Below are 274,564 nucleotides of genomic sequence, written 5' to 3' on the forward strand. Positions count from 1 at the left end.
ATGGGGTAAGGGCGGGATCGAGCTGATGTTCCGCCCCTTACTGAGGGTTCCCCAGCTCGCTTTCCCGACCCGCTCCCATTTGGAGTTCTCATTTCCTTTCGTCTCAGCTCCTCCAGCTATTCACTCTTTATCTTTGCCGATTTTTCTTCTTCGATTTCGATATCTCTCTTTGCCTGCTCATATCCTGCTGAATAATTCTGCACCAGGGGGCTTCTCAGGTTATACCATAGCCGGCCTATCCTCACACCCTCCTTTAAACCCCTCAACACCTGCGGGTGATTGAAAGCTCCCAAATCAAGTACGGCTCGGTGGTATCGCTTTACAAAATCCCGTAGGGACTCGTGCTCCTCCTGTTTCATCCCCATCAGTTCCATCATGTCGTCCTCTAGGGCTACTGCCCCTCGGAACTGCTCGGCCAACTCCTGGCACATCTGCTCATACCCCTTTATACTTCCTCCGGGCAGCTTGCGGTACCATTCTCGAGCTCGTCCCTCTAGTGTCAACGGGAACGCCCTGCATCTCTGAGCTGATGTCAGCCCCTGCACACCCGTCATATCGTTGAAACGCTCAATGTACACCAGTTGGTCACTTCGCCCGGAGTATTTGAGGTTGGGGAAGCGGAAATCTCTTGGGATTATGATACCCATGATCTCGATTGATAACAGAGATTCTTCATCTAACATTATCCTCCAGCTCGGGGGCTTTCTCTTGCCTTGTATCTCCTCTATCACCTGCGCCAACCTGCGCACCTCCCCCTCCAATTCTATAGCACGGCTAGGATCACGCGCAGCTATCTGGTCTCGCTTCTGCTCAGCGTTCTGCAACCGCTGTCTGAGCTCTCCTTCATCAACACTGGCACCTCGGCCAGTAGTTTCCAGTACCCATCCGGGGCGAGTTTGGTCTCTCCCTTCATCCCCGTGTTCTCCTGGGACCCGGCCAGTACTTCTGTGGGGATGCACCCCATTAGGTTGGTCTGCGGGCGGAGGAATGTCCTCGACTCTACGTCTCCGGAGGCTGGGTTCTGCTCCGACTTCATCTCTTCCCACGGGGGTTTCACAATCCCTTCTCCGCTCATCCCTCAGCTCAAACAATATGGACGTGAGAGTCTCCATTTGTTTCTCCATCCGCTCCAGTCTGTCTTGCATCATCCTCTCTCGGGCTTCATTCGCAATTTCCCGGAGAGTGATTGTCTCCCCAGCCTCGTTATCCTCCCCAAAAGCGTCCTTTCTCGTCACATCCATGTCCAACCGTTCGCTATTTCTCCGGTACTTCCTAATTCGGTGGTAGCTTTTTATCCAGCTCCCCACAGACGGCGCCAAAATGTTGATGCTTAAATCTGCTCGCCTTTAGACCGACCAGATTCTTTCACCAACGTTTGTGTTATCTACTGTTGCTCGTTCACTGGGATTGGAATCGTCCTTCTTTCTCACAATAGACCTGCGCTCACCAAAAACGGATCAGAGACGCCGGTGGTTTTGCCGGCGTAAACCCTCCGATGCTTAAGTTAGCTCAAGGTGTTTACGGGAAAACAGTGCAATTTAGATCTCAAAATGGTTTCTAAATTATTCGGAGTTTATAAGAAAATAGCCTGGTTTCAATTTGGCAGCGTTTCCCCTCTCTCAATTTTTCCATCCCCTTCTTCATCGATTTCTTCTTCTTTTATAGCCGATGTCCCCACGTTCCCGCTTGCCCTTCATCCCACCTTTTTCGGGTAGTGGTAGCCTCTCATGGGGCTCTAACTGCTGCATTATGGGCAAACGTGGGATCTCGCGTCTCCCGCAACGGTTCTGGGAAAGCACAACTACCGTGATTCTGTGAGATCGTGTTTCCGCTTTTCGGGGGACGGGTACCGGCTCGGTATGTGGCTCTGGTCAGTATTCGTCTCTGATCGACTCATGTTACCCCTGTTCTGCTCGTACCATTTGGCTGAGGTGATTCATGCCGGGGTGGAAGTAGTATCCTGGCCGACCTGGTGCTTTTATTTGCTTAACATTGCCCAAGTGGTATGCCTTTGTGGTCGTAATTTTCATTTGCATATACGTTGCCGCGTTTGCCTGGTCTTGGGGTCCTCTTGGATGGTTAGTGCGCAGTGAAATTTTCCCACTCGAAATCCGGTCAGCAGCACAAAGCGTGAATGTTTCTGTGAACATGGCATTCACATTTTTGGTTGCACAAGTATTCTTAAACATGCTTTGCCATCTCAAGTTTGGCCTGTTCATTTTCTTCGCATTCTTCGTCGTGCTGATGACCATTTTTATCCACTTCTTCTTGCCCGAGACTAAAGGAATTCCAATCGAAGAAATGGGTCAAGTGTGGAAGAATCATTGGTTCTGGTCCCGTTATGTTGGCCAAGATGATTTCCTCGCCAATGGAGGCCTAGAGATGCACAAAGAAGAAACTGATGTCAACAATGTCTGATCTGCATGCTCAACTCCATCCGGATTTTTGTTTAGTTTCTATTTTTATTTTTTATATTTTTTAACAGTAAGTAGTAGTAGTACAGTTATTCTGTCGGTTTATTATTCTAGCCTTATCAATGCCTTTTCTATTCGACTTTAGTAGTGTTTATTACAATTTCTAAAGAAATTAATTTCATGTAAGTTTTTACTTTAATCATTTTCCTTGTTTGGGTTCTCTGTTTTTCCTTTTTTTTTTTTTTTTTCATCAGAAATCGTCACTCTTACAATTTGGACCAAGAAATTCTTCACACAGGAATCTGAAGAAAAATTAACAAGGATTGAAAATTTTGACTTATTGTTTATCTTTTTTTTTTCTTTTCTCTTTTCCGTCTTCTCTTCTCATTAAACAGACATTAAGGCAAAATTAATAAATTATTTTATTATTGGTCTTATCGTGAGTAGAAAATCATTGGTGCAAATTCAATTATTTAGATCAACAGAAATTTTGGGATATGAATCAATGAGAAAATTTTAAGTATTCCTAAAATATTATTCCTATTTTATCGTGAGTAGAATATGACCACCTTATATTAACTCAAGCTTTTTATTTAAAATTTTAACATAAATTCTCATCTATAAACTTTGTGGCAAAATCTTAAGTTGAAATAGGGAGAAAAAAATCTAAAGAATGTATAAAATTTGTAGAAAGAAAAGCCGCACGTGAGATATGTCAAAATCAAAATTCATCAATACATCAAATTTCATATACATGGCAACTTAAACTCGCACAGTTCAATGTCAAAATTTAACTTTTATCAAAAAGTAACGTTGCATCCTCATTTTACCTTTAACTCTAAGAGGTGTTGCAATGGCCAAAGTAGCCAGTCAATCTTTCTTTTGACGTTATTTAATCATTCTGTACAGCAGAACACCCATCAACTACTCTCATCCTGGCCATAGCTGCCTGCATTGAGGAGTTGCTAAAGTTTAACAATGAAAAATAAAGCAACGAAAAAATAAATTTAACTTGAATTAATCAAGAACCTGTTTTTTCCAGTTTGTGAAAGTTGTAGCAAGAGAAAGAAGGGTGGACTGCACAACAGAGCCAGCCACTATTCCGATCCAAAGTCCCTTTCCTCTTAAATGTGCTACAAAACCCAACACGGCACCCACTGGCAACCCAACTAAATAAAATGCCCCAAGGTTTATGTACACCCTATATGCTGCCATCCACACCCTTTCGCAACCCCTATTGCAAACGTAGAATCCACCTTTATTAAGAAATGAAAATTTGAACCGCATTTGAATCCCAGATGTTTTGTGGTTTGTGTATTCAAGAGATAATTACCAACTGATCTAGTCAACACCAACCTCTTGGATGTATACTTTATATGTGTGTGTCTATATATATATATATATATATATATATATATAGCATGTATCTATTTAACTATTACGACATTTACCAAATGATATATAAGTCAACAGTGACTCTTCAGTCTCCCATATTATTATCCAACAAAGACTTTAATTGAAAGAAGTGTAATTAGAAAGCAACTACTAACCAGAAAAAACAGCTTGTAAGCTGTCTGTAATAACTGAGAGACAAATCAGAGGAGCCATAACAACAACATAATGCACAACTTGGTTGTCTTTGGTGTAAGCGTAACCCAAAAAATAGCGGCAGCAGAAGAGGATCGTGCCGACTATCACTGCCTCTACCACAGCATAACTTGTTGCAGCCCATACAGCCACTCTAGCTGCTTGCAGATTCCCAGCTCCAAGCTCATTTGAAACTCGAGTACTATACATGACATATATATTAACATGCACATAGTCAAATGCTAGCCTGCTCCATTTGTATTATTTTAAAAAAAATGCAAATCACAGGGAGCAACCAAAAGCAAGAAAAAAAAAAGACCTTGCAGCTACTCCAAAAGCATATGGTATTGTGAAGTGCAATGTTGAAATTGTAAGGCTGATCATAAAACAACAACGATTAGAAGCATATACAGTTTAATTCTAGGACAATTTATAAGTCAAAATTAAATAGTTATAACTAAAATAGGAGCTAATTACCAAATTGAAAGTACTGAAGTCTCCAGCTTGGGATTCGGTAAAAGGCCGGATAACAAAATTAAGATCTCCATCGACCACCATTTTAGACTAATTAATCACCATAATCGATCACAATAAGAGAGAGACTTTTGAGATTAAAAGAGAAGAAACAACACAAAAAGCAAAATTACCATTCTAAGAGATAAGAGGAATAATTACCAAACCATTATGGCAGAAGGTATAGCCAAGCGAAAGAACTGTCCAATGGCTAGTAAAGATTCTTTAGAAACCGGCGCGCGAGTTTTCTCACAAGCTGAGGAGTACATCATGTACAATCCGAGCAGTATCACATTCAACCAAGTTGATAGACTGAAGGCTAGAGCTGCACCCATGCTTCCTAATTCTAGTTTGAACACAAGAGTCCAGCACGCAGGTATATGAAAACATAGAATTAGAAAAGAACTTGCAAACATGGGAAGAATCAAGCTCTGAGTCTGAAAGTATCGGGTTAGTGGTTTCAGGATTGCACTCCCGAATAATGCAGGGATTAGCCACATTGAATACTTGCGTGCTTCGTGGGAGATTACAGGATCTTGGCCTATTAGAGGTAACAATTTGTCCATAAAAATCCACAACAGGCAAACTAGAGGGCAAACAAGAATCAACGAAATTATGGCAGTGTAAGTATGAACTCCAAGCTTCCGAAATTGTGCTGCTCCATAAGCTTGCCCACATAGAGTTTCCAATCCACCAGCCATTCCTGACTGCTTGGCAAGTCCAAATTAAATTCAATCATTAATCATCAAAATTATCTCTAGGATTAATTAAACCTGAAGATGAAGGTAATGTGAGTAGAGAGCAGCAAACTTACTAGAAGACTAAAGCCGGTAACATTTGTGAGAGAGGTGGCAATGGCTACACTAGACAGGGCAAGCTGGCTTAGATGTCCCACCATTACCGTTGACACAACTTGCAGAAGGTACTGCAACACAGAGACTGCCACCATTGGTGCCGCGATACGGCCAGTCTTCTTCAGCTCTTCCATAAATCCACCCCATGTAATTGCCCATCTCTTCTCCTGGCTCTCTCCAACTTCCATATCCATGCAAAATTGATAAATGATAATAATGATGGTATCTTAGTTTGCTTTGCCACTATTAATAAAAAGAGCCAATCCAAAGAAACACGAAGTTTGTATGCTGTCCTCTGTTTTGGCTTTACTTGAGAATTCAATATTAACGATTTTATGTTTTGACTGTTCAAAAGAGCATGCCGAGAGGTTCAAATTAGTGGACTCTAATTCCCAACTTTCTGTTGTTTATAATCATTATTATACATTCCCCACGAGCACGGCACAGACATGAGTAATGCGGCAAGGGTGCGTTTCGCACACTGCATTGTATTATGTTGTATTGCATTATTTTAATATTGGTGTATTATATTATGCTGTATTGTATTAGCATTGTATTATAATAATGTTATATAATGTTTGGTGTTATACTGTACTGTATTATTTTTTTAATTAATTTAAATTAAATATTATATTATATTAATGTTTTATATTATATTAATATATTTAAATTGCATTAATATTTTATGTTATTATTTATATTATTATTAATTTTAAATTAATATTATTCAAATTTATTCATATTTAAATATTTTTATTAGTTATAATAAGTTATAAATTTATTAATAAATTATAATGTAAAAATAAAAAATATACTATTATTGAATGATAAATTATTAATTTATTAATTATATTAATAATTATAATGTAAAAATAAATAAAATAAAAATATTATATTAAATTAAAAACCATATTTATTTATTATTTTAATATTATAATAATAATAAAGTGAAAAGCAAAATAAAATTAAAAAAAAAAAAACAAAGCTAATGCGTCAGTTGACGCATTAGCCTCCCACCCCAATCCCTTGCAATTTTATTCCAAACATAGGTTTGGTATTATGTTAATGTAAACAGTATTATAATATCCCCTTAATACTATAATCAAACACACCCTAAGATAATTGCTGGTGTTTAATCGGTCAGATTTTTCATCTTTTCTCGATCTTTTGAAAAATCATAATAATGATTATAATAGATCCCCAGACACGTAGATGGGATTGAGATTTTGTCTGATATGGCTTGATTTGAAGTATTTTTTTATATCTGCAATTCTGCATATAGTAAGTACAATCATATCTTCTGAGTGATAGACTTCATTTTTGGCCGTTCTGAACAAAAACTATGTTCAATGACAGTACTGAACTCTAAATTTCAGTGGAATATAATAAAGGAGAGGAATAAAAAAGCATATTGCAAATTGGATGTACTCTCTCACATCTGAATCATTTAATAATTGCTTTTGGAAGCACATTTTTGACTAGTTACTACATAATATCAGCTTAGAAGAAACAGATGCGATTCCCCTAGTGGCTTTCAAATTGCAATCAGTTGTACGCGAGCGATTCCTTAACAGATGAGAAGAAAGAAAAATGGCAAAAAAGGAAAAAAAACAATTCTGATGTTTTCAGGAGTCAGTAGATGCTGTTGAAATACATATTTTTCACTGTCCTCCCCTTAACTATGTTAGACTTTATGTCTAAATTCGCACTTGTCTCCCAAGATTTTGATGGACTGTTAACATGGATGACTAAATGAATAAAAATACATAGACGCCCCTGATTTGAAGCAAAATCACCATGCCAGGAAACAAAACAGCTCGTGTATAAAGAGATGACAGTGTTAATTTCGACAAAAAGAAACTGTGGGTTGGACAAAATCCATGAGAGGATAGTGAAAAATATATATTTTGATATAATGTATATAGTATATCATTTCAAAACTCAAAAGTCGTTTCGTTCTTTAAAAAAATTCCACTGCTTTAAAATTAAAAATCACATTTATAATTAATTTTTTTATCAAGTTCTAAATCCTTTTATTTTGTCAACATCCTAAAATTATAATAAGAATTAACTATGCTTTGATTGATAAAACTAATGGGGATTTCGTTCTTATTTGATAAAATCAATAGTCATTTCGTTCTTATTTAATGTGTTTCCAACTTGTGAGCAATGGGAGGTAGAAAGCAAACTTGTCCACTTTCAATTCCCAAACTCATAAGAATCAGACCTTTTTTTTTTCAAATGATCAAATAAATACAATTGGCTACTTTGACAGACAGGAACAATACAAGTGTCTTAACATGTCGATCAAATGGCCAAAAGTAAGACGCAATCCCTAAGTCTAACTTACAATTGCTAAAAATAACGTAAAAATGGACCAGTATCATCATTTTACCTCGTCTTTAATGGTTGTCAGTTACACTAAATATATTTTAAGGAGACAATAATAATAATAATAATAATAATAACAATTTGAGTAGAAATTATCACGAACATATTCCTGCATATCTTAACATCTTCAAAGATATGTGACTTATTGATGTGACGCTCCATTTTATCAAACAGTTGCATCAGAAAATTCTGAAGGGACTACAAATGCCTTTTGATGCATAGAAGATTTACATTACTGACAAACCAAGGACAAAGCAGAAAGAAGCAAGTTTCGATTTGTTTCTCAGCCAAAAATCAAGTTCTTCCATTATCTTCTGTCTACTTCTTCCCCTATTAACTCCAATTTTTGCTCAGACCCTTGGTTTTGGAATTGGGCAAGTAATTGGAGGAGTCAAAGAGAAAGAAAGTAAACAAAATATAAATATATATATCAGCAACTCCCTAGATCTAATCTGCTTCTGGCTCAGTTAGGTGATCAGTCATTAAGATCTATTGCCTCTCCACCTTCTTACTAGTACTCCCAGCCCTTTAGAGCAAATTATTAAACCAACCCTCGGAAAGTTCAGACACATCCTTTGTATTCCAACTGTGCAAGTGTAATGTTAACCTAAGGTTCTCTTTCTTTTCATTTGTATGCTTGAAGAAAAATCAACAAGAAAATGCAATACCAGCAGGTATTATTTGTAATTCATATGGAAATTATCATTAACATATGCCTACATATCGAAATCTTCAAAAGGTTGTCAGAGTTTATCCGCAGCAATCCAATCTATTTTATCAAAGACAGAAAAACTTATGTTCAAGCAGAACAATCAAAAGGGAAAGTAAATGCCCGAATTTTGAGCTAGCACCAATAAATTGAAGATGTACATTATTGACAAGCCTAGAACAATATCAGCTTGAAAAGAAGCAGATAAAAGCACATATTTAGACAAGAGAAACTTACAAACTACCTCAGTTTTTGTGCTGCAGTTGGGACACCAGATGAACTCAAGTTGGCCCTTTCTGAATCGTTTGCTGCACGAAAGCCAGCTGTAATAAATGTTACTATTGATCCCTATGCCAGTACAAACTACCTCAGTTTTTGTGCTGCATCCTACCACTTTCTGCACCGGCATAGGGTTCAATAATAACATTTATTAAAGCTGGCTTTCGTGCAGCAAACGATTCAGAAAGGGCCGACTTGAGTTCATCTGGTGTCCCAACTAAATATCCTTTTCCCCCAAAAGCTTCCATGAGCTTATGATAAGCTGCACCAGGTACAAAAGAAGTAGGTGCAGGATCATCTTTGAAAGGCCCTGCAATTTCTTCAGGGTTTCTGCGATCTCCACCATACACACCACCATTATTAAAAACTATCACGACAACAGGCAACTGATATCGAACCAATGTCTGCAAAATCAGAAGAAACAGAGACCACATTAGTCTCTTTTTCCTCTCCCACCTTTTTCCATTTATTGGATGAGGATATGCTATACGTATGAATCAACTTTGGACTTAGACAAAGTAAAATTCATTTATTCCATTAATTGATTAACATTGACACACTATCTTCTAAAAATTCATTTATTCCATTAATCAATCTTCTAACTACACAGATATGCAAACATCCAAGTGCGAGCACATCACAAGCACAAATTCTCATTTTTCATTCAGAAGGAAAGTGAAAAAGAGGGGGGGAAAATGGAAGGTATCTACAATAAAAAACCCTCATCTAAGTCACACATCAATGAAGAATGCAATAGAAGAAATCTTTCCACTAAATACAGAAAGATGCACCAAGAACTACCCTTCTGAAAGCAAGGCAGCAATTACGCAAGTTCGGATTAGCTAAAACTAAATCCGACAGTGGCCATATAGCATTTGATAATTACAAGACTACTCGTTCACTAGAATAGAACCAGCATCAAAAGAAACTCAAATATCCAAATCGTAAGAAAATTAAGGATATATTGAGAAAAGGAAGACACAGGGGATAAAAGCCATTTAGGAACCGTACCATCAACTATCGATCCCTGAGAAAAAAGGAAATGAGCTAGGAAACTAGATAAAGTAAAACCTAAACAGTATGTCCTAAAATCAAGAAGCCAGACTGCCTGTAATGAGCAAGCGAAGTTTTCCAAATTTGTGACCATCATCCCAGTAAATAATGAAATGCTTTAGAACGCATGATAAAGTTGATGCTGGCACTCAAAGCTTTAAACAAGCAAGATTTGACTTCCCAAACTAAGGTAGTCAGTCTCTCCCATCAAATAGAGAAGGATCCAGTACAAGCTGATGATCAAAACTTAGATTTGCCTATATCCACTTGAAACTGCATCAGCCTTCAAATTCTTCAAAAGTTATTACCATAGGAAGACAACTCACAAATGTCCTAAATCTTTAAAATCTAATATTAGACCATTGGAGATGTGCCGCAGATTTCAATATTAAAGCGAAAGTAGAATAAAATGGAACGCTAAAGAGAATCTTAAAATAACAAAATAATCATAAATGACTAGCAATTTGCATCATGTTTGTTGATGAATTAAGGAAGTCAAGCATGGTGTACAAGTTTATTCTTGTGAATAAAATGTATGCATAAATATCGTTATATGCTAGAGATCATAATTATGCAAGAGAGCCATACCTCAACCTCAACCGCACTGAACCCAAATCCAGAGTCTCCTTCAACAGCAACCACAAGCCGTTCAGGGCAAGCTATTGCAGCAGCAATGCAATACCCTAAACCAACCCCCATGGTCCCCCAAGTCCCTGCATCCAGCCTACAACGAGGCTCAGTTTGAACCAATACTGCCCTACCCACATCCATAGTATTTGCCCCTTCAGATACCAATATAGGAGCGGGGCTCCCGACTCCTAAGATCGCATCTCTTATAATCCTCATTGGCGTCATGAAATTAAACGGCACAACATCCTTCACCAACTGAACCTCCATTTTCAACACATTGTCATTCGTTTTCTTCCAAATAGCCTCAACCCAAGGATGATTTTTCCCCAAACAAAAAGGTTCATCTTTAATCTCCTTATTAATCATTTCCAACACTTTTTTAGCATCTCCAACCAAACCCAAGTGTGGTTTCCTTAACTCAATCTCTTCCTTGCAAACATCAACCAAAACAAACTTCACATCCTTCGACCACTTCGGTGGCTCACCAAAATGCAACAACCAATTAAGCCTCGCACCAACAACAAGCGCAACATCACATTGACCTATGGCTAATGACCTCGCAGCGGTAGCAGCAAGCGGATGGGTATCAGGCAACAGACCTTTACCCATTGGAGTAGGCAAAAATGGAATCCCAGTGCTTTCAACTAATTTCTTCAATTCACCCTCAGCTCGCGCATAAGCTGCGCCTTTCCCAAACACAATCAACGGCTTCTTTGCTTCTTTAAGCAAAGACACCGCTTTATCGATATCAGAATTCACAATCCCCCCTTGCGTCACCGTTTCTTTGGCACTCTCCGCTTCCTTCAGAAGCTTCTCCGCTTCAGATACCGATATCGTTTGATGTAAAACATCAGTGGGTAGATCCAAATAACACCCGCCGGGCCGCCCCGAAACAGCTCGTTCAAGAACCTGAGCGACACACTTGGGAACTTCCGTAATGTCCTTCGCTTTTACAGCAAATTTCGAAAAAGGCTTGACGGCTTCCACTTGGTCGAGTTCTTGAAAATCGCCGCGGCCAAAATCTTTCTGATCGCAGGAGCCGGATATCATGACGATTGGCCACGTGTTAATCATCCCATTCGAGAGACCAGCCAGACCGTGCACGTAACCCGGACCGGAAACAGTTAACAGAATGCCGGATTTTCCAGTCAGGTATCCGTAGGCGGAGGCGGCGTAGCCAGCGGACTGCTCATTGTGGAAGGCGATGAACCGGACGCCGAGCTGGACGGCCCGGTTCGCTAAGGAAGTAACGGGAATGCCCACCACGCCGAACATGTGGGTGGCACCGAATAGTGACAAGGATTTGGCCGCCAGGGTGTTGCCGTCGATCTGGGCATTTTGGGAATTTTGCAACTCCGAACCCGCCATTGCTTGCTAGATGTGTGTGTTTGTGCTAATGCCCGAGTGAGAAGTGGACGGGGCAAGGGTAAACAATTTTTTTTTTTTTTTTTTACCACGAGTTATTTTGGGGTGGATTAACAGTGGGAGATACTTCAAGTTCCTATCATAATTTAGAGAGAGACACTTTTAAGTTCGTACCATAATTTAAATTAAAAGTTTAAGTTCTCTTAATAAAAATAACTTTTCTATAACTTAAATTAAGGAATAAATTCAGTCAAACCACTTAAGAAAAATTCATTGTCAATGGAACAACACTTTATTGGTAACAAATTCAGCTTTAGGTTGTTGATATATACATAGGTAATGGACGAAATGTCTATCATGCCCTTTCCGGCGATGGTAGCTGGGACAGGTGCCAATTTTTTTGCAAATGCGACCAAAATGGATAGCTTCACCCATAAAACGACATAACTGGTAGTAGGTATAGCGACAATGCTTTCCCGATTATCATTATATTTTTCTCTGTAGTTATAAATAAAGGTGACAATTTGTTTCCAAAAGTATCGTTATTAATCCTCATCCGTTGAATTATAACACGTAATTATTACTTAGGGATGATATTGCTTAATCGGAAAGAAGGATGTAATAACTTTAAAAAAAAAAATACATATGACATATAAGAGCATCATTAGAAAATTCTTTTAATTTAATTTTTTAAATACTTATTTATTTATATATGTTATAAATAGAAGAGAGAAAATATCATTTCTCATAAGACTTTTCAAATAAAAATAAATTTATACTATTTTACTCAAATTTTTTCTTTCATTAAAATAATAACAATTATAACTATTCCATCTCTTTAAAAGTAATGAAATAAAAAATAATATAGTACGAAATTAAGTGTTCTAAAAGACTCTCTAAATAAATTTTTTTAAATTTCAATATGGACAATTTTATTTAAAAATTATTTAAAAACTCTTTTTATTAACATAACTCTTTAAATAAATAGTAAATTTTCATTAAATTTTTTTTTTAAAAATGTCTATAACGAGAAAAAAAATATTAATAGCAAGGGTTTGGCTATGTTGGAGTTCACCTACGGTGGAGAACGAATCTCAGCCACATACACAAAATGATAAAGAATAAATAATGAGTTATAATGAGTTTTTTAATATTTATTACTTTGCGTGTGTGGTTGAGATTCGTGTTCCACAGTAAGTGAACTCTAACATAATCATAGCCTAACAACAATTACCAAATCAAATCTTTGAGCACATGATTTTATATGGGCTTCTACAAATTGTGGACATCCATAAATAAATTAGAGTTCATAACCGATTCTTGCTCTGACATATTCTGTTTAATTTTTAATTTAGAATTTCTCAGTTACAATTTACAACTCTTATATTCCTATACATGAATTGCAATGCCTTGGATGCTTGTGTTGAAATATGATGCAACCGAAGCATGTGTGACGTTGTATGACATGTCATGTATAACGAAAAAAAATGTACGACTTGTCATCCTTAAACTAAAAGACACGTATGACAAAAAAAAAATGGTTATCTCCAATTTATATTTCCGATTACAATAGTCATTGATTCAGTGCTCAGCAAAGTTAAATCCTAGTTCTAATAATATACTCAGGGTTTTATTTATTTATTTTGTATTTTTAGAAAAAAATATTTGACTAACAATCATCAAGATTGACTAACATATATTACTTGACAACAAATAAAGAAACTACTGCTCAAGAGACACTTTCAACAACGCATAGACGTGAGGTAAATAACAAGAGTGAATAGACACTTAGGTAGTGTTTACTTGTTGTAGTAGGAGTAAGGAGTCTGGATTCCTCCTACTCCAGTGTTTACTTACTAATTTTAAAGGAGGAGTGAGAATCCTACTCCTTGGGACCCACTTTTTTTTGGAGTGGGGAGTGGGAATCCACTCCCCTCTCTTCCATTTTTATCCTAATATTTAATTAAATAAAATAAATAATATTTAATTAAATAAAATATTATTATTATTTTATTTTATAAATTATACTTATTAAAAATAATAATTTATATTGATTCTAAGTTAAAATTACTTAAAAATAATATTATTATACTCACAGAGAATTAATAATATTACTATATACTCTTTTTATTTGAAAATATAATATTATTATATTTATTTAAAAATAATAGTATTATATTTATTTAATATTAGTAATTAATAATAATCAATATTTTATTCTAAGAAAATATTAATTTTGTATTATATTATTAATAATAATGTTTCATTTGTGTTGCTCTTAATAATAATTTTTTATTTACATAATTAAAATTAAATTTAATAAAAAAATATTTACATAATTAAGAATATTATTAATTATTATTAATTTAAAAATATAATAAAATAAATATTTTATTTTTCAAATCTATTTTTTTATTAATTTTGTAATTAAAAACTATAATTCTTTAAATAAGGATAAAACTGTAATTTAAAATCATTTACTCTCAATTCTATGCTCTCATTCCAGTGTAAGTAAACAACTTATTCCCACTCCCACTCCATACTCTACACTCCTAATCCCAAAATTCTCACTGCTCATGATTCCCACTCCAATCTAAAATGTAAACGCACCATAATTAATTGATTGATAATCGAAGTTCGAAGCCTCAGTGTGCTAACAAGCAGTAAAGTCAACAACACTAAGCTATAAATGGCAAACGTTAATGCTCATGATGACATCCAAATCAAGTTCAGAATCGTTGAACATTTGAAAACAATCACAACAGGAAGCTATAAATGGCAAAAGTATGGAGGTGCCACTATTGCCTGAGAGGGAAGAAGAGAGGAAATGGGTGGTGGTGGTGCTACCACGGCTATCCTTTTTGGAAGAGCTGAAGACGTTGAGCTTCTTATCAGCGCCGCCGGCAGGGGTGGCCTGTTTTCGGTTCTTTTTGCTGGCTACAGCAACGATGATGGTGGGACACCTTGGAAAACTTTCACTTGATAGTATTGCCATTGCTAACTCCTTAATTAATGTCATCGGCTCCATTCCACTTGTAATATTTTCTTCATTCCCTTTTCTTTTTACCATTAGAAAACTGCTTTACTTCTTCTTCTTCTTTGTTTCACATCAAAGCATGCTTCGTTTATTTAATCTAATGACACTGCTTTGTATGCCTTTTGTTTTGTAGCAAGTTAACAATTTGCTTGTGCTCGCTAGAAAATTGTTTAAATGACTCAATATAATCCACACAGCAATAATATAACAATAGCTATTTTTAAATCCAGATCAACGACAAGCAACCACAACTATATGGTTAAACAAGTTAAATCAAGCTCGTTTAGCTATAATAAGCAATCAACTTTAGAACTTTAGCTTGACTTTCATAGGTGAGAATACCAAGCAGGTCTATTTTGACTAGGCTAAGATCAACAAATTAATAAACTTTGATTAATTATTGGCGAAGAATTAATCAATATTACTTGGAAGATATTAAGAAACTTTGTTCACCTTTTCTGTCACTGGTCCAAATAATTTATGAAGTACTTTTTTGAGCCTTTTTTTTTTGGAAAGGTAGTACTTTTTGAGCTTGAACAAGCATTATTATAACTGATCTTAGTTTACTCCATATTTTCCATGCTACCGCTGTTTACATAAAACGGATTTTGGGAGAATAGCATATATTTCATCAATAATCAATTGAGACATATAAGATTAGCCAACAAAATGATATCTAATGTGGACAATGCCATTAAATTTTGAGCAGTTTGGTTTTGCCTCTGCATTAGAGACTCTATGTGGACAAGCTTATGGAGCAGAGCAATATCAAAAGATTGGAACCTATACTTACCCTGCTATGTTCTTTTGCATTGCAATTTGTATCCCCATCTCTGTTCTTTGGATATTCATGGACAAAGTACTAAACTGCTAGGCCAAGACCCTGATTTTTTTGTCGAAGCCTGCAATTACGCAATTTGGCTCATACTGACATTATTTGGCTATGCTATTCTTCGATCACTATCTCACAATCTCCAGGCTCAGAGCTTGATTCTGGCATTGTTCTTAAGCTCATGTGCAACTCTTTGTTTGCAAATTCTTCTTTGTTGGGGTCTAGTATCTAAAACAGACTTTGGAAATACAGGAGCAGAATTAACCATAGGTATTTCTTATTGGTTCAATGTGATCATCCTTGCACTTTACATGGGATAGAACTCACACGGTGATCACCAAGGAAATTTTCCCTAGCACGAAGGAGTTCTCCTTCTTTGCACACCTTTCAGTTGTAATGTTTTGGTAATTTGCCTATCGTACTTTGCAATGTTTTTGTTAGTTTTCTGTTCTTATAAATTGACTTACAGTGTGCCTTTTGTTTCCAATAACTAAAGTCTCGAATGGTGGTCATATGAGATTCTGGTACTGCTGTCTTGAATATTACCAAATCCAAAACTTGAAACATCAGTTCTTACAATATGGTACGTATCTACACTTACGGTTTTGACTTTTGAGTAAACGGGGAAAATTCTCAGTAGGGTTGAATTGATTTCCTTTGCTCTTCATATGCAGCGTTACAATCCAGTCAACACACCATTTTATGCCATTTGGTATTAGTGCTGCCGCAATGTTTGATCTATATGTTGTTTCAAAAGCATGCACTTACGAGTAAATGAAATAATTCATTACCTACTAGTTAAAAAAACCCTGATTAATTCTGTGTACTGAGCTGTATCGCAATCCACCGTTGTGCAGCACTCGAGTGGCAAATGAATTAGGAGCTGGAAATCCAGAACCAGCTCGATTGTCTACATGTGTCGTGATATTTCTTGCAGTTGCAGAGGCAGCCATAGGAAGCGTAGCTCTATTCTGCTGCCGCAATGTTTTGGCATATTTGTTCAACACTGACAAGGACGTTGTGAATTATGTGTCTGAATTAGTTCCTCTGCTTAGCACTGCCATTTTCATGGACAGCATGCAATCAGTACTTTCCGGTCAGAATCCCATCATTCTGTCAGGACTTTTATTTTCACTCTTTTCACTCAGCTAGTGCTTCAGAGCTTGAAAAAGATTTGATGATTTATTTCTCACCATTCACTTTCCTTATCACAAGTAGCTAGAGTAATTGGGTGACAGCACATAGGAGCTTACGTAAATCTTGGTGCATTTTATCTTGTTGGAATTCCGGTAGCATCTGTGCTATGTTTTGTTCTTCATCTTAGAACAAAAGGCCTTTTGCTCGGATTAATCATTAATGCCAGGCTCAACTGTCGCAATTGCGCTCGCCATCGTTACTTCTTTAACAATTTGGGAAAAACAGGTTTCTATTTCATTTCACACTTTTTTCAAATTATCTGCTTCTTCAGCAGTGAGTTATCCTTTAATTTTGCTGGCTGACATTGATCTTTCATGTGGATATCTTTCCAGGCTACCTTGGCCAGAGAGAGAATAATTAAGGGAGCATCTTCAACTGATAATAGATCGGTTCGATGCAAAACGTAATTAAACATTTTGTTTCCATCGTATCAAAATTTCTTAGGATGTGAGCTGCGAGTATATACTGTTACAAAACCAAGACCAATTTTGGACAATGCTATTGTTGTGGCAATTAATTTATCGAAAACTTGGTGTGCAGAAGCAAACCCAAGAATTTTAAGAGCAAACAATGTCCAAATCACCAATACAATCAATTTTGTGAAATTGATTCACAAGGCTACGTCCTCGGATAATTCCTAGATTTACCATGAAATTTTACATTTAAAAGAAGCATGATAAACATCCTTTATTTTAAAATTATGGATTCTCTCATGATTTAAATTCTCGTAGGAGCAATTCATAGTGGTGATGGTTATTAATATATAAAAATGTAATGATAGTTTAGTTTAATCCCAACCATTATTTGTGACAAACACTTGGCGCAAGATCTTAGACTCTTAAATCGAAATGAATAAATGTTTTAAACCTCAGTCGCATTTAAACTTGTATAAACTAAAAATAGTCAATTTCTATTTTAAATAATCACATTTAAGATAGTTTATGTGTTGATCAAATACTTGTTTAGACTTGTTTAGGCTTTCAAACTATATATGTTGATCAAATACACTGAGTATGAGATGTGGCTTGCAAAACAGCTAAGGCAAAATAGTCCCCAAATAATTAAACCAGATTAATTTCCACAACTGACAAATAGAAGTGTCGTACATTTTTCAAAGAGCGTGTCTTAATCGTGCCGATTAACATCCAAAATGTCTTTGTTATTAGTCGATTACTACTAGCTATTATTGTTATTATTATAACAGTTACCACGAAAACATCGTCGAGATATTTCATCCATCTCACCCCATTTTCATGCACAAATAAATTGAAAAAGAAAAATCACTTATGAATGATGAGAATCGAGCCTCTTGCAACATATCTACATGGTATATTTTAACCAGGCACTGAGTGTAGCTAGGGACAACATGCGATGGTCAGCCTCTTGCAACATACCTAAACTTCAGTATGATTGGTAATCAACAAAAGTACTAGTCAATCTTGACTTCAAACTCAAGGGAAGCATCTTTATCCGAATTAAAGAGATCCAGTCTATCATTTATTGTTGTATTGTTAGCATACAATTATTACCAGAGAATACAAGCATATAGAGGTTCTGCCCGAGGCTGAGAACGAAGAAGAGAAGAAGAAATGGGCGGTAACACGGCGAGCGTTTGTGCAAGAGCTGAAGAAGGTGAGCTTCTTGGCAGCGCCTCTTGCCGGGGTAACTGTTTTTCAGTTGCTTTTGCCGGCTGTATCAACGATGATGGTGGGACACCTTGGAAAACTTTCGCTTGCTAGCATTACCATCGCCACCTCTCTCACCAATGTCACTGGCTTCACTCCACTCGTAATTTTTTTTTCTTAATTTTTACCATTAAAATGCCCTTCTATATAGGGCGTTACTTTTGATTCTATTTTCTTTTCTTTACTTTAGCTTGACTTTCATGGGTGATCAGAGCAATCAACTTGATAAAATAGTAAGGGTATAACAAAGGTTTTTCATCAAACAAACAGTTTTATATACGTATTTAGCTTAAAAGCTATAGCTGCTAGGAAGCAATACCAAAAGGAGTCTGAATATATAATTCGCTATACCATTCCACTCACCAGAGCGAATAATATTTTCATGTTCTGCTTGAGTTTGAACAAGAATTATACTCTAACTAACCATTTTGGTGTGCTACTGTACTTAACTAGATTTGCGATAATTGCTTATATGTTTCTTCTTTATTTCAATCTGTTAAGATTAGCCTGCAACATGATATCTTAGTATTTGTGTTTCTGAATCAGTACAAACTTGTCAAATACATGTATAATGTTGACGTTAACTTTAAATTTTGAACAGTTTGGTTTTGCCTGTGCATTAGAGACTCTATGTGGACAAGCTTATGGCGCAGAACAATATCAAAAGATTGGGACGTATACTTACTCTGCTATGTTCTTTTGCATTGCAATATGTCTCCCAATCTCTGTTCTTTGGATATTCATGGACAAAATATTAATGCTGCTACACCAAAACCCTCAGATTTCTGTTGAAGCCCGCAATTATGCAATCTGGCTTATACCAGCATTATTCGGCTATGCGATTCTTCGATCACTGTGTCACAATCTCCAGGCTCAGAGCTTGATTCTAACATTGTTCTTAAGCTCATGTACAACTCTATGTTTGCATATTCTTCTTTGTTGGGTTCTAGTGTTTAAAGCCGACTTTGGAAGTACCGGAGCAGCATTATCCATTAGTATGTCTTATTGGTTCAATGTGATCATCCTTGCTCTTTACATGAGACACTCTCCATCGTGTACAAAAACTCGCACTTTGATCTCCAAGGAAATTTTGCCTTGCATGAAGGAGTTTACCGCCTTCGCTCTCCCCTCGGTTTTCATGTTTTGGTATAATTTGTCAATCTCACTTTGCAATGTTATTGTTAGTTTCTGTTATTATTGGTTTACTTACAGCGTGCTGTTTCGTTCCCAATAATTATAGTCTTGAATGGTGGTTCTATGAGATTCTGATATTACTGTCGGGACTTTTACCAAACCCCAAACTTGAAACATCAGTTATATCTATATGGTACACTTCTGACATCACTTGTGGTTTGCTTTTGGTGAATTTTTTGGGGAAACTCTCAATAGGGTTGAATTGATTTTCTTTGATCTCCATATGCAGCTTTACAATCCAGGCAACACACTATTTTATACCATTTGGAATTGGTGCTGCCGCAAGGTTTGATCTATGTCCTATTTCAAAAGAGATGCAAGTGGCATATGCATTATTTCTGTGTACTGAGATTTTCTGTAGCATTCGAGTGTCAAATCAATTAGGAGCTGGAAATCCACAGCCAGCTCGGTTGGCTACCCGTGTTGCGGTGGCTCTTGCTGCCGCAGAGGCAGCCATAGTGAGCATAGCTCTATTCTGCAGCCGATATGTCTTGGCATATGCATTCAACAGTGACCAGGACGTCGTGAAATATGTGTCTAGATTAGCTCCTCTGCTTAGTATTGCTATATTCATGGACAACATGCAATCGGTACTTTCCGGTGAGAATCCTAACATTCTATCAGGATTTATTTGCACTCATCTAATGCTTAAATAGCAGTGAACATGCAGCTAATAATTTAATTTTCGCGAATTTACCTTTCTCGTCAGGGGTAGCTAGAGGAATTGGGTGGCAGCACATAAGGGCTTATATAAATCTTGGTGCATTTTATCTCGTTGGAATCCCGGTAGCGTATGTGCTATGTTTTTCAGTTCATCTCAGAACGAAAGGCCTTTTGCTTGGATTAATGTCAGGCTCAACCGTACAAGCAGTTGCGCTTGCCGTCGTTACTTCATTAACCAATTGGCAAAAACAGGTTTCTGTAATTCATTTTTACTTTTGTTCTACGTGTTTGTTTCTTTGACAATATATTAATCATCCTCTAATCTGTTGGCTGACACTGAATTTTTCATAATTTCATGTGGATATTTTTCCAGGCAACCATGGTCAGGGAAAGAATATTGGAGGGAGCACCTTCTACTGAAAATCCATCGGTTTGATCCACCTGGGCTAGTAATTAATTACCCTGTTTTGTTTTTCATCGTAACAAATTACATTCTCGAGACGAGAGCTGTAAAATTTAACAGTGCTGGCATTCTGACAAGCACCGGGTGACAATTATCGAACAGTTGGTAAGCAGAAGCAAATAAACCCAACAATAAGCACTAATTTTTTATAACAGCTAGTCAGCTACCACAAACAATTTTTTTTTTCTTTATAATGAACTTCAGAAGAGAGAGAGAGGGGGGTAAAAAGCTATAATAATAATTAAAAAAAAAAAACTTAGAAATAACTCCTAATAATAATAATAATCAGGTGGATCATAGTACGCCACTACGCCTTATAATTCGTAATAAAAGTATACTGCTGAAACATAAATTTAAAAAAAAAAAAAAAAACACTCGATGAGATAACAATACAAAGAAACAGCTAAACCAATTATTTAGAAAACCATATTTGCATACCACAAACTAATTTAAAGATAACGTACGATATAACAGCAGTAGCAGAAATAAGGTTGATACAATAATTAATGAAGCTCTACGCTACACCAATTAGTGGTACCATACCATGCATGATCCATCACACAGAGGAAAAAGAAAAAAAAAAAAGATTTTATTTAGCTTACTATATATATACGTATTGCCAGCAGCCTGCATGCTAGTACGGGGGAGGGGGAGGATGAGGAGGGCGGTTCCAAGGCGGCGTTGGCCTGTAGGGATCATAGTTATAAGGAGGTGCGGGACCGGGGGGGCCCGGAGGCGCTGCAAAAGGAGGGGGTGGAGAGTGATGGTGATGGTACCGAGGAGGTGGTGGAGGAGGCGGATGGAACAATTCGGGGCGGGGTGGCGGTGGTGGTGGAGGTGAAGGACCGTAAACGTGAGGTGGCGGCGGTGGGTGAGGAGCATATGGATCTGCTGCCGCTGGTGGTGGTGGTGGTGGTGGAGGACCTGGACCTGGACGGTGGTGTCTATGAAATGCCATGTTTTTGAAAGTTAGGTGATCAATACAAAGTGCTGTGCTGTTGTTTTTGTTTTAAGGGATTTGGAGTTGTTTGTATGTATTTCCTTTGACGGTTCGTCGGATGACGTGCCCATGTTTGTGCCTCGGCTTCCTCAGCCAATCAGATTTTTATTTTTGTCAAAATTCGTTTCGTCTCCTCATATACTCCGTTTCAAGAGTGCATCATATTTTATTGACTATTATTATTATTGGTTTTGACTATTTTATGATGTTTAGAGACTACAAGATATGATGTCAAAAATAGACCCCTGTATAATAATATGATGTTGTTATCTTTCATTTTGATAACAAAATCTCTTCGTATCATCCCATTGGCCATATGATTCATTTTCATTTTACGAAAAGAAAAAAAAAAAGTATGATTGTAAAGAAACTACACCATTAATTTAATCGTGAAAATATTATTAATCATTACTATATGATTTTCTAACTTTCTAATACTAGTAACCATATTATAATATACTAACACACTTTTTTTTTCAATTACACCAAATTATTATTATTATTTTCATAATAAATTGAAGCTGTAATAGTATTTTTAGCGCCATTAATGATTTCAATTTATTCAATAAATATATAATTTATTATTTTATAAAATAGGCCTCTAAAAAAAAAAGGAAAAAAAAATTGAATCGAGAACATGTTTGAAAATTATACTATCCAAAGAAAAATTATAAAACCTAAGGGGTATTAACAAAAATTTCTTGGACTAGGCCAGGCAATGTCTGCCACTGGTGGAAAGTAGATATTTATTTGCATTTGTGGTTGTAATCGAAAATGGTAGGGATAGTGAATCTTTTGGGTGTATTTCTTACGGGTTGTCGTAATTTTGACATCGACTAAAACTTGTTTAAATTTTGATATTTTTATTAGTGCATTGAATGTAAGTAACGTGTTGCTATTGCGATATCACGAAGTCAAGACTCTCTTCTGCTTTCTGCTTCGGCGTTTGTGATTTGGCTTGCCAACACCTTCTCTCCATTTCTAATTTTATATTTCCTCATATGGTAGGGTGAATATTTACCAATGCTACAGTTCACAAGTCACGAGAACTGGGCTTTCGGTTTGCACAGATCGAACCCTGGGCTCTTGTTAAGTGTTAGCACCCCCCCCCCGATACCCAATTACGATCCAAACGGATAAAAGACAAGGCCTAGCTTTTAACAACAACGGAAAATTCTCATAGCACCTCTTTTAAATTTTATTTCCTAAAAAATGATGCTATAAAAAAAAACATAATTTTTACTCTTCAAACCCATCTTTGTATTCAACGTAATTTTATTAAATCCTAAACATATTCTCAAGCAATGGATTTTTGTAATCATGTTTGCTCTTTTGTTGGAATTTAAATTGCAATGGCGGCTAGGGGTGGGCAATTTATTCGACCCGACCCGATCCGATTAAAAAAAAATCAGGTTAGGATCGGATCAAATGGAAGATAATATCCGAACGGGTTGGCTAAAAAAAAAAAATGCACGCACGACACTCAAACACCATCCACTTATTCACATGGTCACACCACTCTCAGCCCACTCAAACTCAAACCTACAACAGTGAGCAGCCTACAGCCAACACTCTCGTCTCTCTCAACTCAACTTCACTACTTTAGTTCTCATCTCGCTCTCGTCTCTCTCTCAAGTCTCAACTCTCGAGATTCAAGAAAGAAAATAGAACAATGACAAACACACGGTTGGACACACGCACACACATTGGAGAAGAAACTCAAGAAAACGGTTGTGATGCCACTAGACGCAGCAAACCCATTCTGCCTGCAGTCACCATCGCCGATGCCAACCGAATCTGCTGCTCCTGCCTACATATCTATTGCTCCATGCCTCCATATCACCAAGTTCCTCCAAGCTCCATCCGAACCCGTCAAACCCAAATTTCCCTTTTGAAATTTGAAGCTTCCAATTCCACGGTTTATATATTGTTGATTAGTTGTAATGTGTTTCACTATATAGGTAATATATTTTATATTATGTTAAATTGGTAATTACTTAATTAGTTTAATAACATGTAATATGTATTGTTAAATTGGTAATTTCCCAATTCAAACCGAACTCAACCCGAGATTTTGACCCGATTTGATCCGATCCAAATTAAATTCATATCGGATCGGATCGGGTTAAGTTCGGATGGAATTTTTAGTAACCCGATCAACCCAAAATCCGATCGGGTTGACCCAAACCCGAAAATGCCCAACCCTTTGGCAGCAGAAGAGCCAAAAGCAAGCACTACAGAAGCCAATAAATTTTATGCCCTAATTTGTGACGCCATGCCCACTGTAAGAGGAAAAACTTATTACTTTGTCTTTCACCAGTAACGGTTCCAACTTGGGAAGGAATTAATAAAAAGAACATTAAATCCAATATTACCTACATAAATTACTCATGCCATGTCATTCATAGCATAATCTTCTTTGACTATACACTGACACGTACAAGCATTAATCAAATAGCTAAATATTAATCCACGTGATAGCAAGTATTAATCGTAGAAGTATAACATCTAACCAAATTTATTTTATCATTTTAGTTTTTTAGTCCAAAATAATTTCATAAATTGATCTAGAACATGCCAAAGAGCAAAATCCGTTGGATGCATACGCAACCTACCTTGAAGCAACGGTGCAGTAGAAATTGAACTATCATACCCTTAAGCATGATGGATGCTGCAATAATAGGATCAATAGAAGGAAGACCAAGAAAATCTTTGTTTGCTGGAAGAATTTGCCCTTTTTATGATGTCTTCAACTTGCTTTTGTTGCAAGTGCTTTCACTGACAGTACTTTGCTTTGCTTATGTTTGAGTAATAATGTTACTTTGCTTTTGTTGGTAAAATGGTGTAGAAAAAAGAGTGTTGAATTTTCAATGAAATGCTGCTATTATTATAAATGAATTTAATGGGTTTAATGAATATATAAAATCACTATTATTATAAAAATTGGGTCTAGTAAGGGTATATTAGATATTTACATAGATTTATTGAGTAAAATCTAAAATTTCAAAATTTGAGGGTGTGTTTATTTAGTAAATATGTTTATTGAGTAATTTGGTGTGTTCAAATATCCCCACCCTTCCTAAAATACTCTAGTTTAATTCATAAAATACTAGTTCATTAATTAAAATCAATTATTTTTTATCGTTAAATTTCACTCTAAAAAGAGTATTTCTTTTAAAATTTTATATTTATAAAATGCACATCAATCCTAAAATTTTCTAAAAAAATATTTGCAATTAAAAATATTATATAATTCCTATCTCCATTATTCTAAATTCTTAAAAGTCCCAAAAAAATTTAATTAAATTTAAAATATAAATATAAATTATGAAACAGGGTAGGTGTAAAAAAATATTGAAAGAGTAATTTATTTAATTGTTCAATTAAAACTTCACCTAAAATAAAAAAATAATTAATTTATGATTGATTATTTAAGTAATTTCAATTAAAAAGAGGCTTGGTAAGGAATTTAAAGGGGTGTCAAGAGGCCTTCGCTAACAAAAGACAATGTTGAAATCCAGCCCATCAAGTAATTTTAATAATATTATATCTATGAATTAAGCAGTAGTGATGGATGCACAAAAATTAGTTGGGGACAAAAAAAATTTCACTATAAAATAAACTTTTTTTTTCTCACTATAGGAAACAGATTCGGTGCTCAGCTGAGCCGGATCAATAATCAGTAATTGCCTCATATGAGTCCTAAGCAATCGCTGACTATTGATCCGGTGCTCAGCACAAGCTCAGCTGAGCACCGGATCCTGGTCCCTCGCTATAATATTTGTGTCAAATTTTGTACTGTTTTCGGTACAAACGTCATTACTACAAATTAAGAGGTGTCGCCTGTGAGAGTCTGAGACGTAGCTGGAATATTGATATTATTTATTACATTCGGGCTCAAAGATTGCGGGAATAAGCCGATGTCAGAGATGATATGACAGAGACCCTTGAGAACTTCCATTAAACAAGAAAATGCAGTTGCATTCCACGCATTGGATGCGACTTTGACTGGATCTTTGATGCTCAATTCGGAAAACGATAAAATGCTTATCCAACTAGCCATCTGGAGGAAGAAAGAACCCCTTGGGGTGCAGATTTTCGGCTCATACTTGATAGACTCACTGACTTTGCTTACATAATTGCACGGATTAAGATTCCCGATAGATCTCCAGTTGTAATGTCAGCATATTCCTAATTGGTTAACATGATCAATCATTTTTCCTTTTTTTAACATCAAGTTTATTGATCGGCCACAGTCAAATAATAAATGGTCCCGGGACAAACGAAATTATTGAACATCATTACGTCAATGTCAAGTACATAAAAATCATAATTGGGACCCGCAATTCGTTCACTAGAAACAAGTTCTTAGTTGATGAGAGGATAATTGATGAAACGGAAACGGAAACGGAAACGGAAACGGAAACGGAAACGGAAAGAAGAAAAAAAAGGAGGAGGAACTAAAGTTTCTGAATGATTAAAATATTATTAAATAAAGTCAAATTCACTAAAATAAATAAGATCAAATTATTATTACATAATAAAATTCTACCTATTCAAATAAGAAAACAAAATTTAACGACACTTAAATTTGATGTGTAAAAAAAAATGATCAATATTTTAAAAAAAAACTTAAATTTGCGACATGACGCTCAAAGAAGTAGAATCTACCATGAAACCATGGGTCAATACAGTAAGCTTCAGTTATGGCTCCAGAAAAGTACCATGCTCATCCTACCCATCATTTGACATTAATAATGGTACACTCAGGAACTACAAGACAATGAAACAGACAGTGACCTCAACTCACACTGAGGAAGATTCTTACACCAGTAGTAACGGTTGAGAGTTACACGCTGTCTGATTTGAATCAAAGGTTTCATTGCTTAGAAAAGCGGAGACCAACTTTACCGTTCCCAACAAACCCAATTTATTAAACCTGCAGAAGAAGAAAAAAAATTAGAGACCATGAATACCAAAGAAGAAATTAAAAGATCTAGATCAACAAATAATTGACAGGTACTGGAGTTTTAAAGTAACGCAAAGCAAATTATCAACCAAAATAAGAGTTATTGGTTAGTAGTCTTGATTAGTTACCTAGTTAATCCTTATTAACCATTCAGTCGTGCTGTTAATACTAAACTGAAGCACAATAATAACAAATAAATCTTTAATCTTGTTCTTGCATAAGTGAGAAAGCTTGTTGTGCGAGCAACGGAAAATATTAGAGAAAATAAAACTAAGCAACCAAAAAAAAGGAATATTAATTGGATTAGAATTTAGGAAGCATAATGCTATTCGTGCAGTGTGAGGAAATAACTATAATGAAGTCATACAATTATGCACGCAGTGCCACCAGTGAAGAACTGTGTATATGTTATGTAAAGGGAGAGGCTGAAGATGATGACAGAAGAATAGAGAGCACAAAGGAGTGAGATGCAAGCTCCACGCATTTCATCATCTGTGCTCTCTATCTTCCGTCAACAGCATCATCGACAATGCCTCATCCCATATTAATTATATTTGTGTGTGTGTGCGCGTAGATCTTCATGACAGACAGATGGAGAGGCTTCATGATTTGAGGAATTGATGATCTCTCTAAAGAAGAGAGCTAGGCAAAGGTCAGGACTGAGAGAGAGAGAGAGAGAGAAATAAGAGACAGTGAAAAGCCCTAAGACCAAGAGCGTTCGATGAATTAAGAGGCTAACCCAAAACCTCTATTTATAGGGGAAACAAAAAAGGCACCCACTGCCCAATTTTGTTGCTGATTTCACATGATATTTTTGAATGAGGTAAATTGAAAACTTGTGGTAATAACTTTAGTTGACCTGAATGAGGTAAATTGAAAACTTGTGGTAATAACTTTAGTTGACCCGGCTCAGCAGCCTTTGTACAGTACTTAAGATCCTTTAGCCTAGTTTGAGTGCTCTTTATTAGCCTTCTGTTGCGGCTGTTAAGATATCTTTTCTTAATTAACATGAGCTCTCTTAAATTTTTAAAAGTCTTCTGTGTGTATTCATATATGATGGATTATCTTTTACATTTTTATTTAATAACTGCTAATCACATACACATGTACGCTTGTATTTTACGCAGGAAAAGTTATTCAAGATCGTCAAGGGAAAATACTGGCACTCTTTACAAATATCTCTTGTGTACGTGAGGACAAAGACTTTTCTGGTGTTACATTATATAGAAGAGGAATGTTAGACACTGCATTTTGTAAAAATATCATTATTGTTAATAGAAATAATAGTTTGATTTTAGTACTGCTGACTGTATACTGGTGATATGATGATAAGAGGTATGTGTAGAGAAGAGAGAGACGGATGACATCATGGATTAGGTATGTACGTACGCAAGTTGCGAATTAGAATATTGGAGAAGAAACCAGAAATATGCCCCTGATCACCAAAGCCTTATCCCGCGTCTACTCAAGTCAGACCTCCATGACCGAATGAAACTGCGATACACTTTCTACAAAATGGTGCGGTGACCACTCATCTTCCAGCTGTCATTACCCCATTGCTTCTCCTTAATTTTATTCTTATTACCGATCGGCACCTGCTTTCATCACATTTGAGTTCTGCACTAAAGATGTTCTCACCAGTGTTTCACTCAAGACCACCAGTACTCTTTATCCTTATGGTTCTCAATTCAGAAGTTCCCGAGGAAAAATCTTGGATGCTCTTTGTGTATGCTATCATTTTTCATCGGTTAAATAATTGTCATGTCATGTATCGCGTGATTGATTAAAAAGTATCGAGAGCAATAATTTATAAAAGACGGTGTATACCGAAATACTCTACGCTTTTCTCTCCTCTTCAAATGTTGTAAGTTGTAATTAATTTCTCTTCAAGCTTGAGTTGAGGGTGAAGATTTGCTTTCAGAGTAAACACTTTGTTAAATTGATAAATATATTGAGTAGTTCGAGTCTAATTGTTTTCTTTTTCAGCTAGCTCTCAATAGATTCTTAACCTAATTTGTAACTGTAAGCACAGGGGAAAAGAAATTGTTTGAGCACTTGAATCTACAGGACTAAATTAAATAGAGAAGGAATTTAATATATGTCGTGCAATAAGTGTTTTCTTTTTCGTGGACATACATGGTTGATAATTAGGTGACACTTAGACTGATTTATTATAACGGGAGAATGAGAAAATTTATTAGAGAAATTAAGAGCCAATTAGAGGGTGGTGTCCTGCGGCCTCCGGGACTATCTATGTTGCAGAGAGAGAATGGCGACATCATATATGATTGCCAGGGGCGATGAAAGAATTGTTTGTGACTCTAATTACCCAATTGCTAGTGTTCTACGTGCAATCTCATTATGTATCTGAAATGAGGATTTTTATGGCATGGGAATCACTTCCTAAACTTATCCCTTTTTGGAATGGGATCAGAGCATCTTTCTTGTCAAGATAATGCTTTTCCCTATTTTGGTAGGGAACCACAATTATTCCCAACACAAAACAACGATATCTCATCAGTGCGTGTAAGATACTTCCCGTGCTTCAGCAATTTGTCACTAGACAGTAAATTAGGGTTTTTATTTTGACAGTAGTTATAACTCAAAAGTATTTGTCATAGATTTTTTTAATATACTAATAGTAAAATAATGATTTATTAAGTGATAATGTTGATCTTATGGTGTGTAATAGTGGTATATATATCGCTCTATTTAGTTAATCAACGACTTTTGTATTATATGCAGGGAGTTATAAAATTTTAACGCGTGTCCCGAGCTCACCATATGTATGATGGACACTAGCAAAATATATAATTGAGTTTTATTTAGTTTATGCCATCAAATCATAGCCATTACAAACATATTTATATAACAATTCTAATATATTTATACATTATCAATTTTTAAACTCTCATATTTGTGGGTTGAAAGTTAAGTTATATATTAGCAAGTGTTAGAACTCCTAATTCATAGTAAATGAAGCTTTTAAGCCAGAATATCACAGTACCAAAAGGAGCCAAAAATCAGTTACATAAAGCTGAGGAAGCGCGTAGATTACGAATAAACATGCTTGGTTGGGAAAATTCATGATTGATGAATTCATTGAATTGGAGAATTTTTTTTCAAGATGGGTTCGGAAGCACCATTGGGGTTGGTTGGCTTATCTTTTTCTTTAAATGATCCCACCCCCTTTAACGTTGGCTAATTTATTTAGCACATGATCTGTTTCTGTCGACTTTTTGTTCTGCCTTTTGACTTAATTCCTTTAACGTTGGCTCTTGGCTGCGTGCACAGCGCATTTTGCCCCATATTATGAGTTCTTGAGCATGTGGATGGGACCTCCATTCGATGGAACCACTTTACAACTTTCCCAACTTCAGCGATTATTATTGATAGTAATCTATACGATAGCCTGTACTAAACGAATCCAACAAACGCAAATTTGAGAATACAAATCAAATCATATATGTCCAAGCCATTCACAAAAATGTAAACTATGGATAAGTACCTTCCTCAATATTTGTTTCCTGGGGTAAGAGTCTCACCACTAATTATGTACTTGATAGATAGATGACTAAATTCTCTTTTAGTCCAGAGCATGTACGTCAATTATTGGTTGGTCTCCATATTTCTATAAACGTCCTTAATCATCTTTACATCGTTATTTATGTTAGAGATAAACGAGCAAAAAAAAAAAAAAAAAAGCTACTTTTTGATGAGGGATGGTACAGTACTCTTTACTGGTGCTCAGAGTCATTTTTTTAAATGCGAGGACTAGCTTAGAAATTCTACTAAAATATAGGAACAAAAGAGGAGTTTATCCCCTTTATTTTTTTAGTTTATATTTAGCGATGTTTTTTTAATCATCGGAAAACTTTATTCTACATAGCAAAGTATTTAACGATGTTGTTTTATCATCGCAAACTTTATTCTAAACCGGGAAATCTCGAACATTAAAAAAAAATAAAAAATTAGATAAGCTAATTGTTATACAAAGATATATAGAGCAGTTCTTCAAGCTAATTAACTTGTTATCCCATTTCAGCAGCTCTTTCTTCCGCCATAGCCTTCCATCACTGCAAAACAAACAAGAATTTGCCAATGTAAGCCTATATATATATATATTATTATATATATATTATTTTTGGTAAATCATAGATAAGAATAAGATGATATCTTTAGGGATTGCTATTGCAGTCAGCAATATTCTAAAATGTAAGCCTATATATATATATATATATATATATATATATATATATATATATATAATTATTTTTGGTATATATTTTATTATTATTAATTTGTTTTACTATACTGTAAAAAAAATTAAGCAAGAAATATAATTGTTTTCACTATTCTATTTGCATCAAATATTTCATTAGTGGCAACCCGAATCAATAATAATATATACTTACGTAAGTGCTTTGATTACGTACCTTAGCAGTTGATCCATAATCAAATTCAGCTATGGACGGTGATGGCTTCATCATGACTTGCTGCTGAACTTTGGGGTCGATCATCTTGGGAGTCATGAAGTTCTGACAAAGAAATAAAACAGGCACATATGAAATATATGGAACTTCACAAAATTTTAAGGAGCAAGGAGTGAAAATGAACAATGTTACGAGGGCACCCACCACTTTTTTTTTTTTTTTTTTTTTAAATTTCAGGAAGGAATTGAGAAAATCCGAGTTATATACACTCACCGCACTAACGTGTACTCCAGGGAAATGTTGTTTATTTGCAGGACGAATTTCAACTGCTTCATCATCCTGAGATAATTTTTTTCATGAAAACAAATGAAAAAATATCCGTTTTTAAAAAAATAGGTTTTCGAGTTTTATTAATTAATGCATCGATCAAATACAATCACATTCGTGTCATTTCTAAAGATTAAATAAAATCCTTTTCTATATACTAGACAGTAAATATGGAAGGAAATAATTAATGCTCTCTATATATAAGTGTGTGCAATTAATATAACAAAAACAACCTAAGGAAAAGAAAATTAAGCAACCTGTCGGCAGTCATAAGGCACGAAATCAATCAAGAAGTCGAAAAGCTCGTCGAGCCTTAAAGCCCTAGCAATGTCACAGCGCTGAAGTGTCCGGCGCTTACCATCCTCAGTTTGCAGCCATGCTCGAAGTGTCAGCTCCATAATGAACATCTCACAGGCTTTTGCGAACACTGCAGGGGAGTCTGCGGTCGTCATCTACATTAATAAATATACAAGTGAGTTATATATTGGATCAAAGCACATACAACGCACGAGCTCTAAATGAACTAAAATTTAGAAAGTACATGCATGCAGCAGAACTTAAATGTTCCAATATTCCATTTATTCTTGAGAAAATCCCCTATCTATTTATCATCGTGCATTTTTTATTCTTTTGTTGTGTTAGTTTCATTGCTGAGCATTATTTTTGTAGAACCGCACTGCACTAGTTTGGTATCACAGGTTTTGGATTTCATGAAGTACAAATTTGGTACTTTATTTCAAAAAGATTATCTAAAAATGAAATGAATGAATCTTTTTTTGATAATTTATCCCAAAAAATTGGAAAGTGCCATTTTCCACTTCTAAATTACAAAAAAAAAAAATGACACGTTTTCTACTCATATTAACTTTCTTTTTTTTTTAAATAAAAAAAAGGAGTACCAAACATGTTTTACATATTTTTATTTTTAGAAAATTAAAAAAAAAATATTAAAGCGGGTACCAGAAACAACGCCTTATTATTCTAACTCATCAATGTTATTAAAATAGCGAAATTGAAAATTGAGTATCGAAGTTAAATTTCAAGATGGTGCTTGATAGTTATTAAAGAAACAATTGAGTGCGTGGCTACACGATCTTCATAGATACATCATAAATGGACATTCAAGTTGCAAATCGTTGAACTGAGTTCATCTTGATAAGTTACCCTGTTTCTAAAATCAAAATATTGCTGTAAAAATAAATTAAATAAATCTTAAGAAGATGAATTAAAAAAAATAAAATTAATTCATTAATTAATTAACCAGCAAACCTTCACTTCTTCCCTTGATTTCATAACCTTTTTGATCCTCGCCAAAGGTAGCAGATGATTGCGCAAGGATTCTAACAATACACCATGAAAATCAACAAGATCGATGCATAAAGTAAATGAGGACTAATTAATTAATATAAAAATCTATCGTTATGATATGTGGATCGACCTGTCCTTACAGATTTAGAATTGGATAATTAACTATAATTATGTCAAATGAAAAATGAACCTGTGGTGGCATTTTCAATATCACTCTTTTGTTGTTCCCAGAATGATTGTACAAGCTGTCGTTGCTTCATCATGAGAGCCAAACTATGTGCCTCTTCCTCATCCTATTCATTGATATACGTGCGAAAATAAATAAATAAGCGAGATTTGACAATATTAACTGGAACTAAGCAGATCTTGAATATCACCTCTTCGGTTGGCTGATGGGATGGCAACATGAAAGGAGTCATCGGCATAAAATTATGCACCGGTGCTGCATCCTGAGATGGAGTACTTGAAGGTGTGAAATCATCCTCCGATACATTCAAATCCACCTTTGGCCTCCTCATGATGATTCTTTTATGTAATTTTCTTGTCAAGGAAGGAGTCCTTAAATAATAAATAAGAACACCACACCTTTAATGTCAAGGGATATATAGTGCCTAATTAATTAGGGTTTAAACACAGTGCCTTAAATAGAGACATTGCCTAAACAAGGTTGTTAAATAATATTTATGGCATTCATGCAAAGCAATGAGCATTAAGTGTAAGCCAATCCCAGGCTGTAATTTTAGCATCTAGTGTCGTCTTAAGATAAGCAAAAGCATAGGTGGGGAAAAATGTCATACGAAAACATGATATCTCTAGTTCGTATACTCGCGTGGAACTCCAAACACGTGCTCCATGATGATCATGTGTAATGCCAGGTATTGATTTTATGCTCACATTCAAATTTGGAAGCACCATTAATTGACTACAAGCGCTCATTCTAAGCACTTGTTGATATTTAAAAGTATTTTGACCCAGCGTGTGATCAATCATCTCGTGTACTTTTAACTCAAATGTTTTTCTATGAACATTTAGATTTTGATTCTTAACATGTAAACCTGGTGAGTATGTTAAAAATATTGTTAGAAATGTACTGATTGGAGAGAAAGTATGTATCATACTAGCTTTTGCGAGTAGAGGGAAATCTGAAAGTGTTGCAGCATCCCATTTCCCAGTTTAACAAGTGAAGTTCTTCCTATTCAGCAAAAAAATGGCTAGTTGGTCTCTTTTTCGGTAAAATTGATGACATTTTGTTTTAATGTTGGCAAAAGAATCAGATTATCAGTATCTCATCTGGAGTTGGTCCTCTATTCTGTACTAATTGGCTGAATGGCTATAGAGTTTGACGTCTGTTTGGCATACAAGGTGATAAAAAAGGAAACAAGTTGAGTTTGTATGAAAAAAAAAATACAGATTTAATCTGGTGGAGTTTAATAATTAAAAAGAGAAAGTCTTGGTTGAACAGGCCTTCGTATTAATGATCTAAATTCCTTCTTGATATAAAGTCACTGGAATTTTAAGAGAATTTCCGTTTTAAAGATGATTTAGAGGTTGCTATTTTTAGTTAGGATTTCCATTAGTTAAGGTTAAAGGTGTTATTAAGCAAGCTTATTTCCTTAAACTGGACATAATATGCCCATTGTTTTATTTATTTATTTTTCAAATAACAAGGAGTTCGAACATTTTTATTTTTCACTAAATTCTTACTTTTTCATAAATTCAACAAATGATTAGGATACCCTCTCCCTTTATTTGAACTTAATTCAATCTCTAATTTAACGATCTTGTTATGTGTACAAATAAATATGTGGTAAAAAATATTCCTTTATTATTTGTCATTTATTAACCATAAAATTACATGTTCATAAGTAAAACTCATATCAAAAGAGTATCTTAATACACATTCGCTATTTATATTGACATTTAAAAATTAGAACATTGCCTATGAAATTATTTTAAAATACAATTATGCTAACGAGTAACACCATTCATTGATACAATTAACTATTGTGACCTCGACATTCAATGAATGAATTAATTATTGGTTATAACTTAAAAAGCAAGAAAATATTATTGTACAATGATATATCCAATGAATTATACCCTCTTATTAGTAACAATAATATATATGTATTTTCTCATCAAATAAAAGTCGGATCACGAGATAATTTTGGTGCAAACATTTTTCTAATATCAATATTGAAAAGTTTACTTGTGAGACTATTTAAGAGCATCGTTGTGCTAGCACTAGTCAATGACATATTCAAGTATTACAACAGTTAAATCTACTGATGACGCGTAATAATTAAATCTATGCATTCAAAGAGTTAGACTCTTATTAGTAATAACTTGAATAATAATAAATGTTACTAGAATCAGTTAATTATTGTAGCAGCAGTGATGATTGCTCATTATATTTTTATTTTGAGAGCATTTTACGTCCGAAGTAAAAACTATATAATGAGGTATTATATATGAACGCTGAAATTTTATTATTATACTTCGATGATAATATTACATATCTCAAGCATCAACAATCGTATGGTATCAAGATAAAAAGGATCATTCACAAAAAAAAAAAAAGAAAAAAAAAAGAAAAGAAAAATCATCGTCTCCTTGAAATGAATGGATTCAACGCCACCAACAAACGGTGGTTGTGGTTGGACATAACTCACTCCAACATTAAAAAAAACAACCCATACAATATCACGTTACAGGGCCCCGCCCCACCTCAACCCAAAGGAAGCAAAACTTTGTGTAGTTGAATTATATTATCCAACTAAAGACATCAACTCGCGACAACATGCAACAACAACAACAGCAGCAGCAGCAACAAACAACATGCATATATATATATATATATATATATTTAACTAACTAGTTGAAACCAACGTTGCTTGCTCTCACTAAAGAAATATACACCATCATCATTTCGACGTTCGGCTTTGGTTGTGCTCTTCTTGCCGATCTTTATTTTATTTTATTTTCATCCATGGAATGAGGACGTCTTTTTCGTAAAATATTATATATCATACATGTAGATAAACAATCATCTAAACCTAAATTATTTTTCATTTTGTTTCCATTATTAATGTTATTAAGATTAGGATTATATTTATATTTAATACACACACACACACACAGACATTCCATTTAATATCTAAATTATCAACGTGGGACTGGTATTCTCTCTTGTTCAGTAAGCGAGTGACGGAAGTGGCATCGGTGGCCATAAGGGCAGGTGCCTCCAGATAAAACCATCCGGCAAACCTCAGTTTTATACTTAGGGTGTCTGATTACGGGCCGCAATTCCGTAAAGTCATGCGCAAATTGGCAATAGTCACCGTATGGACACGAACCAGTCTCCTGCCACTTGTTGCAGAGCTCCGTCTTCCACATCCCTTGATTGTACACCTCCAATTCTACTGCCTTTGCCTCCTCCGCCTCCTCTCTCTTGTTATCACCGGGTGGCACGTACACCCTTTGCTGCACCCGCAATCACAACAACATATCGTCTTATGTTATGCAATCTGAGATAATTAATATATTTTGAGAATTGGTAGAATCGCACATTGATAAAACCATAACAAAATACAGTTTGCCCCATTAGCGTGCATATAACGGAGCAACCAGCCCCCTTCCGCATCTCTCATAACTTGTTCTACGAAATATGTATTAAAATATGGAACAACAATTCTAGAACTTAAATCTTAAGAGTGGCTAAAAACAAAATCTAATAAAATATTTATGGTTGTGATTATGGTATTTAAAGAGTATTATACTCCACAGTTTAGATATTGTCAGATGATTAGGTTTTGTTAATTATCTAACCATCTCATCTCACGATGTTAAAGCTATATATAGGCCAGACTCAAACCCAATATTTATATGTTAAGACTTTTATTTAATATTATTATTATTCAACTTAATTTGAACTATCTGCTTATACGGTTGGATCAAATAATTTTTTTAGCATATAAAATCAGTGCTAAAGTCCTGTATTCAATTCCCACACTGTGTATCTTATCTGGTAACCTTTTTTTAAGCCCTAATGGGGAGTTCTGTGCTAGCTGGAGCAACCAAACTGTTTATTTGCTATAAGGCAACAACTGTTTCAAAAGAGATTTTAGATGCTTATCTTAGTTTATAACTCATCTGAGAGGGCTTGTTAAGAGTTATTTTCAATATTATTGCAAACATTTGCAAACGGTTAATTTTCATATAGACTAACAACATTAAACAAAAGCTACGGTAAAGATACTTGTTGACTCACAGCTCTTGGCCGACTTGTACCGCTACTTGCATTGGCCTGTTTCGGCTTAATAGTACAGCCACTGGACCGGACCGAGATGCTCTTGGGAAATGATTCTCTCTCCAAAACGATTCGCTTCTCCAACCGGTTCGGTTCCATCACGTTGTTCGGAGCAAAAGCAGGTGGAATATCTTCAGTCATACGGTGAAAGCTGCCAGTGATGATCTTGAGGAGTCTGGCATTGGCCAATCGGAGATCGGCATTCTGTTGTCGTAGGGTTTCCAGCTCTCTAGTGATGGCTTGGAGACGAGAAAAGCAGAGATCATAGTGATCACATAGCTGCTGGTACTCCAATATGAGCCGCGCTTGCTGAAGCCGGTGCTCCGTGGCAATGCGGTGGCGATCGTCCGTGATTAAGGAAGGCGACAGTGACGACCTTGGCGGGAAAACTGAGTTGTACATTGAACTGAAATCAACGTCAAAATCGAAATCAAAATCAAAATCGAAATCAAAATCAGATGTCAGAGATGAGCTCGTAGTTGCAGTTGCTGTCGTCATGCTAGTTTTTGCATCGGACGGCGAAGATTCATCTCTGATCTCTTTCTCCATTAAGATTGATTTCAGATAAATTCAATTCTCTTTCTTTTTTTTAATAAATTATTATTATTATTTTTTACATATCCTCTCATTCCATTTGTAGAATCACCTGAAATCATATGTACCAATATATAGGCGGTTGAATTGATTTGATGCTTTTGGTTTTCTAGGACACGTGGAAGTAGCTGATTGGCGAGAAACACGGAGTTCAGTCTGAGAGGCCAGAGCAGCGGATATCATCAGGACAATTTGCTTCGGCGCCAAGGAATATAAAAACCGTTAAGAGATACGGCAACAGAATCGTATGCAAGTGTAAGTAAATGATGCTGGATGACAGTTGCTAGTTGTTAGGGGCATGTTTGGCGTGGCATGTAAGAATGTGAGTTGAGAGAGAGACGGAGAGTGGTTCCGGAGTTTGATGTTCACTTATGATGACTGGATTAAGACATGCTTTTCCACTTACTGTAAGTAAAATACTAATAATGACTCTACTTATAGAAGTTGCTTCTATTTGACAACTTTAACTAACTATGGTCCCCTCAATCTAGATGGAATGCCTAATCTTTTGTTGTGTTTCCAACAACCAAGTTGATAAATTGAACACCAATTTAAATATTATAGCCTTGTTATTGTATAACAAAATCTTCGAAATTATACACTTCGCTGCTTTTTTATGGGAATGGACAGCAACGCACCACATCGAACCCGTCGGTTTAGTTGGGTCTGTTTTCTTTTGGATTTTAACTGGGCCAACCCAAGTTCAAGCCCAATTTGGCAGACTCAAATATAAATTCTGTTTTGCTTCACAATCCCCATACAACGACCACCAAATTATGACACGTGTGTGTATGTATGTTTTTAAGTTATATAATTTAATAGTCTGTGTTCGATGAGTTCAATTTATTATAAAATCATATGGTTAATAATGTATCCGCATGAAAAAAAATAATTTGAGAATACTCGTATAAGAAAAGAACTCTATGTGTGTGTGTATATATATTTTTGTATGTGTGATCAAGAAACATAAGTTGTTTTGTTTGCTTAATTTGTCTGTCTCTTGCTTCACACTAAAAAATTTTGTTGCCGTAGTCAACAAAATTCATCTTTAGGAAAGTCTAAGGAGGACTGAATCCGATACTTAATTGAGCTTCATATTGACGGTGGAAAATATATGAGGTTCACTGGCACTGCTGTGAAATATATAATAATATTATGGAAACATGCCGACAAGCAGAAATACAGCAAATGAATATCTCTAATAATTATTAAGGGGTAACTACATCTTGCATAGAAGCTAAATTAATTAACAATTTGAAAAAAAAAAAAAAAACTTACATACAACGAACAAGGGATTCTAGTAATTTGGAATCCCAATATTATCAATTTAGTGATTTCAACAATCCATTTGCAAGGAAGATATGTCACGGCCGGTAGCTACTAAAATCTTATAAATCTCAAGCACAAGCCTATTCTCAATTTCTTCATTGGAATAAATAACTTTATGACCTTGCCTTGCTCTTGGAACCCGCCTGCCTCCGAAAACATTATCGTTATTCAAAGAACCAACTTTGCCAGCCAAATTGTTCATCTTTCGAATGTAACCGTTCTTGAACTTGGTCCATAGCCGCAACGGTGAGGCAATAATCTTGAAGCAAAGCTTTGGCACGGCTTTGATCCTCCAACACCTACTCGATGAGGGCCCTTTTAGCCTTATGACTCTCACGTTCCTTTTTCTAGCGTCGTTGAGTTTTTGATACCCTCTTCTTCTCCAGCATCTCTTCAGTGAATTACAATTTGGTATCAGCTCCATTTTGTCTGTGTATGTGTGTGTTGTAAGTGGCAAAGAAAGAGAGTGATTTATAGACTAGTTCACAAGAAAGTCATAAGCAAGGCCAAGGTACGTAGTATGGTCAACAAAAGGGGGCTTGAATATAATTTCTTCTCCCTTTTTTTAAAAATTATTTTAAGAATTATTTATGAAATATTCGAGATATCTAGTGGCGTGTAGAGTCTGTAATTTCATTTTCTTCATGCCTTTATTAACTAATCAATGATACTGATGTATGTTTGACCAGGGAACATATAGACCAAGAATGTCAAACCTGGGTTGCTATCATTTCATATATATTATAGATAATTAGCAAATGTTGTGTGATTGTGATTTTCATGTAATTTTCATGGAGGATTCGTTGTAAGTTGAAATTAATTTTGAAATTAGCTATAAATTAAGTTATGATTGAAGTAAGTGTAATAATACATTTTTAATGATATATCTGCGTGCGTGCGCACGTTTTATGTTGCGTGCATGCATGACATTTTAGATGGAAATAAGCTACTTATAAGATTAAAACATTAATCATAAATAAATTAAGTTAACTAGCACATAACACATGGCAGTAATATATTTCTTCGGGTGTGAATCTAGATTGTTGACGTGTTCGAATCCAAGTGATGGAGAGGATTCAATGTGTCAGTTTATGGTAGAAGCCTAAGTGGTTGATTTGATAAATTTATAATATGGTCAAGACTAAAGCCTTGTTTAGGATTAAAGTTTAAACACTACGACTAGCTTATTTTATAATTTTTTTAATTAAAGGGGGCTCACTTATTTCATAAATTTTGATATAGATAGTATTTGATAAAATTTTTAAAATTAATTTATTTTATAATTTTTTCTATTTTATTAACAACTTTTAAAAATAGGTAGAGATTACTTTATATAAATAAGTTGCGAAATAAACCATCACTTCTTTTTAAAATAATTATTATAACTTTTATATTTTAATAAAAAATATAATTATGGCTCTTTTTTCATAAATTCTAATATATAAATAAAAATCATCATCTGTAAGAGATCCACAAATAACTAGAAGACGAGAAAAATATACTAAAATCATGAAATTCAATATAAGAAGTAAATGAAAATCCTTCTCAATCAAGTTATTCGACCGATTCTCAGAAAAAGAAAAAGGAAAAAAAAGTATTTACGATTGAAATCATGCATTTATGAAAGCAATCATGACCCTTACTAACATGCAAGTTCGGCAAAGGTAGGATGCGATATTATATTTGATTCTTATATTCTTTTTATTCTCTTTACCAACTAAACCCTTGTGATATATACTTTTATTTCTATTTTGGTAATTATATAATAAAATAGTACGTTTATAATAAAATTTACTAAATGTATGTACTTAACTTTTCAAACTCATAGTAACTAATTTTTCAAGTACCAAGCAACCTTTTAAATTAATAGTTTATTTGATCTGCATGGCCGAATCAACCTATTTCATCAACTACCGCCCACCACAATTCCAAATTAGTCCTAAAATAACAGCTGTAGATTCAACTAGTTATCCTAACTAGGAAGAATTACTTCTAATTAGAAATGAAAAAAAAATACCGATAAAATTTGTACTAAAATCATGAAATTCAATATAAGAAGTAAATGAAAATCCTTCTCAATCAAGTTACTCGACTGATTCTTAGGGAAAAAGAGGAAAAAAAACTATATACAATTGAAATCATGCATATATGAAAATAATCATGACCCTTACTATCATGCAAATTCGGCAAAGGTAGGATGCAATTTTATATTTGATTCTTATATAAGTTAAGAGAAAAAATATTTGATTTTATTTGGAAGTTGGAAATGATCAACTAAATACATTAAAAATAAATGAATAAATATAGCCCACATTACTATGTACATCTTGAGACCGCTTCTCTACTAGATTGCAGTATATGCTAAGCAAAGAGATTCAATAATTAATTGAGAAATGATCACTCTAGTTAGCCATTGAACTTCTTGCATAAAAATTCAAATAAAGTTTTTTTTTTGTTGGGGGGGGGGGGGGGGGGGGGGGGGAAAACAACAAAGAAATCGCACAGTGCCAACTTATAAATAATTCACTCAGTTTTGCAAGGAAGATATGTCACGGCCGCTTGCTACTAAAACCTTATAAATCTCAAGAACAAGCCTATCCTCAATTTCTTCACTACAATAAACAACTCTATCACCTTGCCTTGCTTTATTTGGAATCCGCTTGGTTCCAAAAGCACTCTCATTATTCAAAGAACCAACTTTGCCTGCCAAATTGTTCATCTTTCGAATGTAAGCATTCCTGAACTTGGTCCAAAGCCGCAACGGTGAAGCAATGATAATGTTGAAGCATAGCTTTGGCACAGCTTTGATCCTCCAATCCTCCAACGCCTGCTTGATGATGACGATGAGGGCCCTTTTGACCTTATGACTGTCACATTCATTTTTCTAGCATCATTGAGTTTTTGGTATCCTCTTCTTCTCCAGTATCTCTCTGATGAATTATAATTTGGTATCAGCTCCATTTTTATTTTCCATGTGTGTGTTGCATCAGAGTAACAAAGAAAGGGATTTATATAGATAAGTTCACACAATGTGGTCAACAAAAGGCGGTTTGAATGGATTTATTCTTATCCTTATTTTAAGATTTTTTTTTTGGATGAAATATACCGGTGGCGTGACATGCAAGGTTGTGTCTGCATTGTGCACAAAGCTAATTAATTATTATATAAAATACAATGATTGATCTAGTCTTCTAATTACTTAATTTAGTGAGCATGCTAAGTTAAAGATTCTGTAACTTACAGCCCACCCATTTTAAGAAGCACTGGCCACTATTTTACAAGGTTTTGGTCCCACTTTTTTTTGCCTATACTTGCACAAAATGGGTTGGCTGTAGCCTGTAAGTTACAGATTCTGTAACTTAGCCACACGGGAAAAAAGGTTATAAAAACTTTTTGGACAGCAAATGGTGGATCTATCTTGTCATAGTTGTGTGGTTTTTGTTTAATTTTCATTGAAAATTCGTTGGAATTTGAATATAAATTACACTTTAGAATGCTATAACTACTTAACTAGCTTGATCTACCAATAACTAAGCCGATTCTTCAGGCAAGATAGATCCACGATTTGGACAGCCAATATGCAATTTGCGTGCGTTACTCGAAATATAGGTTTAATATTCTATGCACAATTTTTGTTTTTTATTGCTAAAAGAATGTAATTATTTATATATATATCTTTATTCCATATTTATTCAGGTTATGAGAATGCTTTGCACCAGCTGGTATAAAGATTAGTTAGATTTGATCCAAATTCTATGTACTTTTTTTTTTAAAATAATGTATTTGTTTATTTTTATATATTTATCCAGATTGTGAGATTGATTTGCACTATTTAGTATAACTATTTATTGAGATTTGCTTCATATTCAAATTTTTTTTTTTGGTAAAAAATATGAAAGTTCATAAATCTAACTTATATTCTAAAGGTAGCTTAAGAGTTCAGAATTGTCTTAAATTTATATTATTTGGTATAGTAACTATTTATTCTTAGTCAATATAGGATGATAATATCCAACACTTCGTGACACTTGCAACTTGATCTTTTTATTTGATCCTTATCACGTAAAAAAGTAGTATGAGTTCACTCATGTATGAGTCTAACTTTATACCATAAAGAAACTCATATTTTAAAACTAATAAGTGTTACCCAAATCTAAAATATTAAATCCAAAATCAAAACTCGGCCAATGTGAGGTGGCATCCTCAGAATTTGATACAGTAGTCAATTGACTAAAAATAAAATAATAGCACAGCTTAATTTAGATCAGTATTGAACATTCATAAAGAGAATGAGCATTGAGCCCATCTATTTGGAACATATACCAATTGGTTCAAGCCTACGGCCAGATGAGACTAGCGGTCCAGGTAATAAATAAAATTATTCAGCAGTAGAAGACTGAATCGAGTCAACAGCTCAAAATCTGCATAACATTAAAACAATAGAAAACTGTAGTGTTGACTGTTGAATAATTCAAGCTTGAGGAGTAAATTAAGCCTAGCTTGTGACGACATGTGAGGCCCCGGATTGACTGACAAAACCGCAAACAGTCCTCCGTATTAAGCTTGTCAATATGCTCAAGGAGGTGTCCGTCTCTACTTATACACTTTCAACTCATCTCACACAACATCATTGAACTCGAGTCAAATGGTGGCTTTTGGTGATGATGATGGAGTTGCAATTTGACAAGTGATTTTGCATCTTGCATTCAATGTGTATCTGCATTTATATGAGAATCTGTGATTTCCGATGTGGCATTTTTCAGCACATTCTAATCTTTTTAATCATATTACTAACTTTCTTCTTTGCAACTTCCTGCCTATTGTCCATTGTTAAAAAGTTGTCCATAAATTGATCCCTTTGTAGCGTATTCTTTATCCTTCCCAATCCCATAACTCATAGCAATAACAATTTTGCTTGAAGACAAACAGAATATGGCAAATGAAAATTTCTATTAAATAAGTACATACAGCTTAATTGGTACGTATTTGTATTCAAATCCAAGTAAACTACACCCATCTAATCAAAACACAATACCAAGAAGAAAGATATTACAGATCCCAAGATGTTTCCAAGAGATGCAAGGACTGGTGGATATCAATCTATTCACCCAGTTGATTAATTGATTTGCATGGAAGATATGTCGCGGCCGCTTGCTACTAAGATCTTGTAAATTTCAAGAACAAGCCTATTCTCAATTTCTTCATTGGAATAAACAACTTTTTCTCCTTGCCTTGCTTTTGGAATCCGCTTGCCTCCGAAAACACTTTCGGTATTCAAAGAACCAACTTTGCCAGCCAAATTGTTCATCTTTCGAATGTAAGCGTTCTTGAATTTGGTCAACAGCTGTAAAGGTGAAGCTACAAAAATCTTGAAGCACAGCTTTGGCACCGCTTTGATCCTCCAACATCTGCTTGATGTTGGTGGGCCTTTTAGCCTTACGACTCTCACGTTCCTTTTCCTAGAATCTTTCAGTTTCTGATACCCTCTTCTTCTCCAGCATCTCTTCAGTGAACTATAGTTTGGCACCAGCTCCATTTTTGGTTCCCTTTTGTGTGTGTGAGAGTTGTTGTAAGAGAGGAGCTAAGAAGAGGGATTTATATACAAAGTTCATAAGCCTAGCTAGCAAGTAAATGTGGTCAACAAAAGGCGGCTTGATTTTTTTATATTTAATTTTTATGTTTTGAAAAATTCTTTATGAAATGATTCAGAGCTTCGGTGGCGTGTAGTGACTGTCATTTGACCGCAATTCGATATTATTAATCACGAGATAAACCAATTATTAATTATCATTCAAAGTTTCAAACAAGCAGTGATACGGAGATATTTGACCACAGTCCACAGAGCAAACATATAGGCCACGACGGTCAAGACTAGCTTAAGAGTTCAAGAAAAAAACAAAAACAAACAATACAAATAATATTAATACTGAACTGATGCTGGTTATGTGATTTCATTGAAGGATTCCTAGTAAAGGAAACCAAAAAGTTGGAATTGGAAATCAAAGAATGATCAAATGCAAAGCAATATAAAATTAATTCAGAGCACTTTAATTCAACTAAATTGAAATGTCCCCACTGAATTTTGAGACCTTGCAAATCCCCAGTTGGAAATTGTTCATGATCTCCACGTGCAATTCTAAAGTTTGGTAAAAGCGGAAGAAAAACGTAACCATTAGATTCAGAAGTTGAAATGTCGCCCCTTGCACATGATTCTTGCAAAAGATAAACAAAGGGAAGTACAGTTTTGGCTCCCTAGAGTTTGGTAGAAGTTGAATTTATTGTATTATCCCAAATTTGATTAAATTGATGCTGAAATCTGAATTGACATATCCCATCAATTCTGGAGAAAATAAACAAATACCCGCTAACTTTATGAAGTATGATCTCGTAGACTTAATGACAGCAGCCATGGCGGTCAATTTTGGAGCAGTAAAAACTTTTGTCGTAAAAGTCATACCTACTTTTTTTTTTTTTTTTGTTGTTTAGTGCTTAGCGGCAGCTCACCAAGCCACCAACACAGTTTTGACCCAAACAATTAGGGCGGGTATACTACTAACTGAACCCCTTCAAGTGACATGAAATGTAGGGTTATCAAATCTTCAATCCAACCCAACTTGCGGAAGTTCAGGTTGGGCTTATCCCAAAGTCTCTCATTTTTAATCTGAGTGGAGCTTCTATACGGTATACGCCCTTTTAAGTTCTTTTAAAATCCTAAAGAAATCCCATCGTAATTATACTTTTTTTTAATACCAAAAACACCCTTTTCTTCTTAAACTCCAATTACTCTGTTTGTTTGTTTGTTTATTTCATTTTTCAATTTTCTCACTTCTAAAATAAAATTGGAGTATTACTTCTAAGGCAATCTTGTTCTCTACTTTCTATCCATATAATTTTTTTAAGGTGATAAGTCTGATCTAAAATAAATATATTTAATCTTTAGTTTAAAAGGAGGCTTTTACCAAGTATGAAAATACCTATTATGTTTAAAAAAAAGTATGAGAATAATGAATTTGTAAGGAAAAGAAAAGAAACAAAGGTTACTTGAATAAATATTGGATAGATGAGGAGTTCCAAACTTACAAACATAAAAAAGAATACAAAATAACTTGTTGATGTATTGAAAGAGTTTGTAAATCAGATAAATTATAGAATGTGTTTTATTTTTTTTAAGAGTTAGAAGAGAGAGAAATAATAGATGAATTTAATTTAATTAGAATTATATGACTGTCCATAAATGCAATTTCATAAGGAAACGGATGTTATGAGAATATTAAAGGGCTGTTCATTGCATTACTCTTTTAAGGGTTAGCTTGTTGAACCCATCAATTTACTCTCTACACTTACTTTTTAGTTAAGAATTTTAGTATATAAATAATTTTTGAAAAAATTACTTAATTAATTATTTCTTTTATTTCTCTTCTCAATTTCTCATCAATTCATTCAAATATATTCTTTTAGCTACAAATAATTGATATCACTACTAAGAGGAACAAAACCTCCCATTTAAAAAATGAATACCAATAAATTTTTATCAGCCATGGTATTTAATGAATATAAAAATTGATTTTTACTAAACATAAAAGCTATTTAAAAAAAAAAACTTATACATAGAAAACATAAAATAGAGATCACGATGTACTAAGAAAGACCAAAAAATAAATTAAAAATAAATAAAATTAAGCGTTTATAATCAAAAGCTTATTGAAAATTTAAATATATATGGGCTAAAATTATTATTATCTACTCTACAAATAATCCAAAAATATTTGGGAAATTTACAAAAATAACCATAAAACTTTTGTTATTTTTACAATTAATCCTCTCAATTTTTTTCTATCAACATTAGCCAAACACACGCTTTTCTTCCCAAATTACCCTTCTCTAAAAGTAATTTTCTTTCTCCCCTTTCGTCAAATCAAAGGCGAGTCATGGGTGTGGGGCCTTGGTGCGACAGGCAACCTGTCGCACCAAGCTTCGTGCGACAGGCAGCCTGTCGCACCAAGCTTCATTTTATATTATATGCATCTCACAAAAATTTTAGATAAAGATGCTCACCCGGCACTTGAGCTTGGGGCAATGTCGTCCATCACTGCAAAGCATTACATCTGAGGCATTCTTATGCCCATGTTCTTCCCCACTCCTTCCAAAATCAGGGCTGTAAAACTTAGCAAACTGCAGAAAGGGTTCCACGAAGGTCTCCAGAACAATAAAGAGATTGTTGACCTCCGAAATCGGGTTGAGGCATTTACTTCCCAGTTTGCAATGCCAAGATTTGACACCCTCTGACGAATTAAATGACACACCTGCATGCATTTATGACTTCATTTTTGTTGCTTCTGTGGCTTACCAGAGCATGTGCTTGGTAACCTATCCATTTCGGCTCCCACCCTCGTCCCCATTTGTTTTGCCATTCATCCGCTGTAAATAGAAATAGGTCACGATTTTGCATATGTTGCCAAAATTTTACAGCCGTTATTGGTTCCCCAAATTGCCTCCAATGCTGTTTCTTTGTATCTTGGTACAGAATATATACAAGCTATTCCTTTTCCAATGTATTTGTGGAGGCACAGCAAAAAACTGAGTTATGCAAGTAAACACGTGAATTTCTGTTCCTGGAGTTTGACTGATTTCTTTCCTTTAAGATATTTCCTTTCAGATTGTTATATCATCTGGGTATTAATGTCATTGAATTTTTTGGTACCAATTGCTGCAATTGCTTATGGGTTAATGAATCCGCGAACGCCATCCAGCTCTTGTCTTCATGCTTGTAGCACAGTTGGTTTTTTTTATTATTATTTCTTTTTAACTAGATATTTTATCGGTGATGTTTTTTTATCTGTTCCCTGTTAATTTTATCGGTTAGACATTCAAGAGAAGAGAAAGGCATAGAATACTTCATGTCCTCTGAGAATTTCTAAAAGTAAAAACTCAAATGTATGCTGTTACAAGTATAATCCGTTGAAAGTATGGTATGATTATCATTCCCTTTCCCTCACTACATTAAGCTTCTACATTAGCCGCCGCCGCCGATGAGTGCTGATGTTGCCGCCGACGCCGCCGATGATGGGAGCTTCTTCGGTTTGGGAGAGATGGGTGAAAGAGAGATTGTTGGGGGAGAGATGAGAGAGAGGGGTATTTTGGTCTCAAATGATTTTTTATGGTTAATGTTGATAGAAGTTTGTTTGGGGGGTTAAGATGGAAAAAGTTAAAATTTTTATGGTTATTGGTGTAAATTTCCCAAAATATTTACTCACACTAATATTTAAAAATATAAAATAATATTCAATCTTCCAAAATTTTTTAGACGAGAGATGAACTAGTAGGCGCTCGAACCCAAGCGCCTCAGGGGCTTCAGTAGCAGAACTCCGTCTCTCACGACGACTCTTCATTTCTTGGCTCCTCTAGAAAACAAACTGATTATTTTGTATACCAACCCCCCAAAAAATTACTTACTGTTTCAGTCTTATCTCTTCTTTTAAACTATGAAAACTAAACCCAAAAACACTTCCCTCTGGAATTGGAATGAGAAAAACAAGAAAAGCAACAACAGAAAGCAATTCCCAGTTACAGAATTCCTGCAAGAATATTACAGGAAATTTGAGGAACAAATGATGGGCCCCGGAGTTGGTGTTGGAATCGGGTGTGGCATTGGAGCAGGCTTTGGGGTGGCTGGAGGAATCGGATATGGTGGCTGTCTTGAGGTGGTTTTTGGAGTTGGCATGGGTTGCGGCGTCGGTTTCGGGTTCGGGTACGGGCGAGGGTTTGGACACGGTATTGGTTTGGATGGTAGCAAGCCTAAAATTACTATTTCAGATTCTCAAAACAGGTTTGCTATAGATTATTAGTGTATGATTTTTGCATTTTGTCATTTATGTACTATGGTTGCTTTTAGGTTTTTTTTTTTTGGGCAATGTGAAACTAGTATGGGAACAGCTAACAAATTTATCACAATGGCATTTTCAATACAAATGTGAGACAAGAGTGGTGGAATGTATTCATGAATATACTACTCTTTTACATGGAAGTCATAAATTCTGAAACTGGGTAAAACTAAAAAATCACTAAACAGCCCCTAACTGAAACAAAAGAATAGTAGTAAAAGTACTCTTATAACATCTTCCAATCTCTCTAAAGCTTTCCTATTGTTTGAGAAACCCCACCTCAGAAGAAGCCTTTTCATTCTTCTTGGCTGGACTGATCTTTGAGAATATCATTCGATTTCTTTGCTTGAGCGGCATTCCCATCATAAACGCCTGACGAAGCGGGAGACATGGTCAGTGAGGAATTCCAATTTATTTGTCTTTGAAGCGGGGTGAATGGAATGGTACCACCAGATTCACCGCCGCATTGAATCTCCATGAAACTTGAATCAGATGGCAGCTTTTGACTAACCTCGTAACCAGGCTGCGAATTGACGAGTGATTTTGCATCATTTGAATGGTCATGATCTAACTTTCTTGATGCGGCCTTATTCTTAAGGTTCTGATCTCCTTTGATCATGTTTAGTTTCCCGTCCGCAGCTTTGAGCTTATCATCCATTGTACTAAGAATCATCTTCAGTTGATCCTCTGAGAAACTGTCCATACCTTGATCCCATGTAGTAAAATCTCCTACACAGATTTTCTTGCGAGCCATCGTAGCTGCATCATCAACTTGCCTCGTCTTACTTTCATCGAATTTAGCCAAAGATAACGTTCTCTGCTGACCGTGATCAACTGCACTAATTTTCTTCTTGTACTTTCTGATAATACTGGTCAATTGACCTTCCTTTGAGGTCCAGATCTCCGGCTTCAAAGACTGGCCTTTGACTCTTGGACCATAGATGATGATGCATACTTCAACATCGCACAGAGTTGCGAACTCATAAGCCTTCTTCAACAAACTGTTCTTTCTCTTTTTAAAGGTTGCCAAGCGAGCTTTCTCATGCTTTATTGGCTCCAATTTAAGTGCTTCACAAGCCATCACTAATCCCTGACAAAATGGAAATATTTCTCAGAGATATTCAGAAAAATTGTTTGGGTAATCACATCAAAATCACACTCGAAACAGTAGGCGTGATTTTCTATCTACCCAATAAGGAAACCAAATCATTGTAACCATTCATTGAAAATAAAGAAACAAATCAATGCATTAAGACCATTGGCAGAAGGGAGCTGTAAACCCTTTCAGAGAAATCTCTTCCGCAAAATATTAATACAAAATCTTCTTGGTGCAGAGCAATGCTAGTTTATGCACTCTAAAATCGTTGATAAATCTTCTATAATACAACTAAGGAGCAGCACAAGTTAGAGAACTTCTATTAGTTTTATTTATTTATTTGTTTTTTTGAGCAAAGACAATTCATTTAAGAGATGAATGATAGCTATTTGAACTGATTTACCAAATATCAATTCTAGAGTCAGAAATTGTACCACAGCCATACATAAACTAAATAATTGATCAAAAATTGTTCATAAAATCCATTCGGTAACAAGCAGTGACAATCCAAATTCTTTAAAAGAACTATCAAAGAGATTGCAGGTTTAGACAGATCTCTTCTCTTAAGACCTTGGCTTCCTCTTCTTCTCATTGAAGAGAGCCAAGAGAGAGAGAGACACCAAAGACCTTCACAACCTTGAACCTGACACCCGGAACGCCACCAACAGCATGTCCCTTGCGTCCAAATCCAGCAATCAACACCTCACCGTAGAAAACTCTTATGAGGTATGAATAATAGTTTCTTTAAAAATCATGATCATTTTCTTTAAGGCATATCTGAGAGGCTAACAGAAAATCATAAGCATAACACAACCACAATCAATCAGTTTCGAAACTGCAATTGTTAACTCTCTAAGAAAACATTAAAAAAAATCAATGAAAAAACTTCAATCTATCAATTTCATTCTTCTCAGGGCCCTCAAAAAAGAAATTGAAAAAAAAGTAAACTAAATCACATACCCTAATAATATATCAACTTCAAAATCATAAACAAAAATAAAAAACCAGAAAAGTTAAAATCACACGAAATGTCACACAAAAACTCACCAAAAGAGTTTCTTGGTGCGTCTTTGTTTTGAGTCCCAGTTTCTTTTTGGAAAGGCGGTGGGAGTACGTGTAGAAAGTATTTATAGAGATAAAAAAGAATCATTTTTCAATTAGGAATCGGAAGCTTACTCAACAAGTTACTTGTTAAATCAAATAGGAAACTAGCAATCAGTTTCCAAATATTATTGAAACACCTATTCCTACTTTAAATTTTATTGTGATAACGGGAAACAAAATCTAACATCTATTAATTAAGGCTACGTCAAGTATGGTATCATTAATTAGGGGAAAACTTTCCTTTTCTTGAAAAAGAATAAAGAAAAAACTATTTGATTTATTCAAAATAATTTCAATTTGGAACCAAGCAATTAACAGCGTATTATTCAGATAATAATTTATAATAGTGTCAGCCAGTAAATATTGATCTGTTAATTATTTTTTTAAGTACATAAATAGAGAAACTGTATATATGTATAATAAACAGTAAACCCTCCAAAAATTACTGTCATCCGAAGAATTATTTACAAGGGAATCGAGGAAAAATGTGCCAGAAGCACATTATATAATACATAATATTACACTTTCCAGTATTATCGCAAGTTTTTTCCAAACTTGACATTCATTCATCAGTTTCCAGGAGCCGAAATGAAGTAATAAGAAGTTGTACAAGTAATGAAAGATAACCACCCAATTGACAAATACTAGACAAATACTACATCACTTGAGATAAAAAAAACTTGAGATACTAATTTGAAAGTGAGTACTGTGAAATAGATAAATTATTAAAGAAATCAAACCCTGCAAAAGCAGAAAAAAACCCTTTTTGCACTATCGTCTCGCAGTTTCTACATCGTTCACCAAAGAATTAGAGTCAGAAACAGATTGTAAACCCAAAAATCCGTTATTGTTTCTTTCATGTTGTTCGTTAACAACCTCAGACAGCATGGTCTGTGCAGTGTGTGGATTCACAGGACTACCTTCTTGAATACTTTCACACTCCCTCAAAAAGCGAAAGTATGCATAAGGTCCCCAACCTAAAAACACAGAAGTGCCCTTTCAATTACAAAAGAAACTGAAAAAAAAAATCAAGGTAATCTATTTTAACCAGTATGATTATGATAAGGGCATTGAGATATGAGCTGACATGCCTGCTTCAAACGGGAAATTCAGGATCCCCAATATCTTTTAGGAAGTCGGGAAGGGGAAGGCTTATGTGGACATCTCACGATGTGTTAAGTGTCAACATGCGATTCAAACTACCCCGCATGAAAACATTTTCTTTGCGCAAGGTCCAATGCAACCAATAAGCATATCCCCATTATGGGTGTGTTTGGGAGTGAGGTGCTTTAGTTTTTAAGCTGCAGCTGCTGTGTAGTAAAAGTCATAGTTGTAGAGTAAAAGTCCTAACTTTTAAACTGCTTAGCTATCAAATTCCAACTATAAGGTGTAACCAAACACCTTGGCAGCTGGGTTTTGGCAGCCTAACTGTCTCACATCACTCTCAAACGCACTCTATGTAAGATTGAGATTATAAGCATCCATTATTAAATGGAAATGGAGTATGGCAATGCAAGTCTGGGTAACAGTATCCACATCCCAACTGACAACCAAGAAGCTCTAGTAACAGATCATGCCACTTAGATAAAGATATGGATACCCTAAAACAATAGTTGGAAAGTATAGGGTAAACTAAGTGATGTAGTCAGCCTATTTCTACGAAAATTCTTCCTTGACTTTAATCTCCTAGGCAGTTCCAACAATGTGGAATGTTCACCTACCATTTCCAGATTTTACCTTATCAAAACCAAGGGAATCATTTCAAATACTTGGACCGTACCTTCAGCATGATATGGCGGTGGGAAGAACTGCAAATAGCAAAATGTAGCCACTACGAGTCCTGGAATTTTTTTTTTTTTTAAGTCAACGAATTTATGCATCAGATGGACAGCCAGTCTATCAATTTCCACTAATATTAGTAAATATATGGCACACACCAAGCAAACCTCCAGCAAAGACATCCTGCCAGTGGTGCCAGTAGTCATCAACTCGAGAAATGCCAACAAGAGATGCAAAAAGTAGAGGAAGAAAGACAAGGCACAATTTTGCAACATGGCCTCTGCGGTCAAATGCTTTTATTTTTCCAGATATGTACAGTGATAGGAAACCCAAACCAGCAAATGACCCTGAAAAACAAATCCAATTATTCCATAAAGATAACAAGTCTATCAAACAATTGACATAACTCTGGTATTGGAGTTGATCTGATTTATTTCTTTATCTTCTACTATTAAAATTCCCTTAAATTTGTTTGAGATATAATAGCTTCTTTACCCTTTCACATAAGATAAACATCTCTTAGCCATAAAGAATTAATGAACTTACATGAAGTATGCCCGCTTGGAAAGCTCTTATGCCCTTCATTTACAACATGTTTATCACCATGACATACGACATTATTGAATTGATCGTATACCTAACATGCAAAGAGTTGTTAAATGAAAAACTTCAACAATATGACATGACATGAAGCACCAGCAAAAAGCTTATCACACAAAAGCAGGAATCAGATAATTGCACAATGCGCGAAGCATACAGCTATTCCATCAGGAAAGCAACGCCAAAAGAAGTTCGGTCTGGGCCGACCGACTGCTATTTTTATTGCATCCGTAAGAACTCCAGTCACTAGAACAGAGTATAAGAGGCCTGCCCCAGCAAAAAAAGTTTCCGTCATCAGGTCAGCATGTTATGATATCTGCTACAGCTGTCCTATAAGGGGAAAAAAAAAATTAAAGAAGAAACTCTAAAGTAGCCAAAAGAGGTTATCACCTAATATGGCATGATGAAGATCGTATACATCCCTCCTATGGTAGTAGACAATAAGAAATATTATAACAGGCACCAGAACTGCATACACCTAATGAGACACAAAAGAAGGAAAAAAGGCCATTATTATCAAAAAGTAAACTCATAAAACTACTTCCTTTAACAATTAATAAAGGCACAGCCCATAGGGAACCAACCGGGACAGCCCAAACAGGTACTGTATTATTTTTGAAGGGGTATTTAAGATCAGTCATCATATCTTTGCCAACAAAGCGATAGAATGGATCGATGGCATTGAGGATGATATCCATCACAACAAGAAACAAAAATATCAGCCAATCATGCATGTGTTTCCTTGCCACTACAACTCCATGGGACCTCAAAGTGTGTGAACCAAACTGCACATCCATCGTTCTGCACTGCTTGAAATATTTATGGCCAAAATGAAATTCAGAGTAATTAGAAAAGCTTGTATTCAGTGATAGAAAAATTTGGAAGAATACATGACTGGTGCAATCCAGCTATTCTGATTGTATCTTTCCTTAAATCGATTCTCCCCATAATTTAACTTTTTATAGTTTCATCAGTTGTCCAATTAGATGCAAAAGTGAGTCTTTGTGAAAACATTAAAAGTGTGTGCTCTCTTTTTAATATCTTCTTATGCAAAGGTTGCCTGGTTATGCCATCTTATGTTCAATCTTCTTTTTACTTTTTCAAACTACCAAAAAGTATTAAGTAATCCTAAAACACCTTGTATCTAGCAAACTTATTCAGATATCTATATGACACATTACCCTGTGACACAAACAAAAATCAAATTGAGGGCCTTTAACTCGTTAAAAACAAAAATATAGAAGAAAACCAGTACCTCTTCGTTCCAATGTTCTATCAGTAGAGATTCAGCTCCAGAAAACCAATCATTACTAATTGTAGAAATGGGCAGCCTCCGGCATAGATCATCCTAGAAAATCACCCACAAAGATGAGGTTAACATCACAATTCATTTTCAATATAAAGCAATGTGTTCATAACCCTTTGGATGAATTTAGATATATAATCTTTTTAACTAAATTGGAAATAACAATCATCAACATCTGATATCTAATTCATCTCAAATGCACTCTCAGTGGCAAAATCGATACTCAAAACCAGAAAAGGTACTCACAAGAAGAAAAAAACAATACCCACAACAAAAATATCTATCTTTCATATTTTCTCTAATATGATACAAATTCCAACAAAATAACATCTGAAAAACCTGAAAATGGAGAACCGCTGACCTGAAAGATGCCAGGCAAATTTCTAACACAAGAAAGAGAACGCAAATCCCACCAAGGCATTGTATGAATCAATCAAAAAAACAATAAATAATAACAATTATGCAAGCAATATCCAAGCTTATTGACATCAAAATAAATCCCAGAAAGTTGCTGAATGCTGATAGGAAGTTTCTTGTTGTTTGGCTTCACACCATATTAATTTAAAAAAGAGTTGAATCCAAACAAGTTGTACTGCGGAAGTTTAAATTTCTTTATCGACAAAGAGACAAATGTGGCATTTTGGAAGCGCTTTTGCGAAAAGTCGTTTTCAGAAAAGCGCTTCCTGGAGAAGCAGTTATGTTATAGATTTGAAATTGACTTGGAGTGTATGTTTCCAGACAATAAAGTATAAAAATTTAAACTTTTTTTTTTAAACCTAAGACAAGCTTTCAAGAAGTCTCACGTCCAAACACGTCCTAAAGCATTTACATAAACTGAAAAAAAAAAAGAAAAAAAGAAAAACAAAGATACAGGAAAACAGATTCTGTAAAATTACCGGAAGCTAATTCCGGTGGGGTTTTCGGCTTTGCAGTTGAACCAAAAAGGCGATGCCAACGTTCTGAGACCCATTTTATACTTGCAAAAACGAAAGATTCAGAGAGGGCTAGGCTCTGAGTTATGCTCTGTCGTTTTAACCGCCTTGATTTGAAATCGTCAAGATGAAACCTCAGTGTCAGCGAGGTTAATATTGCAAATCATAATTCTGATTTACTATTTTTAACCTTCTGAAAAACGTGTTAAATGTAACCCATCCAAATTTTTTTTTTGGATACACTTATATATTACAATCGATATTTACAATTAAAAATTTATCAAGATTTATCTGAATAATTTTATTACAGTATAATTTAAATATTAATTTTAAAAAAAAATTTATCTTCACTAATTAATTATATCTTAATATGGAGAGTTAATTAACTCCCATTTTATAAAGAGATAAGTCCCAAGGATGACCCTCCGCTGAACTTGAACCCATGCCCTCAAGATTGTTGAGGACATGGGCACACCAATGGGCTACAAGCCCATTGGCTTGTAACCCATCCAAAATTGAAAATTGAATCTAATGAGTCAAATGTGAATTGAATTGTAATTTTTTTTAATTTTTTATATTTAATTAATTTTGTGTCTATTGTCCACAAATTGTATTTTAATTTTGAACTGAAAGAAAACTGGAAATTAACTCATTCGACGCCTTAATTTTAAAGAGCGATAATTAAAATAAATATAAAAATCTGAATGTAAAATAATAAAAAAATAAGTGTTGACTTCACGAGTATTACGGTCAGATTGATGTTCACATGCAGCAAAAGCTTGTCCTACAAAAAGCCCAAACCGTATAAATACCGGTCCCACCGATAATTAATATTCTTACACGTAAGCGTGTGCATCCATTCGCCCAAATCCAACGATGATGACGTGGTAATTTCCCACGCATCTTCCTGCCACGTGTGACTCGCATCTCAAAAACACCCCATTAAAGCAATTAAGCAAAAGCTTCCAGCTTTACTCACCGCCGCAATATTAAAAGGATATAATTCAAGGCTTCAGGCCTTCAGTTACAGTAAAAGTGAAGCCTCTACAGGAAAGAATCATCTTGGATCTGGCATCTGCCGCCGCAGCAGCAGCAGCAGCAATGGAGCCTCCGTCGCCCGTGTCTCAGCCAACAGGCGGCAAGATCCGGTTGATGTGCAGCTACGGCGGCCACATCGTCCCTTTACCCCACAAGAAATCTCTTTTCTACTCCGGCGGTGACACGCGCATTATCACCTTCCCCGCCGCCAGCACCGCGTCGCTTTCCGCATTTTCAGCCCATATGGCAGCTGCCCTTCACGTCAGCAATCCTTTCAATCTCAAGTACCAGCTCCCTCTCCACGACCTCGACTCTCTCATCTCTCTTTCTTCCGATGACGATTTGCAAATTTTCCTCGAAGAGTTCCATCGCCCTTCCCCTGCGCCCGCCCGCATCAGATTATTCCTCTTTTTTAGTAAACAACCACTCGGGTATTCTACGAGTCAGCCCGTGTCCTCATTGAAGACGACTCAGTGCGGGTTGACTCATCCCAAGACGGAGAGTTGGTTTGTGGATGCTTTGAAGAGTGCGAAGATGATGCAGAAAGGAGAGATGGTTGGATTTTGTGGGGACGGTCAAAGTGACGGTCAAAGTGGTGGGCTTTGTGGGCAAGAGTCTATGATGTTGGAAACGACGTCGTCATTTGGTTCTTCTTCGTCTTCGGTTTCGTTCTCAAATTTGCCACCTATCATGGCTTCTGGTGATGAAAATGTGAGTGCTTTGCAGGAAAACAGGACCAAGTTGCCTTCAGCTGATTCCACCGCAAGGTATTGATGTTATTTTTCTTTCTCTTGTTTTCGTTCATTTCATTGTGTTTAATTTGTTGTTTTATCTCAACTTGGATGACTAAATAAGATTTACTTGGTGACTATAGTTTTGAGCGTGGTAAATGGTTCATTTGTTTTCATATGGTCTGTCTCTTGAATCAAATAGAGGGGGGAAAAAGTGCAATTCCTTTTGTGTAATGTTTTTAGAGTTTTGAATCGCATAATTGATTGCATAATTTCTTTGGCCAGTGATATTAGTAGTGTGGCAAGTGCCATTTCCCACAGACAGACTGGATGTTACCAAGACCCAACTGTTCATGTTACTGCATTGGAAAATAAGTCTTCTTTGAATCCTTTTGAATCACCAGATATTACTGCCTCGGAGGTGCGGACTCATAAAGCAGTTCAGGTTTCTGGCTATCCGTTATCTTCACAGTTGGATCAGCTGCAGCGACAACAAGTGCAATTTGTACACATGGACACCCATTTTGTACATCAGAACCCTGCCGGTGCTTTTCCTACTGCACCTTACTACCCGGTGTACAATACACCTCCACATCAGCCACAGCCACAGCCACAGCCACACTATCTGCCAAATCAAGCATACCCAGTGTATCTTGTGTCAGTTGGGCAGAGCCAAATTTATGATTCATCCACTCAATATGGCTGCAAAGACTCTCTGCCAGTTGTAACTGGTCGGCCTCCATTGCATCCAAATTCTACGTTGATCTCTTCCCAAGTAACTTATAAGGAGGCTACACCTGCTCCACCAATACCTGAGTTCGTCTCACAAGCTTATAGAACAACCCCAGTGGCAAATTCACTTGTCCATGTAGCATATAATGAAAATAAGCAACAGAATATGACTGTCCCGCAAATGCATAATCAACCTCAGCTATTTGGTGTTGCTCCACGAGAAACTGCTAACTATGGCAATGAACATGATGATGACTCTGTCCGGGCCCAAATATACAAATCTCAACCGCCACCGCCCACATTGCCTTCTCAATACCAGACCATGACGCAAGCTACAACGGTGTTACTTTCAGAGGCTTCAGCACAGCTACATATGGACAACATAAAGCAGCAGGTTAGAGCCTCACAGCCACAATGATTCTGCAGTTCATAAAGAGACAATTTTGGTTGTGGGGTCATGGTACCTTCAATACCTTTTTCTTGGTTTCTCATTTGGGAGGTTGCAGGGGTTGTCTGCCCTATATAAGCAGAAAATTTAGCTGCTGCCTTCTTTTTCTTTGTCGTCTTTCACTGTTTTATTTTCCTGCTGTTGTTTGCTTTGTTTGCTTTAAGTGTTTTGACATTATATACTGAAAGTTCAATAAAAATGTGTGTTTCAAGCATCAGTTTCTAAGTTTATATCTGATATATGCATGCTACAACTGCTGTGATAGCTCTCGTGATGGCTGATGGTTAAGGTTTGGGTGTTTATAAAAGATCCAACAGCATGTTGCATGCCACCGCACTTTGTTATTTTCCAATCATACTTTATTTCTGTTTCTCCTCCTATGAATGTTTCGAATCTAGATTGCTTAAACATTGACTTTATTGTCTTTTTCTTTTTCTTTTTTTTTCCCTCGTGTGAATCAAGCGGAACCAAGTTTGATGAGGAATTTGATCAGAACAGAAGTGTTTATATTTGATGGCGCCATATCTGGAGGGCTTGCAAACTCCACATGATAAGAATAGCCCGGTGGTAAATATTTGTTTCATTTGCTTCAGCTCTTCTTAGGATGAGATTATTCAGTTTTAGTTTATCCCAGTGCTACTTAATTTTGTAATTTTTAAGGCTTCTGTTCTCCTTTCTTGTGGCTGCTGGGATTTTCTCCAGAAAACTTACCTTTTCAAGACAGTTATAGTCTATCATAGGCCTAATGCAAGTCCCTGTGAGTGTTATTACAGCCATTATGCAATTGGCTTCTTCTAGGTTCCTACAGTATGTATGCATCATTCATATGAGAAAGTGACCACCATTTTGGAAGCAGAATATATTAAAATTAATAAAAGTTGGAAGGGGGAGTCTGGTGCAATACAGTGGAGGGATACATTTTACATAAGTGTAGCTAGCTTAGAACATTTAAAACTTTGACTAAGAAAAATTTAACTATGTACTGTACTAATGACGACCGCAGCCGGTTTACTGGAACAGGCTTAACTTCTTTGGTAACTTAATGTGCTGATGCACCATCCCTTATTTGCTTGTTCCGCTTCTTTCTCATTGATCAAATTTGGGTTCTTCACCTTTCATGAACTGTTGTTCAGTGGAAATGTTCACTCTGTCTAAACTATCACAGACATGTCTCATAGAAGGTCTCTTATCGGGGCTCTTATGGACGCAGTCAAGGGCGATTTTCAGCACAGAAACTATCTCATCTTCCTTGTCTAGATCATGAGCCAAGAATGGATCCAAGATATCTGTCATTGGCTTTCTATCCTCAAGGATGAGCTGTATCCATTGAACTATGTTCAGTTCCATTGAACCTATCTGAATCATTGGCAACTTACCAGAAATCATCTCTAGTAAAATCACTCCATATGAGTATATATCCCATTTCTGTGTTGGCTTTCTGACTTTTGAGGCTTCTGGAGCTTGATAATATGACCTGCTGGTGGTTGAATTTAAGGCTGTAAACTCATACGGAGAACTCTGTAGTGGTGTTCCAGTCGTGGATTGTTCCCAGTGGACTTCTGGTGTTTCTTCAGCTATATCAGCGAGGCGTGCAAGTCCAAAATCAGAAATGTGGGGCTCCATGTTCTTTCCAAGCAGGATATTACTAGGCCTCAGATCTCCATGGACGTATCTTTTGGGACTGACTTCATGTAGGAAAGCTATGCCTTTTGCAACTCCTTTTATGATTCTCAGACGATCAGACCAAGAAAGAGGTCTATAGGATATGATTCCAGCTTTTCCTGATCAGTTTTTAAGAATCAGAACTGTTAATGAAGTCAACATTGATAATATATTTGGAATGGAGGATTTGGAAGAGGAAAACAGATAAGAGGAAGTAAAGGCGATAGGATCAACTATTAAGCTGACATTGCTAAATCTTTAGGAGGCAAATATTACCATGAATTGCTGTGGCAAGGCTGCCATTGGGTATGTAATCATAGATTAGCAGCTTCTCATCAACAGACCAGAAATAAGCTCGGAGACTAACTATATTTGGATGTCTGATCTTTCCAATTGCTTCTGCTTCAGTTTGGAACTCTTTGAACCTTTGCCAACCTCCATTTCCCAATCTTCTCACTGCCACGGCTTCTTCATTGTTGAGAGCAACTTTATACACTATCCCAATTGTACTCTTACCAAGAAGAAAAGCTGATGCTTTTAGCAGCTGCTCGAGATCAAAATCAACCTGCGAGTCTAGTGGCACAAATTCGTACTGCTCCATATTTTCTGACATGGTATCCAAGTTATTTCTGGTGAAGCAGAAAAATTCCTTTTTAATCATCAATTTTTCTTCAAGACGGCAGCCACCAACTTTTTCACCCCACTTGCAACCAGAAGCCTTCTTGTACTGGCGGTAAAACAAGAACCCAGTTATGCAGATTCCCAGCAGCACGGCAACAGCAACGGTTGTAATAACTGCACATGAGTGATGGACTTTGCCTCCATGCCAAGATGGGTCATAAGGTAATGGCTTAGGATATGGATGATCTGAAGTGCTTGAAGGACATGAGACTTTCAGTGGAGGGCCGCAGAGGAAAGGGTTGCCAATGAAAGCAGTTGGTCCTAAACTCAGTAGAGCTGCATTTTGGGGAATGGGACCACTAAGATTGTTGTAGGTGAGATCTACATAAACTCTTTGTGCAAGGCTTCCCAAGCTTTCTGGAACAGAACCATTGAAGAGATTGTGAGACAAAGCAAGAACACGTCTCAGTCTTGATAAGTTGGCAATGTCATTGGGGATCAAACCACTTAGGTTGTTGAAGGAAAGGTCGAGTTTCTGAAGGGCAGTTAAATTGGTTGCGAAACCATCTGGAAGAGGGCCTGTGAAGCTGTTTTGATTCAGGACGACTGTCTTGAGTCTCTTGCATTGGACTATTGAAGAAGGGATTGAGCTACTGAATGAATTCTGCGATAGATCCAAAACTTGTAGGTACTTGAGCTTACCTATCTGCATTGGAACTGGCCCAGAAAATGAATTTCCTGAAAGGATCAAGCTTTGTAGATTGGATGCATTGAAGAGCTCGACTGGCAAACTTCCAGAGAAGTTGTTGTTCCTGAGGTTAACACGGCGAATTGCAGAGAGACTTCCCAGATCAGCAGGTATGAACCCTGTGAGTTTCTTGTTTGGAATGATAAGGGAAAAGACCTGTCCTTCTCTGCATGTAATTCCATTCCATGAACATGGGTCTTCGTTTGAGTTGTTCCAGTTGTTGCCTTCTGGGAAGTTTCTTATGGCTTGTTTGAAGGACAGAAGAGCCAGTCCTTCATCATTTGCAGAACCCATGAGAGCAATATAGCTGAGTATCAGGAAAACCAAAGAAACTGATGGTAATAAAAACATCTCTACAAAAGCAGCGTAAGTGAATTCAAAGCTTAAAAAAGGCTTCTGTTTGGATCGGGTTTTGTTCTGAGCAATCTTAGAAAAGCAGAAGCTAGCAATGACAAGGTTTGTAATGCTTCTCTCTGCTAGGCAACTTTATATGAAAGCAGCAGTTTGTTAGTTGAGAGTGTTGACTGCGCAATCACAGCTCATGGAAAGTGCAATGCCACTTTGAGGCCACAGGATTGAACCGTCTTACTGAACTATATAGGCCAATGATACTTTTGTTGAAAAATCGAGTACTTAAGACTGGAAAGATCTACTTTATTAGCATCATAGTTCCTTGTATTAAACGCAAATTCAAGTTGAAATACTTGTTTGCCATGACCTCTGTCTTCTGTCCGTAAACAAAATAATCACAATCGAAGATTAATTGTTTTATTTTACTATTCTGTGCCAGCAATCATGAAGTGCTTGACATGCAGAGTACAAGGTTTCAAAATTTGAAGTTCAAACGTGATTGGAGGCGGTGATTGCTGCATAAAGAGGGCACTGAAAGAGCAACAAACACTTGTATAGTAGGGACGGCTAATTTGACAACCACTAATGAATCCAAAGTCCAAGAAATCAACGAATTGACTATTCATCTGCGCAACATTATAGTGCCTCCACGCTCTTAAAACTTAAAAGTATTCCCTAATTTTAATGACCACTGGCTCTTTCTTTTGGGTTCCTTTCCACTGGGTGTAAACTTACATAGTTACGTATTTTATTGTGCGCGTCTTTGGTATTTAATACATAGGGTACGTTACAATTATAGAACAAAAAAACAGTTTATGTTCTGATATAAAAAACAGTAAACAGTAAATATTACAAGCTCAAATTAGCTATGGAATTGGTGATACGTGGAAATAGTGTTCAACTTTTCACATGGGTTTAGTTGAAAAGTGTGTATGAATATGATGATTGAGTTCTTATTAGGTTTTATAATCATGATCTTTACGTCCTATAAATGCACAGAAAAAAATATTATTTACGCCATAATTGTTTGACTTTATTTACACGATTAGAGCTGGCAAAATTTGACATAACCTAATTATTTGACACGAAAATAAAATAAATAAATAGATATAGGTCGTCAAATGTGACACTATTATTAAATGGTCGGATTCGAACAAAATAATTTTTTTTCTTATTAGATTATGGTTAAAATTTTTGATCCATTTACTCGATTAATGACACAATTATATTTTTTTTATTATAAATTAATTTGTAGGTTCTTGTCATCAAAACTCCAATATCAAATATGATTCTCCCTTTTAATTTTTTATTTTGTAAGGATGAACATATATGCAGTGTTTCATTTATAAAATTTTATTTAAAATTAAAATTTAATAATATAAATGTGTAAAAAATTAGTAGATATGTATATTTTATAATATCGATATATAATGTTATTCACATTTATATAATTAAATTTCAATTGTGTAAATGTATATTTTTTTTTATAGATATGTATATTTTATAATATTGATAAATTATATATGTGTGTGTATGTGTCTATGCACGCACAAATGTTTAATATAAATTTTGTTAAATAGATAGATATTAAGGGTGCGTTTGGGATTGAGGTTGGGCAGCTGTAGCTTAAAAGCTACAACACTAAAGTGTTTGGTAAACACTAACTGTTGTAGCTTTTAAGCTATATTGATATAATTTTTCACTTGTATAATATAAAATTTATTATATCTTTGATAATTTTAATAAAATTATTATTTAAAATTTATATTTACTATATATTATTAACTTTTATTTCATAATTACAGATTTTTTTTCACAGCAGCTATAGCTTTTAAGCTACAGCACCTTAATCCCAAACGCACCCTAAGCTGGTTATTAAGTAATCTGTTTATTTTCTGTGTCAGGTTAAGTTCTTAATATTTAGACGCAATTATTAAATGGGTTATGTTGGGATCAACCTAAATTTAACAAGAGACGAAGCTGACATGGTAAAACATGACTCAGTGACCCGTTTTGCTAGCTCTAAATACAATGAGGAACAAAAGGATTCAACGTAAAGCAAGAAGCTCATCACCAGGCTAAACAAAGGCGAACATATCAAAGACCTTCAATAGATAATAAGATCATTGCATTCCTTATTCATTTTCACGACTGTCTCAACCCATAATCACATTTGTGAATGAGCGCAAAACTCAACTCTTAATTATTGTACATGAATGCCTCACCATTCTTTGACAGAAACTAGAATTTCTACTTTTAAATTGTTATCAGGAGATCATCAACTTGCTCCGAGCTACCAAAGCATTAATTTTTCATGAAATCTCTAAGATGAGACAGTCCTATTGTCAGCATATGACTATCAAATCATATGTTATTATAGTTTTGTATTAAGTAATAATCATGATATATGATTTGATGGCCGTATGATGACATGATGGACACATTCTCACCTAAGAGTTCCCTCACAAACTAGGATTGCTCATTGAAACAAGTGTGAATTCCTATATTGGATATTCAATCAGCCTATAGATCCTAGTCAATTTTCTTGCCACTGAATAATTTGGTGAAATTTGGTATCACCTTTGTTTTCTTCTTGATAGTGAAGGAGGTTGTTCCAGTCATCCCAGTTGCAGGGGAAGCAGATTTTCGAGACTTTGGTCTTCTTGATGGAGTCAGATTGTCACTGCCTCTCCTGGATTTTCTAGCCAACCCCGGCTGCAAGCTTTCTGGTTCTGCTGTTCTTTCAGAATTCTGTCTCCAGTTCCTCAATTCTCTCTCAACTCTTCTCTTTGTGGAATGTGTCCTCTCGCTTTTAAACACTTCCTTCTCTTCTTCCACCCTTGTGTCTCTGATTTCCCTGTGAGCCATTTCCATCTTCATTAGTATTTCCTTTTCACTTGCCTTTAAAGCTTCAATCCATGCCTGAGCTGCAGCTACCTTCTTATCAGCAAGCTCTTCAGCCCCGACTGCACGCCCTCTTAAATACTCATATTCAAAATTTGAAATGGTGATCGAAGAACTATTTTGTGATGCAGATGCTCTAGCTTGCATGGTCTTCTCAATGAGAGATTTCAGATTATCAAAAGCTAAAGCTTCTGATGATTTGACTGCATTGAGCTCTTGCATTGAAGTTTCTATCTTTTCCTCAGCTGAATAAATTTCAGCCTCAGTTTTCTGAATTTCTTCTTTGATCTTTGCAGTTTCTTCAGTAACAAGTTCCTTCTCTTTCTTTGCAGCCTCCGCCTCTGTCTTTAACTGTTCAAGAGTGAGAGCTAGATTGCCTGCTATTCCATTAGCCTTTTCCTCAGCTGCAGATACAGCTTCCAACTTGGCTTTTGCTCTAAGCAGCTTTGAATTGAGATTTTGAACAGTTAATTCTGTCTTCTCTTCTCCTTTCTTTAACCGAGCTGTCTCTTCTCTGACATGCCTCAGCTCATTTCTGATGACATCCATTGAAGCCATGAATCGAAAACCTTCTTCTTTGATTGCAGCCAACTCTTTCTTTGCTGCCTCTAATTCTTCTTTTACAGACTTAGACGGCAACAAAGGCGATCCTTCCAATTCTTCCCCACTTTGATAAATGCTGTGTGTACCCTTCAAGCTGTCATTTCCTTGGACCAACTTGTCCTTATCTTTAACACTCTTTAGCTCATTGTGCAAAAAATTAACATCATATAATGTGACTGCCAGTTTGTTTTCAAGCTCTTTACAGTGATCAATCTCTTCAGTCAGGTCTTTCAACTTCTCCTTTGCCACCTCCACTGAAGCTGAAAATTCATTGGCTTCTTTTTCTCTCTCAGCTTCAATCTCTCCATACTCCTTCAAGGCCTCAATTCTTGCCAGCTCAACCAACACTTGTTCTTCATTCACTTCCTCAATCTCCTTCCTAAGACCCTCCACGGAACTTGAATTAGACCTCATTTTCAAACTTGAAGCCTCAATCTCCTTCTCTGCCCGTGATTTCTCTTCCAAAACAGATGCCATATCAAGCTTAAGCTTACTCAATTCTTGCTTCACACTCTCCAATTCCCTCATCACTTCAGCATACCGATGACTCTCCCTACTCCTCTCCGCCAACACATTTTCTTCAATCCCACTTGATTTCTCCAACCTTTCAACGTATCTCATACTTGGAATCGCTTGATGGTTCGTCTTCTCAATCCGGCAAGCAAGATCTTTCACCGTCTTCCTTGCAGTAGAGAGCTCAGATTCTGCTTGTGCTTTTACTGACTCTGCAGCTTTTCTACTCTCTTTGTACCTACTAATATCCCTTCTAGCCATGTGAAGTTCTCTAGCTCTTGAAGATGAACTCTTAAAAATTAAAAAAAGAAAAACATATGCAGAAATTAATCAACAGAATCACAAATGGGTTATATTGAATTTTTTTTTTTTCAAAAAAAGGAAAAAGTGCTATTGAATAAATTAATTATACCTCAGGGATATCTAAATGGGATTTCTTCACAGAAGGACTACCTCCATACATATTACCAGCTGCTTTGACTGACCCAGTTCTTCTTTGATAATCAAATTCTCCACTATCCATACCAAACCTGTTTCCACACTCAAGAAATAAGAGCAGAATCTAAATATGCTCCGGCATGACAACAATACATGGTTACACACCTACAAATGTAATAATAATTCAACTATATGTCAAATGCATGCAGTTTCAATAGACAGCACTTTAAAAAATAGCTAGAAAAGCAGCAAGAAATTAAGAGACATACCAAGAACTTGTTAATTTCTCTGATTATAAATGAATGGTGGTCTTGAAGGTGAAGATGGATGAGTGTGATATACGTTTTGCGTTGTAAGCTGTGCCCAGAGAGATCGTTAAGTCCAATTCTTGGAAGTGATAGTACATTGAGAATACAGGAATGACAACAAGAAGCAAGAGCACAGATAGCTGGTGATGATTGGTTCACAACTTCACATGTTGGTGGTATCGCCAACAGTTCAAATATTTCCTTTTCGACACCGGCCGGTTAATTAATTAATTAATTAATATTTTTGAATATTCTTTCGACCATACAGTTAAATTTTACCGGGCTCTCCTCAAGAATCCAGGATTACCACGTCTTTCTTTCTTTGCCTTCTAAAAAAGGAAAATAGAATTGTTTGAAATGTGTATGCAATCTTGCACTTTTTCAATTAACATTATAACATGTGTGTCAAAGTAAAATCATCTATTTAAAAATTAAAAAAAAAAAGGAAGAAAAAGTTATTCAGACACATAATATGGCAGCGAGTTATGTTGTTTCGTTTGAGCGATAACCTGAATTTTGCTATTTAAATTTTTTTAAAAGGAATGGGGATAATTTTGATGGTAGAAAGACCGAAGACACTGCTGGTAAATGGTAATGATAAATCCTAATTATGCCGAGAAAGACCTTTTTGTCACTTCTGGGAAAAACGACAGCATTTTCTGTATTTGGATAATGGTATTGGCAGCATGAAATTTGACGCCATCTACGACATCAAAGGCCAGTCAGCAGCCACGTATTCAAATGCAGTTCCACAATCCACACGAACAGCAGCTGCGGAGCCGTGGAGCCAAAGCCACTTCATTTAGAAATATTATGAGCGAAAGGGTATTTATTGTGCGAGTTTTTGTGGATTACGAGTCATTATCAATACTATTTAAAATATAATTATCGTAAACTTTTTCTTTTGCTAAAAAGAAAATTACTGCATATTCAATTTTTTTTTTCCTCTCCCTTTTGAGAGGACATATCTCCTGTTACATTACACTAAAGTCAGTAACAGTATGGATATAAATGATGATGGTAGCTCTTAAATAAAGAAAAATCTCGAGTATTTTTTAAATTATTTTTTTTATTCACCACTTATTAAATATATAATTTAACCAATCAAAATGATATTCGTATATATATATATATATATATTAAAAGGTGAATGAAAATAAAATAAGAGCAATATTTCAAGAGTATTTAAGACTCTTTCAGTTTTACCGACCAACAGTGCCCGTGATATTTATATACTAACTAAAGCTTTAATTATAATACATACGGACCTGTCTATGGTACAGATTCTGTAACAAACATCTCCCGTCATCCCACCATCCGATTTTCTATTGTTCAGTTTCTCACTCCACATCCAACCACATCCAACGGCTGATGCTGCAGTCTGTACCTTACAGATTCTGTAAGCTAGTCGAGTCCAATACATATATACTTCTCAATACTTCTTTTAGCTGTTTCGAATTAGTCATCCACCATTAGACTAGGACTTACTAAAGATTAGAGCATGCAAATACTCTTTAACAAGAACAAGCTCGGAGAAGTGTGCTTTGGTTAGTCCAGAGCTTCTTAGCAGAAGTGCACAGATGACTTCTATGTTAAAAGTACATCAAATCAGCATGAAGTTCAACACCACATTAATGAATTGGATAGTAATCTTCATAAATTTATTGTTTAAATTTGGATTAAATTCTCCATAGTTTGTCCCTTTACAGTTCTCATGAATTTCAGCTTATTTCCTCTTTTACCTGATCCTAGGGCCTCAATCTCTTTTATTTGGCACGTAAAACCTATGTTACAACATTATAAAAAATACTCGAAAACATTTTAAGCATAAATCCGATCCCTCTCCTTTGGGTTTGCCAAATTTAGATTTAGATTTACTTAACGAACCTATGTGATAGTCACTAGAAAGACGTTTTTCTCTCATATTTTCATGTGCTTTTATCACTGATATATTTCTATTGTCCAGTGGCAAGGAAAAATGAGTTGAAAGATAAGAAAAATGCTTAGTGAAGAGAAGTACGAGAGAAAGACGAGAGAAATAAAAAAGAAAAGGGTCGAGAGAGAATGAGTGGGTAAAAAAAAAGGACAAAATTCTCTCGTCTTTTTCTAATGCTTCTCTACACCTAACACTACTTTAAAAGATATTTAAAAGTTACGATTACGATGAATCTTTAATGAATTTCAGTCTTCTATTATTTTCTCATATAAAATATGAAAATTAAAGTACAATATTTAACATTCTCATATGAACTTTGGGTCCTGCTACGTTACGTTTAACGTACGTTCCACACACAACAATAATTTTTATGGTGGAATCTATAACTGTTGCTGTGTATGGCGTACGTTACGTTAAACGTCAGCCATGAACTTTTTGTAGTGAGATTGACCGTTGACTTTACTGAAGGTGCTCCAAATTTCCATGCACCACCTGCCCTATTATACCCAGTCTCATACCAGATCCATGCATTAACGGACTTTGGACCATCCGATTTTCAAATCTCAAAATCAACGGCCGCTGTTGTATTGATAACTCGGTACGGACTCCTTTGTATCGTCATTGTCCGTTGCTGCACTTTCGCATTGTACAGAAAGTCGGTTCCCTATGCTCTCGGTTACACCGAATCACCGCTCACTTCTCTCAACGAACTTAAGCTACAGGGACGACATCCGCTTCATATCCTTGCATGACATTTAAAATTAAATTTGGTTAAACATTTTTAACTTGGGATCCCAAAACATGAATTTGGATTTGATTCGAATGCGGTTAGTTAGTATCAGTTAGGAGTACTATAGAGCTACGCCAACAGAGAGAGAACGAGAAATGGACGTGGAGAGATCTTCGCTGTGCAATTGCGTCGTGAATTTCTTGCTAGAAGAGAAATATCTCTTGACGGCGTTCGAATTACTGCAAGAGCTTCTCGACGACGGCAGAGACGCTCAGGCCATTCGCCTCAAGGAATTCTTCTCCGATCCCTCTCATTTTCCTCCCGATCTCATCACGCGCTTCAATTCTCTCCGAGGTCCACTCCTTTCTCTCTCTCTCTTTATGCCGTTACGCTTAAAATCTAGGGATTTGAATTGAAATTAATCTGATCAACTGAAATGACATTGAAACGCTGTGTTTGGATTTTTGAGGAAGCAGCCAGATGAATTTCAATCTTAAATGTTTGATTTATTCCTGCTTGTGATATTTTTGTGAAATTAGTTAACGCGGGCGAGTGACGTGGCATTGTAAGTAATCGTGATTATTGTTGGTTTGTACAAGAGATTTAATGGAGCTGCAAAATGTTTCAGTTGATGAATTACTGATTAGTGTTATTAAAATTTGTTTTCCTTCTAGATGCCTTATCTTGCTTTCTGCTCTATTTGATGGCTTTTACAGTTTGATATGCGAGACTATTTTCTTTTGACTTTTGGTTCAAAATACAACTGATACTTTGGTTTTCCTTTTTAATATTCTATTTCAGTTGCTGATCCTCAAAGTTTACTAGAAGAGAAAGAAGCACTAGTAGAGAAATTGGCAATTACTGAGTATGAGCTTCGTTTAGCCCAAGAGGATGTTACAAAATTAAAGGCTGAATTGAAGAAGAAAAGTGACTCATCGCTGGAAAATCTAAATGGTATTAGCAAGTTTATCTAGTAAAATAATTTTTGAAGACTGGCTCATTCTGTGCTTCTGACCATATTTATAACCAAAGATGTGTGTATAGACAACAGTGCACCCTAGGATTTTGCTTATAGATATTATGCTTTTGCATTGGCCCGCACTATGCTTCTGCTTTCAGTGAATTACTTTTGCATGTTGGATGAATTTGCAGAGTCAAATGAAAATAATCATGGCAATCATGGAGTCGAATTTCAACGACAGAAAAGGGATATTTCCTTCTCTGATTTGGGTCCGTTGAAGGACATTGAACGCAAAGATCTTAACTGTGCTGTAAAGGAATATTTGCTTCTTGCAGGCTATCGGCTAACTGCGATGACATTTTATGAAGAGGTCCGAATGCATGCACAAACTCTCTTCCTCCTCTCCCCTTCCTCCCTCTTGTTGTGTTTGTTTAAACCAGTAATAGATGGAAGCTGTGCAAAACTATAGTGACATTCATGGCAAATATAATAACATTGGAGAAATCACGGGGCAATTCGTATTAAACTCAAGGAAAACTGAATCTTATGATTACTTTGTGTTAAATAGTATAAAGCTGTGACTAAGCTGCATATTGTTGTGGTCCCTATGGATTCATGGAATTATTGCTTAAAAACATGTACTGTTTATTAGACTGGGAAATTGTTTAATTTGTGTTGTTCTTAGGGTGGGATAGAGTTAGGGTGTGTGAAATGCCAAAAAGGTTTTAAAAAAAATTGAGAGAGAGAACTTAAACTTGATTGAGGGGTTGTTTTATGTTTAACATTGTTCTTGAAATTATTCCCTTATCGATATGTAATTGATTGTTTATTGAGTATTCGAATTTCCCTAAATTTTCTTATCATAGATGTAGAGTTTTGAGTATTTATTTATAACTTTAATGATAGAGCCACAAACTCTCTGTACAAACTGATGTGGCACCGCATAATTGGTTGGATAAAAAAAAAAAACCTAGTTCACATGATTTTTTTTTTAATGGATATATTTTGTATCCTATATGAACATGTGATCGACCCTTAAGAGGTTTAAAATCTTCCAATCAGGTGAATGTTTGTTTTCTTTGTTTGAGTAGCTAATATCCATGGTCTTTCTTAACTTCATAATGCTCTTGCCTCAGGTTACAGACCAAAATTTAGATATCTGGCGGAACACACCTGCACGTGTACCGGATGCCTTACGCCATTATTATTATCAGTATCTGTCTTCCACTACAGAGGCTGCTGAGGTATATTCTCAGACACAAGTGTGGTAGGCAAGTTGTGCTTTAAGTTTCCATAAAGATGGTACTGATTTTTTATTGTGTAAGCTAATGCTTTTATAGCCCATTACTTTCAATGCGGTATTCTACTTTTTCACCACAATTGTGTTGTGTGTTTGTGTCCTGGTTGTTCTTAAGTGGTTTGACAATATCAGATTAACCTTCTTTTCTGAAACTGTTATGATGATTCATAGGTTTTCGTCCTAGGCATCAGAACATTAATGAAGATTCAAAATTGTCCAAATCTGCTGTTTTGCGAACACTCTGTACAACTTTTTAATAGTTTATTGTTGTTAGTCTCATAGAGCGGGACAGTTTCGCATTGATGACCCTTTAACCATTTACTTTTAACAATTCTTTTGTGGTATTGAATAGGTTTATAGTTGGAGCTTATTTGGAGCTTACTAATGTAAAAATTTCATTTTTGATCTTTTTATTTTTATTTTTATCTAAAAGAATTGAACATATTATACACGTTTCTCAATGAGAAAGTTGTAGCAAATGTATCTGTTTGTTATACCTGGTTGTTTACTGACTGATGCATTACATGGCATGCAAAGTTATTCTAGTTCTGAAGTTTCATTGGGACTTGAGACAAAAATGAGTTATTAATATAGCCACTGGCTTCTACTGGAGTAAGTTATATTTTATTCAACGTTGAAAACATTAATCTGCTGGTGATCTTCCTAAAATCGAAACTTGTAGACTTGGACAATTGATATCCAGTAAATTTGCTTTTTTATGGGTTAGGCATCGCCCTTACTAAAAATTTTGCTTGTACTGCAGGAGAAAATTGCCATGCTTCGAGAAAATGAGTCATTATTAAAAGTAAATGAGAGGTTGAATCACGAAAAGGAGAGCTTGTTGAAAACCAAAGAAATTTCTGATGGTCAAATAAGTGCGTTAACCAAATCTCTTGAAGCACTTCATAGGGATCTTAAGGATAAGGAGAACTTGGTAGTGTGCTCTTCCTAGACTGCATTTTGTATACCTGTTGCTATCTTGATGCTCATAAATATGAATATTTACACTGATAATCACGTCTTTTCAGATACTGGACTTGAAGAAGACTACAGAACACCAAAGAAGGGAACTTAATGATTGCACAGCTGAAATCACAGCACTCAAAATGCACATTGAAGGATCTCATTCTGTGCGGAATTTTGCTACTACTAATGGTGATGTTATCCAATCACAGCCCGTTGAAAGATATGAGGAAGAGATAAAATCTTTGCTCAAGGAAATAGAAAGATTGAGGGCCAAAAGCACAAATGCTTCTGATTCTTTAGGTTCTGTATATTCTGAGTCTATGCAGACAGAAGAGAAAGTAGTTGAAGTAGATGAAGATAAAACTGTACTTGCTCATCCATCCGTGGAAGTGGTAAACAGTGAAGATGCTCAATCACTGGCTACTCAAACCCCTGATAATAATACTGCTAAACAACCTAACGAAGTTTTACAAGGGGAGTCCACAAGTTCCTTAAAGGAAAATATTGCTTCTGAAAACAGTGAAAATGTACCAAACCTAAATGACGAATCCCCTTTGAAAGATAGTGGGCTACCACTACAATCAGACAATGCAAGTCTTGAAGCTGCATCTGACAAAATGGCAAGTTTTATTCTCTTTTAGGTTTTGGAATTTTCTCCTTTTCCTTAGTTTTGGTTGGGGAGTGTGGGATGGGACTTCTATGAAATGTGTCGAATTTGACGCCAAACAATATTGTTATTTGGCCTTCCCTTTTCCGCCTCTCTTTCTCCATTTCTATTGTTTGAAATTATTTTTGTTGGCTTGTTTGCTCTATGCTGGAAATGTTGTTATATTTTTTATTCTAAAAACAATTATTTTTGACAGGGTTTAGGAACTATTCAGATCCTTGCAGATGCCTTGCCCAAGATTGTTCCTTATGTTTTAATAAACCATCGGGAGGTTTGCTTTGCTCTTATCTATTTTTTTTGTATGGATCTATCTCAGGATCTCTTTTTTGAGTGACGTTTTTCACTATTGGTCTTATTATTTAAACCATAGGAGCTTCTTCCTCTGATAATGTGTGCAATAGAGCGCCATCCAGATACAAGCACTCGGGATTCCTTGACCCATACTCTATTCAACTTGATTAAACGTCCAGATGAAAAGCAGAGAAGAATTATAATGGATGTAGGTTACTTCTTGAAGTATTACATTTTAATATTGGATAATTGTTTTGTTTGATGATAATTCTGCATCATTTCGGCTTCTTTCCAGGCATGCGTTACCCTTGCTAAGAATGTTGGAGAGATGAGAACAGAAATGGAATTGCTTCCACAGTGCTGGGAACAAGTAAGTTGTAGTCGTCGATTTTCTGGGACCATCTTGCTCACTGAATATTTCTTGTCTTTCTGAAAATTTGGCTTTTGTGTCATGCATTACAGATAAATCACATGTATGAAGAGCGTCGGTTACTTGTTGCACAATCATGTGGAGAACTTGCAGAATTTGTCCGACCTGAGATTCGTGATTCTCTTATTTTGTCCATTGTGCAACAACTGGTAGAAGATTCAGCTACTGTGGTTCGAGAGGCTGCTGCTCGTAACTTGGCATTGCTACTTCCACTATTTCCAAACACGGACAAATATTTCAAGGTCAGCCTCACTAAATATGCTTCGAGGCAATCATGGCGAAGAATTCTGACTTGACAGTTTGGCTACAATGTAAGCTCTAGAACAGGTTGATGACCCATGGTCTAGGGAATGGAGCCTTTTCCCCTTAACCTAATATGATGACTTACAAGAAAATAAGTAAAATTAAAATATAAAAAAAGTGAAGCTTTTCCAATATCTCATTCTGTTTGTTGATAGGTAGAGGATTTGATGTTCCAATTGGTATGTGATCCCTCTGGAGTGGTGGTAGAAACTACATTTAAAGAACTACTTCCTGCTGTAATAAATTGGGGAAGCAAACTGGACCATATCTTGAGAGTTTTGCTTTCTTATATCTTGAGCTCTGCTCAGGTATGCTTATTTTCTTTTCATTAACTTTTCTTATGAGACTTAAATTCCACATGTGGTTCTTGATGCTTTTTCTTTTTAACTTTTACTATATTTCCAGCGCTGTCCTCCTCTTTCTGGAGTTGAGGGTTCTGTTGAGTCACATCTGCGTGTTCTAGGTGAACGAGAACGCTGGAACCTTGAAGTTTTGCTGAGAATGATGGCAGAACTGCTTCCTTTTATGCAGAAGAATGCAATTGAGACATGCCCATTTTCCTCTGTTTCATTGTCGGAGGAAACTGTTTTTCCTAGCTCCTTGCTTGAATTGTATGCAGGGTAAGCTTTCCTTCTCTTTTTTCCTTTTCCTAATTACCAAATTTCATGGTAGAACAATTATTTGTCTGTTGAAGACAAATTACAATGTTGAAGGCTTGTTTATGGCTGTATTTACTCTAGGAGATATTTATTTCTGTTCAGGGGACATATTGAATGGCCAGCATTTGAATGGATGCATGTCGATTGCTTTCCTGGTCTGATACAGCTGGCTTGCTTGCTACCTCAAAAAGAAGATAATTTAAGAAACCGAATTACTAAGGTAGCTGTGTCAGATTTCAGTTTGATTCTTTGTGTTTCTCGTCTTCATTTTGTGGCCTTGAGGTTGAGATCTGCTCTTAAACTTATTGCTGATTTAGATAACAATATTGCAGTTTTTGCTGGCTGTATCTAAACAATTTGGAGATTCTTACCTAACCCACATAATGCTGCCTGTATTCATGGTAGCAGTTGGGGATAATGCTAATTTAACATTTTTCCCTTCTACCATTCATTCAGGAATCAGAGGTACCGGTTGCTTAATTCTTTTGTGGAGTCCGTGTATGTCGGTGTATATTGTCTCTGACCGTTGCTTGATTGCAGGTCTGAAACCAAGGACTGCTGTGGGTGAGAGACTTGCTACTATGGGAGTGCTGCCACTTCTCCTGGCAGGTGTTTTAGGTGCTCCCAGCAAGCATGACCAATTAGCTGACTACTTGAGAAAGCTGTTAGTTGAAGGCACCATGAAAGAGAATCATACAGTGAAGTGCAATGCTGAGATTGTTAATGCAGTCCGCTTCCTTTGGTTTGTTTATTGGAAACACCTTTGTATCTAAATATTTGCAATTTATGTTTTCATTTATGTTTATCTTCTACGATGCAGCACATTTGAAGAACATCATACAATGGTATTCAATATCTTATGGGAAATGGTTGTCAGCTCCAACATAGATATGAAAATCAATGCTGCCAATCTGTTGAAAGTCATTGTAAGTTACAGTGTCATGGAATTAATGTTGCCAGCTATCCTTGACATGAATTTATAATTATTAAACTTTATCTGCCTTGTAGGTACCATATATCAATGCAAAAGTTACTTCTATGCAAGTTTTGCCTGCCTTAGTTACTCTTGGCTCTGATCAAAACCTGAATGTGAAGTATGCTAGCATTGATGCATTTGGAGCTGTGGCGCAACACTTTAAAAATGACATGGTATCGAACTGCTGGTTATGACTTCATTGTTTGAAATCCTCGAAAAGCAATTTCCATACAGTGCACTAATTAAAAATTTGGATCCTGTAGATTGTTGATAAAATACGTGTTCAAATGGATGCTTTTCTTGAAGATGGATCCCATGAAGCTACTGTTGCAGTGGTCCGTGCATTGGCAGTGGCAGTACCGCATACAACAGAAAGACTTAGAGATTATATCCTGAATCTTCTCCCTGATAGTTTCTATATTAGCCTTTTATTTGAATTAGTAGAATATTTGCATTGAGTTTAACCATTTTAAAATTATACTGACATGTTAGCATGAAGGTCATTAGGTTAAACCCTTTTCTTTCCTTGACATGATTTACATCTGTTATCCAAGATTTTCCAACTTTCAGCCGTTCCTTCTTCTTCAAGTGATGTTATGCGTCGCCGTGAGAGAGCTAATGCTTTCTGTGAATCAATTCGTGCTTTGGATGCTACAGGTTTACATCGTATCCATTAAATTCTAAATAGGACAAAATTTTAATTGATTAAATTGGTTTATTCTTATGAAAGTGTTAAGCATCACTAACATTCAGGTGAAGAAATGTGATTCTTCAAATTGTATTTGTGGTTCTTTTGTTGGATTTTAGCATGATATCAAATCTTTAGAAAGAACCAACTTACAAGATAGAAGATACATCTGTTAGGGTACAAACTTTAGATCTTTTTATTATTTCAACATTACTCAAAAACTCAATGGATGTGCCTTTTTTATCTAGCAATTTTATTCATTCAAGAAATATTGCTATAATAGCTGTTCATTTTACATGTTATAGTCAAGCTTCAGATTCATTGGAACAGACACAATTCCTGTTCTGTATCCAATGATGCGTACATGTGCATTTGCATTTGAACAATTCTTATTGTTTTGTTGTGTTTGTTGATGATTGATTCTATGCTTCTTATCTGTTTGTTTCAGAACTTTCTGCCACTAGTGTTCGGGATTTCTTATTACCAGCTATACAAAATCTTTTAAAAGACGCAGATTCACTAGATCCGGCACATAAAGAAGCCCTTGAAATAATAATGAAGGATAGGTCTGGTGGGACTTTAGAGACTATCAGTAAGGTAATGGGTGCTCATCTCGGGATTACATCATCAGTGACCAGCTTCTTTGGTGGTGGCGTTGGCGAGGGCCTGCTGGGTAAAAAAGAAATTGCAGAGCAATCAGCAGAGCCAGTTCACTCACCGGAGCCTCCACCTCCTGCTCCAGCAGAGGACACTAGATTCATGCGAATCATGAGGGGGAATTTTGTAGGTGACATGCTTAGGGGCAAAGCAAAAACCAGTGAAGATACTTCACGGACCCAGAACCAGTAAAATTTTTTTTTTTTAAATTAAATTTTGTTTCAGATTTTATTTTTTCATACCCCAAAGTGAATTTTTAATCTTTTGAGGCAATCCTCATTTTATAGGAAGAACTGAAAAGAGAAAATTGGAAATAATAGATTTGATGGTTCTATGTTACTTGTTGAAAACTAATGGCTAATGAAAGAAATCAACAGTTGTTTTCGGATTTTCTAATCTCTACCATGGATGGATGGAAGTGGTTCTTACAGAGGAAATGCGTTTGAAATCTAGAATTTTTGGACTCTTTTAACTGGTTACCCTGTGTCAAGAAACCAAACAACATTATTTTGCTGTAATTGTTGAGAATGCAATGTTTGGTATTGCTATCGAGGTGAGGTGGAATTAAAGTCAAAGCCCGAAACCTATAGTTTTTTTTGTTTGGAAGGGGGGGGGGGGGGGGGGGGGGGGGTTAGGGGGATTGATTGTGCGGAGTAACTTTAACTTTTAAATAATAATGTTGATTAAAATAAGTAAGATATTGTAATTTATAGATTTTTTATCATATGAAAAATGAGATAAAATTAACTTTTAAATTACAAGCGTTGACTAAATTAAGCATTGTAACTTATACTGGACTACAATACCAAACAGGGTCTTAAGGTTTTGCTATGTTGATGAGCAATGATCAAATGCAAAATGGCTTGAATTTTCATAACCCTTTTGACTCCCGAAATCGAATAAATAATGTCAAGAATGAGATTGGATCCCATGGTCTTTCGGACCGGTACCTAAAACTGGCGCCAATCTCCTACTGTTGCTCGTTTAGAGACAAGATAAAGAGTCCATCTGAATTTCGGAAAAACTCAGCTAGGTAATAATTAGACACGAGAAAGATATGAATATACTAGTCTAACGTCAAGTCCTGTGTGATGACAGCCTGGTACGTTTAAAAGTTATCATAAACAAGGGAGACATATGTATGGACCTTGTTAAGTAACGTCAACACAATAGTCTCTTAACTTTCAAAAGTTGTATTAATTATGTACATATATGGTCCGATTGTAATTTTCAGTTGGACTTCTGGTACTAATATAATTTTTCCTTTATTCATTTTAATCTGATTAATAGTGTATTTACTCTTTGGCAAGTGGGATCAATTAATCTAATCATTCCAAACCAATTGAGTTGATTAATTAATTATATAATTAGTGCATGATTTTACTGTACCTTTAATTAAAAAATTTGGAAAGCATGTTAGAAATGTCGGGCAACATGTTGCAGAGCTTCAACAGCACTGCCTCTTTCATTACCCCCAGAGGGCGCTTAGTTGCATACAAAATATGCTTTTAGGTCAGGGAATCTTCATTTACTAATCCACAACCAGACAAATAAAAACATTGTTATAGTTATTTCAATAATGTCACCACTTCCTCTCATTCTCACCTGAAAAACAAGCTAAGAGTTTGAGCTTCAGCTCGACTAAAATGGTTCCAGTTGGTTCCGCTCTTTTTTCGCCCACTTGTAACTTCTTTTTCTCTCCTTGTGCTTCAAGAAGCATGCACAGAAGTCAAAATGTTATTAAGTTTTGTGTCAGCAATGTGATGGCTGAGTCAACAACAGTTAGTACAAGTGAAAGAACAAGTCTTGGGTTTAAGAATTTGACTGAGACTTTTTGGGTTGATGTGCAGAGAGCTGAAGGAAGAGAATTGAATGTTGCTCTTAGTGCACCCTTGAGCTTGGGACTGACAAGTGTTGAGAATGTGGAGAATGTGGCCATTAGAGTTGAGTTGAGTAATGGCTGTGTTGGATGGGGTGAGGTGGCGGTGGTTCCTTTGGTTACTGGAGATCAGGCTAAGGCTCTTGTGAAAGTGAGAGAGGCATGTCAGTTTCTGAGGCAGAGTCCACCAATGACTTTGAATTTTGCTCTTGATGAAATTGCTCGGATTCTTCCTGGGAGTGAATTCGCTTCTGTAAGTATGATCAAAATTTTGTTGAAGTTTTGGTGATTTGGATATGTTGTTTCTGGACTATCTTTGTATGCGATGTTTGTATATGTGTATCTGTTTGTTTGCTAGGTGTTTGAATTTGGTACAGAAACCTCTTTAACTCTATGGCTCAAATTTTTTTTATTATCTGAAAACACTTTGGCTAAAGAGTTTTTGACCAACGTGAAGTTTCATTTACTAGAAAAATTCCAAATCCTAAGAGATATCATACTTTTGTAGGTTAAAAAGGAAAGTGCACTTTCAATTCAACCTCTATGCTTTGGTACTTGGTTGAACTTTTAATACAATAGTTGCATCCTCTGAAGACATCTTTGGTTTGAAAGGATTTTGTGCCCTTTTTGCTTGTATCTCTGATTGAAGGTTAGGGCTGGAGTTGAAATGGCATTGATTGATGCAGTTGCTAATAGTATTGATATTCCGCTATGGCGATTGTTTGGTGGAGCGTCGAACAGCCTATCCACAGCTATAACAGTTGAGTTGCTAATTTAATTTTTCTTTGGTTTTTATTGGCTTATTGGCAAGTTCAGTTTAAGGATTTATCCCTTACATGGTAGATTCCAGCCGTTTCCCCCGCTGAAGCTTCTGAATTGGCCTCAAAATATTGCAAACTAGGATTTAGCACCTTAAAGCTTAATGTGGGAAGAAACATAAGTGCAGATATTGATGTTTTACAAGCCATACATGCTGTGCATCCTCATTGCTCCTTTATCTTGGATGCAAATGAAGGATACACTTCTGAGGAAGCAGTCGAAGTCCTTGGAAAGTTAAATGGTAATGGAATTTTCTACTTGGCAATCAATAGATGCTCATTGCATGGCTATTACTTTTCTTTGTACTTGTTTCTTTGATCAGAAAAGTATTCTAATTGTTATCCAATAGCAGACATGGGAGTAATTCCTGTTCTCTTTGAACAACCGGTTCATAGAGATGATTGGAGTGGTCTTCATGATGTCAGTAATTTTGCTAGAGACACGTATGGCATAAGTGTCGTTGCAGATGAAAGTTGTAGGAGTTTGAATGATGTTCAGAAAGTTATGCAGGAAAACTGTGCAAGTGTTGTTAATATTAAACTCGCCAAGTTTGGGGTCCTGGGCACCCTTCAAATTATTAAGGCCACAAGAAAATCAGGCTTGCATCTTATGATTGATGGTATGATCGAGACAAGGCTTGCCACGGGCTTCGCTCTCCATCTCGCTGCTGGTCTCGGATGCATCAAGTAATTATGCTTTTCATGTCTTCATTTTCAGCAAATAGTTACTTACTGACATTGGTCTTGTATTAACCATTCTATCTGGCTACTTCTTAGTGTCCGAACTCTTAGATTCCCTTGGTTGAAAGTTTATAGATAGTTCAAGTGTGGCTGCCAATTCTTTTGCAGATATGTTAATCTGAATACGCCCTTTCTGCTGTCTGAGGATCCATTCGTGGGGGGTTGCGAAGGTATATGTTTGCTTTAAAGCTCAAAATGTTTATAAGAACCAAATTTTCACAATATCATGCTAGTGACTTGAGCTTTTAAACTTCATATTTATAAAAAACTTAGTCAATAGTTATTGATGCTTTCTGTGGCTAGTTTCTGGGGCCATCTACAACTTCACTAATGCCAGAGGTCAAGGAGGTTTCTTAAAATGGACTATTGTTTCCTGGTGAGTTATCCACTTACTCGCTGGTTGTATGTTCCAATATGTATTAAAAATTAATTGTGCTTGTTGCCATCCTGAATAAAATGATCTTCTTGCTAATGTTTCAACATATTATAAATCATGATTAGTAGTCTACTCCAATCATATTATAAAGCTTAGCTATTTGGATGTATAAAGTGTTAGATTAATTTCTCACATTATGTGGACTGGCATAAATCATTCTAATTATTTTCTATATTTTACCGAATTAATACGTGACTATTGTCAAATATTATGGAGCAATTTTGACATACCCCGTACAGTAGTATATTATGGACAAGTATATCCTTAATTGTGTTATTTTCGCCCATAATGGGATGGGCAATTTTGTACTAACACATGAGGGGTCCCTGCGCTCAACCACTGTATTTAAGTAACTTCAGCCCATTGGAAGTTACTGGTTCAAGAAATCTGTGGCATGAGTGCAGTGCATCTCTCTCTCTCCCGTTTGTCTCCCGTGTGTGTGTACAGTAAGTTGTTGAGAGAAGCCGTGATCTTGAGCTAAGGAAACGAAAGCGGAATTCAGAAGCTAGACAAAAGTAGCAGCAACTCTGTTGAAGCTCCATAACAAGCTGCAAGCTCGGATTCATGGGAGATCGTGGTAAATTTCGAAATTTACTAAAATATGTGTTTAATTTGGAAATGCACGATTAAGGGCATAAAGTGTGTTTTTGTTTCATCAATTGGTATCAGAGCCCATGGTTATGCATTTCCTTGTAAACCATAGTTGATTTGTTAGAGAAATCTCACTCATGGAATTTTTCTTTATTTTCGGATTTTTCGAATTTTTCGAATTTGGACATATTTCCTCAAACGGTTGTTAAATAATGCATGAGTGATGATTTTGGAGCAAAAATATAATTTTTTCGTGATTTTTGGTGGCCAAAATCGGGATGATATGAATGAGGTCTGTAAAGTTACTGTAGCTTTACTATTCAAACATCCCGAGGTTGAAGATGATGGGATAATTTCGTATGGATCCCTAAACTTTGTGAAATGTTACTCTGGCCCAAAATATTTGTAAAATTTTCAAAAAGGTCCTTGACCGAGGGTCAACTATGTAAAAGATTAGTTGGGTCCCTTTAATTTTGGGAAATTATAGTATGGCCCAACAGTTTATTTTATTTTATTTACAGTTTGGGCCAAAAGTTTTAATAGTTAAAACAGTAAACATAATTCTGAAAATTTTTCATTTTAGTCCAAAATCCTTTCAATTTTGGCGATTTTTCAGAATTTTAAATTTTAAAATAATCCATCATTTATTAAATCTTATGGGCATATCATTTATATATTTTATTGAGGCATGTAGATATTTTATTTGATTTAATATCTTGTTAATTTCATTTGACAAAGTTTATTTAGCCTCAATTTTGTTAATATACGAAATATATATATGATGCAAAACTACAATTTAGAGTGATTGTGTATCTGCTTATCGTAGGACCAATCATGATAAATTATTTGGTGTTTTGCAATTGGTTGTCCATTTATAATTATGAATTATGGATTATGTGGTAGATTGTTATTGTTTTGACCAAGATCCATACGGGTGATGATACTGCCCTGTCGGCAAATCACTACTTGGTAGGATGCTTGGGAAGATAAAGAGGTTTGTTGAGTATTTTCTACTGAGTGGCTTGATTACCCTGTCGGTAATAGGTCAATGTTGGTGTTATATTCAACTTGTCTGCTTTATCTTTAGGTTAATGCATTCCTATATTGCTAAAGGATGCCTAACATATTGTGTTGCTATTGGAGAAACTTAGAATGAGGAGCAATTGATTATAGCATGATTTTAATTTTTGCATGCTTGATAATTCTTTTGTTATTGCTTCCTCAGTTCTAGATATTCTCTCCTTTCTCCAAGTAGCCTCCCTCAAGAATTTAACTGGGACAAATTTTGAGGACTGGCGTGAGTCCATTTTGTTTTATTTGTCTACACTGAATAGAGACTTGGCATTAAGAGTTGATGAACCAGCCAAGCCCACAGATAAGAGCACTGCTGCTGAAAAAGCAGAGTGGGCAGCTTGGGATGAATCCAATAGACACTGTCTGGATACAATGAAATACACCATTGATAGAACAACTAGAGATAGCATCCATGCATGTGATAAGGCCAAAGATTACTTGGCAGCTGTTGGAAGGACTTTTAAGAAGGTAGATAAGGCAGAAAAGGGTAACTATCTGAGGCTGCTTGCTAACACTCAGTATGATGGTGTTTCTGGAGTGAGAGAGCACATCCTTAAGATGACCAGTTACCATAAGAAGTTAAAGGACATGGATGTCAATCTGCCTGATGACTACCTGGTCTTCCAAATCCTTGAATCTCTTCCACCACAATTTGGCAATTTGAGAAGCCAATACAATACTCAGAGAGACACTTGGAATATCACTGAGTTGACTGCTTATGTGGTTCAAGAAGAGGAATCATTGAAGAAGGGGAAATCTCACACTGTCATGGTGGCCACTACTCAAGAGAGTGGGAGTGTGAAGAAAGGCTCTTCAAAGGGCAGCAATAAGTTTTTCAAGAAGAAAAAATTTGGCAAGAAAACTTCACGTGGTACTTCTTCTACCACTTCTGGTTCCACTTCTGAGAGCTTTAAGGGAAAGTGCCACTTTTGTAAGAAACCTGGGCACAAGAGAGCTGACTGCAGGGGATTCAAAGCATGGTTGGAAAAGAAAGGTATTCCTGTAGCCTTTGTAGGCTTTGAATCTAATCTTATTGATGTTCCTTCTGATACTTGGTGGTTGGATACTGGTGCAACCATTAATATAACGAATTCCTTACAGGAATTCAGAAGCAGGAGGGAGCCCAATGAAGGGGAGTTGATAGTTCACATGGGCAATGGAGTGACAGCCAAAGTTGAAAGCATAGGAGTTGTCAGACTACATCTAGCCACAGGCCATGTTTTGGATCTATTAGATACGGCTTATATTCCTTCTATTAGGAGAAACTTGATATCTGTATCTATTTTGGATAGATGTGGCTATACTTTTCATTTTGGTGATAGAAAAGTTTACTTATTCCGCAATTCAGAGTTAGTTGGTTCTGGCACTCTATATGATGGCTTGTATATGATTGATTTATTTTCTCGTGCTGTTGAATCATCATCCAATGCTCATGTTATGCATGTTGTTAGCTCTAATCGTGCCAGGGTTGATGAAAATTCATCTATGTTGTGGCATAAACGATTAGGTCACATTTCTAAACAGAGGATGGAGAGGCTCATTAAAGATAGCATTCTACATAAGTTGGATTTCTCTGATTTTGGCACTTGTGTTGATTGTGTCAAAGGCAAACTTACTGCCAAAACCAGAAAAGAGAGAACTCAGAAGAGTCAACAGGTGCTGGAGTTGGTGCATACAGACATCTGTGGGCCATTTACTCCTATTGCTATTGGGGGTTATAAGTACTTCATCACGTTCATCGATGACTTTTCTCGTTATGGTCATGTTGAACTTCTTGCTGAAAAGTCTGAATCTTTATCTGTGTTTCAAGCCTTTAAGGCTAATGTTGAGCTCCAAAAGGGCAAGAAAATTAAAGCAGTAAGATCAGATAGAGGTGCTGAGTACTATGGGCGATATGATGAAACTGGGCGTAATCCTGGACCTTTTGCTAAATTTCTTCAGGAATGTGGAATAGAAGCCCAGTATACAATGCCCGGGACTCCTGAACAGAATGGAATTGCAGAAAGGAGAAATCGTACCCTTCTTGACATGGTGCGGTGTATGCTGAGTCACTCCACCTTACCAGATTTTCTGTGGGGTGAAGCCTTAAGAACTGCAGCTTACATTTTGAATCAGGTACCTAGTAAGTCGGTGCCCAAAACTCCTTATGAGTTGTGGTCAGGAAAGAGACCGAGTCTTCGTCATTTTCATGTCTGGGGATGCAGAGCAGAAGTGAGGCCCTATAATCCACAATCAAGGAAACTTGATCCGAAAACAATTAGTGGTCATTTTATTGGCTATTGTATCGGCTCAAGGGGTTCTAGATTTTATTGTCCTTCCCACACTACTAGAATCATTGAGTCTGATCGTGCCATTTATTTTGAGGATGATCACAATGGTGGGAGTTCTGAGCCTCGCAGTCTGACATTAAGAGAAGAACGTGTGGTTTTGCCTATTCCATCTTTTCCGACTTCTGCGATGGGATTACCACATATTGATGATTCTTCTGTTGATCCTGAACTTCCTCATGATATGGAGCCCATGATTGTAGAGGATGATGTTACTGATGTGCAATTGAGGAGATCAGAGAGGATCAGGAGACCTGCAATTTCTGATGATTATGTTGTTTACTTGCAGGAACATGATTTTGATGCTGACTCTTCATCTGATCCTATTACCTTTCAAGAGGCCATCAGTTGTTCAGAATCATCATCTTGGATACATGCGATGCATGATGAGATGGCATCTATGTATCATAATGGGGTTTGGGATTTAGTTGAGTTACCAGATGGATGTAGACCAATTGGTTGCAAATGGGTTTTCAAAACCAAAAGAGATGCCAGAGGTCAGGTAGAGAGGTATAAGGCCAGGCTTGTGGCTAAGGGTTTCAGTCAAAGAGAAGGCATTGATTACACTGAAACTTACTCTCCTGTTTCTACCAAAGACTCTTTTCGTATTATCATGGCATTGGTAGCTCATTTCAATTTAGAATTGCATCAGATGGATGTGAAGACAGCTTTTCTCAATGGGAGCTTGTCTGAAGATGTATACATGGTGCAACCTGATGGTTTTGTTGAGTCTGGTAGAGAAAACATGGTGTGTAAGCTTAAAAGGTCCATTTATGGACTTAAGCAAGCATCCAGACAGTGGTATTTGAAATTTCACGATATTGTCACCTCTTATGGGTTCCAGGAGAATGCCGTTGATCAGTGTATATACTTGAGAGTCAGTGGGAGCAAGTATATCATTTTGGTGCTTTATGTGGATGATATCTTGCTCGCTGCTAATGACACTAATTTGTTACTTGAGACAAAGCAAATGTTGTCATGCAGCTTTGATATGAAGGATCTTGGTGAAGCCCATTATGTATTAGGGATAGAGATTCTTCGTGATAGATCTAGAGGAATTCTAGGTTTGTCTCAAAAGACTTACATTGATCGTATTTTGAAAAGGTTCAATTTGCAGTCTTGTGCTCCTGGGAAAGCTCCAATTTCAAAAGGTGACAAAATCTCCAAGTCTCAGTGTCCCGATAATGATGTAGACAAAGCTATAATGCAAACAGTCCCGTATGCATCCGTTGTGGGTAGCTTGATGTATGCTCAAGTCTGTACTCGCCCTGATATTGCCTTTCCAGTGGGAGTACTTAGAAGATACCTGAGCAATCCTGGATTTGAACACTGGAAGGCTGCAAAGAAAGTACTCAGATATTTGCGAGCCACTAAAGATTTTGTATTGACATATCAGCAATCTGACTATTTGAATATAGTTGGATATTCTGATGCTGATTTCGCAGGGTGCTTGGAAGACAAGAAATCCACATCTGGTTACATCTTTATGATGGCAGGAGGAGCTATATCATGGAAAAGTGTCAAGCAGACACTTATAGCTTCTTCAACAATGGAAGCAGAATATGTAGCCTGTTTTGAGGCTACACGTCATGCTTTATGGATGCAGAATTTTATCACAGGGCTAGATTGTATATTGGCCGTTCCGAGGCCATTAAAGATATACTGTGATAATTCTGCTGCTGTTTCTTTTTCTCACAATACAGGGAGTTCCTCACGTTCCAAGCACATTGATATTAAATACTTGTTTGTGAGAGAGAAAATTGCTCTATCTTGTGTATCAGTAGAGTATATCCCTACAGAACTCATGTTAGCCGATCCACTTACTAAAGCTTTAGCTCCAAAAGTATTTAGGGAGCATGTAACGCATATGGGATTATTTGAATCCACTTATATATGCTGAGTCAGTGGGAGTTCTGGTTTGTATTATGAGTTGCAACTTAAATGAGCTTATGTATTACTCATTTTGTTATCATGCATGCATGTTGTTATATAATATTGATATGCCATATATTGTGTACACATTTGGTTACGTATGGCATTATGTATAAAATGAGGATATTATGGTCCGAGACATTTTGCTCAGTCTCAATATGGACATTAAAGACTGAAGCATTATGATTTAGCTTCAGTGTGCTTTCTTGAGACATTTTGATTTAGTCTCATTATGATTAAAAAGGAAGCTCGCTTCTCGAGACATTTTGCTATAGTCTCATTATGGTTATAAAGAAGCGATGGTCTAGGAGACATATTGTTTTCGTCTCATTTTGCTAGACATCTGGACTTTATGGAAATGAGCATGTTGATCACATTGTCATGTTATTTCCATAATTATACTTGTATACTACTACATGGTCACGTGTTTATAAGTGTCTTGTTATATGGAGCATCCTGTCGGTGCACATATGATTTGATATTTATGGCACATTTTGGACTTATTTATGTTTTGGGTGATTGCTTGTATTTGACCTTTTGTTATAGTCACATATTGATTAATTCGGTTGTTTTCAAAATATTATTTTCTTTTAAACTTCTCATTAGCGTGATTTCTGTCGTCCAAGTGGGAGATTGTTAGATTAATTTCTCACATTATGTGGACTGGCATAAATCATTCTAATTATTTTCTATATTTTACCGAATTAATACGTGACTATTGTCAAATATTATGGAGCAATTTTGACATACCCCGTACAGTAGTATATTATGGACAAGTATATCCTTAATTGTGTTATTTTCGCCCATAATGGGATGGGCAATTTTGTACTAACACATGAGGGGTCCCTGCGCTCAACCACTGTATTTAAGTAACTTCAGCCCATTGGAAGTTACTGGTTCAAGAAATCTGTGGCATGAGTGCAGTGCATCTCTCTCTCTCCCGTTTGTCTCCCGTGTGTGTGTACAGTAAGTTGTTGAGAGAAGCCGTGATCTTGAGCTAAGGAAACGAAAGCGGAATTCAGAAGCTAGACAAAAGTAGCAGCAACTCTGTTGAAGCTCCATAACAAGCTGCAAGCTCGGATTCATGGGAGATCGTGGTAAATTTCGAAATTTACTAAAATATGTGTTTAATTTGGAAATGCACGATTAAGGGCATAAAGTGTGTTTTTGTTTCATCATAAAGTTGATATATCATGCACATTCCCAGACATTATATACATCTAGATGTGCTTCGGCATTTTACGACTGGGAATTCTGGGGAAGAAACCTTTCGATCTAAATCAAGATGCTGCTGCTTAGCTAATTCCAGTCGCTCTTGTTTCAGCACTCAGGTTGATTGCTGTCATGGAAAACCTTAATTTGCTGAACTGGACTGGCTTTTGATTTCCCCTGGTGATGTAGAACCATTTATCTAGGCTATAAATTGCGAGCTAGTTCATGGGAGTTATCAATAAACAATTAAATATAGAGCAATCAAAATATTGATGAATGTAATGAAGTTAACTGAGGAAGCGGGAATCAGTATTGTTATAGGGAATATCTAAAAGCCAATTATCACTATTGCTTAACCTTGACATAGAGTCTTATACTGTGTCCAGAATTCATCCAATGCTGCTTTCAGAATCCGGACTTGAATATTCTGTGTCATTGATTTAGTCGATTGACAATTGTAGAAGTAGATCTATTTTATGCTTTCTGAGTTATTTACCTCTTATAGGCCATGGATGTAATGTGCATGTATTATAATATGCTGAAAATAGGCAAAGAAACTAAGGGTGTGTTTGATATTAAGATTGGGTAGCTGTATCTTAAAAGTTACAGCACTAAAGTGTTTAGTAAACACTAACTGCTGTAGCTTAAAAAATATGTTAATGTGATTTTTCATCTGCATTATAGAAAATATATTATATCTTTAATAATTTTGTCAAAATTATTATTTAAAATTTATATTTACTACATATTATTAATTTTTATTTTATAATTACAATTTTTTTTCCACAATAACTTTAGATTAAAAGTTACAGCACCTCAATTCTAAACAGGACCTAACACTGCATGAATTAATCTGAGTTTTTGATTGCCACATAATTATAAACAAATATTGAAGCTAAAAAGTTTCTTTCATTGTCATCGATTCTCGTTATGGATGTCACAGATTCTTAAGATTTACAGTTACATTACATTATTTACAAGTGAGGGGCGCACATGCATTCATTAATGTGCTTATGTGTGTGTGTGTGTAAGAGATTGAAACAGAGGAGATGAGATGGGCATCTTAATTCTGTTACTTCGGAGTCAAAAACAGAATCTCATTGCCATTCTATAATTCTTTCCTGTGAATTAAGTGCAATTTTCTTTTAATTTAAATGTCTGATTTTCTACATTTGATATCCTGCAGATGGATAAACTATTCTTCCAAGCTCACAAATTTCATCTCAGGGTCCAAGCTTTATTACTGAACATGAAAATATGACAAAATTATGCACGTATCAAAGAATTGGATCGATGCCATCGGGGATGCAAATTCTCAGTTTTCAAGGGATCACTTATGTAGCCCTTGATCACAATTAGTTTTAAAAGAATCGTAAGCTTCTTCTTATTCTTCTGAAAAGTAGAAATATAAGTCTAATAATTTGTACCTCTAAGGTAGCGTTTACTCCACTGATTAAAGTGGGAATCCTCGAATTAGGAGTGTGGGATGAGAATAGAATATTAATTTATATTGTAATGGAAGTGTGGAATATGAATCATAATCTCATTTATTTGTTTATTTTATCTTGGATCGAGAACGAATTATTTTTAATTGAAGTTTTACCCTTATTTAAAGAACTGTAGTTTTTAATTACAAAGTAAATAAAAAATATTTTTGTAAAATAAACTATTTATTTTATTGTTGATTTTAATTATATAAATAAATAATAATTATTAATATTCTTAACTATGTAAATCATACTTTTTTTAAAAAAATAATTGATAAGAGCAACACAAATGAAACATTATTATTAATAATATAGTACAAATTAATATTTTCTTAGAATAAACTATTTATTATTAATATTATATAAATATAATACTATTAAAATTTTAAAAAAATTATAATATTTTTGAGTAATTTTAACTTATAATCAATGTAAATTACTATTTTTAACTAAATACAATATTAACATATTTAAATAAGTTTAATATTGTTATTTTTAATAAAAGTAATATTATTAATATAATATTATTATTTAAATAAATATGATATTATTAATTTTAAATATAATTATATTTTATTTAATAAGAGAGTGAGAATCCCACACCTTACTCCAAAAGTGAATGGGATCTACGGTGTGAGACTCTCACTATTTTATTTAAATAATTAAGTAAACACTAAAATGGGAAGAATCTACACTTCCCGCCCCCCATTCTTACAAGTAAACAAAATATAAAATACTTTTACTTTTGCTACCAGTATCATAATGCTCATTATTGAAGTTTTTAGGTGAAATGGTAACTTAATGTGATATCAAATCCTCTTTAAAACCATGATGCTTGCCCGGTCTTCGAATCCACCTAAGTCACCTGCATTTGTATTCATCTGACAATCACAAGTGATGTTGTATCTTTCCTTTAGAAACAAGGCAGCTATGTGTCTATCCTTTTTTTAAGTCTCATAACAAATTGCCAGCATGCTTACAAATTCATTTTCTGGATTACTCTTTGTTGATTTTCTTATGCAAAAATAAGCATAAACTTCGAAGATAGTTGAATTATTTATTGTTACCGAAACCACTACTGCTTGCTGCTCTCACTGTATCTGTAAACCCAACAAAAGAGAAACAAACATGGGGAGATGAAAGCTAGTTATTTTCCAATCTTTTAATGTTTCTGTTGGGTCGACATCAAGTACTTAAGAAATTTTTGTCATTGTTCAATTCTTATTTCTGAATTTCGTCCAGCATCTGTATTGTGATTTGAATTAAATGGGTGTCATTATTAGCTGGATGTTAGGTGAAATGCACCATCAAGTTTGATACCTATCTATGTTTGTTTGATCTGATATACAACTTCCTGAACACAGCCAGGATAAGGTTTTCAGCTTGTTTGCGTGAGGTAGAAAGCACCCAATAGGTCATTGTGGTGTTTGATTAGCAGTTACGACAAAAATATTTAAAGACGTGATTTTGATATAATCTTAAACAAATAGTAATAATTTGATTACAATCTTTTGGTTGGATGGCTCTCAATTTTTTTTTTATATTTTCTCACTCATGTTGAATTGATTTAATTGCCCGATGGATATGTAATAATTTTTTATTTTTTTGAATAGTCACAACATTAAAGGACAGAATGAATGTCATTTAGTTGAGTGCTGAGATGATAAGATTTCTTGTGTTGAAAATAAGAGGTATGTAGTTTGAATCTCGCTTACACGGTTGTGGAAGAATTGAATTTCCATTACACAAAAAAAAAAAGCTATTAACGGATGAAAATCTAGATTGTACTGTTGATTTGCATTATAGAGTAAGTTAAAAAACAGTACAGAATATTAAAAATACAAAACAGGTTTTGAATTAAAATATTAAAACATAGAATCAAAGTTGAATATGAAGCAAAGATGAGTAACCATACACGAAGAGAGAATTGCATAGACGGGCCGACAAATAATAGAAATATTGACAAAGTAACAAATAAAAGATTGATCTCATTATAACAAATCAAGTTATTCAATATTTCAAACAAATCTCAAATTCAAAATAGTCCATTACCCAATAAAGACTTATTATCTTTAATAATAACCTAAAATCCCCTATACAACTAATTGCAAATATTTTTTCACATGCGCTTGCCGCAATAAGTCATGTGAACCAAAATCTAATTAATGGTTAGATACTGAATTGAAGTAATTAATAAATCATAATCAATCAAACCCGTTTTGATCACTTTTGAGTTTTGAATAATTTAGTCGTAACTATTGACTCTGAATAATGAAGGCGACTAGAAATATTGATTGTTAATGCTTATAATCAAATTAATCATTGCAACCAGCGACTTACAAAAAGGTTAGGAGGAAAAGCAAAAGGAAAGGGAAGAGGAGAAAATATATTAGTTTATTGGTTAAGTTTCTAACTTTTGAAATTATAATTATAATGCTGAATAGATCACTAATTAATTTGTGGTGTTGGCTGGTCCCATCAGTAAAATATTTAGCTCTATGTATTGTTCATGGTTTATTATCTTAATTTAAAATAAAAAAAAAAATAAAATTCTATTCGTAGAAGAAGCTTTTGAAATGTCATTTTTCGAAATAAAATTAGTTTAAAATTTATTTTTATAATCACGAGAAAGACTCGTATGAAATCAGGCACACCATAACACCGATGTTGATCACCCAGACGGTGAGATTCCACAAATTAAATGCCGTGGTCCTGTGACACATTGAATTAAAAATCTGGGGGTCCCTTGCCGACAACGTCTCACTCTGTGCTGACACCTGTCACCTAAATTCAATAATTATAGGACTGGCCTTTAATTTTTAGTAGGTCCCACTTCATTGACTTATTTGACTCCTAGACCCGTAAAAGAAGTCCACTTTCCCCATTTTGTACCTAGTCTATGCGCTATTGGAATATTAACATCAGGATCTCTATAGTTTTACGATTTCATAAATAAGAACACAGTTTTTCATTTGCATTAAAAATGTGCCTTTTGTAATTTATTTCCTATTGAAATGGCCCAATAAAATTAGTAAGCTAGCGTTTGGTTTTAAAAATGAAATGGAAATAGGAAATGAAAAGGGAATGAATTTGATCCATTTGTTTTGTCGGTGAAAAAAATTTAATTAGTACAGAAACTACTATAATATAAATAGAAAAAATACATTCTTTACCCACCTCTACATATGATTTAATCAATTTAATTTATAATCATTAATAGTTTTTAGTGTTTCTGTAGTTGACTAGTTACAATATATCTTCTCATATCTTTAAAAATTTAATAGCTAACACCTGAATTTACGGATTACATATTATAATTAAACATGCTAATACAATTAGCTTAACACTAAAAGGTATTTCAGTAATTTAAATAAGGATCAGGGATCTATTTGATACAAATAGAAAAATTATACCCTTACATGAGAGAATGTAAAACATTGGGGACCCGAATGTTATTACACTACTTTTGCTTCACCTATAAATTGGGTGAATGGCCTTGTCCAAAAATCACCATCTCCCTTCTTTTAAGTTCTTTTTCTATATCTTTGTTTTGTGAGAAAAAGGTTATATTTGATGATGCAGAGGGTTTCTTCGGTTGAAGCTGTGAGGTTTGTGATGGTGGTTTTGGTGGCCGTGGCAGCACTAAGCCAAGTGCATGTAGCAGAGGCAGTGACATGCAGTCCAACAGAGCTGAGCCCATGCTTGGCAGCTCTCACGTCGTCGGCGCCGCCGTCCGGAGCATGCTGCAACAAGCTGAGGCAGCAGAGGCCATGCCTTTGTGGGTACCTGAGAAACCCTAATCTGAGGCAATATGTTAACTCTCCCAATGCCAAAAGGATTGTTGCAACCTGTGGAATTCCCTATCCTCGGTGTTAGGTTTTAACTAAATGTTTTATCAAAAAGCTTGTCATAAACAAAAAAGTCATAAATAAAAAAGTGTGTTGCAAGATTGATTAGTGAGTATTAACGTGGAATATGCTAAAGTTTGTGAGTGACAGATGGCTTGGTTGCCATCAATGTACTTCTGAAGATGGAATATATTGTAAAATATATGGATAATGAACTGATAATAAGCTGTATTTATGTTATGTACTCATGCTCCCTTTTTTTTTTTTTTTTTTTTTTTTGGAGACTTCCTATTTTTATTTTCATTATTATTATTAGATTGGTGCTATTTACACTCTCAAATTCACTTTAAATATTCTATTACTTTGTACAGTAATATGCTAATATTTTTCAAACAAAAAAATTAAGGTTTACTTCGTACACTTTTTAAAATTTCAAAAAAAATCTATACTTGAACTATTTAAATTAATTAACTTTATCTAATTGAAATACCAATAAACTATTTAACACACCCAATTTTACTGGGTTTGACACATTTAAAACAATAAAATCAAGCAAGTCATAAAAAAATTATTTAACACAATTTTAGTTATTATTATTATTATTTTATTTCTGTTCAATATTAGATCTTACATCTAAAATAACTTGCAATGAGAATACACTAATAAAAAAAATCTATAAATACTTAAAAAAAAAAAAGGAGGAGAAAGAAGACGAAGAAGAAGGACAACTGGACAAGAAGAATGGTCAAAAGCGGGAAAAAAAAAAGTTGTTTTACAATACTTTGGTTCTTTTTTTGCAAAACAAAAATATCACACATACTTTATATTAATTTTTTAAAAAAAATATTGATTTTCTCACTGTCCATCTAAATATTAATTAAGATATTAAAAAATAAAAATTTTAAGGTATGAGAATTATACATTGAATTATAAGTATAATATATGGGTGTTCAAAATAATTTATAATATTGACTTATAATAAATTATTTTTAATAGTAATTTATATGATAAATATTTTTACAATAGATTTATATTAAAATAAAAGTGTTAAAAGCGAACCTCATTATTATTGTTGTTATTTCAATTTTTCCATTTGGTTGAAAATTGAATTGCGTAAAGATGAATTACTCCTCTTGTTGTTTCCTTTTTATACTTTTTATTGAATTGGTTGTTAGACTTGATGGATAATTCTCTTCAGTTTTTGTTACGGGATGTGCAGAATTTGAGAGAAAGCTAGCTAATTAACGACCAATAAAAGTTAAAAATTAACTATTATCTTAATCACGCACCATGAACACGGTTCTCTCAATGTCAATGTGATGTGATGTTACATGAGCTACAGCTGAATGTAAAATCCGTCGTTTCAGCAATAATTAAGGCCTGATTGGTGGGATAATTGTCTTTCCAAGATGAAATAAAATTAGCAATCAAGCTTAAAAATTTTGGATTTGGTACGTTTTTTTCAAGATCTCAATAAGAACAAGTTTGGTATCAATTGTCAAATCTAAAGATGCAAATTTAGCCGTACAAAAGTTAACAACTAATTAGTAACGGTATCCTTTCGACATTTGTATGTATAATTATTACGCAACCACTCTAGCTTTGCATTACCTTAATTTATCAAATAAATTACTAACTTAAATAATTTTGATATATATGGTATTCTTAAATGAGTGTGTGTATATATTGTCATTTTATTCTAATTAAAAAAATAATACTTAAAATGATAAAAATACAAAATCATTTTCCTATTAAAGAAATAAAAATGAAAATTTAATTTGAAACAAAGAAGATTTTTACCTGAATTCATTCCTCTATGGAGAGAGGCTCCATGAAAGAAGAGAATAGGGAGCAACCTTTGCCTGAGGTGGGGTTTCGGCTTCCTTACCTTAAGGTAGTGTTTACTTGTTGGAGTGGGAGTGAGGAGTCTGGATTCCTCCCACTCCAGTGTTTACTTACTAATTTTAAGGGGGGAGTGGAAATCTCACTCCGTGGGACCCACCTTTTTTTAGAGCGGGAAGTGGGATTCCCACTCCCATGGGGGGAGGTGGGAGTGGAAATCCACTCCCCCCTCTTCTATTTTTATCCTTATATTTAATTAAATAAAATAAATAATATTTAATAAAATAAAATAATATCATATTTACTTAAATAATATTATTATATTATTTTATAAATTATACTTATTAAAAATAATAATTTATATTGAATCTAAGTTAAAATTACTTAAAAATAATATTATTATACTCATATAGAATTAATAATATTACTATATACTCTTTTTATTTGAAAATATAATATTATTATATTTATTTAAAAATAATAGTATTATATTTATTTAATATTAGTAATTAATAATAATCAATATTTTATTCTAAGAAAGTATTAATTTTGTATTATATTATTAATAATAATGTTTCATTTGTGTTGCTCTTAATAATAATTTTTTATTTACATAATTAAAATTAAATTTAATAAAAAAATCATTTACATAATTAAGAATATGAATAATTATTATTAATTTACAAATATAATAAAATAAATATTTTATTTTTCAAATCTATTTTTTTTATTAATTTTGTAATTAAAAACTACAATTCTTTAAATAAGGATAAAACTGCAATTTAAAATTATTTACTCCCAATTCTATGCTCTCATTCCAGTGTAAGTAAACAACTTACTCCCACTCCCACTCCACACTCCTAATCCCAGAATTCTCACTCCAATCCAAAACGTAAACGCAGCATAAAAGTGGACAGATACTGATCTCAGTTGTCGATGGGGCAAGTAGTCCAATGCAAAATGCCCAACCAAGATTTCTTTATTCTTTTTAAAGAGAGGGATTTAGATATTTTAAGAAATTCTCGGCCTTTACCTATCTTTACTAAATAAATAAGAAAAGAGATGATTTTTTCGTTCGGTTGATTACTGAAGAAGGCTCTTATCTTGGTAAGTCTGTTCTCTTCCAGACAGTCTGTCTTTTCACCTAACATAGTGTTATAACGTTAATTAATTATTTTATTTTTTCTTCTAAAAACACACAATAATATAATTAATTTTGTCAATCTTTTTTTAAGTTTTTTTGGGTTCAATTATCGATACTCTTTGGTACATATTGAATTGAAGTCATTTATATAGAATCAAACGTTTCTACTTTCTAGCACTTGTGAGTTTTGACTAGTTTAGTAATAATTGACTCTAACTTCTAATGAAGGCGGCTAGAAATAATATTGACTGTTAATGCTTATAATCCAATTAATATCACAACCAGCAACTTGAAGATTAAGAAGGGAAAAAAAAGGAGAAAAAAGATAAAGAATATATTTATTTATTGGTTAAATTTTTTATTATTAATTCATTTAATCATGCTAATTATTCAATCACTAATTAATTAAATTGTGATGTTGATTGGTTTTATTGGTAAAAAGTTTTGGTATATTACAACTAAACAAGAGGGCTGAGGTTAGGAATCTCACTCATGATCGAGCTTAAGAAGCGTTTGATTTATATTTATAATTTAATATTTACAAATTACTACATCATGAAACTATATTACTTTAAGTACAATTAACAATTGATAATCTATAAAATGACTTGTTAATAGGATAAGAATTCGATATAGATAAAAGAAATATAGAATTAAGGAATCCAATACAAAAACAATCAAAAGTAACAATTTTAATATGAATTTTTTTTTTGATACACTGATATTACAATTAAAATACTACTAATATGTATTATTTATCAATTTTTTTGTGTCTTTTGATGCGACTGTAGGATACAATCGTAATATTCTTTTCTTACTTAATATTGGAGAAATTCCAACTTCCAAACGGATGGATGTCGACTTTATTGGAGATAATTGAATCCCAACAAAGCTAGGACTTGAATCCAAGGTTGTTGCCAATGCCCCATTCAAAGTTAATAAGCTTAGGTTTGCCATAAATGATGAGATGATTTTCTAGATTCTGTCTTTATGATCCCCCACCGATCAACAATCAACTGCATTCTAAGGACACATTGTTGGCATCAGACCTGCTTACCCAATTTTCAACAATAATTGTTTATTAGGTCCCACGTCTAAATTGAACAACGTCCACTTACACCATGTTTCGTACGTAGTTTCTGTTGAGATAATAAATAACATCAGGATACCAGTAGTTTTGCATTTTATAAATAAGAACACAGTTTTTCATTTGTATTAACAAGGTCCCTTATTCTAATTTATTTCCTATTGAAATTACCAAATACACTTAGGTAGTGTTTGGTTGGAAGAATGGGAAGGAAATGAGAAACAAAAAGATGAATGAAAAAGAAAGAGGAAGGGAATTTGATTCATTTGTTTGGGTTGTGAAGGAATTGTAAGGGGAAAGGAAACAACTATTATGTAAATGGGCAAAATATCATCTACTCAAATATGATTTAATTACTGATTCTATTTTAAGAAATAAATAAATTTAACAATAATGATGGGAATCTCAACAGTTGAGTCTCAATTATTATGTAGCATTCATCTATTAGATAATGGATTTCATAACCAATAAAATTAATATTCTACCATCTTAGATAAAATACCACATTAATTAAGACTCAATTATTGGGATCTCTAATAATATTACACTTTATGTAATAGTATTAAATGATGTTTCAACAAATCTAAATTCGGTGCAACCATTTCAAAATGTGAGAAACATAAATCAAACTAAAGAGAGCAATGACCTCGAGATTCTCCTTGCATGTAGTTAGAGAGCTAAGAAAATTATTGTTCAATAAACAAAATCGGACAAGGCCAAATTTTGGCTTACTAAATTACGATTATCATATAAGTGCAAATTTGGTAATCAAAATACGTAAAAGGGTAAACCGAAGGCTTAATAAATAAATGGAACTGAATCAGGATTCCAATTTCTTGTTATTAATAGCTTAAACTAAAGGGCGTTTTAGTGATTTGAATAAGGATTAAGGACCTATCTGATACAAATAGACAGATTTATACCTTACATGAGAAAATGTGGACCCATAAGTTATTTCCCTACTCATTCTTTGTCTATAAATTGTGCAACAAGCCTTGTCCAAATATCACCAACTCCATTCTCCAAGATCTTCTAGTATATTTTTGTTTTGTGACAAATAGTTTTGATAATGAAGAAGGTTTCTTCTGTTGCGGCTGTGGGCTTTGTCGTGGCGCTGCTGGTGGCTGTGGCAGCACTAAGCCAAGTTAATGTGGCAGAGGCAGCGACGTGCAACCCTACGGAGCTGAGCCCATGTGCGCCAGCAATCACATCGTCGGCACCGCCGTCGAGAGCATGCTGCAACAAGATGAGGCAGCAGAGGCCATGCCTTTGTGGGTTCCTGAGGGACCCTAACCTGAAGCAATATGTTAACTCTCCCAATGCTAAAAGGGTTATTGCTACCTGCGGAATTCCCTATCCTCGGTGTTAGGGTTAATAATACGCCTTGTTTAATTAGTGCTTAAAAGGAGGGTGTTACTAAATAAAATCTTGAGAGGTGCATGGTTATGTTGGCATTAGTTTACTAGTGAAGCTATGAAAAAATATATGAATAGCAATATGTGCGAATATGAGGTTAATTAATAAAATAAAATAATAAGTTGTGGTTGTTGTATTTATGTTATGTACTCATATGCTGCTTCTTTTGTTTTCGTTATTATTTCTGTTGTTGTTATTATTTTAATTTTCTTTTTATTATTTGTTTTTTTTTGGGGTAATACATCGACTAAACGCAGTTGCTTTTGCAGTAGTTTTGAGTTTTAAAAACAGTAAGCAGTCCCTCAAAGATAACGAGGGATTATGGACGTGGAAATCATTTTCAAAAACGGTTATCTATCCATTATAGGTATATTTAAAAAAATAAGAAATTAAACAGTCTAATCAACCACAGACATGATTTTAAAAAAAAAAAAAATTATCAGGGGGTCAATAAGAGAAGTGAAGGATCTTTAGTTGTTGGTAATCTTAATTTTCTCCTCTTACAATAAAAAAGAAAAAATCTTAATTTCCTCTCTTTCTGCTGCGACGTCTTTTTTTTTTCATTTTTCCTTTTCAACTGGGATTTAAGAAATGAATTTTTGGTAACTGCACAAAACTTGAAAATTGAAATCTAACGTTTGGGCTGGACCCGTGGCCCATGGCAAGACATCTGAGTAAGTAGCCTCTGTTTGTCTCGTTCGTGCGCCTTTAAGAATTAGAGTGGGGCTATCAGCACCCCCTGATATCCTTTTCAAACCCCTTTTCTGTTTATTTCCTCCTCAATTCCTAAAATAGCCTTTATCTGTAATGTTTCCGCAAACAATTTCGACCTCTTTTCAGTTATCACTCTTCAACCACTCCCACTTCAAGTTTCTTCTTTTTATAAGAAAGGTTGTTGATAACAACCCAATATTTTGTATCCCATGCGCTTAATTTATTATGAGGTTTCTATTTGTTTTCGTTTTATACTTTTCAGTTTATGACATTATATTTCAAAATAAATATGTATAAAATACACGCAAGGTTTAGTTATCTCCTAACATTCTAATAACGTTGGTAATTTATGAAAATTTTATAAAATTATCTTTCCTACAAAAATAAATTGTTAAGTGAAAAAAAAAATACTGTATATCAAATTCTTACTCTTTTACCATTGACCTTTTTTTTCCCAAAAAAAAAATTGCAACTTTTAAGTGCTTTAGTGGAGAAAGAGTCAGTGAGAAAAAATCATATATGGATTTAATAAGATAAGATTTTACAGCTAATACAATTCAAGATACAAGGGATAAAATTGTAAATGTATAACAAGAGGGGTTTTATAAGAAAAACACAGGGGTGCCAATAGCATCACTCTAAGAATTAAGACCTCCGTTCAACTCTCGCATTCTTTTCTTTTCTTGTTTTTTTTTTCCCCCCCCCCCCCCCCCCCCCCACACACAAAGACCAAAAAAAAAAAAAAAACCAATTGGATACTAACGAAAAATTAAAAGAAAAACGTTCGATTCGAATGCATTTATTTTTATTTTTTTATAGGAATCAAGTTGAGAGGAAACTATCTTTGAAAATTCTCGATGAAAGAATTACGATTAGTTTAAATTTTGCTCTTAGGGTTCTGCTTGAGTAATTTTTAAATAATTTTATTTATTCAGTCACCTTAGTTTGAATCCTCAATGAGGTAAAGAATTAAAATACTAATTTGGAGTTTGTCCACCCCTCTATCTTTTGAACATAAATAAAATAAGAAAAAAATAAAATATTGGTCTGGATTTTAATAACATGCAATCATAATTATATAGAGATAACTCATCTAAGTTCAATCTAGTTACAAGTAGATCAGTTGCTCCGAAAGTGAACAAAAATAAAGAGATTTTGATAAATATTTTGATTATCTTTGAAACTTTCTTCATAAAATTATGGGTTCAAAATTTAAGAGAAATGTTAGACATAATGAAGCCAATTAACATTCATGAACTAAACATTTATACAGAAACCCTCATGAACTAACACTTGTCCTGTCTCTCCATCCAACAAAAGACACCTCTCACAAGCCCTTATTCGTTGTCAGCATCAACTAAAGCACACGAATGCATGTTTTCATCACCTCATGATCTTTGCTTGCATCTATAAATAATAATTCAGCGGCAAAGCCATGGCCTCATGCACCATTGACTAAATCATGAAGAAGAATAACAATAATGTATCTGGTGCTTTCATCTTCATGGCGTCAGCACTGCTGCTGGCTACTGTAGTGTTTTCTAGGGAACTGCCCGTGCCTGAGGCAGTGACTTGCAATCCCTCGCAGCTGACTCCGTGCCTGCCGGCATTCACATGGACGGCGCCGCCATCAACCGTGTGCTGCAACAGCTTGAGGCAGCAGAGGCCCTGCCTTTGCACTTACCTTAGGAATCCACTCTACAAGCAATATTACGATTCTCCTAATTCCAGAAGGATTGCTGTAACCTGCGGCGTTCCATTTCCTAGGTGTTAATCTTGCTTCTTGCTTAACAATGAGTGTAATGATAATCAATAATGAATAATCAATAATGAATAATCAAAACGAATGAATAATAAAAAAATTTATGTCGTATGTTATGTTCCTACTTCTGTGCATATTTTTTCTTCCGTTTAATTCTTATCTTATATATCTCTTGATTAATTATCTACAAAAACAATAGAGAAACTTTATATGGATTCGGTTTTTTTTTTTTTTAATTTTTATTAGTAACTCACATACCCATTCAAGTTCAAAATTAGAATCTGAACCTAAAAATAATTATCCTTTAGTACTAGAACTAGAACTTAGCATCTAAATATAGATAATCTATTATTTACACGCAGCGCTAGCAATTTCTATCTTTGCAGGGTTGCGATTAGAATTCAATTAGACGCCTTCCTTCTATATAAACCAATTGATTAAAATGAGATAATTTTGAAGAGTAGTGTTTTTCTTTTTCTCCTTAAGATCGAGTTAAAGCCTTCTCAATTATGATATTATATAGCCGTTGAATGTTCTTCTCCTCCACAAATCAATACAAAGTTTTATTCTCAAGAACATCTCATTGGTCATTGCTTCAATCATATCTTATTGAAAAACATTATAGTTTTTTATGATCAAAGTTTATGATTCTCAACTAATTACTTGTTTTGTATTAATGAAACATCAATATCTATATTGTGACTGTTAATGAACCAAAATATATTTGATAGTATAAATGGTCTCCTTTTTTTTTTTTTATTGTTATCTAGTTTCTATCACGGAGGTGTATGCTAATGGCACATTTAAAAATATCAAAATCTAAAATAAAAGGTATTTGATCGGAACAATCAATTTTATGTCTATTAGCGCTCAAATTAACAAGTCATAATCTTCTCATTAAGTGAAGTCCTTGGTATGAAAAAAAAATGCTTTGATTAACACGTTTTGCTAATAATAATAAATATAAGGAGCAAGAACAATGACAAATCATCTACATTGATACTCACACTGTATCATCACTTCATCAACTAATTTTTGTTCATATTTTTTGTATTAGATAAAATCTAAATTAGCGGATTTTTGTAATTGAAAAAAAAAAGGAGAGAAAGTAATCCTCTTGAATTGATGAAATGGTCATGGGAAAGCATTTTATTTTTAAAATAGATTTGTAATTAATGACACTAAATCACGCGATGTTATTTGTTTTTCTTTTACTAATTGTTTGTTAATATTAACTACGTTGGGCCTAATTCGTTGAACATCTAAGCCCAATTGACTCACTAATAGGACATTCCTTGAAGACATGGGCCCACTGGATGCCGACAACTCATACTGAATTGTCATCCACAGCGTTCGTTCAAGTTGAAGGCCACTAAATTACCTATTTGTCCCTGGTTGATTTGTGGAGGAGAAGAACATTCAACGGCTATATAATATTATGATGGAGGGATCGATGGGGTATTAATTCACTAGCAAAACTTTGCCTTGAAAGAGGCATACCAATATTGGGAATTTGAAGGGTTCTTAAATCCTAAATGTTGCTTGTGGAGGCACCCTTTATCAAGATGTGAGTACTGAACTTTCAAATAAATGCCCTAATGGTACTCATAGAGTGAGTCACATCAACTATGATGATTATGATGGGCATAGGCATATGATAAAGGTAGTTGAAAATACCCCTTGGCAAAATTGGTTCAAGGATTCTATTGATAAAGAAAATATGGAAGTTTTGGTGAATAATTATCACCATCAAGTTGTTAAAAGATTAGCCCAAAGATTTTTTCCGATGGCTTTCGCACCTGATGGTTTAATTGAAGGGTTCTATGACCCTGAAGCTTATAATCCTCGAGAGGGTAAGTTCTTAGTAGGACTACAATTTCATTCTGAGCGAATGAGGCTGCCCAGTTCTGAAGAATTTGACTATCCTGGATGTCCAATTGTTTATAAGATAAAATAATGTTTTTATTTTATTTTTATATGTTTTTAATTAATTTTTTTATAATTAATGATACAGCATTGATTAGTTTGAAATAAAACTTCAAGAATTTGTAAAGGCAGTGATTGCTTACCAGAAGAGGATGAATAGGGCATCATATGTGCCCAATTTTATACCTCTAAAGCAGAAAATTGGGAAGAGCAAAGTACTTGTTAAAAGTTTCTCTCCTGCAAAAGATATAAACATCTCAGGCCAAACGGCGCATCCATCAGAAGAATCTGAACTTCAAGCTGTGGCAGAATTTCTTGAGGTAATAAATTAACGTGTTAGTTCGGTGTCTACTTTTGTTATTTTTGCAGTCCGATATTGCGGCTCCAGGTTTCCAGGAATATGAGATGAGTCTAAGGCTGATGCAAATGGGGGCAACAGTTAGAAATTCATCTTCCTACTTGAGAATGAAATTGAATCCGGACAAGAAGTTGCCAGGTAATGTACTTGGAGCAATGTCAACAGGACAATTGTCCAATCTGATGTGTGCTCCCGATTAGTGCTTTGTCACGCTGCTGTTGTCACTTTAATTCAGTCATACATATATGAGTCCCCCCCCCCCCCCCCCCCCCCCCTCTTTAGTTTATGTTTCCCCTTTGAAAGAAATAGTATTGAATTGAAAAGTGCAATTAATTATCGTAATGACTTTTATTCGGATGCTCCATTATCGACATTAATTTCTCCAGAGTATCTATTTGATTTGTTTTATTTTATAAAAGCTCCTTGAAGAGTCAAGCAACTTTATAGTATTCACCGAGTGTTACATATGCTTAATTAATTAAAGAACATGTGTATCACATGATAATAAATAAGTAATCAATTTTGTCAGCTTTATCAATGATTTCCTTTACTTGAATATTGCCTCTAATTGACCCGCACAATGACAAAGATACTGCCTTTAATTTTACAACGTGTATAACGCGCGCGCGGTCACACACACGTTGCTTTGAAAAATTTCTTGTGCTGGAAATGGAATCAAAAGCACTGAAAAATGGAATAGCAAATATTTAGAATTAAATTGATCAATGGCTCCAAAATAAATGTAGTTCACCGTCCATGATTGCGAAACAAGAGTAAAGTCAGGGACTTCGAGATCTTGTCTAACAAATAAATAAGAGTATGCCCGTCACCTTTTACATTTTAATACATTATTTGGAAAATCTAAGTCACAAATTGTATAGGACGGTGAAAATTAAAAGACTGCAAATTTGATTATATCCGGATGTACGCATAATATAAATTATATATATATATATAAATAATATATGTGTGTGTGTGCGTACATTGTTGAAATGTTACTTACCTCTTAAACTTGACTTCTCTAGACACTCCTTAATTTTTTACTAACTTAATGATTTCTTTACTCTTTGATGTTATATCTTAGGATAGAATACAATAGAATTTCTAAGGTTATATAGCAAATGGAAGGGCTAGGGGCATTTATATGATTTCCTAAAACTAGTAGATGGCTATGATTTTGCCATCATAAATTTTGATTAATGGTTGAGATTTATCCTTCCATAATATAATTGTAAATTTTAGAATTTATAAATATTTCTTATTGCATCATTACTTATATCATCGCTTATGTCATCATTATTCTATAATTTCCTATCATAAATATTTTATATTATTATTATTATTTTAAAAAACTTAATTGAAGGGATAAGATGCTTTAATTCACATGCACAATGACAAAGATACTGTCTTTTTTTTTTTTTTTGATACACTGATATATTATAATCATGATATTTTATAATCAAAAATCCGTCGAGACTTGTCCTGAGTAGTAATTTTATTACAACACAGTCCGAATATCAATCCTCACTAACCTGAAAAAAAATTTATCCTCACTATTAATATTAAAGGAAAATCAATCATACCTCAATATAACTTCAATATGAGAAGTCAACTAACTCTCATTATACAAGGAGACAGCGCTAGGACTTGAACCCATGCCCTCAAGGTTGAGGAGGGCATGGGCATGCCAATGGGCTACAAGCCCATTGGCACAAAGATACTGCCTTTAATTACAGAATATTTGCATCACATAATAATAAATAAGTGGTCATCAATTTTATCAATTTCTTGTCATCCCCCTATTTCTTAATGAATTATGTTACTATGCATTTATGTTTATAATTTCTTCATTATAGTCCTCATTCGCTGGCCCTCTTTTTATCAATCCGCCATGCTATTGTTTTCTATAATAAATACCGCAAGTAAAGAAGATGAATGTCAAGAATTTTAAATTAAAGCTTGTCTTTTCTTTTTTTCCCTTCTCTAGTGAGGGAGCTCTCTTTTTTCATTTTTTTTATGTGAACATGCTCTTAAATTATGTGGTTTAAGAGAGTCGGATTTTAATACTTATAGTGTGTGTATTAATTTTGTTTTTGAAAGAAACAAATATTGTCAAGTTTTTAATCTATATATCTTAATTCTTGATCCAATGAGAACTCATCGTTTCCCTCAAATTATTATTTTCTCTGTAAGAACTATATTTAGCAATGAGTTTGTAAATTCTGTTTACGAATTTTTTTATTTCATTTAACTATATTCCATTATATGTAACAATATTTTAATATAAATTATCGAAAACAATAAAAGGTAATAACAATATAACTAGTTAAATAAATATTTATCCTTTTATATAATTTTCTCTAACAATATAACTTTAATTACGTAGAGTTTTATAAGTATTTTAAAGGGGTGTGAAAGGCATTAGTCGATAGCTAAACCAAACAAGTCAATTCCACTTAAAGCTGGCCTAGCTGTTTTTTTAAATAAATTTAATTTTATTTGACTAAAAATATTCTAAATATTAAATTGTTTGATAAATTTTGATAATTATATTTATAAAAAGCATCAACTTTTATCCTATAAATAGTAATTTACTAAACACTCAACAATAACTATAGTTTTTAAGCTGTAGTATCTCAATACTAATTAGACCTTTACTTTATCCCATTATCTAATAAAAGAATGTCAATCAAGATTTAGATACTGTATATTAGCCAAAATATCTCCTACGTCCTTAGTTTTATTTTCGTTCAATTATTAATTTCTATTCCCCTAGTTTATTGACAATCACATCATGCACTTTAATTTAATAAAAATAGCCGTGCACGCATATTTCCATTGTGAAAATTCATTTTAAGTCCAACTTATCACAACACTGAGTGAAGTAATTTACCAACTATTATAGTATCCATGTGGTAAATAGATGTTCGAAATAAAATCTCACTCTTATAGTTAAAAACGTCATATAATGTATCAGTTTACAAAAAAATATATGCTTAAACAAAATTCTAACACATATATTCATTAGTTTAAAATTTGCTAATTACATTGGTATAGTTAAAATTAATCAATGCATGCAGTGTATACGTGGCATATGGTATTACTAAATCGAGCTCGTGGGCAATTTTGAATTTCTGGAAGGATTGGACAAATACAATCCATCGGAGACCATAGCTCTCGCTGCGACGAAGGTGCAACAGATGGACGTGCATGCATAAATACACAAGTCGAGACTCAATACACGACCCCCATAATAAACAGTTGCATGCCGACAACAGAAGTATCGTCATCACCCACCTCACAAGGATCATTAACTAACTGATCTTTTTTTTAATAATTCCACATAACGATCATCAAAGCTTTTAATTACACCATAATCTTTGGTAGGATTAGGCAGATTTCTGGAGTCTTGACTCTTGCCACTATAATTAGATGGGATAGACCTCCCCCATAACAAGCCCGCTCCCAGATAAACCCTTCGCTCGAACCATGTTTGCGGTCAATAATTAAAAGCTAAGGCGAGAATAACTTTTTAGCTCTTGTAAAAACTTGATTTGAAAATTTGATTTCATTTAATTGGTAAATATAAAATGTACATTTTTAAGCTTACGTGCCTGATCTCGTTGATACGAGCGAGGAGGAGGTTTCAAGCGTGTATTAAATTTTTAAAAATATTCAGACAATATTTTCAAACCCCCCACAATGAAAAAGAATTGTTTCTCTTGTTTATCTCTAAAACTTCTATAAATTGAGTATGGCATATTGAATTTATTGAATTTTATAAAACAAACCAAGCGAACTTGATTTATATTTTGTCTACAAAAGTGTTATAACATTTAAACCACAACTACTGAAAAAAATTATAATTATGAAAAAAAAATTAATGATATCTAATAAAATACATAATTCTTAATCAACTTAACTTTCTAAACCACAGCAACAAATACTTATCAAATGCTTTAACATTGTAAACACAACTGTGCAAGTACAATATCAAATAGGACCCTTGCCCCTCTAGCATGTAAATCCAATTCATAAATAACTTTGCTACTTCAGCTGTCCCCACGTCAGCTCCTCCTCGGCTTTGACCTGACTCAGGCACGCCTCCCTTGGATTCAAAGGGTCAAGATAAGCATTAGCCGGCCACGTGTCAATAGTCTCCACGTATTCTTAAAATCCAGGAAACGCGGTCCATGTTCTGTGTCTGTTCGTCACTTCTTTCGAGTTCATTAACGTTACTACGTAGGTACCAATATGCACGTCACATTGCACCATTTAACATTATAATTTCAATACATAAATATTAATTATTTAAAAAAATTTCTATTAACAACCATTTCTAAATTGTACCATTATTAGTGCTTGAAATATAAGAAGGGTAAGCAGAATTTAATAAATTAATAATAAATTAAAAAATTAAATTAAAAAAATTAAATTGTGTGTAATATGGTAACACCATTATAAGTTGTGGCACGCAGACCCTAACACTAGGACGAGGAGTTATTAAACGCGGCGACTGGACTGTGCGCACATGTTCAACTCTCCAGCCATCCAGAATAAACTAATACTAATTAGAAGCAAATCAAACCCTATTCGATTTTGATCTCTCCTCTGATATATATAAATAGAACCCATAGCAGAAGCTTAATTTACATGTGCTAACAGAAGCTAACTAAGCCTTATTTATTAATCAATGGCTGCTCACGATCTCTCTGTGATCCTCCCTCGTGTTCTCATCGTCTCTAGACGCAGCGTCCGCAAAAACAAATTCGTAGATTTTGTTGGTACTCACCCTCTCTCTCAAATTTAATGTGTTTCATATTATATGACATTTTTTTTTTTGCTCTTGTGATCATTTAGATAATTAATTTTCAGGTGAATATCATCTTGATCTTATAGTCGGTTACGGGGCAGTACCAGCTATTGTGCCCCGAGTAAGCGGGGTGCATATGTTACTAGACAGCTTCGAGCCAATTCATGGCGTTCTTCTATGTGAAGGAGAAGATATTGATCCTTCTTTATACGAAGCCGAAACGTCAAATCTTTCACCAGAAGAATTGGAAGAAATCAGGAGATTGCACGCAAGTGATACAGCAATTGATAAAGAAAAGGATTCAATTGAGTTAAGGCTAGCAAAGCTTTGCCTCGAAAGAAACATACCTTATTTGGGAATTTGCAGAGGGTCACAGGTCCTAAACGTTGCATGTGGGGGTACCCTTTACCAGGACATAGAGAAGGAAGTTTCAAGAAAGTGCCCTGAAAATCAGAGGGTTGTGCACATCGATTATGACAATTACGATGGGCATAGACATGTGGTGAAGGTCGTGAAGGATACGCCTTTGCATGATTGGTTTAAGGATTCTCTGGAAGAAGAGAAAATGGAGATTTGGGTTAATAGTTATCATCACCAAGGTGTTAAGAGATTGGCACAACGTTTTGTGCCTATGGCTTTTGCACCTGATGGTTTGATTGAAGGGTTTTATGATCCTGATGCTTATAATCCTGGAGAGGGTAAGTTCATAATGGGGCTTCAGTTTCATCCAGAGCGAATGCGGCGGCCTGATTCTGATGAATTTGATTATCCAGGGTGCCCGTCCGCTTATCAGGTTTTATAATTCTCACCAGTGTGGTTTTTTGATACAATATTGAAAATGTTTATTCCAATTTTATTTATTTGGTTCTTAAATTTGTGCAGGAATTTGTGAAAGCAGTGATCGCTTACCAGAAGAAGCTTAATATTGCAACTGCTGTTCCAAAGCCTCTAAATCTAAACAAAGAAATGGAGAACAAAAGAAGAACAATAGTTCGAAGTTTCTCATTGGCAAGGAATATATACATTACTGGTAATGGGATGAATCCATCAAAAGAATCTGAACTTCAAGCAGGGGCAGAGTTTCTTGAGGTATCCCACAAAATTCTTGATTCAAATTTTCTGATTATTTGTTTGCATTATGTGTTACATAACCTTTTATCTGACTTGTGATATATTATTTCTTGTTTGCAGTCAAACACAGCTCTGAGTTTGCAGCAAGAGAATAGATTGAAGCAAATGGGAGCAACTATTAGAAATGGAAGTTCATATTTGGAGAGATTGAAGTTGAACGAGGAAAGAGAAAGATTAGCCCGGAATGTAATAGGGAAAATGTCAGTGGAGCAGCTATCTGATCTCATGTCTTTTTACTTTACGATGGGCCAGATTTGTTCAGAAGTGCTGGAAAAGAAGCTTCATGGTATTGTCAATAATGACTCCTTATGACAGGGCAGATACGGTCAGAATTGCTGTGAATTAAAGAATGGTTTTGTCAACTAAATTTGTTTTTTTCTTTTTTTACTCCCCTTTTGTCCATGCTTTTGGGTTTCTTGTGTAATCTTTGCTGTGAATTTGATTAGGATTTACACTGAACTTGATGGACAGGTTTCGGTCTTCTGAATGTGATTTCCCTTTTTGTGTATGCGCTTCTATGAGCCACTTTTTGCAAATTGCAAAGTTGGTGAATCATCGAAACTGCAAATTTCTTGTGTGGTTCAATTCAAATATCATTGATACAGGTGCCAGGTTATCGTCTTTTCAATGTGATTTCCAATTTCGTGCGTCTTTATGTGACCCACTTTTTGCAATATTGGTGGTAGTAGGATCAAATTCAAAAGAGTGATTTGATGTTTGGTTTGATACATAATGACAAAGCTTTTTCATTACTTTTCTTGACTTGCATCTATATTTGTAAATGAAGTCAAGATATTATAAGTAAATGAGGATTTGCTTGACAACTCACTCATACACCACAGTCATGAAAGATAAAGTTGATTTATTAGTTGACAACCTACTGCTTTTAGTGTGAATGAGTGGTTTATAGAGACTTAGAGAGCAATTAAATGGATTAACAAACCCTATATATATTAAAAAAAAACACACACACACACACACACACACACAAATGGTTGGATTAACAAACAGCCATGAGGGCCCCCTGCCATTTGGTCGGTGGCACTAAGCCATTCCCTCCACAAGGGGTGGCCAGGGTATCCTCCCAGTGCAGTCAGAGCAGTCCCTTCCAAAAATAACGAGGATGAATACATACTAGTGCGGATGCAGAAAATTGATTCATGTGGGGGCAACATTATGACAATAAATAATAATAAATAAATTTGATCTCAATATCAAAATGCGTAAAAAATTGCCTCATTGAAAGATAATTTTTGCAAAAATTAATATGGAATTAAGAGAAATTTATTTTTAAATGAGATTAATCACCCATACTCCTTTGAGTATAAACATTCATTGCGAATTAAGAAATTCAAGTTATATAATAATAGAAATGATTTAGCTAATCCTAATAGTTCTCTCATTGGAAATTTATCGGTGTTAAAAAAATAACATAAAAACACACACACGTGGGCTAGATTAATGGGCTGCTCGCTATAGATGTATGGTATGGGTCCCTGAGAGGGGCCTTGGCCCTCTAGGTTAAAAAACAAATTTAAAAAGATAAGGTACTGAATTGATATTGCTCATTTCTATTAAAAAAAAATTAAGATTAAGATTCTATTTTAATCTAATCCTTCCTTAACGTTAATTACTGATATGACTAATTCCCTCATTCATAATTTCTAATGCCATTAAATTGAAGTTACAATAATCCACACCCACTTCTTTCCCATGTTTCCATTTTAGTTTCAATAACTGCTTCTACCTAAACTAAGAATTATGGTAAAAGCAAGCAAAGGCGCTTTTCAATCAATTCTTACAACCACCACACGACGAACATAGGGACCGGACCATACCATAGATGAATACATACATACATACATACATACATACATACATATATATATATAATGTATGTATGTATGTATTAATCTAGTTAATTGCAACACATTTTTTGATCCTACGGTGGATGCTTTATGAGCTGCATCGCCAATAAAAAACATAAACATGGTTTACACGCCACTTCATCACTCGGTCATTTATCTCGTGAAACTGCCCGGCGTTGGCTTGACGCGGAAACTGTGATTTGACTCTCAGACCCTTCTTGTTAAAAAAATCTTCAACTCACGTGTAATTTGCGAGCCTTTTAGTCACGCGAATTGATTGCACTTGTCTTGCAGTCCCCGGTCGCCATGCGGTATTAATTTCGACGACTCTCCCTCACGCATCAGCTTCAGAATCCACTGAGATCAGGCCACCGCGTGTTGGCTATGGCAACCAAAAGACTTCGGGGGGTAGGGTTTCAAGGAAATTGAAGTTACCTATTTCTTAAAATGTATTTTTTTAATGTTACATAATAAGTCTACTAATATTACTTTCATAATAAGTTTGCTTTTTATGATGTATCTTAAGCTCAACGCAGGTTTTGTTTTTGTTTTTTAAAAAAATTCATTGGCAGTTGTATGATCCTGCATCAAAAGTTTGACTGCACCAGAAAACTCGAATTCTCAATAGGGATGGTAAAAAAACCCCGTAGACTTGAAGTCTGATTTTTATCGGTTGGGTTTGAATATGGGTAAAAAAATATAAATTAATTTATAAATAAAAATAAAGAGAAATTTAAATAAAAAAGAAAAACTTAAAATATTAAATTAATATTTTTTTAATATTAATACTTGTAATTTATTATGTTGTGTGTACTAATATTTTTGTGTATTGAATTGTTATTCTATTATATATTAGATAATTATCTTTAATTTAATTTTTTATTTTATTTAAAAATTATTTCATAATTGATGAAAAAACCCAGGCTTGGCCCAAGTCTAGGTTTGGACAGGCTTTTGGAAGGCTTGCGATTGTTTTCAATAATGTGGGCTTAAGTCTAAACTTTAAAAAGCTCGACACAATCCCACAAATTGCCAACTCTAATTTCCAATCTCATTTATGAGGTTATGATTGTTCACAAAATCTAAGAGTCTCGGTATTGTTTTTAAATTGATATTTTCTAAAACTAAACATAAGAATAAAAATGATTTTTTTTTGCAATTATTATATTTTGAATTGAAGTAAACATCTAGTATTATTTTTTATATCCTACATTTTAAAATTGAAAACAGTAAAATGTATTCAATAGACACAATTGAAAATAATAAAAATAGTGAATATGTGTTTTGTAATACCATTTTCAAAAACAATCTTTATTAAACATTGAAGTCATAATAAAATGTGTTGCATTTGTTAATAAATATAATAACTTCAATAATAAAAATGTCTTGCACTTGTTATTGTTCTTAGATTAAAATTAAGTCAGGTATTAAAGGATTAAAGTCCTCAAGCATTGTCTCAATTGGTAATTTGGTATTCAAAAAATTAATTAAGATCAAAAGAAACATTACTATATCAATGGAAGCATTTACTCTTAAGAAGATAAAGTTCTATAAGAAATTCTAATCCTCATCCACGGCAGCCATTTGCACCCATGGCAAGCATTAAAAAAAAAAAATCAATGAAATGCTTATATATATAATCATTCTCAAGTGGGACGTCTATATATTTTTTTTTATCGAACACACTGTTAAATTGTACAGTTTAAAAGAGTTGGTTTTTTAATTAACTATAAAACCGTGCAGTTTTAGAGAATTAAAAACTAATTCTTTTAAACCTCACGATTTAAAAGCATGTCCGCATGAAAAAAGAATGAGGAAGCCACACTAAAAAATGACTAGATATATATATAGACATATATACACAGACCAACATCACATTGCTACTAAAACTGCTCTCGATCATCTCAAATCTCAAAATTTAACAGACATGATCATGAATTGATGACAATTTTGCAACTGCTTACTACATTTTTTTACGTATTGTAATTTAAAATAATCGATAAAAGATTAAGAAGATGAGGAATAAATAGATAGCAAATAATACATGGTCAGATATTTAAAATTACAAAAGTAGAAGCCAAAGACCTTACAACAAAATAAAACCAGATGAATAAAACATAACAAAATGACTCAATAATCTATAGAGATTTGTCTCTCTGTAAACAAAGACAAGGAAGTGTTAGATGAACCAAAAAGTAAAAGTAAAAAAATCGTGCTAAAGAAATGAAAAAATTAAATTAAATTAAAAGGAAAAAAAACTACATGTAAAAGATGAAGAAGATGGGAGTTAAAGAAAAGATTTTCTGGTAAGAGAGAGAGAAAAGAAGATTATGAGAGTGCAAGAGAGAAAAGAAGATTGTGAGAGTGCGAGATAACGTGCAGTGGAAGGGAGAGAAGAAGAAGAAGAGATAAAAATATAATTTTATTTGCTGAGCTTTGGAGAATGTATAGTATATTATTTTATAATTTATTTTATAGTTTGTTTTGTCATTTAGAGCATAACTTATTGTGTTTTTATTTTTATTTTTATAATAAATGGGCATTTTATTTGAAAGATTAACTTACGGATAGTATTCTAAAAAGTTTGGATAATCCTCCGATTAAATTAGAAAATCAGAGAATTTAGTTAATACATGATTATAACATCAAGGAATATATCGAAATTTGAAATTCTACCTCACTGGAAATAGTGTTTGTATATTTGAAATAACCCATTATAACTCTGAAAATAATATTTCTGGTGTATGACATATACCATTAACAAATTGAGTAAGGTATAATGAATCCAACTCCACCACCAATGGAGACAAACTAATCTTACTAGCATATATATCTCCCGCAGTTTAACTTGTTTTAACTTTTATTACTATCAAAATAAATTATGTTTCTTATATTTTAGAGTTTGATTTTAAGTTCGGCCCCACCGAACATATATTACACCATTACTATTAAAATGAAAATAAAAACATAGGCTACAAAATAGTACCGAACATGCCTTTTGATTCATCGGTAGACAACGCTCACATCGAAAGTTCATTTGACCAGCCTTTACTTCAATATAACAAACTTAATGTAAACTTCCTACATTTTCTTTTAAAAGCTCGAACCATCAATTTCTTGCAAAAAATGTTACTGAAAAAAAAGAAAAAGAAAAATTTCAATAGTGTATGGTCCGAATTTTAAAATTAAAAAAATGCGTTCATCAATCATCACGAGGAGATAAATATTAATAACGTTATTTTTTCTTTTGTGAATTACTTTTAATGTTTTTAAATATCAAAAACATATTTGTTAATTGCTCATCGCTTCTGGGCTGATCTACGGTCGGGTCTTTTAATTTGCATCCATCTCTCCTTATTAGTTAAGACTTGGAACACCATATCTTACGTTATTACATTCAAAGACGAAATAGAATTTGTGGCCCGGTCGCTACGTTATATTATGTATGAAACCGAGGAAATTGAGGATCCAAATGAACAAGAATTCTTGAATGAATGTTATTGTAGCAGAGGAGTAATTACTCGGTCCACGTAACAAATGAATTACTCTATGAAGTCTGTAATCTCTAGCCAAAAAGTCAAAAATAATGAAACAAACTTCAATTTACCGAAACGCGTGGGGCACCCAAGACTCATGAAAAATGGGAACGACGCTTTGATTCTTTATTAGCCTTCCTCATTGTCAAAAACTGAGCAATTTCTGGCAACCTTGTGTTTTTCTTGTTTTACTCATACGACATTAGCATGCGGCATGTCATGTAATCATTCAACCCACCGCTACATAATAAGCTCTTGCTGCGTCATAAAAATGGTTCGTAACAGAAACTGAAGTGACAAGCGGACGAATAAAACACCGCCTTGCACAGGGATGTGTCACAAGGTTCACCGGTAATTATCCGGTTTAAAGAAAACCAACTAATTTTAGGGATTAATTTTATGTTGCTCCATGATTATTATTAATACATCACCATCAACGCCCAACTTTAATTTAAGTCATCATCATCATCAAACCCATCCCAGTCTCCTTGTCATGTATGGTCAAGTTCAACTGCTGACCATTTTGACCATACAAAGACATTATTGCCCTCAATTAAATGTTACGTCAATGTAAGAAAATAAACATAAATTTATTTTCAAGAAAACAAAGATTTCGTGTAAATGGAAAAACAAAAAAAAGCAAAATTAATAGTTTAATTAATGAAAAAATATATTTTATTTTACGTAAATATAAGGGTAACTTTCATTGCATACTCAAATAAACCGACTACTATTCTACTCCTGGTAATTTAAAAATTCATTACTCCACCTCAACGCAATTAGTTTTCCAGTTAGACTATCAATAATAATTGATTACATACCTACCGTCAATGTCATTAAATGTTAATAAAAAGATAAATATACCCTTGATTTTTTTTTTATTGGATTGATTTTGCAAGAGAATAACATATTCCATTATCCAATTGATATATGGGTAATATCATAGTTATAAACTCTTCCACAAATTATTTTTGTACAAACTGATATAGCATTATATAATTGATTAAATGAAAATATAAAATAATAAAATTATATCATGTGGGCCAAGTGATGTCTTATTTCAACTACTCATGTGATGCTACATCAATTTATATAAGATAGTTTGTACATATATCGTTGCTCTATATATATTTCAAACACCCAATAATTAAAGAAAGGATGGAGCTATTTGAACTTCTCAAATTCATCTCTAAACATATTTTCTAAATAAACCTTAATAGAATTTATTTATTTTCTATAACTTTGAGAATTTAAAAAATAAACCTAAATAGAATTTCTATACCTAATTGTTCTTGATTTGATTTAGAGACTTAACTCAGTTAAATTGAAGAATGTTTGCATCATGCAAAGATAAATTTCAATTAACCATCCTCGGTTATATCCTTTTTCAATCATGAAATCAATTTTTTGGATTGTGATTTGTGCTAAATATTCTTTTTCTAAAAGAGGAGAAGAACTTGTGTGTTCTTAAATATCTCTTCAAAAAGTCAAGAACCAAACTACTTACTTCAAGGATCAACAAGTGCTTTTTGTTTTGCACAAACTCTATGAAATGAAAAATCAAAAGGTAGTTCCATCTTGTCATGCAAGCTTTTCATTAAAAACATCAAAAATATTTTTAATATACCATACATGTAAACTTAAGAAACTATTTTATTTATAAACTTGAATACGATTTCTCTAATCAACTTTTATATTTTAATATCAAATTAAAAAGTTCACATTAGTTTAAATATATGGATGTTAAAATATGAAGTAATTTTGATACTAACATGTCTCTATAATTAATTCCATCAAAGGATATTTTAGTGAAAAAAATGGTTGAATATAAAATAAATTGGTTGGTTAGAAATTTTTTGTTTAAAAAAATGTGGCTACTAAATAAAAAATCAATTTAGTTTTGTAATATTTATTTTTCTGTAAAAATTTATAAGTTATAAGAGGTATTTAACCTAATTAAATTAATCAATTGAGAGGTATGAAGGACTATTATTCTAGTAGTAGAAAAATTAATAGGTTGGGTGTGTATACAGCTATACTCTATACATACAAAACAAATGGGCGTGTATTGACATATTTCAGAATATTTGGGTGTAGATGGAAATGAACGCCGTCGGTTGCCCACAATTGATTTCTATTCTGGCCGTTAATCCCAACCGTCCAATTTCAGTCTTTAAATCCAAATCAAAATGCATGTCTGTTAGTTACAAATTAATGTAACTTATCCCCAGCCTATATAATAGTTTAATATTTGAAAGGATTAGTTTCTCATAAAAAGATAATAATAATAATAAAGTTACACTTCAATTGTTTTCTTTAAAGTGGTTGATTGAGTGACTTTTAAATCATTTTATTTAATTGGTCATTTCAGATAGAATTTCAAAGAAAATAAAATAATAAATTCTTTAATTCAGATTTTGTCCACTTTTCAACTATTTTAAGAACAAAAAAAATTATTGTTTAATTGTGCATAAAAATTTCGTTGGAACAGAGATACTGTACATTTTTTAACTCACACATGTTTGTTCAATTAAATTGCTTTCTCAAGTAGAAGTGAGTGGTGATGTTAATAAACAATAGCGGTTTTTTACAAAGTAATTTATAAAAATGGGCGGGCCGTGGACTATTCTCTCCGTTTCCAAAACCAAACATAATCAGAAAATGAAAGCTCTCTAAAACCAAGCCTTGAGTCAACAATATACTATGAAATTTCAAGACTTTTATTAATTTCCTTGCATCTTCTTCTTCACATAAATATCTTTCATTTTTTTATATCACCAAAACAGATTGGAACCCATCAGCTAATTCACAGTTCAGTTTCCTTATAGTCTCTGCTTAATTTCACCGGAAAATGGGTTTCCAGTTTTCCTGGTCAGGACTGCCTTTGATTTCTCTACTGTGTTTCCTATCGGTACTAGTTGTTGACAAGATTCAACCATCTTTAGCCAATCCTGAGTTGGCCAAACTTTGCAGTCTTCCATTCGGCTGCGGGAAGATAAACGCCGGTTTTCCCTTCTGGGGAGGTGGCCGCCCTGAACTTTGCGGCCACCCTATCTTTGAGCTAAAGTGTGAGAATGAAACGCCTACCATGAAGCTTGCAGATGTAACATACCGTGTGTTAAATGTCAATCCGAAAGAAAAAGTCGTCAAGCTTGCAAGACAGGAATACTTTGAAGGGTTATGTCCACAGAGTAACGCCACCATCAATACATCACTTTTTGACATCTCCGATGGGTACGAGATGTTTAACCTAATTTATAGTTGCCCGATGTTTCCCGGAAGTTTCATTTGCAATATGAAGGATGTCAACAATTACCTGGATGGCTTCGTACAATTCACACGCGATATTATGCTTCGCCCGGGTTGTAATACCACTGTTACTGTTCCGTTTTCTAAAGCTTTGTTGGCAGCCAAAAGGGGTAAATTGGTCCTACAAAGAGCCCTGGAAGAAGGATTTGAGATGAAGTGGAAGCTGTTCGGTTGTGAGGAGAGTTGCAGCAGTTGTGGTTTTGATTTTGTTAATCATAAAGGAATTTGCTACTGCTCCGGTGGCCAGCTTAATAGCTCATCCTCTGGATGTTCAGCTCCATCAGCCGCCTCAAATTCAGAAGGTACGCTAGCTTGCTCCTCAGCTTTTAGTTGTTATGCAAAAATCAGTACCAAACATCAACTAATTCAATTACATTAGATAGTAGATGTTCGGCAATCGGAAATATTAAAAAATCATGCGTTTGATGAAATGCATACATCAGAAAATATTATAACTTGTTTGTATAGAGAATAAGTTAGGCCGTTCTTTTCGATCGATGTCACTGTTAATACATAGGGAATGGTTTCATAGAATGCACGCATCAGAAATTAGAAATTTAACTTTATTTTGTATACAGAATAAGTTGGGCCGTCAATTTCGATGTCTCTAATCCTCAATATGGTATTCCTCTTGTTAAAGATTTTTCAATCCGATGACATTTGTTATACATGCGGAATGGATAAGTTTGGCGGGTCTTTGCGAATAATGCAATTTTTTTCTTTCTTTTTTGACTATGAATAATGCGAAATTAGGCCAATAATAAACATCTTTATTTATATATAAAAATCATGCGTTTGATGAAATGCATACATCAGAAAATATTATAACTTGTTTGTATAGAGAATAAGTTAGGCCGTTCTTTTCGATCGATGTCACTGTTAATACGCCCAACAATAAACATCTTCGCATACATATATAGCTTAAAATGCAATTCGTAGCAGCAGCGGCTCCATGATTCTGCAATTTGTAGAAGAACTATAAATATATAATTTTTGAAAAATTCATTAATTGGCATGAAATATAAAAACAAAATTGTAGTTAATGTGCCTTGAATTGGCCACCCAACCCATGACCCGCCACCTTGATTCTTCGCCCTCGCCGTGCTGGCGTTACACGATTTGACGGGCAAATTTGGGATTTTAATCTTACATGTCGTCGTTTGATAGCGTTAGATATCGGCGTTTTGACTTTTGATGGTCTAACTTTTCGAAGTTACTGGGGGTTTAATTGTCTATTTACGAAAACTTTATTCTTTTCTGACAAAATTAATTACAACGTGGATTAGATTGCAAAAAACTCATCCCAAGGTTAATTACTAGCTCTGACACTTCCTAATTATCAATAATAATAGTAAGTACGACAGTTATCGACAAAGTTTCGTTCAAGGGTTAAACAAGAAGTTAGCAGATTAGAAGAGGATTCTAATTATTAATGATTCCAGCCTTTGTTTTTTTTTTTTTTTTTTTGGTTTCAAAATAGAATTTCCAAGTTTTAATAATAGACAAGTTAGAAGTCCATTCATTAATGATATTAATTTAGACTCGCGCAGTTTTTCGAAACCCTGAATAGCAGCATCTCTAGTCTAGTCACTTCTATTTGCAAATTTGAAAATTGCCACAATGAGACAAGCAATGGAATCAAATTACTCCTTTTTTTTTTAGTCTGTAATTAATCTTTAATTAAGTACTCTTCTTCCTCTTGAGTATAGTGCCCAAAAGATATGCAGCCTCGTCATCCTCTTCTTCAACCACATTCTCTCATCTTTCTTCTGATAATCCTTTCTATCATTTTAATTAACACTCAAACGTCTTTGTGTGCCGATGAGGATTTCGATTTGCATTGGGGTTTAGACAGTGATCAATGCAAGATATGCATAAAATCAGGAGGAAAATGCAGATTTGTAGAGAGTAAATTCGTTTGCTTTTGCCATAACGAGCTTAGTGTAATGAAATGTTCATCAGAGCCAAGTAAGTCTTCTATTCTATTACTGATCCTCTAGCAACTACTTTTTAGGCTCTTATCCTTCATTTCAGATGGTACTGCTATGGCTTTTTGAAGTCACCACTGTTGTGAAATGGACTAAGTAAACGTAGATAATTATTTGATAATTATGACTTTTAATTTGAACTTTTCATTAAAAAAATATGATATGCACCCTCCACAATGTAAATTTTTGGGGACAACTTTGTCATTAATTCAAATTTTAAGGATACCCATTAAAATATCTCAAACTTTTGTTTGCTGTAGGGTTGAGATAGGATAAAACTGGCTCTCTTATCTTTATTTTTCATGAAATAACTGCAGAAAAAAATTAACTTAGAAGCTTCCAGTGCACATTTTAGCAACCGTACTTTGTGTAAGCGTAGTTGCTGGATAGTTGCTAGATAGCAGTACAAAACGGAGCCTTGTGAGCTAGGTCTGTTTGGCAATTCATAATTCTCTCTTTTTTTTTTATTTTTTTATTTTTTCCCCCTAAGTCGGCTTTGACCTATGAGCTGATCTAGAATATGTCATCATCAGCCTACCGTGCTAACCTAACCTAGTAACCATTTAATAATTCATTTGATGGGAATTGTTTTTTTTTTCTTTGTAAGTTTTAAAATATTAAACATAGGCATCATTTGTTGACTTTAGTTTCGTTCCAATGCAACATGTGAGTTCAGGTATTCAATATTCAACTTCATACTATGCCTTCTAATTTTCAAATTTCCAAAGCCCATGGGAAAATTACCAAACGCGCTTCATACTCGTTTAGGCCAGCGAATATCAGCATTTGCAGCACGTTCCTTGGAGATCAAAGCTGAAATTGACCAGCCCACTTTCTTTCCACAGAAGGTTCCCCCCATTTTCATCACCCCCACTTCGTCAAAGTGAAAAAAAAAATAATTTAGTATCACAGAGAATGAGAAATTAAAACCAATTCGTTTCTTCTAAATTTTATATCTAATTGCTTGCTCTTTCAAAATGGGACTCCGACTCCATCCCCATCCCCATCTCCATCTTGGTCCAAGCATGATCGGCTTGTTTTTCTTCGTCATAAATATCATTTTCGTCCGTGTTCCAACTCCTGTGTCCGCCGATTATGAGGAGCATAAAAACTGCAGCGCCCCGTTTCGTTGTGCTAACAGAGACGATATTGGTTATCCCTTCTGGGGAGGAAACCGTCCAGAATATTGTGGCTACCCGGGATTTGAGTTGAATTGCGAGGAAGATGTTCCTGAGATTAACATCTTAAACATTACTTACAAAGTCCTGAAATTCGATAACGCAAAGCGGATAATCACTGTTGCTAGAGAAGATTACTGGGACCAATACTGTCCATCAAACTTGGTCGATACTGCTCTAAATTTCTCTCTTTTTGATTATGCTTCCCCCACAGACAACTTGACTCTGTACTACAGCTGCCCCCCCAACCTTATGAATGGTATGTCAGTGCTGTCGTTGCTGGATCTCTATGAGTTTCGTTGCAACTCGGATGAATCAAACGCCGCCGATAACTACTTTTACTCATGGGATGTCAATAGTGTCTTCAATAAGACCTTCACTGATGCCGTGAAAGCTTACTTCGGTAGTTGTGCGAAGAGCGTTCTGCTGCCTCTGCAGCAACCAACAGTTGAGTCTTTGGTGAAAAATCCGGCTTCGGCAAATCTGACTAGAGCTCTTCAGGAAGGTTTTGGGCTGCAATGGTTTCCAAATGAAAATCTCTGCGAAAAGTGCGAACAATCAAAAGGAGAGTGTGGGTATTCTGCTAGGACTGGTCAATTCAATTGTTATTGCCCTGATAAAGCTTATCCCGATTCCTGTCCACCCCAAGAAGGTACGTCTCTTTTCCTGATTGTTCTGTTAGTATCTCAGTAAGGATTCCGTCCATTAGGTTCAAGGTTACTTAGTTTTCGTAAGAGTGTTGGGCTGTTGCTAAGAGTCCACTTAGGGTCGAGTTGGATCCTCTGTCTCCCCGGAACAGAGACCCGTAAATTTAGACGATCACAGAAACTTGAATCTTTGAAACAGGTCTCTTCATCCAACAACAATAGATTCGAGTTTTCTTCAACCAACAACAATCACATTATAAGAGTCCACGCTTATTGGGTAGAGTTGATAGGACCTATGAAATCGAATCACTAGTCGTGAATTTAGTCCTTAATTGAAGCAGAGACTCAGAGCACGTAATTAACCACAAGCCATTAGAAGCTCTGTTGTTCAAGGTTTTAGTAACCTAACCTCATAGAGAAACCTTCTTGCTTTTTCTTCAAAGCGTTGACATATTCAAACCTTCATCTTCAAATTCGATTGCCAAAAGTTTTTTTTTTTTTTTTTTAAATTTAATTTCCTTTCCTTATTAGTTTGCCTTAGTCGCTTCAATCTTCATGGGCTACAACAACTCCGGTAATTTTTTCCAAGTGTGGGGCCTACCTTTGAGATTACTCTGAAGTCAGGCGTATTTTAATTCGGACGCGTTACACGTAGATCATGTGCTCGCGTATGACTGGCATCTAGAAACAGTCAAACAAGAACTGCTACAAATGTGTTTGACGGCAATTAATTAACCAGAAGAAAATTGTTTCTTGATTTCCAGGGATTAGGTTTGTGTAGTTATGTTGGTGGCCGATTGTCACATTACAATGACTTGCTTTGTTGACTAAATTCAAGATTGGGGTCGACGGGTAGTATTATAATTACTTGTGAAAACAATGGTAGTTAAGCCGCCGGTAACCTATCGCATACCAAGTATTATCTAAAAATATAATTTCCTTTAATTTTTATGATTTTAAATCCTTTGTTAAGGTTCCCAAAAACCTCTTTATGGTGTTAGTTGGCATCTCCTCCTTCTCTTAACCATAAGGTGGGGCGTTTGAGTCTATCAAATGGTTATGAGAGTTTTTTCTTTGAATTCCTATCCTGAACTTTGATTGAAAATATACATGATGTGTTGGGCTTTAATGGCATTGTATATAATGTTAAAAAAAATTATAAATTTGAGCTTGTTTGAACTTTTAAAAGATCTCTGGGCCATGAGTATATGACTAAAATTTAATTAAATTTACATTATCATCTAATAACTACAAATGACCTCTTATATTTTGTTCAAAAAAAAAAAACCTCATATAAGAAGAAAATCTTGGGCCCTTTTTTAAAATGCAGTTTTTTCCTTTTTCTTTTTTTTTTTGGGCACTTAAAAGGATTATATAGAAATCATTACTTCTTGTTCTAAATACTAATACAGGAGAAACTCTAAATATTTTCAATGCATACACAATCTTCACTCGAATTTTTGCTACATTCGCTCTTTCATGGCAAAAGGTGTACATTAGGAGTGTCCAATACTTACTTCTATTGTAGACGCCTTAAAACGCACAACTATTTTAGGACAAGAAACTAAGAAGTGATGAGTTCTTAAAAACTGGAAATTTGATGTGGCTTATAAGTATCCAACTAGAGATTCAATTTCTTGTTTATCCATTTATGAACGCGAACTGACATTTCTGGATCCCATGATTATTGCAGGGAAAAATGGGTTCTCAACCGGAGCAGGTAATATTTCACTGCAAAATTAATAACTAATTAAATATTTTAACCAAAAATTAGCAATACAGAAACTCTCTAAGCTACTTCATTCTCACTCCTCAGGAATTGGTATAGCACTTGGATCCGCTGCTGTTATTCTGGGACTCATTTTCTTTTTCATTATACGAAGGAGAAGGAAAACTGCAGCCTATGCTAAAAGCAGAGACCTCAAAACACCTCCTTCAAGTGCAAGCGGAGCTACAGCTACAACATCAGCAGCAACAACAACAACTAATTCCTCGCAAAGCATCCCTTCTTATCCCTACTCAATAACTGATCTTGAAAGGGGAAGCTCTTACTTTGGAGCTAAAGTCTTCAGCTGTTCTGAACTCGAAGAAGCTACCGACAATTTCAACTCATCTAAGCAACTCGGAGATGGAGGCTTTGGAGCAGTTTATCTCGGTAAGAAAATGCATCATTGTAGCAGAAGTTGTATGCTTGACTTAATATATTAATGTCGAGCACTTACCTAACAGCTTAAGCTTTAATCAGGTATCCTCAGGGATGGCCGCATAGTTGCAGTAAAGCGGTTATACGAGAACAATTTCAAGCGTATTGAGCAATTCATGACTGAAGTTGAGATTCTTACAAAGTTGCAGCATCCAAACCTTGTGAAATTATACGGATGCACATCAAGACAAAGCCGGGAGCTGCTCCTGGTTTATGAGTACATTCCCAATGGAACAGTAGCAGATCATCTTCACAACAGGCAGCCGAACTCTTGCTTGCTCCCTTGGCCTGTTCGTTTGAGCATTGCCATTGAAACAGCTGATGCACTTGCTTACCTACATGCTTCAGATGTCATTCACCGCGATGTCAAATCCAACAACATTCTCTTGGACAACAATTTCCGTGTAAAGGTTGCAGATTTTGGGCTATCAAGATTGTTTCCAACTGATGTTACACATGTCTCCACAGCTCCACAGGGGACCCCTGGCTACGTTGATCCTGATTATTTCCAGTGCTACAAGCTCACTGACAAGAGTGACGTGTACAGCTTTGGGGTTGTTCTAATTGAGCTCATCTCAGGGTTACAAGCTGTGGACACTAGTAGGCACCGGCATGATATAAACTTGTCTAACATGGCAATTAACAAGATTCAGAATGGCGCATTGAACGAGCTTGTTGATCCATCTCTGGGGTTTGAAAAGGATTATGCAGTGAGAAACATGGTGACTTCAGTGGCAGAATTGGCTTTCAGGTGCGTGCAACAAGACAGAGACATGAGGCCTACAATGAAAGAAGTGTTGGAGATTTTGAGGGAGACCAAGGATTCAAATCTTGGAACGTCAAAGGCCAAGGTGGTGGATATTAGGATAGCGGATGATGCTGCGCTTTTGAAGAAAGATTCTCCTTCGCTGTCACCAGATGACTCTGGGACTGATAAATGGGTTAGCAGCTCCAATCCATCCAGTTCCTTCTAGAGTGTTTCATCAGATTTCAGATTCACTTGTCCTGTTTATGCATAAATTCAGAGTTAATTTGCTCTTGCACTTGACTATATTCAGTTATTAATACCAGAAATATTGTCCAAAGATGCAAGCTAGGCAATGTACATAGTACATAGAAATTCGCTAGTATTTATTTGTATCAGGTTTCAAGCTTTTTGGTTATAAGGTTTTGTAAAGTGGCTGATCCTACATATTTGTTGTGCCTTCACACGTATGCTTTGAATGTTGGATGATATTTTTTAATCAATTTCTGATTTTCCTATAACAAATTTTCAGTTTCTTACAAAATGTAAAAATAGCTTTTGATTCCCCCCCCCCCCCCTCTCTTACTTGGCTCCTGAATGGCTGACGATAAAAAGTTGGTCAACTATAAACCCTGGGAAGTACATGAAAAATCTTATATATGATTTTTAATTTTTATTGTTTTCACAGGTGAAGATAATGTCATTGTGATATTTGCAGAGATTAAAATGAGCTTGGTCCGGAGGAAGAGGATTCCGCCGTTGAACTAAGTTGGTTACATGGCATTTGCTCAAATTTGGTGCTGAAATTTGAGAGATTTATCTGAATGCGGCAGCTATCAACATTCGTGGGTTCATAAGCCCAATTAATTTTTTGAGAGAAGTAGGCGGAGGTTATTGTGGCTCGTTCTCCTTTTGTCTATAGGCCCACAATGTCAGGGAATAAAGTTTTATTAGAAAAAATCATTTTTGAGGGCCAAGGATAAGCAAAGCCTAATTTAATTTTTTTAGCCATTAATCACTTTCAAGATGACTAACTAAATAAACATCATTTCTAAATTTATATTTTAGCTATCAATCACTTTCAAGATGACTAACTAAATAAACATCGTTTTTAATTTTATATTTAAGTCCTAAATCTTTTAGAAGTGTTCAATTGTTAACATTTTTTTAGTGCCTCTAATAAGAGATGGTAATTTTTTTCTCTTGGGATGGGATCTTATGGAATCTCGTCCTGTTTGGGATGAAATTGAGACATATTTTTACATTACAAATTAAAATGGGTTAGAATAAGAACAAAAAATAAGTCCTGTCTTTATTTGTGGAACGGGAGGAGGACCAACTATAAGATCTCGTCTGTTATGTATATCTCATTAATAATATAATTTTAAAACTATTCTAAATTTTTAATTATTTCATACTTTTAACTTAAGTAATGTTCAAAGTTGAAACTAAATGCTAAAATTAAATAATAAAAATAATACAATTAGAAAGTGAATTGTCAGCCAAAAGCCACAATTAAAATTAATTTTTTTATGGTCAAAATATAAGTTGGTTACTCTTTAATTCTATAATTTTTGAAGTATAAGTCTTAATATTAATGTGCAATGGAAGCAAATAGACAATTAAAAAATATTAGTATAAAATTGTATTCGAAAATACATATAATAAAAATAAAACTATTATTTGATTTTTCTACTTTGTATTTATTCAAAATTTTTGTTATATGGAATTATGGTGATCCTTAAAATAAATTTTTGTATTTATTTATTTATTTTTGGGATTGTTCAAGATAATGGGATGAGACGGGATTAGAACAAATTTTTCTCTCAAAACAATAAAGTTACGAGAATTAAATATTATTTTATCCTACTTGTATAGCCGAGACAGAACTAAAATTAGTAAATCCTATTCTATCTTGTCCCATTGCCAACCCTACCTTTGATAAGTAGTGGACTTTCATTGAAAATACAAAAATATTCATGTCTAATGTATTTTTCCGCCCATTTAAAATAATCCCAAGAAAGAAAACCAAACACACTCATCCAAATCAACAATTTGTACACACAAATGACAACCCCCCTTTCATTTGTCTCCATATTTCATCTAATTATTAACTACACCACCAACATTTTTACTTTTTGTTCGCACTTCGAACACCTCCGATACCTACTAATACTATTTCCTTTCAAAAATGAAACAGAAGAGACAATGATAGCAAATGATCCAAACCCGCCACGTGGCACCCCACAGCATCCACAACTCGACTCCCCATCAAAATTAAATTCCATTATTGACTGTTAGAAACACAAAAACAAAACAAAAGAATCAAACAAACAAATGTAAAACGCTGCGTCTCTAATCTCTCACTCCACTCTCAGATCTCTCTCTTTCATTTAATTTGTGTTCTTTTTTTCTCATAAACTTTCGATTTTTCGTTATGGCAACTCTTCAAAAAGTCAAGCTTTTAGCGACCCAGTGCGCCGTCGCCGGCAGCCCGACGAGGAGCCCGACCGCGAGCCCCGTCATCCACCTCCGCCGCCGCAAGACACTCCGAATGCTACTCAATCGTCGCCGATTTACTCGCCAAGACGACGACAATTTGGACCGGGAAGTCGCCGATGAGTTACCGGAGATCAAGAACAAGAAGATTAGAGCCAAGTTGAAGGACTTGTTCGTCTCGTCGCCGCCGTTTGAGGAGAGAGACTCGGAGAGTAGTGGCAGTGGAGATAGACAAGGGCTTTTACCGGTTACCGGAACTGTGGGTAGCGGTTCAGCTACGAGGCGAGGCTCGGCCGGTTCGCTTCGACCGGTTTCGGCTACTTTTCGGTATAGACTTTTGAGAAGAGCTTGGCGACCCATGCTTGTTACCATCCCAGAGTAATTTGTAGAAATAAATTAAAATTAAAGTTGTGAAAAAGAATGTATGGATAAATTAAAATTTAGTTTGATTTTTTTATTTAGTTTTTGGGTAAATGAATAAAGTTTTGGATGAAGAAATTATTAATTTTGTTTGCTAAAAAAGAATATTTGGGCAATATTTATATGTACTACAAATTAGACTAGATATTTTTGTAACAATTTGGTCTCGAACTTTAATCGTATCAATGCTTAACGAAGATGTATAGTGTATTTTAGGGTAGATGACACAAAGATGTGTACGGGCTTATTTTAGCAAAATTTTAAGATTACTGTAGTATTTATTTTGTGGAAATACTACTTTATTTTAGATTTAATGGTTGAGTTATGTGAATAATAATAATAATATTGTGGGTGGGGGCAAGAATATTGAAGGTGTTATAGATCATGGAGGCAGGGCCAAGACAAAGAATCGAGGAAATTAATAATTTCTTAATATAAAGCCTGTCGAGTGTCGATTTTGCAGCTACCATGTGTTAAATGTTCAGTAATGCAAAACAAGTTAGTGTACTTTGTACATACTACTACAGTAGGACCCATGATGAATGATTTTTTGGGAAGCATATGATATGATCAACTGGTCACACTTGGCAAAGTTTTGGGGGGCTCAATATTATGATGTTGAGCACCAAATCTTGATGTGTAATCATGGTTGTTATAATTCTGTTTACGGTATGGGTCTTTCTGTATTCCAATAGTTTCCTGAAATTAAGGGTGCTTTAATCTTTGGGAAGATGAAGCATCCCACTTGGGGGATCTTTGATTTTTTTTTTTTTTTTAATAATTTTGGTGCTTTGATTTATAGCTTTAGTATGGTGCAAGTAAAGGGTATGTTTCCTTTTGGGTATGTAGGTTGTTCCAATTGCGTGACTTGCCCTTCAAAAAGTTTATTGTTGCTACTTTATTTTTTTCTTTTTCATTCTGCATTAAAAAATAAAAATAAAACGCGTTTTATGGGTCAAATTTAAGTCAATGGGCAGGCTCGGATCAAAATTTCAGATTGATTGGGACAACAAACTTCTCCACTCACCCGAAACACGCAGGTTAAGTATGCACTGAATGTGAAGGATTGAATTCACAGACCCTTTCCAAATTCCAACGGGTTTAGATAGTGACATGGTGACTTGATAAAATCGAAGTCTTGGTCAATTCTTCTGTATCGGCGGCTTATGCACAAGAATAACAACCAAGTACAGCTGCAGAATTTTTCCCGTGCCAGGTTCTTCTTTGCCTTTTTGGAAAATGAAAAATTTATTCGACGGGGAAGAGAAGAGAGAATATTGTATTATACTAAAGACTTAAAGCACTTAAGCATGCCCCGTGTTTATTGTTTGCATTGTCGCTCTGCTTTGGATCTGCACTCCCAACATTTTCATGATGCAATTGCAATCCTTTAATTTAAAGCGAAATGCTCAACTCAACGTACATAATACAACACACACATTTCCAATTTCCAAATCTCTCTTGACCCCTTTTTTTTTTTTATCCTAAAATTCTGTACCGTACGTTCCTAGCTGCCGACGTAGTTAAAAATTCCCAAGTACGCATGGTGACCTTTGACAATGTCTTCACGGCAGAATCTCATGGGCTCTCTCTCTTTCCTCTTCATTTATTATTATTATTTTTTCTTAGATCCTCAATGGCTTCTCCCAAAGCCATCTTGGTTTGTCTTGGTAACTCATTGTTGCTTATCAGAAACCTTGTTAGCTCGTCGGTAATCGAACTCCCATCCATAGCCAAAATCCTACATATGGTTTTGCAAGACGTGATAATGTATGTGAGAAATGAAATCATAGCCTTCCTAAGCTAGTCTTCAACAATACTATTATTTACAAAGCTTTGTCTATACCCCGTGTTAATTTAATGTGACTTCTTATTTCGTGGTTCATGTGTTTTTAAAATGGGTAAATTTGTCAGAAAAGCACCCTAGGGGATGAGGCATTGATTCCCGGCTGGTGCTTGTTTTTCTAAGAACAACATGAAACATGAATTTATAGCTAAAATGCACGCATCAATCCTGCATGTTGCCGAAATTAAGTTCATGACCACTTTAATAAAAAAGTCAGCTCACTGTTAATGTCACTAAGATTAAATTAAGCTATTCGATAATTTCTCTGACTCTGCAGCCTCATTGATTACGTTTGTTAGAATCCAAATTAATTAAAATACTAGAAATCCAATCTTACCCATTGAGTTTGCAAGCAATGTTTGACTCCACGAATTGTACGGTGCTTCTTAGACTCAAACTCTCACAAAGCCAGCAACATTTCTGCAAATAGTATTTCTGAAATTGGTTCTCCGCCGTGCAAAATTCAGAATCAAATTGTATTATTTTGGTCACAATTCTCTTGTTCAGCTTCATCTGCCGTCTAATCTTCGATTCCTGCGCTTGCTTCCTCTCTTCTTCATTGCCGTAATATATAGCCGATTTCAAGTGTGTACTTAAACCAAAATTCTGAAAAAAAAAAAAAGAAAAGAGAAAGAGAGAGAGATGAATAATCATCATTATGATGATTTATATGTACATTAATCTATTAACGTAAAATCCTAAAATGGAAAATGAATAGATAGATCATTAATTACAAGGTAATTTCTATTAGTGGGATCATGAGTTTCCCAGAAAATATCACAGAGTGATTTGTATGATATTGTCTGCTTATCGTAAAAGACTTTTACGGCTTCAGTGTGGCCTGTTATTCCTTCACAAACCTGTAATAATAATTTAGAAAAGCATATCAACAAATATGTATTCTGAATTGGGTTTAAAGAGTTTTTGGCATTCTTTAACATTTTTTTAAAAAATTTTACCTCTCTATATGTAGGTTTTTTGAGGGTGCCTCCGCAATAACCTGTAGCAGTTCTCATGACTCCATTTAAACGTCCAAATGCTGCTTCAAGATCCAAAAAATTACCTGCAAGAACCCACCCAATTAATCCAAGTTAAAACCAAAATGAAACAAAAATAGAACACCGGCGATGAAGAGAAAAGTAGACCTCCTGCAAATACTGCTTCACTGAAGAAATTTGTTGGTTCAGAGACCGAAACTTGTGAAGTTAAATTATCGAATTGAGGAAGTAATTTGTACATGGTGTTGAAATCAGTATTGAATTACGAAAAAGAGTTGCATGAGCTAATGGGGTTACAGCTTCGTCTATTGATTCGGGTGTAATATTTATAAACTTGAAACATTGAGATATAATATTATTTTTGCATATATATTTTTTTCTTTCAATAAAGCGTCTGAACTCGTTTGGAGTTTCCACATTAGCTGTACATGTATATGTTTGAATATTATATGAGGGGAGGAGATCGAATGCGATAGGTTGACTTTCAAGATTTATGAATGAAAAAAAGACTAAATAACAAATGTAAGTTTTTTGTTTTTTGTTTTAACTTCTCTCTCATTCACATGAATTTTTTAAAGATTTTATATCTCATGTCTATGAGTGATAATAATATAAGATTGAGATTCATCTTTCTCTTATATTTTATATACTAATCACTAATTATCTACATAAATTATGCTCGTAAGAAATTGCTCAAATCTAGAAAGTATTTTGGTCTAATTTTGACATTATTTTTTTTTAAATTTTATTTATTTGCCTGTTTTCCTTAACCTATTTTTCTCATTATCGACGACAAATTAAACAAAATAATTTCAGTTTTATTACAAAAATGTCAGCATCAAACAGACAAGACAGACAATTCCATGTGGAATTCTGAGGTCAGCTCACAGCTGCTTGAAACTTGAAAAGTCTGCTGTATAAATTTATTGTTATGTATAGATAATCTGACGTTATTTAAATTTATTCTCAAGTATTGTTATTGTATGCGATTAATGAATTTTTCCACAATACTTCTCCCATTACGATCAAGCGATGGCCTGCGGGATGTCCTTAATGGGCTTTTCAGGATTTTTTGGCCCAAAAAGCCCATGGGTATTAAAGGCTTGGCCCAGTGGACCGGACACACCACAAACGCATGTCCCCTCGCCTCTCTCTCTAAAACGAAAACAAAAAAATTATATCTCCAAACACTTTAATTAAGTTTTAAATAAAAATTGCTTGTCAGTCTGTTTAACCAAATTAATCGATTCATGGAAAACACTGGTAATTAAAGGGTGATAATTAATTAACATTTGTGTTGCATCAGGTATGGTAGGTAGGTATAAGCTTTTTTTAATTTGTCTTCTCAAATAAGAAAATTGATTCCCTAAGAAAAAAAAAGAAAAAAAGAAGAAGAAGTAAAGTCAAAAAGTGGAAAAGAGCTTTTTCTATGAAAGCAAAAGAGAAAAGACATGCAACAAAAAAGTTATTGAAAAGATTTAACAATAGCACCGGTTACTTTGGTTTGGTATATCCTTTCTATTAAAAAAATAATAATTGATTAATACATGATGATAAATCACATTACTAAATGTTAAATCTCTAATATTGTCTCCAGAAAAATTATAATAACACATATGTAAAAAATTAAAAAAAAAAAATCAAAGCAGATGAATCTTTATACACATTCTCGTTTCATTTTCAACTCAAATAAACAATTTATGAGACTTTGAAATGTCAACACAAGACAAGAGGAAGCAAAGCTCTTTGGCGCCTGAGCGTCATAATTTTGATGCATGAATATTGAGGCCCTCCCCGTGGACCTCATTCATTTCTCTTTATTCTTTTGCCCCTTATTAAACCCAAAATATTTCTCTTTAAAGCACACAATTTTCTCCTTTTTCGCCTCTGCAAGAATTATTATAAAAGAGAAAGTTTCTCTGAGAAACTGTTTCAGAGCAATGTGTATGGTGCTCAACGAAGACCTAGTTACATAATTTCAAAGGCGCGTGGGTGGAAATTAGGTATAATTAATTCTTTTTGGATATTCCTTTTTTTTTTTTTTAATACTGATTACACATCAGATTACTGCATTACATAGATATTTACAACAACTGCTATTATAACAGATATATTATACAGATATTTACAACAACTGCTATTATAACAGATATATTACACTGATATTTACAATCAGATATACATGATTGGGACTTACATTATTACATTAAATTCTGTGAAGTATATGCCCAGACAAATAACCCCTCACAGAGGAGGGATGTCCATGCTCCACTCGCATTTCGCAAGAGAGAAGGATTTATAGATATTAAGAACATTTAGCCCCCACAATGCTTTTGTGGGGGCTTGAGCGTGTGAGGGCAGCGGCCCACCACTTCGACCAAGGCCGAAGTGGCGGATATTCCTTTCTAAAGTTACAAGAAAACTGTTTTATTATTATTATTAGTATTATTATTTTTGTTATTTTATGGTTTTCTAACGAAGTTTGCTACCTCTCATCTTGTACCTAATATATATATATATGTATATATAATTTATGATAGTATCAATGTGGTACGATGAGAGGTAGTGCTATACAAGCATTTTGTTTTTGTCCTCCTCCTCCTCCAAAATGTTAAATTGTTAATCATCTATCTATCCATAGCTACTTATATGCCCATAATCCCCTTTTTCTTCTAATTCTTCTTTTTCCCCCTTTATTTTTGGTAGAATGGCAAAATATTATAATGCAAAAAAAAAAATGATACTGAGAATACAAGACGCAACCCTAAATGATGAGTTATTAGACGATTATGAAACAAAATAATATTTAAATAAACCATAAGAATTACCTCATAATCTCTTTATTATAGTTTTTTTAGGTGAATCGTATGATGTAAAAGTTGAATAAGACACTATGTATTTACAAGACAATCTACAAGCATATATATTTTTTTTCTCTACAGATATGAAAGCAAGTAAATTAAATCAAACGAAAACAATTTGACAATTCAACCACCGTTTATGTAAACACCGTGGCGTGGAAGGTTGAAATTTTGTGCTCATAAGGCTAAAGAATTTCAAACGTATTTGTGTGAAAAGTCGTATTTATATTTAGAAACCGGTTGGGATTTTATTTATTTGAAAAATTTGCCCATACATGGGAGAGTGAAATTTTTTTATAAAATTTAAAAGAGAGTAGGGTTTGAGGGTCCAGCTATATACCTTGCTCCTCCGGCAATGTACCCCATTTTTTGCCCCCATTCGAAACAACTGTTGGATTTCATCTTGTATAATCCAAAGGCTATAGTTTTATATACGCGATACACTCAATATATAGAAACGTGTTACCATTTGAGCTGACGAAAACGATGATGAATTTATGAAGAGAGTGAAAAGGTCAAAAGCCGCGAAATTATTAAAAGCTCAAATTCTTTAGCTGAATATTTACTACGAGTTGAGACGGACTCCCGTGTATCAGTTTTATGATCGCTTGATATCTTTTTCATTTCAATCTAACAACAATCTCTTCGCTCCGAGATAAACTAAAGGGGCAACATGACGTGGCCAGAGTTTTGAAAGCATTGTTAAAGACAATTGTACCCACTATGCACTCTCTTTTTTTTTTTTTCTTTATTCCAAATTTAATAAATTCCTCGAAACTTCAATTATGATGATTGAGGAAGAGAATATGCCTTTGAACGGACCCATTTGGTTGGCATTACCCGTACCTTATCAGGTTTCATTTTTATTTTTTTCCTGATAAGAGGATTGAATTGAATTATCCAATGTGAGATCCCAATTAAAAAATTCAGCCAATTAGCATTTGGCAATTACTTCAAGCCGGCGCGTGCAGGCACGGACTGATTCTGAAAGTGGGGATCAATATTATGCTGTACAATGTAACCCCGGTCCTACATAAAACATTACATCTTCCATCACCGTACGTGCCGCCTTACTATATTGCGACACATCATTAAAATCTGTTACACGTCAGAACTGAACCACCGTATATGGACCCCACTCCTACGACAGAAGCAAATGACGTGTTTGGTTGTAATTGTAGATTTTTTTACGTGCTTCTAAACATTTTTTTTTTTGTTGAGAAGCTAAACATTTTTTTTAATACGTTTGAATTTAAAAACTTTTTTATATTATTAGTCTTTCAGTATGTAATTAATATAAAATTAAGAGCTGTGCTACACATTTTAAAATTTCAAAATAATATTTATTAATTAAATTGTAGAATAATATAATTAATTTATTTAATAATTATTACATACCACATTACATCATTTAAAATAATTTAAAATAAAATTTTAAAATATTTATCGTTGCCATAAAATTAATATAATTTCCTATTCAACTATTAATATATTATAATAGTACAAACATTAAAGTTCAATTCACCCCAAGGTCAAGATTGGGAAATGATTTCCTTTGATATTTATAATACACAAAACCAAAAAGTAAATTTTTTAGAAAGAAAACGTTTTCATAGTAAAATAGATTTTGTCTTAAAAGAAAGTCGTTAGAACTTTAAACGTGCTTCCTGAAAAACCATCTAAATAAAGTTCGCCTTCACCCACAACCGACTCCCCACAGCTACAGTATAAGAAATGTTTCGTATTCGGACTCTTGACAGATGTCACTTAATTACACGTGCACCGTAATCATCTTCATATACTCGCCGTCAGGAGGGTATTTCCCAGCTTCAGGAACATCAACTCCCTCTCTTACCAAAATCTTAGAAGGCATTTTTGTAAAGTTGACATTCAAAAACAATTCTTCAGATTCCGTTAAACAATATTTGACACGTCACTCTCCCCTCTCCTTCCACTAACACGCGCCGCTTCGCTTCACTCACGCGCCACCTCACAAACACACATCTCTAAGCTCTCAATTTTTAATAATTTTACACGAAGATCTGGTTATTTTTATTTTTAATTTTTCATGAGCGATAGTTATGTAATGAGCAGAAGCAGAAGGAGAATATTATTATCATGGGAGGAGTTACCTCGACGATCGCCTCGAAGTTCGCTTTTTTCCCGCCGAATCCGCCGTCGTACAAATTGGTGACGGACGAGTCGTGCGGAGGTAGGCTTTACATTCCAGAGGTTCCGAGGAGGGACAACGTCGACGTTTTGAAGGTACGCACTCGCCGTGGAACCGACATCGTGGCCGTTCATATCAAGCACCCGAAATCGACGGCCACGATTTTGTATTCTCATGGAAATGCAGCTGATTTGGGCCAGATGTTTGAGCTCTTTGTTGAATTAAGTAATCGCCTTCGCGTTAATCTCATGGGGTAACTTTATCTATCTAATTTTATTTCTTTTTAAAAGTTATATATATATATATATTTCGTACTAGATGAAAATTTTGAGCTTGCTGGAAGAAATTTAATTGTGCAATTATTTGAGCTTGTAGAATTTAATAATCGTTGCTTAATTTAATGAACTGCTGTAAAAGTTTTTTTTAAATTATTATTATCATTAAAATCACTGGAAGCATAATTGAAAAAAAAATTTCTTTTTTATTTACTTGAGTTTATTAGAATTCTTTCTTTTGTAATTTTTATTTCTTTGTTGGTTTTAGTTTAATTTAGTTATTTGGGTATGATTAGTGTTCAAAGGTTCAACTGGAAAGCAAGCTCATCATGTGATTAGGTTTCTCCGAATGCTAGATTGCTTGCTAGTTGTCATTGATTTGATGGTCGATTAGTAAACGTTTTTGTTTGCCTGCAAGCGGCTTTAGTTATATTAAGAGCAAGGAGGAGCCAAATTCCGAATCTCCAGTTTTCTCTTTCCCGGATTTTCCTTTAATTTAATGCTTATAAGCCAAAAGGAACGTTCTGTTTGTATGAAGACAATGAAAACTGGAAATAAAGAGAGAGAGAGAAGAATATTGTGAGGGAGACTGTAGATAGCTGGTGATAGGACCCCTTTTTTTTTTCCCCCCTCCTTTCGCAGGCTAAAGTTTCTGGTTGAATACTGTTAGAAGATTCTCTTTATTCTTAGGTAAAAGTGTATAGACAGTAAGATCTAATAGCTGGCTGAGAAAGAATATAGGGCTGCTCCCTCCTCCCCCCCCCCCCCCCCCCTTTTTTCATGGCCTATTCCAGACTCTGAGTCTTCTCCAAACACATTCTGAGGAGTGACCTCAGTTTTGCTTAACATGGAAGTAATAAAACCAATATGAGTTTACTGTTTATTATCGAAATCTTATATGCGTTTTATGGAAGTTCAATAAATATGAAGATTCCACTGTCTTTTTGTATTTAATTGGGAAATTTGGCCCTTATCTTATTTGAATTGAAAAAAAAAAATTGCAAATATTGTATGTGGTATAATGGATTTAGACATCAATCAGTCACCTTCTATGAAGAAATCATTGGGGACCAGGTTGCCGCATCATTTATTTATTGGAGAGAAGTATGTTCATATTATCTGTTGAAAATGGTGAGATAGTGGCATTAGTCTTATTTGTTTAGTGAAATTAAAAATTTAACCAGCAGATAACTCTTTTTGTTGTATTACTGGTTTTGGTTGGTTATCTTAATATCATATGTTTTATGTCATAGTCCGTGAATAACAGCTTTTGTTTTGTATTAGTCCATTCTGTGAGAACTATGTTTATTTGATATTTTTTGTTTTATTGTCCCCCATTGACTTTGCTATATGTCAAACTGCTGAATTTCTGGTGCAATAAATCATGGGGGATGAATTGAATTTGAAGTTGGTCATCTCATATCTGGTGAAATGTTCTTATTACAAGGCTCTCAGAAGACACATGTATGAAATAAAATAATCTCTTTTATAACTAGAATTGTTGTGAGTAAAACAAAATTGTGATGTTTTTATTTTGTGCCTGACTTTTCATTTTATCTATGTATTCGCGGACTACGTTCTTGACCCTGTTTCTCATCATTTTTAGGTATGATTACTCTGGCTATGGACAATCAACTGGAAAGGTTAGATATCTAACTTCGCTTTTCCTAATTGATAATGATGGAAAGAGAGCTTTGACTTAGCTTGTAGCAATTTTACATTTTTTGTAGGATATTCATTTTTTTTTTCTTTTATAATAAGATATCCTTCTTTTCTAGATTCTAATGAGTTAAGTGTATTTGTATTTGTTTAAGTTTCTTTTGCATTGTTTGATTTTATCTGTCATATGATAGTAATTGTATGGTTTAGTGAATTCAATTGGTCCTAGCAAGATTCTTTAGTGAGAAGTATTAAATTTATTTCAGTTAATGCATACATTATTTTACTGTCAGTCATGAACCTCCCAAATATTATTGAAGCATTTGTCTCCCAATTTCCTCTGGGAAACTAGGATGTACTACCTTTAAATGCCGAAGAACATCATTAATGTAGGATAATGCAAATTAAAATATTGCTGCAAAAAGGGTGCAGCATTTTATTTTTTCCTTTCCTTTTTCTCTCCAAAAGTAATTGATACTAGGATCCTTGGGAGTGCAAAGGCAAGCCAACACAAATGATTGATAGATATTGATTGTATTTGATTGTTCTATACTTCACTCACTAAGCATGGAATTGTCTAATATTGAGAAAATATTGGTATTTGAATGTGAAGGGAAAAATGTGGTTTCCCTCACTCTCACGTGCTTTCTAACTCTTACTGATTGATATCCCCTACTACTATGATTCTTAGAACTTTAGAAAGTGTCAAGGATCTTTCTCCTGCCCTTGCATTGCTAGGAAGACTGTTGCAAGCTGTGTCAGTGCCTAGATCAATTAAAACTTTAATTTTATAAGAAAATCCTTAAAATTTTGTGCATAGGACTCGCAGATGCCTGCATCTTTGGATTGTACAAGATCATTTGAACTTCTCGCTTGGTTGCTGGTACCTCAATACATTTCTTGTCAGTTCTCAAAAAAGAACTCTTCCTATGACTCCTATTTTGCAGTGTAAATAGTTTTCACTATAGTCCTCCCGTGCGAATGACTGTAATTTTTTTTTTTTTAAAGAGTTATTAAAAGACAAAAAATTGAGAATTTAGAGACATTGATTGTACAGTAAAAACTGTTATCCTAAGAGTTGGACATCAGCATTTTTTAAAATTATCTCAGGTGTCTGCACCTGGAATTCCATATATATAATATTTTTGGCAAAAGTTTTGCCATATTGCTCACATATTAACCATTGCCTTTTTGCTTTGAAACAGCCGTCTGAATGTAATACATATGCAGACATAGATGCAGCATATAAGTGCCTCAAGGAGCAGTATGGAGTTAAAGATGAACAATTAATATTATATGGTCAATCTGTTGGTAGTGGACCTACTGTTGATCTTGCTTCGCGCTTGCCAAACCTGAGAGGGGTAGTTTTGCATAGCCCAATATTATCTGGTATGAGGGTATTGTACCCTGTCAAGAGGACATATTGGTTTGACATTTACAAGGTGATTTAATAGAAGTAATGGTATTCCACATCCATGCTTAATTTTGCAGATGCAAGCTTAAGTAATTGATTCTTTTGTTTTTATTATTATTTATTTTCAGAATATTGACAAAATCGGCACGGTGAACTGTCCTGTTATGGTTGTTCATGTGAGTATCATTTTTCTTCATTTCTGTTTTAAGTCTCCTCATGTTTTTTGTCGTTTTCTCTCTGGTGTTTGTGCACGAGCACACGTGGGTTTTGGACATTAATGTAACAAAATAGCTGGTACTTTTGGCATTATTTTGCATTAATTTGCTCAACTAATGTGGTCAACCTAGCAAAGCAATAGCTTTGTCTGCAGTTACTAATTTCCAGACTGCTTGTCATAGGGTAAACGCTCCTCTGGAACTAAGCCACATAAATTGAGCCTTGTTACGAGAGCTTGAGAGTGTGTGTAAGCATCAAAATCCTAAATGTTTCTGAGAGCAGGAGTGTTTTTGAGCATGCAAGTATTAGTAGTTTTGTTGCATTGAACTAGAAATTTGGAAACTCTTCTATTTGTTATACCTTAGCTTTTCTCTCTATTTTTATTTTATTTCATTTTTTTCCCTTAAAAAAAAAGTCAATCGGTTTGCTTTTCTTCTTCTTAAGAGTGTTAGAGCTATATAGCACTTCATCATCATAGCAATTTTGTTGGCATAAAGTTACTTTTCTTTCATCTTCAGGGAACTACAGATGAAGTTGTTGATTGTTCTCACGGGAAACAGCTTTATGAACTTTGCAAAGTAAAGTATGAACCTTTATGGATAAATGGAGGAGGACATTGCAATCTTGAACTTTATCCAGAATTCATCAGACATCTGAAGAAATTTGTGTTATCACTTGGGAAATCTAAAACAGCAACTAATGCTTCAAAAAATCCAACAGCAGACTCTGACAATCAGAGCAAAACGTCTGACAGTGGTCCATCAGATACTTTCGAATTGGGTGCTGACCTTCCCGAGGTTTCTAGAAACAGTTTAGATAGTCGACTTGAGAAGTCTAAGAAGTCAAACAAGCCGGAAAAGTCTCGGATGAGCACTGACCATGTTGATAGGTTTAGGAGAAAGAAGCGCTTAGTGTGGTAAATACTTATACGAGGAACATCTTCAATAAGTTATAATCACCTATCCTGCTGGGAAAGTAATTTAGTTTTGGCACTGCTCGTGTAATGTTTCTTCGGATCCAGCATAAAATGTCAGTTTTGAGTGTGATTCTTCCCATAAGTGTTCTAATTTTTCTGTATGTACAAGTCAGATTAAGCGAAACCTTGCATTTTAATATTTTTTTTGCTGTAAAAACAACTGTTTCATTTGATAAATGGGGGGGGAAAAAAGTCAAAGTAGTTTCAACCAATGTCTCTTGTTTATTGGAAGACCAAGGAATTCATCGCTAACCACGGCCAACCGTGGTCATTTCCGGATCTTTGTATTTTAATTTTAGAGCAAGATTTTTAATCTCTTCGGGATTTGTTAATAAGTAAGAATCATCATAACAGATTAATTGTCATTAAATGACATAAATCAAACAGGTGTATCATGTATGCATGGGGCAAAATCAATCTCGAAAGGATGGATCGATGAAGGGGTTTTTTTCAGCTTCATATTCTTTAAAAGAAATTCTCTTGAGTAGCACTAGTAAAATGAATATCAAATGGGCAAATCTTGAACGAGTAATGAGTAATGATCCCCTCTTCCATGCTTAAGCGCAAATGCAACACAGTGAAGCCAGTTGTTTTTATTCGAAATTGTTGCAGAGAAAGCACTCCGAAACACACAATATTTTTTAATTAGTTTCAACTTTTGCACCCCAAATTTTACGATAAACGATTGACGCTAAGATGATCAGGCTGCCAATTTTCTACTATCTTTCAAGTGTACAGTATTTTTTAAGTGTACAAGTTAGAATCAATTAGGGTGCGTTTATAATTGAGGTTGGTCGGCTGTAACTTAAAGGTACAGCACTAAAGTGTTTGGTAAACACTGGCTGCTGTAGCTTTTAAATTATATTGATATAATTTTTCACTTGTATAATGAAAAATCTATTATATCTTTAATAATTTCATCAAAATTATTATTTAAAATTTATATTTACTATATATTACTAACTTTTATTTAATACTTACAGTTTTTTTTTACTGTAGCACCTCAATCTCAAACGCACCCTTAGTCCATCAATTGCAAATAGTTAATAATGCTGACTGCTTTTACAACTCATATTCACATCTCTAATTCTCTTCCGTGAAATTTGGTTGGGAATGGAAATTAAGAGGAGAAAGACACTTTCTGTTTGCAAGGTTTTCTTACTTCCGTTGTCGTGATAAATACGTGCTTTATTAACAACGGACTCAAGGTTGTGACAAGAAGTTTCATACTATCGCTTTTATATTACAAGGCATTTAGCTTCACATCAAAGAGACAATGATGTAAAATAGTTGTAGCTTGTCTTTATTCAAGAAAAGTTCACGTGTTTCCGATTCAGTAATTTCCTAACTTGCTTACAGTTGAGATTCCATAAGTGAATGGTTGGTAATCAGATATCATACTTGTTTTATTTTTCCATAGCAGACTTTTATTTTTCCGTTTGTGGCGATAAGTGCTCTATTAATAATGGACTCAAGGTCGACTGAGGATAATAATTCAATAAATAAACAGATAAATAAATAAATTCAGGTCTTGAGGTCAACTGTGCAAAAATCTAAGTCTTTCTATTACTTACCTTGAATTTTCTTCCTGAGACGTGATATAACTCTTTCTTCTGTACTGCCGCTAAAACAACTGACCTAAACTATATACTCACACTATTCCACTAGAAATGGGTTTCCAGTTTTCCTGGTCAGGACTGCCTTTAATTTCTCTACTGTGTTTCCTATCAGTACTAGTTGTTGACAAGATTCAACCATCTTTAGCCAATCCTGAGTTGTACAAATTTTGCAGTCTTCAATTCGGCTGTGGGAAGATAAAAGCCGGTTATCCCTTCTGGGGAGGTGAGCGCCCTAAGTTTTGCGGCCACCCTATCTTTGAGCTCAAGTGTGAGAATGAAACGACTACCATGAAGCTTGCTGATGTAACATACCGTGTGTTAAATGTCAATCCGAAAGAGCAAGTCATCAAGCTTGCAAGACAGGAATACTTTGAAGGGTTATGTCCGCAGAGTAACGCTACCATCGATACATCACTTTTTGACATCTCAGATGGGTACGAGATGTTTAACTTGATTTATAGTTGCCCGATGTATCCTGGAAGTTTCACTTGCAATATGAAGGATGTCAACAATTACCTGGATGGCTTCGTACAATTCACAGGCGGTTTTCTGTTTCTTCGGGATTGTAATACCACTGTTACTGTTCCGTTTTCTAAAGCTTTGTTAGCAGCCAAAAGGGGTAAATCGATCCTACAAAGAGCCCTGGAAGAAGGATTTGAGATGAAGTGGAAGCCGTTCGGTTGTGAGGAGAGTTGCAGCAATTGTGCTTTTGATTTGGTTTTACATAAAGGAATTTGCTACTGCCCCGGTGGCCAGTTTAATATCTCATCTTCTGGATGTCCATCACCATCAGCCGCCTCAAATTCAGAAGGTACGCTAGCTTGCTCCTCAGCTTTTAGTTGTTATGCAAAAATCAGTACCAAACATCAACTAATTCAATTACATTAGCTAGTAGATGTTCGGCAATCGGAAATTAAAAAATCATGCGTTTGATGAAATGCATACATCAGAAAATATTATAACTTGTTTGTATAGAGAATAAGTTAGGCCGTTCTTTTCGATCGATGTCACTGTTAATACATAGGGAATGGTTTCATAGAATGCACGCATCAGAAATTAGAAATTTAACTTTATTTTGTATACAGAATAAGTTGGGCCGTCAATTTCGATGTCTCTAATCCTCAATATGGTATTCCTCTTGTTAAAGATTTTTCAATCCGATGACATTTGTTATACATACGGAATGGATAAGTTTGGCGGGTCTTTGCGAATAATGCAATTTTTTTCTTTCTTTTTTGACTATGAATAATGCGAAATTAGGCCAATAATAAACATCTTTATTTATATATAACTCATTTTTAGCTCGATTTAACTTAGAAGGCCATCAGCAGCGGCGATTCCATTCAATAACATACATATATATATCTGATCACTAGTTGAATTTTAATTCTTAAATGATATTAGGATCTTGTTCTCTGTTTTTCGAAGGCAATACTTTCTCGTATTGTAGATGCCTTAAAACGCATAGACATAACTGTTTTGGACATAGCCTCATTGCACATGGACATTGGCACATTTTGGTGGTTGAAATATCTGAACAACATGAAATTTACTCCCCCTGCTATGGAATTGTAAGGACGAGATCGTTTGCTTCAAATGGGAGTTAGAAGGTTGCTTATAAGTATCCAATTAGACATTTATTCTCTTGTTATTTATTTATCCGAACTGACAGTTTTGGATGTCATGACCACTGCAGGGAATACTGCAGGGAACAAGATAACAATTGGAGTAGGTAATATTTGTGTATCTGACAGCTTGTTTTCCGTGTCAGTAGCATTGTCAACTATTGCTTTGTAGGGATTTTTGTAGGACAGTTCTATCAACATTATTCAGTCACAACTGTGAATGCAGGAATTGCAGTGGCGGGTATAGTAGTTATCCTGGCTATTCTTCTTATAGTTGGTCTTCGACGACTTCGGAATAATAAAACAGAGAATGATCGCAGCGCAGAGGCAGCTTTTTTTAGGAATTACGTATCTCTTGCTCCAAAGAGATATAATTATTCTGATCTAAAGAGGATTACGAAATCATTCAGCGACAAACTTGGTCAAGGGGGCTATGGTGATGTTTACAAAGGAAAGTTACCTGATGGTCGTCTTGTAGCAGTGAAGGTCTTGAAGGAATCCAAAGGTAACGGGGAGGAATTCATCAACGAGGTTGCCAGCATTAGCAGAACATCGCATGTTAGCATTGTTACCTTTCTGGGATTTTGTTATGAGAAGAAGAAAAGAGCTCTAATCTATGAATTCATGCCTAATGGCTCTCTGGATCAGTTTACATACGATCAAGAATCTTCAAATGGAAACCGCACGTTGGAATGGAGAACAGTGTATCAAATTGCAGGTGGTATTGCCAGAGGACTAGAGTATTTGCATAGAGGTTGTAACGTAAGGATTGTGCATTTTGACATTAAACCTCACAACATTCTTTTAGATGAAGACTTCTGTCCGAAAATATCTGATTTTGGGCTGGCTAAACAATCCCAAGACAAAAAGAGTACCATCTCAATGCTGCATGCAAGAGGCACCATAGGGTATATTGCACCAGAAGTATTCTGCCGAAGTTTTGGAGGAGCTTCTCACAAGTCCGATGTATATAGCTATGGAATGATGATTCTTGAAATGGCAGTAGGAAGAAAGAATGCGGATGTCAAAGCATCTCGCAGCAGTGATATATATTTTCCAAATTCAATATACAAGCATATTGAACTAGGGAACGATTTTCAACTTGATGGGGTTGTTACCGAAGAGGAAAAAGAGTTGGTGAAAAAGATGATCTTAGTGAGCTTGTGGTGCATTCAAACCAATCCATCCGACAGACCATCAATGCACAAGGTTTTGGAGATGTTGGAAGGTCGCACAGGAGACTTGCAAATTCCTCCAAAGCCTTCTCTGGCTTTGCCAAAAAAATCAGCCATACAGTCTTCTCGGACATCATCATCAACAGGGATCGAGGAAGTCATGGGTGAAATGTATTAATCAAGCTTGTACGACAGTCTATCCCAGCAATGAGCTAAGCGCAGCTGCTAATTTTAACTAGTTAAATTTGTGTTCGATGATTAATACATGAAGAGAATGCTCGTAAGTTATAAGCCAATTTGATAAATCAAGTTTGTATACAAATTGAGCCTTAAATTTGTGTTCGATGATTAATACGACTGCCCGCCGGCTCAGAATGAGATTTCTGCAATGCTGCTCCCTTATCAATTTAACTGCAGCTTAAATGAAACAATGACGAACAATTACCATTTCACATGGAACTCCAGTATCACTCCTACTACAGCAGCCATTTTACCTTACTTGGAAAGTTGGGGTGAGAGCGTTGTAATTCCAGTATGGCAATCAACAGCTCGAGCCCTGTTGACAAGTCCGAATTCAATAACTCTCTCTGAAGCTCTTAATTTTGGTTTTGGGTTGAAATGGAATGCTAATAATAGCTTGTGTGATCAATGTGAGCGTTCTCAAGGGGTGTGCGGACATGACGACGGCACGATGCAGTTCATTTGTTATTGCCCTGAGCACCCTTATCCCTTCACTTCTCCACCGAACCAATCGCCTACAGGTTTGTCCAAATCCGATCTCTATGTTATGTTGTTGCAGAAATTCTAGGATGGTATTGTTTGGTTTTTTATTTCCTTTTCAACTTTTTTTTTTTTTTAATAAAAACTACTGAGGAGACAGGGTGATCTTTGGTTTATCTTACTTCTGTCACTTCTAAAGGAAGTCGGAGGAAAAGTTCACCATTAATTTCATGGGACCCCTATGTTGCCCTATCTTTTGGGTTGTCCGCTTATCAATTTTCTCTTTTTCACACTGCACGTTCTTGACTTTGTACAGGTCTCAGAATAAAAGTACAAGTAAATGAGGGGAATTAGATTTCGTCGTTAAATCTCCATAGATTTTTAGGTTGTATTTCTAATGTATGTATTTAAAATCCCAGTAGCTCCTAGATTATAATATACTATTACATAGATTGTAGCTACTCAAGAAAATATATCAGAAATTTTAGGGGTTAATGGACAAATTTGAAATCAAATATTATATATTACCTTTCTTATTTTATTATTATGTTCATTAATAATGTCTCTTAAGTTGTTATATGGGGTTGAGTGTAGACTTCTCCTTTCATTAGTGGGTAGAGAATTTATTTTCCAGTTGTGTCATTGTCGAATATATAAATTTTAACACTCAGTTATGTAAATTTGGTATTGCAGGATCGCTCAATCTCAACTTGCCCAAAAAAGTTGCCATAGGTAATATGATCTTCAAATAATTATAAATTGGTAAATTATATCTGCATTATCTTTATTTCGTCATACGTATATCTAATCACTTCAAAATTTAAACATATTTTTTACACCACATTTGTTTTTAAGTTTGTATCAATAAACCACTTTAACACTATAAAATGATCATTTTACCTCTAAATAAATTAAAAGACCATTTTATTTAATAAATTTTTAAAAAATAAAAAATTATAATTACAAGAATACCCAGAATTTAATAAAATAAATAATTATCAAATCCAATATATTAATTTTTTATAATTATAATTTCATTTAAAAATTATCAAGTTAATTTTTTGTAATTATAATTTCATTTAATTTGTATAGGGAAGTTTCTCAATATTAATTATAGAGAAATTTACAATAATTATAAGGATCTTTTCTCCTCATATTATTTTTTGTAAACCTCTCTATACTTAATTTAATTACAAAAATTAAATGAAATTATAATTATAGGATGTTAATTTTTTAAAATTATAATTTTATTTAAAAATTATCATCTTATATTTTGAGATTTATTCGTTTTATTGAATTTAGGGGTATTCTTGCAATTATAAATTTTTTATTTTTTAAAATCTTATAAAATAAAATAATTTTTTTAAGTCATTTAGGGGTAAAATTGTTATTTTTATTGTCAAAATGGTTGATTGATATAAATTTAAAAATAAAAATGGTGCAAAGAATATGTCAAAATTTGAAATAGTTATTAGATGTACATATGACAAAACAAAGGTAATTCAGAGATAATTTACCTTATAAATTTCTCCTAATTTTTCTAATAGGCCTAATATGTTTTTTGAAATTAGCCGAAATAATTTCATGCATCATTTGTAAAAACACATTTCTCATAAGTCATGACGTCACTTTGAATACAGGGGTTTTGTCAGGTGTTGTTGGGATTGGGGTAATCTCTGTTCTCTTTTATATGCACGGGAAACCCATTTTCTTTTTGAAGAAACAAATGCAGAATGATCAAGATGTCGACGCAGTAATAAGAAAGTACGGCTCTCTAGCTCCGAAAGGTTACAACTACTCTGATGTAAAGAAAATGACCAACTCGTTCAGTGATAAAGTAAGACAAGGAGGATACGGAGTTGTGTACAGAGGAAAGCTACACGAAGGTCGCGTTGCTGCAGTAAAAGTCCTTAGCGAATCCAAGGGGAATAGAGAAGAGTTCATCAATGAAGTTGCTTGCATCAGTGGTACTTCCCATGTCAACATAGTCACTCCCCTTGGTTTTTGCTGTGAAGGACTAGTCTATGAGTTTATGCCCAATGGATCTCTTCATAAATTCATATACGATAAAGGATCTATGAGCACCAAAAATAACCGCCTGGAATGGACAACACTAAGCGAGACTGTGGTTGGTGTTGCTCGAGGGTTTGAGTGCTTGATCGCGGTTGCAACACTGGGATTGTGCATTTCGACATAAAGCCTTGCAACATTCTCTTACATGAAGACTTCTGTCCGAAAATTTCTGATTTTGGTCTGGCTAAACTGTAAAAAGAAAGAAAGTATAATCTCAATGCTGGATGCAAGAGGGACTGTTAGATATATTGCTCCAGAAGTATTTTGCAGAAATTTTGGAGGAATTTCTCACAAATCCGATGTCTATGGCTTTGGAATGACGGTTCTTGAATTGGTTGGAGTAAGAAATAATACTGCTAGTGGAGTAACACACACCAGCAGTACTGAAATGTACTTTCCAGATTGGTTTTATAAGCTACTTGAACCGGGAGAGGATCTAAAACATCATGGTCTCGTAACCGAAGAAGAAGAAGTGATCGTGAGAAAGATGATTATAGTGAGCTTGTGTTGCATACAGACCAATCCATCAGATAGACCATCAATGAATAAGGCTGTAGAGATGCTGGAAGGTGGCCTTGAAGCTTTGCAAGTTCCTCCGAAGCCCTTCTTGAAATCATCATTCACAAGATCAATTCGACATTCTTCCATGACAACAACTCCTCCGTCATAGAATTCCATCACAAACTCTCTTATTGTCTTTGAAACTTAGAAGTTTGATGTTCTATCATTGGGTTCAATTTGTAAGATTTAATTCCATGGGTAAGAAGTAATTTGTTTTAGATAATCTTGGGTTCGAGTTTCCATGAATACGTGAATTAATAATTAAAAATAAAATAAAAATGTAAGATCGTTTTTTAATAATTAAAAACAAAAAACAAATAAGATCTTTTAGACTGGCACAAAGAATTTTGTATTAGATCCAATTATCATTGGGTTAAAGGAGTTTTGGTTTATAATAAATGTCCATGTTCTATTTAAAAATTTACAAATTAAAAAAAGAGTCCTCTGAAGTTTCATTGAGCAAGAAATTATTTGTTCATAATTTTAGTCAATTTGAAATAATTTTTTTTAATTAAAAGATTGCAACGCCACCTATTAGGAAGCAAAGTATTCCATCTTATGCCTCTTGAGTTGCTTTCCTTTCTATTACTTTCTTTGCGTGCTTGCAATTGGCCAATTGAGATTTTTTTTTTTTTTTTTAACTGTGTATTTGGTCTTCCAAGGAAAATGCTTAGTGGCTAGAATCGCGAGAGAAGGGTGAGGGAAACGGCTGCTTGTTTCTCCCTCCACTATCACACGCATTTATAGACAAAAAAATTAATAAAAAATTTCAGCACTAAGAAAACATAAATAAAGTAAAAAGTTTTGGCAACCTGTGGGAATAATAATATTTGTGGCGCCATTATACTTAGAAACGAAAAGCTTCCCTTTTTTTTTAAGCTTTTTGACTCATTTTGATTACCCAAATCTCTCCCTTCTCTTCAGGGTAATTCCCTGCATTTCTTCTTCCTCTGTTTACACTCTCCTTATTATTTTTGGTAGATTTGTCATTGTTTTATATTAATGCGTGCAAAATTTCTATTTTTGTGGATTTTGTGTTTCTTTTACAATCTTGCTTATTTGCTCTTCCGAATGGATGAACAAAATATTATTTGGGGGAAATAACCAATTTTTTCCCTGGGGGGGGGGGGGGGGGGGGAGCTAACTCGATGTTTTGAGAATAAAGAACCTCTGTTTCTATTATTTACATTAAACAGAAAAAGGCTTAAGCTTTTATGAATAAAAATTCTTACTTTTACAATGTACTTACTCTTTGTGACGGTATTCTTCTGCTTTGATTTTACTTTGGAAGAAAGCCTGAGATCAGTGATGTCAATTAGCACAAGTAGAAAATGATAATCTAATGTTTTATGTGTCTTTCTTTCATAGTACATGGAAACTATGTATGAGTTCATGAGTGAGAGAGAAATCATGAAATAATAACTTGGGCGATGACCGTGTTGTTGTCGGCGGTCGTGTCGTCGTCGGCAGTGGTACTGTTGAGAGAAGGAAGAAAATGGCGAGGACGGAGGGGAGTGGGGTGAGAGTGGATTAGCTGATATAGTTTTCAATTTCTCAGCATTTTTCTATTATCTTTTATTAAATTTTTTAATTGTTTTTTTCTTTCTTTAGAAGGGCGCATGATAGTGCCGCCGTTTCTCTCGCCCTTCTCTCACCTTTCTAGCCGCCTGTCACGACTCTTTCTCCAATTGAGATTCAAGAGAATGGCTTTAAGACTTTTTTTAAAAATAGTTATTTAATACAAGATAAAAATTTTTAATTAAAAGATTCCAACGCCACCTATTAGTAAACAAAAAATTCCATCTTGCGCGTCAAGAGTTGCTTTCCTCTCTATTACTTTATTTGCGTTCTTGCAATTGGCCAATTGACATTTTTTTCCTTTTTCTTTTTTCTCTTTTTTTTTTTTTTGGTGCATCCGCCAATTGAGATTCAAGAGATGGGCTTTAATTAAAATTTTAAGAAAAAAATCAGTTATTTAATACAAGATAAATTTAACGTGAATGGAAATACATAAGCGTGCTAAAACTAAAGTCGCTAGGGTATTTGGGTCATGATGCAAAATGATTGCTGGTCAAATTTATAGCCGTCGAAAATTTGAAAATTTGACAAGTTCAACTCTGACGCTACTAATACAAACTACCCACCCAAATTGCCCCCCGCCCACCCGTATTCTTGGGTCAACCATGCCAAAATTAAGTCTTTGTATTACTTTCCATGAATTTTCCTCTTGAGAAGTGATGCAACTCTTTCCTACATACTTCTATCACAAAGAACGAGAAATTAAAACAATTCGTTTCTTCTAAATTATATATCCAATTACTTGCAAGTGTCTCATGCTCTTTCGAAATGGGACTCCATCCCCATCTTGGTCCAAGCATGATCGGCTTGTTTTTCTTCGTCATAAATATCATTTTCGTCCGTGTTCCAACTCCTGTGTCCGCCGATTATGAGGAGCATAAAAACTGCAGCGCCCCGTTTCGTTGTGCTAACAGAGACGATATTGGTTATCCTTTCTGGGGAGGAAACCGTTCAGAATATTGTGGCTACCCGGGATTTGAGTTGAATTGCGAGGAAGATGTTCCCGAGATTAACATCTTAAACATTACTTACAAAGTCCTGAAATTCGATAAAGCAACGCGGATAATCACTGTTGCTAGAGAAGATTACTGGGACAAATACTGTCCATCAAACTTGGTCGATACTGCTCTAGATTTCTCTCTTTTTGATTATGCTCCCGGCACAGACAACTTGACTCTGTACTACAGCTGCCCCGCCAACTTTATGAATGGTATGTCAGTGCTGTCGTTGCTGGGTCCCTATAAGTTTCGTTGCAACTCAGATGAATCAAACGCCGACGATAACTACTTTTACTCATGGGATGTCGATAGTGTCTTCAATAAGACCTTCACTGATGCCGTGAAAGCTTACTTCGGTAGTTGTGCGAAGAGCGTTCTACTGCCTCTGCAGCAACCAACAGTTGAGTCTTTGGTGAAAAATCCGGCTTCGGAAAATCTGACTAGAGCTCTTCAGGAAGGTTTTGGGCTGCAATGGTTTCCAAATAATAATCTCTGCGAAAAGTGTCAACAATCAAAAGGAGAGTGTGGGTATTCTGCAAGGACTGGTCAATTCAATTGTTATTGCCCTGATAAAGCTTATACCGATTCCTGTCCACCCCAAGAAGGTACGTCCCTTTTCCTGATTGTTCTGTTAGCATCTCAGTAAGGATTCCGTCCATTAGGTTCCAGATTAGTTAGTTTTCGTAAGAGGATTGGGCTGTTGTTAAGAGTCCACTTAGGGTCGAGTTGGATGCTCTGTCTCCCCGGAACAGAGACCCGTAAATTTAGATGATCACAAAAACTTGAATCTTGAAACAGTTCTCTTCATCCAACAACAATGACATGATAAGAGTCGACGCTTATAGGGTCGATTTGCCATGAAATCGAATCAGTAGTCGTCAATTTAAGCGTCTTGTTGATACTAAAGAGGTATACCTCCAGAAGGAAATAACCAGGTTCTAAGCCATCAGTTCTCGGAAGATTGTTTTCTTATTGTCTAGCAGGCTGGAGTATTTCTTCTTGAACAGGGACCCAAAATTTTTCTGAACAGTTACTTTCAACTCGTTTCAGGACTCGGTATAATATTCCTCAAACTGAAATAGTTTTCTATAATTTCCCTCAAACTGAAACAATTTTCTTCCTTCCAACATGCACACAATTAAATTCATTTTTCTGTTTGAACATATAATATTAGAGGGAGCAAACCTATTGGATCCATTGTTCAAAAGTCTTAGCAACCTAATGTCATGGAAAGACTTTCCTTTGGTGACATTCATACTGTGCATGCAACAGGTACCAGTCAGGTTTAGTAAAAAAAAATTTCATAAACAAACCAGGTCATGTGGATATATTTCCTGCAATCACACATCCTAAAACATATTCAACACTTCCTTTCAGTCAATTTGTTAATTGAAATATGGAATATCAAGGGAATCATCAAGATCATTTGCTTTTGTTTATATGCACCATTATTTCTCTTTATTCATTAGTCATTATGAGATGCTCACAGTTGTTCCTGGTTGCCCATCATCTACATCTTTTTCTGGACACTTCAGATGCTCTATAGATGGTATCAATTATGAGAATGTCTTCATATTAGTATGAGCTAATGCTTCAGGAGCATGTAATGCTAGTGTGACTTTTACGGTTCCTAAAAGTGTACTTCCTATAGTATTAGGGAATTGCTTGGTCTTGAAACAAGTACTCCAGTTGAAATGGGAGGTAAGTGGATGGCATGCGATAAGTGCACCCAAGCTGGTTGAAGGTGTCAAACAATTCGTCACTACAAAGAGGAACTCACTAACTAGCAGAGCTGCACAGGTAAGTTACACAACTATTCAAGCTTCGATTGGGGCCCATTCGCTGACGTCACATCCCTGACCACCATTGTTCAGCAGCTCTTTTGAGGCTCCAAGAGCTTTGCAATTGCCTGAACCTCTGCACTACAGCCTCTTTTTTTTCCCTCTCTTTCCGTTTCCTCTTTGATTTAACGAGTGGCTCGAGCATTTTTAACTGATTGTAATGTTAACTTCATATGTCACCATCATGAGAAAGAGTAAAGATGCCAAAATTTTTCTGCCAAACCACCGGAGACAAACATAAAATTTAGTATAAGCAGTCATTTTTTAAAATGTGTATTTGTACAGAGTCCTCGAAAATGTTAGTGAACATAAGTGATTAACAGCTGAATTACAAACAACAATATATTTTGTAAAATATGGACGTCCCTATCTGATGAGCTACAAAAGTATGCAAGTCTCTAATGCCGTTCAAATTAGAGGGTAAAGAGCTATATTCATCAAGACCATTTTATGACAGTTTATTGACAATGGAGCTAGAGAAAAGCTGTTGACGCTTTGTTTATGCTGCAGGATCATTCTTTAACAAGAGAAAGAAGACTTCCTTTGGTAATTTCTACATCTGATAGCTTGTTTTCACATCAGCAGCAGCATTTTCAACAATTCTTTCAAGGGATGATTGTACAACAGATCTATCACTATTATTCAGTTCTATTTTTGAATGCAGGAATTGGGGCTGGTGTGGTGGGGATAATAGTGATTCTGGTTATTCTTCTTTTGGTCGGCCTACGACATATTCGGAAGAAGAAAACAGAGAATGATCAGAATGTCTTTGGCTTCGGAAGATTTCGGAAGAAGAAAACAGAGAATGAGAATGCGGAAGCAGCTTTCATTAGGAATTACGTATCTCTTGCACCTAAGAGATATAATTATTCTGATGTTAAGAGGATGACGAACTCATTCAGTAATAAACTTGGTCAAGGAGGCTTTGGTAGTGTTTACAAAGGAAAGTTACCTGATGGTCGTCTTGTGGCGGTGAAGGTCTTAAAGAACTCCAAAGTTAATGGGGAGGAATTCATCAATGAGGTGGCCAGCATGAGTAGAACGTCGCATGTTAACGTTGTTAGCTTTCTGGGATTTTGTTATGAGAAGAAGAAAAGAGCTCTAATCTATGAATTCATGCCTAATGGCTCTCTGGATCAGTTTATATATGATGAAGAATCTTCAAATATAAACCGCAAGTTGGAATGGAGAACAATGTGCCAAATTGCGGTCGGCATTGCCAGAGGACTGGAGTACTTGCATCGAGGCTGTAACATAAGGATTGTACACTTTGACATAAAACCTCACAACATTCTGTTAGGTGAAGACTTCTGTCCGAAAATATCTGATTTTGGGCTGGCTAAGCTATCCGAAAAGAAAGAGAGTTTCATATCAATGTTGGGTGCAAGAGGAACTATAGGGTATATTGCACCGGAAGTATTCTGCAGAAACTTTGGAGGAGTTTCTCACAAGTCCGATGTATATAGCTATGGAATGATGATTCTTGAAATGGTTGTGGGAAGAAAGAATGCTGAAGTCAAAGTGTCTCTTAGCAGTGAAATATATTTTCCCAATTCGATTTACAAGCATATTGAACCAGGGAATGAATTTCAACTTGCTGGGGTTGTCACCGAAGAAGAAAAAGAGATGGCCAAAAAGATGATCTTAGTGAGCTTGTGGTGCATTCAAACTAATCCATCTGACAGACCTTCAATGCACAAGGTTTTGGAGATGTTGGAAGGTCGCACAGAAGACTTGCAAATTCCTCCAAAGCCTTCACTGTCTTCGCCAAGAAGATCAGCCCAACAGTTATCTCTGGCCAGTTTATTGGTTGATTAATTTCCAAGTTTATTGTTAAGAAAAATAGTGATTTCATTCAGTTGAGTTTGAACAAAAATTTGATTCAATTAGAACACCGTAAGATCAAGCTTTATAATTCAAGGATAGATGCGAGACTTCACTGACCTAAATGAAATAAAGAAATCAGCAAATCAGATCAAGAAACAAAGAACCAACACGAGGCAATTATGGTGGTTGAAGCAAAAATGGTGTGCATCCACTAGTGCTTCTGCAACAACAAGATACATATTTGCAAGAATGAAGAATAGATTGTATAGAGGAAATCTTTAACAGATTTTCCACTCGATCTCTCTTCATCAGCGTAAATCAGATCATCGAGGTGAACGGCGCCAAAAAAAAAAAAAGCTGTTTTCACAGCTAATTGAACAGCCTTGACTTTAATCGCTTCACGTGACTAGCACGTGTAAATTACAGCTCAAAACACTGCGTTTCACCTCTGATTTGGATAAATTTGATGACTAAAAATCTCAAATCAACTGTGGTCAACCAACCACTTTAGAAGTGGTAGTAGTAGCTCAAAGGCCAAAATTGCTAGACAGCAATGGCAAATGGAGCCATAATTGTCATGAAAATTTTGTCAAACATTTGACAATAGATCACTCAGTTTTCACATAGCAGACTATTACTTGCACAAATTCAAAAATATGGAAGCACGCGTGCTAAAACTTCAAACAAGTTTTATTCCTTGATTTGTTGCCGTCTCTGAATTTTCTTTCTCTTATATTCCTTCTATTTGTAGTTCTTATCAAGATCCGTCCAACCTCAACGAATTCCGATATTGTCCGGAAGTTGTAGTATTCCGTTCCGTTGTGAGAAGATCACAACCAGCTATCCATTTTCGGGAGGCGAAAGAGAGTATGCTTGCGGCCATCCTAGCTTAAACCTCAATTGTGAGAATGATACAGCTGCCCCAGTGATTGGTGGTTCAAAACCAGTGGCGGGCCTACACGTGGGCTAGCCCAGTTTGGTTAATAAAAAACCGTTTATACCTCTTACTGTTTTATCAATTTAGTAAAATAATAGAATTTTTATTTTATTTTCATATATATCCCTAATTCAACTGCCCTTGTGTTTTCATCAATTTAGTATAATAATAGAGTTTTTATTTTATTTACTAAATATGTCTCCAATTTAATTATATTATTTTCAATTGAAATTAGTGACTTATTTTATAAAATAATTAAATTATATGTTTATTGATTAGATTGAAAACATTAGGGAGTTAAAATTTTATTACTGCTTTAATTTATTTTAAAAAACTTCTAATTGAAAAAAAATATGTCAATGTAATATAACATCATCACTAGTATTAAAAGTACTTACAGAAACAACATATAGTAACAATTATCAATATTTTCATAAAAAAAATTATGTGAATTTTCATATTTTATTTATTAGTTATATTAACTAAGAGGACAAGTTAGAAAATAAAATTTGAGTATTTTACGGAGCTTTTGATAAAAGAATCATCAATATCTAGTTCTTTAAAGAGAGACAGAGGACCTCACGAAGAAACAATTGCACCCAAATACCTTTTTGCTGAATTAAGTTTAGTTTATTATTGAAACTTTTGACTAATAATACGTTTATGATTTGAAATGATGAATAAATTTTAATTGTTTAATATATTAAGTCTGGTAATTTAGTACTTCACTTTAAACATAAAAGTTTTACTTGTAATTTTTAATTGATTGCAATTATATGTATTGATTTATTTTAATTTGAAATTCTTAATTGATTTTTTAATCTTTATAAAATTACATGTTATTGTAGGTTGTAATGTCAAATTCTATAATTGAAAATTAGTGTTTTCATATTTGAGTTGCCTTTTATTTTCTACTTTTTTTTTTATAATTAGTCTACAATACATATTTAGAGGGATAAGGTTCTTGATGTTTCTCCTATGTACTTCTTTTTACTTATAAATTTTTATGATTGTTTTAAAATATAAATTTTAAAATTTAGTTTGGGGTAATATTCAATCCTGCGTGCCCCTGTTCAAAACACCGTGTTTTAAATGTCAATCACAAAGAACAACTTCTCAGGATCTCGAGGCAGGTCTACTTTGAAGAATTCTGCCCCCAAAGGAACTTCACCATCGATTCAACACTCTTTGATTATGCTACCGGGTGTGAGATGCTTACTTTGGCTTCTGGTTCCCAACAATGTCCGGAAACTCCATTTGATATATTGACGGATTCAACTACACCAACGGCTTACAGCAAACAGGATCTCCGGATTGTAATTTTAGTGTCATTGTTCCGGTTTCGGAAACGTTACTCTCAGCAGCAAATAGTAGGCGGGTTTGAAAGAAGCGTTACAAACAGGATTTGAACTGAAATGGAAGTTGAGTTTGTGTGAGAACCGTAGCAGTTTTAGTTATCACATCTTTTCAAATGAAGGAATTTGCCACTGCCCTGGCAACTCAAAAGCATGTTCAATTTTACCAGCGTCACCGAAACCAAAAGGTAAGCGCCTCAGGTTTTCTTAACTTATTACTATACCATACATGCCTAGGCTGAAAAAATATTTCAGTCAAAATAAAGGCACTAATTGAAATTTTGCCACGCCCATATAAATTTTACTTTTGCCTGCTTAATTTTATATAACGCTGTTGTGGCGTGATATATGCCATACTTTTGGCTTCCTAGATTTTAGAAATAATATGTTATACCCTACTTTAATTTATGTTATCTCTATTATGGTCCCCATCAAACCAAAACTGTGTCCTCCACGAATACGATTTTTTTTTTTTGAGTCTTTTAATACGACCCTCAAAGAATTTACTAATTGAACTAACCAACACCACCTACTTTATAATATTTATTAATCTTTTATTATATCTCGAATGAGCCCATATTTCATTTCAGTTCTCAAGAACCTTATAGCACAAAAAATGCATACTAATATAATGTGAGACTGAAATTAATTCCGTTTACCATTCTTCTTTCATCAACTGTCACGTAAGATGTTTAGTCAAAGCTGAGTTAAGGAGAAATCTCACGTAAGATGTCCTATTTGATGTGTTGGATATTAAAGAGATAAAAGAGGAGGGTCTAGCTCAAGAAAGATTGGAGGACAAAGTTTGATTAGAGACATTGGTGGCAAGTTAGAGATCTCGATGTAAGGCTAAGTTCTCAATAGGCTAGTAGAGTTGGTTTGGCTTTGTCGATTGCATAGGTGAGCTCTATCTGCTGTGTCTATAGCCTCGTTAGACAAGTATAATCTAGAAGACTAGAACTCAATAATAAAATATTAAAATAATCATACATAAATGTAAAAAACATAGAATTGCACCTATAACCACGAGAGAAAATTCATCACCCAATCTTATGTAGCATGAGGTTCTTTATAGTATCAATGATAAGCAATTCCCAATTGGATGGTAGATTTGAGGATAAAGATTAGGGAAATCGGAAATATGTGATTGGAAGTGGGGAGTGGAAAGAGAGGTTTCTTCATGACTGAGAGTGGCAAGGTACAAATTTCTTCATGACTGAGAGTGGCAAGGTACAAAATAGTGAAGAGAAACTTAGAGATGGATATTGGGAAGAGAATAAGCCTGAGAGATCTGCAAAAATGTCCTTCATTATCAACTGTATACATCAAAAAGACTTTGTTTTCAGTCTTTCACAACGATAGCACATAACAGACTATGCCTTGCAAGCTGCAACCCAAATCAAACGGTGAGTAGAAACAAATATGCATGCGCGGTCAACAAAAAGAAGTGTTGAGGTCAACTACATTCATACTGGTCTTTCTTTAGCTTTCTTCGAATTTTCTTCCTGAGATGCAATAATCTAAGTTAAGTCCTGATTGGTTTTCCTCGGAATCTACTTTCACCGAAAAAGAGTTTCCAGCTTTTCCCTCCACCATCCAATTTTGTTTATCTTCTCAGTTTTTTGCAAGACTAAGCCGATTTTAGCCTATTTTGAGTGTTCGCCACGTTGCACTGCTCCGTACCACTGTCGAGATTTAACAGTCAGCTATCCTTTACGGAGAGGTGACCGATTGCAGTTTTTGCGGCCACCCTGACTTAAAGCTCAGTTCCCAGTATTTTGCAAAACAACCATGATGATTCATGATGTTAAAAACCGTATCCTCCATGTCTATAAAATTACTAGCAAAACCAAAACAATTATGACGCTTTTGTTTGTGCCGCAGGATCGTCTTTCAACAAGAGGAGAAAAATTTACCTAGGGAATATGCATCATTAGATAACTAGTTTATTTCTTTATTTGCATCAACAATTTATAAACAATCTCAGCACCGATAGTTGTTAGGAGAGTAAATTTCTAGTCATTCATCGTTAAATACAATGTGCTGCTCCTATCCTTGAATACGGGAATTGCAGCTTGCGGGACATTCAGACTAATCCATCTGATAGACCTTCAATGCACAAGGTTCTGGAGGTGTTCGAAGGTAGCATAGAAAACTTGAAAATTCTTCGCCAAGAAGATCAGCCCAACAGTCTTCTTCTGCATCATAGTCAACAGAGCTTGCATCGCAGGAGTCCTCCTTGTCTTAGTGAGTGATGAGAATTGCAATGCTTTCAACGTGTATACTAATCTGTCCCATCGACGAACCATGGCTTCCTTTAGACTTTAAACTGTAACAGAGAAGTAAAATTTGTTGCTTGATAACTTTTTTAAATTTTGTGTTCACATATCTTTACTCATTGAGGAAAGTAAAATGTCTGTTCTAGCAGTTTTCTTTTGACAAAATTTAGGAAACACCGACCACTACTCGTGATTAAGTCTTCGAAGCCTTTATGGTCATACTAAACAATTGCATTTTCATTTTCTCGATACCATTCGAGTACCTCTATCGCTCTCTCTCTCAAAATGGATCTCCGTTTCAGCTCAAGGCTGTGCTTATTCTTTTTCGTGATAACCATCCACTTGGTCCGTTTTCCAACTCATGTGTCAGCCAAGGATGTCCAAAATCTAAACTGCAGTGCCCCGTTTCATTGTGCAAACTTACGGAACATTGGCTATCCTTTTTGGGGCTCAAACCGTCCAGAACATTGTGGCTATCCAGGTTTTGAGTTGGATTGCGCAGGTGATGTTCCAGAGATTACCATCATGGACAGGGCTTACAAAGTTCTGCACATCAATAACGAGTCGCGGAGAATCAATGTTGCTAGACAAGACTACTGGGATTATAATTGTCCCGCAAATCTCAGCAACAGTTCGCTCAATTTCAGCATTTTCAATTATGCTTCGGACACACGAAACTTGACTCTATATTATAGCTGCCCTGCCAGCTTTATGAACAATATTTCAGGGATACTGCTTCCCAATCGATTTAACTGCAGCATAGATGGAAAAAACTCCAACAATTACTATTTCTCTTGGGATAGCAATAGCTTCAATAGTAGCATCAGTTCAGCCATTGGAGCTTACTTTAGAAGTTGTGCGAATAGTGTCGTGATTCCTGTGTGGCAATCAACACTTCGGTATATGGTGAACAATCTAAATTCAGTAAATCTGACATGTGCTCTTCGTGTAGGTTTTGGACTGCAATGGCATGCGAATAATCGCTTGTGTGAAGAATGTGAACAATCAAATGGAAACTGTGGTTACATTGCTAAGACTGGTGAATTCATTTGTTATTGCCCTAACGGAGCTTATTCGTCATCTTGTCACTCCCGAACAGGTATGTCTTATTGCATAGGAATAAGTAAGTTATTGGTTTCAGGTAGTTTCTTTGTTGCTGTTGTTAGTTTAGCTCACGAAATCAGAACCCTCTGCAACAAGCTATTCTACTGTACAGTGAAAACAGATAGTTGGCAGACAATCATTTCGAACCAAAATCAAAACATACATGAGAACAGGGAAGCATGTGTCGCATTGTCTTTAAGTCAACTACAACAGGCTACAGCAATTTTTTTAATCATTTCCTTGCTTTTCTTCAGTCTTTGCAATCACATTCACGTGTTAAGCGGTTTTTTCTAAAGTAGGCTACAAAGTTCCTTCGTTCATAATCCCTTTTTTCCATGTCAGTGGAAATGAGTCTCCAGCTCATCTTGTAGTCACAATTTTTTTTTTTTTTTTTTATCTTCTACGTTTAATGTTCATATTTTTCTCGAGGTTCAGCCTATCTTTTCTTTCTCTTCATTCATAATTCATTGCAAGATGCTAAGAATTCTTTATGGCTTGCCAGCGCCTGCATCTTTTACAGAGCACTTCACTTGCTAACACTTCACTTGCTGTTAAAAATGATACAATTACAAGAAAGAATTAACTGCATTTGTTTCCAGCATGACAAGAGTCAAGATGACACAGGTTTCTGACAAAAGATAGCCAAGCAACACACAAAATTATGTATGAACAGTCATTTAACTACCGTACACAAATCTGTCTTTTGCAAAATACGGATGTTTCCACCTGAAAAATTATAGAAGTACACAACTAAAATGCAAGTTTAATGCAGTTTTCATTCGAGTTTAAATTTTAGATTCATCAAATTTATCCCATGACAGTCCAGAGATCCATACAAGCTGTTGACACTTTCTTTGTGGCTTTGCGATGCAGGATCATTCTTGAACAAGAAAAGGAAGATTTATGTAGGTAATTAATTTCTACATCTGACAGCTATTTTTGCTTTGTTTTGGCATTAGCATTTTCAACAATTGCTTTTCAAGGATGAATAAAGGATAGATGTATCTTTGAATGCAGGAATTGCTGCTAGTGTGCTCGGTACAATGGTGATTCTTGGTATTCTTCTCATAGTAATCCAGGCACTAATTAAAAAGAAGACAAGAGAGGATGATCGAAACGTGGAAGCTTTTATTAGGAACCACGAATCTCTTGCTCCAAAACGATACAGTTATTCTGATGTTAAGAGGATGACAAAATCATTCAGAGACAAACTCGGTCAGGGAGGCTATGGAGAAGTTTACAAAGGAGAACTACCTGATGGTCAACTTGTAGCAGTAAAGGTCTTGAAGAACTCCAGATGTAATGGGGAGGAATTCATCAATGAGGTGGCCAGCATTAGTAGAACACCCCATGTTAATATTGTGACATTTCTGGGGTTTTGTTATGAGAATAAGAAAAATGCTCTAATCTACGAATTGATGCCTAATGGATCTCTTGATAAGTTTATACATAATGATCGGAATATCAAGCTGGAATGGAAAACAATGTATCAAATTGCCATCGGCATTGCTAGAGGATTAGAGTATTTACATCGAGGTTGTCAGGTAAGGATTGTGCATTTTGACATTAAACCTCAAAACATTCTTTTAGATGAAGACTTCTGCCCGAAAATATCTGATTTTGGGCTTGCCAAACAAGCCCAAAAGAAAGAGAGTGCCATATCAATGCTGCATGCAAGAGGCACCATAGGATATATTGCACCAGAAGTATACAGCAGAAGATTTGGAGGAGTTTCTCACAAGTCCGATGTCTATAGTTATGGCATGATGATTATTGAAATGGTTGGGTGCACAAAGAATCTTGATGATGAAGTGACTGATACCAGTATATGTCACAATTTGATATATGAGCGCATTGAACCTGGCAATGACTTTCAATTTGATGGGTTTGCCACTGAAGAAGAGAAAAAGATGGCAAAGAAGATGATCTTGGTGGGTTTTTGGTGCATTCAAACCAATCCATCTGAGAGACCTTCAATGCACAAGGTTCTGGAGATGTTGGAAGGTAGCATAGAAAACTTACAAATCCCACCAAAACCTTCTTTGTTTTCAGCCACTTAGTGTTCACCAACATCGTTGCCAATGGAGCTTGTTTCGCAGGAGGAATTCAGCATCGAGTAAGAGATCTGTGAAATTTGAAATGTCATTAACCTGTAACTGTAACAGGTACAAAATTAGTTGGCTGTTGGCTGATGATGATTAATTATGCGAAATGAGTGCTAATTAAGTTTTAAAGTACATTGTTTCCCTCCGGATTGTGTATCATCATGAACACAAATCAATTAATGTGGCGCTTTGCATAAAAGTGCATAATTATATGTGAATAGAACAAAATCTCGCCTCATGTTGATGTAACCAAGAAAAATTTCTGCACCATCATTAATTTCACGAAGGAAATGCCAAATCTCAAAGAGAAAGAGCACTATAACATATGTGGTTTTGGCTTATCTCATAGAAGGGCAAAATATTTTTTTAGGTAAAATATTTCAGTAAAGATAAGGGATTTTATTAAAATTTACCTATTTGTGTAAAATTTTCATTTACCCCCTAAAAATTACCCTTTTTTGTTATGACCCCTCAAGTTTATTTTTTCTCAATTACGACCAATATCATGATTCCAGATGTGAAGAAGACGATTTTAGTAACAAATGAGAGTGTATAAATGTTGGGGAACAAGAATCACAACCGAAAACTTGAATACATCATTTGCCTTACCTAGAGAAACTGTCATACCTCGCTTTTAAAGCTTCCCTTAGAATTCTTTCAACTCAAGTAATTTAAGTGATGTTTTGAAATAGCCATACTAAAGGGAAGTACCAAGTATTTACCCGAAAACTTGTAGTTTCTTTCTAGAACTCCTCTTGCTTGGACGATATTTTGAAACTAATTATTTTACCATTTTCACTAGAAAAAGCTATTCAACGAGGTATGGTTTCTCTTGACATTGGAAGTAGTCGGAAGCTAAAGAGTCAAAAAAGCAACCGGCGACACTTGTCTAGCTGTTAATGATAGAGTGAGTCAATAGTTATTTTGGTTCACCGACCCTACCAGGCTACTATCTCTCCCCTTGATTTTTAACATCCATCAAATAAAAAATTCGTCAAACAAAACGGTCTATGGATCATTTACTTTCAACATCGTAGACTATAACTTGCAATCATAGTCAAACGAATGTTGAAAAACATGGAAGCGTGCGAAAGCTTAAAACAAAGTCTTGATGTCAACTACATCAATATTTTCGTTCTCTTCTACTGCTTTCCTTGCATTTTTCTTCCTGAGAAGTGATGAAACTCTCTCCGTCTTTCCCATACACACCCGCCAATCTATATTATCTACTTAATTTCACCAGAAATGGGTTCCAGCTTTTGCTGCCGTCTCCTAATCTTCTTTCTCTTCTATGCTTTCTATATGTAATTGTTGTCGAGATTCATCCATCTTTAACAGATTCGGATAGTCTCCGAAGAAGTTGTAGTCTTCCATTCCGTTGTGGGAAGATCACAGCCAGTTATCCATTTTCGGGAGGCGAAAGAGAGTATACTTGCGGCAATCCTAGCTTAAATCTTAATTGTGAGAATGATACAGCTACCCTTGTGCTTGGTGAAGTAAAGTACCGGGTTTTAAATATCGATCAGAAAGAACAACTCCTCAGGATTGCAAAACAAGTGTACTTTGATGGATTCTGCCCACAGCGTAACTTCACCATCGATTCAACACTTTTTACTTATGCTGATGGGTATAAGATGCTTACTTTGATTTCTGGTTGCCCAACAATGTCCGGAAACTCCGTTTGCTATATTAATGGGCTCAACTATGCCAATGGCTTCATGCAAACAGGATCTCCGGATTGTAATTTTAGTGTTACCATTCCGGTTGCGGAAACTTTACTCTCAGCAGCAAAAGGTAGCCTGGCAGGTTTGAAAGAGGCGTTGGAAACAGGATTTGAGCTGAAATGGAAGTTGAATTCATCGTGTAAGAACTGCAGCAGTTGTAGTTATCATGTCCTTTCAAACAAAGGAATTTGCCTGTGCCCAGATGGACAACTTGACAACTTACCAGGATGTTCAACTTCACTAGCCCCACAAAGAGCAAGAGGTATGGGCCTGTGGTTTTAGGGCAGTTCTTACCTTCTTATTATATTATCGAAAATTATTATTGCACCACTTTTATTGTCTTATGTTCATCCAATCACTATAAAATTCTAATATGTATTTTGCACCACCTTTCTTTTCACATTTGTATCAACTAGCCATTTTTGCATTAACACTATTAAATAATTTTAATAAAATGATAATTTTACCCCCAAATAAATTAAAAAATTATTTTATTTTATAAAAATTTAAAAAAATATAAAATGATAAAAATATCCATAAATTTAATAAAAATAAATCCCAAAATTAGAATTTTTATTTTTAATAAAAATCATTTTAATATAAAATTATAATTATAAAAATAATTGTAAAATTTTGGGATTTAATAAAAATCCCCTAAATTATTAAAATTTTAGGATTTATTCTTTTAAGAAATAAATTCAGTTATTTTAATAAAATTTTACAAAATTATAATTTTTTAATAAATAAATTCATTTATTTTTATTAAAATTTTGTGAAATTATAATTTTTAATAAAAATCAGTTGAGCACATCTATTTGGGATTTATTTTTTATTAAATTTAAGAATATTTTTATGATTATAATTTTTAATTTTAAAAGTTTTTATAAGATAAAATAGTCTTTCACTTTATTTGAAGGTAAAATTGTCATTTTATTAAAATTATTTAATAGTGTTAATACAAAAGTGACTAATTGATACAAATGTGAAAAAAAAAATGATACAAAATACATGTTAAAATTTTATAGTGATTGAATGAACATAAGGCAAAATAAATATTGTGCAATGATAATTTCCCTTATATTATATCACTATCATTAAAGGGGGGCAAATTTAGGATCAAATTGATCGATATTAGACTTTTAAAATTCAGAGTAGGTCTACTTCAAGACTTATTATTTGCCACTCAAAAGACTTTTTGACTTTTGACTTTTGACTTTTTGGTTTTGCTGCAGGATTATCTTCCAACAAGAGAAGGAACATATACATAGGTAATACGCATCATCCACCTTGTTTATTTCTCTAGCTGCAGCAACAATTTATCATTCATTCTCAAGCACACTGGATTGCTCCTATGTTTGAATAACAGGAATTGCAGCTAGTGTAGTGGGGACAACATTGACTTTTGCTATTATTCTCACTACTTCCGTACGACGATACTGGAAGAAGGAAACAAGGCATGATCAAAATGCAGAGGCAGCTTTTGTTAGGAATTACGGATCTCTTGCTCCTAAAAGATTTAGCTATTCTGATGTTAGAAGGATGACAAAATCATTCAGTGATAAACTTGGTCAAGGAGGCTACGCTGATGTTTACAAAGGAACATTACCTGATGGCCGTCTTGTTGCAGTGAAGGTCATGAAGAACTTGAAGGATAATGGAGAGGAATTCATCAATGAGGTGGCCAGCATTAGCAGAACATCGCATGTCAATATTGTTCCATTTCTAGGCTTTTGTTACGAGAAGAAGAAAAGAGCTCTAATCTATGAATTCATGCCTAATGGCTCTCTGGATCAGTATATATATGATCATGAATCTTCAAATGGAAAACGAACACTGGAATGGAGGACAGTGTATCAAATTGCAGTCGGCATAGCCAGAGGACTAGAGTACTTGCATCGAGGTTGTAACATAAGGATTGTGCACCTTGACATAAAACCTCACAACATTCTTTTAGATGAAGACTTCTGCCCCAAGATATCCGATTTCGGGCTGGCAAAACAAACAGAAAAGAAAGAGAGTTTCATATCAATGTTGGACACAAGAGGAACTGCAGGATATATTGCACCAGAGGTATTTTGCAGACACTTTGGAGGAGTTTCTCACAAGTCTGATGTCTATAGTTATGGGATGATGATTCATGAAATGGTTATAGGAAGAAAGAATGCCGATGTCAAAGTATCTTGCAGCAGTGAATATTTTCCCAATGCAATTTACAAGCAAATTGAAACAGAGTATGATTTTCAACTCGATGGGGTTGTAACTGAAGAGGAGAAAGAGATGGCAAAAAAGATGATTTTGGTGAGCTTGTGGTGCATTCAAACCCATCCACCAGACAGACCATCAATGACGAAGGTTGTGGAGATGTTGGAAGGTAGCATAGAAAACTTGCAAATTCCACCAAAGCCTTCTCTGTCTTTGCCAACAGGATACGCCAAACAGTCTTCTCCAACATCATCCTTCATGAAGTAAGTTATATGTGAAATGTAACTAAACTTGAATTTTAACAGCACGCAAAATGCATTCCATAATGAGATATTGAGAAGTTCCTACCCCACCCACACAAATTGGAATACTGGATGTCCCAAATTCAATGTCAAGCATACCCCATCATCTCATCACAATTGTTTCCTTCATGCCTGAAAACATGTAAACTCGAATCAGATGATGAAGGGAAAATATATGCGAACACTCGATATCTAAACACCCGAACAAGACAAGAAAATAGTTTACCTGTCTAAGCAAGCGATAGGATAAAACAAGTTCCCTACCTTTTATTTTAGGATAAAACCACTTAAATTGGATGTCCCAAATGCAATGTCAAGCATACTCCATCATCTCATCACAATTTTTTCCTTCATGCCTGAAAACATGTAAACGCGAATCAGATGATGAAGGGAAAATATATGCAAACATTCAATATCTAAACAACTGAATAAGACAAGAAAAAAGTTTACCTGGCTAAGCAAGCAATACAGTGGCAGATGGGCGAGAAGTTTCGCTTTCTTTGGCAAATCTGCATCATTTCCCAATTAATTAATTGACAATTTAAGACGTGTCAGTATGTCGTACGTCTGTTTGTGCAATAATTTTCATATTCTTTTGCCTGCTTTCCTGCAGCTCCGCCTGCAAAATTCATCAGCTAAAGAATGAAAAGGCTTGAAAAATGACTGTTCACCAATAAGGAAGTTCCTGACCCAAGTGTGCATATGTCGGGGTATAATTTTGATATGTCAGTTTGGGACAATTGATAAGTAAAAAAACAGATGGAATTGCTTCATTAACTCTTCACCATGCTCATCACATACTAGTTTTGAAATGTCCAAGATTCAGGCATGGAACAAAATATTTAAGGCTTACAAGTTTGATTTTCAAATTGGAGATGACCCGCTGTCTCTGGTATGCGAAAAACTTCAATGACTGTAACAACAAATAACCACATCCCCAAACAAAAAAGAAGGGGGGAAGGAGAAAGAAGAAGTCCATTAGGCTCAATAAGCTTAAGGTAAAACTGAGCAAACACTAAGCTCTGAAGAAATAAGGGCTCTACTTACTCCAAGTCTCTGCATCTCAAGAGATCTTCTTAACGCTTGTCTTTTAGATAGCAGATTCTGAGTCATCAACTTTAAAGGACGTCTGTAATTTTTGCCACGGTAGATAATGATAGCATGACCTTCCTTTAACTTGTCCACTGAAATAAGAATTCCACCACTTTCTGCCACAAGTGATTTTGCAGTATAAATTACTTGAGCAAACAATTTCTGCTTGGTAATCACTCTGGCAACTTCTCTGTACTTCCAGTGCTGATGAAGTCCTTCAATGACACCATCAAAGACCCCACGCCTGCCTGAAGCCAAAATTGAAACAGGAAGTGTGAGCATAGAGATAGATCAGACAGCTGCAAAGAACTAGTTTGTAGAGGCAACAAGGATTGTTTGCTACAATCAATAGCATATCTGGCAGAACATGTGTGAAATCTTTGTGTTTGAAACGCTCGTTTCTCAATTAAAATTTGCATCAACAATCTCCTGGATTAAAACTTTACATCAATTAAAGCATGAAGCCCATGAGGTAAAAGATCAGGTCAGAATCCACTATGAGAAATGAAAAATATTTTACAGAACACCATTGAAAGTGGAGTCAATGCATTGCAAAAATTTAAAACTCATGTTACCAATAAGTGATCTCTATGTTTCTTGAAATATCTGACCAAGAATAATGATATCGCCGGTCACTAACTCCTTAACAAGAACACTGAAATGTACAGAGGGGAAATTTTGCCTTACCAAGTAATAAGTTACTATTTATCTTCATTCCTATCTTATGAAGACATTGTCTCTCCTCTTCCGTAATCATCTCCAGGTCTGGATCCTGCTCTCTGGGTTTCCATGCAGAATTCAACCTTGATAGCTCTTTTGCTGACTTCTCTATCTTGATGTTAAGCTGCAAAAACAACTGTGAGTTTTGTTCGACTAACAATTGCGCATCAAATAATGAGAAGATAGTCATCTTACAATAAAAAGCTTTCGTTCTTGCTTTCTTAGTTCCCTCTCTAAGTCTTCTATTTCAGCTTCCAACTGGAGTTCAAACTCTCTATTACCCATTTTTAGATCTCCAAAATCGGATTGGATATTCTGGAATTCTGATAACGTTCCAGCTTTGCTAGTTTTTTCCAGTGGTTCATCAGGTAAATGAAATGTTTCAATTGCTTTCAGCCGTGCTCCTTCTTCATGATTTTGGCATATTTGGAGTTCCCTTTCTCTCTCAACTATCAAGTTTTCAACTCCACAAGGAAGAAAGTCCTTACCTCTGTACAGTATTATAAGAAATTTATTGCGCAGCAACAGTACTCCCCCTGTGAGGTGCTGCATTAGTAAGACACCATCATCAGAAAACTTGAAATTCTGCAGAAATAAATCACAGGCATAATGCAAGCATACATAGAACGACAAGCATGCTATCAAATGCAAGGGCCATAGACAAGCATGGCTGATGCTTTTGAAACATGGCAGCCTACCCTTCACCCCTCGGTACAACCATTTCGAAAGAATACCTCAAAAATTGATACAGATGGTGTTGGGATATAATAGCAATACTATGGTGATTCAAGCAAGAAACTAGCCAAAAATTGAAACAGCAACAGTGGTGCTAAAATCAAGATGACTTTTATGGAAGGACAGTGAGGAGAAGCGCAGCCTTCTCCAAGAGTGCAGCTGACTAATAAGCACCTAGTGCCACTTAATGATGACTACTGGTGTATAAGGGAAACTAGCCAACTGACTGAAAATTGGTTGGCTCAGCCTTGAAAAATGTAATAAAATGGTAAATACCAACATTTCATGGACTTCATATATTGAAAGCTAAACAGGTTTCCATTTTGCCAAACTTGCCTTAAGTTCATTTGCCATTTGCTCATTGTCAGTATTTGGAATTCCCCACTTTACTGCAATTTTTGCTACAAGACTTTTCTCCCACAATTTTAAGATAGCAGTAGCTAAGCCTTGAAGTCCCCTGTTCCTCCCTTCAGAAAATAAGAATAGATTGAATCAAGAAACTTGGCTAGACAAAGGTATGTGAACACACAAAATCAAATGCACATAACCTAGTATCTGTCATGCGAAATGGAGAACTTTATGGTAATCTTTATAAGGTTATGCTTATGTGCTACATAGATTACTGAAATAGGCAGGCAGGGCAATACCAAGGACAAAATGAGTAGGTAAAGGATGAGCAAGCTTCCTCAAGTATGTCAATTCATCATCTGTCAGCTTTGATCTCGCATCAGGTGGAGAAAGCCTAAATGGAGGCTTAAATCCAGGAACCACTTCTGGAAGTAAGTCTCCATCTACTGGCAATGGCTTCCACATCCACCAATCAACAAAGCGAGGTCCTAAGCCATCCAACAATCGGTCACCTTCTCTCTCATACAGAGACTTATCTATTCTCAAATTTTTATCCATAAAGATGCTAGTTGGCAAAGAATTCTCTTCTCCATCCTTTAAACTCCTGTTTTGGTCCAGAGTAGCAGTATTTGATTTTATCCAAGAAACATTGACTTTCTTTTCTAAATGTAAATGAGTCGATTTTGACAAAGGTGCTTCTTGATCATCAGCAGAGCGAGGACACATCTTCACAGAAGATTTTGAACCGTCTCCTCTGTAAACAACATGAGCATCTTTCTTAGTCCAAATAACCAAGCCTCCTGTCTTCAGCTGTTTAAAAGAAAGGAAAAATCAGTTATAGTATATTCAGAAAAACATCTGAATTAGTACAAATTGTGAAGTTAATGCTTATAAATTATTTCTCACTCATATTATCTTGACAGTAGTACTTACCAGACTTTGTTATCGAAAATTGAGCATTAGAAAAAATATTTTAATTACAGTGAGTCTCCTCAAATTGGAACTCAACCCCAATCCAGATACACTAAGTTACTCCGTACATCTAATAGTCAAATTACAGCACAAGTACAAGGTTCCATTAAGAGCATGTCTTAGAGTCATCAATATTCAGACACTCGTCCAAAATTCTTATATTAAATTCTTCAATTCATTGGTAAAACAAATAATCTATGAACTTGAACATGGTTATGTAAAATCACAAGTAACAACACAAAGTAACAAAACCAAACCTCAAGAATTTCTCTTGCTCTATCCATATTCCGGCACAAAGGAACATCAAACTTGACCATAGCAAGCTCATTCCTTCTCCAAGCCAACCTAATCTCAAACACGACACTCTCAGTAACACCAGCTTTCTTCACCTTCACCCACTTCCTCATCTTCCTAGCCTCATCTTTCAATCTCTCAATCAACTCCCCATCAAGCATCGTCTCAGCTTTAGTCACCATCCGCTCTTTCTTCATCCTCCTAAACACGAACCTCTCCTCCCTCAACCACGGCACTTTCCCGCCAAAACCACCCCTCAAATCCTCCTCATCACTTCCATTCTCCTCAAAACACCCTCTAAACTCAAATTTTTCCATATCCTTCTTCTGGGTTTCATCCAAAATTTGATCTTTTTGAAGTTTTTCAATGTTTTCAATAATCTTTTTCATTGCTTGCTTTCCTCTAACACCACTTTCTTTAGCAGTCAATCCCTTGTCTGTCTTTTTAAAGCTTTTTTTGGTCTTGGGTTTGGAAGGTTTGATGATTTCATCTGGTTGAAGAACAATGGGAGACCTCATCCATGGGGCTGTGGGCATTTTTTTAATGGGTGCGTTTGGAGATAATTTAATATCTGGGAGTTTTAATGTTTTTGGAGAGTTTTGATTTGGGTTTGAAGAGGAGCAAATCACAGAAAAGAAGTGGCATTGAAGAGAATTTAACTGAGAAGAAGAAGAGAGAAAGAGAATGGCTGACATGAGTGGCTATTGTAATAATTTCTTGCAACAATTCAAAGAAAGCTTTGGTTTTGGTTGTTTGTTTATCTCATCTCACGTACAACTGACAAACTATTCCTGCGTTTACTTTTTGGGTTAAACTGGGAATCAGGAGGATCGGGAATTATTAGATTAGGAGTGTAGAGTGAGAGTAGGAATAGGTTGTTTAGTTAGACTAAATAAAAGTATGAATTATTAATCATAATCTCAATTATTTGTTTACTTTATTTTATATTGGGAGTAAATTATTTTAAATTATAATTTTATCTTTATGTAAAGAATTATAATTTGTAATTAAAAAATTAATAAAAAATATATTTAGAAAATAAAATAAATATTTTATTATATTTATAAATTAATAATAATTAATAATATTTTTAATTATGTAAATCATAATTTTTTATTAATTTTAATTCTAATATAAAATGAAACATTATTTTATTTTATTTAATATAATTATATTAAATTTAAATATAATTATATTAAATTTATTATTATATAAAATAATAATATAATATTATTTAGTACAAAATTAATATTTTCTTAGAATAAAATATTTATTATTATTAATATTAAATAAATATAGTACTATTATTTTTAAAATAAATACAATAATATTATATTTATTAATTCTCTATTAATATAATATTATTATTTTAAAATAATTTTAACTTATAATCAATGTAAATTATTATTTAGTTAAATATAATAATATTATTCAAATAAATATAATATTATTATTCAAATAAATATAATATTATTTATTTTATTTTATTAATTATAAAATATTAAATTGAATTAAAATAAAAAAAAAAAAGGTAGAAAAGGAAGAGGTGGGAGTGGCTCCCACCTCCCCCAATGGGAGTCCCACTCCCCCTCCCCACTAGGGATGGCAATGGGGAGGGGAGGGGAGGGGACCAATCTCTCCGTACTCATCCCTGATATTTTGCGTATGTCCCCGTTCCCTCCCTGTCCCCGTCAGAATTACTTGAGCGAATCCCCATCCCCTCCCCGAATAATAACAGGGGATCCCCGAGGGTCCCCGATCCCCGAATAACTAATACATTTTTTTTTCGATTTTGAGTTAATCATATTAAAATAAAAAATTTAAATAAAAGTAAAGTTCGAAATATATCTTACATTAATATCCATTACAAAAGTCACATACATTAAATTAGTAAGTAACGCAGCATGAAAGGGATACAAACTTCTTTTACAAACTATCATGAACAAATTAATAGTCTAATACAAAATTATTACAAATAAAATCGAATTTAGATTCAAAATTAACTTTTTCAATGGTGGCATGGGCACTTTATAAATGTGGACTATTCCCTTTACAACACAATAGTTAAATCGGAGCAAATCAAGAGTAAATATTAGATTAGATTAGATTAGATATTAAAATTGTGATTCGCTGTGGGCAATTATAACATCTAAAAATAAATAAAAAATAGATTTAAGTTTAAAATATTTAAATAATATTAAAAATAAAAAAACTTTTGGGCTAATAGAATCTACTCGGTCTTTTTAATGTCCTAAATAAAAATTTAGGACTTTAATTAGTTAATTAGGCCTAAAAGTTTAATAATATAAATATTTTGATATTTTTTATTTTTACCAATATTTATAATTTTATAATTTAAATTTTATTATTTATTTACTAGTAATTTTAAAAAATTAAAATGGGGAAATGGGTAGGGGATGGGGATTCCACCTCATCCCCGTCCCCTCCCCGAATAAGAAATTGGGTAACAAAATTTCCCCGTCCCCTCCCCGAATAAGAAATTGGGTATAAAATTATCCTCATACCCTCCCCGAATGGGGAAAATCCCCGAGGGTACCCGTCCCCGTGGGGATTTTTGCCATCCCTACTCCCCACTCCAAAAATGGGTGGGACCCACGGAGTGGAATTCCCAATCCTTCACTAAATAAGTGAAGTAAACACTGGAGTGGGAGGAATCCACACTCCTCACTCCCACTCCAGAAAATAAACACACCCTATATTCAGTGTCTTTGTGATGTCGGTCGATGCAATATGTATTTTTTTTTTAATCTTTTCTAAATTGCTGCTTTATTAAAAATTGTAAATGAAGAAAACTGTTCACAATTTTGAGATAATAGGATTTTTTTTTATTACGAAAATAACGGATTTTTTTTTCAACCCTGACCGTTACAATCAAACGATTAGTCATGTTTACACGAGATTATTATTGGTATTTATAATCAGACTATTATTAAAACTAATTTATATAAATTCTTACAAAAAATTACTTAAATTTTTACTTTCACTAATCTTCGAAGGACGTCATTTACAACTAATATTTGAAGGACGTCATTTATAATCATGCTATTACCTGAACTAATTTACATAAGTTTTTACGAAAAATTGTTAAGAGTTTTACCCTCATTAATATTCAAGAAACGTCTACTCCACTCATATTGGTAAAGGAAAAAATTGTCTCTACTTAATTATATTTACATGAGATTACTACTGATATTTACAATCAGACTATTAATAGGATTAATTAACATAAGTTCTTATGATGTAATTTCCATATTTTTATCTTCACTAATATTCGAGAAACGTCTACTCTACTATTATTGGTAAATGAAAAAATTGCCTCCACTTAATTGTATTTACATTGGACCATTAATTATATTTACACGAGACTATTACTGATGTCTACAATTAGACTATTACTGCAACTAATTTATATAAGTTTTTATGAAGCACTGCTCAGATTTTTACACTCACTGATATTCAAAAGACATTTACTCTACTCACATTGGTAAGAGAGAAAAATGCATTTATTCAATTATATTTAGATGAAACTATTATTTATATTTACAATCAGACTATTATTGGGACTAGTTTACATAATTTTTTATAAAGTCACTCAATTATACATAAGTTCTTATAAAACACTGTCTACTCACATCGGTAAGGGAGAAGACCGTCTCTACTTAATTATTTGTTATAATTGAGAAAGTGCGGGCATTTGCCTGGCCACTCGACCAAAGGCCAGGTGGTTACAATAACGAATTGTTATTCGGTCTTATCTTTAGGGTTTTTAATTTGAATTTAACAAACTTAAACCCATTACATACTTATGCTCCAACAAGGAAAAAGCAAAAAAAAAAAAACTCGTAAAGAACCATCTATCTACATTTCCTTATCTCACCATTTCATTTTTTCTCACACATCACCATTTCTTTCTCCCTCTCTCAATTTTCTCATCTCCTACCATTTTATCTCTTACCTTCAATACAAAGGTTTTTGATAAGCATAAACTCTTCAATAACAGTCTTGTTGGTGTTTTGTCAAGTGACGGATAAGGTATATTTGAAATATAAACATTGTGTACAATTGTATCCTTAGGGTTTGATTTGATTTCATTACAAGTATATTTGCTAAAGATTTATGAGTTTATAATAGTATATTATTCATTTTAGTGCTTGCACACACACATTATTACATAAAATATAAGGATTTAAGATCAAAGTATTTAATTTAAGTTTTGGTTAATATTGAAAAATGATTCCAAGAATAAGTCAAGCATTTAGTTGTGCAAGAAATGATGTAAGGTAGTTGATTAAGTTGAATATTTAGTCGAACATGAAGTCTAGTAAGCCGAGTATCTAGTGTAACAAAAACTTAAGTGAGTCGAGTAAGTTACGACGTAAGTTGAGTAGGAAGTCGCGAAATATGTTGGGTAATAGTAAGCCAAGTAGTAAAGTATAAGTCAAGTAATTAGTTAGAGTAGGATAGGATAATTAGTAAACAAGTCTCTAAACAACTCAAGTAAACTCAAGTGCATTTATAAATAAGTCGAGTGTTAGTCGAGTAAGTGTATTGAATAAGTCAAATATTAATTTTAAATTTTTTGGAAACGTCAAGTAGGAGTCGAGTAAATCTTTTGAATATATCGAGTATTAAGTCGAGTAAATCTTTTAAACAAGTCGGGTAAGAACCAAGTAAATCTTTTGAACAAATCGAGTATTAACTATTTTAAGTTGTTTGAATAAGTGGAGTAAGTTTTTTTGAACACGTCAAGTATGATTCTAAAATATGATCTATTGTTACCTATCCATAACTAATGGATGGGATAATTGACAAACAATGGTTTATTTATTTTCTTAATATTGTTTAAACATGTACTAAATTTAAAATATTTATCTATATAGGATTTGATGGAGAATTGTAGATGATATGTTGCCTTTAAGGAGTGGCATCTTAGAGTTTTTGGGCCATGGCTTGGGTGCTTGGAGCAACTGAAAGACTATCCTTAGTCTTTGTATAAGGATTTCCTTAGTGAAAATGTATATGATGGCTTTGCTACTTATTATGAAATGACGTTGTACTTAATATTTGTTGGATAATTTATGGTTGTTGCAGATATTATTATTATTTAATGGTTATTGCATATCTTGGAAGATAATTATTTATTGATACAACTGAAGTCGAGCATACTCAATACTTGAAACTTGACTTGAATGAAAAGTCTCAAAATTTTCAAGAGACTTAATAGGTCGTAATTCACCTGAACTCGAGTATGCTCGACTCATACACAACTTCCATGAAAGAAGTTGAGAACTTTTTAAGAGACTTAATTGATCGTTGTGCAACTAAAGTTAAGTTTACCTAACTTCATTAAAAAAGTTGAGAATTTTTCAAGAGATTTAATTATTCGTGGTTCGAGGTCAAGTATACTCAACTTGATTAAAAAAGTTGAGAATTTTTTCGGGGAACTTAATTAGTCGTGGTTCAATTGAGATTGAGTACACTCAACTTGGTTAAAGAAGTTGAGAATTTTTCCAGGGGACTTAATCGTTGTAGTTCATTTGAAGTCGAATATCCTCAACTCGTTACTGACTTTGCTTGACTTCAAGATATCAATTCAGTTTTGATAGGATTTAATTGAGGATATTTTCGTTCTTTCTTTGATTTTTTAAAGTATATATGTGTATAATTACAGAGTGTAACAATTAAAGGCATATTTTGAGTATTTTGAGGAAAACGGAGTATATCCTACACAATTCTCCCTTGTCTCCAAGGAATGTTCTCAATTCTAAGATAGATTTATAAAACCATTCATTGAAACTCAATGTTGAAGATACTGATTTTGCAGAGAGCAGGCCAGGCAATGGCAGCGTTTATCTGGGTAGTTGCAAATTGCATTTCCAACCCATCATCCAATAAGCTTTGTAAGCCAAACACTATATGACGCAAGTGACAAATCTGCACAAGCAGCAGAGCTCACTTGTATTATGATGATACACAATGAATGAAAACATGAAAGATACATATCATACATTTTGCAGCACATTTTCTTTGTTAACATGGTTTGAAAAAAAATAACATGGCTCAGATCGGAGGAAAGTACGTTTCACTGAAAATATCTCCCACAGTTTGTGCAATACATCTTATAAAACTGAACCAGTCATGAGGATTAAAGGCGAGAAACCTGCACTAAACACCAGGAATGCTTTTTTCCTCTCTGACACCAGCTTCATAGCCATGGACAACGGACTAAAACTAACAATCAAGATTTACAGGCAAAAGACCACAAACATGAGAATAAAAGCAACCCAACTGCAAGACCAACCAAAAAAGAAAAAAACACAGTCGGATTCTTCTAAGATAAGGGTCAAGGTTCATCATTTCGTCTTTCCCCAGTCATCATCAGCTGGATCACAAAGAGTTCCAAGCATCCAGTCCATCCATATGGTATAATGACCATAATTATGTCGGTATGTGGTGTGGTGAATAGTGTGATAGCCAGCGCCCATCCAAGGCCATAGCTTGCCATGGATACAATCATGAATGTTTGTTGTCCATATGGCCTCGAGGAATAAGAGCCCTAAATGTGTGGTAAAATGGGTTGGCACTATGAAGAGTGCTATAACATGTGGAAGGGCCTGCAGTATACCATCCAGTGGGTGAAATGCCAAACCTGAAATAAAGAAATACTTTTCAGTCACCAGTTCAATAAAAAATGCAAATAGAATCTCATAGGGAATAAAAAGTGCACTGAAAACTGAAAAGCCATCAGGGAGAAATATTTCAATTGCTAGCCAAACAATTAGAGTAAATCAAAGTAACCAGAGAACAACGGAGGTAGCACAAAGTGTTAATTACAAACGGGCTAAGAAGATTGATCTGCATCAGAATTTAAAACTGCCAGTAAGAAATAAATTTCAGCCATAACCATCTTGCTTCTGTTGCTAGCTTTGCATTGTTCTTATCTTAGACCTTATTTCAGTAATCAACCAACATAGGTTTCATTTACTGAAATAGAGTTATCTGTATATTAGCCCATCTCAGCAGAACTGCAGAAGTACAATATGCAAATTCTATTTCGAACTCCGTAGAATGATAAAGTCAGATCCAAAATTATATCTGTTAAAACAAAACAGCAGGAAAAAGTGGGTGTGATAGTGTGTACAGAAGAAACAAGAAATAAGAAGTTTTACTTGACATAAACAAATAAATGTTGCAGATTTACACATACCATGAAACAACCCCATCTTTCAATCATTAATTTCAGAAGAAGATATTTATTTCAATTCATAAGACCAATTTCACAGACACGGAACCGCAAGAAAATATGCAGAATGGTAAGGAGACAACAGTGAGAATAAATGAAGTTAAGTGATGGCCATTCCAATGGTAAGGTGACAGATTTTACCCTAACACTACCATGTTATGATTTATTCCATTAGATGAAGGCTCATTCCAAGTAGAAAGCAAAGGCAAGATATGACCATATTTCCTAGATTGCAGCCAGCCTCTTAAGCAAAAGGCTAAGAAGAAAAGTTGAATTTTTACCAGCCGTATAAATTACAGAAATCAAAGAGAGTAGACTTAAAACATACCAGCAAATGGAGAAAGGGTATTCTGCTTGTTGTATATATGGTGGGTTGCATGAAGATGCTTATAAAGAAACTTTATGTCATGCAATTCTCTGTGCATCCAGTAAATCCCAAACTCGACAAGCACAAGGTAAATAACCAAATAGACCAGGTAAGCAAACCAACCAATGTCACTTATTCTGGCAAAACACTTTGTCCAGCCATTTTCAATCATGTACTCAGAAACAGTTGGAAGGCCAACGTACCATGGCATCGCCTTCATAGCAACAAATATCTGCAACAGCATAGCTTTTCTAGTAGGGATGTCATCTGCAATGAGAATGTTGTCCAGGGAATAAAACAATAATGTGATCTTAGACCCATGAAGAAGCGATACTCTATGAAATCATGTACACTGAACAACAATCACATGCGTCAATTTCATGTACACTAAAAATATAACAATTTGAAAAAAAATCTTTCAAAGGGTCAGCAACTGCCAAAAGTCGCATCCATCTAGATAAAAATATATACTCATGTGATTAATACCAAAAAGGAGTGATAAATAAGCTCTAAATGTGGGCAAATTTTGTCAACACTATGATTCATGAGATCATGCTGCGATATATTGATCCTTACTAGCAGTGGATCTATAACAATAACAACATAAATCCAATTGAAAAAAGGGGGAAAAAAATCACTAATTCAAACAATTTGTAATAATACAACGCTCAAACAACAAAACGAGCAACCGATCAAGACAATATGAACAAAGATCGAAGCTACAGAAATAAACCATAACGTGTTTCATCAATCGACCCAGTTGATCAAAAGATTCAAGATTATGAAGAAACTCATCTGAAACCAAACATGCATGCCAGAAAAACCCAGATTAATAAAACTGCTAAAGAAACTAAACCCATCTCGTAAATCAATCTGAAAAGCATTAACAACACACTTCAATAAAATAAAATAATAATAAAAATGAACGTTACCTTTAGGGACATAAACGTTGCGTTTCAAGTAGTAGACATAGAAGCACCACAAGAGGCCAGAAACTAAGTAGAGAAGAGTTCCGGCAATGTAGTTACGAAGCCACGTCTGCAAAACGTGAGGAAGAGGGTCCCACCATTTGAAGGGTAACAAGTTGGCCAACACGATGCGGTTGTACAAAGTAGTCTCGTCCACGAACAGCTGCAGATAATCGTCGCCCATCGCCGGCGATTTGGACAGATAAAAAAAAAAAGAGAAAGAGAGAGAGAGAGAGTCTGCATGTGCCTGTTGAGCAAACGAGTGGACTGAGCTGGGGAATCTTGTGTGGACTTTTGTGACGACGAGGAAGAAGACAAAGATATTGTGAAAAATAAAATATCAAACACTTGCTGGAGTTGGAATTGGAAAATTGGAATAATGAGTGTTGGTTATTTTGGATGTCATATTGGGTTAAATCATACTTCGACACTTGGGCCATTTTGCTGTTGGATTCGATAGACAGGGCTAATTTCGGATTTTCCAAGTAGATTATTATTTATTTATCAGAGACCAAGGAATTTAGCTCCACTAATAATATCATTTATCAAATATAGTGTTGTGGGTCTAATTGCAAAATGTACAAATTATAATGATAATAATAAGCAAGTGAAAAAATGTGAGACAAATTTCGGGCCACGTGCTCGTCTTCAATTCGTGTTGAATGAATGAATCTAGATGTATCGTACAATTTACAAGATCCGCTATTTATAATAAATTCAAGATTGGTTGGTGGTGCAAATACACCCCATCAAGAAATGCATAATGCATTTCACCTTTCAGTTGTCAGCTATCAAATTACGGACACATTTTGGAAATTGTAATCTGTACAAAAGGTCATGTATTTCACTCCACAATCGCACGTTACAGGTTTTTAAGTTAATCATACTATTTTTTTTTTTTATTTCATTATACAAGCAAAATAAGTTTCACTCCTCCATTAAATTCTATTAAGTCATATCTTCTAGCATGCAAATTATATAAGTCACACACATCCCTCTATAATTCTACCGTCTTTTTTGGTTCTTCATTTGTCCAATCAATCTAGATTAGGTTAATGAGAACAGCCATCAGCACTAACAACACGTGACACCTCCTAATTTATTGACCTATTTTGATTTTTCTAAATTTTGAGCTCTAAGACTACAAATGTATTGTAATGCCCTGCAACTCTAATAGAATTTGAATCATATCCAGTATAAAATCCACCACAATATCATATTACATACCAAAAAGTACGATGGGACCACAGAATTTTGATATTTCGGATCTGGCTTTGCTTTTATAATGGCTAATTGGCTATGGTGGCGGACCATTGACCATTATTATCAAAGTTATTTTCTCTACACTCATTGAATGATGCATTAATTTCTTTTATTTTTGTGAGTTTCAAGGGAATAATCGATTTAAAGTAAGTGGGCTTTTGTCTACGTCTATAATTAACAAGGTGATTTGATTGTGCTTATTCTAAAACATTGTTATTTCAAAGTTGATTTTAATTTTCTAATTAAAATTTACCTCCCGTTTAAAAAATAATTTTCAATTTAATTTCTAATGTTCTCAAAATATTAATTCACCTTTGTTTGAGGAGAAATTTGGAGGCTTACATGGACCAATGAATTGATGACACATTGTAAAGAAAGTCAATGAAGTGATGTTAACTCGTTTGATCGAGTGGCATTATAGCTCTTAAAAGTCAGAAGATACTCTCCCTAAGAAAAAAAAGACGGTTTGGTAAATATGTCTAACATTAAGGGATATTATCAAAACTCAAATTTTGGTAGTTAAAGACAATGCATGAACAGTACGTTATCATAAGAAGAATAATTTTTTTTTTTTACTAAGAATAAGAAGCCAAATAGAACGAAAGTTTTTTAAGCAAAACAATAGGAAGAGACTACATCAGCTATCCTTTTCTGCTCTCTAAAAAGTAAGAGAACTACTGCACTAGCTTTCGCCACGTGGCAAAGACCAATGGCCACTTAAAGGAGAAATTCTACGATACATTTGATATTTCATGTCAATATTCCAAGTAAAAAATATATATTTCCTTTGGTAAACATGTCCTTATGAGTGGAACCCTGTCTTGAATTTTCAATAATATTATAGGGAAGGCATTTGAAAGCTTAAAATATCTTGACAATATTCTAAAAAAAAATAAAAATAAAAATCTTGAGTATTGAGAAGGGAAGGAATGCCAAATATCAAAAGCTTAAAAAACAGCCAGAAGTCTTTCACTCACATTTCAGAAAAACTTTCTGTAACCAGACACATCATGATATAATATTGCCCGTTCAAGGTCTGGCTAAATCGTGTTGAGAAGGGAAAAAAAAATGAAAGAAAGAAAGGATTGAAACCGCGTTATTTACGTAAAAACTGCTCATGTTTAATGCTGGCGAGTGGCGACAAAATAAACAAAAGCCGATAAACGTAAACAAGACATGATATATATTCAAAAGCATTGGTATACAGGTATCGGACCGAAAAATGGTCCACAAATTTCTAAGGATTGAAACCGAGTAACAAGGGACAAATCCGTAGTAAAGGCCCCAATGCGTTAGGCAAAAACTTTCTAGCAAAGAGATTACACACTGAAGTAACAGTATTACCGTTGTACAAACATTTTGATCGATACCGAATCTGATTCAGAAATTCATCCGTAATTTGATTCCCTCCGAATTTCGCCGGATGCGGTCCGCCCCTCGACCAATCGACCCACGTAATACTCCGATTCGAATTTAGCTCAGGGTAAAGTATATTCACCAAAGTTGGGATATAATGTTCGTCGCCGTAGCAAGGTGGGAGGCAATGTGTTTTGAAAATTCTATAATATTTGGTGTCGGAGACAATGTGAAGGGCTAGGTCACGGTGCACTTCAAACCATTGAGACCCTTTCCTCCAGTCTGTTATGTTAATTGAGGGTGACATTTTTGGGTTGTATCGGCCACGGCCTGGGCTTCTTGGGTCATCAAATGAGCCTAAAAAGCTTAGATTTGAGTTGATGAGATACTTGTAAATTGTTGTGAAGTTGAATAATGGTATGCAAGATTCAGAAAGAAGCACAAATCTTTGATTGGAGATGTCAAGGAGGGCATTCGCTAGAAGTCGCTTTTCAGCATCAATCATTGTTGTGGTTCCCCAATAAACTGGCTGTAAAAAACACACGCAGAGACAATAACATGTCAAAATTTTAACCATTTAGCATAGAGATAATTTTAAGTTTTTTTTTATATATAAATGATACTATGTCCTAATCAATCTCAAAAATTCCTTTCATTCATGCACATTTTTTAATCTTATATTACATGATATGATTATGAATATACGAAAATGAAAATTAAAAAGTGATAATGAACTTCGATTAAAGAAGTTTACCTGGCTGGGGATTCTTCTGCCGTGGAAAACAGAACTTTCAGGAACTGTTTCATTATAAGAAGGTTGTGAGTGCACATAAATTGAATAAAACCCTTCATGCCCGGCAAAGAATTTCTCCCACAATGGAGCCAGTGGCAATGGCCCTTTTGTCAAGAACATGAAAGCAACTTTTGCTACAACGGTATTTTTACTTTGAACCATTGACGTTGCTTTCCGAAACAACTCATCATCACTCGTGTTGTACTTGATGAATCTTTGTGCTTCCAGCGAAACGCTAGTAGTGTTTGTTGAAGCAAATGGCGCTATTGCCATGGTGAATAAGAAGTTTTTGAGAAATAAAGTTATCACAACTCCAAGAGAAAACCCAATAACAAATAGAAGAAAAAGATAGACATGATTTAAATGCACATGGGTATTCACAGATCTTGAAATTGATCCAAATAGATGTTGTTGTTTTTGTCGTTGATGCTGCGGCTGCGCATTAGCCATTGTTGTCGATGATGAAGCACAGAGAGAAATTCAGAGGACTAGTGGGAATTAAATTGACTTTGATTGTTGATAAACACTGGGAAGATAAGTTAAGTAGTAAGTGTTTGTATTGAGAAAGCCGTGGGAAAATTTAAGATTAATTTGTGAGCCTAATTTAGTTTTGAAGCAACCTTGTCGTGGATATGAATCGATGTTTTTGAGACTAAGAATTTTTTTCAATGAGAAACTCTCCCCCTCATTCGTTCTAAATTTTAGGTATGGTGAAACCACTCGTAAATATCACTTTAAACGAATATCTTAATTGCTAAAGCGAAAACATTTAATGTCTCAATATAAAGCCCAATTTCGTTATAAATTTGCTAATTGCTTTTAGAATAAAATAAATTATCCACTTTAAGGAAAATAAAATAAAATAAAAAAACACATTTTTTTCTTAGGGAATCGTTAAGCTAAGGACACACGTTAAAATCGAAATCAAATCCTACAAACTAAATAGTCTAACATTGAAAATTTAAGAACCTAATTATGGAACATAGGAACTGGAAAGTAGGCATTAATCCAATGTGTTCTAGTTTTCAACAAAAGGGTGAACCAAATTTGTTAGGTCTATGGCCAAAAAAGGATAATGATTAAATAATATGTTATGGCCATCGCAAGTGTCCGATTGAATATTAAGTACTAACCAAAAACGAGAAGCACAAAGCCACCGGGGCCATTGCGGAAATTTAGGCAAGTTAACCACATTTTTAAATTTATTGTGGCATGTTCGCCGGGTTTCATGTTTCTTCTTTTTGGTCCCATGGAAATATACGCCACCAGCTACCTAGTTGTCTCGACCCCAATCCAAAAAAAAAAAAAAAAAAATTGAAGCAAATTTCTACTCAAGTCTTAAAGCAAGTGGGGTAATGCAGTGTGCTTCAAGCTTAAAGGTTTTGAATTCAATCCTTGAATTTATAAGATATTTTGATTACCGTAGTGACTACGTACAATAATCCTTGAATTTATAAGATATTTTGATCACTGTAGTCGCTACATACAATAATTGTTTGCTTTGAATTCAACTTAGAGTAGAAAAAGATCTAAATTCACATTAATACGATCGAGCTCAAATGGCAAGAGTAGTGCGTGGCTTGCAAGGTAGTTAAAGTGTCCATTGACTCACTCTTGCTTAGGTACACTATATACAAAGTCAACCTTGGTGGAGTAGATAATGCTTCGCTTCATTAATTTCATATCAATTTTCTGTCACAGCTGGAGAGAATGTGCTTTCTTAACTGGCAATAATTTGCTGAAGAAGCAGAAGATTTAAGAAGATAATTAAATAACTTCATGCCATGGTGGGCAGATTTAAAATCATTTATACAATATTGACTGTTGGGTGTCGATAAATTTTTGCATGCAATGCATGTTAAGTTTGCTTAAAATTAATCTAAACCTCTCAGTTACGTTTTAGCAATTCAGGGGAGAACTCTTTTACAATCAAAGGATATCTTTATACCAAATCGTCGATGCATTAGTTGATCATTCATTCAATAGGGAAAAAAGAGCGAAATCCCTTCTTATTTAATAAAACTAGTCTAAACTTTTTGATGGTTTAAAACATATTCAAACTTTTGTGAATGTGATTTTTTTTATTGATCTTATCATTTTATTGTTAGCAGTTATTTAATTTTGGGAACATGAATACATTTAATTATTAAATTAATTGAATAATTTATTTAATCATAACTAATTAAAAACTAAATGAGAAAAATAAATTAAGAAGAGTAATTTTTTTAGTCATAACAAATTGAGAAAAAAGTTAAGGGACATACACGATCACGTCACCCTGGTGATCATTTATATATATCATTTAATTTTCAATTAATTTTCAAAAAAATCACCATTAATACCTCCTTACTTTTTCCCGTAATTCTTTTAATCATTATTAATTAAATAATTTAAAACAATTATATTTCTAGCATCAAACAACCACCAAAGATAAAATGGTAAGATCAGTTAAAAAAAGTTGACACTCAAAGATTTACAGGATGATTTTTAAAATATCAAACAAATTTCAATTAATTTCATCAAACAACACGAGGGTTTCAATTTCTTTTTCTCCATTTAAGATTTAGAATAATGTATCATGTACATCTTCAAGTCCTACAAGAGAATGGAGATTCAAACTCTATATATAATAGTGGAGTGAAAAATGGATTATCATTAAACAATTCTTTAAAAGAAATGAACAATTGTTTCACAATTTACTTAAAAAGAAATCCATGTAATTTTACATCGTTTAAAATAAATTTATAAAGGATAAGTGATGCATATTATTTTTCTTTAAAAAAATGATATACTCTAAATTTATTTATCATTCATAAATTTATAAAGAAAATTTATAAGTTATATCCTTTCCATCCCAATTACGTTAACAAGAAAAATTAGTTTTATCATTTTTACTATGCATCTTCGGTTACGTTTTCATTTTTAATTCTATAAAATATAGTTGTTGAAAATAATTCGTTTTCATTTAAAATATGATACCCCAAAAAAAAAAAAAAAACGATTCCATTTTTTAAATAATTTTCATCACATAACCACACTGTTTCACTTTAATTTAGGTAAGGATGATAATGGAGCGAGTTGGGGATGAGGAGGCCTAGTCCATTCCCCACCTCATTAAAATTTCATTAAGGAGGTGAGAAATCCTCATATAGGAAATGATTTTCTCATCCCAAACTGATTTCTCATTTACTTATTTTACAGTGAGTATGGATACATAATTTTAGTAAGTTAAAAATTAGATACTTACACCATATTATAAAAGTATTTAAATTATTAAAAAATCTCTAAAAATTTCAAATAATATCTGAAAATAATATCAAACTACAAATATTTGGATAAATAATAGCTGAAAAAATAAAAATGTATAACAATGTTTCAAATCCTTCTTTGTTAACAACTTCATATTCTCTTTATCATGTCCATATAGCCTATGATTGGCACTTTAATCCTACAATATCAAATAATAAATTAACAACTGTTACTTCACTACAAATTTATTTAAGAAAATATTTTGTCGTATGTCATTTGTAAACATTTATAATAACTAAAACCTTAAGAGACAAAAAAAAGTATAACAATGTCTTAGGATTAAAAAAGAATTATATTGTAAAGTTTTCTTTTAGTTATATCTTATTTGTATTAAAAAAATTAATAAAAATTTTATTAGACAATATTATAATTAATAAAAAAAAACAAATTAAATAAAATTTAAAAAATATTTACATAATATTAGTATAGAGGGTAGCATAAATACACCTTGCCCCTTAAAAATTTAGGAATTATTTTTTTCCCGTTTTCCAAAAAATAATTCTAAAGTCCATACTTCAACTGGGACTAGGAAGTAGGAACGCCTGATTCCACGACGCCGTTTCGTTCTTGTTTTAGAAGCGGGAAACGCCAAATGCCCTCGACAAAACGCACCGTCTAGGTTCCGCGCAGGAGAGGAGAAACACGAATGGAGTTGAGGGTGACGGACAAGGAAGAAGATGAAAGAAGAGAAGCAGCGATCGCGTCGTCACAATATTTACAGCCCAATTTCAAGGTCAAAGGTGTCACCCAAGACCAGCTCTCCAAATTTCAAGTACCATCTTTTGCCCCCAACTCTTCTATATGTTTACACATGCATGTGTGTATTTGCGTGGTTCGGTTTTGTTTATTTGCATCATTTCTCTTTAAAATTTGAATCTTTATTGCAGATTATAATGACCCAGATTGGGAATTTTGTTAATGTGTGTTAAGACTTTGGAACAGTAGATTTGTAGACAGATGATCATATGGTTACAAATTTAGAAGCTTTATGAGAATTGTGTTATTACTTATTAGAAAACCAGTATCTGTTGGCGCTTGTCCATTTTCAATCTTCTGATTGATTCTGAATTACTGAGTCCTTTCACATGTTGATTATGCTCGTTGAATATTTGCTTTCTCAGTCGTGTAACTTTTCTGAGTTAGAGAATCTTGATGAGGTATAGGAATTCAAGCTCAAAGCTTTTAGAGTTTAGCTAATGAAACTTAAAAAGATTAGGATAGGACCAAATGGGGTTAAGAACTCACACAAGATTAGGATAGGACCAAATGGGGTTAAGAAACTCACACAAGATTAGGATAGGACCAAATGGGGTTAAGAAACTCACAGATTTAGCCTAAAGATCATGTTTCTGTTCAAAGATTTCTGCCAACAGGGGTTTGCCCTTGAACCAGGTCGAAAGAGGTTGGCAGGCCTTCTCTCATGACATTGGAATATGAAGGAGGGAGCAGCACCGAGGATGCTCTATGTCTAGCATAAAACAGAACATATTAATGATAATTCTAAATTGGCCACTGTGATCTAGAACGGGAGGTTGTCACTGGTTTGGACTTTTGTAATAATGAAAATTTCTTCTTAAAGTAATTTCTTATATGGAGCTTTATTTGCTAACTGCAATCTTCCTAGTTTTCTCTAACATTTGTTATTTTCTTAATCTCATTTGAATATGCTAGGAGCTGCATAGGAGGCGCTTACAAATAAAATCCAAATCAAAGTTTCATAAGAAACCAAAAGGTACCTTATTTTGTCCTTTTATAATCACATCTTTCATTATCATGTGAGGTATCTGGCTCACCCATTAAATTCCTTGTAGGATCTGCATATGGGACCAGCAGATCTGGTGGCGAAGACCTCAATTCCATGCCTCATGGTGATGTAGATGCTAGTACTACAATTGAAGATTCAAGTGTATCAAACTTGAAAAGCCACAACAATGATATCAGTTCCTCTATACCGCATGATGATGTAGCAGAATCTCTAGCACCAAAGAAGCGCCAAAAATTACATTGGGGGTATGATTAACCTTTGGCTACTAAGTGATTGTTATGCATGCAAATAGAAATAATATGAACTTAATGAATATTTTGTAGGTGGAATTGTTAGACTTAAGTAGTGGCACAAAGTTATTGAGAAATTCAGTATTCCTGGCTCATTCATTTCTTTTGGGTTGATATAATTGTATCTGATCCATGAAGGACCAGAATTTGATCATACTTGGAACAGAACTTAGAACTACCATAACTGGAGCCCTTCTGTTTTGTGTCTCTCTAAGTGTGGTAATGCATGATGGATCCACCCAGCAGGCGATCCTTGTGGTTTTTATTTCAATTTTCTTTTTCTATTTCTCTTTTGAAAGGCTGGAGAAAGTACTCTTTGCATTCTTCATTTCAGTAAGATTTCTTGAAGCTGCTCACTTTATAAGCATAGGGCATAAGCTGAATCATTTGGATACATTGTAGGGTTTACTTGTTTTAGAATTTTTACCATTTCCTTTTTCACTTTTTTCTTCAGTAGAAACCATAATTATTATTTGCACTATAATATCCGAAAGTTGAATTTGAAGTTGCATCATTAGTAACTGTTTCAAATTATCCATATAAATAGTTTTCTTTTTTCTTATTTTCTTGGCAGGCTTGATACCAAGGAAAGATGGGAAAGGAAGGCCAATATGTAGGTATTGGCATGTCAGTGCTCCATCTATATAGTCCACTGAGTTTCTCCAATAGTTTCAATAGGACTACCATTGTCACTATTGAATGCTTTACGGGAATGCTTGTATCTTTGGTGGGGTACATTGATGTCATTTAGTATGAAGCAAGTGAAATAGAAAAAGGAAAATATATATCAGAACATAATATCTCGTACTTTCACAACAATTCTCACAATCATTTGGCAAAAATCAAGGTTCCAGCCAACTGTCTGTACCCTATAAGGATCCCTTATAATTTGATGATTCTAATTGATTCGTTGATACCTTTTGATTTGAAAACACATGGTAACATGCAACATGAAAAATGTCTCATAATTTTCAGGTGCCCGTTTGTTTCTTGGTTAAGCGTGTTACGAGTCACGGTGGTACTTAATTTTATTCAACCTCTCTTAAGATGCCACATCCGTGATGACTGATGCAGGTATGGTCTCCGCCGAAGAAGAAAATAAATGCACTAACAAGTATTGCTCATTTGTTTCAATGGAAAACTCGGTCAGTTTAATGGGAATGCTTGGAGCTGCATTTCATTGAATAATGACACCGAAGGCCAAAAGAACTATAGCATGTCGTCAAAAACTTGACGTTGCCATCAGATTACTCGCTCGGGTCTAATGTAAAATTTTAATGTTTTTTTTTTCTTTTTTTCTTTTTTTCTTTGGGGGGTCATATTTTATACCCCTTATAGCTTCGGGCTTGCTAGGAACAGATATCCCAGCTTTATAAGTAATTAAATAAAGCACTTTGCTCCACTGGCCAAATCAGTGTCACTTACTGAGAATTTCAAAGAAACACATATATTTAACAAAAGTTGGTTGGGTTTCAAATCTGTGCAAAACAGAGCAAAATGAGAATCAGCAAACGAGATAGTCCGGGAGGTAGAATAAAGAAGGAAAGCTCTACAGAAGAAAATTGTCTTGCTTATTCAAGGTCAGTGTCCACGAGCCGCAGGGAGATTATTACCCACCCACTTCTACCATTTCAGTATCAAACTACTGGATTGAGAGCACGCTCTATCTCCTCCAATGATCGTCCCTTTGTTTCTACAACATTAACGGCTATGTACAAGACGGCAAGGAGACAGACGGTTGCAAATCCCAAATACACTGTACTGATTCCAAACTTGTTTACAACGCTCAAGAAGTACAGTCCGATAACAAAGTTTGAGATCTGCCATCATAAAACAGGGACAAAAAAAAGCAAAAACAATAATAAGCATACAGCATTCATCAATTTCAGGAATAACTGGATCTCTCAAAGCAATTATTCATTTATTCTTAATGGCCACAAAGCCACAATTGCTAGCTCCTCCCTTATGACTTACCCAATGCATGCCTAATGACAAAGCAACCGCTTTTGCTCTGATTCTCGAGGCAAAGATCTCTGGCAGGAGAAGAGCCGGCACAGGACCAGCACCAAGTGAAAAGGATAATACATAGCTGCAGAATGAAAGCCATGCTTAGATTTGATGGACCATAAGATAAGAGTAGATAAGCGGAAGATAACATATCAAGAAGATTTTTGATCTCATAAAAGCTTCCAAAGAAAAATAAAAGAGGAAAAAGAAGACTGGGAAAAAGCTAGCGTGGCAAGAGTTGACTTACAGGACGGTCCCAAGAACAGCAAGGGTGCCGGAATATGGTGCCAGGACTTTCCATGTGAAGGACAAGGAAAGCAGCAACATTGAAGCAGCCTTCAGAGAGATAAAAATAATATAAGAAATTGAATAAATTAGAAGATAATTGATGAGAGTATAGATATATGTGTGTGCCCACTAAGTCAAAAGATATCTCATATCATTCTTCTTTCATCACATTTTCTGCCATGCAAACCGAAGAAGAATGAAAGAATAAAAAGTTGTTATTAGTATCATCAAATAATATCCTTAGTACCCATTCAAAGTTTACACTGGCGAAGGACAAGAATTAAGCGCAATCCTGCTCTGGCATGTCATATTGAAATCCCAGAATTTTAATTCTGGCACGAACCATCTTGAAAATAAGTTCATCTATCCTGCATCTATAACTAAAATCTATTCTCCTTCCCCCCCTCCCCAAAAAAAAGTTCGACTGACACTTGGCAGTTATAAAGCCCTACTTCAGAAGGATCCCGAACAATAAGATATATGCCTGGTTTCAGTAACTAACAAAATCTCATCACGGAAAAGCTATAGCAAATATTGAATATTGAATTCTAATAGCAAAAGGTAATATGAGTGGTTAATTTATGACAAACATAATGGGGACTGGTGTAAGCAAGTTCAGACAACTGAAACATAATTAAAATCGACCATTCAGCAGTTAGCTTATTATTTAGTAGTTTCTTAGAAGACAATGTATTATTCAAATATGCTCATAAATTAATAAGATTCATGGGATCATACATATGGATTCCATCACAACAGTACATAAATATAAGAAAGACAATCTTATCCCATGGAGATAATAACAAAGATATCTCCTTGTTCACTAAATAACCTAAAGAACACAGTAGAAAAGGGTTTTGAAGACTTCGCGCTAGTATTCAATTACAGTACAACTCATTTCAGGAAACTTCATGTTCATCTGCCTCAGCTGAAAAATAATTAAATACTAAATAAACCTACCATTCCAGTAAAGCTGAAGGTTAGAAGATTTTTTCTGCCTTGTCTGTCCATCAAAGAGGATGCAACAGCAGTTCCTGCATGATCGCAAATGAGCCATCCTAACTATTTATGCAAAGTATGAAAAAGGAAAATACATAAGAATCAGACAGATATACTATAATTACCAAAGACATTTGCTGCTCCAACAAGAGCACTTGCTGCGACATCAGATTCGATTCCAGCACTACGGAACACTGAAGTCGAATAATAAACCACAGCATTTATCCCAGCCAACTGTTGGAACAAGAAAAGTGCTGCACCAACACTCACAACTGCAGCAAGACATGTAGTTAGGAAGAGAAGAAATCATTACCATGTTACATCAGAAAGCATCGGTCACCTCAAGCATATGGTATAATCGGAATGAGATAGCAGCATCAAGGCATAGATCAATATAAGATTTTCAGTTTACCATGTTTCTAGAAGTATCTAATTCTAACAGCAGTTACAGATAAAAGATATCAATACACCCTACCCAAGTGAGGTAGTTGCAGAAATAATAGAGGTCGTTGGTGAGATAACGAGATGACGAAGCAAACCACAGTAAATATCTAGGAAAGCGAAAGAGACTACTTTAGGTATGTTCAGAAAGAGTAAACGCCATTGATGTGAAATAACTTCTATAAGGAAGATCCCATAGTGGTATGTTCAGAATAATTAAAGAAATATATATGTACACATATACAGTACAATTGTGAATCTTTTCAGAGAATTTGGAACATCGAGTCCAAATTTGGTTCCTTTCAAGAATAAGTTTAGAAGGACACAAGATTCCAAGAAAAAGTGAAGCTTGAATAATCTTTAGGACTCATCAAATAGTGACTCTTACAGCTAGCTATGATGCAAAGTCCAATCATACAGAAGAAGATTCATATTTGATGAAAATAAAATAGAAGCTCATTTCAGTGAGTTTAATTTATATACCTTTCCAATAGCGGCTGCTAAATAAATCAAACCATCCAGCCTCTGGCTCTGCAGAACCTTGACCCGCATTTGTTAGATCAAGCATAACTTCAGAAACTCTTTCTTTCCCATATAGTGTTTGTATAGATTTTTCAGCTTCAGATTTCTTGCCTTGCTGCAAATTGAATGTCTTAAGTCAATAAACATTTACAGCAGATATATAGTGTATATGGATGATAATTATATGTGACTGATATAATCATGCAAGAAAACCTGAAAAAGCCACCGTGGGCTTTCTGGAGAAAGTCCCATTCCTAAAGCCAAAAGAATAGATGGTATAGCAGCAAGGCCGAACATTGTCCTCCACCTAAAAATTATATATAAAAGAGACGAGAACAAGAAAAATAAAATGCGTACAAGAAAACACATAAGTGCCAAGGCATAAATAAGAGAGAATAAAATAAATAAAGGGCCAAAAAAGAATAACTGAATCTTCAACGATGGACTGGCAACACTTAAAATTACGAAAAATGACACAGATGGCATTGAGTAAGCTTTGCTGATGTTTCATCAAAATTTTCTTCTTTTAATCGGATGCAAAACAGCAAAACAAGACCAAAAATAAAAAGAAGGGAAAGATGATTACCATAGAGGGTTTCCAGCTAAGGGTAGTCCAGCTACCAATGCTGCAAGAATCCCAACACATATAAAAAGTTGGTTTACTGATCCAAGAGCACCACGAATTTCAGTTGGTGAGATCTAAGAAATAAAAGCGTTAGGCGTGATACAACAAAAAAAAAAGGGTACAGAGTCACAAGATAGAAAATATGCTCTTGCACACGCGTGCTACCTCAGATATATAAAGTGGTACAATGGCAGATGAGATGCCAATTCCAATGCCTGCCAGTACGCGGCCAATTATCATAGTCTGTACACTCTGGGCAGTAGCACTGAAATCATTTATGACAAGTTTAAGTGTTAGCTTTCATAAAACATGGTGAATAATATAATTGACGGAGGACACACCATAGAAATGCTCCAGCTGCGAGGGGAACTGCATCTAACTGAAAAGTCCTTGTTCTGCCAAATTTGTCAGCCAATGATCCTCCAGTAAAAGAACCAACAGTGGCACCAGCAAGTAATGAACTGACAATCCATCCTACTCATATTATTATAAGCCAGCTAATTATTTGGTTGTAGTTTAATAACCCAAAAAAAAAGAGGGAAAATTCAAATTTCAAGCAATTACATAGCATAGCCAATAATTTTTTTTTATAGCAACTCATCGTTTGTGGTTGAAACAGAGAAAAAAAGAGTTTGTGGAAACATAATTTCCAGCACTCACCTTGCAGGACAGTGTTTTCAGCAATCCCAAGGTCCTTGGCAAGGTATTCAAGAGCGCCATTTACAACCCTGAAGTAAGTAAAAAGTAGAGTAAACCACTAAAGTAAACCCTGTGCATCAGTCAGTTTAAGGATTTAAGACAATAAATATGATCCTTACTTTCACATTCCACGACTAAATTTTATGATTGAACCATATAAGACACATATCACAAAAGCCATGTTGCACGCATAATATGGTAGTGTAAGGATATCAAAATCAGTGAACTAAGAACTCAAAAACAAAAGAAAAAGACACTTTTATTTTTGAGTTAAAATGAGACGTACCCTAAGTGGTAACCGAACAAAATAGCTCCCAAACAAGCAACCCCAACAAAAGGTAAAACCACTCCGGAAGATTTTTTCGCCTGAGGCTTGAAAGGAGTAGCTTCTTCAATGTCTCCAGCTGTAGTTCAATTTCATAGGCCACTCATCAAAACATAAATTTTAAAAACTGAAAAAATATACATTAAAAAACAAAAGGCGTTGCATTTACAGAATGAAACTATTTATAGCGAAAGAGTCACAAGCGATACAAACTTGAATCACTAGAGGAATTATAAAATTAGCCGAAAATTATCATACAAAACGTGAAAAAGCATACAATTCAAACCAAAACCAATAACAATAGACAAATTCAATCACTATGCAATCCCGTGATTCATAATGGAATCAGTAAACAAACTCTAAAATAGACCTAGAACTATAACAATCAACCGAAGTTGACAATTAAAAAAATTTTGACAAAAAGAAAAAGAGAGAAACCGAACCGGAGGCTTGAGCTTTGACCGATCGGGGCTTAACCGTTGATCTAAACAGAGTTTCAACGCCCTGAGTGGCACGTGTGAGCTTCATTCCCATATCTCTCATGCAAATACGATTATTACTAGTAAAATTACAATTCAAAGCAACACTTCTGGTGTTAGCAAAGCCAGCAGCCAACACACACGCACGCCTCCGATTGCGGGCGTCAAAGCATACACTCGCTTTGATTGCGTACGTGGACGCCTGCATTGTCGCCTGATCCAATGAAAATAAATTCAAATCACATCGGCGAAAAGTCAAATTAGTCAAAAGAAGAAAATTAATTAATTGACAAAAATGTCATAAAACAACGAAACTGAAACGAAACGCAACCGTTTTTCGGTTTCTGATTGAAACCTGCGATGGTGAGAGAAGAGAGCGATGAGAAGCTTTTCTCTAACTAAACGAAAATATTCTCTTTTGGTGCAATTTATGAGTAAATAATATTTTGCGAGTGCTTGGGAAATATCGCTGAGAGAGTGAGAGTGGAACTCTACTCTATGCTTACTAAACAAGAGCCAAACAAGGTCGAGTTGGTGGAGAATTCAGAATTCAACCTTCGATTCTCGCCTGCTTTTCTCTTATGATTTAATTTTTACGGAATCTTTTTTTTTTTTTCTTTTTCTTATTTTGTTGTAATTTTTGGACGCTCAAATGGATTTACATAGGAATTAGTGAAAAAAAAAATGAGGAAGTATGATAACCGGAGGATCACGTCAGATTTTGGATTAGATTCGGCTTGCGTTGGAGATGTCGTGGCGCATGGCCGTACGTGGGGCGGCTGGGTGATGATTGCTTATGTTTGACGTACATTGCAGCTGATACGCAAAAAGGATTCGAGCCAATCACAGTTTACATTCTACCTGTGGAGACTCGTCCGAGTAAAAAACGTTCAATTTTAACATTTCATGACTCAAGATTATCAAATACATATTGAAAAACAAAAGAAGGTAAAAAAAGAGTTATTTACTCGATTAAATTATCAGAAACTTTTCTTTAAAACAATAATTTTGTAGAATATGGCTATAATTTGCGTTTTTCCAATCAACAATATGGCTATAAATTATCAGAAACTTTTTTTTTTTTAATTTTGTACAGCCAGTGTTTCCCAAGGGCTGGCCACATTGTTTCCACCGGAAAAATATTGATATATTTAATTACGCTGTTCTTGTCAATACGAGGACGATCGCTTGATAAAAGGCCGCACGGCCGTCTTGTCACATTGAAAAATAAAAGTTCAACTTCTGTAAGCTTCCAGACCCAGGCCATTACTTTTTCTAAAGTTTCATATTAAATAGATTTACGACATAAAAAATATTTCTTATACAGTTTTTGACATAATTTGTCTTCATCTGGTCCAATACTTTCTTCTGCTCACTCATGTGATATCTCTCTTTGGCTATGCCTTTTGGTCACTATACTATTAAGGGATGGCTAACGTCACCAATATCAGAGTGGCGCAGCGGAAGCGTGGTGGGCCCATAACCCACAGGTCACAGGATCGAAACCTGTCTCTGATAAATAATTTTCTGTTTTCAGTTTCTGTCACGTCGTTTTTGCCTTGCATCTTGATCAGTCACGTATCCTTTTTGGACCTTACACTGTTGTTGGGCTTAATGAATGGATCAGTCACATATCTTTTTGGGGTCTAACATTGTTGGGCCAGATCTTCAAATTTTTCGGTCGTGCAGGCCTTTTGCACCCCTCAAAACTCCTTTTTTTTATTTTAAAGAGATTTTATTTAAAAAATTAAAATAAATTATTATTTAAACAAAAATTTTACATTCATTCTAATTAAATTTTTATATTTTAATTTTAATAATAATAATAATAATATTTTTGAGAAAATTATAGGAGTTTAAGGTTATGAAAACAGAAACTATATAATGACAATAAAATAATTTAAGATTTGTATGTATTTTATAAATAAAAACTTTAAAATTAAACATTTTTGGGTAAAAATTGTATGGAAAAACAGTTAATTTTAATATGTAAAATTGCATTTTGTAAATTAAAGTGAGGGTTATTTTAAGAAATAAAAATTAAAAGGGGGGTTATTGGGATTTCAGATGGGGGTTGAAAGCTCCACTCGTTGTTGTTTGAGCCGACTCTTTCTTGTCTACTTTGCACAATGTTGGGCCAAATCTCTAAATACACTATGATCGATTAAAAAAGCCCATTCTAACCATATTAGATTTTTGAAGCTTTTAATCATTATATATGATACCAAGGGGACGATGCCATGTGCTGGTTAAGGCGGGGCTGTGTAGCCCGTTCAAAGTTTGGGAAAACTCTCAGTTTTATTTATAAAAATATCATTATTTACATAATTTTCCTTGTCATATTTATTAGTTAAGTTTGTTAGTCTAATAATTTATAAGTCCGTCATTCTATACAAATTTAAAAATGCGCCATATAAATTTAATCTGAAACCCAGTACTTCATCATACCCACTAGAGGTATTTTTGTTTCCCACCTTCAATGTTTCTTCTTTCTAATTTAATAATCTCACTGCCCCATTTTACAGTAAATAATTTAAATCTTAAAATCCAAAATCCAATAATTACATGATTATAAAAAAAAAAAAAACTATAACCAAAATCAAACGGTGATTGAAGTAGATGAAAAAAAAAAAGTAGCAACACTTAGAAAATAAATTACACATTTTTATTTATTAATTATTTACATAAGTACAACAAATAAATTGAAAGAAAAAATTGTGACCAACTCCTATTCTATTTTAATCCCGAGCAACTTTATGTAGGAGAATTTAAGTACCCATTAAAAAAAAAAAAAAAGGGCCACCCGTTAAAAAAAACAAAATTCTTGGCATCGTCCCTTAATAAACTTAAACCTAATTTTCTGGTCCCTACAACATGTTCTTACCATTGAAGTCAAGGAAAATTTTATCTACTTAATTCTCTTGAAAGCCAAGAAGCTCCCAATTTCAAACCTAACTAGACTCCTATTGAGTAATTAAACCAACCTTGTTCTTGACCAAATTCATCGCTTAAATTATTTCATGGGAATTGTTAATTATAATCATATGTGTCTTGATGTGTTTTAATTAGCCGCCCTAGCGTCTCAATTTGTTGGTAATCTCATTAACTTTGCAATTATTGTGTTCATATTGTAATGTTTTTACTTTGTCTTTTTTCCATAAAATAAAAAACGATGACTTTTGTACACTTCTTTTGAAAAAGACCTACTTAATGAACATAGTGACGTTTCTAGAGCTTTGCATCTAGTTATAGAAATAAGGAAAAAAAAAAAGGCACAAATATCTCATAATATTTATTTATCTCAATGAAAGTTAAACTCTATATTGTTTGAGTAATTGATATTATTGTATTCCCACATTATAAAAAAGGATATCCCTACCAACATTTCGTTAATGATTTTGTCTATTTATATAAGATAATGGCGTCGATATACTACTAAGCCCCCCAGGATTAATATACTTACTATACCATAATGTTTAAATAGATTAATGTATTATTGTGTTATTTCCTTTATTGAAATAGATGAAATTTACTAATAGAATGAAGTTTGTAGTAGGGTGATCTATTTAAGAAACAATATGAATCAATTTCTCAAATTATGGGAGTCTAATTATCTATTGAGTTAAAATTTTAATATTCTAGATATTCTTTTTTCTATAAATAGTTCTAACTTTGTAAAAAAAAAAAAAAAAATACTTTGTAAATGATAGGTCGTGGTGGTTAGGTTAACTATGCCCTCAGATTTGCGCTACACTTGTATTTTCTTTAACTCTTGATGACTTTGTCTCTGTGTTTTATTGTAGTCTTTTTTAATTGCTTCTCGTACTTGAAATTGACTCCGGCAATTGATCGTCATTTAAAAAATGGTCATTTGGAACTATTGATAAAAGCTTACGTACACTTACAAGTATGAAGTATGTTTCTATTTACTTTAAAAATAGTTATACACAGAAGCGAAAAGACGAATGATTCAATTACATTGTTGCGTGATTACAACATATGTTATATATATATATATATATCTATCTATATATGCAACATGACAAATATAAAAATTCGTGGGCCATGTTGGGTGATATAGGTAATCTTTCAATGTTAAACACCTGGGTTAATTGAATCAACCGAAAGAAACTTAATTAGAGCATGAGCAATGACTCTCAATTAAGAAGTTTAAATTTCTATAATTAGGTAGGAGATCTCATTTCAAGAAAATGACGGTGCCCAAGTAATAGTTGCATTGAATTAATTAACAAAGTCGAATAGAGATCGACATATTTTAGAATTCAATGATTGAGAATTAGAGATAATAAGCCCAAATGCTTATTCCAATATTCACACGTGTTACCTAATTAATGTTTTTTGTCCAAAAAATGAGTACTAGATTCGAATTACACCCATTAGTTAACGTTATATTAAATAAACACACCTATTATTTCTAATGGAGACGGCAAGAATCAATACGATATGTAATGTTGGCACATATGTTACACTTGGTTATTCTTATAAATGCTTGCTTTGTATGTATATATGGGTAACCACTTTCCACAAAGCATCATTTACAATTTTGTAGCGTATATCCAATATGACGTTTTGAAAATTAAATTTAAACTATATGTTATGATTAGAAATCAATTTGAATCTATGTTTACGTCAAAAGATAATTAAAAAAAAAATTATATATTTGATTTTTTTAAATCAGCAATTATTGTTTGAATTGATCGACATTTTCTCTCCTTAACTACAAGATGAATTATTCAAATTTTCGAATCTCCCAATGACTATACATTTATATTTTTATTGGTTTTTGAAAGATTTTATTTTCATTTTTAAGAAACTTTTGAAACGATTAGATGGAACACCGAGAGACAAGTTCAATGACACAAGTGAGAAGCTAATACTACTTAGTGATAAATTAATTAATCTACCGCTCTAAAGAAGCTTTAATAAATTGCTTAAACAATAAGTTGATGGTAGTTAGTAAGATTCGGAGAGATTTTCCACTGATAAACAAAGCTCATATCTCAACGTCAATCACGCAAACTATGTTTAATTATAAATCATTCACTAAATTAACATCATGGTAGGCCCTAATTACCTTAACTTCCTAATTGATTAAGAGATTGATTAATCCAAATTTCAAAGCTAGCTAGCTCTTTAAACTCTTTCAGTTTTTTTCAAACAAGTTCTTCGTGTTAGGTTTTGTTCTTCTGAACAAACCCCTTTTGTCTATAAGTCAATCTAATGTTGTTAGATGCACACACAACATGAGCATGAACGCTTTGACAAGTTTGTATGTATAATTTGCTTTCTAATATTACCTATTTAAAAAATCTTAAGTATGTGTCCTAAGTACGATAATATCTTTGTAAAATAATCTATTTAACACAGTGCAAGTAATATCGGAATATATGAATCAATGCAAAAAGTTAATTATGTGATTCATTTGTATTGGCCCTTTAATTATGATTAATGTTCGTCAGCTTAATTAGAGAGATTTTTAAATGTATGCCAGATACGGATAAAATATTAGTAATGATAGACATTTATGAGGATAAAATATAAGAATAATAACAAATGTTTAAGTGAATCAATACATTATCTCAATATTCACTTGATAAAAGTCACAGAAGAAATTTTAAGATGTTTAACCTAACTCAAAATGTTAATATACCTTTTACGGAGTGTAAAATCATACGATTATTATAACATTGCTCAGACGTGTACCTAATATACAGTTCCAAAATCTATGTCCAGAAAAGACCTAGATTTACCAGCATTTATTAACATTATTATAAGAGATGAATTTTAAGTCGGTGAAGAAAGAGCTAGTGCTTTACAGCCACCTGTCCTATTCTATTTTGCTAAGTTATCTGTTTAGACATTAAAGTTTTTATTATAAATAATTTATACTACAATATGTATCTGAAGAATCTATCAACCTTTTCTTGTATGTTTGTGAGTATATGCACCTCTCATCCATGTCTACACTAGTATATATGGAGAGTGCTGAGATTTTATACTGCGCTTGCTGACAAACTTTCTTGTTCTCTAGATTTTTTGATCATTCTTACTTTCCTCTTCTCTCTTATATTTTCTCAACTAATTTCCCTAGAAAATTAGATTTCCTTTTCCATACACAGCATCACCGTAACCTTGATCTTCTGAATTTTATACCCTCTCACTCTCTATATATAGAGCTCATCAATTTTCACCTCATTCTTGCACTACTAGCTAGCTTGCAAAATTTTTTTTTCATTTTTCAATATGGCTGATATTGATCACTTCCAAGCAACAAAACCAAATAACCCAACAACAAGTACCCTAAAGCTTTTTGGTGTCAACATTTCAGAAGATCACAACAAGAACACGGATTCATTTGCAACAAGCAAAACTCACTTATCAGATGAGGCTCTTGAACTTGAAACCCACATATCTTTTCAATCAAATGACAATACTAATACCACGCGTAAGTACGAGTGTCAATACTGCTGCCGTGAATTTGCCAACTCGCAAGCCCTAGGTGGTCATCAAAACGCTCACAAGAAAGAAAGGCAGCTCTTGAAGCGAGCACAATTGCAAGCCACTCGCCATCTCGTATCCTCACACTACCAACACTACCACCCCATGTTATCAAATTTATCGCCACGGCCACAGCAGCGCCTTCTCGCTCCGACTCTAGCTGCAGCTCCTTCTGATTATCAGCATCATTCATCTAATGTTTACATGTTGCATGGGGACATAAATGCAATGCCGCCACCATTACACGTGTCTCATTACCGTGGAAAGAGGGCTGTGATGTACCCTCATCAGGCCGGGGCTAATGCCGGAGATTTGCCAGACGATGGTAAGGCTCGGATGTATAAGGGGTTAGGGTTGGATCTAAGTCTTGGCGGGCCGGCGGTACCATGATAATGTGAATTTTTCAGAAAGTTTAACTTTTTCTATCTTGTGGACTTTGATTATGAGCAAATCAATTTTCTATATTTACCAGCTGCATGTATGTGTCAAATTATAAGATAAATAGTGTACATGAATGCGACGTATAACAATAATGTTTAATTAATCATATGTTTTATCCCCCCCCCCCCCAAACAACACAAAAAAAAAAAAAAAACACAATTGTTTAGAAAACGTTTTAGGTGGGATGGATGCTTTCGATAGTTTTATTGAATAATAGATTGTTTGTGTTCTAGATTTCCCTATTCTTTTATCGAAGTCTCGCCCCATTAGTTTAGAAACGATTGTGCATTATAGGTTAGTTGTACACGCCATGCATTACTTATGTTCATGATTTACTTTAACCCTTTTCTGATCTAATAGCTCATATGAATTCGCATACGCTAGCTCACCACAAAAAAAAAAAAAAATCATCGATTCATATTATTTTTACTTAAATTCTTGTACTAAACTTATCCTAATTAATCTTCATAAAAGCGTTGATATTTGAACCCTCAATTTATCTCAACATCCCCCTTTTCAATTAATTCATCTTATTTACATAACTACCCTTATTTAAAAGTACAACAATATTTAAAGATAAATATTACTTTTCAATTTTTAATTTTTTTCTCTCTCTAGCCTGCATTATTCAACCAAAATTCTCTCTCTCCCCCCCCCCTTCTAAACTAGAGTTCCGTTACTTTTGCGAAATAAAATCAAAAGCTCCAAACACTAAATCGTTAACTAATCTTAAATTTTATTCATAACACACTCCTTAACTTTATTTGATCAGGAATTATCCTACATTCAAATATTTGCCCGTAATTATTTTAGGACTCAGAAACCTTGAAGTGCTTAATGCTTCGATGCTTTTGACTCTGAGTTTGCTATTTCATATGAATCTTTTTATGATCAAAGCAAACCTCAACCTCTCAAACATGAAGCTTCAAAACTTACCTACCTTTTCCAACCTTTGTAGCCTTCTCAAGCTCTTGCTAAAGAGATATAAAGTTGTAGGAAAAGCTGCCAAAATGGGATGGACTTGAAAATCAGATTGCTGTAATTTGGTCTTAGAGAATAAGTGAGGGAGAAAAGATATTTTTTTTTAAATAAGGGTAATAGAGGAAATATAAGAGGTTAATTAGAAACTAGCAGTTCGTGAGATAAAATGAAGAGTTATAAATGCCACAACGCTCTTCATGAAATGTAAATGGGCTAAGCAATTTTACTTAGCCCAAAGAAGAGGCCCAATTTAAGCCCATGATTAAAAGTATTTGATTTTATCTTCTTCGGCCAGCGCTCTGTTACATACAGTACAACACAGCACAACACAACACAAGCAGAAACGTTATAAGCCTCGAACTGAGCTCTGCCACGCCTCTGTTCTTTCGTCGTTGTGTCTTAGAAACCCAAGAATAGGTGCATTTTCTTTTACCCTTTGTTCATTTTTCAGTTTACACTTCGCAGTTCATACCCACTTCAAAATTTGAACTGTTCATTGCTTCAGCTCTGTCTATTATTATTTTACTTGGCTTGCTCAATTATGGGCTCTTATCTTTTTAGGTATTTAAATAGCATAAATGTTAACGTTGTTGTTGTTGTTTCTTTTTGGTTCTGCAATGTTATAAAATGAATTGCTTAAGTATCTGTAGCTTCAGATGAGTGATACAAAATTGGGATTCAGTTTGATTCAGATGATGAACTTCCACTAATTTTTCACATAGGTCCCGTTTAGTTATTGAGGAAATTTTTCGGATTGTGAAAATAGAATGCAAATACTTGGGATTCTTGAGTTTCCTATACACACAGTTTGTACCCAATAATATGTAAATGTTTATGTATATGCTTCTATATTTTATTTGTTTATACATTTTTCAAGCGCCTTGCCTGATGGTAATACGTTGTTTCTGAATATAGGTCAATGTTGTATGCACTCTCTGCCCCAAAAACTTGCATTTCCTGTCCGAGAGGGCCTCCATTTCCTCAAAAGCGTCAAGTTTCGACAAGGCTTTGTGTGCATGCTTCGTTGCCAGCTGATAATGGTGGATTTAAAGTGGAGTATACACCTTGGTTGATTGTCGGATTGGGTAACCCTGGGATTAAGTACCATGGCACTAGGCACAATGTAAGCAACCAAATGCTGCTCCAACTTTTTAGCTTTTGTTTGTGTTTAAGTTTGTCTCCATTTTGATGTTTGTGACTATATGTAGTATCTCGTGCCAGGTTGGATTTGAAATGATTGATCACATTGCTCAAGCGCAACGCATTGCTATGAACACAATACAGTCAAAGGCTTTAATTGGAATAGGTTCTTATTCTGTTGATTTTTTTTTTAACAGTTTTTTTTTACTATCCTTTTTGTTGTTGTGCTGTGCTTGCTGCTTGGTTGTTTGTTCAAATTCGTTTTATGATCAGTACAGGTTCCATTGGAGAGGTGCCGATTTTGTTGGCAAAACCTCAGGCATACATGAATTTCAGTGGGGAATCGGTTAGTTCTGTCTCCTATTTCAGCTTTTAAATTACACTATAGTTCCACGGATGTCAGTTCTCCATTTTCACATGGCATTTGCAAATGGCTGTCATCTTGGCCCAATAGACACCATGTTGAGAATTGTTAAATCTCAAAAAGGATTAAAAAAATTGAGCGTGTTCCATTAGCTGTCCAAGACTTCTTTTGGCTCCTTATTTTATTTGTTTGTGATTTGATCCTACATTCTAGATTATTATGAAAAAGTTATTTCAAGTGTCCAAATTTCATTTGTGTTTGGTACAAGGCAAGGCTCTTTTCTTGAAAGGATTTAATCTAGGTGGATATTCCGTGTATGATGCACTTCTGAGGTCTTACATTTCTGTAATGGCTATCAATAGCCTCAAAAACATTTATTGGTGTTGATTGGCTGGCATTTATCAATTAGGTCTAATTGTTTTGATTGTTCCATTGAATGTATGCTTGTTTCTGTCTCAAATATTCCTGTGGTTTCTCTTCTTTTCTCCTTAGGCTTAATAAGTAGATATCTTTTCCCATTAGTTAGTTGTAGTCACTGAATGATAGTCATTTCTGTTCCTATTTTTTCGTTCTTTTCACTATTGTTAAGGTCGGGCCTCTTGCTGCACATTATCAAGTACCGCTGCGTCACATTTTAGTGGTAAACATTCTCCATCTCATGCTCGGCAGTACGAAAATCAAATGACTCCGTACGATAAATATAGTGTTTTGACAAAATGTTTCTGGGATTTGCCCTTGTAGATCTATGATGAGATGAGTTTAATGAATGGTGTTCTCAGACTTCAGCCAAAAGGAGGGCATGGCCATCACAATGGGTATGTTATTTGGATATCAGTTGTGACAGAGTTTGTACGAATTCCGACGTTGTATCCACCCTTTTGCTTTGAAAGAAAATTATGCTCCTCAAAGGAACTACTTTTTGTCTTGATCCCTTAGTCAGTGGAGCTAGTGTATTTGTTGGGCTCACTCTCATGTAAAACCTTGTGATGGTTCAAATGCAAACAATCTATTTGGAAAAATTACTCCATGAAAAGATATGTAAAAATGATTAGGACCCAAAAAAAAAAAAAAAAAGGCAATATAGCATAAGATGTTACTATCGCAGCTGCCACAAATGCTGCTTTCTGAAATGTTTATTTATTTGTGGAACAGTTCAAGCTGTAAGTGATCTTTGTGCTGTGAATGAGTGAAAAAGATGAGATATCTCTATTTTGCTGTCTTGTAAAATGTATCCAATAATTCCTAGTTTAATAGTCACTAATAAATAGGAATGGAGAAATATTTGTAATTATTACTCTCTTTTCCAACAGGTTGAAAAGTGTGATGAACCATCTGGATGGTTGTCGTGAGTTTCCTCGGCTGTGCATAGGTTGGTTCATTTGGGGCCATCACTTTTTTCATGACTATATTATTTTCTCGTCTTCAAGAATTTTTCTCCCTTTTTAGTTAAAGTGAAGACTGTATTCAAATTCCACATGTTGCAGGTATTGGAAATCCACCTGGCAAAATGGACATGAAAGCTTATCTACTACAGAAGTTCAGCCCCATAGAGCAGGAACAGGTTAAACTAGTTAAACTATGTTGTGCATCTTGTCTAGATGACTTATTTAATGACAAAATCTGTTGCGTCTAGTTAATTGTAATGCCAATCTTAAACCTTAATTCCAAGGCTAGTTAGCTAATGATGACTGGTTGCTCTGGGTGCCTTGCACCTGCATTAACAGCCATATAATTGTAAAAGACAGCCAAATGTTTAGATTTACCGTCTCTTTCAGTTTGTTTTGAATTTTTTTGTTGGTTGTTTTTCAGACACGTTATAATATCTGAATTTAAGTCCAAGATTGGGTTGAATGGGATGATGTATCTTGTTAAGATAACTCCGCAATTGCTATAGAATTGTCCAATTCTTACTAAATTGGTTGTGTACCGCTCACATCCATGAACACAAAAAGGCAAAAGCTTTTTAGTTGCAGATATCTCTATGGCTGTGCTAGCTTTTCTAATGTCTGCCAAAGTCTTGCTGACAACTTTCAGTTGGCATTTGTCTATTTGTCTTTTAACAGATTGATGCAGCCTTGGAACAAGGAGTTGAGGCCGTGAGGACCTTGGTGCTCAATGGATTTGATCAGAACATTTCTAGATTTAACATGGGGCAGAAATATAAGTATCACGCGGTTTGACCGTCCGCGACCAAAAGAATGCAGAATAGAGAGATTAAAGTGTTCTTCTGATCGTACCGTACATGCTTTGTTGGGAACTTATGATGACCATAGAGATGAAGATTTCTTCTAGGATGTCAAATTCTATTTCTTTTGTTTGTAATACATCCTTAATGTGTATCCTAATGTAATTATTTTTTTTTCTACTAATGCTAATCCTTCTTTAGTGTTTTTTAACAACCTCTTTTAATAATAATAATTCCACTTTATTTTTAAGAAAAAAGACACTTATAGGCTCAAGATTTGAAGAAATAGTCAAGTAAATCCTCGAGTTTTCAATAAAAGATATCAAGATTTTTTTTTACTATAATAATTTTTTGCTTTATTAACTCAAAAAAATAACTCCAATATTTTATAATAAATAAAAATATAATATTAAATAAATTTAACAATATATACAATTTCAAATAATTATAATATTTTAATACTTTATAATCTTATATTATATTAAACTGAATTTTATAATAAATAAAAACATAATATTAAATTAATATATAAAAATTTAAATTATTTTCAATAGTATATAAAATAATTTAAACATTATTAATACGTGAGATGTATTTTATTAATTGTAAAATCAATTTAACTCAATGATTTATTTAAATTTTTTTATGAAAAATAAATATAATAATTTAAGATTTAAAAATTTAGTTTAAGTATTAAAAAAACTAATATTTATTAGTTTATCGGACAAATTAACAATTTTAATTATATTTGTATTTATTAAAAAATTTAAAGTCAATTATTTTATTCACCATTTGCAAAAAATAATATAATCAAAAGAAGATTTTCGCATTTCTCATTAAAAATTAAAAATTTACATGATAATTTTTTTATATTTTAAAGATGTAAATGTCTTTTTTTCTTATTTTTATTTGAGAAAAAATTGTCATATTTTTTCAAAAATTATATCACGTAGATTCACATTTCATGGAGCCTAATTTCCTGCCATTTGGAAAAACTTTACTCAACCGGCCCTGGTGGTGGCCTTGGAGCATCAAATTTTGTCAAAACCAAAAACAAAATGTCGTTAAAAAAAGTGACAAATCTCCTGCATCCAAGGCCATATCAAAGAAGCTTCCTTTAACTTTTCAGTAAAAAGTAGATAACCCATCATGAATTTCCAACCAAATCAAACGGTTCGTGTAGAATCCAAGGTGATTTCAACGCCCTTTAAGATTTTCAAATAGGACCCACTTTAAATAAGAACGTTGGAAGCAAATACAGAGGCAGTACAATAAAAATTGGGTCGGGGGGGTGGGAAATAAAAATCTCTAATTTTATTAGACCGTTGGAAACGGAGAAGGGGGCAAATCTTTATTTAATACAAAACTACAAAAGCATTTAACTCTTAGAATCTTTCATCTTGATCAGCATAACAAAACAAAAAAATGGCAGAAGCTAACGGCTCTCTGCAACAAAACCTCACTCTTCTTGATCCCATATCTCTCCTACTTTCTCAGAACTCTAATCCTCAAAACCCACCAGTCACACTGAAACTCATTACAGAGAATTACTTCATGGAGAGGGGACCCAGATACCATGAATACGCTGAACTGAGAGAATCAAGACTGAGAAGGAAGATTATGCGAGAAGAAGATGAAACTGATGAAGCGTATGAGCCAAAGCGATCGCCTTTAAAGAAACAAGTGAAGTTTCGGGGGATTTTGACTGGTTCAAGAAAAGGGTCCTCTGTTTCCTCTGTTTTGGCTCAGTCAGTGCCTGACTTTTCAGCAACTTTGCGGAAAGAAAATCGGAAGCCGGCGGGTGGGGCACTTGAGTTGACTCCTCCGGCTAAGAATTGGTCGAAAATGAATGGGAATTTGTCGAATTCCAGAGGAAGTAAGTCGGCAAATGCGGGGGAGAAGAAGGGAATGATGGCAAGAAAGAGTTATGCGAGTATTGAAGAATTGAAGGGCATGTCAATGGGAGTGGCAAAGGATATTTGTGGGGAAAACAGAGGAGGGAGGAAGACTGTTTTGAGTAGACAATATTCAATGTTTGGTTGAGTTTACTTTTTTCATTTTTTTTTCTTTTCCAATGGTTGTTGATTGGATTTGTCGTAACTTTTGCTAGGTGCCAGGCTGATGATTGATCACGAATTTTTTTTTTTTTTTCGGGTGGGTGTGTTATGTTCCTAATAGAATAGAACATAAAGCTTTGGATATAATCATGTTTGCATGTGATTATGTATAATATAATAGAGGAGGTTTCTATTGTTTTTCAAGGATTTTTTCCAATTGATTTTTTTTGGCAGATAATTAATGGAGGTTTCTATCAAATATCAATTATTATGATATGATGATACAATAGCAACTTGGGATTTCTTGAGTAATTTACAAGAACAAACACAAGTTTAGAGGAAAATGCTTGCCTTTTTCATGCCGTGAATACATTTGGGTAACTCAGTATCGTAAAACTCCCGAACTGGATGATGATTCCATTAGAAGGATCTAAAGGGTCAAAATTTGGATTCACAAGCTCATATTCAAAACATTGTTGGTCAAAGTACAACTTGAAATTTTGAACTTTGAACTTGTGGAAGCTCTTTGGAAATTTCAGAATAAAGAAAGCATGCAATGTATTGATACAATGCCCATCTACAAAAACAAATATCACTTGATAACCAAATACCATCCCCATCGATTTGTACAAAAAAAAAAAACCATGTTAATTGCCACATGACTAAGAAAAGAAACTCAACAAGTCAGAATACCGGGGCTTCATGAAATTCAGTAGGACACCGGTCTGCACTCCCAGATGTCTTTCACAATCTCCTCGACCAAAATTTGAATTATGTCCAAGCCAATTTGAGCACCAGTTTCAAATGCTTCTATATCAAAATCTGTCCATTTTCCCAAGGAATGACTCATCTCACATTCTATTATCTCATCAGGAGTCATCCCAGCCAAATGCGTCCACCTTATAACCTCCTCTCCAACTTCTCGAATCAGCATCTCTGCCTTCATTCGTAGAGGCAGCCTAGTCCATGCCTTGAATCCAGAGTTACTGTATTGGCCATATTTTGCATCAAAACATTCTATCCAACAGTCGTAAAGGAATCCCCCAAGTTGATTGCCCTCTTTTGTTGCTTCAAAACCAAGAAGGCAATTAAATTTCGGCTGCATAGCACTAGCAAGAACTTCAAGTTCATCAAGTAGAAAGGGTGCTACAAGAAAATCTGTCATTCCACCAGATTTATGCAGACTTGTATTTCCAAACAATAGTTCAGCATTTAAGATAACATCCTTGGCATGACTTAGCTTGCTTCCAGTTAATCCAAGATCAACATATTCGATGCTTAGCAGCAATTTAGAAATTTGGTCAATAAGGTCAATCACCATTTGATTACCAGCACTTCCTTTGCTCAATGAGGTTGCAGAATCTAGAAGGTCTGTATCAGGAGCTGCTGGTTGAAACTGATCTTGGGGGTAATCCATGGAGTCAAGCTGCAGCCTACGTCCTGGAATTACAAACAAGATATTTTGAATTGGCAAAAAGCATTTTCCAAATACTATTTGTAAGAGAAAAGGTAGGAAACAAAGATGAAAATTATAGAATGGATTTTTTTCTTTTTCTTTTTTTCAAAAAGACATCTTCACTTATAAATTCAGTTCCTTACCGGAGCTATCATCTATGCTACTGGAAACACAGCTGTCATTTGAGAAAGAAGCTTCAAGGACAGAGCCAGGACTAAGATGTTCACCGTCGTGTGTAGACCCAACTGAAGACACTTTCTTCTTTGCCTTGGTCTGAGATGAGCAAAGGAACCCATAACCATAAGGTACAAAATTTCTCAGTGGCAACACTTGGCACTCGTATAACGATTTCTAACAATTTTTAAGAATCAACCACTGGCACTCACTTGTATAACAATATCTAAAAATTTTAAGAATCAACTGCTTGAACATTAGTTACCCACATATTTATAGTCAATTCAAAGCGATTGTGTCTCCTTTTAACAAATACTTAATGGTGCAAAAACATCAATAATTATAGGCATTTTCATTTTCTCTCTACAGGCACTGACCCCTTCAACCAAGTCATTTCTCAGAACAATTTAAAAGTTATCAGAATCAGAACAAGCAGAGTACAAGCTAGAACAAAATTATTAATATCACCAACAAACAATAACACAAGTAATATTATGCTTAGTTGTGAAAACCAAAATACACGGGGCGATATGCCAAAGGAAAGAGAAACCAACCTGGAAAGGAACATCTGCAGTAAACACATGACCATCTTGAGAAATAGGCTGCTCTGCTGTCAACGCGGATATTAGCTCTTGGAGAATAGCAGCAGTAGATCTCTTAGGTGGGGTACCTGCTGTAACCAACTCATCGTCTTCCTGCAAAGTCAATTCCTTCAATTTTTCTTCTAGCAAGGCACCTAAAGCATCTCCTGTCAATGGCAATTGTGTTTTCAGGAATGAGGACCCATCATTCTCATCCATTACCTTTCTCCTGTTACAAGCACCCTTACTCATAGTGTCATTTTGCTCCTTTATTTTCTCCTTCGCGTGTGTGGCATTCTCAGTCTTGTTTCTCAATGGAGAATTAAATGTAAAAGAAATTACGCCACTTTCCTTATTGCCAATATTATCTCTCATACTATCCCTCTCACGGGCTGCTTTGCTTTTGATAGATGTCCGATTCACTGAACAAGAGTTAAGACCCTTTGCTTGGCCGGTCACCATACAGCCCCTTAAATTTCTCCCTCTCCCCAGAGTTGAATTGATAAAGCCTGTATTTTCGACTGGTCCATTGGCACTCCTATTCCGTACCGGGGTCCTTAACTGTAACAATGAGCCATCTTGCTGATTACAAGATTTTCTCTCAGCATCAAAACTAGCATTATCTACTTTAGAAGGAACCCTAGGCCTGGTGCGGCCACTTATATTTCTGTTTAGAGCAACAAAATCTTTGGCCCCACTAATAGTGTTAGCAGAACATGAAACACTCCTGTCAGGAAGATTACTCAGTTTGGCCCTTGGTGGCATCCTATTCCTGCACATGGACATCTGATTTTGGGTTTGGGTTCTTTGCTTGGAAGTAAAAGAAGTAAAAGAATATGGTTCCTCAATTTGAGGCTTGCACCGCTGGCTCGTCGCCTTCCACTGAATTTGACCTTCTTGCAAAGAAGGCTTCCTATCAGGACTGGGTACACTACCTAACTGTATTTCGTTACTAACCTTTCCTAGAGCAGAAAGAGATATAGGTTGCTCTTGTTGTCGAAAAGCTACATCTTTTTCTTTTTCAGGTGATCTTGGTTCACTGTTTCCTACTCCCAGAGATGAGACATTGACAAAATCTGAAGCAGAAGTTGAATAAACAAAAGGTGGATGTTTTTCAACATTTGATCCGCAGTCCATAACATCCAGCATATTACCACAATTTTTACAAGAAGTCTGCCCCATGAAGGACTTACAGATACTCACGTTATAAGTAGACTGTTTTGCCAAATCTGGCGACACGACCTCCATTCTTGCTTCTGACAAAACCTCATCCTTGGAGGTGTAAGGAGTTGAACTTGAATAAGTGAGAGCAGATTTTGCTCTATTTGTAGCTTGCAGACCAGGCTCCAAAATTTTAGTAGCAGCATCAACCAACCTAGAGGTCCTAGACACATTCCTCGCATTGGAGACCCTAGGACTCTTTATTGGAGAAGCAAATTTGTTGTGATAATTCCCTCTTGACCTGGACAAAACACCCTTAATTTGTAATGCCTCGGCACCAAACCGAGTCACTACCCGCCTCTCAAACGGCTCAGTCTTTTGCATCTTTTGCGGCCTAGATTCGGTTTTTCCACATCCTCTGTCTTTCAAGTCTTCCCTACTTGAACCGCTGTGCTCATTCACAAATTTGTCGTCTCTAACATCACAAGAACCAGCAAATGAAGGTTTCTTGGGCTTATCTTTACGTACATCCGGCATAGAATCAAGACCCATTAGCCTAGCAACCAAACTCGGCGCTCGCATGTCATTCTTAGGCTCTAAATCAACAATACTACGGCTACCATTTTTCTTCGTATTAGGAAAACCCCCACTGTTCTCGTTAGCAATCTACCATAACAGAACGATTAACAAAATACTCACGGATTATTTTAGACATTCAGCAAAAACAAGCAAGCAAACATGACAGATACAGAAAGGAAACTAGAACTTTACCAAATGGAGCTTTGCTTTGGGCATCTTCTCGTCCCCTCCAAACTTCTTATGAACTTGTTTCGCTCGAACTAACACAATGCAGCATCAAAATTCAAAATTTTCTTCACAAAATGTGGACTTTAAAGAACAACGAACTACATTCATAAATACACAAACCTGGAGGAAGCAATTTTTTGGAAAAAAGCTTCTTCTTGGCAAATCTACGGTTCCAATCGAACAGCTGAAAGAAAATACCAACACAGCCACCAGGCCTATCTCTCTGAGGCCTCTTCTCTGTTATTGCCAAAGACGAAGTCGCCAGACTTGCTGTGGTTTCATCCATTTTCTCCAACATCCAGAAAAAAAATTGAAATTGACCCTAATAAACCCTCATAAGCCAGTCGCACCGCATTGCAGAACCCAAAAAAAATTCAAAATTTTCCTACAAAAAAGGCCTAATTTTGATAAAAACAAGCAATGATAGAACTCAAAAGACACAATGTGGCAGGGGAAAAACAAGCACCCAGATGGGAAATGCAGTAGAATAACGTAATGAGTAAACTAAATTAAAATTTTTTAATGGGATATCATATGCCTAGTGGCAGCTTCTCTCTCTTACAGTATCTCTATAAGAAAAGAAAATGACAAGACACAGAGCAAGAGTCGCAGCAGAACAGCATACAATAGTAGGTAAGTGTAATGTCTTGACGCAAAGAGCCAGTGATTCTCCTTTTTTTATCCTGTTGGCGGTGACGACGATCGTGAAAAGAGAAAGAATAATGAGGGGGGCTCGAGAAAGAGAAATTTGAGGGCAGATGAAAGCTGAAAAGGGTAGTGTTCTGTTCTTCACTGCTCTGCTTTTTAGCTCTGCTCTGCTGTTGAAACCGATAGGATCTCGAGAGAGAGAGAAAGAGAGAGATTTTAGAGTGATTGATTGATTGATTAGACCGCGGGATACGTGACATCGTAGGTGTTCGAGAATTGAGGGGGTGCGTAGGATAAGCAGAGGGGGATGGAGGGAGGGAACAAAGAGGGTAAGCCACGCGCACTCAGTCTAGTCAACTGTCAGCACTTCAATGTTGTTATTCTTTTTACTTATTTAACTTAAAACTTAATTTGACTGCAGATAAACTGATAGTTTTTTAGAACTTTTACATAAAAAAAGGTTAAGTCTGTCATGTAAAAATAAAATAAAATCAATTAATTCGATAATTTGACAGTGCTTAATTTGAAGGTACGGTAATCCGGAGTCACAACTCACAACCTGTAAATTTTTTTTTTTCAACAGTTAAATGTGTGTAAATATTTTTGCTTTTGATAAAAATTAGTTGGAAACGAGAAGCGTGTGACGAGACAAGACAAGACAAATAAGGACAAAACTAAAAATCGTCGAGTCCACGTCTGTCAGCCAGCTTCGGCTGTCGCTACATACAGCTACTATTAGGAGCCTTCTTTCTCTTATTTTTATTTTTATTTTTTATTTGAATCCCTTTAAAAAATTTCGAAAAAATAAAACTCGAAATTTAAAAACTGCTCACTCGCAGCGGTAGAAACTTCATTTCAATCGCCTTATGAAAAGGACACGTCAGCTCGATTAGATGATGCCGCGCAAAGCAGTGAATAATTTAGATTTGTTTTAACGTAAAGAAAAAGCAACACGTATTTTATTTTACTTTTTTGAGATGGACACGTGAGTTCCCATGAACCGGCAAAGCAGCCAACAAACCGAGATTAATGTTGTCCGTATCGGTGAAGTTGATTAAAAATTTTTATTTGGTGTGCGATATATTAAATTATTAATAATAATACCAATTATTTTGACATTGATAATTGAGGAGAGGCCTAGACTAGAGTGAAGCTCGTTTTAATTTTCCACTTCTTTTGGACGCCTTCAAAGAGACAAAAGTCGCAAAATCTTTTTTTCTTTTTTTTTTTTTTGGTTAAATTTTTCAGATTTGGGCGTGGAGTCATAATTGTTTTGACCCTTGATTTGTCTCGTTACAAAGCTGTAAAATGGGTGGATTTATCAACTTTCACAAAGTAATTAAAAAGATTTAGATCGAAAAGTAATTAAAAAGATCAGTACCAATTTGCTGTCGCTAGGGTCCAATCTTTTTTAAAGAATGGTATGTCCGTTTAGTCCTCGACCGTCACGGGTTTATACCTTATTTATACGTTACAGCAAAATTTGAGGATTGTTTTGACCCTTATGCTATGGCCTTTTATTAAAAAGACATGGGCCTCACCAAGAATTGGCTTAACTTAACAACCAACAAGGTGGGTGGACAAAATGTCCAGGCTGCTTTCAGAAACCCAGAAAGAATCTGACAGAGCCTTGCTTGATTCAGATTATAATTGTAACGCTTGGCAAAGAAGGTCCAGTCTTCTAGTCCTTGTCTAGCAAAGTAGCAAACCCATGTGACTTTCAAAGTACGAGTGGGGGATCAATTAGACCTTAAATTTGGAATGAAAATACACTTTCATGCCATATCGCCATGATTTGTGTGGTCATCACAAGGAGATGTGGAACGTGGATGGGTCTTGGCATTTGAAAATTGGAATCTCTCTAGCTTGGAGTTTGTACAGTATTTCCTCACATAGAACAAACTGCTTTGTCATAGAGTCCTCTAATTTCAGAGAACAAAAATTAAAAGCCTAATATCTTTAAACAGCCAGCCCAGGTTCATTCAAGCCCAGTTTTTTATGATTGGATGAACTCAATTGGTTCAGTATTAAGTTGGGTTGGGCCACACTAATTGGAAAAAAAGGGTCCAGTAGAGCAAGTAATATAGTTGTGTTCATGCACACTTTATCCACAATTGTTGCGATTCATTAGCAGTAGTCTATTTGTGTGTGAGTAGGTAGTGAAAATGAGCACTACATTTATGTATATAGAGACAGGTACAAGGGAGTATTTATAGGTACAAGGCAGTATTTATGTTGTGACGTCCTAATATTTGAGTCTCGACTTGAATTCTAATATTATATGTCACTCATCTATTAAATGATGAATTTCATAACTTGTAAAATTAAATAAATGTCATCTTAGTTAAAACTCAAATACTCGAATGCCTAGCATTGCACTTCATACTTCCAAACATAATCTTTGAATTCTGAGTGAGAATTTCCAATGATAATGAAATGGGTCCTTGGTAATGCTATTGGAAATCTTAAATTTTATTTTAGGAGACTACTTTTTATTACAGCTTCATTTAAAAGAAAATAAATAAACAAAATAAAATAATAAGAAGACGGTCCTTTATGAAACAGAATCAAATCCCTATAAACAGTGGCCCATTTTATTTTCATTTTTTACTTTTCATTACTTTTCCTGCGTACCTTCACTGTAACTATTTATGGTCACCATCAAGTTGTCAAAGTTTGATTCCAAATCAATCAATGGTGGAAGCTCAGCAGAGAACACTAGCAATTTCTGAAAAGGAAAGGGACACTACGTGTTTTGTCTCTCTGCTCCCATAATTTTCAACTTGTCACTACACAACAGAGATGCCATCACTCGGCTGTGGCCCAAACAAGGCCACAATCCAACCAAGAAAAGGCCTGGTTCATGTTATAGATTCAAGCATGGCACTGCACATTTTAAACATGCCCTAACCCTAATGCCAAGAAAGCTTGCTAGATGAGAACATTCTCAGTTAAGAGGAAAAGATATTGTTTACTTCGTCTGTGGTGTTTTGGCCATTTTTAAAAGCAGAAGCCTTCAGAAACTGATCGATATGATCATATTTGTTCCCAAACTTTTCTAAAACAAACCAGCATTAGAAAACATTAAAAAAAAAAAAATGCATGAACTTGAGACTGGGGGAGGGTGGCCTCTCTCTGTAATGCCAGTGCATATGTTTTGTTTTTCACATGGTCAATCATGAAATGAAACACACATTTGCAAATTGACCAGATCCATATATTAATGACCCAAATGGGGTTATTTTTTTCAATTTTCATTTGCTGGTTACAAAACAATTAAGTACATATCTAATACAACAATCAAACAAATGATTAATCAACAAATCTCAATACAAGTGCACCAAAATCATTGAACAAATATTTAACCTGGGCACTTGTCATATAATACAAACTCATAAAAGTATGTAAACCAAGCATGTGTGAGCAAATAGCCGAATAGGCAAAATACCCAAAAAGCAAATAAAGCAAAAGGAAAAACAGAATGGGACAACCATGAAAGCAAGGGTTACCTGTCATTTTGTTCCAAAAGCATGTGCCATGATCAATTATATCTTTCCTTTGGTTTGAGGCTCTCCTTTTTATCTTCATACTCTTTCAGTCTTTCTTATCCTTACATGGCGCATCATCGAAAACAAAACATATAGGCTATAAAAATAACACACTAATCCCCTAAATTTTCTAATTAATTAAGCATACATATACTTCATTACTCAATCAATCATTTCTTCTTGTTCTTATCTTTGCCGAAGATTGAGCCTAAGCCAAATAGATTCCCAGATGGAACATTCAGAACGGGATTGACATGTACACCATTACCGTAAGAGCCATAGTTCTTCTTCAATGGAGGCTTAAGATAGCTTGATTTTATTGATGATGACGACGGCGACTTGTTGCTGCCATCTTTTGACAATGCAGCACGCTTATCATTTGATGCTGAACCAGTAGAATTGCTTCTTGATAAAAGGGGAGGCAGGGGACAGAGGCTTCTCCCATAGCCACTGCCACAATTCAAGCTACTGCTTCTCTTGAACTTCCAAAATGACTTGGAACTTTGCTTGTTATTATTATTATTCTGGTCATTCTCTTCTAAGTCATCATCGTCCCCCGCTTCATCCCTCGTTATCTTATTATTATTAATATTATTGGGTTTCAAATTCAAGCTCTCTTGATCCTTTGGCAATATTGGCAACGCAGCTTGTACCGGAGTAACATTTTTCTTCTTGTTCTGCTGCTGCAACTGCTTCACTTCCGTAGGAAGAATCTTTCCATCAGAGAAGAGCTCATCGGCTGATGAAGATTCTTGATCAAAGCTTTTGCGAACACAGAAATCAAAATCAATGCCTGTGGAGTTGGATCTAATGAGGTGTTGCCCCTGTTGCCGCTGCTCCACAGGAATAAAATCAGACTGACAAAAATCATGAGAAAATGAAATTCTTGGACTCATATTAGAACTTTCAAGCTCAACTGCCATGTTTGATATTTCTTCAACACTGTTACACAAAAAAAAAAAAAGAAGGCTACGAGAACATGCAACCGCAAATGCCCAAGATGGTGTTTTATTTTAAAGAAGACAATTAATGAATACTAAGATGCTATTGAGATTGAAGATAAGGACTTGGGAACAAAACGAGTACGAGATTAATGCAGAGGGAGATATGTGAGACTGAGAGTCTTGAGATGTGAAGAGATAATTAAAGAGCGAAGTGAAGAGAGTTTTAAGGAGAAAAGGGCGGCCTCGGTGGCGTTAGTTGAAGGGCCAAAATGGAGAAACAATAATATACTGAGAGCTACCAAGATACAGGAAGGCATGTTTCCACTGACGTGGATGGAGATTATCAGCAGGATTATGGGACTGTTTCTTTTTTTCTTTTTTTTCAAAAAAGAAAATTACATTACAAATATATATTGTATATATAATTTTAGTGGGTGCCCATCTACTTCACTGTGATGAACTTCCTTTAACTCTTGGCCGATGCATAATGTCATGTATGGATTTAAAACTAATAAAATCTATTTTCAAATATTTGAAAGAAAATTCATCACTAACTTATAATTAATTCATATTCATTCGTAAAAGAGTAGAAGTGATTTATCATATGGGATCAAAATTCTCTCCTCATCTCATTTTTAATCTAAACAAATATACTTACATAATTGATGGTTAATAAATAAAAATATAATAATTAAGTAAATCTTAACCATACATAAATAAAAGTACATATGTATAAAAAAATTTCAAAATTTTGCCAACTATCTGTGTCTAGCGAATGGTTCTTGAGGAAAAAAATAATATTTTAAAAAACAAGTCAACCTTAACTTCTATTATTCAAATTATATAAAGAAAGATACTCAAATTGAGAATGCTTTTGAAAAAACAACTTTCAAATGGGGTCATACTAACAATGAAAGGTTATTTTATTTAACTTTAATAGGTTGTAAATTTGTTAAACCGAGTGATATGGAAGAATATTAGCTCATTTTTCTTTTTAAATTAATATCTAGCTAAAACATACTATTAAATTTGAAAATATGTATATTAAAGTCAATCTGTGTGTGTGTGTGTTTTTTTGACCTTTTGTTTTAAAAGGATTTTAGAGAAATTTAAAAAGAAAAATATAACCAAATCTTTCTAACTTCCCAATGTCATGCAAGCACACACCTTGCAAGGTTCCTGAAATCTTTCTTATCATTTTTCTTTTCTGTTTAACTCCATTGTTCAAATGGTCTTAATCCCTTTTACATATAACCATTTGCAGAAATTTAAAAGCCAAGGTATTGGACTGATTGCTTTCTAATTAGTTAATTGTTGTGTTTCAAAACTCCTATGCCATGGGGTTGAGGCACCCCACATATCTATATAAAAGTCAAATATCAAAAAGCAAAAAGTGACTGCGTGAGGACTGAAAGAGACTGGCAAATTATGCTTGAATTAGATCGTAATTACCTTATGTTAAAACCACAGTCAAGACTGTTGAGTGCTGACCCACTTTCAATCAAGTCATAATAATTATCTAAGATCTTTAGCATGTATGCACGCCAGTTCTCCTGCATATTTAAGGTTCTTTAAGAGCTAATACAATTAGCTAAAATATAATAATTTCAATGAATTTAGCATATTGAATTAGATGATTGAATAAACACGATCATCATCAACCATGCATATAAAACGACTCACCTACATTTTATCACAAGTAATATACCCTGACCGTTGTACCTAGTATTGGCATTGTGCATACATAAATGTGATGGATACTTAAAATGGTTACATGTTGTACCTAATGCTTCATATATAAATAGTATTAGTTTGTTTAATTTAAAGTCGCACCTTATTTTGGTTGTGATTTTTAATTAAGAGCTCATTTATTGAGGGATGGTTATTGATTAACCGTTCGTAGATAAAGATATATATTTTGTAAATATCAAATGTGTAACACATAAAAAAATAATATATTTTTTTAATCTGAAATCATAATCTCCCATACATGGAAGTGATGTGAAGAAGAATTAATGTATTTCAAATTGTGTGTTTATTAATGAATGAATGATAGTTTTTCACAATATATGATTCAACATTTTACCTTTAACATGTTAAATGATACATCAATATTTAGGATGTACTGATGAGTTTCTTTTATTGTAAATATGAGAGAAAGATTTTCTTTCGTTAATTATATACGAATATGTAAATAACCCATGTATGTGAGTAGTTAAAAATAAATGTATATAAGAGAATAGAGAATATTTAACAGTTAGAGAATAAATTATTTCTCAATAATTTCAAATCATATATTCAATAAAAAATGAGGAAATCTAATAATTAGATAATGAAAAACTATTTCTGAATTATTTTAAATCACATGTTCAAAGATTTGGATAACAACGGAATCCAAAAATATTTATGTGTCTAATCTAATAATTGAATAATTTAAACTTCAAATTGAAGATTCTAAACAGTTTTTTTTTTCCTACTTAAAATCTGAAAATTGAAAATAAAGGCGGTGGTGGGGTAGTAGTTTGGGTTAAGTTTGAATTATCTCTCGTGAATTGATTATCTGTAAATTACCTTTCTTATTTTTAAAAATCCTAATTTACTCTCTATTTTTGTTAATAAAAAAAATTATCAACCGAACCCCATTTCTCCCGAATAAAAATGAGGGCAACTTGAAATTTTCAAAAGTAAAGGGGGATAATTTGAAGATAGTCAATTCACGGAGGAAATAATCCAAATTTTACCCTAATAGTTTTAAGATTTTCAACTAATTAATTTGCATGTAATAATATTTATTTAATGTTATAGTAATAAAACCTTAACCTTTTGTTATCTATAAATTGTTATAAAAAAAAAAAGCGGAGTAGGTAAAGTTTAAATAAAATTTTTTACCCTCACCTCACCCAGATGACAAGTTAAATTATATAACTTGAAGTATCAATATGAAAGTCATACGGTTAAAACTCGATTATAAATGAGAGATTAAACATCAATTTTTATAATATTCGAACAACAAATATTTCCCAAGATTCAATCATCAACTATGTATACACATACGTAGATGACATAGTTTTCAAATTTTACAATCCATGTTTTGATTGATGTTGAAATAATAGTATTATCTTGAGATATAAAAATGAGAAAGGGGACATACTTTTGCCTCCCCATTTTTTATTCTTTCTTTTCATTGTTTGTGGTTGATGAACTAAAGCAGAATGATCCGTTTGCCTAATGGGGCCAAGGAACACTTTACAAGTTTTAATTTCTATCCAGACATTTATTTTATTTTGTGTCTCTTTTTCCAGCTTTGGCCAGCTGCCATGTGACCAAACTCCTAAAAGAAGCACAAAAGACATATTGGACCAAAAATACATTGCACATAAATCAGTCCTCAAATAATGCTGCTTCAATCATCCATGGTGGATATATAACAATTCTATGAAAAATTTAAACAACAATATCTTTTTACGATTTTACTAAATATAACATTACAAGTTATTTTTTTGATAGATGCTACTTTTTAAAATTTTCAAATAAATGTTTTAAAGTGGATTTAAAGATATGATCAAACCAAATATTGAAAATAATATCAAAAGAATAAACCGTCATCCAAATTTGTTTGAAGGAGGAATATTTTTCTTATCAAATTCCCTAGCAATTTTCCCAAAAAAAAAGCCTTTTCGATGGGGATATATATGGGGATAAGAAATGGCCCTTGCTGAAAGTATTTTGCAAAATTAATATTAAGGAGTGATTGAGTTGATGAGCAATCATATTTCAGAAGGATAAGTTCACATTGTGTTCTCAGTCTCCTAAGCTAGCTTTTGACTTTTGGGGATATCGGATTATTATTTTGATATTATTTTTCATAAGAGGAAATAAGGAATATAGTATCCCAATTTTAAGTACAACGAAGGGTGCCTAGGTGGGATTAAAGTAAAGAATTATTCGATGGCAACTCTTGCTGCTCGCACTCAAACAATGACCTAAAAAAATTCTTAATTTGAATTAGAAATATTCACAACGCTTCAATGATACTGTATATCTAAGAGAAATAATTAACAATATCATCTTCCATGGGATGTTATAGATGCTGTAATAGATACACAACAAGTGGAGAAGTGGTTTTTCCGGCTGGTTGTGTCATCTCCATCAGCCCGATAACAGGCCGGCCAGCTGCCGCAGGTATTGTAATTGTCGAATTAGGGAGCGTTGAGAATGTACATGACATTGTTGGACGATCTTGAATGCATTGATGTGCGCACAAGAAGGCAATTTTCAAGCATCTTAATGCAGCTGCCTCATCAAATGAACCCATTGTCTCATCCACAAATTCTATTACCTTGCCGCCTTCTGCTAAAGTCCATGCCTTTGATTACCAAGCCAAAAACCAAAAATAATAATAATAAAAATAAAATTAGAAAGATATTTTTATGCTATTTGATGACACAAAATTACACATAAAACTACATAGAACAATGAGGGTGTAGATAATTGTACCAAAAAAAATTAATTAAAGTGAATAAATTTATTTTTTTAGTATAACTTTTTCTTGTCTTTTAATGATTTTTGTGTTTTTTTTTTTTTTTTTTTGTAGAGATGTTGTGGTGTTGAAGCCTGTAGGAGGTGTGTTGTCTTGTAGTGTGTTGAGTGCAAATTTTAGGTTTGCCGAGAAGATTGAATCGGACGTGTAGTTGCTAGTATAATCACACAAGTGAAATTTTGGATCCGAAAGTGCATAAGCTAGATGAACCAAAGTAAAAGGGAAGATTGAGAGAAGAGAGTGGAGTTGTTGATTTAACATTTTTAGGTATTAATTAAATGTTTGATTTTGCTAATTAGTACTTATATTATTCAAATTAACCTTATAAATTGTATTAGTGCATGCACTAGGGGAAAAATAATAAATTCGGATGGCAAATAATATCTTTTGTGAGAGATTGTTAGTTTCCTCTCTAATGAAATCATTATACACCACTTGCTTCATATTGTTTTTATAATATCTAAAAATCCCGCTGGGATAAAAAATTTAAGGGAAAAATGGGGTAAATGGGTCATTACTTGATATTTTATCTTGGGAATATAAAATAATAGTTATGATAATTTTTTAAAAAAAAATACAAGAAAATTTCTTATTATTAATTTTTTATTCACACTGAAATCTATATGGCTTATTTTAGTAACTAATCTTTTTATTTTAATTTCAATGTATATGATTTATTTAATTTTATAATCAATATGAATATAAATGTATTTGAAAATAAAGGTAATATTGTAAAAGTATGGTGCTATGGGAGTTATGCGGTATTATAAAAACAGTAGATAAATAAGCAGTATATTTTGATTTCGGTATGGGGAAATTGACAATCTCCCTTAGATATGTTGTAGTTTACATAGTGTAATTGATTTTGTCCCTTGACAGTGTAATTTACAATGAATCTCCATCATATATTATGATTAATAATTCATTTGCTATATATATCTTTTTGCCGTATTATAAAAACAGTAGATAAATAAGCAGTATATTTTGATTTCGGTATGGGGAAACTGACAATCTCCCTTAGATATGTTGTAGTTTACATAGTGTAATTGATTTTCTCCCTTGACAGCGTAATTTACAATGAATCTCCATCATATATTATAATTAATAATTCATTTGCTATATATATCTTTTTGCCGCTTCAATTTTATATGTCATGAACTATGCGGTATTATAAAAACAGTAGATAAATAAGCAGTATATTTTGATTTCGGTTTGGGGAAACTGACAATCTCCCTTAGATATGTTGTAGTTTACATAGTGTAATTGATTTTGTCCCTTGACAGTGTAATTTACAATGAATCTCCATCATATATTATGATTAATAATTCATTTGCTATATATATCTTTTTGCCGCTTCAATTTTATATGTCATGAACTACCAATTTTGGAGATGTAGAAGTTATTGTTGATCTACATATATCAGCGTTTGTTCTTTCACATTCATATTATATGTCGTAGATAATTGTAAATTCAAAATTTAACAAATTAAGCCTTGTTTGATGTATAAATAGAACAGTTGTAGTTTAAAAATAACAATCTAAAAATGTTGGGTAAATATCAGGAGCTATGGCTTAGAAACCAGCATAATTTAATTTGAAAATTGTATGATAAAAGATTTGTAATATATTTACTATTTTTGTTGAAATTATTATTTAAAAATCATATTTACTATATATATTATCTAAATCATATTTACTATATAAATTATCTACTTTCATTTCATAATTACAATTCTTTTTTACAGCACCCCAATCACAAATTAATCATTCTTTAGAATGATCACCTGCCATCTTGTAATGAAAATGTAATACTATTTCTGGTAAACTGCTCGCGTCTGCCGGCATTGTCTCTATCATCATCGTCACCCTCGTAATGATCAGGGGACTCTGTTACCGAAGGTATTGCGACTGAACTATTAGAAAGCATTGACAATGTAGCAGACATCGTTGGGCGGTCTTCGATGAAGTCCTCTGTGCAAAGTAATGCAATTTGCATGCATCTTAATGCAATTTCCTCAGGATATGTACCAATCGTCACATCCACCAATTCCATTAGCCTCCCTTCTTCTTCCAATCGCCGTGCCTGCAACATATATATATAATTAAGCAAATTAATTAATTAAGCACAATTACATGGACGCATATAACTCTGTGAACATCGAACATTAATATTGTTAATCTACTTACAAGTTTGAGGAGTTCTTGGTTTTCTGCTTCCAATTGCCGATCATAATTCTTTCTCCCGCTTATAATTTCTAACAATAGCACCCCGAAACTGAAGACATCGCTCTTCACTGACAAGAAGCCTCGAATAGCGTATTCCGGAGCCATGTAGCCGCTGCAAAGTAATTAAATACATGAGCAAATTATGTTGAAAGGTAGTGCAATTAATTAATGAATGTACCAACAATCATATACTAAATTCGTGGATGCATTTACTAACAATGTTCCAGCAATCTGACGAGTCCTATGACGACTTTGTTCATCATGAAACAGCTTGGCCAAGCCAAAATCTGAAATTTTCGGATTCATTTGGTGGTCAAGTAGGATGTTGCTTGCTTTAATATCTCTATGTATGATTCTGAGTACTGAATCTCGATGAAGATAAAGAAGCCCTCGTGCCACTCCCATTATAATGTTTAAACGCTTTGGCCAGTCAAGAATTGCACTCTTACTCTTATCTGCCAGCGAACAAGACAAAAAAGATAGATTTAAATACAGTGGAGCCGACAACTCTTTTGCTCAATTGATTGGCGTCTCCTTTCGAATGGAGGTCCACATTTTTTACGACTAAAAAAATTGACAAAAATATATACAATAAAAAATTATCAAAATCCCATGTTCTTTGTCGAAATTTTTATTGATTAACGGTGAGTTTTTCCACAATAAAGATAAAACAGTAAAAAAAAAAAAAAAGGATAAACTTAAGGTGTGAAATATATAATACCGAAGAGGAATTTGTCTAGGCTCTTGTTGGGTAAGTATTCATAAACCAGAATCCTTTCTCTTTCTTGAACACAGCATCCGAACAACTGCACTAGATTCCGATGCTGCATTTTCAATAATACTCTCACTTCATTTTCAAACTCTTCTTTGCCTTGCATTGAGTTAGTTGCGAGTTTCTTTACCGCAATTTCTCTTCCGTCTTGCAATCTTCCCTGAAATATTTGCATACTAATTAAAAACTGAATCTTTATTCGACTTGCTATTTTTCTAAGTAACTACGACCCAAAACAAAAACAAAAAAACAAAAATTCTATTTAATGCAGATGCATGGTCAATTAAATGGGATTTCGAATGACGTGCCGGCGTGGGAAATATCAATTATATCAATGAGCATTATTGTGATTGCGAGAGCACACTGCCCGGATATTAATAGGGGTGAGCAAAAAAACCGTAATCTTAAAAATACCGAACCGAACCAGCAGTTTTTTCTAATTCGGACCAGTTTTTATTTAAAAAAAAACTGAAATATATCATTTGTAAAAAAAACCGAAATGTCGGTTCGGTATTCGGTTCACTCAGCTGAACCGAAAAATCGAATTAATTTTAGATTTTATTCAAATCGACATGTGTTAAATTTTTTTTTATAGATCCAAATATTGAGTTGGAAAATGTCTAAAGTTGATGTTGATATTGATAAAGATGGGGGAATGTTGTTGGCGTTTGTTTGTAATTTTTTTTTTTTTTTTGGGTGAAGATGGGAGAATGTTGTTGGCGTTGGTTTCTAAATTTTCTTTTTATTTTGGGTTGTAAGTTGTAATTGTTGTTATTTTTATTTGTCTTTACAACATTATGATTATGTTTATGTAGATGGAGTATTGGAGTTTGGTTATGTATTTTGAAATTTTAATATTTCATATTTTGTGAGTACCTTATTAGTAGTTAGTAAGATATTAGTGATAAAATGTGTTTTGAATACTTTGTATTTATTGTTAATATTTGTAATGAAATTATGATGAATTAATTGTTGAAAAAAAATTATTACATTCATGAGGCATAATGGGCTAAAAATTTAAAATTTCAAAATAGGCCCAATAGGCATAGAACCAAAAAAACCGAACCGAACCGATCCGAAAAGATCCGTTTGAGTTCGGTTTTTATTCGGTTCTTTTTATAAAATAACCGATTTAAATCGGTTTTACTTAATTTCGATCCGAACCGAACCGAACCGTACCCACCCCTAGATATTAATGTGAATGTGATACATCGATTTTTGGATAACTACATGAAAACCACTATAATTAATATGGACGTCAATGCAAATGCAGTTGAGCAGACAAAAAATCCAAATTGGGTGAGCCAACCCTTGACCAATCTTCATTGTTAAATTCCTAGTGGCCAAAGCCGCCATATTTTTGTTTTGAAATCCATTAATATTGGTAATGCAGAGTAATGGGTTTCTTAATCAACTGTACTAGTACCACTTAAAGGAGTCTCCACCATTGCTCTCTTCCCATTAACTTGTTAATCTCTCATATTAACTAAATGACACACGTGATAAGAAGGTAATGGAAGACTGCTAGAACAATGCGCCCGGATCACTAAATACTGAGGATATACATTATTCCTACAATCAACTAATAAAACTATAAATTAAGTGTGTGTATTTTTTTTCCCCTTTTTCATGCATGAAATAAGTTTATTAACTACTAGTTGTATATAATTACATCTAACGCGCCCATTAAGATTCAATGTTGGTATTATCTTTCTGTTGATTTTTATAAGGTCGTGATTGGTATACATTTGTAAAATAACAGTACATATAAAGTTAAACCTTATATGTGCATGCAGAATTTAAATTAGGTGTTGATTTGAAATTAGGACTAGATTTAAATGTTGCATGTACAGAAGAAATAAAAAATACATTCTCTACTCACAAGGAATTAAGGATATGGTGACGGATATATATTATTAGTCAATTATATATATAGTTTATGAGTATCATCTTAATATCTTCTTATTATTACTTTTTTTTTAAATTAACTATCGATCAATCAATGGATCTCAAAATGTCAAGTCAAATACAAAATGAGTGTAAGATGGTAAACCTAAAAATAAAAAAGTTACCTTGTATACCGTACCAAATCCTCCCCTTCCAAGCATATTTTTAGTAGAAAAATTATCAGTGGCAGCAATCAAAACATCCAAATCGAACAAGAAAGATCTCATGTCAACGCCCTGGTTATTCCTCAAAGCATTAGCATCATCTCCCACAAATCGCATAGATCTCCCTTTCCTCGTCAACACAACAATCAGCACCACAACAATGATTGTCATCACAGCGCCGCCTACACCAGCCACTGCTCCAATTTTCAAGTATATCAGCTTCCTATGGCTACCTCCGGTCTCCGATTCCGTTTCCGATTCGGGCGGCATTTCCGGTGCCAACAACGTGCTAATATCCACCGCAGTTTCCCAATCTTTATGGACAGGATCCAAATTAACCTGAACACTACAAGTTGGGGCGCCAACCCAAATGGCCCATCTTCCTGAACAGCAAGTCATCATATAACTTCTCAATGACAACAAACACTTTGTACAACTCTCACCATTAACATCCCTTGTGCACTCAACGTAACCATACAAATAAATATCACTCGAAATAACTTTCATTTTCGCCACCGCAAATCTCTTACCAGATTTTCCCGCCAGAACTGCCAGGTTTACAGTAAGACTATTGACTGTTTGGTCGAAAGTGGTTGGATTAGGAACCTCACGCTGGTCGAATAATGAAAACGCAAGTGAGCTATCCGCGTTGTCGATGAAGTTACGAGAAGAGTAGCGGATCATGCAATAGGTATGCCAAATTTGAGCCGTGGTTTGGTCAGGGCACACGCGGCGGATGCTGAGTACGGCTGAGTCCATGCATTCTTGGCATTCTGATTCGGTTATGGTGGCGCGGCAGAGGGCGAGAGCTGTGACGGACTGCGAGGAGTTTGAGGCGGAGATTGTGGTGAAGCTGAAGCCGGTTTGGGCAGTGTTGTTTTGAAGTGTTTTGAGTGCAATGCCGAGATTGGATGAGAAGGCGGAGTCGAGTGTGTTGTTTGTTGAAGAATCACAAACTTTTATTCGAGGATCATCCTCTGCGGATGTTTGGTGAATGAATGCGAAGATGAAGAGAAAAGAGAGGAGTTGAAATAACATTTTTCGGTTGTAATAAGAGATTGAGAAAACGCCCAGAGCCAATGTTCGAGTATCAAGCACTATAGCCCTGAAGTAACCCATTCTATACTTTCAGAAAAAGTTCAAACAGCCTTTAAGAAAAAGGTATCAGACTATCAGTATTCGAAATTCCTGAGAAGTGGGTTGCAGTGATTAGGTCTAGGCGATTTTTTCACTAAAAACACAGGTCTCTGTAATGGCGTGCTATCAGGGCTAATGATGGCAATTTGGTGTTCGATAAATAAATGTTGGAGTGTATTTTGAGAATGAACAGAGGGTTTATATAAATATTGCTTAAGCCGTCCTTGCTGGCTAGCTAGCTAGTTCAAGAGACTTTGTCATAGATGGCTGGCTTTGCGTATTACGACCTGCTTAAAATGTGATAAAAGAAAGCAGTACTAAGACAATTTCAATATGACGTGAGAAAAATAATTGATGTCAAAGGCCTTGCGACATTTTTTCACGCGGCAAAGTATGAACAGTGATGGTCATAATTCAGATTCATAATAATGATTGATTTCAGGAAGGCTGAATGTCAAATGTAAAACGTTATGTAGTTTGCAGATTGTGCGCGCCCACTTGAGAATTGGTGTGAATACTAAATAAATGCCTGTCAACAATGACGATTTGAATTCAAATGTATTTTGCTAAAGATAAACAATTAATGTCCCCAATAGTAGGCAGTTTTTTTCCCTTTTTGATACCCTGATATGTCAATAAAAATGCTGATAACTATAATTAAAAATTTAATAGAATAATTCAAATATTATAATAGGAGAAATTTTTTAAATACTTTTTAGGTACTATATCAGTTATATAATAAATAAATAATATTATGAAATGTGTGTATTTATTTAAAGAACCAACATGTAATTAGTGGTTATATAAAATTTAAATATACTTATCATATATACATTAATTGGTTGTGGTATTATTGATGTAGTATAAAACTTTTCTTATAATAGAGCCTAAATTTATATGATTGCTTAATATCGGGGAGCTATCTTATTCTACCTATGTGATTAAGGAGATATCTAACTATTTGTTAGTGTTGCATCAAAATTACGTATTGAAGAAACTACTACTCTGCTACCTACTTGCATTTATTGGTTCCGTCTCCACTATTGATTGCCAATAATTTCGATTAGTTTGGGCCAAGTCATCATTCACTCATACTAGTTGGCTTCACTTATTAATTTTGTGGGCGTATTCATTTTTCTAATAGGTCTCAAAGTGCGGCTGCCCAAGACCCCACGAGTGACCTGATCTCGTGGCCCACGTAACGTAAGGGCATGAGGTATTAGCAACTAGGCTTCAGCGGGCCCTAGAAACCACCATGCCCATGCCATCATCTTTCCTCAACATGAGAAGAGTGGAGCTATTGGCACCCCTCTAAGTTCCTGAAAAAATCCCTTTTCTGAGTGCACCGCTTAAATATTTTTATATATACATCACTTCTCAAAAATCACATTTTAATTTCAAAATTACCCTCATCACTTTACCTTTTTTTCCTTTTTTAGATTTTAAATTCTCATCCTTCAGATTTATATTTAGAACTTATTTATTTGTATCCATTCATTTCTTAAAACTAATCTTATTGATTTAATCTACAATAAATCGATTCACTTTTTCTTTTATAGTCTTAAATTTTATCCCCAACTATTGGTTTTCAATCCAATCTCCTACTTTTCGCATTTAAAAAAAAATATATAATTCGATCTAGTTAGCTAGTATAAAAAATCAACAAAAAAGTATATTTTCTTATATCTATCACAAGATCAAAGGAATGGGGAAGCATAACAAATAAAGAGGTGAATCAGCTGCTGAAGAGTAGATGTTGTTATGGAATTTTAATTACTTAAATGTTTAGATTTTTTTTTTTGCTTTTAAAGGGTATTTATTTTTATTATCATAGTGACTTGATGACACTCTAGTGGGTTTCATTTCAATTTCAATTTGAAGTATTTGCTAGTTAAAAAAAACAAAAATTGTTGCAGTTGCCGCCCGGGGGGGGGGGGGGGGGGGGGGGGTTGTTCATTTGTTAAAGATGACGAAGGGGGTTAATTTCGGAAATAAACCAGAGTTTCAAATCACACTGCATTCATCAGTTTATTTTGGGGTGCGGCAAGAAAAGGGGTTTTTTAAGGAAAGTAGTGGTGTGCCAATAGCAACACTTACATGAGAAATATTTACGTGTGGGCTGAGCATCCCATCTTAGCTAGGCCCTACAATATATGTTTCTTTTATTGAGCGTTAAACACCCTTGAAGATTCCTAATAAAACTCCTTACTCGTCTGTTGAAGATATCCACCAGGATATCCCTCATAACCAACGAACAATAAACGCTTTTACTTGTGTGAATCCTATTTTAATGGGAACTGAATGAGTTGATCTACCTACATATCTTACTTTTATAGTTTTATTGTTATATACTTGAGGTAAAATAAATAGTGGATTTTTTTTCCTTTACATAAGTGTAGAACTATAATTTGTGGCAATTCATTTTCAATCCAAAATAAAGTAAGGCTTTTGCTACGTTACAGTTTCAGTAACTTGCACCCTAACTCTTTAAAAGGTGTTGACCCTACTTTTATTACCATACTTACACAAAATGGTTGCGTTGTAAGTTATTGAAGCTGTAACTTAGCATGACCCATAAAGTAAACATATAATTAAAATTTTGATTGGCAATCGACGCTCTTATTTTAGTGTAAGTAAAAATTATACTTCCACTCATACTTCACACTCTCAATTTTAAAATTTTCACTTCAATCTAGACAACATTGAATCAACTTTTATTTTTATGGGCTCTACTGTTAGACCCACAAACGGCCCACCAATTCAATCATTTAGAACACACACACAAGTTTATTGGTGTGGAGACAAAAACTTATTTCATTTTGGAGTGTAAGAATTTGAATTTTGCAAGAATTAATGTCTTTATTTACCATTACTGTTTATATAGCTTTTATTCGGCATGATTAAAAGAGATTAGGATGGTGGGGGTTTTTTTTTTTAATACTGATTACACATCAAATTACTGTATTACACAAATATTTACAACCGCTATTACAACAGACATTACACTGATATTTACAATCAGATATACATAATTGAGACTTACATTATTACATTAAATTTATGGAATACATGCCCAGACAAGTAACCCTCACAGACGAGAGATGTCACTACTCCACTCGCATTTCGCAATAGAGAAAGACTTGCAAATAAACTCCATATAATCATGCATAATGCTTAATTGAGGGAGTTTTTAGTTCATGAGGACTCGGATCCCTACCCTCACAATCATTCTTAACTGTGAGAGTATATGTTCACCGTTAGGCCAAAGGCCCATTGTTAGGATGGTGGGCATTGGAAACGATGGAAAGGTAGGAAAGAAAAGATATGAAAGAATATTAAATTTCTTTTATATTCAAACAGTCAAACTACATAAGTTAGTATTACAGTACTGTTTTTGAACTATGGAGATACATCGGCAAATTTAGATGTTACATACAATAATTATATGCTTACAACGTTATGATACACATATTATATTCTAATTGATGTGACATGTAATGGGATACCATGACTTATGTGATAAATAATTATTGAGCATTATGATTTCTCATTTAAATGGACTGATGAATTCATAATAGTATCACAAGAGTTAAAATATAAATTTTATTCAATTTTGTAAGTGCATTACTATTGCTCTTGTACATATCATGAGATAATTTCACTACAACATAAATAAATTTAACATCAAAATTATCATATTTAAACTAAAAACCTCTTGTTTAATTTTGTAAACATATCTCAAGAAAGAGATATTTTAAAATATATCTGAGGTACTATGTCATCCATATAACAAGTAATAATATTATGATATGTGTGTATTTATTTTGAACCATTATCATATAAATAGTGATTGTATTAAATTTAATTACACTTATCATATATATATATCAATTGATTGTAATACATATTAAATATTCTAAAATTTCGCAAAAAGAAAATGTTCATAGATGGGAAGGATTCAACTTCCGAGTTTTGAGAATGTGGTTTGTTGCTCCCAATACTTTTCTGCATTCTCCAACGGCCAGCTACCTAAAATTTTTCCATGAATTGCTGACATGGCGAGTTTCAATTGGTTGCTGCAACTAAAAAGGTCGACAAAGGCAGAAGCTGAGCTGTTAAACCCACCAAATTCAAGAAGTGACGACAAAGATCTGGGCATGTCAAATCAGTTTATTTCATTTTATTTTATTTACGATAAGTAAATTTTTTTACTAAAAAAAAAGTAAAATTTTTTATTAAATTTTAAGAAAAAAATATTTTGGAAAAGACAAAAAAAAACTAAGAGGGCATCCCGCTTAGGCAATTATCCAATCACTGACTCAGTCATATGAACCCCAAACGAAAACAATCATCAATTAAAATATCTTTTACACGCAACGGCCCTTTCTCTCTGACATTTCCACAGTTGTTATTACACGTTCAAAAAATTAACCAAATTCCCATTTTTCGTTGCCTTTACAGTTTCTCTTTTTAGGTGCTTTTCTAATATTCCTTCACTTTCTTTTGCATTTTGGGGGAAATTTTGAGCCCAAGAAACGGGTGTTTGTGTTGGGGGTTGGAGAAGCAGAGTGAGTGAGAGAGATAGAGAGAGAGAGAGAGAGAGAGACAAGGCAATACAAATATGGTGGATAACGCTAACTGGGAGCTCAAGAATTGCTGTAACCGTGACCAGGTCAGGTTTTTAGTGACCATTGGTGTCTTCACTGTTGTTATTCTTGCTGTAAGTTTCTCTCTTTTTGTTCCCATTATACGTTCCTTTTCAACTCTTGTTTGTTTCTTGGGAAGATCTCAAGAAAAATAGGAGTCAAATTTCGAAGCTTTTGTTTGAATGTCTATGTCAACTGATTCAAAAGGGTTGTTTTTGCTGGGCTTAAGTCCGGGGGGCAGTGAATTAAAATCTTGATATTTATATTGTATCACGTGTTGTTTATTTCTTTTGTTCTTTCTTGAATTGGTCTGATAACAAAAAGAAAATTTGGCTTGTTAAATTGCTCGGTGGATCTACAAATGGAGTATTCCATTCGTACACAAAGTCATTATGATTTGAACTGAAATGGCAAAACTTTTGTTCGGTGGTCTTATGTGAAATTAGTTGATCGATGTTATAAGAATCTGCTATCTTTATATTGAAATGGAGCACTAGCACAATTGGGTTGTATATACAATTCCTTTGGCCATCGGATATACGAAATATGAAAAGTATTTAGATATTTCCCTTTTCAAATTTTCATTGAGTGATGCGAATGTATTGGTAGTTGTTTGTTTATTTGTATGTTTAACTGGTCCATTGATGTAAACTGTTTTTTGCTTCGGTTTGTCATAGCTCTGGAGAACGATACTACTGACGCCTTTCAAGCTCATTACAGTGTTTTTGCATGAAGCAAGTCATGCAATTGCCTGTAAACTCACATGCGGTGATGTAAGAATCTTCTTTTTCCTATCCTATATGATTACAGGGTACATAAATTCCTCTTTCATATTGAGCAAGTACCAAAGACAGCTTGACCAATTCTTTTTCCTCTATGTTATGCTTTTTTCATTGTTATTTGTTATTATGTGTCAGAAATTCAGCTTTACCTGGATAATACTATTGATTTATGATCGGTCAGTTTAGATGAGTTTTCTTGTTGCTGCTTAATTATGATAACAATGTAAAGCCTCTTGAATCTCATCCGTTCTAGTGTTCTCCAGAGACTGTCAACTTTTTATTTGGAATAACTAACATTGGAACATACATTCATTATATATTGTTGTTGATTAGCAACTGAGATTTGATTAAGGAAGCATTCAGAACTGAATTTATGAATCTTGTATATTGCCTCCCAAAGGTTGAGGGTAAAGTTCCTTTGCAGTCATAACAGTCTTAAGGGGATGGTGTATGATAAATCGGGGAACTTTCATCTACTTCTTTGTGCAGGTGGAAGGGATGCAGGTTCATGCAAATGAGGGTGGAGCAACACAAACCCGTGGTGGTATATATTGGTTGATCTTACCTGCAGGATGTAATGCACTTTTCTCCCAAAACTTCATTTGTTTGATGCTTTATCCACTTTTTTGTGCTATTTTACATGACTTGAAGGGGTTGATGCTAAATATAATGATGCCATATAGCAAGGTATGGGGGAAAATTTTGTAAAATTGCATATATATGTGGATAAATATTGATGGATACTATCATATGTTTCATACATGTGTATTTGTGGACTTTATTAGTTAAATTTTTTTTTTCTGATATATCCCTCTCCCTTAGTTCTTCTCCTCTTGTGAGGTTTGAATCACTGTGTCAACGTGTTCGGGGCTTGTCCGACTTGTATACAAAAGTTGTTTGACTTTTGTCTTGTTCTGAGAAGATATCAAACACAGAGAAGGCACCCCCTCAAAAATAATAATGCTATGCCTGTCGAAATTTTGTATCCGAACCACAAAGAGTCAAGACTTCGGTTTTTGCATTAAGTTATGGAATCTAGTTTGTTCTGATATATATATTTTATATCCTTTTACAATTGGGTGAACTTTGGTACGTCACTTATGGTTTTTATGGTTGCTCTTTGCTTCCAGATCTTGGTTCATCATTCTGGGGAATGGCTTTGGTACTTGCATCAACAAATCTAACCACTGCAAGAATCGCTGCGGGTTGTTTAGCTCTCGCTCTATTCATTGTGCTCTTTATTGCCCAAAATGTAAGATATTTATAAACAGAGAATATTTTCCCCTTGAATATTCTGTAAAAGTGTACCAAAATTTTCTGTTTTCTCACTACTATTTTTCCGAACAGTGGACACTTCGAGGACTTTGTATTGGTGAGTGCTTTACAATGATCTATGCATAATCATTCTCATGATGTTCAAGCTTCCCTGCTCATATTTTTAATATTTATAAATGGATTCCTTAGGATTCATTGTTTTCCTCGCCGTAATATGGGTTTTGCAAGAAGAAACAAGTGTCCGCATTCTCCGATACGTCATTCTATTTATCGGTATATGTTTATCCTGTTGTATCTTCTCTTCCCTCCTGAATGAACTTACAAGTGCCTTATTTCTTATCTCTTTGGTGAAAAGAAGTGTAGCTAATGTCTATTCCGAAAATTACAGGTGTAATGAACAGTTTGTTTTCAGTTTATGGTAAGTATTTCATACTACCTTTCTGTACCAAATGGCTGTTATTGAAATAAAAAATTGCAAATTGTAATATGTTTAATTTAATGTGAAAAATGAACGATACAGATATATATGATGACCTGATATCTCGGAGAGTCCACTCCAGCGATGCTGAGAAGTTTGCAGAAGTTTGTCCTTGCCCTTGTAATGGTGTTGGTTGGGGAGTCATTTGGTGAGTATTTTAGCTTTGACAAGATGAAAGTTGATTATTCAGAGACTTATCTGTATGATTTTCTAACATTAAGCATTTTCACTTACCTGTTATCAATTGCTTATTTTTGTCGATGATGATTGCAGGGGAATCATATCATTTGCATTTCTGTGTGCAGCCATGTATCTTGGACTTGTCATCTTATCTTAAGGTAATATCTGCTTCTGCTACAGAGCATTTTTGCGTAGCAGTTGACAAATTACGTTGTATTGAAATTGAATTTATAGATATTTATGCTCATAAAAATTTTAAAAAAGTGCTTGCAGTTAAGGGTTATGCTACAGAAAGCTTTAAGTAGGCATGCTTGTTCTAGATTCTGATAAAATATAATAATGCAAGTAAATTAATAGAAACAATGCAATGGCAACTTTTAAGCATCTCTCTCTCTCTCTCTCTCTCTCTCTCTCTCTTGGGTGAGCAATATAAGGTTGTAAAATAGCTTTTGATGAGACTCTGAGTCAGCAACTTCCTCTGTCAACTTTGTTTTACAACTAAGGTAGTGTGGTTGGTAACATGGTAACAAAATAATAGGCAGATGCAATTGTCCTGCATGAAAGTTGAGATATTGCTGTGGATTAGCAGTTGCACAGCAAACACCATTAAATGATATTCACTTAAACTTTAAATGTTCATCATAAAATAGAAACTTTCGTAGAATCTGTGTAGTGAATCATATATATAATTTCTCTAGCTTTTCTCTTTTCAGGTTTGAAGACGCGGGTGGTTCCATTTTCATTTTTATATTGTAGAGAGCAGCAGTAGGTTCTTTGTGTCTCTGTATTCTTTGCCTATGATGGGGTAAATTTCTTCAAAGCTGCTTCTATACAGCATCGCCACCAGATTCATTATACTGAGGGTGTTCTGGCTGCACCAACTTAATGACTTCATTCTTTTGAACCCTTCCGGGTGGGGTTTCCAATTGTATTTTGTGATCATTTTGTATAGGAAAGTAATACTGATTGTATACAATTGACATCAATAGTGCTTTAATTCGTAGTACGGTGATGAAGGCATTCTTATTAGACACCTTGATTATGTAAAGATATCCGAGTGTTTAGGAGAGATATATATGTTTGGTTGCTCAAATTCATTTTGAACAGTGTCATTTGCTTATTTAATTTCTTTTAAATTCATTCAATTTTTTTCCCTTTTTGGGTTCAGTAAAAATATTCCTTTATTTAGCGATTATCTTTTCTAGTAGAAAAAAAACAGCGTCTTGAGATTATATAATGCCAATATTTCTCACATTCTCTTTCTCTTTCTCTTTCTATTTTTATTTTTATTTCTGGTTCCTCCGCTTGATAGTTGCTTAATTATTGGCGTTTTACTACGGCAAGAAACTAAATAACCAAGAAGCCAAAAGTATTTATTACCTACCATTAGCTTCTAAACACAAATCAATTCGAAGCTCTTTCCGTTTTGATGAGCTTGCACTCTCATTAGGAGCCCATTATAAAAATGCATAATCTGATGTGGAAAGTGAGAATGGGAGTGTAAAGGAGAGGTCTGATCGAAGTCTTGGTGAAAATCTTATGGTAGCTGGAGACGAGGAGGTACCTCGGTTGTGATGACGCCGATGAGGTTCAAGCAGCAAGGAAGAAGATTATGAGTGCGTTTGGGATTGAGGTTGGATAGCTATAGCTTAAAAACTACTAAAATTGTTGGTAAATAATATCTGCTGTAATTTAGAAACTATATTCAAATGATTTTTTACTTGTATGATGAAAAATTTATTATCTTTTTACAATTTAGTCAAAATTATTATTTTAAATTTATATTTATTATATATTATTAACTTTTATTTCATAATTATAGATTTTTTTCCACAACAATTGTAGCTTAAAAATTACGGCACCCTAATCCCAAACACACCTTATAATAGGGTGTCAAAAAGTTCTTATTTAAGAAAAAGAAATACGTGGATTAATTATATATATGCCTTTGTCTCTTGTTGTAATTTTCATTAAGGTTAAAACTGTAACTTCATAGTTATCGGGATTTTTTAGACACTATTGAATTTTCTTTCGACAACAACCAAGCCCAAAAATCTACTTTCTGCGACACAAGAGAGTAAAAGAGGTGACCCAACCTGTCAATGTTTTTCACATTGAAAGTTGGTCAGATTTTCTTTCTTACAACTAGGGATTGAGTATTAGAGCGGGCGTGCGATTTTGCTGGCTTTATAGCGGAGTTATTAGATGCTCTTGGCTCTTCACTAAAAGGTGAATCAGTAAAGAAATGATCGTTGTCCTTTTTATATACATACTTTCAACTATGACTAAAATGGTAAATGTAAAAGACGGATTCTACGAGGAGTTTGAGGGTGCCGCAAACTGTCAATAGCGGTATTCTTTTTAGATTTTAGTATCTGACGACAAGAGTATTTAGCGCTGGGAAATGGTGGCTCCCATTCCCAATGTAAAATTTGTCTCCCTCCAGTAAATTACCAAAGAAAAATAAATTAGAAGATTACTCGGATCGATTTCCAAAATTGGATTTAATTTATAAATTAGATTCAAAAGATTAGCCACAGACAACAAAATAACGAAAAAGTGTGTTCTCATATTTACCGATTTGCAGCGTTCTGGCATTAATTCATTATCATAAAATGATTCAAACATATCATTATATATCCAAATCATCATCCGGGTCCTCATCTGAATCTGGCATCTCATCATCCGAATCACGAAAATATATTATCTGACCTTTGCCACTGTCCTCATCAGGTTGCAATTTGCCAGTTGAGACAAGTGCTTCCTCTTTGTTCTCACCCAGAGATCTTCGACCATCATAAATTTGTATAGGTTTACCATTTCCTGAACCATTAATATTGTAGAAAATAAAAATTTCTAATATACAAAAGTCAAGTAAGGATATAACAAAAAATAAAGTTGAAAGCATTTTTTTATAATTATAAAAATGAAAATATTGTTTAACTAAGAACTGAAAATAAAATCTAATTCCGATCTCTATTCAGTGTTCTCATACCTTGGTGCTCAAAAGGAAGCACAACCTTAGCCCTTTCGTTTCGCTCCTCCTCTGACAGTTGTAGATTAAACTGCACCTGTTGAACGAAACCATACCGCTGCACAAGTAAATATCACAATAATAATAATAATAATAAACAAGGATATTAACTCTTTTGCTGCTAACATGTACATGCTTGAAGCTGTTTAGGATTAGTAAATGCATTTGCAAGTGCGTGCACATACAAGCACAATTTTTTTTTTTTAATTTTTAATTTTTTGGCTCTTCTTCTGATGTATATATCTCGAACCATTCTTCTGTTAACCAATACCATATGGGGAAAGTTTATGTTGTACACACAAAAGTGACTGAGAAGGAGAAAAGGAGATGTCCAAGAGATCCACTAGAATCAAGATAAAGCTATAATACTGACCTTTGGCAAAAGGCGTTGATTAATTATTTCATCTTCAGACAAAACTGGTGTAAATTTGATGCCTGCCAGCTCAACAAGTATTTCTTCACACTAGCAATGGAGTAAAATAAATATAACTTGATTTTCTGTATAATAGATCAGCACATTCTCCACAAAAGTAGAGAAACATAGATATTACCATAACTCGAATGCGCCCATTTCTTCGCTTAAACCGAACATGAAACTTTCCTTTCCTAAAGTTCTGTTCAAGCATAGAGAGGTTTTCCAAATCAACTCTCTGTCCAAATGCAGCTTGATTGAATGGTTCAACACTAGCGACCATTGAGGACAAATACTCAAGAACAGAGGTGAACTTGATTTCATGAAGGTCCGAATGTAACAACCAAAAGATACTAGAAACTTGATCTGCAGCCATAGAACAATGGAGAAACTATGGCATCAAAAGCAAGCACGCAGCACATAAACCTAAAACTTTCAGAAATTCCTATACAACTGACAATTTTAACAGTCAAACACCAAAGGTATATATCAGGTCTACAAATAGGTTTTAATCAATTTAAAGGATAAAATACAGTTAGTGGTTTTTCACAAGAAGGAAATAGTAATGCAGCATCAACCAAAAAAAAAAAAAAGGCTCATCCGTAGAATAATAACTACAGGCTAGACTAACAATTAGATTGTATAATAAAAAGAGAGCTTTAGAAAAGAGGTAAATCATGCATATACCGTGGCTACGGAGGTTGCTTAAAATGCCTGCAACGGATGAGATAGATGCATGTCTAACCATTTCGCTCACCTAATAATTGTGAAGAGCCCATCAGAAGTAAATAAGAGAGAAATAATTTGGAAAGAAAAGCCAGAAACTAGCAGCATTAACAAACATATATCAAATAGCACTTTTCATCACCTTCATTTTAAATTTCTAAAGTATTTCTTTACCAAACTGAAAATCCCTTAAAAGAAAAAAGTTAAGGGCAATAGCATTTTCCTACTCCTACAAAAAATTCGAACGAAAAATCATCTAGCAACTTTTACCAGGCAATAGTATAAACCACAGCTGAGAAACCTCCATAGCCAATATGGAAACTCTAAAACTAATTGCATGAAGGATCAGAATATCATAAAAAGATAAACATGTCAGAGATAGTGTGTGAGGCATGAGCTCGTAATTAGTTATCCATTTCATTCCAATATGACTTCCATTATCACCAAAACAGGCTTTTGCAAAACTTAAATGAATATTTTAAAATGAAATTAATTATAAAGAAAGGAAAGCACAGATTCAAGAATAAACACACTAATCCGATCATTAATTTTAACAAAGAAAAAATAACGAAATTTCAACCTTAAAATTAAAAAAAAAAAAACTGTTCTAGGTTGAGATACTCACTGCAGTAAAGAAGGATTCATTCTCACATTATAGTAAATAGTATACATAATACTTAGAATTTCAAACAAATATTGCCTAGTCTAAAAAATACTTTTCACTGCATTAAACATGACCCATGAGACACTAATCCTCTCACTGGCTGGGGAATAAAAGTAATGAATAACAATCAAAGAGACTGTCACTTCTTCCACTTCACATGTGACCATGCCATGCTTGTCCAAAATAAGACAAAAGAGTACTCCAGAAGTGGTCTTTAACAGCTTGTGAGTTGCCCAAATGTTTAGTTTGAGCATCATGGTTGCACCTAAAATGCAAAGTCTCACAGGCCCATAAATCTCATAAGATCTTTGCTTTGCTTTCTGATATGTCTCATAATTTTCAATTGAGACCCTACGCATCTTTCCTCTGGCTGAGCCTATTTTTCACATTGTTTTTTTTTTTTTTTTGTACTAGACAGGAAGTTTCCTGGCACCACCTCAGGAAAGGGAAGGGCTCCTTTTCTGAAGGTTTCAAACTGCAATTCCAAACTTTTCAATCACCGGGAAGGTTCCACCAGAAGAATATAAAACTTCTCAACAATGGATTCACTTTAAATCCGAACTTCTGAACTACATCCTAGGCAAAAGACAGTAGATGCAACTAAATGTCCAAAGCAACATCTGTCATGAAACACAAATCAAAACACTCTAGTGAGCTTCCTCGAAGCTCATCAGAATTAACAGGAGAGTGGTTACCTGCTCGATACACTGTTAAAAACAATTACAATTGCAACTCTTACAAGATTTTAACATTTATTGCATATAGAATTACCGAGTCAATGGCAATAGAGAAGCGATCTTTCCCTTGTCCAATCAATCCTACAAGCAAAAGCAAACATCCAAAAGATGCTCGTCAGAACCTAATTATCTTCATCATCAAGTATTCAAGATGGCTTTCACTTTTATAGAGAAAGCTGCTGTGAACAGAAGATTTTTCCTATTTTCCGTAGGTAAGGCAACCAAAGTGACCTTTAAACAAACAAACAAAAGAAAAAAAAAATGAAAATTTACCTTTACCCTGTTCAATAATCAAAGAGTACAACTTATCCAAATTTCTCACATCCTGACAAAAACTAGACAAAGATGAAGCTTCCTGTGAGATGTCCTTGTCGATAAGCCAATTTTTCCAGCCAAGTGGATCCGTATAACAATCCAATATGTGAATCCTGTAAACCAAAAGCCATTCACAATCCCCCACAACATTGTTATTAATATGGAAACTAAATGCAATACACTACCGAGTACCAAACAGACCTTCTACATTTAAGTACTAACAGTAACGAAGTCCACGGAAACCAATTTATAAATCAACACCAACGCGTTCTTTTTTCACGGTAATTAAAAAATGACAAACAAGTTGGCCTTCAGGCAGGTATTATTCAAGTGAAAATAGTATAATTCACCAATCATGAGATGAAGCTATATCAATTCCTCTTCTCTTCAACAAATCCACATAAAACGATGGGCTCCGAGAATACGCAACAACAACGAGGCCTCTGCATATTGACAAATATAGGAAGAACATAAATTAGGAAAGCTTGATTAATATAAAAAGACAAATAAAATTGATCATTGTAAGTAGGGAGAATTAAAATGACCTCGACTGAGATTTTCCCGCCAAAATGTAGTTAGACAGCTGGGTAAGCACGTAATTAAATACATCGAAACCGAAGGGTGAAGCTTTGGAGTCTTTGATGGTGAGAGCAGGTGCGTGTTCTCCTTCTAAGCCTCCGTCTCGCAGTGTCCTGCAGATAGTGTCAGCCATTGTTGGTGCCTACTGCCTTCGCCACTGACAGTGACCAAAGCAAAAACCCTAGTTTGGTAATAATTTGGGGATTTTGCAATGAAGGGCCACGGAAAAATTTCAAAATATTCCCTTTACTTTTCAAAATTGAAACATGGATCCATTAATTTATCACTTCTTTAAAATTTCAGTAATGTTATGCCAACATCTATACAAAATTTGAATCTCAATTGTAGCCGCGGTAGAGTATGAGTGGCACCGCAAGTAAAATTTTGATACCGCGAGTAAAACTTTGATGAAATTTACTCTTATAAATACATAAATAAATATTTAAATTTATTATCAATGACGAGAATATATTAGGTTTTATTTAATATTGATGTTGAAAAATTATATTTTAAAAATTTAGACATAAAAATATTTGATAAACATTAATTATTGTAGTTTAAAAATTAAATTAATTTGATCTCACACTTATCTTTTACTAATTTTATTAAAATATTACTTAAAAGTTATACGTATTATTTATTATTAATTTTTATTTCATAATTATAATTTTTTTTATAATAATTGTGATTTAAAAACTAAATTATAACACAAAGCCTCAACACAAGGCCCAACTAATGGCCCAAAAGATTGTTGGCCGACAGCTGGCCCATAAAAGCGTCGGCCGCTTGGTGAAAAAAAGATGATTTTACCAAATATTTAAAAAAAAAAAGGTCGAATAATATTTTGTGAAAGCAGGAGGGAGGTTGTCTTTGGACGCACCCAACTTTCATGTGTAGAAACTAGAAAGTGCCAAATTGCATGGGCTACAATTGCGCAACGTGGGAGTGGCCACGCCCTGCGACCGCGAGTGGGCCCTTCACGTGCACATTAATATTAACTATTTCCTGAAAAAATAATAACTGCAAGCTTTCCAGTTTATTAGCTTTTAAATTTTAATTAATAAAAGAATTAACTCAAAACAAAGTCAAATATTTATTAATCAAGAAGCCAGCGTATGCATATACACCCCAATTAATACAACAAAATTCCATGATACCGCCACGTGCAGTTACCATCAGAAACTTCTTTTTGCCAGGTCGTGATGTTGACAGCGGGCCTTCGGTCCACGTGATGAACGGTGATGGGACCCATAAAAAGTAACTGCCCATACTCCAACTAACGCAAAAATGTTATCACGTTAACAGACGATCCCCGCGGCTCCACCGAGTCACCGACCGACCAACGCCTACTAAAATCAAAATAATTAACGACCAAAAATCGTTGCCATACGGCGTTACCTTGTACGGGGTGCGAGAAATCCAACGAGCTTTGTTTTGTAGGATCCTCGGCAAGCACGAAATGATAATCTCGATCCATATTCCGTCATCTAACGTGTCCGTCTCTATCTCCATTCTCTATTTTTTAGTAGAAGTCTTGAAATTTGAAAATGACCCCTATTAATGACTTTGGACCAATTTTTCAGAATTAAATGATTTTAGAGCTTTCCTTTTACCTAACACAAATACTAATATTTAAAAAAAAAAAGGAACGCAAACACTAATAATTTTAATTACTATTTAAATTAGTAACAGCAATATGAAAAAAATAAAAATAAAAAAGTGAAAGATATAAAATAAAAAATTGCAAAATCTAGTTGAATATGGTATTATGTAGTTTGAAGTTCATTGTGAATTCTTTTTTTAATTAAGACATGAAATCTGATAGAGTATTTACATGTCAATATATTTTAATAGACCCTTGATTAATTAGATCACGCAAAAAAATATGATAGACTAATTTATCTTGAAAATAACAAGTGAATCAAATAAATGCAAACTGCATTGATTTTTTTTCCCCTTGTTTTAAAGAATACAAGAATTATAAACTATATATTTTCCACGTATATTAGAGGATTCAAACTGTGGACTCTTGTACCACCCAATATATTTTATAAATTGAGTCCACCGACTCCCAAATTACTCTTATGAAAGGTGGTATCAGATACTAATTTATCATCTTTCCTTTTTTGAAAAAATAAATTTAGAATGCTCAAACAAATTCTCATAAGCTTAAAATCCACTTAAATTTGGAAGGATATCTACATGAATCTAAACAAACCTCATTGGAATGGAAATAAATTAAATTCAAAAATTGCTAAAATTCCCATAAAAGTAAAAGAAAATAATTATAATTAAAGCAAGAAAATTAAATTAATTTCAAAAATTGCTAAAATTCCTGTACAAGTAAAAGAAATTTTTTTTTTAATTAAAGCAAGAAAATAATAAATAAAGTCAGAAGTTCCTTTCCGTGCCAGACAAGTGAAAAAAATTAAAATATAAAAATAGGAAGATAAGAAAGAAAGGAAAGAAAAAGAAAAGAAAAAGGAAACTGTACAGTGAGTCAGAGTCATAATAAGCATAGCCCACTTCGTCTTCACTCAATCTCTCGAATCTCTCTCTTTCAACACGCTGTTTCCCTCTCTCTTGTTACCCTTTCAAACTCTTTAAAAACCAGCAATGCCACCCCATTCTAGCCATTACCCATTTACCCATACACTCTTTTAGGACTGCCCGTCTGCTCATTTCTTCGAAAATTCAGTACCATGGACGCTGATTCGAAGGCTGCAAGGAGGCTGCTGAGGCTGACGTGTTCCGTCCAGAAATACGATTGGGGCCGAACCGGTTCTGACTCCCTCGTTTCCAAGCTGTACGGGTTGAACTCTGGGAAGAGGACTGATATCGACAAGCCTTATGCCGAGTTCTGGATGGGAACTCACGAGTCTGGGCCCTCGTTTCTGGCGAAGAAGGGCGGTGCTGGTGGCGTTGCTGGCGCAGTAGTAAACGGGTCGTCGGCGAATGGTGGGTGTGGTGAGATTGTCAGTTTGAAATCATGGATATTGAAGAATCCTAATGTGCTTGGTGATAAGGTTTTACACCGTTGGGGCTGTGATCTCCCTTTCTTGTTCAAGGTTTGTTTTCTTTTCATGTTTTTGCTGCCATATTTTTGTTTATTATTATTTTTTTTAATGTGGGTATCTGCGTTTTTCCAAAAGGGAGTAACTTTTTTTGGCTGATAATCAGAGTTAGTATGTGAAATGGCCATTAAAGCGAAAATTGATTAATTGGAATGGAGTCGCAAGTCTTGCCGCCTGGCAAAATCCTTTTTGCAAATTCAAATTTTTGTTTTTTATTATATTTTTAATGTGTGTGTATGTGTGTGTGTGTGTATCTATGTTTTTTTAATTGAAATTGTGCTTTTGGCTACATATGAATGGACATTGGTGTGAGAACTGATTCATTTGAATAGTTCCTAAAATCATGCTACTTGGAAATTCTTGATGGGAATTCAGAAGTTGATTACTGTTGAACTGAATTAAAAATGAATTTGTAGAAGATGGTTGGTCATTGTTAATGGTAAAAACTTATACCTGTTCAACAATGGTAAGTTGATTGGTAATGATCGTGTTTTCTGTTTGAAATTTTAGTAAAATTTACTATTGAGAAGTTGAGGCTTAGAATTATAGAATGTTTATTGCCTACCTTATTATTATTTTTTTGAAATTTTTGGGTTGGTATTATTTTATTTTTTCAAGTATATCTTTCAAGGGAAAGTAGGTGTTTTGGGGGAATAATATGCCTTGTAATATATACATGTACTATGAATGTTAAGATGGGAATTGATTCATTAGAATGGATTCTTAACTCCTACAACTTGAGAATTCTTCATGGGAATTCAGAAACTAAATTGATCTGAAGTTTGGAATGGTGGATGGTCATTGTTGATGGTAAAACTTTATCCTGGTCAAAAAATGTTGGTTGGCTACTAGCATTTACATTTCAGTCTTAAATTTATTAAATTTTCTATTAGGAAGTTGAGAGAATATATACCAAGGGTTGTTCTTGCTTATCTGTGTGAATTATTATTTTTAAAATTAAAAGAGAGAGAGAGAGAGAGAGCTAGAGAGATGATTTAGACTGGAGATGATTTTCTTTCAAATTTTCTATTCTAATCCCTTAGTTTATACTAATGTCTTCATCAGTCTCTTTCCCATTTTTTTTTTTTTTTGGGCTTTTGAATGCTTTTGAAGAGAATATATTCCTATTCTTATAATGTCCCATTATTCCCTCACTTTTCGTGAGCCTGTGCATAATTATCTCAAAATACACCAAAAAGAAAAAGAAATCTTCATGATCTTGGAGATTCTTTAGTGATGTGCAAAAAGCTTCAAAGATCACATTGTTCTGTTAAAAACTATGATTGGGGCCAAGTGGGCCATGACCCACAGTTGCAACGGTGTTTAGTCGAAATTCTGGGAAAAGCCTTATGCTGAGTGGATGGGCACTAATGACTTAGGACGGTTAGCTGTGAGTTGTGTTAGAGTGAGAGTTTGATAAGTTGGGTTTGTTCTGTCTTCTTTAAAGTGGGGAATTTAAGATCGTATGTACTGATTTGTTTCTGTGACTGATTTTCCTTTTTTCAAATCAAATTCATGACTCCTAACTTTATGATTTCGTTTGGCAGCAGTGACTGATTTTCATTGTTTGGTATCGTCTTAGGTACTTTCAGTTGCGAAAGCATTGTCAATACAGGCTCATCCAGATAAGGAGTTGGCAAAGACACTGCACAAATTACTGCCAAATGTATATAAGGATGACAATCACAAGCCTGAGATGGCCTTGGCAATAACAGAGTTCGAGGCCCTTTGTAGCTTTATCAGTCTTCAGGTATCATATCAGTTCTCCATCTCAAATAAATTGTTGTGATTGTAATTGGTTATTTTCAGAAGATGAATGTCACTATTTTTCTTGCTCAATATGATTCTGATTGCTTTCCTTTGTATCTTGAATAATTTAACTTTTTTAATGTAATTTTGTCTTATATGTCTTGTTACCGAAATTTAACTTACAATCATACACTGAAAACTTTTTTCTCTGTTTATTTTGCCAAGATCTTTAAAGATTCGCTGGTGTGATCTCATCATGCCAGTTTTTTGGGAGATACCCTCTCCCCAGATCAGGACATTTCCTTCCGTAGTTACTGGGAAACTGATGGTAGAACACTATAGTAAGGATTAGGATGGTCTTACTTAATCAAGGGAAAATAAAAAAGTAGAGAAAACTGAAAGGTTTGTGATTTAATTGTTCTTGAAACTTGACCATTGCTGTATCTGAGCTTCTGTGCAAACCATACAGGTTTCCTGAAACTTTTAATCTAGCTGGGAGGCTTAGGCTATTACACTTTTGTTGACTGATTTGATTCTAATGCCACCCATATGTTGTACCTAAAGGTTTGATGGGTTAACTACAATTTTATGATGGAATTCTTTTAATTCTTAATTGAGTTCCCACACTACAAAAAAGGGGTAATATTCCACCTCTTTTTCTTCTTATTCTTTGAAGATATATACACGTATTGGATGGTTTTGTGGAAAATATTGTGGAAAATAAGTTTTTACTTTCAGCTGATGTAAGTAGCATATGCTTACTGATGTTGATGATTCCAGGAGCTCAAGAGTGTGCTGCAAAACGTTCCTGAGATTGTGGAACTTGTTGGCAGCGAGGAAGCAAACCGAGTTTTGCATGTTGAAATGCAGGATGGGGAGGAGAAAGCAAAATTTGTTCTGCAGTCAATTTTCACTAATCTCATGACAGCTAGCATGGAGATGACAACTAAAGCAACAACAAAACTGAAAAGTCGCCTGCATAAGGAAAGTCAGGTTAGTGGAAGATCCCTTCTTAGCATATAATTTTTAGACCATATTTTATGTTTGTTTTAGTGGAAATTCTCGATGTTGTGTGCCTTATGTTGTTATTGTTGTTATTCAGTTGTATTCATTTTTGTTAACCCCCCCCCCCCAAACTGCTTCATTGGGATTGAGAACAGTTACAACTCTTAGATGACATTGCATAGATATTTTCTTTAACAAGGGGGCACATCTCTGTAACAATAAGATCTATGAACATGTTGCTTGTTATTTTACTATCTCCATCTAGAATATGAAAAGTTATCTTTCTTTTGCTTCTTTTCGTGTAATATTCTCAACCATAATGATGGAAGTTGTTCCTTTTCTGTATGCATTAGGTGAGGCCATTGACTGAAAAGGAGCAGCTGGTGTTGCGGTTAGAGAAGCAATATCCAGCTGACATTGGTGTCATAGCAGCTTTCTTTTTTAATTATGTCAAGCTTAATCCTGGTCAAGCACTGTATCTTGGAGCAAATGAACCCCATGCATATATTTCTGGTGAATGCATTGAATGCATGGCAACTTCAGACAATGTTGTTCGGGCTGGTCTTACTCCTAAACACCGAGACGTTCAAACTCTCTGTTCCATGCTCACATATAAACAAGTAAGAATTTGTTGCTTATAACATGGTTTTTAGAATGAACTTTCTGATAGGGTGAAACAGAGCATTATATGGATGTCAAGCTAGTAGGATGAAAACACTGACACACTTGCCATCAATGAAGACAAAACTGTTAACTCATCAGCTTCTTTTCTGCATCTTTTTCAGGGCTTCCCTGAAATCCTGAAAGGGTTTCCATTGAGTCCATATATAACAAGGTACCTTCCGCCTTTTGATGAGTTTGAGGTTGATTGCTGCATACTTCCCAAGGGAACATCGTCCGTGTTTCCAGCAGTCTCTGGTCCTTCAATTTTCTTGGTCTCAGATGGTGAGGGATCAATGCTTACAGCATCCCACAATGATGCTGTTGCCAAAGGGGACGTTCTATTTGCTCCAGCCAACACTGAGATTAGCATAACTACTTCATCCAAGCTGCAACTGTATAGAGCAGGGGTGAACAGCAGGTTCCTCCAAACTGTATGAGTACAAGACAGTAGTTTCGGTCCTCTTCTAGTCCAGTAAATGATTTTTTCATTTATGCTATATAGTTCTACAGTTTATAATTTGGCCTTTCTACTATAATGTAATTTTAGAACTTACATGTAAATGCGTTGTGATATAGTAAAAGTAATGGGATTTAAAATTATACCTCATTCAGAAAGGACGTTCATAATTCTTCTAATCATTCTGCAATTATGTTAAATCCTCCATTCCTTTCATTTTTCATTTACGCTTATGGAAGATTGGAAACAGATTTTGTAATTAAAAGGATGGTTCGTGGGAGGACTGTACTACTAATGATCAAAGAAATGGAGGATTTACACGGTAGTAAAAGACTGCAATGGTAATATCTAAAATTTTCAATCTTTTCCTTTAACTACTTCATAACATTTATCCATTATTAACTGAAATTTGCATGACTAAATCATCCCTGTCATTTGGAGATTTGGAGTAGGATTGGATTATTTCAACTTACATTTCACTTGAACTTGTAGCCATTCCATGTTACTGCTCATATCAAAAAGTTTTAAGTTGGCTAAGAAGTTATTAAGATGAAAATGGGCAGCTTGACTTTTGGCGCCTATCAAAAATTTAAGTTGAAGTTGGGCGGTTGTCAAAGTGTCTAATGTCTTTCCCCCCTCTCTCTGTTTTTTTTTTTTAAATATATTACAATCTTACAAAGACAGGTTTATAATAATTTGGGAACCACTGTAGTCGGAATGCATATGCTTACCGAGCATAAAACAAGAAAGAATTTGCGCATAACTTATCCATAAAGAGATGTAAAATGGTTACATAAAGAGATGAGTCCCATGTCTTACACAAGCCTTGCTCAAACGGGACAGCCACGGGCAATCGACGCACACGTGTTTTAGCAAAGCCAACAGCTTAACATTCATCAAATACCAAATGGTAAAATCTGTGCAACTCCTAATATTGCAATGATTATATAAATCTCAAAATTTCGTCCCAGCATGATCTCACATTGCTTACCAAGGATTTTCTAAATAAATTAAACTTTCCAGCAACGAAAACAATGAACAAGTTCATGTGCTGCTATTGTTAAGTGCTCTACAAATATGCTCCAGAAGAGCAAATGCTGCAAATTTAACATGACAAACACAAGCACACCCCCATTTGCAAGTAAACAGATCTCACTTCAACTAGAAGACATGATGTTCAACAATTTCACAAAATGAAGAAACAAAAAGAAATTCATAAAGCTTCATCTGTCCTATGCAAAATGATGTCATACCAAATTTAAGAGTCAAAATTTTAAATAGTACCCTATCCAAATCAAAATTATAGTGCAACAAAATAAACAGTGACAAACACAAATGATCGTCTGCAACAACTCTTCAGGCATCTGTAATTGGATAATCAAAAACCACGTCTTTGCCGGTAAGCTTTCTGTAAACCCCTGAAAAAGACTCCAACTTGTACTCCGTGTTGTTCCTCTCCTTTGGATCCAAGAAAATCTAACAATCAAGGAAATGAGACAACCATGTCATATATGGCTGATAATGACTGCCAACTAGGTGAAAACAAAACATTTAATACTTCCTACTAATATCTGTTGGTATTTTATCAGTCACTCATAATTAGTAGTTTTATTTTTATTCCCATGACTGAAGCTTTTAACTACCTTGATTATTTTGGATCCATCGAGACGGTATCTGACACGTTTTCCAACAATCTCAGCTGGGTAAACTACATCTTCAAGCATGGCATCATGAACAGCTGTGAGTGTGCGACTGCGAGGTCTCTGAACAGCAGAGCCTTTCTTTGGTGGCCTGACTATCCTTCGGGTGGCAATGAGTACAACATCCTGTTACACAATAAAAACCATGTCAATGATGCCTGACAACCATATTCTTGAATGTGAAAACTTCAGAATGCTAGTGCTACAACATATTTGCAGGTACGTTCATAGCAATGTACTAGAAGGAATACATCAGTCAAGCCCAGGAAGAAAAAAAAATGCTAGAATAACATTTCTCAATAACCCTAAGAATGAGTACAATACCTTGCCACTGAATTTCTTCTCCAGCTCTCTCACAAGGCGAGAATGAATCTTCCGATAAGCCTTCCTCAATCTGTAAGGCACATAGACAACAATTGCCTTGCGGTTTCCAGAAACATCCATTTGACTGCACAATTAGAGAGAAGGTCTACAGGATGTTAAAGAAAAGGCATGTAAAAAGCAAGGAAAAAGAAAGAGGAAGATGAATCAATACTAAACATACATGGCTTGATTAATGTAAAGATCTTTCAAGTCACTTTTAAGCTCCTGGTTGGTATTCTCCAAATCAAACAGTGCCTGCAGTCATATCAAACATCATTAATTAAGCATTTTGGAATACCAGAGAACTAAGATCAAGTTAATTAGAAGGCAGCACAAAAGAACCTGGGCAACTGTCTCCTCAAACTCAGTAGGTTCGGCATCCTTGTCTTTTTGGATTTTCTTCTTAGTCGTGAACATCTTGACAGCTCTGTTTTGTAGAGTTAAGCAAGTTAGAAATAAAATGTGAGAAAGAAAATATCAGTTACTGGAGAGGGATCACAGTAAAACTTGATTAAACAATAAGTCTCAATGTTATTTTATAAATAGCAACAACTCAACAAGTAGTAATTTTGCACAAACATCACAAAAGGGTAATGCTAGGAGAATAAAGCATTAACTTATAAAGCAATACAAGCATAATCAAAGTTCAATTTATAAAGCTTACGTATATAGTGAACAACTGCTCACCAATTTTTCCCCTAAATTAAGTTAAAAGCGAAAAATATTCAAAGGGAAATTGCAATGAATTCAAAACAACCACCCATTTTCCAAATTTTCAATGCATGCCCTGATTCAAAGAGAATGACTCCCTAATGAGCAACCAGAAGTCTTAACATTAACCCATTTTAACAACAACAGCTTACCACACCACCCAGCAGACGCAGCATTAAACACCCTCCAAGAGACAGCATTCCCCCAGCAATAAGGAGGGAAGGATTTAAAAAAAGAAAGCATAATTACCCATTCAATAGCCAGTATTGTCATACTACACCAATCTCCACAATACAAACACTCATTAAAACCTAATTTAACTTGACAATAATACCACATTCCTTTTCTCTCTACAGTTTCCTCCATGTTCTGAGAGACAAAAGCTACAACACCATAATACAATAGCAAGAAACAAAGAAATTCAAAGAGCCTATCGATACATCACACTCCGTTATACAAAGAGCCAACTGACTATTCTAAATGAAATAAGACCACAAGTAAACTGCGAAAGAATATGACTTTCGTGAAGCGCATAAAATATAGACTAACAGCTTTCGTTTCATGATACAAGAGAGCACAAAGCCAGATAACAAACACGTAAAAGAAGACAACACATTTGATTCTAAATTAGAGTAATCAAGCAAATCAATAGAATCCAAGCATTCAAAAATAACACACCCAAAAAAAAAAAAACGCAACTTTGTTCGTCAATCAGAATTATGAGTTGCATTAAAGAAAACTGAGAGAGTATATTAGGGTTTAAGGCTTACCGCAGCAAAGCTTTTAGATCTGTATGCACGAGTAGAAAAAACACACAAGCTTGCTGCTGCTACTAACAAAGGGAGGGGTTGGAATGGGTTGAAGAGAAGGATTTAATAGGTGTCCAGAAGATACGGTTAAAAATTAACCTAAGTTGGACGGTCGAGATTGAGCGGACATGTTGACCTCTGGGCCTTGATGTAAAAAATCGATTTTATGGGTTTGTTTCAATATAGGCCCAAATAAAGTTCATTGATTCAGTGCATTTTGGGCTAAAATAGAAGAAGCCCGTTTTTCACAAATTAATATTATCATGATAAAAAATATAAATAAAATAACGTGGAATACGGCGGATGACATTGGGGACTATCGGAACTTTCCATTTTAGTGGGTGACGTGGTAGGACCGATAACTTGTTTATTTTAAAATTGGTAGACCCCACGGCATTAAAATAGACGATTTCATTTGAATCCGCAAGGTCTGTCAAAATGGCAAGTTTTAATTGGTCACATTCACATAGTAGCCTTAATCATTTTCTTTTTTGTTGATGATTTTACATTTTGGTTCCTTATTCATGAACAATGCCAATCGTCACCAATGCTAAGACTTTTTATCAAATTTTGTCCAATTTCGCTAGTATTGTTTCTATCATTGGAGCTTTCAAATAACGTATTATTTGGCCAATTTGGCACCATTTACTCAAGTTCTGCCTACTCAGAAGATCTCCCATATCATTCTAACGTATTTGATTCAAGTAATGTCCGGCTAGGCGCTGACTTTAAATAATTTTGATTTTTTCTTCACTTGAAACGCAAATTTAAATATCCGTTTAAAAAAAGAAAAAAAACGGCGCGAGGGGGGGGGGGGGGGGGGACACCATTATCTTTTGTAATTTCGGATGCATGATCACCAGTAATAATAATTATCCTGCTCAAGGTTGCCAAAAGAATATGAAGCAAAAAGAGGTTCCATTTCCTCAAAGATGTTAAATTTTCTCGAGTTTGTTTACCATAGAGCAAGTTGATCGGCTCTATCTTCTTAAACCATCTAGCCATGATAGAATAACACTTGCACCTTTCTCCCAGGAACAATCTAACATCATGTCATGAGCAACCCCTTCAACACAGACTGGCAACACACCATAAAACGAGCCTGTTTCGCTGAGTCCTTGCGCATCCTGCAAGACGCAGTAGTCATGATACAGCCAGCTCAATTTGAAAGAGAGTCAATAATTTGCTCAGAACTGTGTACCCTGATAAAATTACAATGATTTTGGAGAAAAATGGCAGGGGAAATTTACTGTAACACATAACCGAATTTGCTACAGGGTTAGAGAAAAGAATCAAGTAGTCAACAATGGAAGTGACAATAATTACCACTATGAAGTCATCTTTTGCACCCAAAACAAGAACTTTAATGGAAGATTTTGGCACTGAAGGAACCGGAAGTGATGCATTTAGCTTTCTCAAATCAAACAGTGGCATTCTTGAACTTTCCTTCATTAGTTCCTGATAACTGCAAGAAAGCAAGTTCAAAGAAGTATCATATAGAGAAAGACAGATCACATAGCATAGAGCAAATTCATTTCTTTCCAAAGAAAACTTAGTATAGGGTAACACGTCAGTAGTTAACAACTAGGAAAAGCATTTCTGATTCTGATTTTATGCCCGTAGTGATCATCTTTTAAATGCGAATTCTTGTTATAAAATCATACACTTGTCTGAGACCACATTATGAACAACATGAAGAATGCTTAAAAATTAAAAAAGGAAGCTTGTGAACAAACCGTAGAACCAGATGATCCTCCATCGATGAAGAGAAAAAAGTTTCCTTACAAAGAGACAGATCAGTCTGAAAAGCTTTAGCTGCCAAGCTGCGGGTCACCTGCTCACAGTTTTGGATAAATCTTACTTCAGTCATATTAAATATTTACTCTGAGCACAAAAGCAAGAATACCAAAGATATTGATGAAAAAGGATTAATATCAAATTTTCTCTGACCATCCAACAGTTTGAAATCAAAGGATATAGGAATATGACCATCTAGACACAATATAAGCCCAGTGAAAAATACAACCAACAGACTCTTAAAGTCTAAACTGGGCCATTGTTGAATTCCAGATCTTTAGTTGAATTATAGAAAGTAATTGATCAAGTGTTCGTTATAAGTTTTACAAAAATAGATTCAGGAAAAAAAATAATAAACAAAAATTAATTTTCTCAAAATGTGACTGTAGATACCTTAAATGCAGCAATAGGTTTGGTAAACAGATACCGCCACACTAACCCACTGAACACAAGAAAAAAGAAAAATCTTAGTCTAAGCCAATGTTACTTCAATAACGTAGAGTCTCTGCATAATACATTACAGTATGGAAAATCACCTATTACCCGAAGGAGGTACAGAGCACACAAGTACCGCTCCTGCTATCTCAGGATATGGAGTTTCCATTTCTAAAATAAAGCCAAGCATAAGAACATCGTCAGTACTAGCAAAAAGTAGTTGAAACCAATTAGAACCACCATTATGAATTATATATCTGTGCATTGCAGGGTTACAGAGTCTAACATCAGAAGTAATAAGAAGAAATTATAAGTTACACATTTTAGAGGTTCTAAATGTATAAAATTGTGTCCCGAAACCAGAATTCATATGAGGTGAAATGTATTGTGCTGCAGTCATGGCTTACATCAACTCAAGAATGCTACTCATAGTCGACAAAAGAGGAACATAAAAGCAAAATTGACACACATAACGTTCTAAGATCTCAGCTATACAAATGATGACTCTTAACTGTTTTCTAAGATGTTTTTGGCTTGTATAATCTTAAAAAATGCCTCATGGACTTTGAAGGAATTTAAATCTACAATGCAATTCTTCAGCAACTGTGTACTCAATTCTTATGATCATGCCTGTTTCACTCTTGTTTTTAACCAACCAGAAGTAGACACTCACCTAACATTTTTTCATTTCTTATCCTTGCAATATAATACTGAATTATTAGCCCCCCAAATGAGTGTCCAAGCAGGACTGGAGGCAAACTGAGGTTCTTCTGGATAAAGTCAGCGACATCACCTGCATGTGTCTACTGCAGAATTTAGGGAGAACATAAAATTAGAAAATCACATTTTTATTTTATGGAAATCATAGTAAAACATTAAATGAAAGAAGAATATCATGAAATTAGATTGTCCAAGGGACTGCTTCTCAGTGACGAGCTAAAGTACCTGGAGAGAACCAGCAACAGTACCAGGGGGTGCATCACTTTCACCCTGCACAATTAAAGAAGGTGAATGAAGTCAGCTTGAGATCCACAAACAAAAAGACTATCAATACTTCCAACAGCTGATATACATCAAAGAGAAGCGCAACTATGTCCCGAATCCATTACAAATTAAACACATTACACTATAGACACTTTGCCAAGTATCAATATAAGAACTCCTAAGGAGTTTCCATGGCAATATGGTCCTGTTGGAATCAATGCAGATTAATAGAAAGGAAATAAAAAGTAAAGAATAGAGATAAGCAAAGCTCTATAGAGAGAGTAAAATTATGCAGAGATTCATCCACGTTAATTTTCTTTAAGATGCAGTATAAAATTTTCTTTCTGTATTCGCTCAGTGTCTATGCTATGACGCCTTTAAAGTAAAGCCAAAAAAAAAAAAAAAAAACCTACTAAGCCAAGAACTATACAAATCAGATATTGCCAAAAGAATTCAAACCAATTAAGCTTCAAGATTGACAAAAAAAAAAAAAGAGTAAAATCACCAGATGCAACAACAAATTAACAGTGCATGAATAAAATTCAGTACCAATCAAGCTTAAAATAAAAATAATAAAAATAAAGAGAGAGAAAAACAATGACCTGACCCAGCAAGCTGACAGCATAGCAATCGAACCCAGAATCAGCAAAGAAAGGCAACCAGTGTTCAGCCCAGCACCAAGCTGCGTGATAACTCCCATGAACAAAAACCAAAGGTGGCCTTTTTTCATTTTTCTTATCTGGGTCCTTGCTTGTCACACTCTTTTGCTCAATCACCTCGATGTTCAAACCAGAAGGTAGCTGGTGAGAGACACGAGTCTGCCCTTGCTTCAGCTCGAAGGGTACCCGCATTTTGTGAGCTTTGTTCAGGACAGCCAGGGGTTTCACTGTCATTTTGTTCGGAAGGGTGGTGTGCAGATAGAGAAGTGAAGCCATTGCTGTGAAGTTATGAGCTAAGCGAAAACTCGGCTTTGGTTTTACTTTTTATCTCATTTGGATTTAAGATAGCAGAGTTGAATGTTATAACTTGAAAATGAACGTTTAACTCTTCAACCATAGTAGTTAGTATATTACTGCCCACTTTTCAATTGGATGGACTAGCCGATATATATACATATATATATATACTGAGTACAGACTAGCCGATATATTGAAATTGCACGAAAAATATTGATTTTTTTAATTAAAAAAATTTAAAATAATCACAAAATTTATGTTATTTTATCTCTCACGTATTATATATCAGTAAACAATAAATTTGTCATTCATATAAAATAAAATAAAAATAATTAATAAGACGAAAAAAATTGTTGATGAATGATTTTATTCTCAATTTTATTTTTTAACTTAAATTCATAATTTTCGTATTCTATTTAAATTTTAATGTTTTTTTTTTAATTAGATCATATTAAAAAAATTTGAGGAAATTGAATATATAATTATTGCTTTTATTCGTATGTTCCATGACTTTCCATCAGGTTGTGGATGATTGAAATATGTGCTTGGAAGAAAGGTATTGAAAACCTTCATCACTCTCCTCACACACGATCCACGTGGAATTTATCAGCCAATCTGAAGCGAGAAATGAATTACTAGAGATGTTTGGGGTCAAATAGAAGAAAAATCCTTTTGAAAACTTGATTTACTTTTTGATGCACACATTACCCCGTGGCAATTGGCATCCGATTATGTTGGAGGCAATGACAGCAAATCAACAAACGTTTGGCTATTTTGGTAAAAGGCGGTTTTTGCGAGAGTTTTGATAGTTGAACATTTGTAGAGTATGAAAATTAACCGTTTTACTTAGACATTTTTTAACTAAATAAATTTAACCCAAAAGATATATAAAATTTATTGATGATATAAAAGCTTGAAAAAGAAAAGAAAATAAATTTAACCCAAAAGATATATAAAATTTATTGATGATATAAAAGCTTGAAAAAGAAAAGAAAAGATCGCACGATATATGAAATTTTTATTTTTTTAACTTAAAATAATAGAATCATATTCATGTATCTTAAAATATTTGAGAATTGATTCAGTGTACGAAGCGCGTGAATATCTTTAATTAAAAATTGTGAGCCCCACAATAGAACTCCCTCAAACAAAGCTACCATGCTCGCAATCGCATACTAATCAAACTCCGTTAATGGATATACATGAATTCTTAAAATGATTCCTATAGAGGAAAATTCAGCTTCGGAAAGTGAAATTGCCACTTGGAACTTCATGTGTGTTTTCAATTATTTTACTTCCTTAATTATAAAGGAAAACAAATTGCACTCTTATCCCCACATTAGCGTGACCAAGACATCTAAGAGTTAACGGTACTCTATAAATTGCAGTTTCAGCCTATCAAATTTGAACCACCACTCAGCCCTCTGAGAAACTCTGTATATAGTTGCCACTTACATGGCAGATTTTCGAGAAAATACGCAGAGTTTAAGGGCAAGTCAAGCGTTCACCGAGCTTGGTGTGAACATGGAAATGGTAAAGCATTTTGCAGAGCTAAAGCCGAGCATGTTAGAGTATTTCAACACGCCAAACTTCTCATTAGCAACCCCCTTGGCCCACCAGCAACCCGAGTTTCTTGCAGGTTGTTCTTATAACAATTCTTTTAGCAATTTTCAAACAGATAGCCGGATTGTAGTACCCCGTGTTCATACCGTAAGGGGGAATGAAGATGTCTTGTATGAAAGCAGCAGAAGAGAAGTTACAGAACAATCAACAAGTATCTCCAAGACCATGTGTTCTTCGGCTTCGACGAGTGAGACTCAGGGAGACACCTACAAGAATAAAAAAATTGTATGCGTAAATTGTTCCTCTTCGAAATTTATTTATTTAACTGTCCCTGTGAGTCACTGCTTCATTGGTAATCTGATATATGCATTTTCAGAGATCAAGAAGAGGGAAGAAAGTGAGTAGCAATGAGAAGGAGGAGGGAAATCCAGAGAGAATTATTCATGTCAGAGCAAAAAGAGGCCAAGCTACTGACAGTCACAGCATAGCAGAAAGGGTTTGTATATTTGCAAGTTTTAGCCCATACAAGCAGTGAATGAATTGACTGTTACAAGGAACATCAATTGAAGAACTAAGCAATAATTCTTTTTGTTTTCCCTTATTCTGGTCTGTGAATCAGGTCAGAAGAGAAAAAATCAATAAGAAAATGAGATGCTTGCAGGACCTTGTCCCAGGATGCCACAAGGTCGATTTTATATTTTTTAAAAATAACAGTGCATGTTGGTTTAAAGTCATGCATTCCTGATAATATGTGAATATAATTATCCTCAGCATGAGTGGGTAAATGTGCAGGATATGGGAATGGCAGGGATGTTGGAGGAGATAATCAATTATGTTCATTCACTGCAGAATCAAGTTGAAGTAAGTACAGACATATCCAAAGTCTAGTATTATTCATCCCAAAAGCTGTCACACCAACAGTTTTGAACTAATTTCTCTTTTTGTCCTCCTGAATTCAGTTTCTTTCGATGGAACTTGCGGCTGCGTGTTCCTCTAACGATTTAAACATCGAAACAGAATCTAGCAGAAAGACACAGGTATGCGTGTATGGACTTGCATTGCACGTACGTATGTGTGCATATGCCCTGGCACATAATTACGTGCACAATTGTACGCATGTATGGGTGAACAAATGTAAAGTGAGTGATGTAGAATATATTTTATGCGTCAGGGAACCAATTCACATGAGGCACTGGAGATGGAGATATGGGCAAAAGAAGCATATGGAGAGTACACCAGCTTCCACTCAACATGGTCCCTTTGACTCTACTTTTGGCTCTTATTCCCTATTTGAGACACAAGCACATGTGCATGCTTCATACGCCTCTTCTGGCAAATCAAATCTGTGTTCAGTTATGCTGCAAATGTTCCAAAGATATGTGTATTGCTTCATGAAGGGTTGAGGACTAAAGTACAAAAGTTGGAATCTTTCTTATTTTTGTCCAAATCCAGGAACTGATTTTCCTTAATATGATGACTCTACTGCGTATGGTATATGATTTTGTAGCATCCTATGTATTGGTGTTGCCATGTTCGGCAGAGCAGTTAAGCAGAAAATGATTCTGATGTGACTTGGGTTCAATGTATTGCTTGTATACTCAATTTTATGTGTTGGAATTTAGCATTTGGGTCACTTTGTGCAACTATTATGCCCATTTAATCAGACACTTGCATGTGCTTCATGGTTTCTTTGCGTGCAAGATGTGAGAGAGACAGAACAAGAGAGTTTCCAAATTGTTTTCAGAATCCATTGGTCACAAATTCAATCTCCAAATTCATCACAAACATCTGTGAAAACCAAAACACTTGCTTCAATAACTAAATGACACATGCACTTGCAGCTGTCCTAAAGCAATCAAGCTTAGCCAGCAATGATAATCTTTTTGTCTTCGGCTATCTAGTGTTTGTTCTTCTTTAGTGAAAATAATTTATTGATTCCAAATAATATCCTCGGACAATGAAAGTTCATCATAGCTGAGAAGTCAAATTGATAGGAGAAGCATCACCATCCAGTCTATTGCTTCAATACAAAGGAATAGTGTCTTAAGTCTCAGCAATATCCAAATTACTAGCAACATTTCAATTATATGTTCCTTTGTGCATCATCAGTCAATTCCATTCAACTATAAAGAAGGTTGAATTATAACACCAAAAAAAAAAAAAAATTATAAATTGCATATGAACAATCAAAGGATTAGCTAAAATGGGTTCCACAAACATATAGATAATAAAATCCCATAGATGTTGCCAATTCATGTACTGAATGATTGATTTAAACAATGCAATACATAATATATATATTCGGGGGGCATCAAAGAAAATAAAATGGAGATGCATTGTATCCTAAACCACAAGATTGAGAGAGGACAACCAGCATGGGCCATATCTTGTTCACAAGAGGATGGAACAATATGGGTTCTCAATTTTCCTGAAAGAAAAAAGACCTCAATTAGTAAAGCTTCAACAATCTAGATAACTTTTCTTTTGACTCCTTTTTGACATTTTTCACTTGCCTTTTGTGAGTGCATGCACAGTGAGAAGATGTTAATAATGAATTAATGAGCCCCTTTGCTGGCAACATCTAATAAATTTAACTGAAGTTGGATGGACAAGAACTTTTATGAAGGCTAGCTTGAGGATCTACAGTCCTATGGAGCTAGCCAGCATGTAATAGAGCATGTCCAACTTACAAGGAAAACACTTTTTTATGCAAAAAAAAAAAAACTATATATGCAAGAAAATACTTGGAGAAAGCAACTGAAAAAAGTCCAATGATTCAGTTTTTAATATATTTACATCTTAATAAATGCTCATGTTAAAAACACATTTGTCTCCCCCATGTTCTCGTCCAAAGCTCATTATAACTTTCTGCTTCTTTCTTTGCTGTCAAAATGCAAATAAACATTCAATTGGACAAAATAAAGTACCGAAATTTGCTTCTGTTGAAGCTAGGGATGTATCCTGCTAACTTTACTTGATTGGTCAAAGTTAATAGTGATTTCTTTTTTGCTTCATCCGTTGAGAGGTATGTCAATTTCAGAGAAATCTTAAAGATCATAAATATGGGAGGCAAAAACAAGATAGATAGAAACCGATGAAGATGTGTAGACCACCAAACGCTGCTTTGAAAATAACTTCCAATATCATTGTGTGCCTACATGTGCTTGTACAGTCTTACAATGTTAACCCCTTTGTTTGTCTACGTGTTTGCCTTGTCTTTCTTATTTAATGTTATTGGCTCCTACGTATTGCACAAAACTTTCCCAGGTGAGGTCGCTATTGAATTATCTGGCTCAAGCCAAGTGCGTACACGATAACATGAAGTGCCCCTAAAGTTACCCCATATATGTATTCACATGTGCTCTGAAAATACAAATTAAAAATCATCTGTTCTTATATTTTAAATGAGATGCTTTCAAAGTTTCAGGACCATACTGTGGCTTGATTTAACCATGCCGGCCCTGCGTCAGATTTTGTATATACGTGTGATCAAAGTTTGTCGAATTGGCACTGGCTGAAGTGTTGATTTGGGGGTTGATTTATCTGTAGGCTTGTAATGCTGTTGTAGTGGTGGCCTCAAATTATCTTGTGCAATCTTAATCAAAATTGAATTAAACAACACATGGCCAGTTCTGATATATCTTTCCCTAATTTGTTCTTTTGCAGCATTTGGTTTCTTTTTAATAGCCTAAAAAAAAATAACAATAATAACAAAAACTTGCTCATTGCGGCCCCATTTTACAAAATGGCATGGCCCTTTATTGAAAATAAGTCGGCCTTATTGGGCTTACATCTACAATGGGCCGATTCTGTCCAAATTTTAGTTGGTCCGGCCCGGTTCAAATGGTCTATGTTATCTCCGTTACCTGTTTCTGATTGCTTTAGAAGATTCAACTCGGCTGGCTTAACAATTAACACTAAAGCAAACTGAATTATCAGCATACACAACAAATTTGAAGTTTATTAATTAAATTAGTAATTTTCTTTTTTAATTTTTTGGCTCTAGCTTGCATTATATCGTCGTTGCGCGTAGTCTTCACCGGAAATATATATATTTAAAAAAAAAAATGATGTCTCCAAGGCCAAACTCTGACGATCGAGGATCTTCTAATTTCAGGTAACAAAAATAAATCTCAAATTCAGTTTTCCTTTTGCCGTTTTGTTCTTCAATTGCTTGGGGCTTTTGCAAAACCCTAGCTTTCTGTTTGGTTTAATCGCTAAGAAATTTTTTGAATTTAATTTCACGCTTTAATGTAGGTTCATTAGAGGCTGAATTATAGTATTTAGTATCAGCTGACTATGTACTCGAATAAGCTCGTAATCTTCGAGCTTAAATGAAGAGAAAATGAAAAAAACCAAAGTAAAATCTCTAGTTCTATGTTTTTCGTTTTCTGCCAAGAACTATTGAAACAAATTGAAAACAAAAAATGAATCATTTTGTTTAGTAATGTTGGCCTCAGTTGAGTGAAATATGCAATGTTAGTTGACTGATCCAGTGATATTGCAACAACTGTGAACCGCGGTTGAGCCAAATACATACCATGAATCTCATGTGGATTTGCGTATCAGTACACTGTTGTACTGAATTATTCTCTAAATGACTTCTTGTGTATTGTTTTGGCGTTTGAGTTGTAAGTGTTAATAATATGAAAATCATTTGTTTTAATTTTAGGTAGTTCCACATGTCAGTTGCAAGAACAGAAATGAAAAATTCTTAGCTTTTCAGTTTTCACTCCATTGGTATTTGCTTATTTTTTCTCTTTTCTTTTTGGTGCTGGATATTCGTAGCAAGTAGCAACTTGTAATGATTTACTTTTCTATGCATGTTTTCCACTAGGCATACTCCATTACAGATACTTCATATAATTGCAAGCTTTTTGAGGATATGGTCCGTTTACTCCATGTATCGCTATTTGTCTCAAACGGGAGTTTCAGTAATACTTTTTATCTTCTGCTGTTTGGTGCCCTCATCCATCCTATTTTTGCTGCTGCAAAAGCCTTGGAAGGGCAGACCGCTCTTGAATACGCAGGTCTGTATTTATTGCAAAATGAGAGATGTGGATGAGAGAAATTGATGCTTAATGATCTTCTATTATATGCCCCTTTGTAAATAATGTCACTTATTTTTCAGATGGTGCCTTCTGTCATTAATGGTGGCATAACAGCTTTATATTTTATCTTGTGGGGAAAGGGACTCAAATCATGTGGACCCGTTAGGTAGGTTATCTGATTCTTAAAGAGTGTTTGTTGATTGTTATTTAGTTTTTATATGTTTGATTGTGTTTCAGTGAACCTCAAGGTATTATTTTAAGTTTTATGCTGAGATTGCATGCTGATATTAGCCAGTCTGCTGGCTAGGGCATGATTGGCTTTAACTGAAGTTAAGGATCTTATGTTGTCTCTTCTGGATGTCTTGATGCTGGATAAAGTGTTGTTCCGCTTTTAATCGAACTCTTTATTAGGGTAGTTGGTGGTTGATTTTAACTTGCTGGCTCTTTATTTGAGAAGTTAGTTTTGATAAACATTTGTTTTGGCCTCTAGAGCTTTATTGGCAGAGTATTCTGGTGCTGTTCTTGGAGTACTATCTGCAGTATTGTATGGACGGAGGGGCCATGTATGGAAAAAGGTAATTTTCTGAAAGATGCTTCACTATTCTATTGACGAATTTTGCTTATAGTATCGATTCTTCTCAGTTAAATGGCACTTTGGTGGAAACTTAAGCATAGATTTATAATCTTGCAATTGTGGGCAACCTTAGCTGCATCTTGTGCTTAAGGAAAAACCGATATCCTCACAATGCCAATAAAAATTGAGTTCTGCCAATGCTGGTTGAAAATAGAATCCAATAAACTGATAGCAGTTTCAACTTGACAGTGGAACTCAAAGAGTATTTAACCAGATATAAAATATGAGTTCTTCCGTCATAATAATTTATTATCACCTGGGATGCTCAAACTGGAAATTACTAATTGGAATGGTGTTTTCTCATATTTTACCAGGTAGGTGGGCTTATTGCGATGTTGGCATCTTTCTACTTCTTATCTCAAGGCTGGGCTACAGAAACTTCTTCTCCATTCTATATCCTCTTTGAACCTGAATTTTTATAAGCTAATAAATGCTGATATATAAGTGATTTTCTTTTTTCTTTCTTTTATTCTTTCTCCTTTACTTTTTAATCTTGTTCCAAATGTATTGTGATAAACTTAACCTGAATATACCTTTTAAAGATAGTCTTGATGCAGAGCTTCGGACTGAACAAGTACTGGGAATGAAAGAAATGGTAGTTCCCCTACTTGCTGGAATCTTATCAGCCTTGAGAAGAGTGATTGCACGGCGTGTTTCACTCAAGGTGTTGACATTTTTCTATCTACATTGATCTTTTGCATTTTTCATTCAGCCCATATTCCAGTTATTAGCCCTCCCCCTCATGGCCTCACCTCCTCTTTATTTTTCTAGCGGGTGAAAACTGATAAATAATCCTAACATCAATTTGGCCATTTCTGCTGTCAGATTACACTCAAGAGACGACTTCATGCTATCACTATTACTTCTGCAACATGTTTTCTGTTTCCTGTAGCTATGTGGGACTTGATCATCGTAAGTTTTGTTATTATAATTCAGTCCTAAGAGTAACTCTAACAGACATACTTGTTTGTGGAATAATATACTCATTTTATAATCTATCATGGGATTTGGTCTGACGGAGATTTTTTTTATATTTCTTTCTGTTTTTGACCACTTCAGGTGTCAAAATCGAGTAGCAGTGTGGATCTGCCATTTTCTGCATGGGCTTTTCTGAGCACTACTCTCTTTGGGATTATCTTGATATTCTATGTTGACGCTATGGCAGAGGAGAGGTACCTTCTACATACATGCATCTCTGGCATCCACAACTTACTGGTGTTTGATTAGTTCACTCATTAATTATTGATACAACTATTGTTTGTAGGTTACACATGGTTTTTTCTTCTCCAAGGCATTTAATGGTAGCTGGAGGATGCATTATTGTCATGGAGATGGTGTATAAGATGGACTTTTCTCTTATAGGCTTTATCATTTGCTCCTTAATATTGGGTTTCGGTATGCCTCCAAATAAAATTTTTCTTTGTTTCCTTTGCCTTTAGTTTGTTGTGGGTTCCATTTCTGTATCTTTACAATGAATACACCAGGGACAGAAACTATACAAGTCATCTTTTAGTGCAAGGAAGTTGAAGGAAAAAATGCATGAAAATTTAGAATTAAAATACACACACACACTCATGCCTAGATGCACTCTTATCTGGCATCTGAATCCGACTCTAGGATATTTTAAGGATACTTTTTGTGATGATCATTAATTTCTCTTGAACTTATGTGTTCTATGTTTGATAGCTTATGCTTCTTCTTTTTTGCATAATCTTGTAGGGATATATGAGGCCACTTCCTTGGACCATGGCAGGAAAGACACTTTTCAAAAACCAGATCTATCAAACGGGATGCTGGGGGATGAACTTCAGATGTCTTCGCTTCCTACTTAGGAGTAAGGTGACACATCTGCCCTTTACTTCTTTTTCTTATATGATCTTTTAAGATCCACACACCTCTTTGCTTGATCTATGCTGCTGCGATTCTCAACATTTTATAAATTTGAAAGTTCTACCCTCTATTGGGGGCTATATGAGGTTTAATGAATCCATGGAAGCAACTTTTGGCCTTTTCAAGCAAGGGAGAGATGGATGGAGACCTATCTCTTCCTCTAAGCTTTAATTTTTGTTTCCCTTTTCTGGGTGACGGTACTGACCGATCTAGTTTATCAATGCACTTGCTGTTTCAGGAATATCAACAGCATATCCTGTTTTTGTTTGCCGCATTTCTGGCAGAGATTAGTTTTGTCGCCAAAACTTATCGGGTCTCTAACACTGCTTGCTCAGGATCTCACAGTCAAATTCTTTGTTGGAGACGTAATTGGGATCTCCGAAGTAAATGTTAAAATGATTGGAAACTTCATAACAAATTGTCAATGGTTGGAAACCCTCGATGTGGCTGAATAGGAGACTTGTGAGGAAATGAGACCGCAAAATTCTCCTTTTTTGTTCATAGTTTCTGTTTGACTAACCCGTGAAGGGATCCCACAGACGGTTGATTATACCGTATGAAAAATTGACTCAATTGACGAAATTTCTTGAAATAGATACGTGGACATTTTATATAGTTTTGACTCGCTTGTGGTGTACTTGATAGTTGCTATAATTAGCGGAGTTCTAAAGAATATTTGTTGACACTAATCTATATTTCTCTTGAAGTATAACAAAGTATGTCTCGAAGCTTACAATACGGATTGTAAATATATCATTTTCGCTACAGGTATTACTTGATGTAAGAAAAAAAATACTAAAATTTAACCTTATATATCATTCTTTCTAATCTTAACGCTGACTTTCACTATTTTTATCGTCTATTGCTTTAATTAGAGTTAGACTACAACTCAATAAAAATTAGGTTAAATCAATATCATTAAATTTTCATTTTGCATTCCTTCAAATATGATACAAGCACAAATTGTAAAACAAAATAAAATAGGAAAAATTTAATACAATTAAGTTAATTTGATGAAACCTAAACTCTCTGAAGATGTTGCCGGTGCTCTCAAAGACCAACACCTCCCATAAACAACTATGAAGTTGTCAATTCAAATATTCGAGGCTTATTGTTGATGGTGGTGGTGCTGGTTTATCTAACATTAGAAAGTTGCATTAGAAAGTAGTAACTAGAGTCAAATATTAAATGCTCGTTTGGGCCCCAAATGGACCCGATGTCCAATTACAGATAAAAATTAAAAATAAATGAATTAAAATAAAATATCCGAGAAATACTTTAAATAATCGTAACAAAAAACAATTGTGCCCTGATTTTAAATATAAATTGTTTTTGTCGATAATTTTTTTTTCAATCACTGCTACATCTTACCATTTTTGGGTTAAAAATATACATTAAAATTGGTGAGGTTTAACAAAATTTGGAAAACGAAACAAAAATAAATAAATTATATATATATATATAACCTTCGTCTCCATCAACTGTGACTCGCTAACACCCCCCATTAAGCTAAAGGCCACTAATTTCGTCACGAATCCTTAAATGCCCTTCTCTATTACTCACAACGCCCACGTTCTGCTTCAACCAGTGAGAAATACAAGTCCTTTAGTGTGCAGTCACACCAACTGTTTCAACAAAAAAGAACAAACCCAGAATTGGAATGGATTGAAATTCATCAGACGCAATAAGCTGTTAAAAGATCTTTCTACTTGGGGCATTGGCGGGCCTTGTAATTACTTTGTCCAAGTTTTTGACCAATCCCAACTTGTTTCTGCCATCAGGTTCGTTTCTTGTCCTGTTTCATGAATCATAATATCAGAATCTTTCATCTGTATTCTTTATGTGATGCCCCGTGTAGCACGATGCGTAATGCACACCTTTTGTCTTTTAATAATTAGCTTGTAAGAACGTTTGATTAATTGATACATTTCCGAAAATACGATGTCATTTTCTTCACATTTTGATTAACGATGCAGGTATTGTCACGAGCATTCCGTCCGGTACGTTGTTATTGGTAAAGGATCAAATTGTCTGTTTGATGATCTTGGTTTCGATGGTTGTGTTATCTTAAACCGAATTGAGTTCTTAGAGAGGAAAGAATCCGGAATATACAGAGTGGGAAGTGGTTTCAGATTTAATAGTTTGGGGATGCAATGTTGCACCGAAGGATTCACGGGTCTTGAGTTTGCTGCAGGAATTCCCGGGACAGTGGGTGGAGCAGTTTACATGAATGCTGGAGCAAGTGGGCAGGTAATACAAGATGGTTCTTTTTTTCAAATATGTAGATTATTTGGAATGTTCGGTGCATCAGGCGGCTGATTGAGTTGTTCCTTTTTTCCGGCTTTCAAAGGAGACGGCTGGCGTCATTGATAGTGTCGATATTGTTACACTCGGAGGAAAGCTTCAGAGAGTTACCAGAAATGATCTAAAGTTTGGCTATCGCTCATCATCATTTCAAGACATGAAAGACTTGGCGGCCATTGTTGCCGTCACATTTCAACTGCAGGAGTCAATATCAGCTAGGAGAAAGCAACGGGAGTATTTGGAAAGGTGATTCGTGAAAGTGATAAACCGTGCTTACTGAAAGAAATGTTTTCTATGTCAATACCGTGCTTATGAGGGTTGGTTTGATAACAGGAGGAGGATGACTCAACCTCTGGGAGAACGAACGGCTGGCTCAGTGTTTCGGAATCCATCTGATAAAGAAGTTGCAGCAGCTGAGTTGATTGAGAGAGCTGGTTTGAAAGGATTTAGGGTTGGGGGAGGAATGGTTTCGAACATTCATGCCAACTTCTTTGTCAATACCGGTGGCTCAACTTCTAGAGACATGCTTAATCTCATTGCTTTTGTCAAGGAAAAGGTTGATCAGAAATTCGGGGTACAACTGAAGGAAGAAGTTCAATATTTTCATCCGCAATGAAACCATTTAAACCGAAACGGGGACATACAAACTGGCAGTGAAACAATTGGTGTAAATTAGCAAATGTAATTTTAATTGATATTTCATTTGAATCAAAAGGTTTCAATATTTAATTGATGAATCCATCATTATGTTGTTTCTGCACGAGTTTTCGTTGTAAGCAATGTCTACCACTTCAAGAGCTTTTTGTCAGTGCTTTGGTGATGACATGAGTAAGGATTCCGATTGGACAAAAAAGAAGGCAGAGAGAGACTGAATGACGGGTTTCAATTTGATTTTGGAGCCCATCGTGGAAAACATGCCTGGATGGGTAACAATAACAAAAGCATCAGTAGTGCAATAATCACCCAAAAAAGACTCTGAGGTTTGTGTGTGAGAGAGTGTGTGTGAGGGAGGGAGAGAGAGACACCTTGCGGCAAAGAGATCCACAGCTAACAAGTGAATCCAAGCAGAAGCTAAAGTTATCTCACTGGAGAACATCTTTGCTATGCCAGGTAGCTGCAAATGTTACAATATTGTTAATTATGTCAAATTGAAACAATTGATTTACCCCAACAATCATTAGAACTTTTAGTATCTTGACTTGATATTGAATTTGGGTCCAATAAAAGAAAAATATATGTATACCTCTGGGAGCCAGTATTTACTTGCAAACATAAGTCGTAACGTATCAGGTGTCCAGGAGAGATATAGTAGATATGCGTATAGAACTCCAAGCACGACATACGGTATGCTACTTTCCATAGATTTCTTTGTCTGGATTTTGAGACAGAAAAACCCATCACATTCATCGCTCAACACTAAAAACGTCTGAAAGGCTTCCAAGATTTAAGTCAATGAAATTAAAAAACTTCAGCTGAATACGGGGAAGCAACTAAATCAATCAAGGGATTTATAATTCATTAGAACTGGGAATCTTTTTTTTTTTAATCGTTTATTAGAACTGGAAATTGATTATTAAATTTTGTACATAAAATGACAGTTGTCAATTCAAGGGGAGGCATGCAGGTTTATAGAAGAAGCAGGCACAACCATATAAAACAATCTCCAACAGCTATATTTTGAATCCCATGAAGCTATCAGGAAACTCTTGGAATAAATGAAACAATTATGTCATTTTTTGGTGACATGATAATATAAATTTCCCAGTCAAGAAGTGATTGGGAAAAAAACAATGTGTATGTGCTTATAAGGAATGAGAAATGCACAGTTTAATGGAAGTTCCCAGATAAGCACCAAAAGCTTACCAGTTCAGCTTTAGGAGCAAAAACCATGAGTGTGTAGAATGGAAGCACACCTGCCGTACCCAAGGTGAACACAGTACTAACAAGCTGAGGGCCTGACAACCCTGAAAAAGTTGTACGGAAAATATTATAATAGGCAGTTAATCCCTAATAACACAGGCATATCTGCAGGGCAAAAGCATTTAATGCAGTTTAATGGTGAACGGAGTAGTCTATATTAATAGTGTGCTAATGCTCCAAAGTTCTGCAATGCATAGTGCAGCTAGGACAGAGAGCACACGCACTAACAAAAGTTCTATAAAAATTTGTTTAAAGCATCAAGAGGAAAGAAGTGACCATTTGAGCATATACTCAGAATAACAATCAAACTTACACTTGATTCCATAATGTCAACCAAGTAAGTTGTTATTGCCTAGCGGCCTTTGGGAGTGGATGTTAGTATACTGTAATCTTTGATGAAACCAAAACAAGCAACTAAGAAAGGCATTGATCTCTGAGCAGCACCAAGTTGTGAAATTTTTAGCCGAAATCAATATTTTGAACTACAAAATACTTTCTCCAGTTGTTAACAGTATTGCAGCCATTTCACAATTTTAAAGACTTGATGCATAAACTAGTGAACAAACATCATTTCCCTCGAACAGAGGAAAAACTGGAAAAGTCAGTAATATTAAGATATCCTATCTTCTTGAAACTCTGATGGAAAAAAAAAATAATGAATAAAATAGGAAGCGATCAATAATAATGAAACAAATAGTAAACAAGATTACATGAAGCGTGAATGTGGAAGCCTTTTTGATGACGAATGAATTTTGTAACCTGTGGCCTTATAATAACTCTTGATCCTCCAAGAAAACTCCATTCACTTCGCAATTCAGTTCCAACTCCTGTAATTTGTCGTCCAAAAGTTTCAGCATTCATGCTTCTGGGAGCAGAGGTTAATCTTTGATCCTCGCCAACATTACCCCAAGTTCCTATAGGCTGCTACAAACAGTCAATCTAAAAGCAACAAAACTTAAACCCAAAGAGAAACCCTCAAGCTTGCACAATAAACAGAAAACTGTTTACTTAATTTATATCATTATTCATCCTTCAAGCTCATTAGCATTCGATAAACTTCATGATGACTCCTCAAGGGAAATCTAGAAATCCAATTTTGATAATGTACGACCATTAAACCAAACAAATTGGCTGATTAATTGGAAACGGGTAAACATTAATCACAGATCTCAGTAGAAATTTAACTAAAAATAAAAATGTGCAGATAAAGTCACTGAAAAACGGAACTTGCTCCAAAAAACAACACATCCAATGGTAATTTCTCCTAAAATTCCAATAAAACCCAGAAAAAGAAAACAATTAAAATGGCAAAACCATAGCTTAAACAGCAAAAACAAGAAAGAAACTAACCTTATCCTTGAGTGGCAACACTAGAGGGTGGCATAAGCAAGAAGAGATGGCCATGCTATGAGCAAAAATGAAAATCCCAGCAACAACCATAATGGCTTCTTCTTCATCCGTTTATAAAAGCACTCACTATGTGTACGCTAAAAAAGAACAATTAAAAAAGAAAATGGAGCATCCGAAAAATGGTGAAGTGGTGATGTGGGACTTTCTTTCCACTTAAGATGAAACAGAGTGCAGACACGCCGTTACAAAGCCACGAGCGGAATTGAAGGAGACGTCACTACATTCACTCATTCATCTATTATTAGAAAGTTGTGTTGCGTTACACACTCACTGAGCACCGAAAGTGTGGAGGCAAAAGCGTAGCTGAGACAGACACCGTTTGCTCTTGTCATCGTCCCACTTTTCATTTGGAATCTTTTAATGTCCTACACGTGGCCTCACATGGTTGGCTTTAGTTTGTTTCCACGGTAGTTATTGATCCACTTCTGTGTGCCTTTAGGTTAGGGGTCTGGTTTGGTCAACGTTTAATTTGAAGAATATTATTCTAAACAGACATGAGTTACTGAATTATGAGTATGTTCATGCTGTGTATCGCAACAGAAAATATATTGGGAAATTTAGAGAAACACCCGATTAAAATTAAAAAAAAAATCCCCCCCATCTTTTATTTCATCTCCTTATCTTTCGGATTTGAAAGGAAGTTGACACAGCCTCTATACAGACGAAGGCCCTTCCTCTAAAGGAATGTAACGTCGACCACGTGTGCCGTGATAATGTGAATTGCTGAATACAATGTTTCAATCTAATGCACCGGACAGTTCTGTACATTCAATACCAGCCTTATTTCCTATTTAACAACAATCAAGCTCCTCATTTTTATTAACTCCAGCGAGTGATCAATCAACTGTCAGTACTACTTCTGCTGTGATCATCGAGCCATGAAATGATATCAGCAAATACTCGAATTATCATGTCATCAGGCTCGCCCTCCAGAAGTGAATGAAAAGCATCCTTGTAAAGAATGCACTTCTTGTCCTTACTGCTCGCTTTCTCATACAAGGCTTTGCTCACTGAAGGGTCAGTTACAGTATCATTCTCCCCATGCAAGATTAGTAGTGGCAGAGAAACCTGTCGCAATACCAGAATTAGTTATATCCGATGCAAGATTTACACACCAATGATATATGAGAATGTTCTATATCAACCAAAACACTTCTGTTAAATGAAAGTTTCATTCTTATTTGAGATTCTTGTACACATAAAGATTTAAAATCAACTTGAATTTGCAATGCCACATACCTTATCTGGTAAATAGCTCGTTTTCTCTATCCGGTAAATGTCTAGCACAATAATATTCTCATCTTGGTTTTCTTAGTTATTCAAATTGGGTTCAAGCCTGTTCATGAACTTTATGAAACATGTTCAATAATGGGATAACACCTGCATCTCTACATTACGAAATGGATTTCTTAGTATTTAATTTTCTACTTTCTTCAAGTTCATGTTACAACCTTTTTTAAGTTATCAGCTATGCAATTTCTGAGAGCCATCACTAATTCAACAATTCAAATCAAAAGTTCCTACTAGACAAGCCCCTCTGAGTCAACTGACAATAGCCTTTATGTGGGCAGAAAGAAAGGTCGTGAAAAATCTCAGAACATATGCCTCAAACTGGTTAAAGAGCATGAAAACATAATTTTCTTGCCTTTTCCAACTGATATACTAAACATGATCGAATGCAAGATAAGTTTCCTCCAAAAAAATAAACAAAAGGGACAAAAAATCATAGGCACAGATGATATCAAAATTCAATATTAAAAATTATTGTCATGCCTTTTCCAACCGACGTTCTATCCCTTCAGTGGTTTTGAGCAGCTCTAGAGCAGTCCGCAAGCGTGGTTTATCCTTGTAAGCAATAACATTATACTTAGCCTGCATCCAAAGAAGAAAGAAATTTAGATCGATATGCATTCAACAGGAAAAATGAGAGTATTTAGAATCAACAATGGCAGAATGAATAAAGAACTTAATCAAATGCAGTGGGGGGGGGGGGGGGGGGGGGTTTATGCTACTACCATATGATATCACAATCCTACATGGCTCCATTATATTATTTGCTATAAAGCCACAATTATTATAAATGCTTTGCTTTAATTTTAGTCATTGAAAAGATCTAAGAAATATTCATTCCCCTCCCCCCACCCCAAAAAAAAAAAAAAGAGAGAGAGGAAAAAAAAAAGAAACAAACCAGTTCTCGATTCTTCAAATCTCTAAATGCAGCCTCAGCCAAATCCTTTTGAGGAACCAACTTATGCTTTGGAAGAATATTAGCTATGCCAATCAGGATTTGTTTTACCAAAAATGGGGGCACCATGTCATCTGCAATCTATCAAAATTTTGAGTTAATAGAAGGGAGGTAGGTCAGATTCTAAGACAGTTTATAATATAATCAGGTTGAAGAAAATACTTTGCACATAGGTGCAACAAGAATAGCACCGCTCCATGCATTAGGCTGTTTAAGGTGCACCTTCAGTGCTACAGCTCCACCAAGAGACTGACCAAAGAGGAAGCTCGGCAAAGTACGAAACTCAGGGTACTCTGCCATGTGAATCAACCAAAACATAAACATCACAAAACATAAACATCAAGAACAGACAAGTATCTTGATCATAATCTGTTAACCAAATGTAAGATGTTTGTTTATGTGTACTATAATAATTGCCCTTAAACAGATCATTTCAATA

General features: G+C 34.7%; 45 protein-coding genes, 1 long non-coding RNA gene, 1 other non-coding gene and 4 pseudogenes across 59 annotated transcripts in view; 29 read left to right on the forward strand and 22 right to left on the reverse strand.

Moving 5' to 3' along the window:
- LOC18039467 overlaps positions 1-2,418 on the forward strand; it is a 12,622-nt pseudogene extending 10,204 nt beyond the window's left edge.
- Positions 2,419-3,125: 707 nt separating this feature from the next.
- On the reverse strand, positions 3,126-5,692 carry LOC18038625 (annotated as a pseudogene).
- Positions 5,693-8,409: 2,717 nt separating this feature from the next.
- Positions 8,410-11,930, reverse strand: LOC18038626 (2-hydroxyacyl-CoA lyase). Its single transcript, XM_024182325.1, has 2 exons — positions 10,389-11,930; positions 8,410-9,151 (listed from the first exon to the last, which is right to left on the reverse strand). Exons 1-2 carry the CDS (start codon positions 11,796-11,798, stop codon positions 8,837-8,839), a joined length of 1,725 nt encoding a protein of 574 aa, XP_024038093.1. The 5' UTR covers positions 11,799-11,930; the 3' UTR covers positions 8,410-8,836.
- Positions 11,931-14,547: 2,617 nt separating this feature from the next.
- Positions 14,548-17,268, forward strand: LOC18039317 (annotated as a pseudogene).
- A 917-nt stretch (positions 17,269-18,185) lies between these two features.
- Positions 18,186-20,839, forward strand: LOC18038464 (protein DETOXIFICATION 8). Its single transcript, XM_024182644.1, has 8 exons — positions 18,186-18,265; positions 18,394-18,649; positions 19,148-19,692; positions 19,787-19,873; positions 19,970-20,026; positions 20,102-20,340; positions 20,450-20,655; positions 20,777-20,839. Exons 1-8 carry the CDS (start codon positions 18,186-18,188, stop codon positions 20,837-20,839), a joined length of 1,533 nt encoding a protein of 510 aa, XP_024038412.1.
- Positions 20,840-26,799: 5,960 nt separating this feature from the next.
- On the reverse strand, positions 26,800-33,421 carry LOC18038713 (nuclear transcription factor Y subunit C-2). The gene is made up of 7 exons (XM_006430649.2): positions 33,281-33,421; positions 33,094-33,196; positions 32,865-32,935; positions 31,853-32,047; positions 31,542-31,607; positions 31,272-31,373; positions 26,800-26,805 (listed from the first exon to the last, which is right to left on the reverse strand). Exons 1-7 carry the CDS (start codon positions 33,419-33,421, stop codon positions 26,800-26,802), a joined length of 684 nt encoding a protein of 227 aa, XP_006430712.2.
- Positions 33,422-36,068: 2,647 nt separating this feature from the next.
- LOC18040098 (zinc finger CCCH domain-containing protein 14) lies at positions 36,069-37,786 on the reverse strand. Its single transcript, XM_006430650.2, has 2 exons — positions 37,174-37,786; positions 36,069-36,386 (listed from the first exon to the last, which is right to left on the reverse strand). Exons 1-2 carry the CDS (start codon positions 37,759-37,761, stop codon positions 36,069-36,071), a joined length of 906 nt encoding a protein of 301 aa, XP_006430713.1. The 5' UTR covers positions 37,762-37,786.
- A 1,356-nt stretch (positions 37,787-39,142) lies between these two features.
- LOC18040099 lies at positions 39,143-39,559 on the reverse strand. Its single transcript, XM_006430651.2, has one exon. The coding sequence runs from the start codon at positions 39,557-39,559 to the stop codon at positions 39,143-39,145; it is 417 nt and encodes a 138-aa protein (XP_006430714.1).
- A 9,058-nt stretch (positions 39,560-48,617) lies between these two features.
- Positions 48,618-48,980, forward strand: LOC18039153 (protein TRIGALACTOSYLDIACYLGLYCEROL 5, chloroplastic). The gene has a single exon (XM_006430654.2). The coding sequence runs from the start codon at positions 48,618-48,620 to the stop codon at positions 48,978-48,980; it is 363 nt and encodes a 120-aa protein (XP_006430717.1).
- Positions 48,981-48,998: 18 nt separating this feature from the next.
- LOC18038338 (agamous-like MADS-box protein AGL82) lies at positions 48,999-51,402 on the reverse strand. Of its 2 annotated transcripts, XM_024181782.1 has the most exons (3): positions 51,160-51,402; positions 50,749-50,897; positions 48,999-50,106 (listed from the first exon to the last, which is right to left on the reverse strand). In XM_024181782.1, exon 3 carries the CDS (start codon positions 50,095-50,097, stop codon positions 49,312-49,314), a length of 786 nt encoding a protein of 261 aa, XP_024037550.1. In that variant the 5' UTR covers positions 50,098-50,106; positions 50,749-50,897; positions 51,160-51,402; the 3' UTR covers positions 48,999-49,311. The 2 variants fall into 2 exon arrangements, with proteins under 2 accessions (XP_024037550.1, XP_006430718.1); XM_006430655.2 differs by lacking the exon at positions 50,749-50,897.
- A 273-nt stretch (positions 51,403-51,675) lies between these two features.
- LOC18038339 (lipid phosphate phosphatase 2) lies at positions 51,676-55,994 on the reverse strand. Of its 4 annotated transcripts, none has more exons than XM_024181780.1 (9): positions 55,263-55,464; positions 54,851-54,943; positions 54,180-54,401; positions 53,986-54,073; positions 53,753-53,862; positions 53,542-53,632; positions 53,154-53,342; positions 52,997-53,056; positions 51,676-52,193 (listed from the first exon to the last, which is right to left on the reverse strand). In XM_024181780.1, the coding sequence occupies exons 1-9, from the start codon at positions 55,320-55,322 to the stop codon at positions 51,988-51,990; spliced, it is 1,119 nt and encodes a 372-aa protein (XP_024037548.1). In that variant the 5' UTR covers positions 55,323-55,464; the 3' UTR covers positions 51,676-51,987. The 4 variants fall into 4 exon arrangements, with proteins under 4 accessions (XP_024037548.1, XP_024037547.1, XP_006430719.2 ...); XM_024181779.1 differs by having other exon boundaries at positions 54,180-54,404; XM_006430656.2 differs by lacking the exon at positions 55,263-55,464 and adding an exon at positions 55,798-55,994 and having other exon boundaries at positions 51,677-52,193; positions 54,180-54,396.
- An 807-nt stretch (positions 55,995-56,801) lies between these two features.
- LOC18038340 lies at positions 56,802-59,324 on the forward strand. 2 transcript variants are annotated; one of them, XM_024181625.1, is made up of 3 exons: positions 56,802-57,638; positions 57,888-58,728; positions 59,245-59,324. In XM_024181625.1, the coding sequence occupies exons 1-3, from the start codon at positions 56,935-56,937 to the stop codon at positions 59,257-59,259; spliced, it is 1,560 nt and encodes a 519-aa protein (XP_024037393.1). In that variant the 5' UTR covers positions 56,802-56,934; the 3' UTR covers positions 59,260-59,324. The 2 variants fall into 2 exon arrangements, with proteins under 2 accessions (XP_024037393.1, XP_006430720.1); XM_006430657.2 differs by lacking the exon at positions 59,245-59,324 and having other exon boundaries at positions 57,888-59,236.
- A 520-nt stretch (positions 59,325-59,844) lies between these two features.
- Positions 59,845-62,850, reverse strand: LOC18038617 (receptor protein kinase-like protein ZAR1). The gene is made up of 2 exons (XM_006430658.2): positions 60,721-62,850; positions 59,845-60,563 (listed from the first exon to the last, which is right to left on the reverse strand). Exons 1-2 carry the CDS (start codon positions 62,162-62,164, stop codon positions 59,869-59,871), a joined length of 2,139 nt encoding a protein of 712 aa, XP_006430721.1. The 5' UTR covers positions 62,165-62,850; the 3' UTR covers positions 59,845-59,868.
- Positions 62,851-64,502: 1,652 nt separating this feature from the next.
- Positions 64,503-67,067, reverse strand: LOC18038618 (protein PLASTID MOVEMENT IMPAIRED 2). Its single transcript, XM_024182285.1, has 3 exons — positions 66,892-67,067; positions 66,597-66,787; positions 64,503-66,475 (listed from the first exon to the last, which is right to left on the reverse strand). Exons 2-3 carry the CDS (start codon positions 66,705-66,707, stop codon positions 64,697-64,699), a joined length of 1,890 nt encoding a protein of 629 aa, XP_024038053.1. The 5' UTR covers positions 66,708-66,787; positions 66,892-67,067; the 3' UTR covers positions 64,503-64,696.
- Positions 67,068-69,440: 2,373 nt separating this feature from the next.
- Positions 69,441-77,843, forward strand: LOC18037958 (lisH domain and HEAT repeat-containing protein KIAA1468 homolog). Of its 2 annotated transcripts, XM_006430660.2 has the most exons (20): positions 69,442-69,950; positions 70,398-70,550; positions 70,749-70,927; positions 71,694-71,801; positions 72,621-72,791; positions 72,886-73,443; positions 73,687-73,761; positions 73,861-73,989; positions 74,077-74,151; positions 74,244-74,453; positions 74,670-74,822; positions 74,920-75,134; positions 75,276-75,393; positions 75,506-75,638; positions 75,714-75,915; positions 75,994-76,099; positions 76,182-76,322; positions 76,413-76,536; positions 76,690-76,806; positions 77,286-77,843. In XM_006430660.2, the coding sequence occupies exons 1-20, from the start codon at positions 69,752-69,754 to the stop codon at positions 77,684-77,686; spliced, it is 3,567 nt and encodes a 1,188-aa protein (XP_006430723.1). In that variant the 5' UTR covers positions 69,442-69,751; the 3' UTR covers positions 77,687-77,843. The 2 variants fall into 2 exon arrangements, with proteins under 2 accessions (XP_024037532.1, XP_006430723.1); XM_024181764.1 differs by having other exon boundaries at positions 69,441-69,950; positions 75,506-75,915.
- A 1,257-nt stretch (positions 77,844-79,100) lies between these two features.
- On the forward strand, positions 79,101-89,992 carry LOC18037959 (L-Ala-D/L-amino acid epimerase). 2 transcript variants are annotated; one of them, XM_024182032.1, is made up of 7 exons: positions 79,101-79,626; positions 80,023-80,133; positions 80,217-80,433; positions 80,545-80,878; positions 81,041-81,102; positions 81,236-81,308; positions 89,691-89,992. In XM_024182032.1, coding segments are annotated over exons 1-7 (1,284 nt in total). In that variant the 5' UTR covers positions 79,101-79,140; the 3' UTR covers positions 89,692-89,992. The 2 variants fall into 2 exon arrangements, with proteins under 2 accessions (XP_024037800.1, XP_006430724.2); XM_006430661.2 differs by lacking the exon at positions 89,691-89,992 and adding an exon at positions 88,617-88,733.
- Positions 89,993-93,511: 3,519 nt separating this feature from the next.
- LOC18040108 (non-specific lipid-transfer protein 2) lies at positions 93,512-94,079 on the forward strand. Its single transcript, XM_006430662.2, has one exon. It carries the CDS (start codon positions 93,565-93,567, stop codon positions 93,865-93,867), a length of 303 nt encoding a protein of 100 aa, XP_006430725.1. The 5' UTR covers positions 93,512-93,564; the 3' UTR covers positions 93,868-94,079.
- A 7,425-nt stretch (positions 94,080-101,504) lies between these two features.
- LOC18039178 (non-specific lipid-transfer protein 2) lies at positions 101,505-101,816 on the forward strand. Its single transcript, XM_006430664.2, has one exon. The coding sequence runs from the start codon at positions 101,505-101,507 to the stop codon at positions 101,814-101,816; it is 312 nt and encodes a 103-aa protein (XP_006430727.1).
- A 6,771-nt stretch (positions 101,817-108,587) lies between these two features.
- On the forward strand, positions 108,588-110,636 carry LOC18039179 (putative glutamine amidotransferase GAT1_2.1). Its single transcript, XM_006430665.2, has 4 exons — positions 108,588-108,872; positions 108,964-109,694; positions 109,784-109,990; positions 110,093-110,636. The coding sequence occupies exons 1-4, from the start codon at positions 108,782-108,784 to the stop codon at positions 110,342-110,344; spliced, it is 1,281 nt and encodes a 426-aa protein (XP_006430728.1). The 5' UTR covers positions 108,588-108,781; the 3' UTR covers positions 110,345-110,636.
- A 7,405-nt stretch (positions 110,637-118,041) lies between these two features.
- LOC18038926 (LEAF RUST 10 DISEASE-RESISTANCE LOCUS RECEPTOR-LIKE PROTEIN KINASE-like 1.3) lies at positions 118,042-126,009 on the forward strand. Of its 2 annotated transcripts, none has more exons than XM_024182260.1 (4): positions 118,042-119,047; positions 124,252-124,278; positions 124,375-124,713; positions 124,804-126,009. In XM_024182260.1, exons 1-4 carry the CDS (start codon positions 118,288-118,290, stop codon positions 125,733-125,735), a joined length of 2,058 nt encoding a protein of 685 aa, XP_024038028.1. In that variant the 5' UTR covers positions 118,042-118,287; the 3' UTR covers positions 125,736-126,009. The 2 variants fall into 2 exon arrangements, with proteins under 2 accessions (XP_024038028.1, XP_006430730.1); XM_006430667.2 differs by lacking the exon at positions 118,042-119,047 and adding an exon at positions 121,419-122,563.
- A 1,934-nt stretch (positions 126,010-127,943) lies between these two features.
- Positions 127,944-128,387, forward strand: LOC18038744. The gene has a single exon (XM_006430668.2). It carries the CDS (start codon positions 127,944-127,946, stop codon positions 128,385-128,387), a length of 444 nt encoding a protein of 147 aa, XP_006430731.1.
- Positions 128,388-129,691: 1,304 nt separating this feature from the next.
- LOC18038745 (peptide methionine sulfoxide reductase) lies at positions 129,692-131,581 on the reverse strand. Its single transcript, XM_006430669.2, has 5 exons — positions 131,417-131,581; positions 131,231-131,334; positions 131,006-131,131; positions 130,609-130,877; positions 129,692-130,166 (listed from the first exon to the last, which is right to left on the reverse strand). The coding sequence occupies exons 1-5, from the start codon at positions 131,508-131,510 to the stop codon at positions 130,028-130,030; spliced, it is 732 nt and encodes a 243-aa protein (XP_006430732.1). The 5' UTR covers positions 131,511-131,581; the 3' UTR covers positions 129,692-130,027.
- Positions 131,582-135,804: 4,223 nt separating this feature from the next.
- Positions 135,805-141,048, forward strand: LOC18038746 (protein ABHD17B). The gene is made up of 5 exons (XM_006430670.2): positions 135,805-136,553; positions 138,182-138,218; positions 139,440-139,676; positions 139,777-139,824; positions 140,383-141,048. Exons 1-5 carry the CDS (start codon positions 136,249-136,251, stop codon positions 140,782-140,784), a joined length of 1,029 nt encoding a protein of 342 aa, XP_006430733.1. The 5' UTR covers positions 135,805-136,248; the 3' UTR covers positions 140,785-141,048.
- Positions 141,049-142,326: 1,278 nt separating this feature from the next.
- On the forward strand, positions 142,327-145,470 carry LOC112095419 (LEAF RUST 10 DISEASE-RESISTANCE LOCUS RECEPTOR-LIKE PROTEIN KINASE-like 2.4). Its single transcript, XM_024182645.1, has 3 exons — positions 142,327-143,270; positions 144,132-144,191; positions 144,311-145,470. The coding sequence occupies exons 1-3, from the start codon at positions 142,511-142,513 to the stop codon at positions 145,435-145,437; spliced, it is 1,947 nt and encodes a 648-aa protein (XP_024038413.1). The 5' UTR covers positions 142,327-142,510; the 3' UTR covers positions 145,438-145,470.
- LOC18040071 lies at positions 143,020-144,332 on the forward strand. The gene is made up of 3 exons (XR_002904958.1): positions 143,020-143,270; positions 144,156-144,191; positions 144,311-144,332. It is a non-coding gene; the product is annotated as an uncharacterized LOC18040071 (long non-coding RNA).
- A 219-nt stretch (positions 145,471-145,689) lies between the features above and the next one.
- LOC18040072 lies at positions 145,690-148,722 on the forward strand (annotated as a pseudogene).
- A 2,176-nt stretch (positions 148,723-150,898) lies between these two features.
- On the forward strand, positions 150,899-154,993 carry LOC18038134 (LEAF RUST 10 DISEASE-RESISTANCE LOCUS RECEPTOR-LIKE PROTEIN KINASE-like 2.1). Its single transcript, XM_006430673.2, has 3 exons — positions 150,899-151,794; positions 153,541-153,576; positions 153,695-154,993. The coding sequence occupies exons 1-3, from the start codon at positions 150,960-150,962 to the stop codon at positions 154,846-154,848; spliced, it is 2,025 nt and encodes a 674-aa protein (XP_006430736.1). The 5' UTR covers positions 150,899-150,959; the 3' UTR covers positions 154,849-154,993.
- Positions 154,994-159,713: 4,720 nt separating this feature from the next.
- On the forward strand, positions 159,714-162,592 carry LOC18038904 (LEAF RUST 10 DISEASE-RESISTANCE LOCUS RECEPTOR-LIKE PROTEIN KINASE-like 2.1). Its single transcript, XM_024182646.1, has 3 exons — positions 159,714-160,527; positions 161,406-161,441; positions 161,550-162,592. Exons 1-3 carry the CDS (start codon positions 159,714-159,716, stop codon positions 162,590-162,592), a joined length of 1,893 nt encoding a protein of 630 aa, XP_024038414.1.
- Positions 162,593-163,853: 1,261 nt separating this feature from the next.
- LOC18038905 (LEAF RUST 10 DISEASE-RESISTANCE LOCUS RECEPTOR-LIKE PROTEIN KINASE-like 2.1) lies at positions 163,854-166,918 on the forward strand. The gene is made up of 3 exons (XM_024181974.1): positions 163,854-164,623; positions 165,594-165,629; positions 165,728-166,918. The coding sequence occupies exons 1-3, from the start codon at positions 164,272-164,274 to the stop codon at positions 166,828-166,830; spliced, it is 1,491 nt and encodes a 496-aa protein (XP_024037742.1). The 5' UTR covers positions 163,854-164,271; the 3' UTR covers positions 166,831-166,918.
- On the reverse strand, positions 166,914-171,806 carry LOC18038906 (chloroplastic group IIA intron splicing facilitator CRS1, chloroplastic). The gene is made up of 10 exons (XM_024181973.1): positions 170,990-171,806; positions 170,060-170,570; positions 169,749-169,879; positions 168,873-169,223; positions 168,645-168,801; positions 167,913-168,205; positions 167,719-167,778; positions 167,316-167,484; positions 167,130-167,221; positions 166,914-166,997 (listed from the first exon to the last, which is right to left on the reverse strand). The coding sequence occupies exons 1-8, from the start codon at positions 171,719-171,721 to the stop codon at positions 167,407-167,409; spliced, it is 2,313 nt and encodes a 770-aa protein (XP_024037741.1). The 5' UTR covers positions 171,722-171,806; the 3' UTR covers positions 166,914-166,997; positions 167,130-167,221; positions 167,316-167,406.
- Positions 171,807-177,091: 5,285 nt separating this feature from the next.
- Positions 177,092-180,008, reverse strand: LOC18038634 (delta(7)-sterol-C5(6)-desaturase). 2 transcript variants are annotated; one of them, XM_024181975.1, is made up of 3 exons: positions 179,590-180,008; positions 178,781-178,924; positions 177,092-177,696 (listed from the first exon to the last, which is right to left on the reverse strand). In XM_024181975.1, exons 1-3 carry the CDS (start codon positions 179,807-179,809, stop codon positions 177,401-177,403), a joined length of 660 nt encoding a protein of 219 aa, XP_024037743.1. In that variant the 5' UTR covers positions 179,810-180,008; the 3' UTR covers positions 177,092-177,400. The 2 variants fall into 2 exon arrangements, with proteins under 2 accessions (XP_024037743.1, XP_006430741.1); XM_006430678.2 differs by having other exon boundaries at positions 178,619-178,924; positions 179,590-180,007.
- Positions 180,009-182,125: 2,117 nt separating this feature from the next.
- Positions 182,126-183,310, reverse strand: LOC18038635. Its single transcript, XM_006430679.1, has 2 exons — positions 182,999-183,310; positions 182,126-182,773 (listed from the first exon to the last, which is right to left on the reverse strand). The coding sequence occupies exons 1-2, from the start codon at positions 183,308-183,310 to the stop codon at positions 182,126-182,128; spliced, it is 960 nt and encodes a 319-aa protein (XP_006430742.1).
- A 3,533-nt stretch (positions 183,311-186,843) lies between these two features.
- Positions 186,844-189,730, forward strand: LOC18038789. The gene is made up of 5 exons (XM_006430680.2): positions 186,844-187,118; positions 188,018-188,078; positions 188,158-188,356; positions 188,976-189,014; positions 189,377-189,730. The coding sequence occupies exons 1-5, from the start codon at positions 186,993-186,995 to the stop codon at positions 189,468-189,470; spliced, it is 519 nt and encodes a 172-aa protein (XP_006430743.2). The 5' UTR covers positions 186,844-186,992; the 3' UTR covers positions 189,471-189,730.
- Positions 189,731-189,822: 92 nt separating this feature from the next.
- On the reverse strand, positions 189,823-195,491 carry LOC18038790 (plastidic glucose transporter 4). 3 transcript variants are annotated; one of them, XM_006430681.2, is made up of 14 exons: positions 195,118-195,491; positions 194,751-195,000; positions 194,269-194,386; positions 193,944-194,011; positions 193,625-193,757; positions 193,449-193,548; positions 193,245-193,357; positions 192,872-192,965; positions 192,620-192,773; positions 191,821-191,967; positions 191,657-191,730; positions 190,656-190,744; positions 190,376-190,490; positions 189,823-190,221 (listed from the first exon to the last, which is right to left on the reverse strand). In XM_006430681.2, the coding sequence occupies exons 2-14, from the start codon at positions 194,992-194,994 to the stop codon at positions 190,039-190,041; spliced, it is 1,632 nt and encodes a 543-aa protein (XP_006430744.1). In that variant the 5' UTR covers positions 194,995-195,000; positions 195,118-195,491; the 3' UTR covers positions 189,823-190,038. The 3 variants fall into 3 exon arrangements, with proteins under 3 accessions (XP_006430744.1, XP_024037744.1, XP_006430745.1); XM_024181976.1 differs by having other exon boundaries at positions 190,039-190,221; positions 195,102-195,477; XM_006430682.2 differs by having other exon boundaries at positions 190,039-190,221; positions 195,142-195,316.
- Positions 195,492-196,232: 741 nt separating this feature from the next.
- Positions 196,233-196,304, forward strand: TRNAM-CAU. Its single transcript has one exon. It is a non-coding gene; the product is annotated as a tRNA-Met (tRNA).
- A 4,746-nt stretch (positions 196,305-201,050) lies between these two features.
- LOC18038226 (zinc finger protein 6) lies at positions 201,051-201,695 on the forward strand. Its single transcript, XM_006430685.1, has one exon. It carries the CDS (start codon positions 201,051-201,053, stop codon positions 201,693-201,695), a length of 645 nt encoding a protein of 214 aa, XP_006430748.1.
- A 1,349-nt stretch (positions 201,696-203,044) lies between these two features.
- On the forward strand, positions 203,045-206,645 carry LOC18039446 (chloroplastic group IIB intron splicing facilitator CRS2-A, chloroplastic). The gene is made up of 9 exons (XM_006430687.2): positions 203,045-203,144; positions 203,643-203,850; positions 203,949-204,033; positions 204,146-204,213; positions 204,821-204,871; positions 204,973-205,046; positions 205,542-205,600; positions 205,716-205,792; positions 206,295-206,645. The coding sequence occupies exons 2-9, from the start codon at positions 203,647-203,649 to the stop codon at positions 206,409-206,411; spliced, it is 735 nt and encodes a 244-aa protein (XP_006430750.1). The 5' UTR covers positions 203,045-203,144; positions 203,643-203,646; the 3' UTR covers positions 206,412-206,645.
- A 1,119-nt stretch (positions 206,646-207,764) lies between these two features.
- On the forward strand, positions 207,765-208,573 carry LOC18038168. The gene has a single exon (XM_006430688.2). It carries the CDS (start codon positions 207,842-207,844, stop codon positions 208,457-208,459), a length of 618 nt encoding a protein of 205 aa, XP_006430751.1. The 5' UTR covers positions 207,765-207,841; the 3' UTR covers positions 208,460-208,573.
- A 413-nt stretch (positions 208,574-208,986) lies between these two features.
- On the reverse strand, positions 208,987-213,516 carry LOC18039023. The gene is made up of 5 exons (XM_006430689.2): positions 212,773-213,516; positions 212,617-212,684; positions 210,658-212,511; positions 210,073-210,202; positions 208,987-209,913 (listed from the first exon to the last, which is right to left on the reverse strand). The coding sequence occupies exons 1-5, from the start codon at positions 212,948-212,950 to the stop codon at positions 209,183-209,185; spliced, it is 2,961 nt and encodes a 986-aa protein (XP_006430752.2). The 5' UTR covers positions 212,951-213,516; the 3' UTR covers positions 208,987-209,182.
- Positions 213,517-216,512: 2,996 nt separating this feature from the next.
- LOC18039024 (GATA zinc finger domain-containing protein 8) lies at positions 216,513-218,150 on the reverse strand. Its single transcript, XM_006430690.2, has one exon. It carries the CDS (start codon positions 217,769-217,771, stop codon positions 217,019-217,021), a length of 753 nt encoding a protein of 250 aa, XP_006430753.1. The 5' UTR covers positions 217,772-218,150; the 3' UTR covers positions 216,513-217,018.
- Positions 218,151-224,084: 5,934 nt separating this feature from the next.
- LOC18038831 (cysteine-rich receptor-like protein kinase 26) lies at positions 224,085-228,720 on the reverse strand. The gene is made up of 5 exons (XM_006430691.2): positions 227,402-228,720; positions 225,279-225,489; positions 224,775-225,012; positions 224,519-224,669; positions 224,085-224,414 (listed from the first exon to the last, which is right to left on the reverse strand). The coding sequence occupies exons 1-5, from the start codon at positions 228,557-228,559 to the stop codon at positions 224,112-224,114; spliced, it is 2,061 nt and encodes a 686-aa protein (XP_006430754.1). The 5' UTR covers positions 228,560-228,720; the 3' UTR covers positions 224,085-224,111.
- A 4,134-nt stretch (positions 228,721-232,854) lies between these two features.
- On the forward strand, positions 232,855-236,980 carry LOC18038832. Of its 2 annotated transcripts, XM_006430692.2 has the most exons (10): positions 232,855-233,297; positions 233,901-233,996; positions 234,495-234,579; positions 235,136-235,257; positions 235,353-235,377; positions 235,470-235,553; positions 235,669-235,698; positions 235,801-235,906; positions 236,032-236,096; positions 236,652-236,980. In XM_006430692.2, the coding sequence occupies exons 1-9, from the start codon at positions 233,199-233,201 to the stop codon at positions 236,093-236,095; spliced, it is 711 nt and encodes a 236-aa protein (XP_006430755.1). In that variant the 5' UTR covers positions 232,855-233,198; the 3' UTR covers position 236,096; positions 236,652-236,980. The 2 variants fall into 2 exon arrangements, with proteins under 2 accessions (XP_006430755.1, XP_024038233.1); XM_024182465.1 differs by lacking the exon at positions 236,032-236,096.
- A 1,504-nt stretch (positions 236,981-238,484) lies between these two features.
- LOC18038965 (elongator complex protein 5) lies at positions 238,485-242,650 on the reverse strand. The gene is made up of 9 exons (XM_006430703.2): positions 242,372-242,650; positions 242,177-242,269; positions 241,785-241,939; positions 241,546-241,592; positions 240,072-240,141; positions 239,524-239,750; positions 239,346-239,435; positions 238,934-239,009; positions 238,485-238,761 (listed from the first exon to the last, which is right to left on the reverse strand). Exons 1-9 carry the CDS (start codon positions 242,536-242,538, stop codon positions 238,571-238,573), a joined length of 1,116 nt encoding a protein of 371 aa, XP_006430766.1. The 5' UTR covers positions 242,539-242,650; the 3' UTR covers positions 238,485-238,570.
- A 2,232-nt stretch (positions 242,651-244,882) lies between these two features.
- LOC18038372 (mannose-6-phosphate isomerase 1) lies at positions 244,883-249,503 on the forward strand. Its single transcript, XM_006430704.2, has 5 exons — positions 244,883-245,473; positions 247,062-247,229; positions 248,009-248,221; positions 248,587-248,853; positions 249,019-249,503. The coding sequence occupies exons 1-5, from the start codon at positions 245,108-245,110 to the stop codon at positions 249,331-249,333; spliced, it is 1,329 nt and encodes a 442-aa protein (XP_006430767.1). The 5' UTR covers positions 244,883-245,107; the 3' UTR covers positions 249,334-249,503.
- Positions 249,504-250,487: 984 nt separating this feature from the next.
- Positions 250,488-252,979, reverse strand: LOC18038165 (40S ribosomal protein S7). The gene is made up of 6 exons (XM_006430705.2): positions 252,898-252,979; positions 251,759-251,843; positions 251,598-251,671; positions 251,378-251,501; positions 250,997-251,179; positions 250,488-250,829 (listed from the first exon to the last, which is right to left on the reverse strand). The coding sequence occupies exons 2-6, from the start codon at positions 251,831-251,833 to the stop codon at positions 250,710-250,712; spliced, it is 576 nt and encodes a 191-aa protein (XP_006430768.1). The 5' UTR covers positions 251,834-251,843; positions 252,898-252,979; the 3' UTR covers positions 250,488-250,709.
- Positions 252,980-253,756: 777 nt separating this feature from the next.
- Positions 253,757-257,211, reverse strand: LOC18039680. Its single transcript, XM_006430706.2, has 8 exons — positions 256,755-257,211; positions 256,114-256,158; positions 255,842-255,971; positions 255,270-255,339; positions 255,127-255,175; positions 254,673-254,770; positions 254,263-254,401; positions 253,757-254,063 (listed from the first exon to the last, which is right to left on the reverse strand). The coding sequence occupies exons 1-8, from the start codon at positions 257,085-257,087 to the stop codon at positions 253,917-253,919; spliced, it is 1,011 nt and encodes a 336-aa protein (XP_006430769.1). The 5' UTR covers positions 257,088-257,211; the 3' UTR covers positions 253,757-253,916.
- Positions 257,212-258,464: 1,253 nt separating this feature from the next.
- On the forward strand, positions 258,465-260,319 carry LOC18039681 (transcription factor bHLH75). Its single transcript, XM_006430709.2, has 6 exons — positions 258,465-258,956; positions 259,048-259,167; positions 259,291-259,356; positions 259,464-259,532; positions 259,631-259,708; positions 259,843-260,319. Exons 1-6 carry the CDS (start codon positions 258,564-258,566, stop codon positions 259,933-259,935), a joined length of 819 nt encoding a protein of 272 aa, XP_006430772.1. The 5' UTR covers positions 258,465-258,563; the 3' UTR covers positions 259,936-260,319.
- A 2,252-nt stretch (positions 260,320-262,571) lies between these two features.
- Positions 262,572-266,939, forward strand: LOC18038826 (zinc transporter 5). Its single transcript, XM_006430710.2, has 11 exons — positions 262,572-262,788; positions 263,509-263,701; positions 263,803-263,888; positions 264,213-264,297; positions 264,671-264,749; positions 264,890-265,020; positions 265,182-265,268; positions 265,416-265,528; positions 265,621-265,751; positions 266,076-266,195; positions 266,485-266,939. Exons 1-10 carry the CDS (start codon positions 262,739-262,741, stop codon positions 266,186-266,188), a joined length of 1,068 nt encoding a protein of 355 aa, XP_006430773.1. The 5' UTR covers positions 262,572-262,738; the 3' UTR covers positions 266,189-266,195; positions 266,485-266,939.
- A 788-nt stretch (positions 266,940-267,727) lies between these two features.
- On the forward strand, positions 267,728-269,181 carry LOC18038132 (UDP-N-acetylenolpyruvoylglucosamine reductase). The gene is made up of 4 exons (XM_006430711.2): positions 267,728-268,027; positions 268,223-268,496; positions 268,597-268,796; positions 268,884-269,181. Exons 1-4 carry the CDS (start codon positions 267,789-267,791, stop codon positions 269,164-269,166), a joined length of 996 nt encoding a protein of 331 aa, XP_006430774.1. The 5' UTR covers positions 267,728-267,788; the 3' UTR covers positions 269,167-269,181.
- A 17-nt stretch (positions 269,182-269,198) lies between these two features.
- LOC18039410 (protein ABA DEFICIENT 4, chloroplastic) lies at positions 269,199-272,155 on the reverse strand. Its single transcript, XM_006430712.2, has 6 exons — positions 271,821-272,155; positions 271,181-271,391; positions 270,414-270,514; positions 269,794-269,922; positions 269,576-269,664; positions 269,199-269,468 (listed from the first exon to the last, which is right to left on the reverse strand). The coding sequence occupies exons 1-6, from the start codon at positions 271,908-271,910 to the stop codon at positions 269,342-269,344; spliced, it is 747 nt and encodes a 248-aa protein (XP_006430775.1). The 5' UTR covers positions 271,911-272,155; the 3' UTR covers positions 269,199-269,341.
- Positions 272,156-272,462: 307 nt separating this feature from the next.
- The window catches only part of LOC18039411 (caffeoylshikimate esterase), a 3,628-nt gene continuing 1,526 nt past the window's right edge, over positions 272,463-274,564 (reverse strand). The window contains exons 5-8 of the mRNA XM_006430713.2: positions 274,288-274,418; positions 274,069-274,206; positions 273,654-273,752; positions 272,463-272,948 (exon numbers count right to left, since the gene is read on the reverse strand). Coding sequence (XP_006430776.1) covers positions 272,721-272,948; positions 273,654-273,752; positions 274,069-274,206; positions 274,288-274,418 — 596 coding nt within the window. The 3' untranslated portion in view covers positions 272,463-272,720. The remainder of the gene's footprint in view (positions 272,949-273,653; positions 273,753-274,068; positions 274,207-274,287; positions 274,419-274,564) is intronic.

The sequence above is a fragment of the Citrus clementina genome, unplaced genomic scaffold (assembly GCF_000493195.1).
Source record: "Citrus clementina cultivar Clemenules unplaced genomic scaffold, Citrus_clementina_v1.0 scaffold_6, whole genome shotgun sequence".
In the NCBI taxonomy this organism is placed as follows: Eukaryota; Viridiplantae; Streptophyta; class Magnoliopsida; order Sapindales; family Rutaceae; genus Citrus; species Citrus x clementina.

What these genes read in the sequence shown, in the direction of transcription:
- LOC18038634 (XM_006430678.2), bottom strand. Translation starts at nt 179,809, where the DNA reads ATGGGCGACGATTATCTGCAGCTGTTCGTGGACGAGACTACTTTGTAC. An exon ending in CAACGTTTATGTCCCTAAAG is followed by an intron (nt 178,925 to 179,589) that starts GTAACGTTCATT and finishes TTCTCATTGCAG; the next exon opens with ATGACATCCCTACTAGAAAA. An exon ending in TACCCTTTCTCCATTTGCTG is followed by an intron (nt 177,697 to 178,618) that starts GTATGTTTTAAG and finishes TCTTTATTTCAG; the next exon opens with GTTTGGCATTTCACCCACTG.
- LOC18038789 (XM_006430680.2), top strand. Translation starts at nt 186,993, where the DNA reads ATGGAGTTGAGGGTGACGGACAAGGAAGAAGATGAAAGAAGAGAAGCA. An exon ending in ACCAGCTCTCCAAATTTCAA is followed by an intron (nt 187,119 to 188,017) that starts GTACCATCTTTT and finishes TGAATATGCTAG; the next exon opens with GAGCTGCATAGGAGGCGCTT. An exon ending in CGCCAAAAATTACATTGGGG is followed by an intron (nt 188,357 to 188,975) that starts GTATGATTAACC and finishes TTTTCTTGGCAG; the next exon opens with GCTTGATACCAAGGAAAGAT.
- LOC18040098 (XM_006430650.2), bottom strand. Translation starts at nt 37,761, where the DNA reads ATGGAGAAAGAGATCAGAGATGAATCTTCGCCGTCCGATGCAAAAACT. An exon ending in GTACAAGTCGGCCAAGAGCT is followed by an intron (nt 36,387 to 37,173) that starts GTGAGTCAACAA and finishes TTGCGGGTGCAG; the next exon opens with CAAAGGGTGTACGTGCCACC.
- LOC18038906 (XM_024181973.1), bottom strand. Translation starts at nt 171,721, where the DNA reads ATGTCAGCCATTCTCTTTCTCTCTTCTTCTTCTCAGTTAAATTCTCTT. An exon ending in AAATGGCAAATGAACTTAAG is followed by an intron (nt 169,224 to 169,748) that starts GCAAGTTTGGCA and finishes TTACTAATGCAG; the next exon opens with CACCTCACAGGGGGAGTACT. An exon ending in TTGAGATGCAGAGACTTGGA is followed by an intron (nt 167,779 to 167,912) that starts GTAAGTAGAGCC and finishes TTGTTGTTACAG; the next exon opens with TCATTGAAGTTTTTCGCATA.
- LOC18038168 (XM_006430688.2), top strand. Translation starts at nt 207,842, where the DNA reads ATGGCAGAAGCTAACGGCTCTCTGCAACAAAACCTCACTCTTCTTGAT.
- LOC18038790 (XM_006430681.2), bottom strand. Translation starts at nt 194,994, where the DNA reads ATGCAGGCGTCCACGTACGCAATCAAAGCGAGTGTATGCTTTGACGCC. An exon ending in TTGTTCGGTTACCACTTAGG is followed by an intron (nt 194,012 to 194,268) that starts GTACGTCTCATT and finishes TACTTACTTCAG; the next exon opens with GGTTGTAAATGGCGCTCTTG. An exon ending in TAGCAGCCGCTATTGGAAAG is followed by an intron (nt 191,968 to 192,619) that starts GTATATAAATTA and finishes GTCTTGCTGCAG; the next exon opens with TTGTGAGTGTTGGTGCAGCA.
- LOC18038746 (XM_006430670.2), top strand. Translation starts at nt 136,249, where the DNA reads ATGGGAGGAGTTACCTCGACGATCGCCTCGAAGTTCGCTTTTTTCCCG. An exon ending in ATGGACAATCAACTGGAAAG is followed by an intron (nt 138,219 to 139,439) that starts GTTAGATATCTA and finishes GCTTTGAAACAG; the next exon opens with CCGTCTGAATGTAATACATA. An exon ending in ATTGGTTTGACATTTACAAG is followed by an intron (nt 139,677 to 139,776) that starts GTGATTTAATAG and finishes ATTTATTTTCAG; the next exon opens with AATATTGACAAAATCGGCAC.
- LOC18038617 (XM_006430658.2), bottom strand. Translation starts at nt 62,164, where the DNA reads ATGTTTTTATTACCATCAGTTTCTTTGGTTTTCCTGATACTCAGCTAT. An exon ending in CCTTGCCACAGCAATTCATG is followed by an intron (nt 60,564 to 60,720) that starts GTAATATTTGCC and finishes AAAACTGATCAG; the next exon opens with GAAAAGCTGGAATCATATCC.
- LOC18038965 (XM_006430703.2), bottom strand. Translation starts at nt 242,538, where the DNA reads ATGGCTGACACTATCTGCAGGACACTGCGAGACGGAGGCTTAGAAGGA. An exon ending in GATTATTGAACAGGGTAAAG is followed by an intron (nt 241,593 to 241,784) that starts GTAAATTTTCAT and finishes TTTTGCTTGTAG; the next exon opens with GATTGATTGGACAAGGGAAA. An exon ending in TCTCTATTGCCATTGACTCG is followed by an intron (nt 240,142 to 241,545) that starts GTAATTCTATAT and finishes CACAATTATTAG; the next exon opens with GTGAGCGAAATGGTTAGACA.
- LOC18040099 (XM_006430651.2), bottom strand. Translation starts at nt 39,559, where the DNA reads ATGGAGCTGATACCAAATTGTAATTCACTGAAGAGATGCTGGAGAAGA.
- LOC18039680 (XM_006430706.2), bottom strand. Translation starts at nt 257,087, where the DNA reads ATGGCTTCACTTCTCTATCTGCACACCACCCTTCCGAACAAAATGACA. An exon ending in AAGAAATGAAAAAATGTTAG is followed by an intron (nt 255,340 to 255,841) that starts GTGAGTGTCTAC and finishes GCTTTATTTTAG; the next exon opens with AAATGGAAACTCCATATCCT. An exon ending in CAAAAGATGACTTCATAGTG is followed by an intron (nt 254,064 to 254,262) that starts GTAATTATTGTC and finishes TGCGTCTTGCAG; the next exon opens with GATGCGCAAGGACTCAGCGA.
- LOC18038464 (XM_024182644.1), top strand. Translation starts at nt 18,186, where the DNA reads ATGGTATATTTTAACCAGGCACTGAGTGTAGCTAGGGACAACATGCGA. An exon ending in CCCTCGGTTTTCATGTTTTG is followed by an intron (nt 19,693 to 19,786) that starts GTATAATTTGTC and finishes CAATAATTATAG; the next exon opens with TCTTGAATGGTGGTTCTATG. An exon ending in CATGCAATCGGTACTTTCCG is followed by an intron (nt 20,341 to 20,449) that starts GTGAGAATCCTA and finishes CTTTCTCGTCAG; the next exon opens with GGGTAGCTAGAGGAATTGGG.
- LOC18038339 (XM_024181779.1), bottom strand. Translation starts at nt 55,322, where the DNA reads ATGCCTTGGTGGGATTTGCGTTCTCTTTCTTGTGTTAGAAATTTGCCT. An exon ending in TAGAACATTGGAACGAAGAG is followed by an intron (nt 54,405 to 54,850) that starts GTACTGGTTTTC and finishes AAATATTTCAAG; the next exon opens with CAGTGCAGAACGATGGATGT. An exon ending in TACCTGTTTGGGCTGTCCCG is followed by an intron (nt 54,074 to 54,179) that starts GTTGGTTCCCTA and finishes GTGTCTCATTAG; the next exon opens with GTGTATGCAGTTCTGGTGCC.
- LOC18038134 (XM_006430673.2), top strand. Translation starts at nt 150,960, where the DNA reads ATGGGACTCCATCCCCATCTTGGTCCAAGCATGATCGGCTTGTTTTTC. An exon ending in TTCCTGTCCACCCCAAGAAG is followed by an intron (nt 151,795 to 153,540) that starts GTACGTCCCTTT and finishes TTTATGCTGCAG; the next exon opens with GATCATTCTTTAACAAGAGA. An exon ending in GAGAAAGAAGACTTCCTTTG is followed by an intron (nt 153,577 to 153,694) that starts GTAATTTCTACA and finishes TTTTGAATGCAG; the next exon opens with GAATTGGGGCTGGTGTGGTG.
- LOC18039024 (XM_006430690.2), bottom strand. Translation starts at nt 217,771, where the DNA reads ATGGCAGTTGAGCTTGAAAGTTCTAATATGAGTCCAAGAATTTCATTT.
- LOC18039410 (XM_006430712.2), bottom strand. Translation starts at nt 271,910, where the DNA reads ATGGTTGTTGCTGGGATTTTCATTTTTGCTCATAGCATGGCCATCTCT. An exon ending in TGTTGCCACTCAAGGATAAG is followed by an intron (nt 271,392 to 271,820) that starts GTTAGTTTCTTT and finishes TGTTTGTAGCAG; the next exon opens with CCTATAGGAACTTGGGGTAA. An exon ending in TTGCTCCTAAAGCTGAACTG is followed by an intron (nt 269,923 to 270,413) that starts GTAAGCTTTTGG and finishes CTCAAAATCCAG; the next exon opens with ACAAAGAAATCTATGGAAAG.
- LOC18038745 (XM_006430669.2), bottom strand. Translation starts at nt 131,510, where the DNA reads ATGTACAAATTACTTCCTCAATTCGATAATTTAACTTCACAAGTTTCG. An exon ending in AAAAACCTACATATAGAGAG is followed by an intron (nt 131,132 to 131,230) that starts GTAAAATTTTTT and finishes TTATTATTACAG; the next exon opens with GTTTGTGAAGGAATAACAGG. An exon ending in CCACTAATAGAAATTACCTT is followed by an intron (nt 130,878 to 131,005) that starts GTAATTAATGAT and finishes TTTTTTTTTCAG; the next exon opens with AATTTTGGTTTAAGTACACA.
- LOC18037958 (XM_024181764.1), top strand. Translation starts at nt 69,752, where the DNA reads ATGGACGTGGAGAGATCTTCGCTGTGCAATTGCGTCGTGAATTTCTTG. An exon ending in ATATCTTGAGCTCTGCTCAG is followed by an intron (nt 74,823 to 74,919) that starts GTATGCTTATTT and finishes CTATATTTCCAG; the next exon opens with CGCTGTCCTCCTCTTTCTGG. An exon ending in AACAGAAAGACTTAGAGATT is followed by an intron (nt 76,537 to 76,689) that starts ATATCCTGAATC and finishes GACATGATTTAC; the next exon opens with ATCTGTTATCCAAGATTTTC.
- LOC18038340 (XM_006430657.2), top strand. Translation starts at nt 56,935, where the DNA reads ATGGAGCCTCCGTCGCCCGTGTCTCAGCCAACAGGCGGCAAGATCCGG. An exon ending in TCAGCTGATTCCACCGCAAG is followed by an intron (nt 57,639 to 57,887) that starts GTATTGATGTTA and finishes TTCTTTGGCCAG; the next exon opens with TGATATTAGTAGTGTGGCAA.
- LOC18038713 (XM_006430649.2), bottom strand. Translation starts at nt 33,421, where the DNA reads ATGAGGAGGCCAAAGGTGGATTTGAATGTATCGGAGGATGATTTCACA. An exon ending in CCCATCAGCCAACCGAAGAG is followed by an intron (nt 33,197 to 33,280) that starts GTGATATTCAAG and finishes ATCAATGAATAG; the next exon opens with GATGAGGAAGAGGCACATAG. An exon ending in AATCAAGGGAAGAAGTGAAG is followed by an intron (nt 32,048 to 32,864) that starts GTTTGCTGGTTA and finishes TTATTAATGTAG; the next exon opens with ATGACGACCGCAGACTCCCC.
- LOC112095419 (XM_024182645.1), top strand. Translation starts at nt 142,511, where the DNA reads ATGGGTTTCCAGTTTTCCTGGTCAGGACTGCCTTTAATTTCTCTACTG. An exon ending in AGCCGCCTCAAATTCAGAAG is followed by an intron (nt 143,271 to 144,131) that starts GTACGCTAGCTT and finishes CCGAACTGACAG; the next exon opens with TTTTGGATGTCATGACCACT. An exon ending in CAAGATAACAATTGGAGTAG is followed by an intron (nt 144,192 to 144,310) that starts GTAATATTTGTG and finishes CTGTGAATGCAG; the next exon opens with GAATTGCAGTGGCGGGTATA.
- LOC18038618 (XM_024182285.1), bottom strand. Translation starts at nt 66,707, where the DNA reads ATGGATAGTGGAGAATTTGATTATCAAAGAAGAACTGGGTCAGTCAAA. An exon ending in CCCATTTAGATATCCCTGAG is followed by an intron (nt 66,476 to 66,596) that starts GTATAATTAATT and finishes TTAATTTTTAAG; the next exon opens with AGTTCATCTTCAAGAGCTAG.
- LOC18038635 (XM_006430679.1), bottom strand. Translation starts at nt 183,310, where the DNA reads ATGGCAATAGCGCCATTTGCTTCAACAAACACTACTAGCGTTTCGCTG. An exon ending in GCAGAAGAATCCCCAGCCAG is followed by an intron (nt 182,774 to 182,998) that starts GTAAACTTCTTT and finishes TGTTTTTTACAG; the next exon opens with CCAGTTTATTGGGGAACCAC.
- LOC18038826 (XM_006430710.2), top strand. Translation starts at nt 262,739, where the DNA reads ATGATGTCTCCAAGGCCAAACTCTGACGATCGAGGATCTTCTAATTTC. An exon ending in GGGGCCATGTATGGAAAAAG is followed by an intron (nt 264,298 to 264,670) that starts GTAATTTTCTGA and finishes ATATTTTACCAG; the next exon opens with GTAGGTGGGCTTATTGCGAT. An exon ending in CTCCTTAATATTGGGTTTCG is followed by an intron (nt 265,752 to 266,075) that starts GTATGCCTCCAA and finishes ATAATCTTGTAG; the next exon opens with GGATATATGAGGCCACTTCC.
- LOC18038165 (XM_006430705.2), bottom strand. Translation starts at nt 251,833, where the DNA reads ATGTTCACGACTAAGAAGAAAATCCAAAAAGACAAGGATGCCGAACCT. An exon ending in TTGAGGAGACAGTTGCCCAG is followed by an intron (nt 251,672 to 251,758) that starts GTTCTTTTGTGC and finishes ATATGACTGCAG; the next exon opens with GCACTGTTTGATTTGGAGAA. An exon ending in CTTTACATTAATCAAGCCAT is followed by an intron (nt 251,502 to 251,597) that starts GTATGTTTAGTA and finishes CTAATTGTGCAG; the next exon opens with TCAAATGGATGTTTCTGGAA.
- LOC18039153 (XM_006430654.2), top strand. Translation starts at nt 48,618, where the DNA reads ATGAAAACTAAACCCAAAAACACTTCCCTCTGGAATTGGAATGAGAAA.
- LOC18039178 (XM_006430664.2), top strand. Translation starts at nt 101,505, where the DNA reads ATGAAGAAGAATAACAATAATGTATCTGGTGCTTTCATCTTCATGGCG.
- LOC18039681 (XM_006430709.2), top strand. Translation starts at nt 258,564, where the DNA reads ATGGCAGATTTTCGAGAAAATACGCAGAGTTTAAGGGCAAGTCAAGCG. An exon ending in CCTACAAGAATAAAAAAATT is followed by an intron (nt 258,957 to 259,047) that starts GTATGCGTAAAT and finishes ATGCATTTTCAG; the next exon opens with AGATCAAGAAGAGGGAAGAA. An exon ending in CACTGCAGAATCAAGTTGAA is followed by an intron (nt 259,533 to 259,630) that starts GTAAGTACAGAC and finishes TCCTGAATTCAG; the next exon opens with TTTCTTTCGATGGAACTTGC.
- LOC18038744 (XM_006430668.2), top strand. Translation starts at nt 127,944, where the DNA reads ATGGCAACTCTTCAAAAAGTCAAGCTTTTAGCGACCCAGTGCGCCGTC.
- LOC18038132 (XM_006430711.2), top strand. Translation starts at nt 267,789, where the DNA reads ATGCCCTTCTCTATTACTCACAACGCCCACGTTCTGCTTCAACCAGTG. An exon ending in CAACTTGTTTCTGCCATCAG is followed by an intron (nt 268,028 to 268,222) that starts GTTCGTTTCTTG and finishes TTAACGATGCAG; the next exon opens with GTATTGTCACGAGCATTCCG. An exon ending in ATGCTGGAGCAAGTGGGCAG is followed by an intron (nt 268,497 to 268,596) that starts GTAATACAAGAT and finishes CGGCTTTCAAAG; the next exon opens with GAGACGGCTGGCGTCATTGA.
- LOC18038832 (XM_006430692.2), top strand. Translation starts at nt 233,199, where the DNA reads ATGGTGGATAACGCTAACTGGGAGCTCAAGAATTGCTGTAACCGTGAC. An exon ending in GTAAACTCACATGCGGTGAT is followed by an intron (nt 233,997 to 234,494) that starts GTAAGAATCTTC and finishes TTCTTTGTGCAG; the next exon opens with GTGGAAGGGATGCAGGTTCA. An exon ending in ACTTCGAGGACTTTGTATTG is followed by an intron (nt 235,378 to 235,469) that starts GTGAGTGCTTTA and finishes TGGATTCCTTAG; the next exon opens with GATTCATTGTTTTCCTCGCC.
- LOC18038904 (XM_024182646.1), top strand. Translation starts at nt 159,714, where the DNA reads ATGGATCTCCGTTTCAGCTCAAGGCTGTGCTTATTCTTTTTCGTGATA. An exon ending in ATCTTGTCACTCCCGAACAG is followed by an intron (nt 160,528 to 161,405) that starts GTATGTCTTATT and finishes TTTGCGATGCAG; the next exon opens with GATCATTCTTGAACAAGAAA. An exon ending in GAAAAGGAAGATTTATGTAG is followed by an intron (nt 161,442 to 161,549) that starts GTAATTAATTTC and finishes CTTTGAATGCAG; the next exon opens with GAATTGCTGCTAGTGTGCTC.
- LOC18039023 (XM_006430689.2), bottom strand. Translation starts at nt 212,950, where the DNA reads ATGTTGGAGAAAATGGATGAAACCACAGCAAGTCTGGCGACTTCGTCT. An exon ending in CTGCAGATGTTCCTTTCCAG is followed by an intron (nt 210,203 to 210,657) that starts GTTGGTTTCTCT and finishes TGCTCATCTCAG; the next exon opens with ACCAAGGCAAAGAAGAAAGT. An exon ending in TAGCATAGATGATAGCTCCG is followed by an intron (nt 209,914 to 210,072) that starts GTAAGGAACTGA and finishes TTGTAATTCCAG; the next exon opens with GACGTAGGCTGCAGCTTGAC.
- LOC18038226 (XM_006430685.1), top strand. Translation starts at nt 201,051, where the DNA reads ATGGCTGATATTGATCACTTCCAAGCAACAAAACCAAATAACCCAACA.
- LOC18037959 (XM_006430661.2), top strand. Translation starts at nt 79,141, where the DNA reads ATGGTTCCAGTTGGTTCCGCTCTTTTTTCGCCCACTTGTAACTTCTTT. An exon ending in AGTCCTTGGAAAGTTAAATG is followed by an intron (nt 80,434 to 80,544) that starts GTAATGGAATTT and finishes ATCCAATAGCAG; the next exon opens with ACATGGGAGTAATTCCTGTT. An exon ending in AAATGGACTATTGTTTCCTG is followed by an intron (nt 81,309 to 88,616) that starts GTGAGTTATCCA and finishes CTCTTGTTTCAG; the next exon opens with CACTCAGGTTGATTGCTGTC.
- LOC18038831 (XM_006430691.2), bottom strand. Translation starts at nt 228,559, where the DNA reads ATGGGTTACTTCAGGGCTATAGTGCTTGATACTCGAACATTGGCTCTG. An exon ending in GATTTGGTACGGTATACAAG is followed by an intron (nt 225,490 to 227,401) that starts GTAACTTTTTTA and finishes CAAATATTTCAG; the next exon opens with GGAAGATTGCAAGACGGAAG. An exon ending in CCTAGACAAATTCCTCTTCG is followed by an intron (nt 225,013 to 225,278) that starts GTATTATATATT and finishes GTTCGCTGGCAG; the next exon opens with ATAAGAGTAAGAGTGCAATT.
- LOC18038926 (XM_006430667.2), top strand. Translation starts at nt 121,711, where the DNA reads ATGGGACTCCGACTCCATCCCCATCCCCATCTCCATCTTGGTCCAAGC. An exon ending in TTCCTGTCCACCCCAAGAAG is followed by an intron (nt 122,564 to 124,251) that starts GTACGTCTCTTT and finishes TGATTATTGCAG; the next exon opens with GGAAAAATGGGTTCTCAACC. An exon ending in TGGGTTCTCAACCGGAGCAG is followed by an intron (nt 124,279 to 124,374) that starts GTAATATTTCAC and finishes CTCACTCCTCAG; the next exon opens with GAATTGGTATAGCACTTGGA.
- LOC18039446 (XM_006430687.2), top strand. Translation starts at nt 203,647, where the DNA reads ATGTTGTATGCACTCTCTGCCCCAAAAACTTGCATTTCCTGTCCGAGA. An exon ending in ACCATGGCACTAGGCACAAT is followed by an intron (nt 203,851 to 203,948) that starts GTAAGCAACCAA and finishes ATCTCGTGCCAG; the next exon opens with GTTGGATTTGAAATGATTGA. An exon ending in CGCTGCGTCACATTTTAGTG is followed by an intron (nt 204,872 to 204,972) that starts GTAAACATTCTC and finishes TTGCCCTTGTAG; the next exon opens with ATCTATGATGAGATGAGTTT.
- LOC18040108 (XM_006430662.2), top strand. Translation starts at nt 93,565, where the DNA reads ATGATGCAGAGGGTTTCTTCGGTTGAAGCTGTGAGGTTTGTGATGGTG.
- LOC18039179 (XM_006430665.2), top strand. Translation starts at nt 108,782, where the DNA reads ATGGCTGCTCACGATCTCTCTGTGATCCTCCCTCGTGTTCTCATCGTC. An exon ending in GGTGCCCGTCCGCTTATCAG is followed by an intron (nt 109,695 to 109,783) that starts GTTTTATAATTC and finishes AAATTTGTGCAG; the next exon opens with GAATTTGTGAAAGCAGTGAT. An exon ending in CAGGGGCAGAGTTTCTTGAG is followed by an intron (nt 109,991 to 110,092) that starts GTATCCCACAAA and finishes TCTTGTTTGCAG; the next exon opens with TCAAACACAGCTCTGAGTTT.
- LOC18038372 (XM_006430704.2), top strand. Translation starts at nt 245,108, where the DNA reads ATGGACGCTGATTCGAAGGCTGCAAGGAGGCTGCTGAGGCTGACGTGT. An exon ending in ATCTCCCTTTCTTGTTCAAG is followed by an intron (nt 245,474 to 247,061) that starts GTTTGTTTTCTT and finishes GTATCGTCTTAG; the next exon opens with GTACTTTCAGTTGCGAAAGC. An exon ending in CCATGCTCACATATAAACAA is followed by an intron (nt 248,854 to 249,018) that starts GTAAGAATTTGT and finishes CATCTTTTTCAG; the next exon opens with GGCTTCCCTGAAATCCTGAA.
- LOC18038905 (XM_024181974.1), top strand. Translation starts at nt 164,272, where the DNA reads ATGCTTACTTTGATTTCTGGTTGCCCAACAATGTCCGGAAACTCCGTT. An exon ending in AGCCCCACAAAGAGCAAGAG is followed by an intron (nt 164,624 to 165,593) that starts GTATGGGCCTGT and finishes GTTTTGCTGCAG; the next exon opens with GATTATCTTCCAACAAGAGA. An exon ending in GAGAAGGAACATATACATAG is followed by an intron (nt 165,630 to 165,727) that starts GTAATACGCATC and finishes TTTGAATAACAG; the next exon opens with GAATTGCAGCTAGTGTAGTG.
- LOC18038338 (XM_006430655.2), bottom strand. Translation starts at nt 50,097, where the DNA reads ATGGCTTGTGAAGCACTTAAATTGGAGCCAATAAAGCATGAGAAAGCT.
- LOC18038626 (XM_024182325.1), bottom strand. Translation starts at nt 11,798, where the DNA reads ATGGCGGGTTCGGAGTTGCAAAATTCCCAAAATGCCCAGATCGACGGC. An exon ending in TCAGTGCGGTTGAGGTTGAG is followed by an intron (nt 9,152 to 10,388) that starts GTATGGCTCTCT and finishes CTGATTTTGCAG; the next exon opens with ACATTGGTTCGATATCAGTT.